Here is a 288,358-nt window from a genome sequence, read left to right as displayed (position 1 = left end):
CAATGAAATCACAAAAGGCTGATGAACATTCTGATTGTAAATGATGGCATCATAAAGGGCTGTTGAAAATTCTGATTCTACTCAATGACATCACAAAGGTCTGTTGAACGTTCTAACTGATTCAAATTGATGACATCACAAAAGGCTGATGAACAATATCATTTATTGTATATATGACATCACAAAGGAATCTTTCATTTCTAGAATAGAATTCGTAGGCTGCACCTCCGTCACACGCATCATACCATTGTTATGAACGTTATCAAGCCACCCTCTATCGGTGCCATAGTGGTGCCCTAAAGTCGTGATAAGCCCAGTCATTCTGGACGGAGGCTAACTATTATTAGGTCTAAATTACACAATAGTGCCTGGAAATACGATGACATTGCTAAAGTAGTCAAATATTTTGTAGGAAACAACTTTGCCAGCATTATCATGTCATCAAATTTACTTTAGACAGATGGTAATGTTGTCATTAGTTAGCAAAGTTTGTCAAAAATAGCTAGCAAAATGATGACAAAAGGTTTTCCTACTAATTATTTGCCTCTTGAATGTCTTTGCAATGCACTTTTGATTAAATCTTCATCAGTGCTCATTGACGATGCATTGTGTAGAATGCTCGGGCATCAGTCCAAAATAAACATTTAAAGCAATATTGTGAGGAAACATGCAACCACCCATGAATACTATAAATAAAAAAATAGCACAAGAAATGTCCACAATGCAAAGGGTTGATCTTGCAATGCTGCAATGGTGTCATCTCTGTCCCTTCTTCAGACCAGGGCTGTGTGTTGCCAAAGGGAGAGTTGTTAGGCCATAAAAACCCAGCTTCCATTAACCAAGCTTATGGTAAACAAAACACTCACAAAACCACTGGGCTGGGCAATGATGAAGTCTCTGACTATTTTTAAGGGTTATTTGTCTTATAAAAGAGAGTTTGTACTGTAGACCACATCTACAGAGGTAGAGGTTATACTGTACTCTGCGCAATGCTGACAAACCTCATTCCAACCATATCTGAATTATATTCCTGTTGAAGTTATCTGCTAATGACAGGTTCACACAGTGGATCTGTGTCTGGGCCGGGTTTCTGGAGCTTGCGTTGTTGAAGTGGGCCAATTGTGGGTGATTGCAGGGTTATACAAATGTCAGTTGTAGATGGTGTCCACATAGTCAGCAAACCATTCTGACTGTGCATGTTATGGAGTGCAGCGTATAGCCATTGATGGAATCAATCTGATCAGAGCTTTGAGCTATCAGTCTCACAGTAATAGCTTTAAGCACAAAAGATTACCTATGATCAGATAACCCGATCCCCAATCCAATAGATTAACCCTTAGGGAAAACAATCTGACCCTGCAACAGTTGTAAGGAGCAACTTATACCTTCTCCCAGTGTCAACAACTCCATCATGGAGAGGTGTGGCCTTCCAAACCAGGGGGTTTGTCCTAGCAGAAACCATTATCTTTAAGAGAGGTAAGGTTTATGTCAAGATACTGTAGGTTTACGGTAAAGTTTGCTGATGGTGTAATAAACCTTTGACACGTTTACCAGAGGTATAGTGATTGTGGAGCAATAAGATGTGATAATGAAAAAGGTCATTTAGCAGATATACTTATCAAAAGCCATTGACATTCAATTGTATGTAGTGTTTGTGGCCCTTGCTCAGACCTTACGGGCCCCACGAAACTGCGGTACACAACTGGGGTCAGCTGTTTGTTGACCTGCACCCGCCTGCAATTGCTATTAACCCATCTGCAACCGCCCGACTACATGTGACAACGTGAACATTTTGAGGCCTGCACCTGAACCTAACCCGCAAATATAGAAAATGCACTGTAGGCTACAGTCAGAGACGGTGGAACGATTTCTTGACAGGTGATGCAGGATTTCCAACATTTTGGTAGGCTATTTGTTAGTCAACTTGTCTATAATTAGATACATGCAGCTTCTCTTCTGTCGTTAGCCTACATGTTGCCCTAGAAATGCCCTAAAGCTTAAGCTTATGCACTAATGCCAGATAGCCTAAAAATAATGATAGAAAAACCTCAATGTAGCCTATAGAAATAAATTGCACAAGAATGATACATTTATTAATTTTTGTATGTATTGTTTTGTCTTTATTCGACCCGCCCGCCCGCCCTTCATCCATACAATTTTTCATGACCTTAAACTCGTCTGCCCTGGTTATGAGTCAAGCCGTGCATCACTAGCGCGCGTGTACTGTGTGTGTCGGTGTATCCTATGGAAAAAATGCATTGATTTCCCCAAAAATGAATTAGTCGATGTCCGCGCCTGTCTGTTTAAGCTAAAGCAGGGATGGGCAACTAAAGACCCGCGGACTCACGGGCCCCTTTTTTATTTATTTTAAATTTTAAATTTCACCTTTATTTAACCAGGTAGGCCAGTTGAGAACAAGTTCTCATTTACAACTGCGACCTGGCCAAGATAAAGCAAAGCAGTGCGTCACAAACAACAACACAGAGTTACACATGGGATGAACAAACGTACAGTCAATAACACAATAGAAAAATCTGTATACAGTGTGTGCAAATGAAGGAAGGAGGTAAGGCAATAAATAGGCCAATAGTGGTGAAATAATTACAATTTAGCACTCTACACTGGAGTGATATATGTGCAGATGAGGATGTGCAAGTAGAAATACTGGTGTGCAAAAGAGCAGAAAAACAAAAACAAATATGGGGATGAGGTAGGTAGTTGGTTGGATGGGCTATTTACAGATGAGCTGTGTACAGATGCAGCGATCGGTAAGCTGCTCTGACAGCTGATGCATAAAGTTAGTGAGGGAGATATAAGTCTCCAACTTCAGTGATTTTTGCAATTCGTTCCAGTCATTGGCAGCAGAGAACTGGAAGGAAAGGCGGCCAAAGGGGGTGTTGACTTTGGGGATGACCAGTGAAATACACCTGCTGGAGCGTGTGCTACGGGTGGGTGTTGCTATGGTGACGAGTGAGCTGACATAAGGTGGAGTTTTACCTAGCAAAGACTTATAGATGACCTGGAGCCAGTGGGTTTGGCGACGAATATGTAGCGAGGACCATCCAACGAGAGCATACAGGTCGCAGTGTTGGGTAGTATATGGGGCTTTGGTGACAAAACGGATGGCACTGTGATAGACTGCATCCAATTTGCTGAGTAGAGTGTTGGAGGCTATTTTGTAAATGACATCGCCAAAGTCAAGGATCGGTAGGACAGTCAGTTTTACGAGGGTATGTTTGGCAGCATGAGTGAAGGAGGCTTTGTCGCGAAATAGGAAGCCGATTCTAGATTTAACTTTGGATTGGAGATGCTTAATGTGAGTCCGGAAGGAGAGTTTGCAGTCTAGTCAGAAGGCCCTCTGATCAATAAAAAATAGTAACAATCAGTCGTGGTCTCAACTTACGAGGTAGAGTAGGTAGAGGTAGAGTAGGCGAGGTAGAGTAGTAGAATACGTAAGGTGCAATTTCGAAATTTGGTTCTGCATCAACAGTTTTTCTCTTATGTCAGTCTCTGATAGTCACTCAATTAGCCCATGTCAGCTAACATGTTTTAGATTGGTAAGATAGTCTAGTGGCCAGCTATCTATATTTGTAGTAATCAAGGTACAATTAGAGCCCGGGGGGCCCCCATTGATTTTGTTTGTCAGTCTCACTCAGATATCATATATTAAAAACTTCAAATATTTCTCTCCACCCTATGGCAAAATGTGTAGAATTGCAGGAAATTAGCTGTAAAAGTGCTAATTCTCCTCTCCACCCCATGGCAAAATGTGTAGGATTGAAGCAAAATTAACTCTAAAACGCATAAATGTTCTCTCCACATAAATGTTCTAAAGGTAGCCAGTTACATTTTTTATGGAGGTATATATGGAAGTAGTTAGGTGTCCCAAAAAATATGTAAATCATTTCCTGATCTTTCTTTTAGTCTCTAGGGGTTTAATGAGTGACTATTGAAAGGCCATGGTCACTGTCTCTCTGTACACACACACATAGAGAGAGAGAGAGAGAGAGAGTGGCAATTAAAGCTACAACCCCACCCTCGCTATATTTTTCCTGGCAGGAGACAGAAGGCTTCCAGTAAGTTACGTGCTGGAGTCACATTCTGGCAGCCCGCCAAATTCACCTGTTAGACAGGTATGTTGATCTAGCGGGGAGGTGCAGATACCCTTTGTCACCTCACTAAGGTGTGTGTATGTGTGTGTGTGTGTGTGCGTGTGTGTGCGTGTGTGTGTGTGTGTGTGTGTGTGTGTGTGTGTGTGTGTGTGTGTGTGTGTGTGTGTGTGAGAGAGTGTGAAGAGGGAATGAGCTTTGAAATCCCTATAGTGTTTGTTAAAGGTGAAAAGCCTTTTAGTCTTGTGTTCTGCACTTGGAAAACCACAGCGCTTTGATTTATGCATGTTTTCAACGGTGCTTTCAACACGTTACACATTACCACCCGCACTGGGCACAGACATCAATTCAACGTCTATTCCACTTTGGTTCAACGTCATTTCATTGAAATGACGTGGAAACAACGTTGATTCAACCAGTGTGTGCTCGGTGGTCAATCACAAGATGATTTTGTTGCTCTCATTAATCCTGGATGTTTCAGTGTTTTATTGTTTTGGTAATGGATGCGAATTCTTCCAGGCCTAAATGAGGCACTATCTTGATTTGTACAAGAACCTATGACCCAGCTCACCCAATGAAGAGTCTGGCATGGAATGGAATGCCCAGAAACTCCCTGCCAGAGTGTGGAGGTGTGTCTTCCTTAAGTGTGTGTGTGTGTGTGTGTACATGCACATGCATGCATGCGTGCGTTTGTGTGTGTGGGAGTGAGCATCAGACTGAGGTGTAAACCATGTCGCAGCAGTAAACCCCAACTCAACCTCAACTCTCTCCTGGCAACAGCGGAACCCTTGTAAAAAGTAACACATCTATAGTCTGTTCTCTGAAACGTCACACAACACATACACGCATAGATGGGCTCAAATGGGCCCAAACACACTCTCATCCACATGCATCACGTGTCCTTAAACATGCGCCATTCAATGAAAAGTGTCCATTTGAACTTTGATACTTTGAACTTTGATATTTTACGTAGAAATTGTGCACCAATATTGCATTTTAAAAGGTGGCAACGGAATTAAAACATGTCTTACCTTTTTGTAGTTAATAAATCCAATGTGAAAAGTGATAACTATAGTATCCTTAACTAGCATTAAAAAAGTTAATTCATTCTTCTCTAATTTAAAATCTCTCCCTTGTTTCTGAATCAAACTTGTAACGTCAGTAGGCTACGGTAGCCTATGTTTCACAGGGGCAGGTAGCTTGCACACGCAGGTAGCCTATACATTTTCAGCTGGCAGGCAGACACTGGAATACGTTTCTGAGTGACAGAGTGAGGGCTTTGCATAGAGCTTTTTTGTTGTTGCGTTTTTTGTGGAATTATGAAAAAAATCCAGGAACGTAAAAGAAGGTTATTAACCGGTTCCCATGCATTTAAAATAACGATTATGTTCCAGAACAGAATACATCACTTTCGTTCCCGGTTCTGATTCTGTTCATTGAAAAATGTTATTTTCCAGTTCTGTACCCTGAACCGGTTCCAATCTCTGATGGATACTTCAATAAATCAGATTTTTTTATATGAAAAAGTGGCAAAATCATGTATTTTGACATGTCCCTCCATGCACCCTCTATGACTTCTGGAAGATTTTAACCCACTTAACCCCAAAATGTAAAAAAAAAACCTCAGTTAATTAAGAACAAATTCTTATTTACAATGATAGCCTAGGAACAGTTGGTTAACTGCCTTGTTCAGGGGCAGAACAATAGATTTGTTTTACCTTGTCAGCTTGGGGATTCAATCTATCACCCTTTTGGTTCATAGCCCAATGCTCTAACCACTAGGCTACCTGCCAACCCACATTATTGTGAAGCCTTAGTTATTTTGTTGCTTTGACCAAGTCATTCATTATTTACTGTGATTAGTGATTCATTTACATCAGTCCCTCATTTAAGGTCAACCTTCTTAGGTGAACTGAACTTTTAATTTAATGTGGTGAAATTATTCCTTTTTACGTCCTTTTTATTTTTTTTTCAAAAGAAACATTGAACATCTAATAGTCAAATCATAGTGGAAAACAGGTGAGCTGGTTCTACTCTTTTTGCCATTTCCTGGTGTTTTGTGGTGGAAAACTGAGTGGGTCGAGGATATCACGTCAGGCTAGAAATGTTTCACTACTGAATGTTTGCATCTGATTGCCACTCCCTGTTGCACACAACAAGCTTCCATTTCCCCTGTCACATGGGGATTCGTGGCTGATTTATGATGAAGTCATCAAACCTGTTACGGTCAACCCTGTTACTTTATTTGGCACTTTTTTATTTAACCTCTTGAGATGGGAGAACATGTTTTTATGAAGTTGAACATGTGCTCTTTATGACAGAATGTGAAAATGAGGTGAAATCCAACGTTTTTTTGGACCAAGTTATACTTCTCAAAGGCACCGAATTGGTGGAACGGCCCTGCTATAAGACAGACAGTCTGTCACGGTTGCATGGCGTTTTTAACAACATGACAACAAGAGCTGCAAGTTCCATTCAGCTCCATTTAGTTCCATTTAACACAACGCGGTTATAACACGGTAGAAATGTAAAGGTCATTTCCTATTGAATCCGACATATGCAGCGTTTACCGTGAAAGTAGCCTCCGCTAACACAGGAACATTGCCTTTAAATTTCAATCACGCTGTAACGCTGAATCTCCGCCATATGTACTGAATAGAGCCCTTAAACCAACACACTCCAGTCGAGCCATCTCCAATCAATCCAGAATGCTGTGTGTTTGTGGGTGTGTGTGTGTATATATACATACATGCATACTGTACACTGTATGTGTTTGTAAGCAGCAGCCATCAGTTATGGTCCGTAGGCTGGGAATTGTCCCATCTGCCACACTACTCTACAATATGTCCTCTCAGTAAATACATTTGAATTGAGCCTGTACATGTACTGATGGATCATGTTTGAACAGCAAGCTTACTGTTGTGCTGTAGCAAATCCGAAGGGTAGTTGATGTTAAAAAGCAAACACTGACAATCAGTCATTACTGTCGCCAGGGTGATGGTAGCTCTAGGAGGAGTAGAAGCTTACTCCTGCGCCAACCAGAGACAATTGCAACTGAGAGACAGGTGCAAAGCACTGCTTCATGTTAAGTAGAAACTTGACATGGATCTGAAAACGGCAGTCGATTACATTTTGATTACACACCCAGGATGACCTCTGTACCAAATGTCTTGTTCTGTAAGTAAATAGGCCTTGACTGAGCCAGAACGGCCCAACTGTGTTTGTTGTCTTGTCTGACGATGGATGGCAGGAGTCAGACTGCCAACTGACTCGTCCTCCAGATGAGATGTTATACTGAGGTTAAACAGGTGGTTGAGACGTGGAAAAGACATGTCAAGGGAGAGAATATAACTTTAATATATTTTAATTTACCTGATGCTATTACACCGTTTGAATTAGGAGTGCTTTTAATTTAAGTTTATGTTCAGTTGGGGTACTATGCGATTCAAACTTCTATTCTTTCAAACATAATAGTAAATTTTGTACCAAATACACAAGGACACTTACATTATTTAAAACAGTTTATTTCCGTAAAAAGGCTCTTAACTGTACAAAATAAGACAATGTGCTGTACATACATGCGTGTGAAAATATCACAAACGATACAATCTGAGATTGAATTCTCATACTCATGTCATTGAGCGATCTAGAAGGGAACAGACCAGCTGAATAACAGAACTAATAATCATAAAGAGCAGGAGTTGAGTCGCTGAATTGTTTTAATCTGATGTAGGTCTCGTCTGGTGAGATACAAAAATATTAATATGGCTATAAAGGACACATACTTCATAGACAACATTCACAGTGACGTACACAACGTCGTATCACCAATAGTTTAGAATGAGTAGCCCTTCATTTTGTTCCCTCTCCCTCTTCTCTATCTTTTGTTTGTCCTCCATTTTGTCTCCTCCCTCCTTCATATCAGGTTTACAATTTAACACAAGACCTTATATACCCATAACTCCCAGAAGAGTAAAACACAACATGAGGCTCTTCTAACCATTGGCTCAATTTAGAAGTCAAAAGTTTGGCAATTAGCCATCTTCCAAATAGACATATAAAAATGATAGGCTGCACAGGGATAGACTGTCACTTGTTAAATATGAATAGAAACAAAAAACAATACAAACAGATTCATATAATAGCCAGTGCTTACATTGCCAGAGTAAAAATCATAATGCCCAGGTGGTTGTCATAGTGACACACAAGGTGAGTTATTCCCGCACAATGTAAGGCGCTTACCTAAATGCCTTTATTGTTATATTTAGCAGACGCTTTTATCCAAAGCGACTTACAGTCATGCATGCATACATTTCACATAGGGGTGATCCCGGGAATTGAACCCACGTTCCTGGCATTGCAAGCACCATTCTCTACCAACTGAGATATCCAGGACCATACAGACATACAGGACCACTATTATATATCCCAGAGAGAATATAACTGAAAACAAATAAACAGACACACCATCCTACCTACCACTGGTAGGCCCAGAGCGATGTCCACAACAATGCCTGATTCAAAATCGAAAAATACACATAATTACTGTACAATAACTGTATCGGTTCATAAAACCTACTGGAGCCAAAAACACTGGCTTAAATTTTCTGCAACACCTCCCCTGGAAGAAGAGAAGTAAGTGTCTTTATATTCTTTCAGGTACAGTAGAGCTGTCATCCAGAGACTGGGCCATCCTATCTACAATAGGACCCAGGGGAACTGGTCTGTCCAGTTTATACCCCCGCCACTCTTGGCCATTGGTCTCTACCTGTCCTGTCTCCTGCCTTGTATCTCACATGCCATGCAGCTCGGTTTCTTCCACCTTCCAGCCGGTGGAATTCTTCCCAAACTTATAGACCAGCCGTCTACCGTCCACTCTATCCAGGATCTCTCTCTTATAGTAGTATCTATAGGAGGGAGGGAGGCAAGAGAGCCACAGGTTATTCTTATGACCAGGCAATGGTTTATCATTGTCGACACAAAAACAAATCTAACTTCATCCTCAACTGGTTAGCTCTGTTTAGCTTGGTTGCTAGGATTAGGGTTTCCATGGCTAGTTGCCATGATGGTGCTACTATATCACCATGGTTTCCTACCTCATGGCGCGGCTGAGTTTCTCATAGGTCATGCTGCTGTTCTTCTTCTTCTGCCCCCACAGCTGGGCCACAGCCTCAGACTTGAGGAACTTGAAGACACCCTCACGGCGGTCCTCCCACTTCATCAGAGCCTGGTTCTGGTTCTGCTCTGGGTGGATCAGGATATCCCTAATGAACTCCCACAGGTGGGTCCCACGGGGCGCTATAGGGGGAGAAGGGAGAGCTAGCGTTAGGTGTGTGTAAGACAGCGCAGGTGTGTGTGTGTGCTTAAGCAAGCAAGGGGGAGGTAGAGCAGGTGTGCTTGTGTTTGTGTGTGTGTGTGTGTGTGTGCGCATGCGTGGGTGTGTTTGTGTGTGTGTCCGTGCGAGTGTGCATGTGTGGTTATTGGTCTATGACCTAAAAGCACCTGTGATGTTTTGACTGTGGCTGTTTTCAGTACCAGATGCAAAAATGTATGCAAATCATGTGACTGATAAAACCGTGCTTCTACAGAGCACCATTGAAAACAGTTGTTGACATTGGTGTGTGTGTGTGTGTGTGTGTGTGTGTGTGTGTGTGTGTGTGTGTGTGTGTGTGTGTGTGTGTGTGTGTGTGTGTGTGTGTGTGTGTGTGTGTGTGTGTGTGTGTGTGTGTTAGAATGAGAAGAGCCACTCACCATGTTTGCTCTTTGTGGAGGCCTGGTAGAAGTGTTTGGGGTCTCGGCTGAGTTTGGGAGGTCTTCCTCTGCCTCTCTTCTTCATCTCTCCCCTTTCTGTCTTTATGTGCACTTCTGTCAAACACAACGGTTCCGGAGTTCAGAACACCAGACCGACTTTCAAAGAGACATGCACTTTCAAGGCTCACCCGTCTGAACATCAAGAATGTGAGGTCCACTTATGAAAAGGTGCACTCACTTGCGATTTGAGGGTAGGAGAACTCTGGGTCAGACTCACTGCTCCTGGATTCTGGAGAGCTGGGGTTCTGGAAGCTCAGCATTCCACCTGGGGGCAGGGAGAGAGGAAGGAAAACACTTTCAACATGGCCGCTCCTTCGTCCTGCCTTGATCGATACAGGCCAAACCAATCACACACTGATCGAAGTGATGTGAGAACATTTGGGGGAAGGGAGATGAGAGGAGTGATGATAAAGGAGAAGAAGAGGAAAGAGGGACACCACTCACCTGATGAGGAGCTGTGCATGCTGTCGGACTCGTATCCGTTATCGCTGAGCGGCTTCATGTTCTCAAAGTTCTTGAAGATGTGTGAGAAGTCAGTGTAGCTGGTGTCTCTCACAACTGTAACAGTAACGTCACAATGTCAGTAAATGTGTCCTTTTTAACACTTGAGGCTTTGGCGTGGTAGTAGGAAGTGGGAAGAAAAGACCAAAGGAGGTGTTTACCTTCGTTCACTTCTACTGTGCTGAGCAGAGGGAAGTCTGGGAACTCCTCCAGGAAGTTGTCCAGAAGCTTACAGGTCTCATTCAGATCTGGAACCGAAATGACAGACACATAAATACATTTAATGACTGAATCATTACTATATTGACAAATCAATTGTCTAAATTAAATTACTAAAATGTCTGTGTCTGTTCCTGGAGCCAAATCTAAGATTCCCCCTTTTAGGATCATCAATAAAGTTGATTCATTTCACTTCCATCAGATCCTTACCGTATTTGGCCTTGAGTTCCACCAGGCTCTGGTAGAGCTGAGTCCCGAGGGACATTCCAAACATGTTTAACAGCTGATCTCTGGTCAGTTGGCAAAGTGTAGGTCCATCCATGGAGCAGTAGGACATGCTCAGTGTGCTGGCATCAAACTTACTGCGCTCCACGTGAAAACTGATCCACTCCAAAACGTTCTGCTTGCTCCAGTACTGAGGGTTCAGGTCATACCATTGAGCTAGAGGAGGACACAGAGGTGGAGGGGGGAGTTAGATTTGTGCACTGTGTGTGTCTGTGTATGTTTTTCTGTGTTCATGTGTGTGAGACATTCTGTCATTGTAAAATCACTATCCCTCTTTTGAGATTAAACAATCTTTTTTTATATAGCTTTTTCTTTTGTTGTTACATGTACATTTTACATACATGGCACTTTATTTTTTTTAACTATAGTTACATAGCAAGAATAAAGTAATTTGATATAGATTAAATCTGGATAGATAGTAATTACACACTATGTTTTCAGTCATAACTATTATAGAACATTTAAAATATAAAACCTTTGTCAATCTAACCACCCACAAGATGATAACTAACTCACGTTTTCCAAATAAATGACAACCCACCAAGAACCCAGATCCTGATCTGGACCTGTGAAAATCAGATTTTGTGGTTTCGCCAAGTCAGAATGTCTGGCTCTAGTTTATCTCTGCTGCCTAGTTTATTATCTCTGCTCTGCTGACGCTCTGTCCAGTCACCACTTATCACTAGCTATAGGCTACGGCAAATAAAATAAAGCTTGAGACGTCTGAAAGATGAAAAGACCGCATTCCTCTATTAAATACAAGTTAAACATTGTCCCGGGTTAATGATTTAACAGCCTTCTAAATGAGGTCATTGCAAAGTTCAGCCAATCCCCTGTCTGTCTGACAGTTTCGCTTAAGGATACGCAGTATGTTTAATGTGTGCTTTGACTGAGTGTCTGCCAACAAGCTCAGCCAATAGGTCTATCCAGGGTGAGACAATGGGAAATATCCACGGACTTCACCAGCCGACACAACGACTAAAACCAAACAACCGCCAAAACTCATGACTGAATAAAGATCCTCTAAGAAAACATTACACACATCCATACTGTGGTTTCCCAGGTGATCAACACACAATGACATATCATGGACTAAAGTATCCCACATGCTGATAACGAAGCAGAGAAAGTTACACATCCTCCTCTTCTGTCATTATTCAGTTTGTGTCTATAGTTTCTTCCTTCAATAGACATCGTAGTTACATCATCTTCTGGGTGCTCTCAGTTATTATGATGAGGCTTTGTTATAAGACACCTATAGGGTCCAGGTGACCGCAGATGAAAATGAGTTGTTAGCTAAATCTGGTGAAATGCTTTTTTTTTTTAATACATTGTCCATGTCAAAAACAAACAAACAAAAAAAAGTATTAATTACTGTTCTCACCCAGTATATTGGCACTGCATGAGGAAAGGTCTGAGAGGTGCAGCAGGTCTCCTACGGCGGGCAGAGACACAGTGGTGAGGCTGGGCTGCAGCGGCTCTGGGCTCCCAGTCTGGTACATGGTCATGTTAGCGTTGGTCAGGATCATACACAGCTCACTGGCAGACGACATGGGCTATCTACAACCAGGAGACAGTCCAGTTAGTATGACATTAGAATGCTGTTTATGGACATAGATTCATAAACAAATATGTACATGTCTTCTCTAACTAGGAGACAATTGAGTGAGCCATTCGGTGCGTATACAAGGATGATCAACATTTGGATATTGATGTGTTAGTGGAACATGCCTTATTATATTCATTGATTTGAAGTGGGTCACTGTGGTTGTACTTTGCATGTATGCGAAATATTTGTCTGTGTATGAATACACACCAGTTTTTGTTTCCTTTCCTCCGCTGTGCATGAATATACGCAAAACATATGCTGTCAAGATGCTTGTGACCCCCGACCAAAACACCCACCCCATTACTCCCCAAAGAGCACCTCCATCTCCACACGTACCTGATTCTGAGGCGACCCGACAGGTAGCGATGAACAGGTAGCGATGATAATACTCCACAGTTTGATTTAGAGTCCGGTGTTTGTGATTCACTCCGAGAGCTTGTCAGTACACGGTTAATCTTAAGTCTATTTCTTCTCTCTCTCTCTCCCTTTAGCTCTCTCTCTATAGAGTAAAATATGTACCTGTTGCTAGATTTACCTGTGTTTGGCTTTATAGCCAAGTAAGACAGGTGGGAGGGGCCAGGTCAGGGTAAACTGGGGGGGAATTCCATGGTACCATTAAGCCATGGCATGGGCCACACCCCCCTCTCTTCTCTCCCCCTCCCTCTCCCTCTCTTCCAGAGAACAGTGAAAACAAAACAAACCTGCCCTCCCGCTATGCCACCCCCCGACACACTCACACACTCCACGTAGTGCCTCCCGCCTCCCTCGCTCCTTCTCTCCAGGAGGAAGCTCAAGAGCGTTGGCGGGTGTGTAGAATGGCAAGACAAAGACAGAAGGAAGGGGTGGAATGGAGGGGCAGTTGATGGGTAGAGAGAGTGAGGCTGGAATGGAATTAATGGGACGGTGTCAAACACATAAAACACATCGAAACCACATGTTTGACTCTGTTCCATTCATGCCATTCCAGTCATTTCAATAAGCCCGCCTTCCTATAGTTCCTACCACCAGCCTCCACTGGGGTACAGGTACAGCATTCAAATTAATATCTTTTCATACATTCAGTTCATATCATGTTTTCCGTCACTTTATTTGGCAGTGACAATGCACAACAAAAACATAAGTCTCAAGAGTATTGAGAAATGATGCGTCGCACTAGATTTAGCTACTTTCCCGACATTGATACCTGCCACACACGCACTCACTTACACATGAGTGCACACACTCGCACGCACGCACACACGCACACACCGCACATGCACACACATTACCACCTCTGAGGTTTATTTCTGAGGAATTAAGTCATTTGTTCCAACATTTGCTGTTGACCTTAGCTCAGTGGACTGGTTCAGCCACAGCTCCACACATGTTTACCCAACGCAAGGACCTGACACTGCAAGGCATTCACTTGATATGGTTACCATGACGCAGGTTCAGTGGCCATTTTAAATAAGATATTCCAGAGAAATTGTCTGGCTTGCTAAAACAAACACAACATGAACTTTTCTGATTGGCTTTGTTTGCAGAGTCATAGTGGGACTTGTTAGGTGGTGGCAGAGATGTTGCCTTAAGAAATTAGTCCTGGATCCTTTGTTTGAACTTCCCTAGTCAGCTGCAACAAAAGACTGATGCCAGAGAAGAGGTAGAAGGAGCGGGGCCCTAGTCAGACTCAGATGGCTTGCATACCATCCATCTATTCCGAGTATATTACTCGCTAATGTTCAGTCCCTGGACAATAAAGTAGACAAGCTCAGGTCGAGGATCTCCTTCCAGAGAGACATTAGGGACTGTAACATACTCTGTTTTACAGAATCATGGCTCTCTCCGGATATATTGTCCCCGTCCATTCAGCCAGTGGGGTTCTCCGTCCATCTCGTAGACAGGAAGAAAGAACTGTCTGGTAAAAAGAAAGGAGGATGGGTTTGTTTCATGATTAATAACTCATGGTGTGATTGTGGTAACGTACAGGAAATCAAGTCCTTTTGTTCTTCCGATCTGGAAAACCTCACCATCAAATTCTGATTGTATTAACTCCAAAGATAATTGTCTTTGGTCATCGTCACTGCCATGTACAGTACCAGTCAAAAGATTGGAAACACCTACTCATTCAAGAGGTTTTTCTTTATTTTTGCTATTTTCTACTATGTGCCTGCTCCCGCTTTCGAGGGCGCCAGTCTGCCCAGCACTGTGCACTCCTACCACCATCAATACGCACACCTGTTTCCCTCGTCACGCGCATCAGCGATTCATTGAACTTACCTGGACTCAATCACCTGCTCTCATTACCTCCCCTATATCTGTCTGTTCCCCAGCTCTGTTCCCCGCTTCAGCATTATTGTTGTCATGTCGTTTTTGTTCCCCTTGTTCTGACGCTGTTCCTTTCCTGTTCCATGTCCGTTCATAATTTAATGTTCACTCTCCGTACCTGCTTCTCTACTCCAGCGTCGGTTCTTACACTTGGCATTCTCTCAACCAGCTTTATGATGTAGTCAACTGCAATGCATTTCAATTAACAGGTGTACCTTGTTAAAAGTAAATTGATGGAATTTCTTTCCTTCTTAATGCGTTTGAGCCAATCATTTGAGTTGTGACAAGGTATGGGTTGTATACAATAGATAGCCCTATTTGGTAAAAGACCAAATCCATATTATGGCAAGAACAGCTCAAAGAGAAGCAAAGATAAACTACAGTCCATCATTACTTTAAAAAATGTTTTACAAATAAAGAAAAATCATTGAATGAGTAGGTGTGTCCACATTTTTGACTGTATATTCCCCCCATTCCGACACCGCAACGACCCTCAAGGAACTTCCTTGGACTATGTGCAACCTGGAAACTGCATATCTGGAGGCCTCATTTATTGTAACTGGGGACTTTATTAAAGGAAATCTGAGGAAAATGTTACTGAAATTCTATCAACACATCTCCTGTACTGCACATGCAACATCATTGCTACTCTCCCTTCCGGGATGGCTACAAGGCTCTCCCCAACCCTCCCTTCAGCAAATCAGATCCCACCCCTCCCCACCTATAGGCAGAAACTTAATCAGGAAACACCAGTGGTAAGGACTGTTCAATGTTGGTATGACCAATCGGAATCTGTGCTTCAATATTGTTTTGATCACTAGGACTAGGAAATGTTCTTGATTGCTTCTGAGAATAGTATAGATGTATACACTGACTCTGTGACTGGGTTCATCAGGAAGTGCATAGAGGATGTTGTTCCCACTGTGACGATTAGAACTTATCCAAACCAAAAACTGTTCATAGATGGCAGCAGTCGCACAAAACTGAAAGCACAAACCACCGCATTTACCCCATGGCAAGGTGACTGGGAACATGGATGTGTACAAACAGACCTGCTATGACCTCTGTAAGGGAATGAAAGAGGAAATATTACAGTATAAGGACAAAGTGGAGTCTCAATTCAATGGCACAGACACAAGACGTATGTAGCAGGGACTCTGACAGTCACAGATTATAAAGAGCTAAACACCTTTGCCCGCTTCGAGGGGCCCGCCGATGTGGGCCCCCATTGCTTACAAGGACTGTGTGCTCTCGTTCTTCGTGGCAGATGTGAGTAAGTAATTTAAGTGTGTTAAGAACCATATCACCTCCACCTTGACCAACACCCTTGACCCACAACGATTCACATATCGCTCCAACAGATCCAAGGACGATGCAATCGCCATTGCACTGCACACTGCCCTATCCCACCTAGACAAGATAAATACCAATGTAAGACTGCTGTTCATCAGTCTTGTACACCATAGTGCCCTCCAAGCTCAGGGCCCTGGGTCTGAACCCCTCCCTGTGCAACTGGGTCCTGGACTTCCTGATTGGCCGACCCCAAGTGGTGAAGGTAGGCAACAACACCTCTGCCACGCTGATCCTCAACATGCGGGCCCCACAGGGGTGCTTGTTCAGCTCCCTCCTGTATTCTTCACCCATGACTTCGGGGCCACACACTTTTCAAACTCAATCATCGAGTTTGCTGATGACACAACAGTGCTAGGCCTGATTACCAACAATTATGAGACAGCCTATAGGGAGGAGGTGAGAGCCATGGTGGAATGGTGCCAGGAAAATACCCTATCCCTCAACAAAACAAAGGAGCTAATCATGGACTACAGGAGACAGCAGAGAGAGCATGCCCCCATCCACATCCACATATTGAGAGCATGGTGCGGTCAGCCTAACGCATCACCCGTGGGCACACTGCATGCACTCCAGGACATTTATAGCACCCGATGTCACAGGAAGGCCAAGAAGTTCATCAAGGACCTCATTCACCCAAGCGACGGCCTGTTCACCCCTCTACCATCTAAAAGGCGGAGAAAGTACAGGTGCATCAAAGCTGGAACCGGTAGACTGAGAAACAGCTTCTATATCCAGGCCATCAGACTGTTAAACAGTCACCACAAGCCTTAGTCCCTGTTCTAGCTGGCAACCACCCGGTACTCTACCCTGCACCTTAGAGACTGCTTCCCTATGTACATAGAGCCCTGCTCATTGTGCACTGGTCACTTTAATGATGTTTACATACTGTTTTACACACTTTATGTACAGTTTATACTGTATTCTAGTCATGGCTCATCCTAGCCCTCACCCTCCGATCCAACAGGTCCCAGATGTGCTCAATGGGATTGCGATCCGGGCTCTTCGCTGGCCATGGCAGAAAACTGACATTCCTGTCTTGCAGGAAATCATGCACAGAACGAGCAGTATGGCTGGTGGCATTGTCATGCTGGAGGGTCATGTCAGGATGAGCCTGCAGGAAGGGTACCACATGAGGAAGGAGGATGTCTTCCCTGTAATGTACAGCGTTGAGATTGCCTGCAATGACAACAAGCTCAGTCCGATGATGCTGTGACACACCGCCCCAGGCCATGACGGACCCTCCGCCTCCAAATCGATCCTGCTCCAGAATACAGGCCTCGGGATATCGCTCATTCCTTCGACGATAAAAGCGAATCCGACCATCACCCCTGGTGAGACAAAACTGCGACTCGTCGGTGAAGAGCACTTTTTGCCGGTCCTGTCTGGTCCAGCGACGGTGGGTTTGTGCTCATAGGCGATGTTGTTGCCGGTGATGTCTGGTGTGGACCTGCCTTACAACAGGCCTACAAGCCCTCAGTCCAGCCTCTCTCAGCCTATTGCTGACAATAACTCAGGCAGTTGTTGTTGCCATCCTGTACCTGTCCCGCAGGTGTGATGTTCAGATGTACCGATCCTGTGCAGGTGTTGTTACACGTGGTCTGCCACTGCGAGGACGATCAGCTGTCCTTCCCGTCTCCCTGTAGCGTTGTCTTAGGCATCTCACAGTATGGACATTGCAATTTATTGCCCTGGCCACATCTGCAGTCCTCATGCCTCCTTGCAGCATGCCTAAGGCACGTTCATGCAGATGAGCAGGGACACTGGGCATCTTTCTTTTGCTGTTTTTCAGAGTCAGTAGAAAGGACTCTTTAGTTCATAACTGTGACCTTAATTGCCTACGGTCTGTAAGCTGTTAGTGTCTTAACGACCATTCCACAGGTGCATGTTCATTAATTGTTTATGGTTCATTGAACAAGCATGGGAAACAGTGTTTAAACCCTTTACAATGAAGATCTGTGAAGTTATTTTGGATTTTTACAAATTATCTTTGAAAGACAGGGTCCTGAAAAAGGGACATTTCTTTTTTTGCTGAGTTTATATACACTGCTCAAAAAAATAAAGGGAACACTTAAACAACACAATGTAACTCCAAGTCAATCACACTTCTGTGAAATCAAACTGTCCACTTAGGAAGCAACACTGATTGACATTAAATTTCACATGCTGTTGTGCAAATGGAATAGACAAAAGGTGGAAATTATAGGCAATTAGCAAGACACCCCCAATAAAGGAGTGGTTCTGCAGGTGGTGACCACAGACTACTTCTCAGTTCCTATGCTTCCTGGCTGATGTTTTGGTCACTTTTATCGTTCAAATATTTTTTATTGAACACACACAGGAATGGTGTATAGGTATAAAAGGCAGGTATACAATTTTTATCTAAACATAAAAGAGCAGACAGAAACAAAAAGACCCAGAGTTCTGGGTACAAAACAAATATTACAAAACAAGACATACAGAACAAGGACAGGTAGAAAGAAAGAGGGTAGATGTCACCCCCCACTTATTCCCCCCCTTTATCCCTCCCCCACTTCTTCCCCCCCTTTATCCCTTCCCCTTATTCCCCTCCCGACTGCTCGGGTGGCGGTGCCAGCACATGCTGCCCAAAGGTGGATTAAAATATTACAATTGAGAGTGCGTTAAAAAGTACAAATTCACAGCGCCGAATGGTCCAAGTAAGAGAGGAAAGGCTGCCAGATTTGATCAAATGTTGATAATTTATTATATTTATAATATATCTAATCCTTTCTAAGTGTACAGTGTTTGCCAATTCGCTGAGCCATAATTTGGTAGTGGGCGCTTCCTTCTTTTTCCAAAACAACAAGATTAGTTTTTTTGCCGAAATGAGACTGTAAGAGATGAGTTGTTTTTGAGGGTTGGTTAATCCGTTTAGGGAATCAGACACTCCCAGGATTATCAGAAGCGGGTCTGGATCAATTGAAGTCTCCAGAACTTCAGAGAGGATCCTAAAAATTCCACACCACTAACCATACAAGCTAGAGCATAGGGCAAAGCAGTGGAGTAGTGTACCCTGTGCAGCCTGACATTTATCACACATAGGGGATGTATCAGGAAATATCCTATGCAGTTTGGTTTTGGAATAGTGTAATCTGTGTAATACCTTGAATTGTATGAGACGATGTCTGGAGTTAATGGAGCAGGTGTGGATATACTCCAAGCTATCTTCCCAGTCTGCCACCGAAATGTCAGTCCCTAGTTCTTCCTCCCATTTTGCCTTAATGGCATCTGTAGAAGGTGTGCTAACCGATTGAAAAGCATCATATAAACGAGATATCAGTTTGTCTGAGGTGGGGGATGTTTTTATGCATCCGTCAAACATGGAAGGCTTAGCGTTCCCAAATGTTGGGAGGTGTTTTCTAACATAGTCTCTGATTTGTAGGTATCTGAAAAAGTTACTTCTGGGAAGATTATAAGTTTCCCTCAGCAACTCAAAGGAAGCAAAGGTCCCTTCTATATATAAATCCCCTATGGTACTTATCCCCAACTCTCCCCATTGCTCAAAGGTGTTATCAAGGTTAGAGGGGGCAAAGGAGGGGTTCCTGGCAACAGGGAGCATGAATGACATTGGTCTAAGCTCAAAGTGGGTTTTAATTTGCTTCCAGATTCGGACTGTGCTATGTATAATAGGATTGTTACGATAAAGTGACCTCTCCAGATTGACAGGCGACAAAATCACAGCACCAATAGAGAAGGGGTGACACTCCTCCCGCTCCATACTAAGCCAGCTGGGTGACGGACGTGCGTCATCCAGCAAAAACGTAACAGCGCGGAGGTTAGCGGCCCAATAATAAAATATAACATTTGGGAGAGACAATCCTCCTTCCATTTTGGATTTGCAGAGGTGTTTTTTACCTATCCTGTGTGTTTTATAATCCCAGATGAAAGGATTGATAATTGAGTCCAGTTGTTTATGAAAGGATTTAGGTATGAATACTGGGATGTTCTGGTATAGGTAGAGCAGTTGTGGGAGGAAGACCATTTTAATGGCATTAATTCTTCCGAGCAGAGAAATTGGGAGAGTTCTCCAAAATTGTATGTTTGTCTTGAGTTTTTGCATCAGAGAGGGGAAATTCTCTTTAAATAGTAAGGAGTATTGTTTGGTAACTACAATTCCTAGATAGGTAAATTTTTCTGAAGATAACTTAACTGGAAGATGTTCTAGCCAGGAGGTGTTTTGTAACCGTATGGGCATTAATTCACTCTTGTTCCAATTTATTCTGTATCCCGAGAAGGTACCAAACAAATTAATCACATCAAGAATAACTGGAATACTAGCTTGGGGTTCTGTTACATAGAGGAGAATGTCATCTGCGTATAGGGAAATCTTATTTAGAGTATCTTTAGTATTATAGCCGTGTATTGCTGCATCAGATCTAATCGCCTGAGCGAGAGGTTCAATGATTAGGGCGAAGAGCATAGGCGACAGCGCACAACCCTGCCTTGTCCCTCTGTAGAGGTTAAATCGGGGCGACAATGATTGGTTAGTGAGTATTCTCGCACAGGGGTTCCTATATAAAAGCTGGATCCAATTTATGAACCCATCTCCAATATTACATTTCTGTAGGACTTTGAATAGATAGGACCACTCAACTTGGTCAAAAGCCTTCTCGGCGTCAAGAGATATAACGGCAAGGTCCACGTTTGGTAACCTCTGAGAATACATAATGTTGAAGAGGCACCTGAGATTGAAGAATGAGTTTCTGTTCGGGATAAAGCCGGTCTGGTCCGAATGGACCAATTTGCCAATTAAAGTGCTAAGCCTGTTAGCCAGGGTTTTTGCTAAAATCTTTTGGTCTGTATTAAGGAGGGATATTGGTCTGTATGACCCTACCTCTTCCGGATCTTTACCCTTCTTATGTATAACTGTAATGAATGCTTCATCCAAAGTAGATGGGAGAGCTCCATCCTCCTTGGCCTGAACCAACATTTTGTGCAGGTAGGGAGAGAGCATGTTGCTGAATGATTTATAGAATTCACCAGGGTATCCATCTGGGCCCGGGGTCTTGCCACACTTTAGAGTTTTAATTGTTTCTCGAATTTCTTCAAGAGATATTTCCTTATTCAGGAAGTTAGAATCTTCCTGGTTCAGGGCAGGAAGATTACAGTCCTCCAAAAAGTTTTGCATAATTAAGGGGTTAGGATCTGCTTTAGATGTATATAGAGTCTCATAAAACTGACGGAATCTGTCATTGATGTCTTTGGGGGAAGAGAGTAATTCCCCAGATGCAGATTTAACTTTGTGAATCATTCGGTCACTCACATTTTTTCGAAGTTGTCTGGCGAGTAATTTGTGTGGTTTGTCACCAAACTCAAAATATTTTTGCTTGGCGTAGAGAAAAGATTTAGCAATTTTAGCTGAGAGAATCTGATTATATTCAAATTTTAAAGAGGTAATTTTTTTATGTTTCTCCATAGATGGATGTCTAGCATTCTCCCTATCCAGTAAGTGAATTTGTCCCTCCAGTTCTACCAGTTTTCCCCTGTTTTGCCTACTCCTGGCAGTCTGATAGGAGATGATACAGCCTCTCAAATAAGCCTTAAGTGTTTCCCACAGTAATGCTGGGGAAGTCTCTGTGTTGTCGTTGGTATCAAAGAAAAATGTAATTTGGTCTTTAAGATGTTCACAGAATGTTGGTTCTGTGAGGAGCTGAGGATTTAACCTCCAGACCCTCTCGTTTGGTACGATGTCACCCAATCTCAGGGAGAAGGTGAGTGGACTGTGGTCCGAGATTATAATATCATGATACTTCACATTACAGGTATAGGGGAGTAGTTTAGCATCAACCAAAAAGTAGTCAATTCGAGTATAAACTTTGTGAACATGAGAGTAAAAGGAGTATTCCCTACCCTTAGGGTTAGTGATCCTCCATATATCAAATAAGTTAGAATTCTTTATGTAGGTATTCAAGAATTCACTTGAATAGGAGGTGGGGGTTCGCCGGCTAGAGGATCTGTCCAAATATTGGTCTAGCACACAGTTAAGGTCCCCTCCAATGATCAGGTTAGTATGGGAGATATCTGGAATCAGGGCAAGGACTCTTTTGAAAAAAGAGGGGTTATCAATGTTTGGCCCATAGATATTTAGTAGAGTTACAGAAGTAGAGTGGATCTCTCCTATTACGATCACATAACGACCCTCTTTATCCACAATAGTGGTTTTATGTAGAAAGGGAATTCCTTTCCGTACCAGAATCGCTGTGCCTCTCATTTTGGCAGAGAAGTTAGAGTGATACACTTGCCCCACCCACCTACATTTAAGTCTGCTATGAGAATTATTTTTCAGATGGGTTTCTTGCAAAAATATAATATCAGACGAGAGTGCTTTCAAGTGGGCTAGGACCTTGCCTCTCTTAATTGGTTCGTTTAAACCCTTGACATTCCAGGAAGTGAATGTGAGCCCCGCCCCCCTCTCATTTGTAGTTCCTATGGTGGCCTGCATAACATGTAACTCAATAAAAAGGTAAGAAAGCGCACCAAACCATCACGATCAGCATATGTAGCAGCTACACCCGAGCAGTATCCGACCAGCCCCTCCCCCCCTGCAAGCACCTTTACTTCCCACCCTGTTCCCCTAGTTTCCCCACTATTTACCCCCCCGATCAACCCACCTTTAACAGGCATACACAAATAGGAAAGAAAAAAATAGAAAAATAAAAATAATAAACACATTGTCTGGCCGATGCCAAAAAAGCACGGCGCGACCTCGAACAAGAGGTAAAACAAAAATAAAATCCCAACTATACGTTCACCTCTCGCTATCCTAGAACTTCTACTAACATATGAACTGAGGAGGCTCCCGCGAATAAAGTGTTCAATTAGCATCTAATAAACCTAAAGAGAATAAGTTGCAACTTAAGCATATTGCGCACTTAAGCGTCATCTTGGGTCAATCCCTGAGATAAGCAAGATATAGCATCACAAGATTATATTGCTAAGCAATGCCGGTCTAAACATGAACCATCAGCAACCGACATAGACAGCAGTACATTTACATATTGTGGGTTAGATCGGAAACAAGAATTTTTCTAAATTAAACGTACCCCCCAGTCAGAAAATAAATAAATAAAAAGGTTATATATATATATATACATACATACATACATACACATACACATATACATATATACATACACATACATACACACACACATACATACACACATACACACACATACATACATACATACGTACATACACACATACATACACACACACAAAAAATACATATAAAAGTATATATTTAAAAAATATATATACATATACACACACACACACCCATACATATACATATGCATATATACACATACATACACATACATACACAAACATTCATGCCCCAGTGTAATAATCTACACTAATTTAAAATATACACATACATAATAGTAAAATGCTAAGAGAAAATAATGATAAAGTACAAATAATAATTATATGTACGCACACCTACACAGACACTACAGAGGGCTGGTGGGGATCTAATCGGGAGAGCGGCCCTCGGCTAAAACAAAGGCAGAACGGCACAAAACATCAACTTGCTATCCAGGTGTCTGTGTCTGCCCCTTCCCAACCATCACCCCCAGTCCCCTGCAAGCAATAAATAAATGGTATTGTAATAACAATAAATGTAAGAATTGAAAAATAAATAACGAAACAAAACAAAAAATGGGGGAATATAAGTATATTCATCCGAAAGTGTCAATGATCAAACCTGGAAGGCATCCCAAATAGGCATCGCTCTGAACACAGCCAGAATGAAAGTGACTTTAACTGAGAGCTCAGACCGCCCTCCACAGCATCTTACATGTTCGGTAGCCCTTGTTGAGACCGTTCAATACGGTTTCACCCGTTATGGTATAGTATGGATTCGATTCCATGAGCAGACCCTAACACACAATGACAAGGCACTCTAACCTGTACGGGGGATTGGCGTATGTTCCCGGATAAACTTCTCTGCGTCCAAAACCGAGGAGAGCCAAATCTTCTCACCGGAAGGCGGGGTAATTCTTAGTCTTGCAGGGAAGAGCAAGGCTGGGCGAAGATGGAGTTTGTAGAGTTTGGTCATGACATCTCTGTAGCCGGCGCGGTGCTTTGCCACATCGGGCGCATAATCATCATAGACACGGAAGGGGTGCCCTTTATGTAACAGGTTGCCCCTCATTCGGGCCTCGCGCAGGATAAGATCCTTGGTCTTGAAACTGTGACAACAGATGATTACTGGAAGAGGACGTTGGCCCGGTCCAGGCACTGGGACAAGGGCGCGATGTGCACGGTCCAGCTGGGGGTCCGAAGCCAAAACATCCGATCCCATTGCATCCTTCAATAGCTTGGCGAAGAAGTCGGTGGGGCGGGAGCCCGCCTCTACCCCCTCTGCCAGACCAACAACGCGAAGGTTATTACGTCTGGAACGGCCCTCCAGGTCGACCACTTTCACAGAAAGCCTCTGCACACTATCCTGCAGTGACGAGCATAGCTTCTTTAACTCGTCAATCCTACCAGCATTGAATTCAGAAGCTTTCTCAAGGTCCACAATACTCTGGCCCTGCGAAGCGACCGTTCGAATGGTGCTCTCGATTTTGGTGTCCAGTTCAGCAATAGTAGCCTTAAGATCCTCAGCTAAAGCAACACGTAGTTCTCCCAAAGCCCGGGTAAGTTCTTTAAGTGTCACGTTGTTGCCTGTGCCTTCCGCCATGTCTGTCTCGTTGTTTGGTGTGGAGTAGGCCTCCGATGTGGATTTATTGTCCTTTGGTCGCTTATTACTCGGCATTTTTACACAGAAAGTTACAATGTTGTGTTAGAAAAAAACGTTTGCTGTAAAAAGTATCATAAAGTAGGTTAAGTTAGATTATTTCGCAAAAAAGCTGCAGGAGCCTCTCACACACCGCCGTTCACTCCAACATGCTAGCCGTTTTCCGTTTTGGTCACTTTTGAATGCTGGCGGTGCTTTCACTTCAGTGGTAGCATGAGACGGAGTCTACAACCCACACAAGTGGCTCAGGTAGTGCAGCTCATCCAGGATGGCACATCAATGCGAGCTGTGGCAAGAAGGTTTGCTGTGCCTGTCAGCGTAGTGTCCAGAGCATGGAGGCGCTACCAGGAGACAGGCCAGTACATCAGGAGACGTGGAGGAGGCCGTAGGAGGGCAACAACCCAGCAGCAGGACAGCTACCTCAGGACCGACTCCATGAGGGTGGTATGAGGGCCCAACGTCCACAGGTGGGGGTTGTGCTTACAGCCCAACACCGTGCAGGACGTTTGGCATTTGCCAGTGAACACCAAGATTGGCAAATTCGCCACTGGCGCCCTGTGCTCTTCACAGATGAAAGCAGGTTCACACGCACATGTGACAGACGTGACAGAGTCTGGAGACGCCGTGGAGAACGTTCTGCTGCCTGCAACCGGTTTGGCGGTGGGTCAGTCATGGTGTGGGGTGGCATTTCTTTGGGGGGCCGCACAGCCCTCCATGTGCTCGCCAGAGGTAGCCTGACTGCCATTAGGTACCGAGATGAGATCCTCAGACCCCTTGTGAGACCATATGCTGGTGCGGTTGGCCCTGGGTTCCTCCTAATGCAAGACAATGCTAGACCTCATGTGGCTGGAGTGTGTCAGCAGTTCCTGCAAGAGGAAGGCATTGATGCTATGGACTGGCCCGCCCGTTCCCCAGACCTGAATCCAATTGAGCAAATCTGGGACATCATGTCTCGCTCCATCCACCAACGCCACGTTGCACCACAGACTGTCCAGGAGTTGGCGGATGCTTTAGTCCAGGTCTGGGAGGAGATCCCTCAGGAGACCATCCGCCACCTCATCAGGAGCATGCCCAGGCATTGTAGGGAGGTCATACAGGCACGTGGAGGCCACACACACGACTGAGCCTCATTTTGACTTGTTTTAAGGACATTACATCAAAGTTGGATCAGCCTGTAGTGTGGTTTTCCACTTTAATTTTGAGTGTGACTCCAAATCCAGACCTCCATGGGTTGATACATTTGATTTCCATTGATAATTTTTGTGTGATGTTGTTGTCAGCACATTCAACTATGTAAAGAAAAAAGTATTTAATAAGAATATTTCATTCATTTAGATCTAGGATGTGTTATTTTAGTGTTCCCTTTATTTTTTTGAGCAGTGTATATATATATATACTGTATGCATATATACCGAACAAAAATATAAACTCAACATGCAACAATTTCAAAGTTTTTACAGAGTTACAGTTCATATAAGGAAATCAGTCAATTGAAATAAATAAATTAGGCCCTAATCTATGGGTTTCACATGACTGGGAATACAGATATGCATCTTTTGGTCACATATACCCTAAGAAATAAGATAGGGGCGTGGGTCATAAAATCAGTCAGTATCTGGTGTGACCACCATTTGCCTCATGCAGTGCGACACATCTCCTTCACATAGAGTTGATCAAGGTGTTGATTGTGGCCTGTGGAAAGGTTGTCCCACTCCTCTTCAATGGCTGTGCGAAGTTGTTGGATATTGGCGGGACTGGAACATGCTGTCATACACGTCAATCCAGAGCATCCCAAACATGCTCAGTGGGTGACATGACATGTCTGGTGAGTATGCAGGCGATAGAAGACCTGGGACATTTTCAGCTCCTTGGAATTGTGTACAGATCCTTGCGACAGGGGCCATGCATTATCATGCTGAAACATGAAGTGATGGCATCGGATGAATGGCACGACAATGGGATTCAGGATCTTGTCATGGTATCTCTGTGCATTCAAATTGCCAGCGATAAAATGCAATTATGTTCATTGTCCATAGCTTATGCCTGCCTATACCATAACCCCATCACCACCATGGGGCACTCTGTTCACAACGTTGACATCAGCAAACCGCTCGCCTTCATGACGCCATACACATGGTCTGCGGTTGTGGGACCTGCTAAATTCTCTAAAATGATTTTGGAGGTGGCTTATGATCTAGAAATGAACATTAAATTCTCTGGCAACAGCTCTGGTGGACAATATGTCACGCCTGCTCCCGCTCTCCCTCTCTGGCGCTCGAGGGCGCCAGGCTGCCCTTCATTAAGCACTCCTGTCACCATAATTACGCACAGCAGCACTCATTGGACTCACCTGGACTCCTTCCCTTTGTTGATTGCTCTGTCTATAACTGTCTGCTTCCCCGTGTTTTCCCTGTGTCTGCATTGATGTCGTTATGTGTTCTTGTCCAGACGCTGTCGTGTCCGGTTCCGTTCCATGTCCGTTGATAATTAAATGTTCACTCTGTACCTTCTTCTCGTCTCTACCAGTGTCGATCCTTACAGAATGCAGACACCACTAAAATAAGCATTAGGGAGTTTTGGTTGCTGACGTCGGGTCCGGGTGCTGCCGCCGAGGGAACTGGGGGTGCCTCAGCTAGCTTGTCGGGCTTCTACGCCTTAGCTGGCTTGAGAGGTCGTCTTGCCTCGGTGGGCTCGGCAGGCGCCCACCTCACGTCATGCTTCAACCGGCCCATCAGGCTCCCACGCCTCAGCCGGCTTGCCAGACTCCCACGCCTCAGCCAGTTCGTCGGGCTCCCACGCCTCAGCGGGATCGTTGGGCTTTCACACCCCAGGCGGATCGTCAGGCTCCCACGTCTCTGCCGGTTCGTTGGGCTTCTATGCCCCAGCCGGCTTGTCCAACGCCCATGTCTCGGCCGGCCCGTCAGGCTCGCCCAGGTGGGATGCCGGGTGGCACCCGGGGGTACTGTCACGCTTGCTCCCGCTCTCCCTCTCTGGCGCTCGAGGGTGCCAGGCTGCCCTTCATTACGCACACCTGTCACCATCATTACGTGCAGCAACGCTCATTGGACTCACCTGGACTCCTTCCCTTTGTTGATTTTCCTGTCTATAACTGTCTGCTTCCCCGTGTTTTCCTTGTGTCTGCATTAATGTCGTTGTGTGTTCTTGTCCAGACGCTGTCTTGTCCTGTTCCGTTCCATGTACGTTGATAATTAAATGTTCACTTCCTGTACCTGCTTCTCGTCTCTACCAGCATCGATCCTTACACATTCCTGCAGTCAGCATGCCAATTGCACGCTCCCTTAAAACTTGAGACATCTGTTGCATTCTATTGTGTGACAAAACTGCACATATTAGAGTGGCTTTTTATTGTCCCCAGCACAAGGTGCACCTGTGTAATGATCATGCTGTTTAATCAGCATCTTGATATGCCAAACTTGTCAGGTGGATGGATTATCTTGGCAAAGGAGAAATGCTCACTAACAGGGATGTAAACAAATTTGTGCACAAAATTTGAGAGAAATAAGCTTTTTGTGCGTATGGAACAGTTCTGGGATCCTTTATTTCAGCTCATGAAACACGAGCCCAACACTTTACATGTTGCATTTATATTTTTGTTCAGTATATATTTATATTCCGCTCTCTGACATTGCTATATCTGATATTTCTTAATTTTTTTCTTTTTCTAGATTATGTGTATTGTTTATAAAAATATATATATTGCTTTTATTTTATTTATAATCCTATACGCTTTTCTGGTTATACACATGTTGGGTGCAGCATATTGATAACAGTCTAACTGGAATCTACTGAGACGTGGAACTAAGGGTGAGAGGCACCAGCTGGCAACTAGTCAATGTGTTATTAGATGAAACTGCGTCTGGCTCAAAGAGAGCTGCACCGAAACTTGGACACAGAGCAGAGGCAGTCGTTTGATTGTAGACTGAATGGGCAATTAGACAATAAACCACCCCTCAAATATACCTAATCCTTCTATTGTGTGCTGCAGAGCCTGGAGCCGTGTGGCTTTGGTGTGCGGTTTTTAGTGTCAAGTCGATGGGGGACAGTGGGTTGTTGTGACTCACTGTCACCTCTTAGTGACTGATAAAGGTCAATACACGTATACTGTAGGATTCTTCGGTGCAAAGACCGAGGCCTGAGTATCTTCATATCATTCAAAGGGTGATAATGGTTTTAGTTCTACTTCTATCTTACAGTGTAACAGGTTAATGCATGAAATCTCTTGTGCGTAATTTCTTTTGCATGGGAAAAGGGAGAGGGTTCTTAAAGTATTCAAGTTTGTATTTGAGTGAGGTAAGGCGTTGACTGTAGAGGTCAAAGGCTATCCTTGCCTTACTGAGAAAACAGATAGCATTAGTAACAAGTAGCATTATAAATAGCATTTCCCGTCACAGTATTGGCATGTTGTCAGTATACAGTGGCTTTAATAGTTTTATCAGAGGTTATAGTGTCGATGTATAGCAGGGGTGGGCAATCATTTCGGCTCGCGGGCCACATCAAAATTTCAAAATTCAGCAGAGGGCCGCACAGATTTTTTGGGGACCGATTTGTTTGTCAAAACCAATTTGCGGGCCAGAAAAAGAGCAGATATTTGAAAATGTATAGGTCCATTATAATTGCTACATACTTTATATCTAGTTTTAAACGTTCAAGAATGACCTGGTGTTTTTTTGTAACGTGAAATAGTAATGCCCCCCCCAGGCACAAATTGAATGGGCCGCTCTATATGGTTATTGACTGATGTGTGTAAACAGTTATGCAGGTGAGGCGTTATGTCATAACAGCTTTGAAGTTGTGACCTCCTGAGTGATCTCTGCTGATTACCTCTACCTGTAAAGAAGGTAATAATTTCCCCCAAATTTCACAACGCTAACTGTCCCCTTCCTTTCCATGTTAAAAGAGAAAACAGCGGTTAGGCAGGAATGCTGCCTGACAAAGGCCATGCAGCCGAAACACGTCAGAGTTTTAAAACTATATTTCCATTGAACATGCCATACAAATAAAGGCATTTTAATGAATTATATGAAGAGTGCCTTACCACTTTTACCAAAGAGCCCCTTCTGTCTACCACAATCTACTATTGTGTACCTTAGCATCACTTCCCTTCCTCCTTTTTCTACATAGGCAGGAATGCTGTTGGACTGGTTGGTGTTGAGACACTGGCTTTTGTGTCCTTTGGGCACACTGGCGTGACATCAACAGGAACAATTCCATTACTTGTTTGTCAGTCTCTCCTTCTTTCTTGCCTTTGACATTACTCACACCTACTGTCACTGCTAGAGGGAGAGACTGACAAACAAGTAATGGAAATGGGTTGCCATGCTTTCCCTTAGAAGAGGGATGAAGAGTGAGAAAGGAAAGGAAGATAATTGCAAAGGAAGATAATTAAGAGTGTGCAGATAGACAGGTCTACACATGCATGTAGGGGTGCGCTGCTGCTTTAGACACATCCTGTGTGTGTCATATCTTTGAGTGTGTGTGTGTGTGTATTTGTAGTAGTTGTAGCAGTAGCAGTAGTAGTAGCAGCAGCAGTAGTAGTAGTAGTAGTAGTAGTACACCAATGAAGAGAGACCATAATTTCCCCCTTATAATTACTGAAACAGCATTTCCTTTCAAAATGTAACTACAATTCAGGTTAAACAGTGATTGTGAGATCTGTGTTAGGGAGCTTTGGTTTGTTGGTGGTTTGCCAACGGCCGTTAGAAAACCCCAGTTACACATTCACTAACCCTGGCACAGGCCAATGAGTCACTGAGGAATCTCAGCATTGAGGGGGTCTGGAGGGATGAGAGAGAGAGAGAGAGAGAGAGAGAGAGAGAGAGAGAGAGAGAGAGAGAGAGAGAGAGAGAGAGAGAGAGAGAGAGAGAGAGAGAGAGAGAGAGAGAGAGAGAGAGAGAGAGAGAGAGAGAGAGAGAGAACCAACTAGGGTCACCCAGCCACATAATAATACACACAGGCACAAACAACCTGAGACCACAGCAGGAAAGGGTGGCCACAGCACTCAAGGGAGTGATTGAAAAAGCTTCTTCTACATTCCCCAATGTACAAGTGGTTATCGCCTCCCTGCTAATACAAAAATACTTCCATCCTGCTACAATACAGTGGGTAAATGCAAGTATTTCCCGTGACTGTGCCTCAAAACCAAATGTTTACCTGGCCCACCACTACACCCTTGACTTGAACAGCCTTTACGACCAGGTTCACCTATACAAGACAGCCCCCCAACTCCCACAAAAAGAGCCTCCACATGAAAGTCACACATACACACAGGCAATGAGCAGGCAAACAGGCCCAACCCCCACTCTTACACTAGCCCAAGCCAATGACATAAATCAGATGCTCAGCAGGCTCTGCTCACACTTGCTGTTCTGAGGCCAAACCACACAACTAATAACATTGGACACTTTATGGAACACAAAGCCTTCCCTATCTCATCCTGGAATATCCAAGGCCGGAGGTGATCTGCCATTGGCCTAACAAGCAGGAACCTGGACTTTACCAAAGAAATTAGAAATGCAGACATTGTCATCCTACAAAATACATTGTACGGTATAGAGGATATGGACCCACTGGTTGCCCTCTAGGTTACAGAGAGCTGGTAGTCCCATCCATTAAACTACCAGGTGTGAAACAGGGAGGAGACTCAAGGGGAAGGCTAATTTGGTATAGAGCAGACCTAACTCACTCTGTTTAAATTGATCAAAACAGGAACATTTTACATTTGGCTAGAACTTCAAAAGGAAATGATCTCAACAGAGAAAAATGTCCCCCTGTGTGCTATCTATATCCCCCCACTAGAATCCCCATACTTTAATGAAGACAGCTTCTCCATCCTAGAGGGGGAGATCAATAATTTCCAGGACCATGGACATGTACTAGTCTGTGGTGACTTAAATGCCAGAAATGGACAAGAACCTGACACCCTCAGCACACATGGGGACAAGCACCTACCTGAAGGTGACAGCATTCCCTCCCCCATATTCCCCCCCAGACACAACTACGACAACATAACCAACAAAAACGGGTCACAACTCTTACAGCTCTTGCGTATCGTGGGAATCTACATAGTCAATAGTAGGCTTCGTGGGGACGCCTACAGTAGGTACACCTATGGTAGGTACACCTTTAGCTCATCTCTTTGCAGTAGTACTGTAGACTACTTTTTCAAATCAAATCAAATGTTATTTGTCACATGCGCCGTATACAACAGTTGTAGACCTTAGAGTGAAATGCTTACTTACAAGCCCTTAACCAACAATGCAGTTTTAAGATTTTTTTTTGAAATATAACAAATAACTAAGGAGCAACAATAAAATAACAGTAGCGAGGCTATATACAGGGGGATCTGCTACAGAGTCAATGTGTGGTGGTACCGGTTAGTCGAGGTATTTGAGGTAATATGTACATGTAGGTAGAGGTAAAGTGACTATGTATGGATAACAAACAGAGAGTAGCAGCAGCGTAAAAATGAGGGGTGGGGTGGAGAAAATGCAAATAGTCCAGGTAACCATTTGATTAACTGTTCAAGAGTCTTATGGCTTGGGGGTAGAAGCTGTTAAGAAGCCTTTTTTTTGACCCAGACTTGGCTCTCCGGTACCACTTGCCGTGCGGTAGCAGAGAGAATCAAATCAAATCAAATCAAATCAAATTTTATTTGTCACATACACATGGTTAGCAGATGTTAATGCGAGTGTAGCGAAATGCTTGTGCTTCTAGTTCCGACAATGCAGTAATAACCAACAAGTAATCTAACCTAACAATTCCACAACTACTACCTTATACACACAAGTGTAAAGGGATAAAGAATATGTACATAAAGATATATGAATGAGTGATGGAACAGAACGGCATAGACAAGATGCAGTAGATGGTATAGTGTACAGTCTATACATATGAGATGAGTAATGTAGGGTATGTAAACATAAAGTGGCATAGTTTTTATTATATTTTTTATTTTTATTTTTTTAAATTTTATCCCCTTTTCTCCCCAATTTTTCGTGGTATCCAATCGCTAGTAATTACTATCTTGTCTCATCGCTACAACTCCCGTACGGGCTCGGGAGAGACGAAGGTCGAAAGCCACGCGTCCTCCGAAGCACAACCCAACCAAGCCGCACTGCTTCTTAACACAGCGCGCCTCCAACCCGGAAGCCAGCCGCACCAATGTGTCGGAGGAAACACCGTGCACCTGGCCCCCTTGGTTAGCGCGCACTGCGCCCGGCCCGCCACAGGAGTCGCTGGAGCGCGATGAGACAAGGATATCCCTACCGGCCAAACCCTCCCTAACCCGGACGACGCTAGCCCAATTGTGCGTCGCCCCACGGACCTCCCGGTCGCGGCCGGCTGCGACAGAGCCTGGGCGCGAACCCAGAGACTCTGGTGGCGCAGCTAGCACTGCGATGCAGTGCCCTAGACCACTGCGCCACCCGGGAGGCTAAAGTGGCATAGTTTAAAGTGGCTAGTGATACATGTATTACATAAAGATGGCAAGATGCAGTAGATGATATAGAGTACAGTATATACATATACATATGAGATGAGTAATGTAGGGTATGTAAACATTATATTAAGTGGCATTGTTTAAAGTAGCTAGTGATACATTTTTACATAATTTCCATCAATTCCCATTATTAAAGTGGCTGGAGTTGAGTCAGTATGTTGGCAGCGGCCACTAAATGTTAGTGGTGGCTGTTTAACAGTCTGATGGCCTTGAGATAGAAGTTGTTTTTCAGTCTCTCGGTCCCTGCTTTGATGCACCTGTACTGACCTCGCCTTCTGGATGATAGCGGGGTGAACAGGCAGTGGCTCGGGTGGTTGTTTTCCTTGATGATCTTTATGGCCTTCCTGTGACATCGGGTGGTGTAGGTGTCCTGGAGGGCACCTAGTTTGCCCCCGGTGATGCGTTGTGCAGACCTCACTACCCTCTGGAGAGCCTTACGGTTGTGGGCGGAGCAGTTGCCGTACCAGGCGGTGATACAGCCCGACAGGATGCTCTCGATTGTGCATCTGTAGAAGTTTGTGAGTGCTTTTGGTGACAAGCCGAATTTCTTCAGCCTCCTGAGGTTGAAGAGGCACTGCTGCGCCTTCTTCATAACGCTGTCTGTGTGGGTGGACCATTTCAGTTTGTCCGTGATATGTACACCGAGGAACTTAAAACTTTCCACCTTCTCCACTACTGTCCCGTCGATGTGGATAGGGGGGTGCTCCCTCTGCTGTTTCCTGAAGTCCACAATCATCTCCTTTGTTTTGTTGACGTTGAGTGTGAGGTTATTTTCCTGACACCACACTCCGAGGGCCCTCACCTCCTCCCTGTAGGCCGTCTCGCCGTTGTTGGTAATCAAGCCTACCACTGTAGTGTCGTCCGCAAACTTGATGATTGAGTTGGAGGCGTGCATGGCCACGCAGTCGTGGGTGAACAGGGAGTACAGGAGAGGGCTCAGAACGCACCCTTGTGGGGCCCCAGTGTTGAGGATCAGCGGGGTGGAGATGTTCTTACCTACCCTCACCTACCCTCACCCACCTACCCTTACCTACCCTTGTTACCTACCCTCAGAACAGTCTATGATTAGGGTGGCTGGAGTCCTTGGCAATCACCTGGGCCTTCCTCTGACACCGCCTGGTAAAGAGGTCCTGGATGGCAGGAAGCTTTGCCCCAGTGATGTACTGGGCCGTACGTAATACCCTCTGTAGTGCTTTGCGGTCGGAGGCTGAGCAGTTGCCATACTAGGCAGTGATGCAACCAGTCAGGATGCTCTCGATATTGCAGATGTAGAACTTTTTCAGGATCTGAGGACCCATGCCAAATCTTTTCAGTCTCCTGAGGGGGGATAGGCATTGTCGTGCCCTCTTCACGACTGTCTTGGTGTGTTTGGAACATGATCGTTTGTTGGTGATGTGGACACCAAGGAACTTGAAGTTCTCAACCTGCTCCACTACAGCCCCATCAATGAGAACTGGGGACATGATCGGTCCTCCTTTTCCTGTAGTCCACAATCATCTCCTTTGTCTTGATCACGTTGAGGGAGAGGTTGTTGTCCTGACACCACAAGAGGTCTCTGACCTCCTCCCTATAGGCTGTCTCATTGTTGTCTGTGATCAGGCCTACCACTGTTGTGTCGTCTGCAAACTTAATGATGGTGCTGGAGTTGTGCTTGGCCATGCAGTCATTGGTGAACAGGGAGTACACGCACCCCTGAGGGGCCCCTGTGTTGAGGATCAGCGTGGCAGATGTGTTGTTACCTACCCTTACCACCTGGGGGTGACCCGTCAGGAAGTCCAGGATCCAGTTGCAGAGGGAGGGTGTTTAGTCCCAGGTTCCGTAACTTAGTGATAAGCTTTGAGAGCACTATGGTGTTGAACGCTGAGCTGTAGTCAATGAATAGCATTCTCATATAGGTGTTCCTTTTGTCCAGGTGGGAAAGGGCAGTGTGGAGTGCAATAGAGATTGCATCATCTGTGGATCTGTTGGGGCGGTATGCAAATTGGAGTGGGTCTAGGGTTTCTGGGATAATGGAGTTGATGTGAGCCATGACCAGCCTTTCAAAGCACTTCATGGCTACAGACGTGAGTGCTACGGGTTGGTTGTCATTTAGGCAGGTTATCTTGGTGTTCTTGGGCACAGGGAAAATGGTGGTCTGTTTTAAACATGTTGGTATTACAGACTTGATCAGGGACAGGTTGAAAATGTCAGTGAAAATACTTGCCAGTTGGTCAGTGCATGCTCGGAGTACACGTCCTGGTAATCCATCCGTCTGCGGCCTTGTGAATGTTGACCTGTTTAAAGGTCTTACTCACACCGGTTACGGAGAGTTTGATCACACAGTCGTCCGGAACAGCTGATGCTCTCATGCATGCTTCTGTGTTGCTTGCCTCAAAGCGAGAATAGAAGTTATTTAGCTCGTCTGTTAGGCTCGTGTCACTGGGCAGCTCTTGGCTGTGCTTCCATAATCTGTAATAGTTTGCAAGCCTTGCCACATTCGACGAGCGTCTGAGCTGGTGTAGTATGATTCAATCTTAGTCCTGTATTGACGCTTTGCCTGTTTGAAAGTTCGTCGGAGGGCATAGCGGGATTTCTTATAAGCGTCCAGGTTAGAGTCCTGCTCCATGAAAGTGGCAGCTCTACCCTTTATCTTAGTGCGGATGCTGCCTGTAATCCATGACTTCTGGTTTGGGTATGTACGTATGGTCACTGTGGGAACAACTTCATCGATGCACTTATTGATGACGCCAGTGACTGATTTGGTGTACTGTTCTCCTCAATGCCATTCGAAGAATCCCGGAACATATTCCAGCCTGTGCTGGGAAAACTAAGTACTGTAGCTTAGCATATGCATCCTCTGACCACTTCCTTATTGAGCAAGTCACTGGTACTTCCTGGTTTCGTTTTTGTTTTTAAGCAGGAATCAGGAGGATAGAGGTATGGTCAGATTTGCCAAATGGAGGGCGAGGGAGAGCTTTGTTAGTGTTTCTTTGTTTGGAGTAAAGGTGGTCTAGAGTTTTTTTCCTTCTGGTTGCACATTTAACATGATGGTAGAAATGAGGGTAAAACGGATATAAGTTTCCCTGCATTAAAGTCCCCAGCCACTAGGAGCGTTGCCTCTGGATGAACATTTTCTTGTTTGCTTATGGACCCATACAGATCGTTGAGTGCCGTCTTAGTGCCAGCATCAGTTTGTGCTGGTAAATACACAGCTATGAAAAATATAGATGAAAACTCTCTTGGTAAATAGTGTGGTCTACAGCTTATCATGAGATACTCTACCTCAGGCGAGCAAAACCTTGAGACTTCCTTAATATTAGATTTTGTGCACCAGCTATTATTTACAAAAAGACACAGACTGCCACCCATTGTCTTACTGGAGGCAGCTGTTCTATCTTGCCGATGGACCGAAAACCCCGGCAGCTGTATATTATCCATGTCGTCCTTCAGCTACGACTCGGTGAAACATGATATATTACAGTTTTTAATGTCCTGTTAGTAGGATATCCTTGATCGGAGCGCATCCATTTTGTTATCCAATGATTGCATGTTGGCTAATAGGACTGATGGTAGAGGTGGTTTACACACTCGCCTACGAATTCTCAGAAGGCAACCTGACCTCTGCCCCCTTTTTCTCTGTCTTTTCTTCACACAAATGATGGGGATTTGGGCCCATTCCCGAGAAAGCAGTATATCCTTCACTTCTGACTCATTAAATAAAAAAATCTTTGTCCAGTTAGATTTGAGTAATCGCTGTTCTGATGTACAGAAGTTATTTTCGATCATAAGTGATGGTAGCAGCAACATTATGTAAAAAATAAGTTAAAAAATAAGTTACAAACAACACGAAAAAACGAACAAAATAGCACAGTTAGTTAGGAGCACGTAAAACGGCAGCCATCCCCTCCGACGCCATTCACCGACCTCAACCCAGAGTCTCTCAGAGCGTTCATAGTCAGCCCACTGACACCACTATCAGATTACAACAAATCACAATCTACTTGAACAGAGCAATAATCAACCATGAGGCATCGAAGCCGAACAAACTGCATACTATTAAGCAATGCTATAGATGGAACGAAGGTAGTGTAAAAACCTACCAAAACACAATTGGCCAATAACAAATCCAATCCCTCCTAGACAACTTCCTGGACAAAATGTTATTGTTTTCCTGCAAAAGTGTAAAATTAGCAGTAGGAAGCCAGGACAATATATTTGACCTATCAGCTAATCAAATTGAAATTCTATCAGAAAACCTAAGACAATGAGAAATGGTTTGATGAAGAATGTAAATCCTGAGAAAGAAATTGAGGAGCCTATCCAATCAGAAACAGAGACAAACAGAAAACCTTAGCTTATGCCTTCACTATGGTAAAACACTAAAATAATACAGAAATACACTAAGAAAAAAGAAGGAACAGCATGACAGAAAACAGCTGATTGTGATTGAAGAATCCATAGAATCAAATCACTTCTGGGAAAAGTGGAGCACACTAAACAAACAACAACACAAAGAGCTATCTGTCCAAAATGGAGATGTATGGATAAACCACTTCTCCAACTTTGTGCATTTAACAAAGAACGAATAGCAAAAACATAGATTCAGCTATTAAAGACTACCAGAACCCACTGGTTTCTCGAATTACATTGGAAAACCCAAAAACCCCAAAAGGCCTGCGGTGTTGATGATATACTATACGAAATTATTAATAATACAGACCACAAATTCAAAGTGGCTATTCTTCAACTCTTCAACATTATCCTCAGCATTATCCTGGCATCTCCCCTAATATTTGGAAACAAGGCCTGATTACCCCAATCCACAATAGTGGAGACAAATTTGACACCAATAATTACTGTGGAAAATGCATCAGCAGCAATCTCTGAAAAATTCTCTGCAGTATCATCAACAGCAGACTCTGAACAAATGTCAAATTGGCTTCTAAACCAAAATACCAATGGACAGACCACATATACACCCTGCACACCCTTATTGTCAAACAAAACAAAAGTAGTCTTCTCATGCTTTGTTGATTTCATAAAAGCTTTTGACTCAACTTGGCATGAGGGTCTGCTATACAAATTGATGGGAAGCGGTGTTGGGGGGAAAGCACATGACATTATAAACACGACTGACGACTGATCCGTGTAAAGGAAAGAATGAATGGGGCCATGTATCGTGAGATTTTGAGTGAAAACCTCCTTCCATCAGCAAGGGCATTGAAGATGAAACGTGGCTGGGTCTTTCAGCATGACAATGATCCCATCACACCGCCCGGGCAACGATGGAGTGGCTTCGTAAGAAGCATTTCAAGGTCCTGGAGTGGCCTAGCCAGTCTCCAGATCTCAACCCCATAGAAAATCTTTGGAGGGAGTTGAAAGTCCGTGTTGCCCAGCAACAGCCCCAAAACATCACTGATCTAGAGGAGATCTGCATGGAGGAATGGGCCAAAATACCAGCAACAGTGTGTGAAAACCTTGTGAAGACTTACAGAAAACGTTTGACCTCTGTCATTGCCAACAAAGGGTATATAACAAAGTATTGAGATAAACTTTTGTTATTGACCAAATACTTATTTTCCACCATAATTTGCAAATAAATTCATTAAAAATCCTACAATGTGATTTTCTTGATTTTTTTTCTCATTTTGTCTGTCATAGTTGAAGTGTACCTATGATGAAAATTACAGGCCTCTCTCATCTTTTTAAGTGGGAGAACTTGCAAAATTGGTGGCTGACTAAATACTTTTTTGCCCCACTGTATATAAAGGAATTGGCGAGGGCACTAGAAAAGTCTGCAGCACCCGGCCTCACCCTACTGAACTCAGAAATTAAATGTTTACTGTTTGCACATGATCTGGTGCTTCTGTCCCCAGCCTACAGCAGCACCTAGATCTGCTGCACGGATTTTGTCGGACTTTGGCTCTGACAATGAATCTCAGTAAGGCAAAAATAATGGTGTTCCAAAAAAGGTCCAGTAGCCAAGACAACAAATACAAATTCTATCTAGACACTGTTGCCCTAGAGCACACCTACTTCGGAATAAACATCAACAGCTCAGATAACTAAGAGACAAGGCAACAAAGGCCATCTATGCCATCAAAAAGAACATAAAACTCAACATCCCAATTAGGATCTGGCTAAAAATACTTCAATCAGTTATCGAACCCATTGCCCTCTGTGGTTGTGAGGTCTGGGGTCCACTCACCAATAAATCATTCACAAAATGTGACAAACACCCAATTGAGACTGCATGCAGAATTCTGCAAAAATATACTTAATGTAGAAGGCAAAGCCCCAAACAATGTACGCAGAGCAGAATTAGGACTATACCCACTTGTTATCAAAATCCAGAAAAGAGCTGTTAAATTCTACAACCATCTAAAAGGAAGCAATGGCCGCACATTCCACCACAAAGCCCTCACCTAGAGAGAGATGAACCTAGAGAAGAGTCTCCTCAGCCAGCTGGTTCTGGGGCTCTGTTCACAAACACAAACAGACACCACAGAGCCCCAGGACAGAAACACATTTAGACCAAACCAAATTATGAGAAAGCAAAAAGATAATTATTTGACACACTGGAAAGAATCAACCAAAAAACTGAGCAAATTGGAATGCTATCTGGCCCTAAACTGAGAGTTACAGTGTCAGAATACTTAATCACTGTGACAGACCCTAAATTAAGAAAATCCTTGACTATGTACAGACTCAGTGAGCATAGCCTTGCTATTGAGAGAGGCGGCCATAGGCAGAACCGGCTCTCGAGAGATGACAGGCTATGTGCCCACTGCCCCAAAAATAAGGTGGAAACTGAGCCACACTTCCTAAACTCCTTCCAAATGAATGACCACATTAGGGACACATATTTCCCACAGATCACACAGACCCACAAAGAATTTGAAAACAAATCAAACATTGATAAACTCCCATATCTGTTAGGTGAAATACTGCAGTGTGCCTTCACAGCAGCACGATTTGTGACCCGTTGCCATGACAAAAGGGCATCCAGTGGAGCACAAACAACACTCTAAATACAACCTTGAATTTATCTGTTTATTTATGTTCTCTTTCATACTTCAACTATTTGCACATTGTTACGATACTGTACATAGCCAATGATATAACATTTGAAATGCCTATGTTCTATTAAAACTTTTTGTGAGTGTAATGTTCACTAATGTGTTGCTTGTTTATTTCCCTTTAGTTCATTGTCTATTGCATTTGCTTTGACAATGGAAACATATGTTTCCCATGCCAATAAAGCCCTTTGAATTGAATAAGAGAGTAAGAATGAAAGAAGGAAAAGGAGAGAAAGAAAGGGCAGTGAAAACAGAAACTAGCCTGAGAGGAGAGAGGGGGCTACAGCTCTCTGCCCATGCCTACCTGGTTAATGTTCACACAGTGATGTGGTGTAATGCCTGAGAATCTGGGTACAGATTAGCATGGTCAACACAATCACAAATGTTTGAAATGACCTCATCTGATTTGTGTGTGTTTGTCTGTGAATGTGTGTGTGTGTGTCTGTGTCTGTGTGTATGACCTACTTCCCTTTCTCTTTCCTTTGTACTTCTCTATCAAATTGAGATGTATATTATTTAGGCTGAACCTTGCCTGAAGCCTCAAAAAGTCAGGCTCAACTGTAAGGTCAAATCACATTGGTCTCTCAGACGGGCTCTTAGATAATGCTTCTATTGAATTTCAATTGTATAGAAAATCAACGTCTGCGTTCCTCCCCATCTTCTAGTGAGCTCTTATCTCACCATGGTTTAGACCAGCAAGCTTTGATTATTTTAATCAGCTGTGTAGTCCTAGGGTAAAAAACTACACTTGCACGGGGGAGGGGGGGGGGGGGGGGGGGGGGGGGGAAAGGACCGAGTTTGGAAAACCCTGATCTAGACTGCTATCCATTTGCAATCTTGTTTGTTCATTCCTGAGAGGTGTGGGTTATTAGCCTCGTACGAACCATCCTAATCTCGCCAACTTACATTGTGTTACCGTGTAGCGAAATGGAGTGAAAGCTGGACGGACCAGGATGGTTCCTATGAGGCTAACAACCCACACCTATCAGGTATGAACAAGCAAGATTGGTGAGTTATGGATATGACTACGTTTGTGTTGCTCTTCCTGCCCATTAGTGTTCTGTATTTTGTCATGTTCTATGTTTTGTTTGAAACCCAGGAAGAATAGCTGCTGCTCCTTCAACAGTTAATAGGGATCTGAATAAAAATGTAAAATCATGACAAACACTTTATTTGGTTCCCTGTTGTAGCCTGGGGTCAGTGTGTGTGTGTGTGTGTGTGTGTGTGTGTGTGTGTGTGTGTGTGTGTGTGTGTGTGTGTGTGTGTGTGTGTGTGTGAGAGAGAGAGAGAGAGAGAGAGAGAGAGAGAGAGAGAGAGAGAGAGAGAGAGAGAGAGAGAGAGAGAGGTAGCAAATGAGAAAGAGTGAACGAAGGAGAGAATGGCTAGGCAATGAACTGTCCTCTTCTTGTTACTACTGTACACAGACACATTCATACTCCCACCTAGTGGAACAGGAGTGAAAGAGCATGACAGTTTTAAACTACCCGGTAATACTGCAATGGCTTCAAACGCCAAACTTCAAATCCCATCAAAGCAGAATTTAATATGAAGATCATTTAATCATCATAGCATCATTGGTGTAAAATAGAGCTGATCTCAAGACTATATTCAGTGGTTGACTATTTGACTGTATGTTTCAATGGTGACTGACTGGCTAATTCTGTTCGCCATTTGGCATTTTGCAGCGCCACATATAACCCTGAGAGCACCGTTTAGGGAGCTGGGAGCAGGGCAGGTGGTGTTGGAGATGGGAAAAACCCCTTCAGCATTAAGTTACACAGAGACAGATTTACTGTAGGGTAAATCCATTTGAATTCAATCACTTTTTGACAGCAGCCCTTTTGATTTGAACAAAACCTTCCATACATATTTGCCCATTGTAGAAGTGCTCAGAAAGTGACTTTTTGGACGTGAATGTCAAAACATTCATGAGATAAAGGTGCTCAAAGTACCTATTTTGCATACCCCGCCATACCATGAGCCACGGTGTCGTCATCACAGGAAAAGATACATGGTTGAGATTGATATCATTTAAAAGCTTACAAACGGGGTTGTCAAACTGTTGAATTATTTATTTATTTATGTAAAATCTTAAACGTCAATTATCTAAAAACATGGAGCTTAGAATTTTTTTTTTTTACATCATCTGTGGTTTTTGTGTTGTGTCCGCCATGCTCAACAAGCTTTTGAATACGGGTGGGTTTCATGTTTTGCCTGAAAAATGGACAAACATTTTTGTCTTTTAATTTCTCAATAGGGGGTGCTGTTTTCACTTTGTAAAAATTTCGTTCCCAAATTAAACTGCCTCGTACTCAATTCTTGCTCGTACAATATGCATATTATTATTACTATTGGATAGAAAACACTCTCTAGTTTCTAAAACCGTTTGAATTATATCTGTGAGTAAAACAGAACTCCAGTTGGAGCAAACTTCCTGTGAGGAAGTGAGAAATCTGAAATAAGGCAGGCTGTTCTAGGGTCAGTTTATTAATTTGCATGTCTTCTATTGGTCGAGATGCACTGCATACGCCTTCCCCTAGATGTCAGCAAATAGTGAGAATTGGAATGGAGTTGCTAGGCAGATCTGAGGCCATATAAGGGCTCTTGGAACCGGGGGTGCACTCTTTTCAACATTCGCCATGACGCAAGACAGACCTCAGGATGGCGTTCTGGAAAGCTCCCGTTATAGGCCTTAGATATATCCGGCTCTGATTTTATTTGATATAGGTGTTAAGAACGTCATAATGTAGTTATTTTAAACCGAGTTATATCATTTTATATCAGTATATTGCGATTTTCGGAATTTTCTTTGTGCTGCGCTATAGTGAGTTGGGCACGTCTTCGCCACATGGCTAATGTTTACTGCTAATTCCAAAGTTGAAGGCGACAATCTACAACCGAGCAACGATTCTTCTGGACAAAGGACAACTTGCCCAAGATTCTGATGAAAGCTCATCAAAAAGTAAGAACTATTTATGATGTTAATTCGTTGTTCTGTTGAAAAATGTAAAACTCCTATTCCGCCATTAATTTCGGTGCGGTCTCGCTTTAACGCACGCTGTATGTCGTAGTAACGTTAATTTAAAAGATCTAACACAGCGGTTGCATTAAGAACTAATGTATCTTTCATTTGCTGTCCAACCTGTATTTTTTAGTCAAGTTTATGATTAGTTACTGATTAGATTAGGTGCCTCTCCCAAGATTTCTCCCGACATTTTGTTTGCATTTTGGCTACTATTCATATTGTATAACCACGATTTGTGCTGCTAAATATGCACATTTTCGAACAAACTCTATATGTATTGTGTAATATGATGTTATAGGACTGTCATCTGAAGAAGTTTGAGAAGGTTAGTGAAAAAATTAATATCTTTTGCTGGTTTATTCGTTATCGCTATTGTTGGCTTCAATCAATGCTGTTGTGTGGTTGGCTATTGTAGTAAGCTAATATAATGCTATATTGTGTTTTCGCTGTAAAACACTTAAAAAATCTGAAATATTGGCTGGATTCACAAGATCTTTGTCTTTCATTTGCTGTACGCTGTGTATTTTTCATAAATGTTTTATGATGAGTATTTAGGTAATTCACGTTGGTCTCTGTAGTTATTCTAGTTGCTTTGGTGAGAGTTGTGATGGTGGCTGCAATGTAAAACTATGATTTATACCTGAAATATGCACATTTTTCTAACAAAACATATGCTATACAATAAATATGTTATCAGACTGTCATCTGATGAAGTTGTTTCTTGGTTAGTGACTATTTATATCTTTATTTGGTCGAAATTGTGATAGCTACCTATGCAGGAAAAAAATGGTGGAAAAAAAGTTGTGTCTTTTGCTATCGTGGTTAGCTAATAGAAATACATATTGTGTCTTCCCTGTAAAACATTTTAAAAATCAGAAATGATGGCTGGATTCACAAGATGTGTATCTTTCATCTGGTGTCTTGGACTTGTGATTTAATGATATTTAGATGCTAGTATTTACTTGTGACGCTATGCTAGGCTATGCTAGTCAGCTTTTTTACTGATGGGGGTGCTCCCGGATCCGGGATTGTGATGAAGTAGAAGTTAAATGGTTGGAGGTCCACACATCAGAGAATGTTGACTTGAATGGGAATATCTTTTGTTTTAAATTATAATGTCAACCCTCCATAGGAAACCTATTGAAATCATAGAAATATAGATAATAGAATAGACATTACCATTTAACTTGACATTCGAAGGTGAGTGAACTGGCGGCCGTCTTTGTGGCAGTAATTAGAAGTTAACATTACATTTCAATTTCAATGGTGTACCAGCTTAATTGCAGTGGTCTGAAGGGATAGATCCATTCTATGAATTGTATTTCTATGATTGAAATGACACCCATGCTGGTTTCAAGAGCATGTTGTGTCTCGACCAAATGCGGGCAAAACACAAAAACTCTAAACAGGATACAGCTTTTGTAAAATTTGACTTCAAAAGCATTTAAAAAAAATAATTTCACCTAATTATCCTAACCTGCCAAGTTAGTTCTCTTAACCTGCTGCGTAAGTTCTCCTAAACCTGCTACGAAAAGTACATTTTGACAAAAGCTGTATCCCTTCTAGACAAAACCCACAAAAACCTCAGAGGATGTAAAGTAGGGCCTAAGCTACGACATATGCGAATATGAAATTGTAGTTTACGCGTTTTTAGATAATTGACGTTAAAAGTTAAAGCATTATTCAAAAATGTATAAAATAGTTTCACAACCCTGTTTGTAAGCTTTTAAATTATATCAAACTCAACCTTTTATCTTCTCCAGTGCTGGATGTCTCGGTGAGTACGGTGAGGTATGCAGCAGGCCAATTTTGAGCAACTTTATCTCCTGAATGTTTTGGGATTCAGGTCCAAAAAGTAACTTTCTGACCACTTCTTCCTTGGGCATTTTTATTATTGAATTCATATGGATTTACCCTGTACACACTGATCTGTTTCTTTACACTGTTGTTTCTCTATACTGGAAATGGTTCACTGCTGTGGATGGTATGTTCAGTGGGCCAAGGCCAATGCTGTGGAAGCAATTGAAAGTAAACAGGCTTAATGTTTATTTTATTATATTCACTTACAAACCCATATGGTACACATCATACACTGAGTGTTTTTATTTTATTTTTTATTTCACCTTTATTTAACCAGGTAGGCTAGTTGAGAACAAGTTCTCATTTGCAACTGCGACCTGGCCAAGATAAAGCATAGCAGTGTGAACAGACAACAACACAGAGTTACACATGGAGTAAACAATAAACAAGTCAATAACATGGTAGAAAAAAAGAGAATCTATATACAATGTGTGCAAAAGGCATGAGGAGGTAGGCAATAAATCGAATAATTACAATTTAGCAGATTAACACTGTAGTGATAAATCATCAGATGATCATGTGCAAGTAGAGATACTGGTGTGCAAAAGAGCAGAAAAGTAAATAAATAAAAGCAGTATGGGGGGTGAGGTAGGTAAATTGGGTGGGCTATATACCGATGGACTATGTACAGCTGCAGCGATCGGTTAGCTGCTCGGATAGCAGATGTTTAAAGTTGTTGAGGGAGATAAAAGTCTCCAACTTCAGAGATTTTTGCAATTCGTTCCAGTCGCAGGCAGCAGAGAACTGGAAGGAAAGGCGTCCAAATTAGGTTTTGGCTTTAGGGATGATCAGTGAGATACACCTGCTGGAGCGCGTGCTACGGGTGGGTGTAGCCATCGTGACCAGTGAACTGAGATAAGGCGGCACTTTACCTAGCATAGCCTTGTAGATGACCTGGAGCCAGTGGGTCTGACGACGAACATGTAGCGAGGGCCAGCCGACTAGGGCATACAGGTCGCAGTGGTGGGTCATATAAGGTGCTTTAGTAACAAAACGGATGGCACTGTGATAAACTGCATCCAGTTTGCTGAGTAGAGTATTGGAAGCTATTTTGTAGATGACATCGCCGAAGTCGAGGATCGGTAGGATAGTCAGTTTTACTAGGGTAAGTTTGGCGGCGTGAGTGAAGGAGGCTTTGTTGCGAAATAGAAAGCTGACTCTAGATTTGATTTTGGATTGGAGATGTTTGATATGAGTCTGGAAGGAGAGTTTGCAGTCTAGCCAGACACCTAGGTACTTATAGATGTCCACATATTCTAGGTCGGAACCGTCCAGGGTGGTGATGCTAGTCGGGCGTGCGGGTGCAGGCAGCGAACGGTTGAAAAGCATGCATTTGGTTTTACTAGCGTTTAAGAGCAGTTGGAGGCCACGGAAGGAGTGTTGTATGGCATTGAAGCTCGTTTGGAGGTTAGATAGCACAATGTCCAAGGAAGGGCCAGAAGTATACAGAATAGTGTCGTCTGCGTAGAGGTGGATCAGGGAATTGCCCGCAGCAAGAGCAACATCATTGATATATACAGAGAAAAGTGTCGGCCCGAGAATTGAACCCTGAGGTACCCCCATAGAGACTGCCAGAGGACCGGACAGCATGCCCTCCGATTTGACACACTGAACTCTGTCTGCAAAGTAGTTGGTGAACCAGGCAAGGCAGTCATTAGAAAAACCGAGGCTACTGAGTCTGCCGATAAGAATATGGTGATTGACAGAGTCGAAAGCCTTGGCCAGGTCGATGAAGACGGCTGCACAGTACTGTCTTTTATCGATGGCGGTTATGATATCGTTTAGTACCTTGAGCGTGGCTGAGGTGCACCCGTGACCGGCTCGGAAACCGGATTGCACAGCGGAGAAGGTACGGTGGGATTCGAGATGGTCAGTGATCTGTTTGTTGACTTGGCTTTCGAAGACCTTAGATAGGCAGGGCAGGATGGATATAGGTCTGTAACAGTTTGGGTCCAGGGTGTCTCCCCCTTTGAAGAGGGGGATGACCGCGGCAGCTTTCCAATCCTTGGGGATCTCAGATGATACGAAGGAGAGGTTGAACAGGCTGGTAATAGGGGGTGCGACAATGGTGGCGTACAGTTTCAGAAATAGGGGGTCCAGATTGTCAAGCCCAGCTGATTTGTATGGGTCCAGGTTTTGCAGCTCTTTCAGAACATCTGCTATCTGGATTTGGGTAAAGGAGAAGCTGGGGGGGCTTGGGCGAGTAGCAGCGGGGGGGGCGGGGCTGTTGGCCAAGGTTGGAGTCGCCAGGAGGAAGGCATGGCCAGCCGTTGAGAAATGCTTGTTGAAGTTTTCGATTATCACGGATTTATCGGTGGTGACCGTGTTACCTAGCCTCAGTGCAGTGGGCAGCTGGGAGGAGGTGCTCTTGTTCTCCATGGACTTTACAGTATCCCAGCACTTTTTGGAGTTAGAGCTACAGGATGCAAATTTTTGCTTGAAAAAGCTGGCCTTTGCTTTCCTGACTGACTGCGTGTATTGGTTCCTGACTTCCATGAACAGTTGCATATCGCGGGGGCTCTTCGATGCTATTGCAGTTTGCCACAGGATGTTTTTGTGCTGGTCGAGGGCAGTCAGGTCTGGAGTGAACCAAGGGCTATATCTGTTCTTAGTTCTGCATTTTTTGAACGGAGCATGCTTGTCTAATATGGTGAGGAAGTAACTTTTAAAGAATTACCAGGCATCCTCAACTGACGGGATGAGGTCAATATCCTTCCAGGGTACCCGGGCCAGGTCGATTAGAAAGGCCTGCTCGCAGAAGTGTTTTAGGGAGCGTTTGACAGTGATGAGGGGTGGTCGTTTGACCGCGGACCCGTAGCGGATACAGGCAATGAGGCAGTGATCGCTGAGATCTTGATTGAAGACAGCAGAGGTGTATTTGGAGGGCAAGTTGGTCAGGATAATGTCTATTAGGGTGCCCATGTTTACGGATTTAGGGTTGTACCTGGTGGGTTCCTTGATGATTTGTGTGAGATTGAGGGCATCTAGCTTAGATTGTAGGACTGCCGGGGTGTTAAGCATATCCCAGTTTAGGTCACCTAACAGAACAAACTCTGAAGCTAGATGGGGAGCGATCAATTCACAGATGGTGTCCAGGGCACAGCTGGGAGCTGAGGGGGGTCGGTAGCAGGCGGCAACAGTGAGAGACTTATTTCTGGAGAGATACATTTTTAAAATTAGAAGTTCGAACTGTTTGGGCATAGACCTGGAAAGTATGACAGAACTTTGCAGGCTATCTCTGCACTAGATTGCAACTCCTCCCCCTTTGGCAGTTCTATCTTGCCAGGATTCAGACACGGCAAGGACATCAGGGTTGGCAGAGTGTGCTAAAGCGGTGAGTAAGACAAACTTAGGGAGGAGGCTTCTGATGTTGACATGCATGAGGCCAAGGCTTTTTCGATCACAGAAGTCAACAAATGAGGGTGCCTGGGGACATGCAGGGCCTGGGTTTACCTCCACATCACCCGAGGAACAGAGGAGTAGTAGGATGAGGGTGCGGCTAAAGGCTATCAAAACTGGTCGCCTAGAGCGTTGGGGACAAGGAATAAAAGGAGCAGATTTATGGGCGTGGTAGAATAGATTCTGGGCATAATGTGCAGGCAGGGGTATGGTGGGGCACGAGTACAGCGGAGGCAAGCCCAGGCACTGGGTGATGATAAGAGAGGTTGTATCTCTGGACATGCTGGTCTCAATGGGTGAGGTCACCGCATGTGTGGGAGGTGGGACAAAGGAGGTATCAGAGGTACGGAGAGTGGAACTACGGGGTCCATTGCAAACCAAAACAATGATAACTAGCCTGAACAACAGTATACAAGGCATATTGATATTTGAGAGAGACATACAGTAAGGCATAAAGTGATTGCAGGTCTTGATTGGGAGAGCTAGCTAAAACAACAGGTGAGATAACCGCAGCTAGTCAGCTAACACAGCAACAGCAGGTAAAAATGGCGACGACTAGGCAGAGAGGGTCGGATTAACTACACACAGAGCCTGAGCTAAAACACAGAGCCGACAGATAAAACACAAATAAACAGAATGGAGTACCGGGAATTAATGGACAGTCCGGCAGGCATCAGCTATGTAGCCAAGTGATCATAGTGTCCAGGGGGCAGCCGTAGATGGAGCAGGGAAGCCGCCACTACGCTAGCACGCGGCGTTTAAAGTTAGTAGCCCGGGGGGTGGTCTGCTCAGACGGAGGGGGTCTGCTCAGACAGAGGCCGGTTGAGGGCACAGCGGATGGGGTATTCGTCTGCAGACCAGACGTGGTCGTGTCGACAGAGAATCCAAGCCGGATGGTGATGGCGAAAGAGGTATTGTAGAATTGTGTTTGCTAACTGGTGCTAGCTTCGTGGCAGTGGTGCTAGCTGCAAGCTAGCTGTGAGGATCAGAAGTAGTGGCTCAGGGATTACGGCAGGAATCCGGCGTTGTTGTGGAGAGACAGTCTGATGCTGGTAAATTGGTGAGTAATATCCAGGCTAATAACAGGGCTGGTGTCTGTGCAGAAGGTAAAAGCTGCTAGCAGCGGCTAAAAATGACTAAATAGCTTGTAGCTGATTAGCTGGTTAGCTACTGGGGGTTCTTGAATGTGTTCCAAAGTTAAAAAATAATAGCGATTCTGTATCACATTGGGTGAGGTAGGTTACCGGAAGGTATAATCGAATTAAAAATCGAAAAGAGATAGAAAAAAAGAAAACATATTAAAATATATACAAGAAATACGAAAAATACAAACGTACGAGAGGACGAAACAAAACACGTCTACACTGCTACGCCATCTTGGATTGTGTACAAAACATTAGGAACACCATCCCCTTTTGCCCTCAGAACAGCCTCAATTCGTCAGGACATGGACTACAAGGTGTCGAAAGCGTTCCACAGGGATCCTGGCCCATGTTGACGCCAATGCTTCCCAACGTTGGGTCAAGTTGCCTGGATGTCCTTTGGGTGGTGGGCCATTCATGATACACACGGGGAAACTGTTGAGAATGAAAAACCCAGCAGTGCCTGGCACCTACTAGCATACCCAGTTCAAAGGAACTGAAATATTTAGTCTTGCCCTTTCCCCCTCTGAATGGCACACATACACAATCCATGTCTCAATTGTCTCAAGGTTCACCTGTAACCTCCCCTTCATGTACACTAACTGAAGTGGATTTAACAAGTGACATCAATAAGGGATCAGAGATTTCACCTGGAATCACCTAGTCAGTCTATGTTATGGAAAGGGCAGGTGTAATAGAGCTGGCGGGATTTTCCATGTACTGGCAGAACAGAGAAGCTACGTCTTTTTGTCACTAACAGCTGGTGCGCGATGTCTAATATTAAAGAAGTCTCGAGGTATTGCTCACCTGAGGTAGAGTACCTTATAATACGCTGTAGACCACACTATCTACCAAGAGAGTTCTCATCTATATTATTCGTAGCTGTCTATTTACCACCACAGAACGATGCTGGCACTAAGACAGTACTCAACCAATTCTATAAGGCCATAAGCAAACAAGAAGATGCTCATCCAGATGCGGCGATCTTAGTGGCCGGGGACTTTAACGCAGGTAAACTTAAATCAGTTTTACCAAATTTTTACCAGCATGTCACATGTGCAACCAGAGGAAAAAAAACTCTAGACCACCTTTACTCCACACACAGAGATGCATACAAAGCTCTCCCCCACCCTCCATTTGGCACATCTGACCATAATTCTATCCTCCTGATTCCTGCTTACAAGCTAAAGCTAAAGCAGGAAGTACCAGTAACTCGCTCAATACGGAAGTGGTCAGATGACGCGGATGCTACGCTACAGGACTGTTTTGCTAGCACAGACTGGAATATGTTCCCGGGATTCATCCAATGGCATTAAGGAGTATACCACCTCAGTCATCAGCTTCATCAATAAGTGCATCGACGGCGTCGTCCCCACAGTGACCGTACGTACATATCTCAACCCGAAGCCATGAATTACAGGCAACATCTGCATCGAGCTTAAGGCTAGAGCTGCCCTAGCGGGACATTAATCCGGACGCTTATAAGAAACCCCGCTATGCCCTCAGACGAACCATCAAACAAGCAAAGCGTCAATACAGGATTAAGTAACGCAAGCCAACCAGATGAGCTAAATGCCTTTTATGCTCGCTTCAAGGCAAGCAACACTGAAGCATGCACGAAAGCACCAGCTGTTCTGGATGACTTTGTGATAACGCTCTCGGTAGCCGATGTGAGCAAGAACTTTAAACAGGTCAACATTCACAAAGCCGCGGGGCTAGATGGATTACCAGGACGTGTGCTCAAAGCATGCGCGGACCAACTGGCAAGTGTCTTCACTGACATTTTCAACCTCTCCCTGACTGAATCTGCAAAACCAACATGTTTCAAGCAGTCCACCATGGTCCCTGTGCCCAAGGAAGCGAAGGGTTTTCCGCCCCGTAGCACTCACGTCGGTAGCCATGACATGCTTTGAAAGGCTGCTCATGGCTCACATCAACAGCATCCTCCCGGATACCCTAGACCCATTCCAATTTGCATACCGCCCCAACAGATTCACAGATGACGGAATCTCTATTGCACTCCACACGGCCCTTTCCCACCTGGACAAAGGGAACACCTGTATGAGAATGCTGTTCATTGACAACAGCTCAGCGTTCAACACCATAGTACCTTCAAAGCTCATCACTAAGCTAAGGACCCTGGGACTAAACACCTCCCTCTGCAACTGGATCCTGGACTTCCTGACAGGCCTCCCCCAGGTGGTAAGGGTAGGCAACAACATGTCTGCCACGCTGATCCTCAACACTGGGGCCTCTAAGGGGTGTGTACTTAGTCCCATCCTGTACTGCCTGTTCACCCACGGCTCCGTGGCCAAACACGACTCCAACACCATCATTAAGTTTGCTGATGACACAACCTGATCACCAACAATGATGAGACTGCCTATAGGGAGGAGGTCAGAGAACTGGCAGTGTGGTGCAGGACAACAACCTCTCCCCAACCTCTCCCTCAATGTGAGCAAGACAAAGGAGCCGATCATAGACTACAGCAAAAGGCAGGCCAAACAGGCTCCCATTAACATCAATGGGGCTGTAGTGGAGCGGGTCGAGAATTTCATGTTCCTTGGTGTCCACATCAACAACGAACTATCATGGTCCAAACACACCAAGAAAGTCGTGAAGAGGGCATGACAAAACCTTTTCCCCCTTAGGAGATTGAAAAGATTTGGCATGGGTCCCCAGATCCTCAAAAGTTCTACAGCTGCACCACCGAGAGCATCCTGACCGTTTGCATCCCCGCCTGGTATGGCAACTGCTCGGCATCTGACCGTAAGGCGCTAGAGAGGGTAGTGCGTACGGCCCAGTACATCACTGGAGTCAAGCTTCCTGCCATCCAGGACCTATATACTAGGTGGTGTCAGAGGAAAGCCCATAAAATTGTCAGAGACTCCAGTCACCTAAGTCATACTGTAGACTGTTTTCTCTGCTACTGCACGGCAAGCGGTACCAGAGCGCCAAGTCTAGGAGCAAAAGGCTCCTCAACAGCTTCTACCCCCAAGCCATAAGACTGCTGAACAATTAATCAAATGGCCACCGGACTATTACATTGACCCCCCCCATTTGTTTTGTACACTGCTGCTACTCGCTGTTTATTATCTATGACTTCACCCCTGCCTACATGTACAAATTACCTCAACTAACCTGCACCCCCGCACACTGACTCGGTACCGGTACCCCCTGTATATAGCCTCGTTATTGTTATGTTATTGTGTTCCTTTTTTATTATTTTTGACTTTAGTTTATTTGGTATTTTCTTACCTCTTCCTGAACTGCACTGTTGGTTAAGGGCTTGTAAGTAAGCATTTCATTGTAAGGTCTACCCTTGTGACAAATAGAGTTTGATTTGATTTGTTCCAAATGTATTGTACACTCATTGTACAAACCCGGCTCCCCACTTCCATCTTTATAACCATCCCCCTGCAATAACAAACACATTAATCAAGGCTCTCATGTTACGTCGTACACAATAAATACCTATCAAGCCTTTACCCACCCTTGGGGTCCTTCCCCCACCTCCCCCTCCCTCCCTCACCTCCCCCTCCCTCCCTTTTCTCCTGCCACAACAGAGGGGAATCGGGGGGGGGGGGGGGGCATCAGGGGGGAATCAGGGCCGATCCCCTCCCCCTGGGTCTTTTAATAGACCTGGCTGGAGTTAGAGCAGCAGCTGCCGGAGTGTGTCTGCACCAACTCTCCCCTATTCCAGTCTGTCCCCTTATCCTCCTTTCTCTCTCTCTCTCTCTCTCTCTCTCTCTCTCTCTCTCTCTCTCTCTCTCTCTCTCTCTCTCTCTCTCTCTCTCTCTCTCTCTCTCTCTCTCTCTCTCGTTCCCTCTCATTCCTTCTCTCTCTCTACTACCCCTCATCTCTCTTTCTCTTATCCCCACTCCTCATCTCTCTCTCTTTCTCTCTGCTACCCCCCTTCCTCTCTCTCTCTGTAACTATCCTGTCCTCTTTCCCCTATCTCTGCTTCAACCCCCACACCCTTACCACCTCCCCTTCTCACACACACTCAACTGCACACCTCACAATCACACACACCTCACACACAGGACTACCATTCCCGGACCAGTCACCATGGCCGACAAGAAGGGCGCTGCTGCCAGCAGCAAACTGGTGTTGAGGAAGAAAGAGAGGACGACAAAGACAGCGGTGACTGTGGAGGTCAAGAAAGAGGTCAAGAAAGAGGTGAAGACGGAGATGAAGACGGAGATGAAGAGGGAGGTGAAGAGGGAGGTGAAGTCGAGTTTAGTGAAGAAGGAGGAGAAGGTCCTGGCAGTGGGGGAGAAAGTGGAGGGGAACGGAGAGGTCCCAATGGAAGAGGGAGCCACAGCTAATGAAGACGTGGCTAACGGGGAAGCGGCGGCGGCTAACGCTAACGGAGCAAATGGGGAGTACGAACCCATTGAGCTGCCCCCTTGGGAGATCATCGAAGGGTGGGTGACAACAGATACCATGTGTGTGTGTACTGTATGTCTGTTGTCGGCAGCTGGTTGGCTGTCATTCTCATTTCATTATACATAAAGTGCCATGGACTTGCCTTTCATATCATTACTATTCAAGTCTTGTTTCCTACAATATAGCTGAGTAGTTACATAGAAGTTACCAAAGTACAGAGTAACTTACTACTTACTAGTAAGTTACTATGTTCAACTGAGTAATAACGTAGTTGTTACCAAAGTAGGCATAAAGAACTGAATGTAAAGTGTTGCCAAATGACCTTTAGAGGGATGGTGAGGGTTACTTTTCCTACTAAGAGAGAAAGGTCCACTGTCATTGCAACATGACAGGAGGAAATGGCTCTAGAACATTGTGAAACACTGAAAGACATTGTAGAACATTGTGGAATGTTCAACTCTGTTGAACACTGGAACGTTCACAGTGGTTTTGTTGTGACTGTCCATACGACTCAACATTGTGACAGCAGTGCCACTCTTAGCTAAGTGGTCAAATGTTAGGTTAGGAACATAGCCACTGAGTTTTACCATAAAGTCAAATTGAATCCAAAATGAAGGCGTACTGTTTTGGATCGTTTCCAACCCATTGATAAGGCCAGACAGAAAATGTAGGGAAGTTCCATTATCATTACCTTCACAGTGATGTCTGAGGGCTTAAATATGCCTCCACAGATCCCATCCGGCCCAGTCATTGGTTAACCACCAGAGGCCTGGATTGTAAAGTTGCACAGTCATTTGTTGAACACCTGTGAGTTGGTGTGTTAGCGTGGTGGGTCATATTGCAGCAGTGAGGGGCTTGGATCAGATATAGCTCTGGGGGATTTTTCCATTCTGAGTTGATCTGTGTTTGGGTTCCTGTTTAGGGTGGGATTTAAGGGTCTTGGTTTCCGAGGTCATCTTTGGGACTGAAGGGCCCAGGGCACGGAAATAGTCTCTGATTTAGTTTTTATCACCCCCTCCATCTGGTGGATCTGTTGTCATCCTTTGGGTGTGACTGTGTTGGGGGTTACATTTGTTAACACTGTAACAAATGAAATGTATACAGCGCATATGTTGCGAAGCCAAAGGGATAAAGTGTAATAGTTCCCAGTCACCACTTTTGCATGGGTTTCAGCTATGTTTTACTTTTTTTTTTTTTTTTTTTACTTGAGATGTGTTGTCTTCTTGAAAGTGTCCTGAATTGGTTCAAACCAGCATGACAACATAAAAGGAATGCAATCAAAACCAGCACGACAACATGTAAGGAAGGAACAAGTGATAAGAAAAGTCATTCTCCATATTTTTGGGACAGGGCCTCTGTGTCTGCGAGTGTCACGTCTAGGTAGAGCCCAGCCTGACTAATAGGAGATCTGCTAGTCAAAGGGGATTAAGACTCCGTTATGAGTTTGAAACACATGACCCTCCTTAAAACAGGACAGGCCTGAACAACAACCCTCAGCCATTTCTGTGGACAGAGCCTACGCATTACTCAGTGATTACTGGTGTATTCACTTCGCAGTTGACTCAAGACATCCATTAAAAGCCTCCGTTAGACACACAAAATAGCTGACTCATAATCAAAACATTTGGACTGGGTCCGGTTTCCTGAATTCCTGTCATGATATGGACCTGCCTTCCAGACAGGACTCCTGAAGAGCTGTGACAGCTTGGGAAATACATTATCGTAAAAGTTGTTTGCACTTCTTCTAGTTTATGGTGAGGCACTAAAACTATTGTATTCAACAAGCGACTGTTCCCCTTCACCATCTGACTACATCACAATATACAATAGCGTAGATTATTACCAGACAGGGTAAAAGTGGAACAAATTTCGAAATTGATGAGCACAAATATGAGCTTTTTGCTCTTGATTTTGGGTTAGCGCTATGATAAAGGTTAAGAACAGGGTTTGTGAATAGAGTTGTGTCCATAGCTAGATAGTGTAGTGCTGTACCTCTGTCCGGTCCAGTTAGTACCGACCACGTACTGTACCAGTGGGGCGATCTTGAGCACCTCGGGCCACACAAAGCCCAGGACCGCCATGGTTAATGTTGAAGTGGGTCATTGAGTCAGAGGGCTAAAAATACAGAGCTGGCATTCCACGCTAAGCCACGCCAATGCCCTAAAATAAGTTCTGCGTACCCCCGTCTGTCTGATATAGGAGATCATTTTTTATTATATATATCTTTTTACCCATTATTCTCCCCAATTGGTAGTTACAGTCTTGTCCCATCACTGCAACTCCCGTACGGACTCAGGAGAGGTGAAGGTCGAGAGCCGCACGTCCTCCGAAACACAACAAAGCCACAGTGCTTCTTGACACAACCATGAAGCCAACCGAACCAATGTGTTGGAGGAAACACCGTACACCTGGCGACCATGTCAGTGTGCACTGCCCCCAGCCCGCCACGGGAGTCGCTGGTGTGCGATGGGTCGACATCCCTGCCGGCCAAACCCTCCCCTAACCCAGACGACGCTGGGCCAATTCTGCACCTCCTAATGGGTCTCCCGGTCACAGCTGACTGCGATAGAGCCTGGACTCGAACCCAGAATCTCTAGTGGCACAGCCTTAGCCTTAGACCACTGCGCCACTCGGGAGGCCCTTATAGGAGTGCTTCTGTAATGATAACTGTATAACATTTGTACTCTTAGAAGAAACACTTCGATATAATATACTATAACACAATTAAGTTTGGGTTGACAAAATGTTCCAAAGTTAAATAACTTGAATAGAGAACTGAATAGAGAATTTGTTAATTTAACCCCATCCCCATATTCCCTCTCCATCCAGGGACCGCATCGACCCGTTCCAATTCAAGTTCCAGTTCAAGAATGTGGAGTACTCGTCAGGTCGTAACAAGACGTTCCTGTGTTACCTGGTGGACAAGGGGAAAGCTGATGACGGTCTGATGAGAGGTTACCTGGAGGATGAACACTCAGGAGCCCACGCTGAGCAGGCCTTCTTCCTCCAGACTCTCCCAGACTACGACCCTGCTGTCAAATACACTATCACCTGGTACGTACACTACCGGTCAAAAGTTTTAGAACACCTACTCATTCAAGGGTTTTGCTTTATTTGTACTATTTTCTACATTGTAGAATAATAGTGAAGACGTCAAAACTATGAAATAACATATGGAATCATGTAGTAACCAAAAAAGTGTTAAGAAAACTTCTGAAGCCTAGGCGTCCCGCTAAATAATCATAAAAATGATAGATATTAAACATTTAGGTACATATAAGTGTCTTATATCAGTTGAAAGCTTAAATTCTTCTGTAATTGCTCAAATACACTGTAATACACTGTAACTTGGGACATATTGCTCAAATACACTGTAACCTGGGACATATTGCTCAAATACGCTGTAACCTGGGACATATCGCTCAAATACATGGTCTCCTGGTACATATGTCCCAGACACATATCTGTGAAATACACCTGGTAACTATCGGCCAAACACACAGTCACCTGGTCCATATCTCTCAAATATACCGTGACCTGTGAAATCTCTCCGCAGATACACTGTCACGTCCGTACAGTATCTCCGCAGATAGCTGTGGCTCGTTTCACAGAAATTTAGCAGCACTTAATGAAACAAGTAGAACCCTAACTATGACCTCATCATCTGTGCCTAATTCAACTTTACCTCCTCCCCTGTCCCAGGTACATGTCATCCAGTCCCTGTGCGGTCTGTGCAGCTAAGATCGCAGAGGCCCTTCAGGCCAGGAAGAGCATCAAGATGACTCTCTTCTCAGCCCGGCTGTTTGAGTGGGAGGATCAAGACATCCAGGCGGGGCTGAATGCTCTGTCTCAAGCAGGGTGCAAGCTGAGGATGATGAAGCCCATGGACTTCACCTATGTCTGGGACACTTTTGTGGAGAATGACAACCTAACGTTCACCCCCTGGGAGGACTGCCAGGACAACTACGAGTACTACCACGAGAAACTGGCAGACATCATGCAGTGACTACAGTGAGTTAATGTAGTGTTACTGTAGTATGACTAGAGAATCTGGCCGATATCATGAAGTTATCGCTGTGAGTTACTGTGGTATTACTGTAGTACAGTGGTCACCAACCGATCGAACACGATCAACTGGTCGACCTTCAAGGCATTCCTAGTAGATCACCAAACATTTCTGTAGAAAAGCCAACCATTAAAGGCTTGCTCTCCTTTTGTTCTTTGTGCTGCACTGTTTGCGGTAGGTGCGGTTGATTCAGAAGCCCTGCACACTGGGTAGGCAAAGTGTTCCTATTTTGAATCATTTCATTTGTCTGAAAAGAAGAACTCTGCCTACATGGCAGACCGGGGGATCTGTGGCTAACTCCAGTGCACCTACTTTGCTGGCCAATCGGATAGCTCAAATCACTGTGCATACCTACAGCTTCCACGACCCCGTCCACAGCAAAGTTTGATGCTAGCCTACGTGAGATTTCATAACTGTCAAAGAACACAGCAAAGACAGCCTGTCAAATATAGCAAAGAGCTGCAGTTTTTATGAGTGAGTTTATGTCTAAGTTTTATTCAGCACTGTCAACACTGTTCTTATTCGACACTATTACAAAACATAAAACAAGCTTCTCTCTACTTCCACTCCCGCTGCAACTGCAATGTATGCGTAGCCAAGTGTATAGATAGCCCTGCGTTTGTATTATTATTAGCAGCTTGACGTGTCTATTTTAATATCGAGGAGTATTTCACTTTCTCTGGTCATAGGAACAACATGAATTTGTGCCTGAGGCAGAAGCGGTGCGACTCGAGGTTCGCCTTCAGGTGGAAGACTGTGTCCTCTCTCTAGTCAGTCTCACCGGAGGAAAGAGCAGGGACTGTGAGAGGCAGACCCTCTGCTGCTCTCTCCCCCCGCTGAGACTAATGCCATGTTCAAATTATTATATATATATTTTTTATTTAACTAGGCAAGTCAGTTAAGAACACATTCCTATTCACAATGACGGCCTACCCCGGCCAAACCCAGGACAACGCTGGGCCAATTTGCACCGCCCTATGGTACTCGCCATCACGGCCAGATGTGATGCAGCCTGGATTCAAACCAGGGACTGTAGTGACACCTCTTGCACTGAGACACAGTGCCTTAGACTGCTGTGCCACTCGGGAGCCCGATTGGCAACTCGGAAATCTCAGACTTCCGACTTCAGTGCATTCAAGACATCTGGGAACTCAGACCGACCTGACAAAGTTCACTGTTGTCATGATTTGACTTCGTTTTTTCCCCAGCTGTCTTGAAAGCACCATGACCATCAGACCAGGTACCATCAGACCAGCAAAATAAAAAAGCAAATTATCTGCAAATTATTTTAAGTTAGTTTTTTTTTTATCTGAGCGTTAGAGCTCACCTTGCTTTTTGACTGCGAAAGAGATCTTGACTCAGAAAAGGTTGGTGAACACTGCTATAGTATAACTAGAGAAACTGACTGACATCATGCAGTGATCACAGTGAGTTACTGTAATATTACTGTAGTTTAACTAAAGAGAAACTGGCTGACATCATGCAGTGATCACATTGGGTGGAGGGAGAGGAACACACATATAGGCCATAGGCCAACATATGCACACTTATGCAGGCACAAATACACATGCAGGTATGCAGGGATGCAGTCATTGATCTCAGAAATTTGTATTTTTCTCATGCAAAACCAGTGAGGGGCCAGAACAATGAAGCCAACGAGAGAGAAAGACAAACAGATACAGTTACTGTTTTCTCCTGGCTGATCCACTGCTGCCTAATGGGGGCAGCTGCTAACATTTATGGGGAGACTGGAAGAGGCAGAGGAGAAAGCAAGAGACAGGGCAGGTAGGGAGGTATGGAGAGACAGGAGAGGTGGGGAAAAGTAGGGAAAGCAGGAAGGTAAGGAAAGGCAGGAAAAGACAGATCAGGTAGGGGCAGGGAGAGGCAGAGGGAGGCAGGGGGGAAGCAGAGGGGTGCCTTGGGAGGGAGGCTGGGGATACAGGGGAAGGCAGGGGTAGACATGGAGGCAGGGTGTCGATGAGCATTGAATGTTAGGGTCATGAGAAGGGATAGAAGAGTCATCAATCAGCCTCATAACCAGTCAGTGTGGGATTAGGGCCTGAAGACTTGAGGTTTAGCTTCAATCCTGGGGTTCTGATCCTCAGAGAAAGCCTAAAGGTTAGTTAGAGTTCTGATAAGTCAACAGAGTGTGATGTGTAGTATTCTTGACTTTCTGATGAAGCGATATCAATAACGTTTGAGTTGCAGTGGATTTCAATGCTCTCTCATTCCCTCCTCTCTCTCTTTTTTTCTCTCTGTCTCTGTCACTCTCTCTGTCAGGAATGCTGTTGGCCCAGAATTCTCCCATCACCTGCCACCTCCACTATCTCAGATCCTCAGTGATGTGTACAGGACTCAACCAATCAGAGAGCAGTTTGTGTGCTTGCGCATGTGCGTCAAGCCATCCTGCTGTGTATGCCTTTATGAAGCCAGTTCCAGACCACCTCCTCCACATGGAACTCTCTGTCCCAGCTTCCACTCTCTATTCTGGGGTTGTCCTCACAGGACACATGGATCTGTGGATCAATCCTCAACATCAAGATAATGGCTTTGCAATTATGTACTATTGGTTATAATTAAAGTATAAATTATTATTTTATTACAATTGAAGTTATAATAATTCATCCTTCTCCTTCTGTCCTGAAAGGACTTTTCATAACTGCACTAATGTTGCATCTGTCATTCAGAGGACGAGAATGATATTCTATGTATGAATATTCATATAGATATTGTTAATGACAATACCCCAAACTGTTAAGTTCTAGAGAATTATCAGATATGTTTGTTATTGTTATTAGGAGTAATTCAACATTTGTGAGTTATGATGAGATACGTTCAATATCTTTGTTTTACACGTTTTATTGTAGCAAAAAAAAAAACATGAATGTTACTTGATGGTGTTCGTTTTTAAATAGTGATTGAATGATCCGACATTTCTTACAGAAAGAATGAATAGAGATTGTAGCGTCGCATGAGCACACGATTTCAACTTCAAGATTATATAGATCTGTCTGTAGAAATTGAAGCAAAGTACATTATTTATACACAGTGAAAATAAAGAAGTGTGGAGTTTTAAAAGGGTTATATTTTTCTCATTTCTAAATCATTGTTAGCACAAATAGAACTGACAATTTGGATTTGAAATAAATGTGGTTGACCCTTTTTCTTGTTGTGACAACTAAAGCCATCTACTTCCCTTTAAATTATACATCCCCTGGTCTACCAGTTTCCCCATAATCATCTCCACTAATAGGTTGAAAGCCCAGTTAGAATCCATGGAACTCTGAGAGCAGAAATCCTTGGCTGTTGAGTTATCTAGACAAAAGCTCCAGCCGACTCTTAAGAGTACTGCCTCTAGTCTCCCGGTGGGACAAACGAGCGCCAATCAGCCACTATTCACAGATTAGAGTGGTTCTAGATTACAGTGGTTCTATAATAGAGTGGTTCTATTAAAAGACTGTGGAATGTTCATCACACAATATTTACAGCACTGATACACTGGGAATATGTGAACGACCATCAGAGACAGGGGAGTCAAAGCAGTCTGCAGATATTTCTGGGTCTTGGTTATTAATAAAGAAATTGAACAGAACATTCAAGTAAATTAAGAATCAATTAAGAATGATTGCGATCATCATCAGCAGATAAAGAAAAAGTGTTTTAATGAGACGACCATGCATTGTTGCATACAGCACTAGTTGACATTTACAGTACATCTTCACAGAGATCCAACCTGGTCTCAGAGCATTTAGTATTATTCTGCATGTAAATCCGAGTCACTCCATTTAGTATGATATGCTACCTTTCATATCGTATGTATTAATTTGTGGATGTCCATCACCCATTTCATATGATTTGTTACAAATGAAAATTCATATTATGTGTTACGAATTTACAAAACGTACAATATGTTATGAATTTGAAAAACATACAATATGTTATCATTTTCAAAATGTATGATATGTTACGAACTCTAACTAGGTATCTAATGTTAGCTAGCTGGCTAACGTTAGCTAGAATAGGGGTTGAGGTTAGGGGTTAGGGTTAAGTTTAGGAGTTAGGTCAAAGGGTTAAGGTTATAGCTAGGTTTAGCTAAAAGGGTTAAGTTTAGGGGAACGATCAGCTAAAAGGTTTAGGGGAAGGGTTAGCTAACATGCTAGGTAGTTGCAAAGTAGCTAAAAAGTAGTAAGTAGTTGAAAAGTTGCTAATTAGCAAAAATGCTCAAGTTGTCCTTGATGACATTCAAACTCGCAACCTTAAAGTTGCTAGACATTCGCGTTATACGCCCACCCACCCTACTTTAGTTTATTTGAGTGTCCCGGATTTACATTTACTATGTTACGTCTAGTCTATGAGACCAGGCTGAGAGATCTGATGGGTGAAAAACATGCCAAAAATAGCAGGCTCAAAGCAGATAGCCATGAATAAAAGTCATGGTCTGTTTTACTTTCATGGGCAGACTTTTAGTAGGCTAACATACTCATTGACAATCAAAGCAGCGACACAGAATGCGAAATAGAGATGGTTCTGGGAGTTGAGGAGTTGCGGGGTCTATGGTTCCCCCTCAGAGAGGTCAATGAGGTTGGGGCTGAAGAAGTTTTTCATAAGTCTCTCCAGTGACCCCTTGTGGTTGTTGCTGGCCTCCCCAGATTGTGAGCCAGCAGAGTGTGGTTTGAGGGCAGGGGAGAGGTCCGAGGTGTAGCCCGGGATGGGGTTGAGTGCGGTGGGGGGCAGCAGGGAGGAGGAGCGGGTCTGGGCGGTGTGGAGCCCCTCCATGGCACTGGACAACCAGATGAGTCTCTTCAGGCTCTGGATGGTCCTGCCACGGTCATGCATCAGCTGGTGCTCCGTTACCGCTCGCCTGCTGGAGTGGAGAGGAGGGGAGGAGTGGAGAGGAGTAGAGGAAAGGAGAGAAGAGGAGGGGTGAGGGGGGCAGAGGTAATATGTATTATAAGCAGGGAGGGAGAGGAGTACAGTAATGTCTTCTGAAAATAATGTGATAGAAAGATGATAAAGGAGGAGAGACAAGGAGGAGAGAGCTGTAGTGTGTAGTTTGCTCGCAACAAATACAAGGTGTGAAAAATAGACTTCAGGAACATTCAGCATGTTCAAAAGTATTTTAAAAAACAACAATAAAGGAATAAACCTTAACCTTTCTGGGATATAGGGGGTGCTGTTTCGACTTAGCGAAAATTAGTCTCCAAATTAAACTGCCTATTACTCAATTCTTGCTCGTACAATATGCATATTATTGTTATTATTGGATAGAAAACACTCTCTAGTTTCTATAACCGTTGGAATTATGTCTCTGAGTGAAACAGAACTCATTCTACAGCACTTTTCCTGCCAGGGAGTGAGATTTCAGAAATCTTGGCCCCTGCTCCCAGGTCAGTTCATAAGTCCCTGTGAATGCTATGATGCTACAAACACTGCCTACGCCTTCCTCTAGATGTCAGTAAGCGGGGAGATTTTGAATGGAGTGGATTGCGCAATCCGGGCTCTATAAATAGACCCTGGAGCGGAAAGAACGTCCTTTTCAACAGTGCGCTCGACGCAGAGTGGTCGTCGGACTGGCCTCCTTCCAAGCTTTGGTTTAGCCACTTATATATCGCCGGTCATGTTTTTATTCGTTATAGGTGTTAAAGACATCATAAGGTAGTTAATTTAAACCGTTTTATAGCAATTTATATCCGTTTAGTGCGATTTTGAGGCATTTCTTTGTGACGTACTTTGAAGAGCTGGTCACGTTTCCAGTACATGCCGAACGTTAGTGGCCATTTCGACAGGACAAGAGGACATCTTTCGACCAAAAGACGATTAGACCGGAGAAAGGATACATTGCCCAAGATTCTAATTGAAGATCAGCTCATAGTAAGAACTATTTTTGATGATAAATCGTTATTCTGTTGAAAAATGTCAAACGCATAAGCCGCCATTTTGTTTTGTGTAGCTTCGCTTGGCGAACCCTGTATTGCACAGTAAGGATAATTTTAGAAATGTAATTCAGCGATTGCATTAAGAACTAATTTGTCTTTCGATTGCTGTCCACCCTATATTTTTTAGTAAAGTTTATGATTAGTTATTCATTACGCTAGATCACTGTCCAAAATGGCGCACGAAATTTTCAGCCCAGGTTGGCTACTATTCTCATTGTATAACCACGGTTTTTTGTGGCTAAATATGCACATTTTCGAACAAACTCTATATGTATGTTGTAATATGATGTTACAGGAGTGTCATCGGAAGAATTCTGAGAAGGTTAGTGAAAAAATTAATATATTTTGGCGATGATAACGATATCGCTCTCTTTGGCTTGAATCAATGCTCGGGTAACGTTTGCATATGTGGTATGCTAATATAACGATTTATTGTGTTTTCGCTGTAAAACACTTAGAACATCTGAAATGTTGTCTGAATTCACAAGATCTGTGTCTTTCCATTGCTATGCGCTGTGTATTTTTAAGAAATGTTTTATGATGAGTAAATTGGTAATACACGTTGCTCTCTGTAGTAATTCTAGTCGCTTTGGTGAGATTTGTGATGGTGGCTGCAATGGCAAACTATGATTTATACCTGAAATATGCACATTTTCGAACAAACTCTATATGTATGTTGTAATATGATGTTACAGGAGTGTCATCGGAAGAATTCTGAGAAGGTTAGTGAAAAAATTAATATATTTTGGCGATGATAACGTTATCGCTCTCTTTGGCTTGAATCAATGCTCGGGTAACGTTTGCACATGTGGTATGCTAATATAACGATTTATTGTGTTTTCGCTGTAAAACACTTAGAACATCTGAAATATTGTCTGAATTCACAAGATCTGTGTCTTTCCATTGCTATGCGCTGTGTATTTTTAAGAAATGTTTTATGATGAGTAAATTGGTAATACACGTTGCTCTCTGTAGTAATTCTAGTCGCTTTGGTGAGATTTGTGATGGTGGCTGCAATGGCAAATTATGATTTATACCTGAAATATGCACATTTTTCTAACAAAACCTATGCTATACAATAAATATGTTATCAGACTATCATCTGATGAAGTTTTTTCTTGGTTAGTGGCTATTTATATCTTTATTTGGTCGAATTGGTGATAGCACCTGATGGAGTAAGAAACTGATAGAGTTAGAAAAGTGGTGTCTTTTGCTAACGTGGTTAGCTAATAGATTTACATATTTTGTCTTCCCTGTAAAACATTTTAAAAATCTGAAATGGTGGCTTTATTCACAAGATCTGTATCTTTCATTTGGTGTCTTGGACTTGTGATTTAATGATATTTAGATGCTACTATTTAATTGTGACGCGATGCTAATCAGTGAGGGGGGGGTTGGGGGTGCTTGTCAGTTGCGTCCCAACTATCGCTAGCGTCCCAACTATCCCAGAGAAGTTAAGAGGAACCAGAGACTTACCTTTCATTCTCCTGACAGTGACCAACTGTGAAGACGACAAGAACCATGACAGCAACCGACTGCACATGCTTTTGGGATACCAGCATTGTCTGCAGAGATCAGACGTTCACAACAACTTCATGTAATTCCTCAAAACTCACTGGGGCCATACTTGCGAACATTAGAAAAAGTTTCATTTGAAACGTTTTCTGCGTCTCAAAATGCACGTCAGGCAATTAAAATCGTTGAAGTAGTTGCACGTGATCAAACGCTACATGTTAGCTGTTAGCATTACATAACCTGGCACATGTATCCCCATGCTAACCTGAGCAGTGACAAATTCTGCTTCCTTGACTAGTGTAACGGGTTGAAGTGTGTTGTTCTTGAATAGAGCCTTCTGCCTCTGTCAGTCACAGGTGTACCTCATTCTATTTAAGGGCGTGATTCTAAAATCTGCGCTTAACTTTTGTTTCAGAGTATACCCTAACAATGGTAAAGGCTGGCATGTCATAGGAGGACGGGAGAGGCGCCCATGGTGTAGCGAAAATGGATTTGAATCGTTAGTGATGTTCTACGCCATCTCCGTTGGTGCCGCTCTCCTTCTCCCCTGGCGTACCCTCCTGGGTTGTTGGTATGTTTTGTATGTTGGCCGGAGTTAAACAACTTAAATGTGATACCTTGATTATTTAATAATAGGTGATGATGATGATGATGATATAACTGATCAGAATATTCTTTACAGAGTGCTAGGCGCTGAAGATGTTCCAGTCTAAATGTTCTATTGTGAATGACATAGATTTTTGTTTTATACCTGGTCTGTTAATTCCCATGCTCCACATTTAAAGAACCTGTGTTTTAGTTTTAGTAAATCCCCCACGTTATGTTTGACGACAGTCGGCAGGGAACGGAGCATTGGCATATTTTAAGCGTTAAATTAAATCATTTTTAAGTCATATTTTTTAGTATAGACACGGGATAATTATAGTTTTAAGCATGCTTTGTGGAATGTAATGATTTGTTCGGTGGAACAAATAGTTTACTTTTGAGGTGACTACATATATTTGTGGAATGAGCATGCTATTCCAATCTGTCTGACCGTCCTATTTGAAGAGTTTCAAATCTAAAACAAACGACAAGGTGGGATCTTTTAGTGTTTGCACAATTCATTATGCGAGAAACAGGAGGGCTTCTTAAAGAAAAACTAACAGGTCTGTGAGAGCTGGAATTCTTACTGGTTGGTAGGTGATCAAATACTTATGTCATGCAATAACATGCAAATTAATTACTTAAAAATCATACAATGTGATTTTCTGGATTTTTGTTTTAGATTCCGTCTCTCACAGTTGAAGTGTACCTATGATAAAAATTACAGACCTCTACATGCTTTGTAAGTAGGAAAACCTGAAAAATCGGCAGTGTATCAAATACTTGTTCTCTCCACTGTATGTGGCGCCTCTGGAGTGGCGACCCTCGCTGCCGACCCCGGACTGGGGACCCTTACAGCGGGCCCTGAATAGCCGGGAGACTCTGGCAGCGCCGGACAGGCGAGAGACTCTGGCAGCGCCGGACAGGCGGGAGACTCTGGCAGCGCCGGACAGGCGGGAGTATCTGGCAGCGCCGGACAGGCGGGAGACTCTGGCAGCGCCGGACAGGCGGGAGTATCTGGCAGCGCCGGACAGGCGGGAGACTCTGGCAGCGCCGGACAGGCGGGAGACTCTGGCAGCGCCGGACTGACGGGCGGATCTGGCAGCTCCGGACTGGAGAGAGGACCTGGAGGGAGGAGACGGAGAGACAGCCTGGTGCGTGGGGCTGCCACAGGACCCACCAGGCTGGGGAGACCTACAGGAGGCCTGGTGCGTGGAGGAGGCACCGGATGGACCGGGCTGTGGGGGAGCACTGGAGCTCTGGTGCGCAGCCTTGGCACCACTCCTCCAGGCTGGATGACCACTTTAGCCCGGACCCTCCAGAGTGCAGCCACAGGTTAAACCGGGCTGTGGGGGAGCACTGGAGATCTGGTGCATACCACTCGCACCTCTCCCTTAGGCTCAATGCCCACATTCGCCCGACACGGGCGGAGCGCAGGCATAGGGCGCACTGCACCCTCCCAGCGCCCCGGAGACACAGCACGCAGAGCCGGCGCAGGATACCCTGGGCCGAAACGACGTACCGGAGACCAAACACGCTGAGCCGGCACAATACGCCCTGGCTGGATGCATGGCACTTGCAGGGGGCTGGCCTATAGCGTTCCGGGCTATGAGCGCGTACTGGCGACACCGTGCGCTTGACCGCATAACACGGTGCCTGACCAGTACTGCGCTTCTTCCAGTAAGCACGGGGAGTTGGCTCAGGTCTATCGCCTGACTCCGCCAATCTCCCCGTGTTCCCCCCCAATTCTTTGGGGGGGCTGCCTCTCGTGCCTGTTGCGCTGCCTTACCTTATATCGCCGCCGCTCAGCTTTAGCTGCCTCCAGTTCTTCTTTGGGGCGGCGATATTCCCCAGCCTGTGCCCAGGGTCCCTTGCCGTCCAATATCTCCTCCCATGTCCATTTCTCCAGATCGCACTGCTCCTTGTTACCACGCTGCTTGGTCCGTTTGTGGTGGGTAGTTCTGTAACGATTTTATTCTTCTTCTGATGAGGAGTATGAAGGATCGGACCAAAATGCAGCGTGGTACGTGTCCATGTTAAAATGTATTAAACTGAACACAAAAATAACAAAGGAGAAAACACAAAAAAACGAAACAGTCCTATCAGGTGACAAAACACAAAACAGGAAACAACTACCCACAAACACAGTTGGGAAGAGGCTACCTAAGTATGGTTCTCAATCAGAGACAACGATTGACAGCTGCCTCTGATTGGGAACCATACCAGGCCAAACACAGAAATACAAAACATAGAACAAAACATAGAAGGCCCACCCCAACTCACGCCCTGACCAAACAAAAATAGAGACATAAAAAAGGAACTAAGGTCAGAACGTGACAGCTGTAGTCCGGCACTGGCAGTAGTTGATTCAAGCAGGCAGTCACCCTTTCAACACTTAATAGCCACATTTTGTTACTGTTAGCATTCTCAGTAACACTTTACACTTTACATTGTTATATAACACTTTGGTAATTGCATAGCAATGAGCTGAGAGTACACAAGGAATAGTGACTGTAATAACGCCATTATTATGACTCTATGTAAACTGGAAACCACATATCCTGAGGCTGCATTCATTGTAGCTGGGGATTTTAACAAGGCCAATCTGAAAACAAGACTCCCTAAATTCTATCAGCATATCGATTGTGCAACCAGGGCTGGTAAAACCCTGGATCATTGTTATTCTAACTTCCGAGACGCATATAATGCCCTCCCCCACCCTCCCTTCGGAAAAGCTGACCACGACTCCATTTCGTTGCTTCCAGCCTATAGACAGAAACTAAAACAGGAAGCTCCCGCGCTCAGGTCTGTTCAACGCTGGTCCGACCAATTTGATTCCATGCTCAAGATTGCTTCGATCACGTTGACTGGGATATGTTCCGCATTGCGTCGAACAACAACATTGACAAATACGCTGATTCGGTGAGCGAGTTTATTAGCAAGTGCATCGGCGATGTCGTACCCACAGCAACTATTAAAACATTCCCACACCAGAAACCGTGGATTGATGGCAGCATTCGCGCGAAACTGAAAGCGCAAACCACTGCTTTTAATCAGGGCAAGGTGACCGGAAACATGACCGAATACAAACAGTGTAGCTATTCCCTCCGCAAGGCAATCAAACAAGCTAAGTGTCAGTATAGAGACAAAGTAGAGTCGCAATTCAACGGCTCAGACACAAGAGGTATGTGGCATGTCTACAGTCAATCACAGACTACAAAAATAAAACCAGCCCCGTTGCGGACCCCGATGTCTTGCTCCCAGACAAACTAAACAACTTCTTTGCCCGCTTTGAGGACAATACAGTGCCACTGACATGGTCCGCTACCAAAACCTGCGGACTCTTCTTCACTGCAGCCGACGTGAGTAAAACATTTAAACGTGTTAACCCTCGCAAGGCTGCCGGCCCAGACGGCATCCCCAGCCACGTCCTCAGAGCATGCGCAGACCAGCTGGCTGGTGTGTTTACGGACATATTCAATCAAACCTTATCCCAGCCTGCTGTCCCTACATGCTTCAAGAGGGCCACCATTGTTCTTGTTCCCAAGAAAGCTAAGGTAACTGAGCTAAACGACTACCACCCCGTAGCGCTCACTTCCGTCATCATGAAGTGCTTTGAGAGACTACTCAAGGACCATATCACCTCCATCCTACCTGACACCCTAGACCCACTCCAATTTGCTTACCGCCCCAATAGGTCCACAGACGACGCAATCGCAACCACACTGCACACTGCCCTAACCCATCTGGATAAGAGGAATACCTATGTGAGAATGCTGTTCATCGACTACAGCTCAGCATTTAACACCATAGTACCCTCCAAACTTGTCATCAAGCTCGAGACCCTGGGTCTCGACCCCGCCCTGTGCAATTGGGTACTGGACTTCCTGATGTGCCGCCCCCAGGTGGTGAAAGTAGGTAACAACATCTCCACTCCGCTGATCCTCAACACTGGGGCCCCACAAGGGTGCGTTCTGAGCCCTCTCCTGTACTCCCTGTTCACCCACGACTGCGTGGCCATGCACGCCTCCAACTCAATCATCAAGTTTGCAGACGACACTACAGTGGTAGGCTTGATTACCAATAATGACGAGATGGCCTACAGGGAGGAGGTGAGGGCCCTCGGAGTGTGGTGTCAGGAAAATAACCTCACACTCAACGTCAACAAAACAAAGGAGATGGTCGTGGACTTCAGGAAACAGCAGAGGGAGCACCCCCTGATCCACATTGATGGGACAGTAGTGGAGAGGGTAGTAAGTTTTAAGTTCCTCGGCGTACACATCACGGACAAACTGAATTGGTCCACCCACACAGGCAGCGTGGTGAAGAAGTTGCAGCAGCGCCTCTTCAACCTCAGGAGGCTGAATAAATTTGGCTTGTCACCAAAAGCACTCACAAACTTTTACAGATGCACAATCGAGAACATCCTGTCGGGCTGTATCACCCCCTGGTACGGCAACTGCTCCGCCCACAACCGCAAGGCTCTCCAGAGGGTAGTGAGGTCTGCACAACGCATCACCGGGGGCAAACTACCTGCCCTCCAGGACACCTACACCACCCGATGTCACAGGAAGGCCATAAAGATCATCAAGGACAACAACCACCCGAGCCACTGCCTGTTCACCCCGCTATCATCCAGAAGGCGAGGCCAGTACAGGTGTATCAAAGCAGGGACCGAAAGACTGAAAAACAGCTTCTATCTCAAGGTCATCAGACTGTTAAACAGCCACCACTAACATTGAGTGCTGCTGCCAACATACTGACTCAACTCCAGCCACTTTAACAATGTAAAAATTGATTAAGAAAATATTTCACTAGCCTCTTTAAACAATGCCACTTCATATAATGTTTACATACCCTACATTACTCATCTCATATGTATATACTGTACTCTATACCATCTACTGCATCTTGCCATCTTGATGTAATACATGTATCACTAGCCACTTTAAACAATGCCACTTTTATATGTTTACATACCCTACATTACTCATCTCATATGTATATACTGTACTCGATACCATCTACTGCATCTTGCCTATGCCGTTCTGTACCATCACTCATTCATATATTTTTATGTACATATTTTTCATTCCTTTACACTTGTGTGTATACGGTAGTAGTTGTGAAATTGTTAGGTTAGATTACCCGTTGGTTATTACTGCATTGTCGGAACTAGAAGCGCAAGCATTTCGCTACACTCGCATTAACATCTGCTAACCATGTGTATGTGACAAATCAAATTTGATTTGATTTTGATGCATTTTCCAAAGTCCTATGCCACAATGTTTCTATTGTAATCAAAGTTACTACACATGTATAAGAACTTTATGTCAAGTGTTACTGTATTACCTTTGTCTCACTCATTTTGAAAATATATCTGTTAGTCATTTTGAAGCTACAAAAGTGGTCTGTACTAGTGTTGAGGTGATTCCATTTCCCTCATGTATTGCGCTTATGATCATAGATTTAGACTAATTCAACTAACTGTTGTAGTTTTTGGTAGCCATCAATTACACCGTTTTCTCATTCAAATAACTTAAATATATTCAAAATATTTTCAAATATTATTTGTTTTTCTGAGACCTATATTTGAATATAATTTTTTGGGTTGCCTATTAGTTAACTCTATATAAACTATTGTATTGGTCAGTGGCGATTTTAGCATGTAAAACTTTGTGGGGCATTTTTTTTTTGATGCACGCCAGCAAAGCCACTACACTACACAACATAACACTAAACAATACATTAATTGCACTATAATGGTGACAAACCGTGCCTACAAACTGTTAGGGCCTACATAAAACTGCCCCAACAGCAGTCCCAACACCGTACCACTGCTACACCTGGCTTTCAGCGGAGCCTTGTCTGGCAGCGAAACAGTTAATTCAGCCTCATTTACTTCCTGGCATATTACATAATTTATGCAGCAGCATACACTACACTTTTGGACTCATATTGTTTTGCTGTGCTCAATTGAACAGGAAGGTGTGGTGGCGGTCCTTCGTGGGCAAGTTTGGTCATCAAACTTTGTCATCAAAGTCTGGCATTCTCTGGATTTATGGTGCTTTCAAGACAACTGGGAACTCTGAAAAAACAGGGTTGAATCATGATGACGTCAGTGATCTTCAGGTCGGAGCTCTAGAAAGAGGCCGAGTTCCCGACTTGCAATTCCGAGTTGGATGACCGTTCAAAAAGTATTTTCCCAGTTGGAGCTCGTTTCTTTCCGAGTTCCCAGTTGTCTTGAACTCACTGAAGTCTGAGATTTGCAGTTGTTTTGAGCATGGCAGAAGTCATGCTGGATTGACAGCATGGCCAATGTTGAATGTTTATCCTTTTAAGCTTGGAGAAGAGACCCTTAAACCCAGACTTGGACCACACACCCACTCCACTGAATAGCAGGCTAGTGATTGCTTTGCAATGCTTGTAGTTAGCCACTGAATCCTTCCAAACCACTCATTGTTGAATTTGTGATTTCCAACTTGTTGTGTATTGTTTGTGTCCAATGGCCGATGAGCACCGATACATTTGATCTATTATTTCTCTTCATATGACAAGAAATTAAAAGGATTTGCCAGTAGATTGCCTTGATTCATGATGATGAATGCTAGCTTGCTAGCTAAGATTTGAATTTGAAAGTATGATGTCCAATCAAAGCTACTGTAGATATAATGTGATCTGTGGCCAATGACTTTGAGCCTTCTTGGATGGGCATTTTCGAGCTCTATCCGTAGATTTTGCGGTGACGTAGTGTCCCCATGAGTGACAGAACACTGAGCCAATCACAGCGCAACTATAGAACATTACCAACCCCTAGGCTCTGTAATTTCCGCTGGCTGCCCCACCACCACAGAAAGCACTGAGCTAGGCTGGAATACCTGCATTTTGGAGATTCCTTATTCAAGAAAGCAAAAAAGAGACCATGTTTGTATGCAGCTTTATTAACTCAATGATTTAATTTGATTTTTTTTTTAACATGATTTGCAAACGGATTAATTCCAAAATAACATGCAAAACAGGCACTAAAAATATATATATATATATTTTTAGCTATACAGGTTTGGCTCAAAACAGATGCTCTGACCCACCTGCCCTTGATGACGGGTCGCTACTGGTATTGGTGCATTTTGATTTTGTGTGCGGCACTGGGTTGGCCTTGGTTTTAGGGAGCCTCTGAAGCCTGATGTGCGCTTAGGTGTTTGGGTGAGTGGGATTGAGATGCGCTAAGGAGTGGTACTTGGCACGGTTGTGTCCATAATGCCATCACAGTGTGTGTGGCTTGTGGCCTGGCGGCTGGGTAAGTGTGTGTGTCAGGTTGGAGGTGTCACTGCCATGAGGGAAGTTGGAGGGAGATGTTGCTGAGAAGAGTGCTTCTCTGTTACGGAGCTTATGGCTGCCTCAGTGACAATATATGGTTGAGCATAGAGGGACTGGGCTCTTCGTTCGGTTCGGCTGTGGGGTGCAGGCCGAGAAATGGCCCATGCCATCGGTGTGACCAATGAGCGCGTAAGAGCCGCTACGTGGTCAATCTGACGTCGTCTGCAGTGGCCGTGTAGCATTTACTGAGATGCGGTCTCCACAGAAGTCTGAGCATTTTTACTTCTTGTGTTTCGCATAGCTGTTGTGAAGGGAGTTGCCAAGGAAGTGAGTTTGTGTTTATACAGAACCTCCCGCCCTCATCTACCATCAACCAGTCATGTCGACGCTGAGCTATACGGACCGCTCCGCATTGTTACAAAATGTGGGAGGCACATGACGATTCAGTACGAAGCACGAACCCTAAGGACGGAGCCTCCAGATCGCATTTCCAGAGCAAGCATAATTTGGCTTCAAGTGGCTGACGAGGAGCTCCAGTAAGTAGGCCTACTATTGTTAACATTTGGCAACTGATCCTATGCACCAAGTATTTTTTTAAATATAATTATGAAGATGAAACAAATTATCTATGAAGAGAACTGTGCCAGTGTGCACGAGAGAGTAGGGTATGATGTATTATAGAATCTGGCGAGCTACAGTACCGGTCAAAAGTTTGGACACACCTACTCATTCAAAGGTTTTTCTTTATTTTTACTATTTTCTACATTGTAGAATATTAGTGAAGATTTCAAAGCTATGAAATAACATATGGAATCATGTAGTAACCAAAAAAGTGTTAGATTTTATATTTGAGATTCTTCAAAGTAGCCACCCTTTCCCTTCATGACAGCTTTGCACACTCTTGGCATTATCTCAACCAGCTTCATGAGATAGTCACCTGGAATGCATTCCAATTAATTAACAGATGTGCCTTGTTAAAAGTTAATTTGTGGAATTTCTTTCCTTCTTTGAGCGTTTGAGTCAATGTGACCAGGTAGGGTTGGGATACAGATTTGGTAAAAGACCAAGTCCATATTATGGCAAAAACAACTCAAATAAGCAAAGAGAAACGACAGTCCATCATTACTTTAAGACATGAAGGTCAGTCAATCCGGAAAATTTCAAGAACTTTTAAAGTTTCTTCAAGTGCAGTCACAAAAACCATCAAGTGCTATGATGAAACTGGCTCTCATGAGGAACCCCACAGAAAAGGAGGCCCAGAGTTACCTCTGCTGAGAAGGATAGGTTCATTAGTTACCAGCTTCAGAAATTGCAGCCAAAATAAATGCTTCACAGAGTTCAAGTAACAGACACATCTCAACATCAATCATTTTCCTCACACCAAAAAAGTGTTAAACAAATCAAAATATATTTTAGATTCTTCAAAGTAGCCACCCTTTGCCTTGATGACAGCATTGCACACTCTTGGCATTCTCTCAACTAGCTTCACCTGGAATGCTTTTCCAACAGTCTTGAAGGAGTTCCCACATACTGCATGCTGAGCACTTGTCGGCTGCTTTTCCTTCACTCTGTGGTCCAACTTATCCTCATCTCAATTGGGTTGAGGTCGGGTGGTTGTGGAGGCCAGGCCATCTGATGCAGTACTCCATCACTCTCCTTCTTGGTCATATAGCCCTTACACAGCCTGGAAGTGTGTTGGGTCATTGTCCCGTTGAAAAACAAATGATAGTTTCATTAAGTGCAAACCAGATGGGATGGCGTATCGCTGCAGAATGCTGTGGTAGCCACGCTGGTTAAGTGTGCCTTGAATTCTAAATAAATCACAGACAGTGTCACCAGCAAAGCACCATCACACCTCCTCCTCCATGCTTTACGGTGGAAACCACACATGCAGAGATAATCCGTTAAACCGCCCTGCATCTCACAAAGACACAAGGGTTGGAACCAAAAATCTAGAATTTGGGCTCATTAGACCAAAGGACAGATTTCCACCGGTCTAATGTCCACTGCTCGTGTTTCTTGGCCCAGCAAGCCTCTTCTTCTTACTGGTGTCCTTTAGTAGTGGTTTCTTTGCATTGACTGATTCACACAGTCTCCTCTAAACAGTTGATGTTGAGATGTGTCTGTTACTTGAACTCTGTGAAGCATTTATTTTGGCTGCAATTTCTGAAGCTGGTAACTAATGAACCTATCCTTCTCAGCAGAGGTAACTCTGGGCCTCCTTTTCTGTGGGGTTCCTCATGAGAGCCAGTTTCATCATAGCACTTGATGGTTTTTGTGACTGCACTTGAAGAAACTTTAAAAGTTCTTGAAATTTTCCGGATTGACTGACCTTCATGTCTTAAAGTAATGATGGACTGTCGTTTCTCTTTGCTTATTTGAGTTGTTTTTGCCATAATATGGACTTGGTCTTTTACCAAATCTGTATCCCAACCCTACCTGGTCACATTGACTCAAACGCTCAAAGAAGGAAAGAAATTCCACAAATGAACTTTTAACAAGGCACATCTGTTAATTGGAATGCATTCCAGGTGACTATCTCATGAAGCTGGTTGAGATAATGCCAAGAGTGTGCAAAGCTGTCATGAAGGCAAAGGGTGGCTACTTTGAAGAATCTCAAATATAAAATCTAACACTTTTTTGGTTACTACATGATTCCATATGTTATTTCATAGCTTTGAAATCTTCACTAATATTCTACAATGTAGAAAATAGTCAAACTAATGAAAAACCCTTGAATGAGTAGGTGTGTCAGCTTTTGACTGGTACTATATATGGTTACGGTTCCCAAGTGAACTGACTGGTGATGAGAAGCTGGAGAAAATATGAAGAAACAAGAAGTTGACGAGATTACATACCTTTTCGCTCTGTCTTTTTGCATGGTGGTTTGATATTTACTATCCCTTAAGTATCTCTTGAGTGTGCCTTTTGCATGTTATTTTTTGCCCCACCCTTTATTTATATTGCGTGTTTTTGCATTATTACCCTTTACCCTTATTTTAACCTTATTTCTTTCAGAGATTTTGAGTAGAGTGCTTATTTTACTTTGTGTCGAATATGAGGACACATTCCAAAATTAGGGTGGAAGGGATTGAAGTTTGTTGTGGTTCTTGAACACAGGTGCACCTCATTCTAATAATAAAAAAACTAAGTCGATAGATGCGCCTGTGGCCCGTGAGTCAAACAGTAACATCATTTTGGATATTGAATAGCTCCCCATGTGTTTTTGCTAGAGCCTTACCGTTTGATGGAGTGGCTGCACCTCGATCACCTCTTTTTGCCAATATAAAGATTGCGCCTGACATGGGGATTGTGAAAGCAATGTTTTCTACACGAGAGGATTCGGACAAGAAAATTGTCACAATCGTCTGTAAAATCTGAACCGTTTTGAGCTACAAACTAATAAGTCACCAATATCGAAAGGTATTCAGGGGAGTCATCTGAAGGTAACCCATTAAATGGCACAAAGTGCATAGGGGGTAAAAAGTGCCACAAATAAAGTTACCCAACATGGGTCTAAAACTATTTTTTCCCCTGAGTTTTCATATCTCTCAGATATAGGACAGACACTTTAAAATCTTATTCCTAAGGATTTATTTTCTGACTGATTTGCCATGTACAAATGTGTTATTCAATGTGTGCCTATGGGCTACAGCAGTAAAGGCCAAATTCAATGTTTCATCATTTTTGTCCTTAAAAACAAATGGCAAAATGATCAATTTTATGACCATCTTCAAACAATTACATATGTTAGCTTCGTAGATAAAAGGCTTAGACCTACAGGGGCTGTTGGTATAAAAGCTGTGATTTTATTTTGTTTCAGGGGCTCACCTAACACTGTAAAGACTGGCATGTCATGGGAGGACGGGAGCAGTGACCATGGTGTAGCTCAAATAGAGGAGTTTAATGTTCAATGGCAAGAATGCCTGTCTCCATTTGGTGCCGCTCTCTTTCTCCCTTGACGTGCCCTCCTGGGTTGTTGGTATGCATGTTTTGTATGTTGGCCAGAGTTCAACAGAACTTAAACGTGATACCTTGATTATTGAATGACGATGATGATATTGATGATGGTATAACTGATTCCTTGGCCAGAAGATTCTGTGCAGAGTGCAAAGCGCTGAAGATGATTGTTCCAGCTTTCTATTAGTCCTATTGTGAATCAAATCTATATTTGTGTGTTATACCTGGCCTGTTTATTCCCATGCTCTACTCCTGACTTCAAGAACTTGTGTTGAAGTTAAGTCCTGAGGACTTCCCGCTCGTGCATAACAACGGCGGTGTAGTATTGGCTACAGGAATAGATATTTAGGTGTAAATCCCCCGAGTTACACTAGGCTACTACTAAAATTAGACAACATTCTAAAAGGCATGTTTTCACATATGACAAAATCACAAGTTTTTGCTAATCTGTTTCGCAGACGTCCATGTGCTTTAATGAAGAAAAAAAACAAAGGTCTATACAACATTTACGTTTATCGTACATCATTAACCGTGGGTTCGAGCCCCCCCCCCTCACATTTAAGGAAAACACTGTTCACTTCTGGTCCTCGATGCTCGATTCAAATAACGTAAATATGACTAAGTGGATGATTATAATAATGGATATAACATGATGTATATGTAATTGTAGGCCTAAACGTCTACAATTACATAGCCTATAGTAGAGATGGTCATTTATGTAGCGTTGCCAGTAGCCTATGTGTTGTTCTGCAAGAGGGACTCTAGCAAGAAGCTCCTCATTAAATGTATTTGTAATCTTCATTTACAAGGTTTTTGGCGGCACTTCTCTTCTCAACACACTAACACATTAAATGTAATTCTACATTTCAAAAGGAAAAAATAAATACATATGAGTTTTGAACCCATGCCACAATCTGCAATAATTTCAAAGAGTTAGGCACTCTATACAGAGCGCTGTTTGAGAAGCCCGTCAAGCACGCATCATCTCATTGTTTTGATTATCACAACGTGCCGTTGGACTTCTGTTAAGGGCGCTTTCGTGAACGAATGTTGGATCAGGTCCAACTATGCCAACGGTTATATTTGGCTGATATGAAATTTGAACCGGATATAATCACGGCCAGCTGTGCAGGTTAGCATAGAGCTCTGTTGGGAATAGCTAACGAATATATTTGATCACGTGCAACTACGTCAACAATTGTAATTAGCTGATGCACATTTTGAGATGGAGAAAAAGTTTAAACTTAAACTTTTTCTAATGTTCGCAAGCATGGCCCAGTGTTATTTTGTATCTGCATCCTACTGTATCTCTGCCTCTATCTGCATATTCCTTTGAAAACGAGCAACATTTTCGGTGTTCTAATGTTAATCCATCGTTTAGATGTTAATCTGTTCATCAATCAAACTCCCAGAAACACAAAAAAAATACATGTTGACTTTTAGTAATTACCAACTGGAGTAATACAGAGTTTTTATGCATAGCCCTTGGAGAACCCACAGTTTGGGAAACCCCCTTTTTTAATAAAAAGATGTCATGCAGATATACATGGTAATAGCAGATACTGTGAAATAATGTTGAAATGTAATGATAACAGACTTGACACATTTAAAATGAGTTACCAAAGTAATTACTACGTAGTTACTCAATTCACACTTCACAACATAATGTATGATACATTTCAGAAACAAAGTTATTACAAACGCCCGGAAATCAAGAATCTCTAGTCAGTAACGGTCAATTCTAATTCGATCTCCAGCCAGTTTACCTGTGGGAAATTAGAAGGTATCAAGGTGTACTTACATAGTCCCTGATACAGCTATAGTCTTCCCTGATTCCTCAGACTCTTACTGTATTAGCCCCCAGAGAGGGTGACATTAACCTTTTATACCTCTCCCTGACACACGCCTGCACACACACCATAGCTGACCTCACACATACACTCACACCCCTCGTTAATTAGGCTACACAGTCACACGTCACACTGCTAAAGATAAAATGTCACTCCGTTTTTTTCCCTTCCTCAAAATAGAGACACAAATCATTCTCTGCCATTGATATGCTAATATACAGTATGTTCAAATCGCCAAGTCAATGTAGGAATAAACTCCAATCCCAAAATGGATTTTCAAAGCTTTTTGTCTAGTGTCTATACGCTTTGACTGGTGTTTTTCCCAGAGGAGGTAGGGATGTGAGGGGAAAACGTGCAATTCATCAGATTATTTGTATCAGCATAATTGAATTCCTCTGATGTTCAGGATTTGGGGTTTGGATAGCTTTCATCAGTTGAGGTATTGTCTACATTGTCTGGTTTAATGACAGGTAGGAGGAGGAGAGGGTTTATCAGCATTGTCCAACAATTTCTCTCAAAGACAATTTTGAAAGACCATTAAATGAAAAGAGAGTGCTTTGAATAGGGGTGCTTGTCATTCCAATGCCTACCAAAATCAATCTTATTTACAGTGTTTGTGAAGTACAAGACAAAGGCTATTCAGCAACATCTTGATGCTTTGGGTCCTTGGGCATTGTGATTCAACTTGAGCGTCAGTCAGCAAACTGTAGTACAAAGCATGAAGAAACAGAGAAGAGACTTTGAGTCTGCTGTTATTGAGTGGGCAGTAGGTTGAACTTCTCCGTTAGCATACCCACCTCTCCTCACCACTAGTTAAGATGCCTGGGCCTTAGAGCTGTTCTGTTCTTCACGTCTCTGACATAACACAACCCTTCCCCCTAATGATCCTGCCACAGTGGAGTCTCCCGTTACCACGGCACTGAGAGAGTTGCCACTGGAAATGCAGTCGTCTTGACACCTTCCGGGGCCAGGTTTCCCTAGGTGAGAAATGCAGCCTGCTGTTAAAGGTCTGTGGGCGAGAGAGAGATAGGAGAAAAGAAAAGGAAAAAGAAAAGAAAGAAGAGCTTGGGCAGTTACGGTATGCGTTTATAACGCTGGATTCTCTCACTTTTGTAGATCTCTGACCAGCAACCAACTACACTGAACACTAATATAAACGCAAAATGTAAAGTGTTGGTCTCGTGTTTCATGAGCTGAAATAAAAGACAGTAGAAATGTTCAATATGCACAAAAAGCTTATTTCTCCTTTGCCAAGATAATCCATCCACCTGACAGGTGTGGCATATCAAGAAGCTGATTAAACAGCATGATCATTACACAGGTGTCCCTTGTGCTGGGGACAATAAAAGGCCACTAAAATGTGCAGACAGAATTCAGCTGGGTTAATGCTTTAAATTTCAACGGTCACCATGTTGGCATTAAAAGTTCCAACACGATTCCATTGTCGTGAGACGCCAACCCTGTGTTTTCAAACCAGGATGAGGTAACAAAGCTACTTTTAATTGATTTAAATGAAAGATTCACCCATTGTAAATATTATATCTTATTTGTGCATCAATGAGCAATGTTCCGTCTTTCCTTTAATTGTCCAACTGAGTTTAGCTGAACAACAATATTGGGTCTCAACGTTTCTTCAAACAATCAATTTTTTCAGAACATTGATTACTTCTAGGAGGGAAGGAAGTATGCAGTATTCATGCTCAGCCCTGACCTGACCTACTGCGGCTCCATTGATAAGGGAGTATGCAGTATTCTTGCACAGCTCTGACCTACTGCCGCCCCATTGATTCAGAATGTATAGTCCCTCTAGTGGTGTGATGGTCTTACTACACTCAGGCTCTTCTGCATCAAATCAAATCTGGTACCATACTATCAGTACTATCCACCTGGGCCCAGTTTTTCCAAAACATTTCATCCAGATCAAATTATTGTGTGTTGCCTCAATCCAGATCTCATATTGTGTTCCTCCTTCAGTTTAGAAAGACATAGACATGTCATGGGATTATGTAAAATGTTCTTTGTTGTATCATATGATGTGATATGGTAGAGATTTTGTTCAGTTTACCATTAAAATTGCATCCAAAGTAAGGATGGACCACATCTAAAGGGGAACAGAATTGAACCCAACACAGGATCATTTTGATCTGGATTCATTTTCATTTTGAAAAACTAGGCCCTGGTGACCCTGTAAACACACTCAAGCTGCCTGCTTAAGCACAGAATAAGACCGTGTGCTGTAGTTCTCATTTGGTAGGTAAAGATAGATTTGTACAACTCTTGCCCAAATATCAGTTCAATTGATAAATCAATTGGCTATGTACATAATTTCTTAGGCCATAGCCTAGGAAAACCTCAATGTTTTAATGCTATAATCTGAACAGTCCTCTTTCAGATACAAAATATGGTACAGGGAATTTGATTGATGGATTGATTGAATACCAATGTTGGAATACCAATGTTACCCACACGGTGGTGCTGTTTGATCAATTATTTGATGTCATTAAAACCCTTTCTGACCTTGACTTCATGACAGAGAAACAAATACTGTATATTTGCGAAAATGAGAAGGATCCGGAATAAAAATAAGTTGACGAACATGAAAAGAATGGACAAAGAGGATAAATAAATTACTCTTTCTTACGCTCTTCGAGCAACATCTCTATTCTTGGAAAATCAGCTGCATGGACTTTTTCCATAACCAGAAGACCTGAATGTTTTGAGAGGAAGGATCAAATGTGATACTGTATCATAGAATAACAAACAAAAACCTTCAGTGAAATAGTGATTGAACACAAGATTAGCTGACTTGAATCACAAGACAATGAACCATGACAAAAAGAATCACGCTGAAACCAATGTATTTCAAATTCCAATGGCTTTATTTTATGTATATAGATTTGTTTATATATATATATATTTATAATAACTTTCACCTCAATTGCTTGTTTATCATTTTTTTTGTTCTGTTAAATTCAAAACAACAGGACATAAAGACCAAGGCATTCCACATGATCATATATTACAAAAGAGTAAAGAAAAATTCAGGATGCGTGCACATCGTGCACACACATACTTAATACACCGGCTTTTCTTTTAGTATAAAGAATTGAAATATGGGAAACAACTGCATCCATTGAGACATAAACAAGCACACAGACAAAAAGAAAGAGGAGCGAGAGGGAGAGAGGAGGAGAGCGTTAAAAGGTCCAATGCAGCTGTTTTTTTTTTTTATCTCAATAGCAAATCATTTCAGGGTAACAGTTAAGTACCTTACAGTGATTGTTTTCAATTGAAATGGTCAAAAATAAGTACAAATAGCTTCGTAGCAAAGAGCAATTTTGCTAGGAATGTCTGGGAGTGGTTTGAGTGAGGAGGGGAAAACTGAAAACTAGCTGTCATTTGTCTATTAACTAATTTACTGGAGATATCACCAGGCAGGCCGAAACTCCATCCCACCAAAACATCCTAAGATTTCAGGTGGTCTTTTCAACAGCTCTTACACTAAACAGTCATTATCATAATTTTCACAATTTCACAGTAGGGGAGACGGGTAAATTGAGCCATTGTTTACATTCAGCATCACTCTGTCAAGGAAATAGTATTCTTTCTAACAAAGATATCTACATGTATTTCAGGATGTTGTGCATCCCTGGAAATAGTCAGAATTAATGTAATGTAAACATTACAGTTTTGAAAACGTAGTTTTCAAAAAGTGGACTCTTGGCACAATTTATCCCGGGTATGGGATAAGTTAAACCTCCTACAAATATCTGTACTAAATTAAATATTATCACTACCTTTCTAAAACCATGCCTATCTTTATTTCCCAAATACAACTCAACAATCACAAATCGCATTTGAATCATTTTAAAGCATCTTTTAACAAAGGCTTAATACCTAAGAAAAGTGTTTCAAAATGTACAACGTTTAACAAAGGCCAGACCCTGTTGTTACTTCATATCCCAGCGATAATGCCTTGCATTATGCCTTGGAAGAAAACACTTCAATTTGCTCAACTTGCCATTGGCTCAACGATGGGCTCAACTTACCCCAAGGCAAACACATTTTGACTATATTAGCCCACACAGCTACAAGGATGCACTTTCATGCTAGGTTTAGGACCTCATATTGAAGCTTTTAGAGACCCAAACTGATGTATAAAACAACTTAAAATGATCTACTTTGGTTTAGATGCAAGCATCATGAAACCGCTAACACAGGGGTTTCCAAACGGTTTTGTCCCGCGACCCCATTTTAAATATTTAAAATGAATCGCGACCCCACCATATAAAGAAAATAATGTAATCAATTGACAATGTTAACTTTCTAATTGGGTTATGACAGTCCATTACAAATCAGTCAAAGTATTTTTGAAAGTATTTAATTCTGACGGAAGTATGGGTTGAAGTGACTAAAATGAATCAGAAAGGTATTGGGAAGTTCAGAAAATCACCAGGCAATACTTTTGTATGATCTACTGTGTAGAAAATAATGTATTGTGGATGATTTTCTTTTTCCAACAGCCTGACTTATTGCCGGGTCTTGTCCACTCTGTTCTATTGAGTCATTGTGGGCATTGTAGAGGGAAACAAAATACTTAAACCATTAGAAAGAGACACACATTACAAAGAAAACAGAAATGGCTCTGTTTTTTACAACCACTTCTAGCGGCTACCGGAGGTTACGGACCTAATGTTTTGGTTATTTTCAGAGTTTCTCTCGCGACCCCATTTTCAAAAGACTCCTAGTTTGGGAAACGCTGCTCTGACACAATGAATTCATTTGATTTGGTTAAAATCTGTTTTTTGGATCTAACTTGCTTACCACTTTCGCCATATGGTTTCTTCCTTCACAGACTCCACGAAATGACCTTCTTAAATATTTAGTCAAATTATACATTTTGTTTATGATTTCCTTAACACAAGGGTTGCTCAACTTACCCCATAGGCTCAACTTAACCCACTCTCCCCAACCTCATAGTGTGGGAATATATATATAAAACACAAGAAAATCACATTTGACTGCACTGGGCCTTTAAGAGAAGAATTGTGAAAATAACTAAACAATAGTATTATAATTGTAGAATACTGTTGCATAGTTTGAAGAAAACAGGGGTGACATTTTAGAATGATAATGAATCTTATTTACAAAAGGGGGGATATGGAGAGTACAGCGAATGTGTATGTGTTGTGTCTGTATGTTTGTCAGGTGAGACACACACTGAGGAAAAGTGCTGCTCAAAAGGCCCTCCAAGAACTGTTACAGACTGTTACTGTGCCCACAGAAAACGAGCTTCAATACAAACCCTCACACACATATTCACACATTCATTATTATGCGCACACACACACAATTCAAGGAACCACAGCAACGTATTTAATGAACAATTTCAGCCAATTTAATTCCTCCCTTATCTTTGATGTTGCGGTTGTTTCTCCTGCGTCAAATCAAAAACAACAGGCCTGACTGTTTCAGTATCTCAGCGCTGTGGGACCATGACCATGAAGCCAAAACGCATTTCACTTTAACACCAAACCACGCCGAGTGCCTGTCAGAATTAGTCATGATTGCATTAACGTCAGCACAGGCCAGGGTGATGAAACAACGGCTCATCCAAAGTGCGAGAGAAATTAGCAAAACACATTTCAAAAGCTGTCAGTGTTAACACAGTTCAAGATAACAAAACAAGACAGTGCTCTTTGAGAATGGTTGTACAATTATGTTCACACCAAGCCAACCAGAATGATTGATGGAATGCAGTCACTCCAACATGCTCAGATCAGCCAATCAGCCGCCTTCTCGGACAGGTCTCCTTGGGAACAGAAATTCGGAATATCTCTGGGTCTATGGAACTGCCTGGTTTCAACAGCATAGCTATGAAGAGAGACACCAGTTGAAAGCAGTGTTTAAGACGAGGCATAGCTGTGATGGTCACAGTAACTGGTGATGTAAACGACACGGACTCAGAGGAAGAATAGAGGAGAAGCTCTCCTTCTCTCTCATGTCTTTCTTCTGGACCAGCAGGTCAACCCACAGAGTAGAGAAGAGACAAGCTAGGCTGCTGTTGACACTAGCAGAATACCATTCATTTGTTACTAGGATCAAATTATTCTCTGGTACAAGAGCAAGTTAGCCATGTGTTTTTAACTAGACAAGAGACATATGGCCTCTGAAACATCTCTGCTCTGCCCCATAGCCCTTGGTGACCACATGCACACACACAGATCTGAGCCCTGGTAATCTAAGCGAGTCTGTGCAGATTGTGCAGGACTATCAACATGGAAAGCTGGGGCCCCAAGACACACGGAGACAAACACACAGGTCTCACCGACAGAGCGACAGCCTTTCTAGGAAAAAAACAACTAGCAAGATATCGAAAGGGAGAAAGACAAACTGTGGCGGTCGATTTGTGTACGAGCCTCAAAGCGTCAACTAAAAAGAAACTACCATAATGGATAGAACTGTTGAATAAACCAGTGAAGAATCTCAGACATCTGGATGCTGCAGCTAGAAGAGAGGTTGACTGCTGTTTGGCACTGACAGATGAGCGCTGTCCTTGGATGGACGGAGATGGAATGAGAGAGGAGAGAGAGTTGAGGGAGGAAAATGAGGAAATCGATTTATGTGATAGGTGTGAAATGAGTTGATGAGCAGATGCCTACCTTGGTAAAGAGTGATTCTCCGTGGCTGTGGCTGGATGATGGAATAAACAGTGAACAGCGTGGTATCATAATTACTTCTCATTTGGTGGTGAAATAGATTCAGCATGGGGGTACGGATTTAGGAATGTTATTTCTAAATGCCAACAATAAAACCCCAAGTAATGACTTTTCTCATGGATAAATAAAACTAATATTAACTGCAAAACTATTATTGTGTTATGCATGATAAACAGCAGTGTTGTGTGCATGGCGTTTTTGTTGGTTATCACATCAGGCCTCTGTGGTGAGATGGGGGGTAAAGTAGGATGGTAGACTGCATGGTTGCTGTGAGACACATTGGGAATGAACAATGATACAGTCAAGAAGTACCTTAGCTAATAACCAAGTAGGAATCATTCAACACTAGTGATGAAGCACCCAACAGGGACTTGCTACCTACAGATAAAACCCTTAATTGAACAGATCTTTGTGCAACTGATTTTAAGTCCCATTCACGCACACATCCATCCATTCCATGTCTTCAAGGCAGCATCCTCTCAGTGTATGTTTCACGGGGGACAGAAACGGAGTCAAAATGTGTACGAGTTTGTACGTGCAAGTTTTGTTTTGAAAGCAAGTCAACGTTTGGGATGTCTCATTCCATACTTAACCATGCAGAACATTGAACACATATATTAAACACTTAGCTTTTTTTCCCAAATGCAGGTATTTTTTTCCTCTTTTAGTACAGCGTGGTTTAAGCTACACAGAACACGAAAGTACCAATCAACCAGGTCGGACATATTGCTTTAAACCACAAAATTGTTTATACGTCATGCATGCCACATAGATGGTATTATGTTTATACAAAAATAACACCAGTGTCTATTACTGTGCATCATATCAATGACAGAAAGTTCTTTTTCGGTCTTTTCTCAATTAGATACAATTGAAAATGTATTAAAACACAAGAACTGGTTCGGGTAAATATCGTCCTACGTAAAATAAGGGGTTATGACTTTAAACTGTGATATTCCAGTTTCAAACCTTTTTTTTTAAATTTACAACTGCGGAGAAGCTTCCCCAAAGAAATCCCCCAAATCGAAAGAAAAAAAAGCTATCTAAGAAAGATAAGCTTTAGAGAAGCAATGCAGTCCATTACAGTTAACAGTTATTGCACAATGCCTTAGCAATTTCATTTTGTCATACATGAGTCATTATTGAAACCTGTGCAATAAGAGGAACAGGTCTTACAGATTGGTCAGAAGCCACGGTGGGCTTATCCATCAGAGAAACCAAACATAGGCTTTATCAGGTTGGTCTAGCCATTCTTTAGTTCTCCCTCCACCTCAGACATACAGACCTGTTGGTCTTCTTCTGTTGTACAGTTGTGCCAAAAAAAACAAAAAAAACAACAACAAACAAAAACATTGGGGCGTTTCTAGAGGATGGAGTATATGTTCACCTGTGGGATGGAATGGGGGGGCAACCAGTAAGAGATCACAACAGCAGAACCAAGGCCATGGCAATAGAAGAGGGACAATCTTAGTGACGCTTCAAGCTCTTTGTATTCTCTGTCCACGTTTACATGCAAAAACATTTGCTATTTTGGGAAGATGGAAAATAAGGAAAACACCTTCACCTGACAATAATCGTTTAAAACAATCTGTGCAAAAATAAAAAGGACAAAAAAGCAATGATTGTACAAAGCAAGACTTTGGCAGAACATTCTTAGAGCTATGCTCGGTGATCCCTGACTGATTGCCCCCTTTTCATTACCTAGAGTTGAAAGTTAAGTTCAAAATCATCCTATGACAATATTTACACATATTGAATGTATAAGTGCAGTCTTCCAAATAGAGTACGTCAGATGAAAAGAAAAGATTCCAATTGAAAATGTGTCCCCAAAATGAGACTGTCTAATGGTCGAACGGACACCACATCGAAGGCATCTAGTTTCTGTTTATGGACAAAAACAGGAAGTGATGTCACTACCGGTTTAACAGCTCTACTCTCTTCCCATAAACAGTGTACTAAGCCATTAGAATTAAAAGGGTAATGCTGAATTTGGATGAAATTCATGCCCTCTTTGACAAGTCGACTAACGGCATCTGAGAGCACCGATCCTCTCACAAAATAAGTTAAACTCGCAGTCATATTAGTCTGAAAGAACAGAAAAAAATTAACAAATATATTTATATAGAGATTAAAAAATATATATATATACCCCCAATTAATTTAGCATATCTTCAATGTTCTGTATACTACCACTTCACTCACTTTTATTGGACCACATTTGATTTAAAGGGATAGTTCGGGATTTTGACAATGAGGCCCTTTATTTACTTCCCCAGAGTCAGATGAACTCGTGGATACCATTTCTATGTATCTGTGTGCAGTTTGAAGGAAGTTGCTAACTAGTGTTAGCACAATTGCTTTAGCATTAGCTCCCGAAACTACCTCTAATTTCCTTCATACTGGAAGCAGATACATAGAAAACGGTGTCCACGAGTTCATCGGACCCTGTGGGAAGTACTGTAGATAAAGGTTCTCATTGCCAAAATCCCGAACTATCCCTTTAAGCTATTGAAAGAAATAGCAGAATTTAAGATACTATCTCTTTAAGACTGTATATAGTGAAGGGGAAAGGGGCGGTAAGACTAGATTGCTGAAAGAGTATGTCCAATCACATGACCTACAGTGAGTAAACAGTTTATTTTAATTTAGTTAGCCCCAGCATCAGACGACCAAGCATGGTTTACAAATGTGGCATAAATATACTGTATATAGAACGGCAAAAACATGTTACACTGTCGATTGATCTTATTCATGGTCTGTACTGTCATCAAAACTCTTCAGCCTATACATATTTATATATTTCCAAAAAGTACTTAATATAAAAATACAGAAGAAGAATTGTAAAAAATGAACAAAACATTGAGTTTCTAGGAAAATCATGCAAGAAAGCTTCCCCATAACTATGTACTAAGACTCACGAAAGCAAGGGAATGAAGGAGACTAGCCGGTTGAGTGAAGTGCAGCGCGAGCAGGCTTACTGCGTCAGGCTGACTATGTTCTGTAAACATCGTAGTGGTCCATGACTTATATACTGTATCGGCAGTGACACATTGTTTTGTCTTTGTGTTTTTTTTTTGGTCAGGGGGAACAGAAAGGAAACCTCAATAACGATGGGATACAAAACAACAACGACAACCTAGAAAATATGGCTCTGAGTAAGTAGAAAAGGCGTATCACCAGAGGGTTCTATCGAAGTAAGCAACCTAGATATGAAAATAAGGTTGAAAATATGGCAGTAGTACATTACTGGTAATCGATAGCACACGTCCTGTCGAGGGCGTCACAATCTCTGTCACAGAGTTGGTGGCCGGAGGCGGGAAAGGGGGTCAGCCCAAGTTTACACTCTCTCTACCATCATATACAACAATGACCAGGGGAATCATGCACCCCAAAAATCTTAGGGGGCACAAAGTACGTGAGGATGGCTGGGGGGTGGTCCGGAGGGGTGGTAAGCCCCCCGACCGTAAATTGGAGAAGTTAGCATTTTTCTAACATCTGAAGCAGCTTTTTCCCTGTAATCTAGAGCCATAATCATTATGCTTAATTCTATGTAAAAAAAATGTATATTTTTCTGAATATCTAAGCATACCAATTGAGCTGTCTGTATCCACCTGACTGGTGGTTCTTATTTTTAAAGAAACTAAATATACTTCTCTGCATCTCTGGTAAAATATTGAAAGGAATGTGAGTCTTATTCAGTACATTTAGTAATTGCTTGCTTTTCTGAAGTCTACCAACCTTGCCAGCTAAGAGGATGACAAGCTAGCTACTCTAACTGTATTGATAGCCTGAAATGGTTTCTTGGTAGCTAGTTATATAAAACTGCTAGGTGCCTAGTAGTATTACAGAGAGAAAAAAAGACCCCCAAAAAATATATTTTAAACATGACAAATCTGAGGGAGCACGTGCCCCTGTGCCCCCTACGGGCATGACACCTCTGACAACAACATACACTACTGAATACAGGAGCTCTCATACACATCTCTGGTTGAGTATTTTTCTTCTTCTTCTTGTTAGAGTATTCCTCTTATTGTTACGCCATTATCTGTGGTTGGTTGACCCTAGAGGACATGTGGGGATGTGCCGTGTCCCTATCCTAGCAGCCCGGAGGAGGGAGGGTGTGAGGGAGCGGGGCGGGGTGAGGAGGGAGGGGGAGATATTGGATTTATATCTGGGCCGCTCACGGTTGGCTCTCCCAGAGGCATGATGGGAGAGATCGATAGTCCCCTGTGTCACTCTGCTGCCAACACAGTGATGCTCGATAACAACATAACACACTCACACCGGAGCTAACAGGAACAAGCCCAACGTCCCTTTGTCAACAGTGTAAAACGAGAACTAGATTTGTCTTGTTAAGTTACAGAGAATGTATTTGTGTGGACTTTTATTTTTTTGGTGGATTTTTTTTGTTGAGACAGACTAAAGCAAAAACAATGACCCATTTCTGTCCACAGGAATACGTACGTCCTAACCCCACCCCAAATAATGTTTCACATAACCCATCTCTAAATTCCCATTCTACTCAACACAGATGAGACATGGATAATATACGTCATGCATACGAGAGATGGGGGTGAAATATCATTCACTTCACTCTGACGTTCTTAATCTTACTCCATATTGAGGCAGTTTCGTAAGCAACTTACTCTCAAGGGGCTAGGGAAAACCAGAACTCTGATTGGATGAGATAAGGATGAGGTCATCGGATGAGGGCGATGCCCCTTCCCCTTTTTTTACCTCCACATCGTCTTGCTATGACCCTACTCCACAGAGAGGTGGTGCCCTCTGGCTCTAGCCTGCTGCAAGCTTTACCTTGAAAATGTTGTTTTAAGAGAATTCACTTTTCTGTTAAAATATCATAGCATTCTTTACACTGTCCTTCAACAAAAACAGGATAAATCATAATGGAATCATGTCAAATGGACCCAGAAGAACCAAATTAAAGTGAGTTGTTTAGATGATTGAACGTAAATCATTGAAAAGCTGTAGTGTATCAGAATTAATGAAGACATGGTTTCCTGCATTGAATTGAATAACCCATCAGTACATCCTGCTTCAAAACAGATCAAATGCATACATGCTGTACAATTTAAACACAGATTGAGAAATAGAGAAGAGAAACTTTGTAGCTGAAAGCTGTTAATCACATGGGCCATGTACATCTGATCATCCAAATCAGCTGGGAGCTGTGTTGAGCCTATAAAGCATATATACAGGTAACTGCCAAAATAAAGGAAACACCAACATAAAGTGTCATAAATAGGGCGTTGGGCCACCACTAGCTGCCACGACAGCTTAAATGTGACTTGGCATAGATTCTCCAAGTGTCTTGAACTCTATTGGAGGGATGCGACAGCATTCTTCCACGAGAAATTCCATAATTTGGTGTTTTGTTGATGGCGGTGGAAAATGCTGTCTCAGGCGCAGCTCAAGAATCTCCCATAAGCGTTCAGTTGGGTTGAGATCGAGGGACAGACACGTACACACACACACACACTTTAAACCCCCTACGCTCCTTTGAGGCCTCTTCTTCTAACCATGGTAGCCAAAATAATGGGCAACTGGGTATTTGTATACATGACGGGATGTTAATTGCTTAATTAGCTCAGGAACCACATCTGTGTGGAAGCACCTGCTTTCAATATACTTTGTATCCCTCACTTAATTAAGTGTCTTCTTTATTTTGGCAGTTACATGTATGTACATACAATATTAATGTACACATGGGTATATTCTTAAAGTTCTGTGCCAGTTAGCGTATGCAGAGTATAAGCTAGTACAGAAGGATAAACATGTTGCGTTTCAGTTCTAGGCTACTCTGAGGTAAAACCAAAAAAAAACTGATATAAAACCCCAAAGATGGACAGAAGGACAGGCTACGGCCTTCGACGGAGCAGATTGGTGGACCCCAAATGGTCCTTCCCACCCATGAGTTAGGGGTACAATGTGATTGGATGCTCTGCATGTCACTCTTCTGCACAGACTTAAAGGGCACACGCGACACAGTCAGTGCAAGCCGATGAGAATGGCAAGGTGGGGGTGGTCAGGTGAGAGGTGGGTGTAGGGTTCAGGAAGTGGAGGGAAGAGGTGAAGAGGGGGAGGCGCTGGCACCGGGACCCCTTGCCCACTCTGGGTGCACCCTCTGTGGGATGAGTCTAAGGATCTGAGGGGCGCACCGCTGGTCCTCCTCATGGTGGAGGAGAGGAACTGCAGGGGGGAAGCCAGCTGGCCGACAGGGGTGGATGGATAGATCAGAGCGGAGAAGAGAGGAGGTGATCAGCAGGAGGTCTCATGGCTGACGTCTGGAGCTTCTCCCCTCCCAGTCGAGGAGCTGGGGATGGGCTGGATCTCCATATCCACCTCATCGCTGCTGGACTCCTCTCTCTCAGGGATCTGCGCCTCCTCCTCAGACAGGGGGACAAACTCAGGGTGGGCCATGAAGTTATGGATGGAGTTTCTGGATTCTGGGTTCTCTAGCCCCGGGTAAAGGGAGCTACGGAACGCATTGACCACCTTAATCTTTTAGAGAGACCGAAGAGAGAGGGAGAGGGGGAGAGACAGAGAGACAGGGGAGAGAAAGAGGGGAAAGATGGAGAGAAAGAGAGGTAAATAAAAAGGACAGTTAGTATGAGGGTCCTGGCTCGGTCTTCCTGTGTTGATGGTGATGAGAGGAGTCAGGCAGACAGGCAGGGGTTTATGGGTAATCTGCTAGGGGGGGGGGGGCAAAAGGTGGTCAATGAGAGGTGAGAAGTGAAGGATTCTGGAATGTCATGGTCGCTCTTTGCAGTCTCGATCACTCGCCGATCATTAAATCAAACAGCAAGCAAAAGGAAGACAAACAACCCCCAAATCATACACACAAAAACCGCCAGTCCACTACAATACAGTACATAAGAGCAGAGTGGAAAATAGAGAAGGAGCACTGCAAAAACAAATAGAGCACAAACACACAGTACAATACTAAAATACCAACTTACGATGTGGGAACACTTGATGATGACGGTGGACGGATATTTATCAAGCATCAGGAACACAGCTACTTAATTCTACAACACCCCCCCCCTTCCCCAAACACACTGACACATACAGTACAGTGCTATCTGAGGCTACAAGCTGCAGTCTCTTATCACTGTGACGCTAGGATGCACACCAACACACCAGCCTACACACAGCTACAGAACAGTACAGCTAGCTGGCAGCATCTCAATGTTCTTCAATGAATAAAGGGATGGAGGGAGTTGTCTGTTGGGCTCCTTGGTTGACGACCAACGACGAGTGGGATATTTGGTGTGATAGGTGGGAGTGTGGTGAGGGAAAGTGCAGGGGGAGAAAGATGATGAGAAGACGTTGGTAGAGGGCATGAAAGGTTGACACAGCAAATGGGGAAAAAACATCCACTTCATACACACAAACACACACGCACAGTACACGCTCAGCCTTTCACACACAAACACACTCAAATATACTTATGAAGCTGATGGTACTCAACACTCCCTACAATAACCTAATTAGACTATAATCTGTACCACACCACAATGTGAGCAAACAATTTCTCTCTATCTATTTGCCTACACTACCATTCAAAAGTTTGGGGTCGCTTAGAAATGTCCTTGTTTTCCATGAAAACATACATGAAGGAAAAAACACACTGCTCTTGATAGTATCACTGATCTTTAATAAGCTTACGTATCAGCCTCACGGCCTTCATCAGAGCTTCATGTCAACATACATGAAATGAGTTGCAAAATGAATAGGAAATATAGTCGACGTTGACAAGGTTATAAATAATGATTTTTAATTGAAATCATAATTGTGTCCTTTAAACTTTTCTTTTGTCAAGGAATCCTCCATTCGCAGCAATTACAGCCTTGCAGACCTTTGGCATTCTAGTTGCCACAAGTTGAATTGGCTTGATGGGCACTTCTTACTTTCCCGGGCTGGGAAAATTCTGGATCATTGTTACTCTAACTTCCGCGCATACAAAGCCATCCCTCGCCATCCTTTCGGCAAATCTGACCACGACTCCATTTAGTTGCTCCCAGCCTATAGACAGAAACTAAAACAGGAAACGCCCATGCTCAGGTCTGTTCAACGCTGGTCTGACCAATCTGATTCCACGCTTCAAGATTGCTTCGATCACATGGACTGGGATATGTTCCGGATAGCGTCGAACAACAACATTGATGTATATGCTGATTCGGGGAGCGAGTTTATTAGCAAGTGCATCGGTGATTGTCTATTGTCTATTAAAACATTCCCAAACCAGAAACCGTGGATTGATGGCAGCATTCGCGTAAAACTGAAAGCACGAACAACTGCTTTTAATCAGGGCTAGGCGACCGGAAACATGACCGAATACAAACAGTGTAGCTATTCCCTACGTAACGCAATCAAACAAGCTAAGTGTCAGTATAGAGACAAAGTAGAGTCACAATTCAACGGCTCAGACACGAGAGGAATGTGGCAGGGTCTACAGTCAATCACAGACTACAAAAATAAAACCAGCCCCGTTGCGGACCCCGATGTCTTGCTCCCAGACAAACTAAACAACTTCTTCGCTCACTTTGAGGACAAAACAGTGCCACCAACACAGCCCGCTACCAAAACCTGCGGACTCTCCTTCACCACAGCCAACATGAGTAAAACATTTAAACGTGTTAACCATCGCAAGGCTGCAGGCCCAGACGGCACCCCCAGCCGCGTCCTCAGAGCATGCGCAGACCAGCTGGCTGGTGTGTTTACAGACATATTCAATCATCCCTATCCCAGTCTGCTGTTTCCACATGCTTCAAGAGGGCCACCACTGTTCCTGTTTCCAAGAAAGCTAAGGTAACTGAGCTAAACGACTATCGCCCAAGTAGCACTCACTTCCATCATCATGAAGTGCTTTGAGAGACTAGTCAAGGATCATATCACCTCCACCCTACCTGACACCCTAGACCCACTCTAATTTGCTTACTACCCCAATAGGTCCACAGACGACGCAATCGCAATCACACTGCCCTAACCCATCTGGACAAGAGGAATACCTATGTAAGAATGCTGTTCATCGACTACAGCTCAGCATTTAACCCATAGTACCCTTCAAACTCGTCATTAAGCTCGAGACCCTGGGTTTCGACCCCGCCCTGTGAAACTGGGTCCTGGACTTTGACGGGCCGCCCCCAGGTGGTGAGGGTAGGAAACATCTCCACCCCGCTGATCCTCATCACTGGGGCCCCACAGGGGTGCGTTCTCGGCCATCTCCTGTACTCCCTGTCTGCGTGGCCATGCACGCCTCCAACTCAATCATCTAGTTTGCGGACGACACTACAGTGGTAGGCTTGATAACCAACAACGACGAGACGGCCTACAGGGAGGAGGTGAGGGTCCTCGTAGTGTGGTGTCAGGAAGACAATCTCACACTCAACGTCAACAAAACAAAGGAGATGATCGTGGACTTCAGGAAACAGCAAAGGGAGCCCCCCCCTATCCACATCGACGGGACAGTAGTGGAGAAGGTGGAAAGTTTTAAGTTCCTCGGCGTACACATCACAGACAAACTGAAATGGTCCACCCACACAGGCAGCGTGGTGAAGAAGGTGCAACAGCGCCTCTTCAACCTCAGGAGGCTGAAGAAATTCGGCTTGTCACCAAAAACACTCAAACTTTTACAGATGCACAATCGAGAGCATCCTGTCGGGCTGTACCGCCGCCTGGTACGGCAACTGCTCCACCCACAACCGCAAGGCTCTCCAGAGGGTAGTGAGGTCTGCACAACGCATCAGCGGGGGCAAACTATCTGCCCTCCAAGACACCTACAGCACCAGATGTCACAGGAAGGCCAAAAAGATCATCAAGGACAACAACCACCCGAGCCACTGCCTGTTCACCCCGCTATCATCCAGAAGGCGAGGTCAGTACAGGTGCATCAAAGAAGGGACCGAGAGACTGAAAAACAGCTTCTATCTCAAGGTCATCAGACTGTTAAACAGCCATCACTAACATTGAGTGGATGCTGCCAACATACTGACTCAAATCTCTAGCCACTTTAATAAAAAATTTGGGGGATGTAATAAATGTGTCACTTTAATAAACAATGCCACTTTATATAATGTTTACATACCCTACATTACTCACCTCATATGTATATACTGTACTCTACACCATCTACTGCATCTTGCCTATGCCGTTCGGCCATCGCTCATCCATATATTTTTATGTACATATTCTTATTCATTCCTTTACACTTGTGTGTGTATAAGGTAGTTGTTGTGAAATTGTTAGATTACTTGTTAGATATTACTGCATGGTCGGAACTAGAAGCACAAATATTTCGCTACACTCGCATTAACATCTGCTAACCATGTATGTATGTATGTGACCAATAAAATGTTGATTTGATACATACTATACGGTCAAGCTGCTCCCACAACAGCTCAATAGGGTTGAGATCCGGTGACTGTGCTGGCCACTCCATAATAGACAGAATACCAGCTGACTGCTTCTTCCCTAAATAGTTCTTGCATAGTTTGGAGCTGTGCTTTGGGTCATTGTCCTGTTGTAGGAGGAAATTGGTTCCAATTAAGCGCCGTCCACAGGGTATGGCATGGCTTTGCAAAATGGAGTGATAGCCTTCCTTCTTCAAGATCCCTTTTACTCTCTACAAATCTCCCACTTTACCACCACCAAAGCACCCCCTGACTATCACACTGCCTCCACCATGATTGACAGATGGAGTCAAGCACTCCTCCGGCATATTTAAATTTTTTCTGCGTCTCATGAATGTTCTTCTCTGTGATCCAAACACCTCAAAAGTAGATTTGTCTGTCCATAACACTTTTAACCAATCTTCCTCTGTCCAGTGTCTGTGTTCTTTCGCCCATCTTTTATTTTTGTTGGCCAGTCTGAGATTTTGCTTTGCAACTCTGCCTAGAAGTCCAGCATCCTGGAGTCACATCTTCACGGTTGATGTTGAGACTGGTGTTTTGCGGGTACTATGAAGCTGCCAGTTGAGGACTTGTGAGGCGTCTGTTTCTCAAACTATACACTCTAATGTACTTGTCCTCTTGCTCAGTTGTGCACCGGGTCCTTCCACTCTTTCTATTCTGGTTAGAGCCAATTTGTGCTGTTCTGTGAAGGGTATAGTACACAGCGTTGTACGAGATCTTCAGTTTCTTGGAAATTTCTCGCATGGAATAGCCTTCATTTCTCAGAATAAGAATAACCTTACAATTTTCTGAAGAAAGGTCTTTGTTTCTGGCCATTTTGAGCTGATGCTGATGCTCCAGATACAAATGCTGATACTCCAGATACTCAACTAGTCTAAAGAATGCCAGTTGTATTGCGTCTTTAAATCAGCACAACAGTTTTCAGCTGTGCTAACATAATTGCAAAAGTGTTTTCTAATGATCAATTAGCCTTTTAAAATGATAAACTTGGATTAGCTAACACAAAGTGCCATTGGAACACAGGAGTGATGGTTGCTGATAATGGGCCTCTGTACACCCATGTCCATTAAAATAAATATCTGCCGTTTCCAGGTACAATAGTCATTTACAACATTAACAATGTCTACACTGTATTTCTGATCAATTTGATGTTCTTTTAATGCACAAAAAAGTGATTTTCTTTCAAAAACAAGGACATTTCTAAGTGACCCCAAACTTTTGAACAGTAGTATGTGTGTGTGTGTGAGAGAGAACTAAGAAAAAATGAAAAAGGGTCAAATCCAATCATTTCCATTTCCACAGGGTTCTCTGGCATGATGCGGCTGATTATGACGAGAAATGAGCTCCACTTTGGTGGACTGTATGTGGACCTCATCTCTACAGACTATCCAATCAGCATCCAACCTCTGTGATGATTCTTGATATTTAAATTCTTATTTCAGGCAGACTTCTCTGGCTATGTGTGTATGTGTTTGTTTAAGAGAGCATTGTGATGTCGAACAAAAGATATTTCCATTTTCATTGCTCCATTTCTGTGCCAGGAAGAAAATAGTCACACACACACACACGTACGGACACACACAAATAAACATGGTAAATCAAAGATGAAAACGACTGGTCTGTTATTGTTACCCTGTAGTCAGAAAGGAGAGCGTCTTGGGAGAAGAGAGGGAGACAGAGGAGTAGAAAGAGACATATGAGTGGGAGAGGATGGATACATACGCAGAGCGAGAGAAGCAAGAGATGAAGGAGTGCAACATGGGGAATAGTATCAGAGAAAACAGAGTGAAAGACAAATAAGAAAAAGAGCAAAAGGTTTGGGAATCAAGGCCTACAGCAATTGGGTCAAAAATTGAAAGGAGAAAAGGTCATGGGTGAAAAAAAGAAGTGATCATGTTAAACGACCACCATCCAGCAGCTCTAAATGTGTGCATAGATTGGGGATAGGGGTCAGGGGTGAAAGGTAAAAGGTGACAGCTTGACTCAACACTCCACAAGCCTTAAAGCTGATACAAATTCCTATGAGTTACGGGAAAAAAGAACAGCTACTTCAATTCCACTTTGTATTCTCAGTCTTACATGACCTATTTCATATATTTAGATATTTTCCACACTGTATTCTTCAGTCCTAATCATCTTTTCTTCATTTAAATCATATTCACACGTTTTCCAGAGACTTTAGTTCAATTTGCAAATCTGTTACCTGCACCACCTCTTCCTTTACTCCAGAACCTCAGTGTGTGACGAGTGTCTCTGCAACCTTGCCTCTTAAGCCCGGGGCTTTAAGTCCTCTAATATGTGTGTGTGTGTGTGTCTACATTTGTGTGTAGTTCTCTAGGTTTCTAAGTCCTCTCATCTATCTGATCTCTGCGTGCCTCTCGTGTGAGCGTGTTGGCGGTTGCGAAGACACACCAGTGTACCACAGGCATCCATCACCCTTTTTACATAACAAAATGTGGTAGAACTATATGGCTATCTTCCTTCCCCATAAATCCCTTTTAGTGAGAAAAAAAGCAGAGTGAGATGCAGAGGCTGTCATGGAGGAAGAAGTCAGCTCTGGGGTTGCCAGCCAAGTCTTTAAAAAAAAATGTAATAAAACACACACTGAGTCATAAGTCCTCCCTGAATAGCGGACTGACAGGGAGAGGGAGGAGAGAGGGAAGAGAAGAAGAAGAAGACAGAAAGACGACAAGACGAGAGAGACAGAGAAAGAGAGATTGAGGGCAAGGGAGAAAGAAAGATGCATGTGAAGTAGAAAAACGAGAGGGCCTCATCCAACTGGAGAAGAGAGACAGGGCGTGTGAGAGAACGAGAGAAAGGGGGAAGGAGAGAGAAGGGAGTAGCTGCAGCATCTGTCAGCCATCTCCTTGCGGCCCTCTGAGGGTGTGAGGGTGTATGTGTGCGCGCGAGCGAGTGTGTGTGTGCGTGCGAGAGAGTGTGTGTGCGCGTGTCTCTCTCAGTACTCTGTTGCTGGGCAGACGGCATGTGTGTGTCTCGGGGGGGGAGAGGAAGTGCTGTGTCGTGGTGTGAAGAATGACGTCCCCCTTTTCTTCCCTCTCACCTCTCCATCCCTCCCTCTGGCAAAGGGCAAGGTCATCCCCCATCCCTCTGTCCCTCTCATCCGTACAGAGGAAGCTGACTAGCATATCTCACACGACTTAGCTCATCTCTCTTACTAAAACAGTCCAACACCATCACCAGAACTAGTGGACTCTCTATACACTAACCACGCAGATGACTACATCACTTCTGACACAGAATCAATCACTCACACACTCATTCAGTCATTCACTGACTTTCTCCTTTTCCACACATGTATCCTCAGGGCTGGACATGGAGATGGCTAAGCTATCAGCCCATGAACTGTGACCGTGGCAAGCCCTTTAAGATGCACTACGTGTCTTTAGTGACAGTTGGAGAGAAGGTAGAAGATACATGCTTTCTGATATGTAGCCACTGGAAGTAGGAATCTGAAAAATACTAAACACTGCTCACGCACCCACTCACCCACACACAGAGACAGACAGACGAGAGACAGACAGAGAGAGAGAGAGACAGAGAGACACACAGAGAGAGAAGTGCAGAGGCAGCTCAGGAAATGGAGTGATGCACGGTTATTAGAAAATGCAATTAACCCTTCGCTATTAACCCTCGTGAGACCTCCTGGGCCCTGCCTCAGATAACAGCCTCTCAGATTAGGGCCTGCCTGCGCGATTTAACCTTTTCAGATTATACCCTGTGTGAGATTAGCCAGTCCAATTATCTCTCTACCGAGCCCGCTGTATTGCCGGACCAACCACAGCCAGGGAAATAAAATGGACGTCAGGATTCCAGATGATAGGATTTTCAGAGTTAGGACTGAGACAGATTTGGCTCTTTGTACTTCCTGACAATTATTTTAGGATGATCTCGTCTCACGGCGAGGTCTCACCTGGGTTAATACATGCAGATCATATTAGGAGTTTGGAGAACTCCAACCCCCAGGATGCACTGGGAAAGCCATAGGAAAGCCAGAGTGAACCGAGGAGAGTGTGAAACCCGAGGAGAGAGTAAATAAAACAATGAGAGAGAAAGGGAACGAAACAGGCATAGAACAAGAGAAAGATAGAAAGACAATCAGAGAGAGGAAGTAGTCAGCAGGCATCGGCAGGCTGTGGGGTAATGACGGTGGGGTAATGACGGCATGTCAGCAATTCAATCAAGAAATCAAACAGTCAGTCATGCAGCATTCTGACTGGAGGAGAGGGAGGAGGAGGCGGCAGAGAAAAGATAGCTGGTTGTTAAGGGGTCGCCATCGCAACCGCTCACTCACTGCCTGCAGTGGAGGGGGAAGCAGCGGTGGCGGCTGCAGGAAGGGGCGGGGCCCCGGCAGAGTTGGCAGACAGGGAGGAAGAGGAAAGCCCTACGTGGGTGGGGCTAGAGACAGTTTTGGCGTCGTTGTGCTGGCTGACCACAGAGGGCTGGCGTCTCAATGCCCCCGGGACCGGAGCCTGACCCGTCTGGAACGTATAGACCACGTCCATCTGCAAACAGCCCACGGCACAGTCACAAGAAACAGAGAGACGTAGGGAGAGAAAGAAAGAGAGAAGGGGGCAAGGAGAGAGGGAGAGATAGAGATAGAAAGAAGTGAGAGAAAGAAAGAGAGAAGGGGGCAAGGAGAGAGGGAGAGATAGAGATAGAAAGAAGGGAGAGAAAAAAGAGAGGAAGGGAAAGATAGCAGAAAGAAACATTGTATGGGCAGAGCAGACAGTGGTTATTGTAAAAATTTAGAAAATCCCTAAATCGTTAGTTGGAAGGGACAGAACGGGGGATTGGAGAGATGGAGGAAGAGCGGGATGAATGGAGAGGGAGAGGACTGGAAGGCCTGCCACTGAATGAAAGGGGTAATATTATTTTGTGACAGAAGAAAAAGGCTGAGGGCACTGGTAGGAGCGAGGGAGAGAAACAAATGAAAACGGCAGAGAGTGTTCCTACAGGCCACTGATAAGTTTGGTGCGAAGTCGTCCTCCTCTTGCCAATTATGTCCTGGTTGTGTTTGACTAACCAGCCGTGCTGACACACACACAACCGAACCACACAGCCCACCAGGATTAGATAGAGGGAAGGGAGGGGAGTCAGAGGGGCAGATAAAGACCTAATTACCTCACTGCCTCTCTCCATCACCCCCCCCCCCCCACACACACCTTTCTCCCTTCTATCCTCCCTCCCCAGGAGAAAGTGAGAAATGCTCGACTGCATCTCTTCTCAGCGCTTCCTTTATCAGTGTGATGGAGGGAGAAATGGAGGATGGAGAGAGGACGGGAAGAGGGTGATAAATAGGGAAATTGAACTGAGGAAGTGGAACGTCGGAATGGGAATCTCGAACGACACAGAATCCAACTTGGAAGAAACTAATAAGAACGGTCAATTATGGCGTTGTGTCCCAGTAAATGAGGAACATTTGTCAACAGTAAAATATGTTATTTAGTTCTACACACATACGATTAAATACCTTAAACACAATATGAAGTGTTGTGTTGTGTGGTCCCGTGTGGCTCAGTTGGTAGAGCATGGCGCTTGCAACGCCAGGGTTGTGGGTTCATTCCCCACGGGGGGACCAGGATGAATATGTATGAACTTTCCAATTTGTAAGTCGCTCTGGATAAGAGCGTCTGCTAAATGACTTAAATGTAAATGTATGAAAGACAAAACATATATTTATTTATTATTCTGGTCAACCGTATTGAGAGTCTTTCCATCATAAAATAATTACAGCTAATGGACAATAGCAGAGGGAGAGAGGGCTAAAAAAGGACGAGAAGAGAGAGATCAACCAATTCAAGAAGAGAGAAAGATTCAGAAAAAAATGTGAGACAAAGAGTTGCATATTTCAGTTGAAGAAGAGGGTAGAAGGTTAGTCAGTTACAGGGTGCACAAACAGTATACGCTTCTGGAGTGTGTGTGTGTGTGTGTGTGTGTGTGTGTGTGTGTGTGTGTGTGTGTGTGTGTGAGAGACCGAGAAAGAAAAAAGAGAGGAAGTGAGTGAGAGAGAGAAATAGACACCAGAGAGATAGGACTGGAGTCTTCCACAGGCCTGTAGATAATGGAACAGTTAAAAAGAAGAAAGTTAAGCAACCCACCTCCCCCCCTCCGCACCCCCAACGGCAGACTGAGAAAGCCTGAACTCTTTTTGACCCGCTGTACGAGAGGGACGTAAACGTTTACATCCAAACAACACAACAAGCTAATCATCCTTCGCCCACTCTACAGGGGTTTTGCTGCAGGTATGTTGTTTCAGCGTCAGCGAAGGCTAATGAAGCCCATAGGGACACAGAATAGCCGCTGGACATGCTAGCGCTACGATTGCCTATAGCTCACTCCTGTAGGAGGGGAGAGCAGCACTGCCGAACCAAAGCTCGCCTTCTGGAAATGTCTCCATAGGCCCACTTTATTGTAGCGCCACGGCCTAAGAATCCCGCTCACGCGCCGAAGAAAGGACCCAACTTGGCTGATGAATTGTCAGGGAGAATGGGACCTTCTAAAACACATGGAGAGAGAGGAGGAGGTATTCTAAAAAGGGGAACACCTACACCTTTTAGGTTTGTTTTGGGAAAACAACTAGAAAATAAACCATGACATTCTCTTCTGTTAGTTCTAAATGTTTCAAAGAATAAAAGCATTGTGTTTGGGAAAAATCATTCAATACACCCTAAACCTCAACTAAATCTTGTGGTGAACAATGTGGAAATTGAGCAAGTTGAGGAGACTAAACTGCTTGGAGTAACCCTGGATTATAAAAACTGTCATGATCAAAACGTTTTGCTGCAACAGTAGCAAAGATGGGGAGAGGTCTGTCCATAATAAAGCGTCACTTTCGAAACATCCCCATCAACAAGGCAGATCCAACAGGCCCTAGTTTTGTTGCAGACGGACTACTGTCCATTCGTTTGGTCAGGTACAATTGGCCCAGAACAGCGCAGCATGTCTGGCCCTTAAATGTACACGTAAAGCTAGCATTAATAATATGCATGTAAATCTCTCCTGGCTCAAAGTAGAGGAGAGATTGACTTCATCACTACTTGTACTGACTTGTTCAATGCACCGAGCTGTCCGTTTAAACTACTAGCGCACAGTTTGGACACCCATGCACACCCCAGAAGACATGCCACCAGAGGTCTCTTCACAATCCCCAAATCCAGAAGAGTCTATGGGGGGTGCACAGTACTACATAGAGCCATGACTACATGGAACTCTATTCCAAATGAATTAATTCATGCTAGCAGTAAAATGAGAAAAAAAAGAGAGATAAAATTACACCTTATGGAACAGCGGGGACTGTGAAGAGACACACACACATTGCATTTTGTATTGTAGATATGTGACAGTAGAGTAGTGGCCTGAGGGCACACACTTATTGTGTTGTAACATTTTTATTTATATATAACTGCCTTCATTTGGCTGGACCCCAGGAAGAGTAGCTGTGAAATCTGGTGGGCATGGGAGTGGTGCCATCTCTACTGCACTGTGTGTGTGTGTGTGTGGGTATGGAGACAATGGACCTCAGCTTCCTCTCCACCTCCAGTCTTGCCACTCGGATTTCTTTGAGCGGTGGTGGCGCATGCAGCAAATTTCCCGCAATTCTACATATTTTGCCATGGAACCAAGATAAAATCCTGCAGTTTGAAAGCCAGTTTCTTGCAATTCTGCACATTTTACCATGACCTTTTTTGCTATCCATGTGCCTCAAATATGAAAGTGCCCCATTCCATGACATTTTGGGGAATTTCAGATTCTCACTGACTGTGTAGGTTTTATTCTGGAGGTTATTAGTTCTCAAAGATGATCTTATAAATATATAGGTCCATTATCTTTTCTACATACTTTATACCTGGTTGTAGTCATTTAAATTTACACTGAAACTGTTTTACCATCACAAAATGCATTAAATGCAACACACACAGGTCAAAAGTTTGGACTTTTCTATGTATGTGACCACCCCGGGGGTGTGTATGTGTCTCCTTCCTATACACCCACAGAGAAGGAGACCCTGTGGAGTACCCCGGCAATTAAAGGGTGTGTGTGTGTGTGTGTGTGTGTGTGTGTGTGTGTGTGTGTGTGTCCCACTACATAACGCAATTGGAGACCTGGTGAAAAGCTCTATTTGAATACAGTCTCTAAATATAAGCTAGCCAATGGTGTGTGTGTGCGCAACAGGCAGTAAAAGTGTGTTTCTGCTCCCCATCTCCCATCACAGTAAGTCTCTTCAACCCCAAGGCTGTGTACACTGAGACAGTGAAACAGAGTTGGAGAGAGAAAGAAAGCGAGAGAGGGAGCGAGAGAGGGAGCGAGCGAGCGAGACAATCCTTTGTAGCAGCAACAGCAGTATTAGTATGATCCTGAGAGTCATCCATTATAACTCTCCATCAGGTTATATAGAGATATGTCTAGTTGTGTTGGTGGGTAGTGACTATCGCTACAGGCAGGCCTCCAGTGTGTGAGTCACAAGTGACTAGGTAGGGTTTCCACTCCCCCACCCGAGGGCCCAGAGCTACTGACACCTTACATCCCAGCGCCCATATTTACAAAGCGTCTCAGAGGAGTGCTGGCGTAGGATCAGCTCCCCTCTATCCATATAATCGTATTCATTGTGATCGAAAAGGCATAACTGATCCGAGATCAGCTTCTACCCTGCAACACTCGATCTCCTCCTGATATTACCCATCTGGATCCTGACTCCCAACCCACCATTTTAGGGATCACTTAGTTAGAGAGCTATCCAGCTAAGGGGTGACAAGTTACAGACAGTGGAGACAGAGGTGGCATTGTGACAGGAAATCTAAACAATGCTAGCTAAACAGACTGGTACCCAGGCTAATTTAGAATGACTGAATTAAAAGAAAGGAGGCTGAAACAACCATATCATACCAGCACAACAGTTATCAAAACAGTCACGGTGAAGAAATATGTTGTCTTATTCTTCCCTTTGGAGTACAGACAGCAGGTTAAAGCTCCTCACAACAGGGAGGACAAGGGGGAAGTATATCCCTCCTCTCATCACAATGCAGTGAGTCTGTAGCTCTTCTCATCTCTTCTCGGTCTTTACCTGTGAACGCTGGCGAGGGGAGAGATGGGAGAAAGGGGAGGGAGAGAGGTAGAGGAGTATCCAAACCTGTCAACCCCTTATAGATGGTCTTCTCTCTTCTTCTCCTCCTATACCTGCGGAACCCCTGGAGGGGACTGGAAGGAAAAGAGGGAGATAGAGAGGGGGGCTGCTAAAGCGAGAGCAGGTGATGGTAGTTGAGGACCCCCTGGTGCGTACCTGAGTCTGGATGCGGTTGAGTCCCCTGAACCAGAGGACCTGTCCCCTACGGAGCTCCATCTCAGCATGGTCGATCTCATCATCCCCCTCGTTCATCTCGTTTTCGGGAACATCCTCCTTATGGGTGCCGTGGCCAGCCTCCTTCAGGAACTTCAGGCGGTGGGTGGGGATGGCTGTGATCAGCTGGAGGAGAGAGGAAGAGAGAACGTTTGAAAAAACATTTATCTCACTCAGCACAGTAGGAGTAGTTATACACCCTGTAATAATGCTGTATGAATGTATTGGGGAACGGTCGAGATCATCTGGGAAGAAAGAGAGCAGTGTACATGAGAACAGGCAATTTGGTGCATTAACATTCAGAGCCACATCCAGTGCCTTCAGAAAGCATTCACACTCCTTGACTTTCTCAGGAGAATAAAAATGTGCTGAACAAGTACCATCATACGCTGCATGGACTCACTCTGTGTGCAATAATAGCGTTTAACATTATTTTGAAATGACTACCCCATTTCTGTACCCCGCACATACAATTATCTGTGAGGTCCCTAAGTCGAGCAGTGAATTTCAAGCACAAATTCAACCATGAAAACCTGGGAGGTTTTCCTATGGTTCGCAAAGAATGGCATCTATTGGTAGATGGGTATAAAAAAAAAACATACATTGAATATCTCTTTGAGCATGGTGCACTTATTAATTTTACACTTTGGATGGTGTATCAATACACCCAGTCACAAAAAAGACACAGGTACCCTTCCTAAATCAGTTGCCAGTGAGGATGGGGCAAAGGCAAATGGTGAGGCAAATGGTGATTTGAAAACAGTTACAGAGTTTAATGGATGAGATAACTGAGGATGGCTCAACATCATAGTAGTTACTCCACAATACTAACATAAATGACAGAGTGCAAAGAAGGAAGCCAGTACAGAATACAAATATTCCAATAAGGCAGTAAATTAAAACTGCAAAAAATGTGGAAAAGAAATGTACTTTATGTCCTGAATGCAATGTTTTGGCCAAATCCAACAACACACCACTGAGTACTGGTGATGGCTGCATCATGTTATGGGTAAAGCTTGTAATCGACAAGGACTAGGGAGTTTTTGAAGATAAAAAGAAACAGAATGGAGCTAAGCACAGGCAAAATCGTAGAGGAAAACCTGGTCCAGTCTGCTTTCCAACAGACACTGGGAAACAAATTCACCCTTCAGCAGGACAATAAGCTAAAACACAAGGTCAAATATACACTAAAGTTGCTTATCAAGATGATGTTGAATGTTCCCGAGTGGCCTAGTTACAGTTTTGTCTTAAATCGACTTGAAGATCTATGGCAAGACTTGAAAATGGCTGTCTAGCAATGATCAACAACCAACTTGACAGTTTTTTTTTTATAAAGAATAAAATGTGCAAATATTGTACAATCCAGGTGTGCAAAGCTGTTAGATTTACCCAGAAAAACTCCCAGCTGAAATCGCTGCCAAAGATGATTCTAACATGCATTGACTCAGGGGATTGAATACATATCTAATCAAGATTTGTTTTATTTTACATTTATTTAAACAAATATTTATAATTTTTCTTCCACTTTGACAGAGTATTTTAGGTAGATCGTTGAACAAAAATGACAAATCTATTTTAATCCCACTTTGTAACACAAAAAAACGTGGAAAAAGTCAAGGGGTGTGAATACTTTCTGAAGGCACTGTATATACACTCCTGTATGTATTTATTTGGACAGTGAAGCTAAAACTCTTAATGTCTCTATAGTCCACCATTTTAGATTTGAGATCAAAAGCACATAATTTCCCCTTTTATTTGAGAGCATGTTTCACCGTTTAAAAACAAATGCACTTTAATCTAGTCCACCCCTTTTGAAAGTGCATTACATTTAATCAAAAGTGTGCATTGGAGTCAACATGGTCCATGCCCCAACGATTTGAGGAGGGGAGTCACCTTTATTGTAGGTAATAATATAATATGTTTCTGAACACTTCTACATGAATGGATAATCATGCATGAATTGTGAATAATGATGACTGAGAACGTTTCAGATGCACACAGATCATGCCCCCAAAACCTCTCACCTAGGGCTGTTGCGGTGACCATATTACCGTCACACTGGCAGTCATGAGTCAGGACCGCAGTAAAATTCCACGTGGCCATTGAGTCACGGTAATCTCCTCTTATGCACATGTTAGTAGTACCCAACTCGCTAACAATTGTCAGGTCACTAATGGCCTGGCACTCAGGGCTCTATTGTCCCTCTAACCACTTTGACATCAATGCAAATGCAATCGAAAATCACATCAAACTCACCTCACTGTGATTGACCAATTTGAAGAAAGAAATTCTACAACAGGTTGAAACTGAGTGGAAAACGTGGTCAATGTGAACGATGTTTCAAAGCCTAACACAACGGCCTGGACAGTGCTTTCTAAGTTGATAATTAATTCAAAACACCATATGCATGTTAAAGTTTAAGCATAGCATAAGTTTAAGCATATATGAGCCCAAGTCTGAAAGAAAACCAGAATTAAAAGAATGATTGTTATAATATAATACATAGCCTACACATATTAACCTCTTTCAGCTAGGGGGCACTATTTTTATGTTTGGAAAAATAACGTTCCCAAGGTAAATGGAGTATTTTCTCAGGCCCAGATGCTAGAATATGCATATAATTGACAGATTAGGATAGAAAACACTCTAAAGTTTCCAAAACTGTCAAAACATTGTCTGTGAGTTATAACAGGCGAAAACCTGAGGAAATCCAACCCGGAAGTGCCTTTTATTTGGAAAAATCCCTGTTCCATTGCTTGCCCATCCTCCATTTAAAGGGGTATCGACCAGATTCCTTTTCCAATGGCTTCCTCAGGCTGTGACCAGGCTTTAGACATAGTTTAAGTTTCAAAATCTGACATGATAGGTGGCTTAACAACAAGCTAAGCTGTGTTTTGGTATATTTCACTTGTGATTTCATGATTATAAATATTTTTAGTATTTTATTTAAATATTTGGCGCTCTGCAATTCAGAGGTTGTTTACGAAAATGATCCCGCTAAAGGGATCCGTGCGTAAAGAAGTTTTTAAGCAAGGCAGAAAAACATAAAAACTGTTTTAATATCTTTGGTTTATAACTGGTAGCCTAATTTAAACAAATTCAGAGTAGCCTAAAATTAGGCCTAGCAAGAATTTGTATTTGATTTTGAATAGCCTAGTAATAAGACATTTTTATATTTCCATAAATAATAGGCTGACACATTACCTTTAACTACAGAATATCTCCTTCATTCCATTCTCAAGCGCGCAGAAAGAGGGTCTGTCAAAAGTTTAAATGTTTAGGTTGTGAAAACATGTTACTATTGATGTTCCCGGACAGACTTCACTTAGTTCCCCAAATGAAGCACTGGGTAGCTGCAGGAACAGGGTTGGAGAGCCCATGGCATACAGAGTTTGGGTGGAATATCACCTGTTGTTGGTGAGAGGCTGCATGCTCCTCAAACAGTGGTTGATGCATGAAGTGAAATAACCGGAATAGCCTACCCAACATGAGTGAAAAATGAACCAGCAGGAAAGTGGCCTCCATTCGCTAATGGAGTGAATACTGATGACATTTATGACATTCACCTGCCCCTGTTCCTGCCCATTTGACAAAGGACCACTCTAAATCTAAACTAATTTGACCTATCAGCAAAGATCAGATTCAATTGAGAATAGACTGATGAGTGAAAATATGATCACTTGGAGAACAGCATGTACAGCCTGAGGCAAGGAACAGAGTGTGAGCTTTTTTCCCCCCAACTTTCTCAAATCAAACTATTTGTCACCTGCGCCAAATACAACATGTGTAGACCTTACTGTGAAATGCTTACTTACTTAACCAACAGTGCCGTTCAAGAAAGAGTTAAGAAAATATTTTCCCAATAAACTAAAGTAAAAAATAATAAAAAGTAACAAAATGAGGCTATATACAGGGGGTACCGAGTCAATGTGAGGGGGTACAGGTTAGTCGAGGTATATTGCACATGTAGGTAGGAGTGAAGTGACTATGCATAGATAGTAAACGGCGAGTAGCAGCAGTGTAAAAAACGAATTGGGGGGGTAGAAGCTGTTAAGGAGCCTTTTGATCCTAGACTTGGCGCTCTGGTACCGCTTGCCGTGCGGTAGCAGAGAAAACAGTCTATGACTTGGGTGACTGGAGTCTTTGACAATTGTTTGGCCTTTCCTCTGACACCGCCTAGTGTATAGGTCCTGGATGGCAGGAAGCTTGGCCCCAGTGATGTACTGGGCCATACACACTACCCTCTGTAGCGCCTTACGGTCAGATGCCGAGCAGTTACCATATCAGGCGGTGATGCAACCCGTCAGGATGCTCTCAATGGTGCAGCTGTAGAACTTTGAGGATCTCGGGACCCATGCCAAATCTTTTCAGTCTCCTGAGAAGGAAAAGGGTGTTGTCGTGTCCTCTTCACGACTGTCTTAGTGCGTTTGGACCATGAAAGTTCATTGGTGATGTGGACACCAAGGAACTTGAAACTCTCGACCAGCTCCACTACAACCCCTTCAATGTTAATGGGGGCCTGTTCGGCCCGCCTTTTCCTGTAGTCTACGATCAGCTCCTTTGTCTTGCTCACATTGAAAGAGAGGTTGTTGTCCTGGCACCACACTGCCAGGTCTCGGACCTCCTCCCTATAGGCTGTCTCATCGTTGTGTAGTCAGCAAACTTGATGGTGTTGTAGTTGTTTGGCCACGCAGTCGTGGGTGAACAGGGAGAACAGGAGGGGACTGAGCACACGCCCCTGAGGGGCCCCAGTGCTTAGGAGCAACGTAGCAGAGGTTGCCTACCCTTACCACCTGGGGGTGGCCCGTCAGGAAGTCCAGGATCCAGTTTTCACATTCACTTTTAACAAGGCACACCTGTTGATTGAAAAGCATTCCAGGTGAAGCTTTTTGAGAGATTGCCAAGAGTGTGCAAAGCTGTCATCAAGGCAAAGGGTGGCTACTTTGAAGAGTCTCAAATATATAATATATTTAGATCACTTTAACAATTCTTTGGTTACTACATGATTCCATATGTGTTATTTCATAGTTTTAATGTCTTCACTATTATTCTACAATGTAGAAAATAATAAAAATAAAGAAAAACCCTTGAATGAGTAGGTGTGTCCAAACTTTTGACTGGTACTGTATATGCAGGAACACGTTCAATTGGAGAACCATCTAATGAGTGAACATGCAAAACATTCTTACGAGAGTTTTAAAACAACATACATTTTATTTTCCCCCCCATTAAGCACACGTTTTAAATCCGTAAAGGATTCCTGCATAGCTATAAAATCTGACTGTAGTTTTGACACAGCCAGATCAACAGTCAAGGCAATAGTTTTACTTGCTATATTGTATTTACTTCGCCACCATGGCCTTTTTTGCCTTTACCTCCCATATCTCACCTCATTTGCTCACATTGTATATAGACTTATTTTTCTACTGTATTATTGACTGTATGTTTGTTTTACTCCATGTGTAACTCTGTTGTTGTATGTGGCGAACTGCTTTGCTTTATCTTGGCCAGGTCGCAATTGTAAATGAGAACTTGTTCTCAACTTGCCTACCTGGTTAAATAAAGGTGAAAAATATACACTGCTCAAAAAAATAAAGGGAACACTTAAACAACACAATGTAACTCCAAGTCAATCACACTTCTGTGAAATCAAACTGTCCACTTAGGAAGCAACACTGATTGACATTAAATTTCACATGCTGTTGTGCAAATGGAATAGACAACAGGTGGAAATTATAGGCAATTAGCAAGACACCCCCAATAAAGGAGTGGTTCTGCAGGTGGTGACCACAGACCACTTCTCAGTTCCTATGCTTCCTGGCTGATGTTTTGGTCACTTTTGAATGCTGGCGGTGTTTTCACTCCAGTGGTAGCATGAGACGGAGTCTACAACCCACACAAGTGGCTCAGGTAGTGCAGCTCATCCAGGATGGCACATCAATGCGAGCTGTGGCAAGAAGGTTTGCTGTGTCTGTCAGAGTAGTGTCCAGAGCATGGAGGCGCTACCAGGAGACAGGCCAGTACATCAGGAGACGTGGAGGAGGCCGTAGGAGGGCAACAACCCAGCAGCAGGACCGCTACCTCCGCTTTTGTGCAAGGAGGAGCACTGCCAGAGCCCTGCAAAATGACCTCCAGCAGGCCACAAATGTGCATGTGTCTGCTCAAACGGTCAGAAACAGACTCCATGAGGGTGGTATGAGGGCCCGACGTCCACAGGTGGGGGTTGTGCTTACAGCCCAACACCGTGCAGGACGTTTGGCATTTGCCAGAGAACACCAAGATTGGCAAATTCGCCACTGGCGCCCTGTGCTCTTCACAGATGAAAGCAGGTTCACACGCACATGTGACAGAAGTGACAGAGTCTGGAGACGCCGTGGAGAACGTTCTGCTGCCTGCAACATCCTCCAGCATGACCGGTTTGGCGGTGGGTCAGTCATGGTGTGGGGTGGCATTTCTTTGGGTGGCCGCACAGCCCTCCTTGTGCTCGCCAGAGGTAGCCTGACTGCCATTAGGTACCGAGATGAGATCCTCAGACCCCTTGTGAGACCATATGCTGGTGCGGTTGGCCCTGGGTTCCTCCTAATGCAAGACAATGCTAGACCTCATGTGGCTGGAGTGTGTCAGCAGTTCCTGCAAGAGGAAGGCATTGATGCTATGGACTGGCCCGCCCGTTCCCCAGACCTGAATCCAATTGAGCACATCTGGGACATCATGTCTCGCTCCATCCACCAACGCCACTTTGCACCACAGACTGTCCAGGAGTTGGCGGATGCTTTAGTCCAGGTCTGGGAGGAGATCCCTCAGGAGACCATCCGCCACCTCATCAGGAGCATGCCCAGGCGTTGTAGAGAGGTCATACAGGCACGTGGAGGCCACACACACTACTGAGCCTCATTTTGACTTGTTTTAAGGACATTACATCAAAGTTGGATCAGCCTGTAGTGTGGTTTTCCACTTTAATTTTGAGGGTGACTCCAAATCCAGACCTCCATGGGTTGATAAATTTAATTTCCATGGATAATTTTTGTGTGATTTTGTTGTCAGCACATTCAACTATGTAAAGAAAAAAGTATTTAATAAGAATATTTCATTCATTCAGATCTAGGATGTGTTATTTTAGTGTTACCTTTATTTTTTTGAGCAGTGTATATATATATATATTTAAAAAAAATAGTATACATAATAGTATCACCTGCATATAGATTAAGTTGACCATTTTTACCAGATTGACCAACAGTGTTTATATAAATAGTGAAGAGAACAGGTCCTAAAATTGACCCCTGTGGTACAGCTTTATGCAGCATGTCACGACTTCTGCCGAAGTCGTTGCCTCTCCTTGTTCGGGCGGTGTTCGGCGGTCGACGTCACCGGTCTTCTAGCCATCATCGATCCATTTTTCATTTTCCATTGGTTTTGTCTTGTCTTCCCACACACCTGTTTTCAATCCCATCCATTACCTCTTGTGTATTTAACCCTCTGTTTCCCCTCATGTCTTTGTCAGAGATTGTTTCTTGTTAGTATTGTTTTTTATGTGTATAGGTGCGCGACGGGTCTTCGTACCCATATTTGTTTATGTTCGTTTCTTATTAGTGTTATGGAGCATGTACTTGGACATTCATTAAAAGACTCCATTTTACACTCCGTTTGACTCTCCTGCGCCTGACTTCCCTGCCACCTATACACACGACTCTGACACAGCAAGAAATTCAGACTCAACCCCATCAATCACGATGGCCTGAGTTCTGTCACAAAGATAATCATGAAACCATGAACAGGCATCAGAATTCAGGCCTATCTAGGACAACTTAGTCAATAAAATAGCATGATCAACAGTATCAAAAGCTTTTGACAGGTCCACAAACAAAGCAGCACATTTCATTTGAGTGTCTAAAGCATTGACAAGATCATTAACAACTAAAGTGGTTGCTGTAATGGTGCTATGCCCAGGCCTAAACCCTGATTGGTTTACATAAAAAATACATTTCTCAGATAAAAAGAGAAAAGTTGTATATTACCAAGGATTAGAGAATCTTAGCTGGACAAGGAAGTCTTGAAATGGGGCGATAATGATTAAGATCACTACTATCACCGCCCTTATGGAGTGGCAGCACAAGAGCTGATTTCCATACTTGGAATATTTCCTGATAACAATGTTAAATAAAACATGAGGGTTATTGAGCCAATAATGATGGGCGCTGCACACGTAAGCAGACCAGGATCCAATTGGTCGCCCCCTGTGGATTTATTGTTGTCTGTTGCTAGCAAAGCATCCAGGACTTTACTTTTTCTGTAAATAGCCTAAAAAAAGCTTTCACTATCATTTCTCTGATAGGAGAAATTTGCTGAATTATCAGCATCCAACCCAATATCATTTTGAATAGGCTTAGAAGTTCCTTTCAAAGAGATAGCCCGCTGAAATAAAATGGTGATTACATGCATCAATGATGGCATTTTTTTCTGTAATGAGGCCAGTGTCTGAATTAATTTGTTGTGGCAGAGAGGAGGAAAGTAGAACCCTTCAGGGATTTGACAGTTTTCCAGAATTTAGCCAGAAAATACAATCAAGGTCAATAAAATAAAGACCGTAAGAAAGCCTGTTCACTGAGGTTTTTTAAGTTCCTCTTTGTGATGACACAAGGCTTAGATTTTTGTATTCTCACATCTCTAACACAAACAACTGGGCAATGGTCACTAATGTCTTGTGCGAAGAGACCAGTAGAAGACGGTAACATCAATCAGAGTTGACTTTGAAGGATCTTTAGGGTTGGGCCGTGTAGGCTTAGTCACCAGCTGGGTTCGGTTTAGATCCTTATACATGGTTTTTAGATGGTCTGAAGCCTGCATTTCCCAATCATAATTCAGGTCACCCAGGACAATAACTTCTAATTTTGTAAAAGAAGACAACAAACTAGTTAACTTCTCGAGTGCACAAAGGTTAGCCGAAGGAGGACGGTACACCCCTATGGATACATTTTTCCCCAGACAAAAGCTACAAGATTTTAGCTTAAATTATTGGGCAAGGGAAATGGATTTCAGTAGAGAGACAGATTAAACATTTTTTTTTTTTAAATAAAAATGGCCACTCCACCACCTCTACCCTGTCTGTCAGCTCTGAACACATAACCCTAAATATTTATATCAGAGTCCAGAATGTCCCCAGAGATCCAACTTTCAGTCAATACCAGAATGTCCGGAATAGCCCAGATCATTAATGTAATCCAGTTCAGGAGGCAAGCGCCCGATGTTCCGATACATCAACCCAAGTCCTTTACGATTTTTTAAGTCACATGGGAACTCCAGCTCAAACAAGCTATGCTCAATAGGCGGTTGCAGGCCCTGTCTGATGGTTGATATTGAAATAGTTGGTATGGCTATACGTTCGCATAGAACCGCACCATTTGGTCTATCCCCATTAGTAATAGAGAAAGGAGAAGAAATTGGAGTTACTTTTCCAAGGTTAGCACCATAGGGTCTGAGGCCGCAGCCAATGTCAATATGAGGAACTCTCAGAGTAACCAATGATGGAATGCTATAAACTGACTGACATGGGCTTTGGTTGCTATCCTGCAACAGCCCAAGCCCTCTACGTGATTTGAAAACCGAGGGGGTATTCAAGTTTATGGAATTCTCATTTGAACTAAAAGCACTGGGTGAGCAGACCACATACTCCTCTCTTGAGCTGACAATAGCAGAACTAAGAGGAGCTCAAACTAATGGGTACAAGATTACAACTGACAGCACCCCCAACAGTAACGCTTAGAGAGGATGGGAGATATATGAGTGGGGCTTGGTATGTCTCGGAGTCAATATCTTAACGCGGCCTTGAAAGGTCGGGTCCAGGCTCCGAGATGGTTTGGGTGGAGTACATCATCCCCGTAGAGCATATTTTTGTTACCAAAAAGTGTCAAAATTGTCAATAAAAGTTAGGCCATGTGAGTAAGACTTTTAAACAGGTTAACATTCACAAGGCCGCAGGGACATTCACAAGGCCGCAGGGCCAGATGGATTACCGGGATGCATACTCACGAGCATACACTGACCAGCTGACAAGTGTCTTCACTGACATTTTCAACCTCTCCCTGATGCAGTCTGTAATACCTACATGTTTCAAGCACACCACCATAGTCCTTGTGCCCAAGAACGCCAAGGTAACCTGTCTAAATGAATATCGCCACATAGCCCTCACATCTGTAGCCATGAAATGCTTTGAAGGGCTGGTCACGGCTCACATCAACACCATCTTCTCAGACACCCTGGACCCACTTCAATTTGCATACCGCCGCAACAGATCCACAGATGGGGCAATCTCTATTGCCCTCCACACTGCCCAACACCTATGTGAGAATGTTGTTCATTGACTACAGCTCAGCCTTCAACACCATAGTGCCCTCCAAGCTCATCACTAAGCTACGGACCTTGGGACTGAACATCTTCCTCTGCAACTGGATCCTGGACTTCCTGAGGGGCCGGCCCCAGGTGGTGAGGGTAGGCAACAACACATCCGCCACTGTGACCCTCAACACGGGGGCCCCTCAGGGCTGCTTGCTTAGTCTCCTTCTGTACTCCCTGTTCACCCATAAATGTGTGGCTGTGTACAAATCCAACACGATCATTAAGTTTGCTGAAGACAACGGTGGCAGGCCTGATCACCGACGACCATGAAACAGTCCATAGGGAAGAGGTCAGAGACCTGTTAGTGTGGTGCGAGGACAACCACCACACAAAGGAGCTGATCATGGACTACAGGAAATGGAGGGCTGATCACGCCCCCATTTCCATCGACGGGGCTGTAGTGGAGCTGGTCAAGAGCTTCAAGTTTCTCAGTGTCCTCATCCCAAAGGATCTATCATGGTTCACACACTTTTGCCCTCAGAGCGGCCTCAATTAATCATGGCATGGACTCTACAAGGTGTCGAAAGCGTTCCACAGGGATGCTGGCCCATGTTGACTCCAATGCTTCCCACAGTTGTGTCAAGTTGGCTGGACGTCCTTTGGGTGGTGGAGCATTCTTGATACTGTTGAGCGTGAAAAACCCAGTAGCGATGCAGTTCTTGACACACTCAAACCGTTGTGCCTGGCACCTACTACCATACCCTGTTCAAAGAGATTTAAATATTTTGTCTTGCCCACTCACCCTCTGAATGGCACACATACACAATCCATGTCTCAGTTGTCTCAAGGCTTAAAAATCCTTCTTTAACCTGTCTCCTCCCATTCATCTACACTGATTGAAGTGTATTTAACAAGTGACATCAATAAGGGATTATAGCTTTCACCTGAACTCACCTGGTCAGTCAATATCATGGAAAGAGTGGTGTTCCTAATGTTTTGTATACTCAGTGTATATCGGTTCAGTAACTCAATTAAATGAATGGTCTGAAATTCATTAATTTAAAGCATTCCCTCCATTTCTCCCAGCAATTATGCCACTTAAGCGCAAGCAAGGTCATTTCCCAGGCCCAAACTGAAGAAAGGGTTGTCCACAGAGAAATTATTAAATTACTGTAATTCTATGGTGTTGTCAGCATAGAGATACATGGGCCTCCCGAGTGGTCTAAGGCACTGCATCGCAGTGCTAGCTGTGCCACTAGAGATTCTGGGTCGAGTCCAGGCTCTGTCGTAGCTGGCTGCGACTGGGAGACCCATGGGGCGGAGGACAAATTGTGGAGGACAATTGGCCCAGCATCGTCCGGGTAAGGGGAGGGTTTGGCCGGCAGGGATGTCCTTGTGCCATCGCGCACTAGCGACTCCTGTGGCGGGTCGGGCGCAGTGCACGCTGACACAGTTGCCAGGTGTACGGTGTTTCCTCCGCCACATTAGTGCGGCTGGCTTCTGGGTTAAGTGGGCATTGTGTCAAGAAGCAGTGTGGCTTGGTTGGGTTGTGTTTCGGAGGACGCACTGCTTTCGACCTTCGCCTCTCCCGAGTTCGTACGGGAGTTGCAGCGATGAGACAAGACTAACTACCAATTGGATACCACGCAATTGGGGTAAAAAAAGAAAAATACATTTCAATGACTATTTATATTGAATGGTTCTAGTTAATTAAGTTGTTGCCAGCCAGTTTGTCGTCATGTGACTGTTTTTAAGACATGGGTTGGTTAAGCAGAGAGATGACTCACCATTATGCCCCTGGACTGAACCCAACTGACTGAGGCTACATCCAAACTGGCACCCTATTCCCTAGTGCACTACATATGGTAGGATTCCCCAACTGGCAGCCCGCGAGTGGTTTTATTTGGCCACCGAAGTTTTCTGAGCTAAAATAAATAAATAAAATACAATTTTGTATTTTTTTATTGTTGGACATAAGACTGTAAAAACACCAGGAAATCAGCTCCAGGTGATTTTAATTTAAGAAATCTGTTCCCAATTATTCCCATGCATAATAGAGAGACACATGGATGCCATTAGGGATGCAGCCTAAAACAATCTGCAGTGTCAGTAGAAGGGTGTCAAACTTTCTTGCTGTATCATTGCTTAGGGTGGAGGTATAGATACTAAGGTAATGTGGTGCTGTGTTATGTTCTCTTGTCTGCATTTCAAACAAGGTACGCTTATGTAACAAGTCATGATGACTCAAATTCATTTAGTCACCTCTGAATGATTATGCTTTCAAAGACTCCCACACACAGACAAACACAAAAATGTATGTGCATGCACATACACATGCTGGAGGGCATCATCATATATGTAATATTATAAACTGGGTGATTCAAGCCCTGAATGCTGACTGGCTAACAGCCGTGGTATATCATGGGTATGACAAAACACTTATTTTTACTGCTCTAATTACGTTGGTAAACACACCTCTGGGGTTTGTGATATATGACCAATTTACCAAGGCTAAGGGCTGTGTCCATGCACTGCGAGTTGCGTCGTGCAAAGAATAGTCCTTAGCCGTGGTATATTGGCCATATACCACACCCCTTCGGGCCTTATTGCTTAATTATAGGCGGAAACATGGAGACTTACACTAGCTTGTTCTACCTGGTTTTACAGAGAGATCACTCTCTCTGCCTCCTAGCTGAATTCAGTGTGGGGAAGCTTGTCTTTGAGGGTACAGGCTCCTGTCTACAGACAGTATGAGATCTCTTTCTCTGTATATATGAGTATGTGGGTGTGAGTGTGTAGGTGTGAAGTGAGAAGAGCGTGTGTCTTTGAACGTGTGTGTGTGTATGTATATATATATATATATATAGTCGCAGAGGGAGTATTGTGCTGGGTTCTCGTCCTCCAGGGTGTGGGCAAATGTGGGCCATGCTGCTTTCATGTGCGCCAGCGCTCATTACCACAGTGACGGTTGTGATGGTAACCATGGAACGCAACTGCTTTGTGTTCCTGAACCCGTCTTAACGTAGCAACTGTTCACTGGCACCTATTGTACCAGCTGCCTCACGCACACACACACGCATGCACACACAGAGAGATTGTTTGTGTGTCTTACCTGTCCCCAGAGCAGCTCTCCCACTCCAATGAAGACACACCAGAGCCACTGGTCGATGCTCAGAGCTGTGCAGGAAAAGGGCTTTCCTCCAAACTGGACAATGACAATCTGAGACAGAGACACAGAGTGAGTGTGTGTACCTGTAGATCTAATAAACACTAATAAAGTTGGAGCAACAGTGTGTGTGTGAGAGAGAGTGCATGTGGTGTGTGTGAGTGTATGTCTGGTTGTGTTTGAGTTTGTTTTAGTCCTCATTTGGACTAATATTCCAAGAGTGCTTACACATAAAAATGCAATTTATAATACAATCACACGTTCACATATAACACACTGTTATAAACAGACATACACTGATGTATGGACCAGATAAATACTCTGACAGTCTGAAAAGATAGATTGATAGATCTACCATAGTCTGCATAACCTTCCAATTTAGTATATTTAAATTGTTCTAAAGTATTGCTTGAATTTATAAAGTATATTGAAAGGTTTCTGTTTTGCTCAGATAAATTAATCTATTTCTTCATTGCTCTGAATCAAAATGTTATTTTGTCTATTTCTCTTTTCTGCCAGAATAACACAGATGGTGGACAATCTATTCCTTGTATTGACTGAACGTTTGTCTCTTACCAACTGAATACTAAATAAGAAGTGGACCAAGGCAGCTGCCCTGCGGTACTTCACAGTCTAAAGCATGAGGGAAAGAAAACGACCCATTGATCAAGGCGGACTGTTTTCTGACAGTTAGATATGACTGTACCCAATTCAACACCGCCTCCTTAAACCCATGGTGCAATATTTTTTTAAAAATTATTTCATGATCCACTATATCAAATGCTGCACTGAAATCTACAAATATTACACCCACAAACCTACCATTATCCATAGCATTGAGCCACTGGTTAATCATGTCAACCAATGCAGTGGTTGTGGATTGGTTTTTGCGATAAGCATGCTGATCGGCTGTGATCAGATCATTCTTTTCCATGTACTCTCATATTTGTCTACTCACAATACCCTCCAATATCTTACTGAGTGAAGGGAGTAGGCTGATTGGTTGACTATTGGCAGGAATAATGTGTTCTTTTTATTTGTTATGTAACCTTTATTTAACTAGGCAAGTTAGTTAAGAACAAATTCTTATTTACAATGACGGCCTACACCGGCCAAACTCGGATGACGCTGGGCCAATTGTGCGCCACCCTATGGGAATCCCAATCATGGCCGGTTGTGATAGAATGGGATTCCCAGAATGGGATTCCCATTCTGTAGTGACGCCTCTAGCACTGAGATGCAGTGTCTTAGACCACTGTGCCAAATGGATGGACACAGCTTAAAGTGGCCAAGTAACTTCTTAAAATTAAGCACAGCTTAGCATGCTTCCATACATTTGGAAATTTCCCAAGGTTCTAAAGAAACCGCCAAAGATTGTGACCAATCAAATATGTATTTCAGTGGAGCTGCAATCTGGGGAGCAGCATAGCGAAGTAAAAAATTGTACATAAGATCATAACCTATAGATTTGACCTTTTGGTATGGACTTCAATAGGTATAACACCTCCTCTACTGACACCAATGATAGACTAAAAGAGAAGGTTTGTTTCCTCATAATATGACCATCAATCCATTGGACAATAGCTTGTTTGGAAGAATGGGTGTTTAACTAATTTAATGAGAGATAATGTCAAGACTTTTTTATTTATTCGAGAAAACACCTCACCCAGGTCATCATCTATCCATGGAGATGGATGAGCCCCAACTGTACTCTTTCTTACTGGGGCATGATGGTCCATATTGTATTTACTTCGCCACCATGGCCTTTTTTTTGCCTTTACCTCCCTTATCTCATCTCATTTGCTCACATTGTATACAGACTTATTTTTCTACTGTATTAATGACTGTATGTTTTACTCCATGTGTAACTCTGTTGTTGTATGTGTCGAACTGCTTTGCTTTATCTTGGCCAGGTCGCAATTGTAAATGAGAACTTTTTCTCAACTTGCCTACCTGGTTAAATAAAGGTTAAATAAACAAATAAAAAAAGTGAGCAAATCAATAAAACATTCTGTAGCGTGATTTAAAATCATCCTCTAGATAAGTCAGCTCCCAGGGTACAGCAGCCAAATCATTTTGAAATTGCTCATGATTTAAAACATTTTCTTTTCTCCTGACCACAATCTTTGGGGGGTTCTTCGGAACCTTGGTGTTCATGGTTATGGTCACAATATTATAGTCTATCCAGCCGACAGGCATTGATCCGCCTCTAAGCATTGCAATGGTATATTATAGAATATCAGATCAATGCATGTGTCAGAATGGTGACATCTTGGTTGACGATCTAGTAGTGTCATTAAGCATTTGCTTCAAACCACAGCTCTCAGCATATCTCAACAATGTTGTTATATTTGAATTATTCTGATCCAATTTATATAAAATCCCCAAGATAAATATATCCCTGTTACTATGTGTGGCCTGGTCAAACCCAGTGCCTATGTCATCCAGATAAGACACCTTTGAGCTAAGAGGTCTGTACACACATCCTATCAAAATGGGTGCCTGGTGAGGCAGATGTACATGAGGCTATAGTGTCTCTACTTGACATACATTAAGGTCATCCCTAGGGCTGTGGAGGTCACAATTTTGTCTGCCGGTGATTGTCAAGCAAATAATTGGTCGGTCTCACGGTAATTGACCGTTAATTAGCATAAACACATTTAGCATCTCCTGGCTTCCAGCCTACAAGCCACTGATGCAGACCTTTGTAACATACATTTTCCTGATCTGGCTATGCCATATGGCTGTGGGCTATGCTAGTTCATTTAGTAGACCAGATTTGGTTAGAATTCCGTGGCATTATTTTATAGTATGAAGAATTGAACTGAACTGAATAGTATGAAGAAGTATGAATAGTATGAAGAACTGAACAAAGCTGAATAAAATAGACATTTGAGGGAGTGCGCACATCCGGCTGTTCTGTGTTGAGCGATTAACAAAGAAATTAGTACCCCTATAGGCTTAATTTAGAGTTCTTAATGTAACTTGTTCTACAAACGTTGGGCTGTATGTTTTGATTTTTAATACATTGTAAAGCTGCATGATGCGACTAACGATGATTTGAAAAAATTCACTTTTTAAATCGCAGGCTGTACACACTTCATCAGTCTCTCAATCACAATTTGACAATTTCCCGGTGGCACCCCCTTTGTGTGGCCATAATGTACCCTAAAAAACTCCATGCCTTTTGTGGCCAGTGGCCGTTGTTCCCTTCTCCCCGAGGGCTGCGTGCTCAGAAGCACCTCTCACACATGGCTCTCCATCAAATGATCGGGTCTTTCTCAAAGGCTTCAAGTGAAGACTGACACTTTGGGGACACAACTGCACACGTCCTTATCCAATTCGAGGTGCATATTGAAGATATTGGAAGAACTGTCCACATTTACTTTTCATCAGCCAACAAGATGGGTAGGCCAAACAATCAGCAAAAGCAGTAGCCTATGTCAATCTACTATCCCCCATAGTACACAAGTTGACCTATTCTATTCTGTGTGAGAAATAAATATTCCAAACATAGTCTGGGACAGTTGTGGGATGCTATAGATCCCAAATTAATACAACCAGAATGTTTAGCTTAAAATGTGATAAACTATTAGGCTATTTCTTCACATTATAAGAGCAGCAATGCAAACACTGCAGTAGGCTATAGGCGCAAATGTTCCACTAACGGGAAAACAACATTATCAAAAGTGACCACAGATGTTATTATGCATGTAATGCTTTGATTATAAAGGTGCATTTTTATGGTGAAAATGATCTTTGCCAAACAGCTTATGTATGCCAGTTAGGCGCTACACCCCTTGTAAAGCCGATTGATGTGCTTAATTTTAAGAAGTTACTTGGCCACTTTAGTTGTGATACAGACCTTATCAAAACACATAGGCTTCTGGACTAGGCTAGGTGTGTGACTATGATTAGAAAAAGTAAAAAAGGCATTGTTTCTTGCCTTACGCTGGGCATCAATCACAAACTGAAATATCACATTTACATAAGTATTCAGACCCTTTACTCAGTACTTTGTTGAAGCACCTTTGGCAGCAATTACAGCATCGAGTCTTCTTGGGTATGACGCTACAAGCTTGGCACACCTGCATTTGGGGAGTTTCTCCCATTCTTCTCTGCAGATCCTCTCAGGCTCTGTCAGGTTGGATGGGGAGCGCTGCTGCACAGCTATTTTCAGGTCTCTTCAGAGATGTTAGATTGGGTTTAAGTCTGGGCTCTGGCTGGGCCAATCAAGGACATTCAGAGACTTGTCGCGAAGCCACTCCTGCAATGTCTTGGCTGTGTGCTTAGGGAAGTTGTTCTCTTGGACGGTAAACAGTCGCCCCAGTCTGAGTTCCTGAGCACTCTACAGCTGGTTTTCATCAATGATCTCTGTACTTTGCGCCGTTCATCTTTGCCTCGATCCTGACTAGTCTCCCAGTCCTTGCCGCTGACAAACATCCCCACTGCATGATGCTGCCACCACCATGCTTCACCGTAGAGATGGTGCCAGATTTCCTCCAGACGTGACACTTGGCATTCAGGCCAAAGAGTTCAATCTTGGTTTCATCAGATCATAGCATCTTGTTTCAAATGGTCTGAGAGTCCTTTAGGTGCGTTTTGGCAAACTCCAAGTGGGCTGTCATGTGCCTTTTACTGAGGAGTGGCTTCCGTCTGGCCACTCTACCATATAGGCCTGATTGGTGGAGTGCTGCAGAGATGGTTGTCCTTCTGGAAGGTTCTCCAATCTCCACAGAGGAACTCTAGAGCACTGTCAGAGTGAACATTGGGTTCTTGGTCACCTCCTTGACCAAGGCCCTTCTCCCTCGATTACTCAGTTTGGCCGGGCGGCCAGCTCTAGGAAGAGTGTTGGTGGTTCCAGACTTCTTCCATTTAAGAATGATGCTGCAGATATGTTTTGGAACACTTCCCCAGATCGGTGCCACGACACAATCCTGTCTTGGGAGCTCTGCGGACAATTACTTTGACCTCATGGCTTGATTTTTGCCCTGACATGCACTGTCAAGAGTGGGACCTTTACATAGACAGATGTGTGCCTTTCCAATCAATTGAATTTAAAACAGGTGGACTCCAATCAAGTTGTAGAAACATCTCAAGGATGATCAATGGAAACAGGATGCACTTGAGCTCAATTTCAAGTCTCATAGCAAAGGGTACTTAGGTAAACATTTCTAAAGACTTGTTCTCGCTTTGTCATTATGGGGTATTGTGTGTTGATTGATAAGGATATATTTTATTTAATACTTTTTTCAAACAAGGCTGTAACCTAATAAAATGTGGAAAAAGTCAAGGGGTCTGAATACTTTCTGAAGGCACTGTATAATTCACAAGTGATAGGCTAATATTGTTACCCATCAGAATATTTCCTTTCCTTGTCAAGTGAAAACCAGTAGAGCGTGTATTTGTTGTAGTTGAAGTCGTGATGATACACTACAACACACAAGCTCAGGTTCGAACGACGCATTAAAATAGCCAGGGAGTTATTCTAGAGTCCCAATGCAATTGCGTTACCCGTTGATGTAAAGTCTATCCATCACCAAGGAGACTCGTTAGTTCAGGCAATGCTTTTTGTTTTTCATGATGGGATACATTTTTTTTCTTCTTTCATTGATCTCCGTGGGGAAGTGATCATTCATTCCAAAAGCAGTGCATCTGAGTTCTCTGCCCCTGCTCTTCACCGTCTCCTTTCCTTGTGTGTGTGAGAGTGCTTATGTTAGTGTGTGTGTGTATATGTATGTGGTGTTTGTGAGTGTATGCATATGTGTGTGTCTACAGTATGTGTGTGTACCTGCAGGATGAAGGTTCCCATAACCACGCTACAGAAGATGGGGTTACGGTAGATGGCCTCGAAGACGTTCCTCTCTCCGTGGATCTTCCTGGCGTTGATCTCGTTGAACAGCTGCATCATGACGAACACGTTGAACACGATGGTGTAGTGCTCTGACGGTGGTGAGTGAAGAGGCGCGTTACGCCCGCTGTCAATGTTAAAGAAGTTCTCTCCTGGGAGAGGGGAAGAGCAAACAGGATAATATATTTAGATTTTTGTTTAAGCATACTGTCTCTTGAGATTTTAGCGTGGTCTGACTGTGTGTTCCAGCGGGGCCTGACTCTCTGTGTGTTCCAGCGGGGCCTGACTCTCTGTGTGTTCCAGCGGGGCCTGACTCTCTGTGTGTTCCAGCGGGGCCTGACTCTCTGTGTGTTCCAGCGGGGCCTGACTCTCTGTGTGTTCCAGCGGGGCCTGACTCTCTGTGTGTTCCAGCGGGGCCTGACTCTCTGTGTGTTCCAGCGGGGCCTGACTCTCTGTGTGTTCCAGCGGGGCCTGACTCTCTGTGTGTTACAGTGTGTGATGGTCTCACCAGCGAACAGCAGGGTGAAGATGATGGTGAGCTGGTAGACGGCATGACCCAGGATATTCTTCATCATGGTGCGGGAGATCAGGGGCTTGTTGCGGCCGTACGGCTTCCTCAGCAACAGGGACTCGGTGGGGGGCTCGGTGGCCAGAGCCAGGGATGCCAGGGTGTCCATGATCAGGTTAACCCACAACATCTGCACTGCTTTCAGAGGAGAGTCCTGGAGAGAGGGAGGAAAAGAGGGAGGTGGAGTGGAAGCGTGAGAGACAGAAAGAGAGAGAGTGGAGGTGTGTGTTTGTCTTAAAAAAATTTTTTTTTTGAATTTCAAGAAGGATCAAAGGGTAAGTGTGTTACCTGTGTGATGCAGGCGCCAGTGAAGGCCACGATGACGGCCACCACGTTGACAGTGAGCTGGAACTGGAGGAACTTGGAGATGCTGTCGTAGACGTTGCGGCCCCACATCACAGCCTTGACGATGCTGGTGAAGTTATCGTCAGTCAGAATGATGTCAGATGCTTCCTTAGCCACATCTGTACCGGCAATACCCTATCAGGAGACAGAGATGGAGGTGTTCGGTTTATAGGGATGATGATGAGGCTGATGATGGTAATGGCAGTGATCGTTCCCATTGTATTTATATGTTATTACATATTCCCTTTAGGCCTATTAATAATGAATTACATTTATATAGTGCTATCGATTAGATCTCAATTGCTTTACATTGTATGGGGAACTAACCTAATCCATCACCAACGTGTAACGCCAATCTACTGTACCTGGCTGATAATGGCAGACATTTTTTGCCAGATTTGACCTCAGTTCGGCAGGCCGTAATTGAAAATAAAAATGTGTACTTAATTGACTCATCTGGATAAATAAAGGTTCATTAAAAGTTGCAGTCAGTCAGGGACATGAGCCAGCTACATCATTGACAGCTGATGAGTGGTGAGCGGTTCAGCACAAAATGGCTGCCGTGCATCAGCCAGGTGGATGAGAGTGAGTAACCAGTACCCACAGTGTTAAGGGTCAAAGTTTGAGTCCCGGTGAAAAGAACTAGCAAGCAAACCGTCTGCATTTCATTACATGTTGGTACTGCATTCCACCCCTTTAACATATGCCCTTTACTCCTCTCAATCACGTGAGTCAATTCACTTTGGAGAAAAAAGGGAAGGAGACAAAGTCTAGCTATTAAAATCTATTTCATCTGTCCGCGACCCTTCGTCTACACAGAACATTTGGGGCCACTAATACCCGAGGCTATATCATTATCCTTTCTATTTTCAATTACTGTGCTTTTAATTTTCTTCTCTTTCCCTCAAAGCTTTGTTTAACTCAATTAGGTCATTTTCCTCGTTACATACAAGGACAGTAAGTGTTTCATGAAGATCTATGTGGGACTATAGACTCTCCCATCTCTCCCTCATCTCGGCATCTCTCTACTCTCGCTCTCTCTCTACTCTCGCCTCTCTCTAGCTCTCAGCTCTCTCAACTCTAGCTCTCAGCTCTCTCTCTCTCAACTCTAGCTCTCAGCTCTCTCTCTCTCAACTCTAGCTCTCTCAACTCTAGCTCTCTCAACTCTAGCTCTCTCAACTCTAGCTCTCTCAACTCTAGCTCTCTCTCTCAACTCTAGCTCTCTCTCTCAACTCTAGCTCTCTCTCTCTCTCAACTCTAGCTCTCTCTCTCTCTCAACTCTAGCTCTCTCTCTCTCTCAACTCTAGCTCTCTCTCTCTCTCAACTCTAGCTCTCTCTCTCTCTCAACTCTAGCTCTCTCTCTCTCTCAACTCTAGCTCTCTCTCTCTCTCAACTCTAGCTCTCTCTCTCTCTCAACTCTAGCTCTCAACTCTAGCTCTCTCTCTCTCAACTCTAGCTCTCAACTCTAGCTCTCTCTCTCTCTCTCTCAACTCTAGCTCTCTCTCTCTCAACTCTAGCTCTCTCTCTCTCTCTCTCTCTCAACTCTAGCTCTCTCTCTCTCTCAACTCTAGCTCTCTCTCTCTCTCTCAACTCTAGCTCTCTCTCTCTCTCTCTCAACTCTAGCTCTCTCTCTCTCTCTCTCTCTCAACTCTAGCTCTCTCTCTCTCTCTCTCTCAACTCTAGCTCTCTCTCTCTCAACTCTAGCTCTCTCTCTCTCAACTCTAGCTCTCTCTCTCTCAACTCTAGCTCTCTCTCTCTCAACTCTAGCTCTCTCTCTCTCAACTCTAGCTCTCTCTCTCTCAACTCTAGCTCTCTCTCTCTCAACTCTAGCTCTTTCTCTCAACTCTAGCTCTCTCTCTCTCAACTCTAGCTCTCTCTCTCAACTCTAGCTCTCTCTCTCAACTCTAGCTCTCTCAACTCTAGCTCTCTCAACTCTAGCTCTCTCAACTCTAGCTCTCTCAACTCTAGCTCTCTCAACTCTAGCTCTCTCAACTCTAGCTCTCTCAACTCTAGCTCTCTCAACTCTAGCTCTCTCTCTCTCTCTCAACTCTAGCTCTCTCTCTCAACTCTAGCTCTCTCTCTCTCTCAACTCTAGCTCTCTCTCTCTCTCTCTCTCAACTCTAGCTCTCTCTCTCTCTCTCAACTCTAGCTCTCTCTCTCTCTCAACTCTAGCTCTCTCTCTCAACTCTAGCTCTCTCTCTCTCTCTCAACTCTAGCTCTAGCTCTCTCTCTCAACTCTAGCTCTCTCTCTCTCTCTCTCTCTCAACTCTAGCTCTCTCTCTCAACTCTAGCTCTCTCTCTCTCTCTCTCAACTCTAGCTCTCTCTCTCAACTCTAGCTCTCTCTCTCAACTCTAGCTCTCTCTCTCAACTCTAGCTCTCAACTCTAGCTCTCTCTCTCAACTCTAGCTCTCTCTCTCAACTCTAGCTCTCTCAACTCTAGCTCTCTCTCTCAACTCTAGCTCTCTCTCTCAACTCTAGCTCTCTCAACTCTAGCTCTCTCAACTCTAGCTCTCTCAACTCTAGCTCTCTCAACTCTAGCTCTCTCTCTCTCTCTCAACTCTAGCTCTCTCTCTCTCTCTCTCTCTCTCTCAACTCTAGCTCTCAACTCTAGCTCTCAACTCTAGCTCTCTCTCTCTCTCTCAACTCTAGCTCTCTCTCTCTCTCTCAACTCTAGCTCTCTCTCTCTCTCTCAACTCTAGCTCTCTCTCTCAACTCTAGCTCTCTCTCTCAACTCTAGCTCTCTCTCTCAACTCTAGCTCTCTCTCTCAACTCTAGCTCTCTCTCTCAACTCTAGCTCTCTCTCAACTCTAGCTCTCTCTCAACTCTAGCTCTCTCTCAACTCTAGCTCTCTCTCAACTCTAGCTCTCTCTCAACTCTAGCTCTCTCTCAACTCTAGCTCTCTCTCTCTCAACTCTAGCTCTCTCTCTCTCAACTCTAGCTCTCTCTCTCTCAACTCTAGCTCTCTCTCTCTCAACTCTAGCTCTCTCTCTCTCAACTCTAGCTCTCTCTCTCTCAACTCTAGCTCTCTCTCTCTCAACTCTAGCTCTCTCTCTCTCAACTCTAGCTCTCTCTCTCTCAACTCTAGCTCTCTCTCTCTCAACTCTAGCTCTCTCTCTCTCAACTCTAGCTCTCAACTCTAGCTCTCAACTCTAGCTCTCAACTCTAGCTCTCAACTCTAGCTCTCAACTCTAGCTCTCAACTCTAGCTCTCTCTCAACTCTAGCTCTCTCTCTCTCTCAACTCTAGCTCTCTCTCTCTCTCAACTCTAGCTCTCTCTCTCTCTCAACTCTAGCTCTCTCTCTCTCAACTCTAGCTCTCTCTCTCTCAACTCTAGCTCTCTCTCTCTCAACTCTAGCCCTCTCTCAACTCTAGCTCTCTCTCTCTCAACTCTAGCTCTCTCTCTCTCAACTCTAGCTCTCTATCTCTCTCTCAACTCTAGCTCTCTATCTCTCTCTCAACTCTAGCTCTCTATCTCTCTCTCAACTCTAGCTCTCTATCTCTCTCTCAACTCTAGCTCTCTCTCTCTCTCTCAACTCTAGCTCTCTCTCTCTCAACTCTAGCTCTCTCTCTCTCTCTCAACTCTAGCTCTCTCTCTCTCTCTCAACTCTAGCTCTCTCTCTCTCTCTCAACTCTAGCTCTCTCTCTCAACTCTAGCTCTCTCTCTCAACTCTAGCTCTCTCTCTCTCTCAACTCTAGCTCTCTCTCTCTCAACTCTAGCTCTCTCTCTCTCAACTCTAGCTCTCTCTCTCTCTCAACTCTAGCTCTCTCTCTCTCTCAACTCTAGCTCTCTCTCTCTCTCAACTCTAGCTCTCTCTCTCTCAACTCTAGCTCTCTCTCTCTCAACTCTAGCTCTCTCTCTCTCAACTCTAGCTCTCTCTCTCTCAACTCTAGCTCTCTCTCTCTCAACTCTAGCTCTCTCTCTCTCAACTCTAGCTCTCTCTCTCTCAACTCTAGCTCTCTCTCTCTCAACTCTAGCTCTCTCTCTCTCAACTCTAGCTCTCTCTCTCTCTCAACTCTAGCTCTCTCTCTCTCTCAACTCTAGCTCTCTCTCTCTCTCAACTCTAGCTCTCTCTCTCAACTCTAGCTCTCTCTCTCAACTCTAGCTCTCTCTCTCAACTCTAGCTCTCTCTCTCTCTCTCTCTCTCAACTCTAGCTCTCTCTCAACTCTAGCTCTCTCTCTCAACTCTAGCTCTCTCTCAACTCTAGCTCTCTCTCAACTCTAGCTCTCTCTCAACTCTAGCTCTCTCTCAACTCTAGCTCTCTCTCAACTCTAGCTCTCTCTCAACTCTAGCTCTCTCTCTCTCAACTCTAGCTCTCTCTCTCTCTCAACTCTAGCTCTCTCTCTCTCTCTCTCAACTCTAGCTCTCTCTCTCTCTCTCTCAACTCTAGCTCTCTCTCTCTCTCTCTCAACTCTAGCTCTCTCTCTCTCTCTCTCTCTCAACTCTAGCTCTCTCTCTCTCTCTCTCAACTCTAGCTCTCTCTCTCTCTCTCAACTCTAGCTCTCTCTCTCTCTCAACTCTAGCTCTCTCTCTCTCTCTCTCTCAACTCTAGCTCTCTCTCTCTCTCTCAACTCTAGCTCTCTCTCTCTCTCTCAACTCTAGCTCTCTCTCTCTCTCAACTCTAGCTCTCTCTCTCTCTCAACTCTAGCTCTCTCTCTCTCTCAACTCTAGCTCTCTCTCTCTCTCAACTCTAGCTCTCTCTCTCTCTCAACTCTAGCTCTCTCTCTCTCTCAACTCTAGCTCTCTCTCTCTCTCTCTCTCAACTCTAGCTCTCTCTCTCTCTCTCTCAACTCTAGCTCTCTCTCTCTCTCTCTCAACTCTAGCTCTCTCTCTCTCTCTCTCTCTCAACTCTAGCTCTCTCTCTCTCTCAACTCTAGCTCTCTCTCTCTCTCAACTCTAGCTCTCTCTCTCTCTCTCTCTCAACTCTAGCTCTCTCTCAACTCTAGCTCTCTCTCTCAACTCTAGCTCTCTCTCTCAACTCTAGCTCTCTCTCTCTCTCTCTCTCTCAACTCTAGCTCTCTCTCAACTCTAGCTCTCTCTCTCTCTCAACTCTAGCTCTCTCTCTCTCTCAACTCTAGCTCTCTCTCTCTCTCAACTCTAGCTCTCTCTCTCTCTCAACTCTAGCTCTCTCTCTCTCTCAACTCTAGCTCTCTCTCTCTCTCAACTCTAGCTCTCTCTCTCTCTCAACTCTAGCTCTCTCTCTCTCTCTCTCAACTCTAGCTCTCTCTCTCTCTCTCTCAACTCTAGCTCTCTCTCTCTCTCTCTCAACTCTAGCTCTCTCTCTCTCTCTCTCTCTCAACTCTAGCTCTCTCTCTCTCTCTCTCAACTCTAGCTCTCTCTCTCTCTCTCAACTCTAGCTCTCTCTCTCTCTCTCTCTCTCAACTCTAGCTCTCTCTCTCTCTCTCAACTCTAGCTCTCTCTCTCTCTCTCTCTCTCTCTCAACTCTAGCTCTCTCTCTCTCTCTCTCAACTCTAGCTCTCTCTCTCTCTCTCTCTCAACTCTAGCTCTCTCTCTCTCTCAACTCTAGCTCTCTCTCTCTCTCTCTCTCTCTCTCAACTCTAGCTCTCTCTCTCGCTCTCTCTCTCAACTCTAGCTCTCTCTCTCTCTCTCTCTCTCTCTCTCTCTCTCAACTCTAGCTCTCTCTGAACTCTAGCTCTCTCTCTCTCTCTCAACTCTAGCTCTCTCAACTCTAGCTCTCTCTCTCTCAACTCTAGCTCTCTCTCTCTCTCAACTCTAGCTCTCTCTCTCTCTCAACTCTAGCTCTCTCTCTCTCTCAACTCTAGCTCTCTCTCTCTCAACTCTAGCTCTCTCTCTCTCTCTCTCAACTCTAGCTCTCTCTCTCTCTCTCTCTCAACTCTAGCTCTCTCTCTCTCTCTCTCTCAACTCTAGCTCTCTCTCTCTCTCTCTCTCTCAACTCTAGCTCTCTCTCAACTCTAGCTCTCTCTCTCTCTCTCAACTCTAGCTCTCTCTCAACTCTAGCTCTCTCTCTCTCTCTCTCAACTCTAGCTCTCTCTCTCTCTCTCTCAACTCTAGCTCTCTCTCTCTCTCTCTCTCTCTCTCAACTCTAGCTCTCTCTGAACTCTAGCTCTCTCTGAACTCTAGCTCTCTCTGAACTCTAGCTCTCTCTGAACTCTAGCTCTCTCTGAACTCTAGCTCTCTCTCTCTCTCTCTCTCAACTCTCTCAACTCTCTCTCTCTCTCTCAACTCTAGCTCTCTCTCAACTCTAGCTCTCTCTCAACTCTAGCTCTCTCTCTCTCTCTCAACTCTAGCTCTCTCTCTCTCTCTCAACTCTAGCTCTCTCTCTCTCTCTCAACTCTAGCTCTCTCTCTCTCTCTCAACTCTAGCTCTCTCTCTCTCTCTCAACTCTAGCTCTCTCTCTCTCTCAACTCTAGCGCTCTCTCTCTCTCAACTCTAGCGCTCTCTCTCTCTCAACTCTAGCTCTCTCTCTCTCAACTCTAGCTCTCTCTCTCTCAACTCTAGCTCTCTCTCTCTCAACTCTAGCTCTCTCTCTCTCAACTCTAGCTCTCTCTCTCTCAACTCTAGCTCTCTCTCTCTCAACTCTAGCTCTCTCTCTCAACTCTAGCTCTCTCTCTCTCAACTCTAGCTCTCTCTCTCTCAACTCTAGCTCTCTCTCTCTCTCAACTCTAGCTCTCTCTCTCTCAACTCTAGCTCTCTCTCTCTCAACTCTAGCTCTCTCTCTCTCAACTCTAGCTCTCTCTCTCTCAACTCTAGCTCTCTTTTTTCTTCATCTTTTATAGTTTCAATTTTGGGAATTTTGGGAAAGAAATATTCTCTTAGGTCTAAGTATTTGTCACAGTGTAATAGGAAATGTAGCTCTGTCTCTACCTCTCCGCTGGAGCAGAGTGAGCACAGCCTGTCCTCTCTGGGCAGCCAGGTTTGTCTGTGACGACCGTTCTCTATAGCCAGACTGTGCTCACTGAGTCTGTACCTAGTCGGTGTTTTCCTCCGTTTTCTATCAGTCACAGTGGTCAGATAGTCTGCCACCATGTACTGTCTGTTTAGAGCCAAATAGCATTGAAGTTTACTTAGATTCTTTGTGGTATCTTTCCAATATGTGATAGATTTTTCTTTTTGTTTTGTGATGATTTGGTTGGGCCAGATTTTCTGAGTGCTGTCCCGAGGCTCTATGGGGTTGGTTTGGGTTTGTGAACTGAGCCTCAGAACCAGCTGGCTGAGGGGACTCTTCTCTGGTTTCACCTTTTGACATTGTAGAGATGGTTGTAAAATTTGATGGCTCTTTTTCCTATTCGAATGAGGGGGTATTGGCCCAAATCTGCTCTACATGTGTTATTTTTTTCTTTGCACTTGCAATACAGTCTTGCAAAACACTTCATGCAGTATTTCAATTGGATGTTTGTCCCATTTGGTGAAATCATTATTAGAGAATGGACCCCATACTTCACTGCCATATAGAGCAATTGGTTCTATAACCGATTGAAAAATTTTGAGCCAGATTCTAATTGGAATTTCGATTTTAATGTTCCTTTAATTGGCATAGAATGCTCTTCTTGCTTTGTCTCTCAGCTCATTCACAGCCCTGTCAAAGCTACCTGTGTTGCTGATATTTAGTCCTAGATATGTGTAGTTTTTGGTGTGTTCTAATAGAACTGTGTACAAATAGAATTTATATTTGTCATCCTGATTTCCGGACCTTTTTTGGAACATCATTATATTTGTTTTTTTTAGGTTAACGGTCAGAGCCCAGGTCTGACAGAACCTGTGAAGACGATCTAGATGCTGCTGTAACCCCTCTTTAGTAGGATACAGCAGCACCAGGTCATCTGCGTACAGCAGACACTTGATTTCAGTGTTGTGTAGGGTGATACCAGGTGGTTCCGATTCTTCTAATGTTTTTGCCAATTCATTAATGTAGATGTTAAATAGTGTTGGACTTATTGGGCAGCCCTGTTTCACTCCCCGTCCCTGAGAGAAGAAGTCTGTTTGCTTGTAGCCAATTTTAACCGCACATTTGTTTTTAGTGTACATTGATTTAATAACATCATATGTTTTCCCTCCAATACCACTTTCTATTAGTTTGTAAAAAAGACATTCGTGCCAAATTGAATCAAATGCTTTCTTGAAATCAACAAAACACGAGTAGATTTTGCCTTTGTTTCAGTTTACTTGTTTGTCAATTAGAGTGTGGAGGTGTAAGTGTGGTCTGTTGTACGATAATTTTTTTGAAATCCAATCTGGCTTCTGCTCAGGATGTTGTGTTCGTCAAGGAAATGGTGTAGTCTGCTATTTATAATACTGCAGAGAATTTTCCACAAGTTGCTGTTAACGCAAATTCCTCTAATTATTTGGGTCAAATTTGTCTCCATTTTTATAGATTGGTGTGATCAATCCCTGGTTCCAAATATCGGGGAAAATACCTGCAGTGAGGATAATGTTGAAGAGTTTGAGTATAGCCAATTTGAATTTGTGGTCTGTATCTGTATTTGATCATTTCATTTAAAATACCATCAGCACCACAGGCCTTTCTGGGTTGGAGAGTGCGTAGTTTTTCCAATAATTCTTCTTCTGTAATTGGAGTATCCACAGGATTCTGATAGTCTTTGACAACTGATTCAAGGATTCATAATTTTTCTTGTATATATTTTTGCTCTGGGCACTGTTATATTGCTGTAGAGGTTTTCAAAGTGATTTCTTCACATATCCCCATTTTGGATAGCCATTTCCTCCTGATGAGGTTTGTTTCTCTCTCAACTCTCTCTCCCTCCCTCCCTCCCTCTCGCAAGCGGCTCTCCATCTCTCCCTCGCATGCGGCTCTCCCTCCCTCCCTCTCTCTCTCGCAAGCGGCTCTCCATCTCTCCCTCGCAAGCGGCTCTCCATCTCTCCCTCGCAAGCGGCTCTCCATCTCTCCCTCGCATGCGGCTCTCCCTCCCTCCCTCTCTCTCTCGCAAGCGGCTCTCCATCTCTCCCTCGCAAGCGGCTCTCCATCTCTCCCTCGCAAGCGGCTCTCCATCTCTCCCTCGCAAGCGGCTCTCCATCTCTCCCTCGCATGCGGCTCTCCCTCCCTCCCTCTCTCTCTCGCAAGCGGCTCTCCATCTCTCCCTCGCAAGCGGCTCTCCATCTCTCCCTCGCAAGCGGCTCTCCATCTCTCCCTCGCAAGCGGCTCTCCCTCCCTCCCTCTCGCAAGCGGCTCTCCATCTCTCCCTCGCATGCGGCTCTCCATCTCTCCCTCGCATGCGGCTCTCCATCTCTCCCTCGCATGCGGCTCTCCCTCCCTCCCTCTCTCTCTCGCAAGCGGCTCTCCATCTCTCCCTCGCAAGCGGCTCTCCATCTCTCCCTCGCATGCGGCTCTCCATCTCTCCCTCGCATGCGGCTCTCCATCTCTCCCTCGCATGCGGCTCTCCCTCCCTCCCTCTCTCTCTCTCTCGCAAGCGGCTCTCCCTCCCTCCCTCTCTCTCTCGCAAGCGGCTCTCCCTCGCAAGAGGCTCTCCCTCTCCCTCAAGCAGCTCTCTCTCTCCCTCAAGCAGCTCTCTCTCTCTCTCTCTCTCTCTCTCAAGCAGCTCTCTCTCTCTCTCTAGCAGCTCTCTCTCTCTCTCAAGCAGCTCTCTCTCTCTCTCTAGCAGCTCTCTCTCTCTCTCTCTATCAGCTCTCTCTCTCTCTCTCAAAAGCAGCTCTCTCTCTCTCTCTCTCTCTCTCTCTCTCAAGCAGCTCTCTCTCTCTCTCAAGCAGCTCTCTCTCTCTCTCAAGCAGCTCTCTCTCTCAAGCAGCTCTCTCTCTCTCTCTCAAGCAGCTCTCTCTCTCTCTCTCAAGCAGCTCTCTCTCTCTCTCTCAAGCAGCTCTCTCTCTCTCTCTCTCTCTCTCTCAAGCAGCTCTCTCTCTCTCTCTCTCTAGCAGCTCTCTCTCTCTCTCTCTCTCTCTCTCTCTCTAGCAGCTCTCTCTCTCTCTCTCTAGCAGCTCTCTCTCTCTCTCTAGCAGCTCTCTCTCTCTCTCTAGCAGCTCTCTCTCTCTCTCTAGCAGCTCTCTCTCTCTCTCTCTAGCAGCTCTCTCTAGCAGTTCTCTCTCTCTCTCTAGCAGCTCTCTCTCTCTCTCTAGCAGCTCTCTCTCTCTCTCTAGCAGCTCTCTCTCTCTCTCTAGCAGCTCTCTCTCTCTCTAGCAGCTCTCTCTCTCTAGCAGCTCTCTCTCTCTAGCAGCTCTCTCTCTCTAGCAGCTCTCTCTCTCAAGCAGCTCTCTCTCTCAAGCAGCTCTCTCTCTCTCTCTCTCGCTCAAGCAGCTCTCTCTCTCTCTCTCTCGCTCAAGCAGCTCTCTCTCTCTCTCTCTCGCTCAAGCAGCTCTCTCTCTCTCTCTCTCAAGCAGCTCTCTCTCTCTCTCTCTCAAGCAGCTCTCTCTCTCTCTCTCTCTCTCTCTCTCTCAAGCAGCTCTCTCTCTCTCTCTCTCTCTCAAGCAGCTCTCTCTCTCTCTCTCTCTCTCAAGCAGCTCTCTCGCTCTCTCAAGCAGCTCTCTCAAGCAGCTCTCTCGCTCTCTCAAGCAGCTCTCTCTCTCTCTCTCTCTCAAGCAGCTCTCTCTCTCTCTCAAGCAGCTCTCTCGCTCTCTCAAGTAGCTCTCTCGCTCTCTCAAGCAGCTCTCTCTCAAGCAGCTCTCTCAAGCAGCTCTCTCAAGCAGCTCTCTCTCTCAAGCAGCTCTCTCAAGCAGCTCTCTCTCTCTCAAGCAGCTCTCTCAAGCAGCTCTCTCTCTCTCAAGCAGCTCTCTCTCTCTCAAGCAGCTCTCTCTCTCTCAAGCAGCTCTCTCAAGCAGCTCTCAAGCAGCTCTCTCAAGCAGCTCTCTCTCTCTCTCTCTCTCTCTCAAGCAGCTCTCTCTCTCTCAAGCAGCTCTCCTGTCTTATCCGGTGTCCTGTGTGCATTTAAGTACGCTCTCTAATTCTCTCCCTCTCTTTCGGAGGACCTGAGCCCTAGGACCATGCCTCAGGACTACCTGGCCTGATGACTCCTTGCTGTCCCCAGTCCACCTGGCCGTGCTGCTGCTCCAATTTCAACTGTTCTGCCTGCAGCTATGGAACCCTGACCTGTTCACCAGACGTGCTACCTGTCCAGACTTGCTGTTTTCAACTCTCTAGAGACAGCAGGAGCGGTAGAGATACTCTGAATGATCGGCTATGAAAAGCCAAATAACATTTACCCCTGAGGTGCTGACCTGTTGCACCCTCGACAGCCACTGTGATTATTATTATTTGACCCTGCTGGTCATCTATGAACATTTGAACATCTTGGCCATGTTCTGTTATAATCTCCACCCGGCACAGCCAGAAGAGGACTGGCCACCCCTCATAGCCTGGTTCCTCTAGGTTTCTTCCTAGGTTCTGGCCTTTCTAGGGAGTTTTTCCTAGCCACCATGCTTCTACACCTGCATTGCTTGCTGTTTGGGGTTTTAGGCTGGGTTTCTGTACAGCAAATTGTGACATCAGCTGATGTAAGAAGGGCTTCATAAATAAATGTGATTGATTGATTGATTCTATGAGCTGGTCTTCCTGGCTGTGGGGTCTCCCCGTTAGCGTGACACAGGCTCGCCGAGGGAGTGTAGTCTGAATGAATGTGAAGTGGACTATATTGGGATGGGATTTAACTGAACCACAAGGGCGACTGCTAATCTGAAACAAGGCTCCTCACAACGACATACTGACACGGGCTGCCAAGCACACAGATAGACAACACAGTATAATTACACATGCGCACTCACACACACACTCACTCTTATTCTGTAACCCCCAAACCCAGAGGTCTTTCTACGAGGGGTGCAGTGTGTGTGTGTGTGTGAATGTAGTGGGGCTTGTCTGGTGATAAGCAGATTTATCCAATCATTACTCCCTCTAATGATTCATTATCCAATTACACAGCCATCTTAAAATGGGGGCACTTGGAGTAAATTGGAGAGTTGCAGAGATGAGGTTTGGACAAAATTAGCTTGTCATGGCTGTTGTGTATTCGTAAATACTTACTAAGTTCTAGTAAAACCGGAAGGATATTAGTGACAAGGGAACCATGAAAACAGACCGAAATGAATAGAGAGTGTTACCATAGCGAATCCGACATCAGCCTTCTTTAGGGCGGGGCCATCGTTAGTTCCGTCGCCTGTCACAGCCACCACCTGTCGTGTCTCGAGGACAGTGCTGTCCATGATACCTGAGGGAGATGAACAAGACCACACCCCTCAGATCTCAGTACACTGGACAGCAGTATACACATTCACTGAGGGAATGGAATTTTGTTGGACGAACATAACTAACAAATGTCGGTCCCCCAATATTTCGAAACGGCCTTTTACCCATTTCATTTGCTTTTTCAGTGACTGAAATTCAGTGTTTTTTTCCCCAGTTAGTCTTCTAGTCAAGAGTCTCCATTTTCATGACCATTATGCCTCACCTGGCCCGTAACTCTCTCTCCACCCCTCCACCACCCCCAACTGAGATGAAACAGGCTAGTCTTTGAAGAAAACTGGGTTGGGCTGAAGGGGATGGCAGTGCTAGAGACCCCTGGGTCCGCTGTGTGTGTGTCGATCACACATGAAAGAGAACACATTTTAGGAAGGAGGAGGGGAGTAAAAACAAGAAAAGGAGAGATGTGACAGCTTTAACCCACCTTTGACCAGAGTGTGTTTGTCAGTGGGAGAGGAGCGAGCCAGCACACGCAGCTTGGGCCACACCTTATCCAGACGCTCTTGCTCCACCTAGAGCACAGGAGGACACAGAGTCAGAGGGACTGAATCTCGAGCAATGAAGAACTTAAACAAATGCATCACTCCCAATGTTAGTACTACTACTACATAATTTAAGTCCCCAAGCCTGTCTCACCTTTAATATATTATAATAAAAGTACCCCTTTCAAAATAAAACAAGTCCTGTGGTGTGTCTCACCTCTCCCTGGTCGTTACGGATCAGCTGGTTGAACTCTTTGCCCTCCAGACACAGGAAGTCCTCACCCGGCAACAGGATGCCACACTTGGTTGCTATGGCGCGGGCAGTGTTGATGTTGTCCCCGGTAACCATGCGCACGGTGATGCCGGCCTTCTGGCACTTGAGGATGGCATCAGGTACCTTTAGGGTAGGGAGGAGAGAGTCATGCCTTGAACATCACTACAAGGACATTGATCAGCCAGTATTCTGTAGTTATATATCCACTTCACAACAACATTCCTTGGTATAGTATCAGTGCTGATCCCAGGCCAGTCTGTGTAAGGTATACGTTTGTATCTGAGTGATTCTGTATGTATATTCCCCTCCACATGTTCCCCACTCCAGGGTTAGTCTCAGTGTCGGATGTTATTTTAGTTTCTCTCTCAGCATGACAATGTGAAGCCCTGACAGCTTTTGCTCATTCAGGCCTGACCTCTCAACCTGCTGTGTATGCGAGTCTCTCTCTCTGTGTGTTTGAGTGAGTGTGTATATGTGTCTGTGCTTGTATGTGAGCTTGCGTGTGAAGTCCTGTGTAATTATCCACCCTCAAGCATGTGATGAGTCACTTCTCATTAGACCAATCAGATTACTTATTTATAGATCATTAGAAACCCCCCACAGTTGTCTGCCTGTCAATCACACCGCTGAACCCCAGCCTGGCACCCCCACCTCCCACCCCTTCTGCCCTCACATAGACCACTAAACATGTAGCTACACTCGTTGCGTAACCCTCTCACACCCCCAAAGTAACAGAGAACCGCAAAGAAAAAATAGAACCTTGACCCACTATGGTGGAATGATCCTTCATACAAACATCCACTCACGCCCTAATGCAGAACAACTCGGGGGCATGATGGACTGATGCGACGTTAGTTGTAATTAACTAGGCTATTCTTTGTCACCGGAGGTGGGGACCACGCATTGAGGACTAGGGTATGTGAACAGTTGGCTAAACTCGTGATTAGGAGTTTGAGCTTGTTGCCATAGGCTTATGAACCAAAATAGTGAAATGACAAACCATCATTTCTTTGTAGTTTACTTTATTGACCATTATGCCAAATGGCTGCCACTGGGCTATATAGCGCAACTTTGCTGTGGTAATTCCAAACATACTATTCCATCTGATGATGTATCAGTTATAGCCTATATAATAAACAGATACTAGCCTACACAGAAAACGCATTGTTTATCTATATGTTTAGTCATGTTATAATCATGAATATGTATAATGCTGGTAATCAGACTTTTGAAATCAGTGGAATGCCCAGTGGAAGAAGAGAGATCATTGCCAAATGTGGAGAGTCAAAAAGAGAACACAGAAGGCTGTTGTATAAAACACCTGTCTCCGGATTACATCTCCAAACTAAAGGGCAACCATGGCATCCATGACAGAGAGGGAGAAGCGTTCATCCATATATACGGGTAAGAGTCTAGCTAAATGATCTGTATGATCTGTGTAGTAATATGATTTGTATCTCAGAGATCCATTTGCATTGCTAGTTATAGCCTAATTAGCTAGCTAGCTAACATTGATCATAGTTGGTTAGCTTTAGACACCTGCAGATTCATGCATGGTAGTAAGAGTTGGGATTGATTTATGGTTGATTGTTTAGCTAGCTGGCTACATGTCTAAACAAAATATTCTACTATGCAAGTAACCATTTCACTGTACTGTTTACACCTTCTGTATCCTGTGCATGTGACAAATAAACTTTGATTATATTTGATATAGTATGTGTTTACCAAAGACGGTAATGTGAAGAACAATATGACCTGCATCAAAGTCAGATTAGGATATAGGCCAAGGACTAAATAAAGTGTATTTTTACTACTACTTCTTACTACAACTCACCACTTTTAGTCTTGAAATCTTTGGTTGTTTACTACACTACCCTATTCACCATGTTTAGCACATGGCCTCACATGTGAATCCTTAAAAGAGATGGGTGGGGCTAAGGCTTAAGAGGATGTGAAGGATGCTGAATGGGGGTAGACAAAGAAGAGCTCTCCAGTAGAGGGCCTCCTGAGTGGCGCAGTAGTCGAAGGCACTGCATCGCAGTGCTTGAGGCATCACTACAGTTTGGAAATCTTCTTAGAGAAGGGCCTTGCCCAGGGAGGTGACCAAGAACCCAATGGTCAATCTGACAGAGCTCCAAAGTTCTTCTGTGGAGATGGTTGTCCTTCTGGAAGGTTCTCCCATCTCTGCAACACTCCACTAAATCAGTCCTTTATGGTAGAGTGGCCAGACGGAAGCCACTCCTCAGTGAAAGACACATGACAGCCCGCTTGGAGTTTTCAGCAGCAGGGCCTAGTGAATCTAGGCAGGATCGAGGGAAAAGTGAAAAGTACAGTGAGATGATGAAAACCTGCTCCAGAGTGCTCAGGACCTCAGGCTGGAGCGAAGGTTCACCTTCCAACAGGACAACGACCCTATGCACACAGCCAAGACAATACAGGAGTGGCTTCGGGACAAGTCTCTGAATGTTCGAGTGGCCCAGCCAGTCTGGACTCGAACATCTCTGGAGAGACCTGAAAATAGCTGTGCAGTGATGTTCCCCATCCAACCTGACAGAGATTGAGAGGATCTGCAGAGAAGAATGGGAGAAACTCCCCAAATACAGGTGTGCAAAGCTTGTAGTGTCATATCCAAGAAGACTCAAGGCGGTATTCACTGTAAACAGTGCTTTCACCAAAGTACTGAGTAAAGGGTCTGAATACTTATCTAAATGTTATATTTCAGTTTATTTATTTTTAATTGCAAAAAAATCTAAAAAAAACATTTTTGCTTTTTCATTATGGGGTAATGTGTGTAGATTGATGAGGGGCAAAAATAATTTAATCTATTTTTAGAATAAGGCTGTAATGTAACAAAATGTGGAAAAAGTCAAGGGGTCAGAATCCTTTCGAATGCATTGTATATGGAAGCTTAAAAATATGAACCTTATAAGATATACTTGGAAGAGGCTAAATCAAGCAAGTCGGATTGAAAACTTTGTGTCCTTTTCTATGGTACCAAAATTTTAAAAAAAAAGTACAGATTGAGGAACGAATTCGATCAGACCATCAGCTATATGGAGGGCTATAAGCTACGACAGACTTTCCACAAGGGCAGGGATATTGGAAATTTAACCTTTTCACATGTGAGTTCCAAATATCTAACTGTTGCCCCAGAGTGAGTTGTTTTATGCATGTGATGTCAGAATGCACTCACTGTTCCAAAATGTGATTGTTACGCAACAGGACAGTTAACACGAGCTGCCTGTTAATTATCTATAGGGTATGTTTCAACTTTTCAATTTCAAATTATTTTCGTACAAATTGTATTTTCTAACAACAGTTTGAATTGAGGTGTGTTCCGCCTCCTCATTAATTCACATAGAAGTAGCCCATTTCAGTGTTGCGGACACTTTATGTTTGAGGCTTTCCTGGACAAATTTCCCTCTTCAAGGAGTGCCATTCCCCATTTTTTCTGCACTTCAAGTATGCAGACATTTGTGCAGTTTCTGGCTGGCACTCGCATTGTTGCATTTTTGTTTTCCTTACAAATAATAACTTTAGACAAGTGTGCATTCCGATCAAAGTAAGTTCCTTATTTTCCGTATATCGTGTTGTCGTTTCTACTGTAGCATACACTATGTACGTACGTACGCACGCATGTATGACTGTTTTATTCATGTTTTGAAGTACTGCTGACAAATAATGCAGTCCAATTATTGCATACATTGTAGTATACTATACAATGGACACCTATGATGTGTGTAAAATACTTTTGGGGTATTTTGTTGTATTGAGTATAATGAGCTAATGCTAAGCTATTTTCCAGCTATGTGTGGCGCCTCGTTTGTTGACATTATACAATGCATTCTGGGTGTCAAGTAAACGTCTGTCAGACCAAAGAAGTTATGAGGTGAAGGAATGGTTCACTTATCTTTTGAGTAAACTTCTGGAAGTGAATGAAGGGAAGTGAATGATCGTAGACTACACACCCCCTTTAACATGCACACACCCCCTTTAACATGCATACTATAAACAAACCAATCTCGTCTTGTCTCCTCTTATTATCTTTGGTTGACGATGGGTAGTTTGCAGCGCGCACAAACTACCCATCGCCGTATTACTTTTGATTTCTAGAAAGTGTTTTGACTCAATTATTTTGATCAATGTTGAGCTCACACGTGATGTGATGAATTATAAAGAGTAATTGCTATTAGCTCATTTATATTGTGGTTTCTGTCAGCTGAGAGTTCTCTAAACATGACCGCTAGTGTTACGTCGATCTTTCCTCAGTTAGTGCTAGGACTAAAGTAGGCTGCATTTTCCGGTTTGAATGATTGTGTATGATGTTGCTACTTCTGTGAATGTCTGAACATTGCATCCAAAAATAAACCGGTCACATTCAAGACAACTTAGTAAGGACTGTGTTTGTGCAAAAAAAAAATCTGTGAAAAAAACAAACTGTGTAGCTAGCTCAAATGCTGACTGTTGCGTCAATCGAAACTGGACATTCTAAATAAACTTTCTAATCACACTGGTTTGAGCGTACGCTGCAGGGACCACTGCAGAATGATCACACCCGTGTGTTGGTACGTCTGAAAAGTTAATCATAGTTAATTGACGGACAGTACATGTATAACGAAAACTAAGGAGTTTATAACAGATTGTGTCTTGCATAATACAGGTTCAGTGGATCCACTGATAGCATAGGATGCCTTTAAGCGTGTCTTTAGGGGCCATTCAATTCCATTTTCATTCCCAAAAACAAGAAAGGATTCGGTCAAGAGAGAAAAGACAGCAGAAATAGAAGAACTTGCATTGCACATCAATGGTGTTGATAAAGGTTCTACAGAAGTACCAAATAGTTTAGACACAAAACAAAAGGAGTTTGAGCAACGTATTCAAGAAAGATCTGGTTTCATTTATATAATAACCTAGCAAATTGGATGGAGAACTGTGAAAAAAAAAATTCTATTACCTTCAACATACAAATGTGATCAAGAAGAACCTACAGAAAATAGTTAAAAATGATGAAAACATTATCTCACCAAAGGACATTTTGAATGAAGCAGCAACATATTTTTTACTCATGTTTTCCTTTCAAGTTCTTCTAACCTCGAAGTGTTGTGATATTAATCTGCAACACATAAAAAAAAATATTGCGAAGGACAAATTACAAAGGACAAACTACGGTTGGCAATTGACTCCTTTCAGACTTGGAAAACCCCTGGCCTTGATGGCATTCCAATAGAAATATATATCAAACATTTTATGAATTATTCAGATCCAGTAACAGCATGTTTTAATTATTCATACATAAATGGTCAAATGCCTGACACACACAAATAAGGGTTGATTACTCTCCTACTGAAACAGGAGCCGGGGGGACAGTATAAAGACCCAATCTCACAAAAAAGTGAAGCCCCTCCCCCATCAATGTTACGATGCAAAGATATTGGCTAAATGTATTGCTCATAGAATTAAAAAAGTCTTACTGGATATTATTCATTATGATCAGACAGGATTCTTAAAAGGAAGACATACTGTATTGGAGATAGTTCTCAATTATTTCTAATAATTGCCTAATGCTATGAGAATGTAGGGAAACCAGGCATAATCTTTATAACAGATTTTTGAGAAAGCATTCGATAAAGTACGGCTATAATGTATTTATAAGTGCCTGAATTATTACATTTTTGGAGAATCTCCTGTAAAATGGATAAAAGACATGTATAACACTCCTTTATGTAAAATTAGAAATAATGGTTATTTCTCAGCAAATTAGGAATTGTTAAGAGGTGTAAAACAGGGTTGCCCTCTTTCACCATACTTGATTGTTATGGCCAATGAACTGTTAGCTATAAAAATCAGATCCAATTATAAAATGAAAGAGTATTAACTTATGCTGAGGATTCAAGAGTCCACAATCTTCAACCCTGACCAGTCTTATTGAGGACCTGGATAATTTCTCCAATTTATCTGGATTAAAATCCAAATATGTATGATAACTGTACTATATTACGGATTGGGTCTCTAAAAGACAAGCTTTAAATTGCAATGTGGTCTCCAGATTAAATGGGCGGATGGTGCAGTTGATGTGCTTGGTGTACATGTTCCTGAAAAGTTGAATGATCTTTCAACTATCAATTTTGACAGAATAGATAGGATCTTTAAACCATGGAAAGGGAAAGATCTGTTCATCTATGGGAAAATGACACTGATTAAGTCTCTAGTGATATCACAGTTTACATCTCTATTCATGGCTCTACCAACTCCAGGAGAATATTTTTTCAAGAGTATTTCATTTTATTTGGAATGGAAATCCAGATAAAGTAAAATGAGTATTTTTATGAGTTGAGGGCTAAAACGAATAAATATCCAGACATTCAACCTCTCTCTTAAAGCTTATATTATACTGAAACTATATCTAAATCCAAACTGGTTTTCCAGGAGGAGACTAAGTGCCACATCCGATGTTTAAAAGGGGGCTCTTTGCTGTTATATAGATTAAAACTATCAATTTCCAGTGGATTGGAACCCTGTTTAAAGTATTCTTATTTTAAAATGAAGGTATACAGAGTTTTCTAAAATTACAATTTATCCTCCAGAAGAGGCAGAATCTACACTACCCTACAAAAGTTTGGGGTCACTTAGAAATGTCCTTGTTTTTGAAAGAAAAGCAAAAAAATGTGTCCATTAAAATAACATAACATTTATCAGAAATACAGTGTAGACATTGTTAATGTTGTAAATGACTTTTACAGCTGGAAACGGCAGATTTTTTAAATGGAATATCTACATAGGCGTACAGAGGCCCATTATAAGCAACCATCACTCCTGTGTTCCAATAGCACACTGTGTTAGCTAATCCAAGTTTATCATTTTAAAAGGCTAATTGATCATTAGAAAACCCTATTGCAATTATGTTAGCACAGCTGAAAACTGTTGTGCTGATTAAAAAAGCAATAAAATTGGCCTTCTTTAGACTAGTTGAGTATCTGAAGCATTGTGGGTTCGATTACAGGATCAAAATGGCCAGAAACAAAGATCTTTCTTCTGAAACTCGTCAGTCTATTCTTGTCCTGAGAAATGAAGGCTATTCCATGCGAGAAATTGCCAAGAAACTGAAGATCTCGTACAACGCTTTGTACTACTCCCTTCACAGCAAACTGGCTCTAACCAGAATAGAAAGGAGTGGGAGGCCCCGGTGCACAACTGAGCAAGAAGACAAGTACATTAGAGTGTCTAGTTTGAGAAACAGATGCCTCACAAGTCCTCAACTGTCAGCTTCATTAAATAGTACCCGCAAAACACCAGTCTCAACGTCAACAGTGAAGAGGCAACTCCGGGATGCTGGCCTTCTAGGCTGAGTTGCAAAGAAAAAGTCATCTCAGACTGGACAAAACAAATTAAGATGATGATGGGCAAAAGAACAGACACTGGGCAGAGGAACTCTGCCTAGAAGGCCAGCATCCCGGAGTCGCCTCTTCATGGTTGACGTTGAGACTGGTGTTTTGCGGGTACTATTTAATGAAGCTGACAGATTAAGGACTTGTGAGGCGTCTGTTTCTATTTCTAAGTGACCACAAACTTTTGAACGGTAGTGTATATTACAGCAAATAATATGGCTAAACGCCAATGTACAGAGAGAGATGTATAAGAAAGGTATGTTTATGAATGACATTGTAAACAACGACGGTATACAACCAATTCATTCAGGTGTACGGAAAAATATAACCAACTCATCGCAGCTCTGACACAAAAATGGAAAATGCAATGAATTAGTTAAAAATCCTAAATCCTTAAAATCACTCATGTAAATTGTAAAGTGTATCAGTTTCACTTACGGTCAAGAGTGTTGACAACTATGCCGCATAAATTTCAAGATAGTTGTCACAATACCATGGCATTGGGTTCATGAACTGATAGATCAATTGATGCATCAATTCGTTCTTTTCAATTTAAGCTATTATAAAAACTTCTCGCCCCACATGATCATTAGAGCATCTCTTTTGGTACTGTCCATCAGGAGCTTGTTTTTGGAGTCAGGTCCAGGAATGGTTATGCCATAATATCAGGGTAAGGTTGACCTTCAAACTGTATTGCTGAGGGATTTGAAGGACCACACAGTCAATAGGAAATATAATTGTGCTCTTGGCTAAATTGTTTATTTTTGGGGCAATTTCGTCAGAAATGCTGCAGACTGGGAGGTTCAAGTCCCTAGTGAGACACCATGGGAGAATGGCGGGATGAATTGCGATAGGAAATGGTAGAATGACTTACTGGGGAATATGGGTTGATCTGTAGCTGTCTGAAGGGTGGAATTGATGAGTGTTGGAATAATTATATACACAAATGTACAGTGTAAATGTTTGAGGTCCTCCAATCAGGGGAAAGGGTGGGAATGGGATTATTGTATGCTTTGCGTTTCGCTATTTATGTTTTGTGGTTTGGTTTCATGCTGTGAGAGGTGTGTGTGTGTGCTGGTCCTGGTAGTTATGGGTGCGCTCCACCCGGGCGTCGGGCGGTGCTTGGTTTTTCCAGCCTTTGGAAAATCCCTTTGGGCAAGGGCCTTGCTGGTGTCTCGGGGCGGTGGGGGCGAGCGCACCATCTGACCAGAGCACCCACTGATTGGAGCAGCCATTTTTATTGTCTGTATTGTATTATTGCTTGAAAAAAGAAATATATATATATAAAATTCAAAAACCAACGCACGGACCTACGATCACTAACTCTCCAATGTTCCACATATCAGGCCTTTAGTCGAAACCATGATAACATCCCCGATACTTTGCATTTTCCCTCAGTAATGCATTTGAATAATAAAACGACACAGGTGTCCTTTCCTCATTTATCATGGAAATGAAGTGTTCCTCATCTCCATAATTAATGGATGATATTAGTAAATCTTCTACATACCAGCAGCTCAGAGACGCTGCTGTCATGAAAGATCAGCACAAAAGTGCACAGCCATTATACTGGCTGCTACTGTACGGTATCTTTCATCTAGCAGCTAGCCGCCCTTTCCTTCCAACCCTATTGGGAAATAGTCAGTCACCCACTGGCTACGAAGCTATTTCCATCCACTCTTATCTGCTGCTGCTTGACATTCAAAACTCTAATGACTATCAGTCAGTCACGTGAAGAACACAGCAAGTGGCGGTTGGGCGGAGCAAGGAACTAGCTAATATGTCACAGTCACACTCTCAAAAATGGCTATATTAGATTTACATAATGCTGTTTTCACCAAAGTTCAATGGGTTCGGCACACTGTCTGCCATATTGGCACCAAATGCTCTGTGATATTACATTTGAATTCTAATTATCAGGCTTACGGGCAATATGGCTCTGGCTGGAGCTATAGAGAAGACTTTTTAGGAGACAACAGGGACATTTCAGTCCTCTAGGGCCGCAGTGGAGTGAGGTGGTGTGTTCAGCTGGGGGGCATCCTAATAAAATACTAGGGCTTCACTGAATGGGCTTCACTTACATGTATGTGCGTGTGTGTGTGTGTGTGTGTGTGTGAGAGAGAGCGAGAGAGACTGTGTGTATGTCTGTGTGTGAGACTGTACGCATGTGTCTGTGCGTGCAGATGAGCTTTTCCATCATACTGGCTGCTTGCAGTTATCGTAGCAAAGCAGAACTTGGATCACTGCATCACTGGTTTTATAACATTGATTTGAACATTTTGATTTGATACATTGTTAATATCAGTGTCATATGCCTCAGTAAGCAATTATAGTGCCTGTAACTGTATTTAGACATAGCCTATTTAAAACAAGTTGTGGTTTCGTTTTGATTATAATTTTAGGCCTCATCAATAGTGACTTTAATCGTGCTTATTGACAACGTTTGGCATGTCCACGGAACAAAAGTGATCCATACTGTTCCGGAACAGAACCGTTCTTTTAAAAGCATGGCAACCGGTTAATAATGTTATTTTACGTTCCAGGTATTTGTTTCTAGTCCCACAACAAAATGCAACAAAGTGCCTATGCAAAGTGTATTTAGGCTACCTGCCCCTCCCCCCTCCGAATCATAGGCTACTTTACTGACATTACAAGCTTGATTCAGAAGATAGGGAGAGATATGTTTTATTAGCTAGAGAAGAATGGATAAACGCTTGTTAATGATACTATAGGGCTAGTTATCATGTTTCATTTCGTTGGATTTATTAACTACAAAAAAATAAGGCGTGTTTTTAACACTGGTGCCACTGCACACACAAGCGTGTTAGCTAGTTCAAAGGACGTTCAAATACTAAGGCAACAGACTATGGAGGGTTTTACGCATATCCAAACTTTTCACAGAAGCTGGACAAAGATCTAATATAAAGAGAAAGGGAGAATATCCACTCACTGCTCCCAAATAGGTTTTATAAACATTATGGAACCATCTTTCAGAATGCATTAACACATTCTCATCATAAAGCTAGGACTGAATTATTCTAAGAAATGTGCAACACATGTTGAATTAAACTGTCTCCCTCTAATATTGAATATCTTACTCCTTCCACAGCCAAGAGACTCAAACTAATCTTTAGGCTTCTTATAATCTTCTTTCCTCTCCTCTCCCCTCTTTCACTGTCTTATCCATCCCCCTTCTCTCCTTTATTCCCTCTCATCTATTCCCTCTCCTCTCCTTTATTCCCTCTCCTCAAATTAAACGAGAAACAAGCAATATGTATTTTTTTTTTATATATCTTTTTTTTAAACAAAAACAATATTTCTTAGTAGGTTGGGGTCAGAAGTATGATATCATAAAATCTGCAGGATAAAAAAAAGACTTGAATCAGCTTTCGTTATTGTAGCCTAGGCCCAGAGTAAAGGAGGGAGGGCTTGGTTTTCAGTCATGTGAAATGGAAAACGAGCAATTGTTACAAGAAAATGACTTCTAAATACAAGGGTCACCATCATCATCTCATCTCTTGTTCCATGATGGGCATATGGACACATGCAGCCAACATGGAGTTTTTCTTTTTTACGCACATCCAAAACGGGAGCTTGCAAAAATAATGTAGGCCTACAATACAGCGATAAAAATGGGATGTCCGCTGTTTTGCTGCTCCCAAACTTGATCTTTTAATAAAGCATTGGTGATTAAAGGGATAATCCACCCCAAAACACTAATTCCTATGATTACCAATGCTAAAAGGTGCTCTGTGCAGGTATCGCTCTGCCATTTCCTGGTTGCTAAAATTCGAATAGTTCGCCAAATTTCAGTTTAAGCAAGTACAGTACAGAGTATCATTGTACCATCTAAACCGCTGTGAAATATATTTTCCATAACCAAAACTATTGTATGTTCAGCTGTTTGACGCTGGTGTCCAAAACCGAAAGTAAAAAAGACAAAAACAAAACTTAAGAACGGGAAGCATAGAAACAGTGCACATAGAACAGATCTACCAGTTCTTAGACTTGCTTTCAATGCAAATGACTGTGATTTTGGTCAGGTCAGCCAAAATTGCAGCTTTATATTGCAGCTTTAAACAAACTTTTTTGTGAATTATCATTACAACAAGGATGGTAGCAACATGTGAAAATCATTGTGGGAATCTGTTGCAGCTCAATTTGATTACAAAACCTACAATGCAATGCTCTCTCGCTGGGCTGGCTGGCTAACTAGCTAGCAAAAGTAGCTACACTAGGGTGACCATACAGTCCCTGTTTTTGGTGGCCTGTCCCTGACTGGAGATGTACCCGGAAATGTCCCCGTTTTTAACTGTGTGTTCAAAACAGACCGCAAAGTGAAATAATATTTTACGTGGCAAGAAAGACCAGGCAACAGAGCCTACCGGTTGACTTCTCAATCACGTTGTGCTTGTTTTGGCCAACAGAGGGGGCTGCTCGCTATAGCGGCTTCATTCCCTCTTCTTCTTCTACTACTAACTACTTATTCGCGCTAGTTTTAGAGAAAACTGCTGTGGAAAACTTGGCCAGAAGCTATTAAGTGTCAAGTGAATCCACAACATCACCACAAATGTCTTTTCAAGCCAGGTAAGTTACAATCATTTGAGATACTAGCTAGTGATGTTATGTCACAATTTATTATATAGATAGATTATCTTCTTTATAAGGTTTTAAATAAGTTATACTAGCTAACGTTAGTCTACATAGCTAAGTTAGCTAGCTACTGTCATGGTAGCTAGGTTATGATTATATTAAATTAATGGATAACATTAGCATAATGTTTTCTGTTAGCGAGTGGAGAGGAAGGAGAGGAGGAAGACTGGATAGGAAGAAGAGTGAAAGAGATAGAGGAGAAAAGGTAAAAATATTATTACAGAGCCTGCCAATTTATTAGTCCAAGCAATGTTTTTGAGATTACATTTTAAAATGAGTCAAGCAATGGGAATCTGTTAACCAAAGTATTTTATCTAATAGTGTACTATTTATTATTACAGATTGGAGAAGAAGGAGAAGAAGAGAGTGAGAAGGAACAATTAAGGGAGTAAAAAGAGTGAAGCGAGGAGAGTGTAGAAGAGTGAGGTGGAAAGGTAAAGAGAAGGAAAGGAAGAAAGCGCAGGAAGACGAGCAAAGACAAGAGGAGAAAGATTGGAGGAGAAGAAAAAGTTGAGAGCAAGAAGAGTGACAAGGAGAGAAGAAGAGCAGACAGAGGAGGTACAATAGCTCTTTCCAAGAAACGGAAATGCCACTTTACTGACAACATGAAAGAATTTCCATTTATACGCTCAGGTCAAGAATGGTTCACTGCACCCTTTGTAATTCCTCTTTTTCAATTGGCAGCGGGGGAAGAACGGCAGTGGTAGAACATTAACAGATGAAAAAGCATAAAGCCTCTCTGATTGTCCGTGTTGGTATGCCCTCTGTCACCACATTCTTCAAGAAGGTAGAGCCTTCCCAAGAAGAATATGATTTAGCTGTGCAGGAGGGTGTCTTTGCATACCACACGATGCAACACAATCATAGTTACAGATCTATGGACTGCACAGCACAACTGACACGGAATATTTAGATCCGGTTGAATTTGTGTCCCTGTCCATTTATGCGTCAAATCATAGACATGTAAAGCTGCTGACAATAGTAGTCAGATACATGATGGCAGCACATCTATGGAAACAAAACTGCTTGATTTTGTTGAATTGAAAGGAGAAACAGCAGAGGAAATTGCAGCGGAGGTCCTGGTGGTCATCCAAAAATGTAACCTGGAAAACATTCTCTGCTGACAACAAATACCAACTTTGGAGGACTGAATAGGCTGGGGAGGTTGAATGTCCATACCAAAGTTAAAAATGCTCTGCAGCGGGAGGTGATTGACTTAGGTTGTCCTGCCCACATCATTCATTACACAGCCAGAACAGATTTGCATATGATTCCCCTTGATGGTGAGTACCTGCTTAAAGATATTTTCATATTTTTATATTTTCACCATCAGAGTAGAAAGACTGAAGAGCTTTTGTGAGTTTGTTGGCCAGGAGTACCATAACATTTTATTACACAGCAATGTTCGCTGGATGTCCATGCTCCCTGCTGTAGAAAGAGTGCTGAAAAGGTATGTGCCATTGAAATCCTTTTTTCTTTCTGAAGACAAAAGCCCTGTTGTCCTGCGAACAATGTTCGAAGATCCACTGACTGAACTTTGCCTGGCCTTTGCCTGGCCTAAGAAACATTGAGGCAAAATTGACTGCAAGACGTGATGAAAACTTCATTCCAGTTTTGGTCAGAGGACTTCTGAGAGAGCTAGAGGAAAATGGAGCCATGTCTAAAGAGAGCTTCTCAAAACATCCCACTCATTCGTCACTACGGCTGTGAACTACTTGCAAGAAAATATTTACATTGTCTCTGTTTAAAAAGGCAACCTCAGCATGAAGAGATCCAGAAGGCAGCAGGTACACTGCAGGAAAAATGCTCCAATGTGACCATCAATGAGGATGCTTTGTGTGACGAGGTTACTGGCCTGCAAGAGTTCCTAAAGGGGGGATCGCTTGAAAAATGGATAACATCTGAGACACCGCTTAGTCAGAGATGGAGCACCGTGGTTACCCACTTCAAAGAGAACGACATCCCACACACTAACCTGGCTAGATTAGCATCTGTTGTCTTGTGCTTACCTGGAAGCACATTTGAGAGAACACTCTCTCCAGTCGAGAGAGTGTTCTCTCAAATGAATGATCTATGGACAGCAGCAAGAAATAGGTTCACTGTTCCTACCATCAAGGCCATGCTTATTGTGAAGACAAAATTCATCCTCCCCTGCCAGGAGTTCATGGAGAAGCTGGCCAAAGACAGAGCAATCCTGAAGAAGATACATTCTTCTTCTGAGAAATATGCAGATTAGGTTGGTATAAGTATATTATGTAGTTACCAATCTCCTCATCATCTTATTTCTTTATTATGTTATTAAGTATTTCACATATACTATTGTCTCTGTTTTTTAAAATTTGCTCATGTTCTCTTCTGCTCTTATTCTAACCAGACTACCAGGACCCCTGAATGGCTGTTCAGATCGGACAGTTCTGTCTTGTCTGTAGTGTTTCTGTAATATAGTTGTTTTCTCTGTCTATCAGTGTGCATGTTAGACTAAATACATGAAACCAGGAATTGTCCCCCTTTTTTTTTTATTTCATAGATAATAACATTGGATATTTTAATGACATATTGACCGCCGAACTGGAAATGTTCCCGGTTTTCATTTCAGAAATTTGGTCACCTTAAGCTACACACAATAATACCAAAGTCAATACCAGCATGTGAAGTAGCTTGCTAGCTGTAAAATCGCCAAAACAAACTGCGCTATATACTTAGGATTCTCTCACAGAGTTCAACTCACAGTTGCTATGGCAACACCAGCCCTTTCCCACATTTCTCACAGACACACTTCTTTTTATTGGTGAGTCTGAGATATGGCTTTTTCTTTGCAACTCTGCCTAGGAGGCCAGCATGCCGGAGTCGCCTATTCACTGTTGACGTTGAGAATGGTGTTTTGCGGGTACTATTTAATGAAGCTGACTGTTGAGGACTTGTGAGGCATCTGTTTCTCAAACTAGACACTCTAATGTACTTGTCTTCTTGCTCAGTTGTGCACCGGGGCCTCCCACTCCTCTTTCTATTCTGGTTAGAGCCAGTTTGCGCTGTTCTGTGAAGGGAGTACTACACAGCGTTGTATGAGATCTTCAGTTTCTTGGCAATTTCTCGCATGGAATAGCCTTCATTTCTCAGAACAAGAATAGACTGACGAGTTTCAGAAGAAAGTTATTTGTTTCTGGCCATTTTGATCCTGTAATCGAACCCACAAATGCTGATGCTCCAGATACTCAACTAGTCTAAAGGTCCGTTTTATTGCTTCTTTAATCAGAACAACAGTTTTCAGCTGTGCTAACATAATTGCAAAAGGGTTTTCTAATGTTCAATTAGCCTTTTAAAATGATACACTTGGATTATTATTGAACTTCCGGGTTGGAGCGAGTAGTCGCACTTCGCTTCGCTCCACAGGTAATATTACATTTCATTACAGTACAACGGTTTGATTTGTTTGATCTTAGCAATTTTTCTTAGCTAGCTACATAGCCGTCTTTGTATCAAAGATAATTGTGTAGTTTAGAGTAATTATCGAGGTTAGCTAGCCAGCTATTTTCGTCCTTCTAACGTAGTCAACACTGCTAGCTAGCCAGCTAGCCAACTTCTACCGAATAGCAGCACTGTAGAAACTATTACATTACAACGGAACGACTTGATTAGTGTAGTGTTAGCTAGCTACATAGTTGTCTTTGCTGTCTTTGTATCTAAGATAATTGTGTAGTTTAGAGTAATTATCGAGGTTAGCTAGCCAGCTATTTTCGTCCGCCGCGCCGCGCCACCGTTCTCCTACTAAGTCAACAACTGCTAGCTAGCTAGTCAACTTCTACCGACTAGCAGCACTGTAGAAACTAATAATACATTACAACGGAACGATTTGATTAGTGTAGTGTTAGCTAGCTACATAGTTGTCTTTGCTGTCTTTGTATCTAAGATAATTGTGTAGTTTAGAGTAATTATCGAGGTTAGCTAGCCAGCTATTTTCGTCGCCGCGCCACCGTTCTCCTACCTATTCAACAACTGCTAGCTAGCTAGTCAACTTCTACCGACTAGCAGCACTGTAGAAACTAATAATACATTACAACGGAACGATTTGATTAGTGTAGTGTTAGCTAGATACATAGTTGTCTTTGCTGTCTTTGTATCTAAGATAATTGTGTAGTTTAGAGTAATTATCGAGGTTATCGAGGTTACCTAGCCAGTTAGAGGTTACCTAGCCAGCTACACTTTCAAACAAAGTCAACAACGCAGCCACTGCTAGCTAGCCTACTTCACCAGCCAGCAGTACTGTATCATTTTAATCATTTTAGTCAATAAGATTTTTGCAACGTAAGCTTAACTTTCTGAACATTCGAGACGTGTAGTCCACTTGTCATTCCAATCTCCTTTGCATTAGCGTAGCCTCTTCTGTAGCCTGTCAACTATGTGTCTGTCTATCCCTGTTCTCTCCTCTCTGCACAGACCATACAAACGCTTCACACCGCGTGGCCGCTGCCACTCTAACCTGGTGGTCCCAGCGCGCACGACCCACGTGGAGTTCCAGGTCTCCGGCAGCCTCTGGAACTGCCGATCTGCGGCCGACAAGGCAGAGTTCATCTCAGCCTATGCTTCCCTCCAGTCCCTCAACTTCTTGGCACTGACGGAAACATGGAGTACCACAGATAACACTGCTACTCCTACTGCTCTCTCCTCGTCTGCCCACGTGTTCTCGCACACCCCGAGAGCTTCTGGTCAGCGGGGTGGTGGCACTGGGATCCTCATCTCTCCCAAGTGGACATTCTCTCTTTCTCCCCTGACCCATCTGTCTATCGCCTCCTTTGAATTCCATGCTGTCACAGTTACCAGCCCTTTCAAGCTTAACATCCTTATCATTTATCGCCCTCCAGGTTCCCTTGGAGAGTTCATCAATGAGCTTGACGCCTTGATAAGTTCCTTTCCTGAGGATGGCTCACCTCTCACAGTTCTGGGTGACTTTAACCTCCCCACGTCTACCTTTGACTCATTCCTCTCTGCCTCCTTCTTTCCACTCCTCTCCTCTTTTGACCTCACCCTCTCACCTTCCCCCCCTACTCACAAGGCAGGCAATACGCTTGACCTCATCTTTACTAGATGCTGTTCTTCCACTAATCTCATTGCAACTCCCCTCCAAGTCTCCGACCACTACCTTGTATCCTTTTCCCTCTCGCTCTCATCCAACACTTCCCACTCTGCCCCTACTCGGATGGTATCGCGCCGTCCCAACCTTCGCTCTCTCTCCCCCGCTACTCTCTCCTCTTCCATCCTATCATCTCTTCCCTCTGCTCAAACCATCTCCTGATTCTGCCTCCTCAACCCTCCTCTCCTCCCTTTCTGCATCCTTTGACTCTCTATGTCCCCTATCCTCCAGGCCGGCTCGGTCCTCCCCTCCTGCTCCGTGGCTCGACGACTCATTGCGAGCTCACAGAACAGGGCTCCGGGCAGCCGAGCGGAAATGGAGGAAAACTCGCCTCCCTGCGGACCTGGCATCCTTTCACTCCCTCCTCTCTACATTTTCCTCTTCTGTCTCTGCTGCTAAAGCCACTTTCTACCACTCTAAATTCCAAGCATCTGCCTCTAACCCTAGGAAGCTCTTTGCCACCTTCTCCTCCCTCCTGAATCCTCCTCCCCCTCCCCCCCCCTCCTCCCTCTCTGCGGATGACTTCGTCAACCATTTTGAAAAGAAGGTCGACGACATCCGATCCTCGTTTGCTAAGTCAAACGACACCGCTGGTTCTGCTCACACTGCCCTACCCTGTGCTTTGACCTCTTTCTCCCCTCTCTCTCCAGATGAAATCTCGCGTCTTGTGACGGCCGGCCACCCAACAACCTGCCCGCTTGACCCTATCCCCTCCTCTCTTCTCCAGACCATTTCCGGAGACCTTCTCCCTTACCTCACCTCGCTCATCAACTCATCCTTGACCGCTGGCTACGTCCCTTCCGTCTTCAAGAGAGCGAGAGTTGCACCCCTTCTGAAAAAACCTACACTCGATCCCTCCGATGTCAACAACTACAGACCAGTATCTCTTCTTTCTTTTCTCTCCAAAACTCTTGAACGTGCCGTCCTTGGCCAGCTCTCCTGCTATCTCTCTCAGAATGACCTTCTTGATCCAAATCAGTCAGGTTTCAAGACTAGTCATTCAACTGAGACTGCTCTTCTCTGTGTCACGGAGGCGCTCCGCACTGCTAAAGCTAACTCTCTCTCCTCTGCTCTCATCCTTCTAGACCTATCGGCTGCCTTTGATACTGTGAACCATCAGATCCTCCTCTCCACCCTCTCCGAGTTGGGCATCTCCGGCGCGGCCCACGCTTGGATTGCATCCTACCTGACAGGTCGCTCCTACCAGGTGGCGTGGCGAGAATCTGTGTCAGCACCACGTGCTCTTACCACTGGTGTCCCCCAGGGCTCTGTTCTAGGCCCTCTCCTATTCTCGCTATACACCAAGTCACTTGGCTCTGTCATATCCTCACATGGTCTCTCCTATCATTGCTATGCAGACGACACACAATTAATCTTCTCCTTTCCCCCTTCTGATAACCAGGTGGCGAATCGCATCTCTGCATGTCTGGCAGACATATCAGTGTGGATGACGGATCACCACCTCAAGCTGAACCTCGGCAAGATGGAGCTGCTCTTCCTCCCGGGGAAGGACTGCCCGTTCCATGATCTCGCCATCACGGTTGACAACTCCATTATGTCCTCCTCCCAGAGTGCTAAGAACCTTGGCGTGATCCTGGACAACACCCTGTCGTTCTCAACTAACATCAAGGCGGTGACCCGTTCCTGTAGGTTCATGCTCTACAACATTCGCAGAGTACGACCCTGCCTCACACAGGAAGCGGCGCAGGTCCTAATCCAGGCACTTGTCATCTCCCGTCTGGATTACTGCAACTCGCTGTTGGCTGGGCTCCCTGCCTGTGCCATTAAACCCCTACAACTCATCCAGAACGCCGCAGCCCGTCTGGTGTTCAACCTTCCCAAGTTCTCTCACGTCACCCCGCTCCTCCGCTCTCTCCACTGGCTTCCAGTTGAAGCTCGCATCCACTACAAGACCATGGTGCTTGCCTACGGAGCTGTGAGGGGAACGGCACCTCCGTACCTTCAGGCTCTGATCAGGCCCTACACCCAAACAAGGGCACTGCGTTCATCCACCTCTGGCCTGCTCGCCTCCCTACCTCTGAGGAAGTACAGTTCCCGCTCAGCCCAGTCAAAACTGTTCGCTGCTTTGGCACCCCAATGGTGGAACAAACTCCCTCACGACGCCAGGTCAGCAGAGTCAATCACCACCTTCCGGAGACACCTGAAACCCCACCTCTTTAAGGAATACCTAGGATAGGATAAAGTAATCCTTCTAACCCCCCCCCCCCCCCCCCCCCCCCCCTTAAAAGATTTAGATGCACTATTGTAAAGTGGTTGTTCCACTGGATATCATAAGGTGAATGCACCAATTTGTAAGTCGCTCTGGATAAGAGCGTCTGCTAAATGACTTAAATGTAAATGTAATGTAAATGATTAGCTAACACAACGTGCCATTGGAACACGGGAGTGATGGTTGCTGTTAATGGGCCTGTGTACGCCTATGTAGATATTCCATTCCATTTTCCAGCTACAATAGTCATTTACAACATTAACAATGTCTACACTTTATTTCTGAACAATTTGATGTTGTCTTAAATGGACAAAAAAAGTGCTTTTCTTTCAAAAACAAGGACATTTCTAAGTGACCCCAAACTTTTGAGCAGTATGTGGACAGCCCTTCAAATTAGGGGATTTGGCTATTTCAGCCACACCCGTTGCTGACAGGTGTATAAAATCGAGCACACTCCATAAACAAACATTGGCAGTAGAATGGCCAGTGGTCAGTTCGTAAAATCTCTGCCCTGCTAGAGGTGCCCCAGTGAACTGCAAGTGCTGTTATTATGAAGTGGAAACATCTAGGAGCAACAACGGCTCAGCTGCGAAGTGGTAGGCCACAAAAGCTTATAGAATGGGACCACCGAGTGCTGAAGTGCGTAGCATAAAAATCGTCTGTCCTCGGTTGCAACCGAGTTCCAAACTGCCTCTGGAAGCAATGTCAGCAGAAGACCTGTTCGTCGGGAGCTTCATGAAATGGGTTTCCATGGCAGAGCAGCCACACACAATCCTAAGATCACCATGCGCAATGCCAAACGTCGGCTGGAGTGGTGTAAATCTCGCCGCCATTGGACTCTGGAGCAGTGGAAACGTGTTCTCTGGAGTGATGAATCACGCTTTTCCATCTGGCAGTCCAAAGGACGAATCTGGGTTTAGTGGATGCCAGGAGAACGCTACCTGCCCCAATGCATAGTGCCAACTGTAAAGTTTGGTGGAGGAGGAATAATGGTCTGGGGCTGTTTTTCATGATTCGGGCCAGGCCCCTTAGCTACAGTATACAATTAATCTAGACGATTCTGTGCCTCCAACTTTGGCAACGGCCCTTTCCTGTTTCAGCATGACAATGCCCACATGCACAAAGCGAGGTATATACAGAAATGGTTTGTCGACATCGGTGTGGAAGGACTTGACTGGCCTTCGCAGAGCCCTGACCTCAACCACATCGAACACCTTTGAGATTGATTGGAAAACCAACAGAGCCAGGCCTAACATCAATGTCCGACCTCACGAATGCTCGTGGCTGAATGGAAGCAAATCCCCGCAGCAATGTTCCAACATCTAGTGGAAGCCTGCCCAGAAAATGGAGGCTGTTATAGCAGCAAAGGGGGGACCAACTCCATATTAATGCCCATGATTTTGCAATGAGATGTTCGACGAGCAGGTGTCCACATACTTTTGGTCATGTGCGGGGCGGCAGGTAGCCTTGTGGTTAGAGCGTTGGACTAGTAACCGAAAGGTTGCAAGATCGAATCCCCAAGCTGACAAATTAAAAATCTGTCATTCTGCCCCTGAACAAGGCAGTTAACCCACTGTTCCAAGGCCGTCATTGAAAATAAGAATTTGTTCTTAACTGACTTGCCTAGTTAAATAAAGGTTAAATATATATATATATATATATTTTTTTTAATATAGCAGCAAAGGGGAGACCAACTCCATATTAATGCCCATGATTTTGGAATGAGATGTTCGGCGAGCAGGTGTCCTCATACTTTTTCATGTAGTGTATGCCTCATGGGTCTCCCGGTCACGGCCGGCTGTGACGCAGACTGGGATCGAACCCAGGGCTGTAGTGATGCCTCAAGCACTGCGATGCAGAAAATGCCAGAGCGACAGTTTTAACATGGCGAAATTGACCCCCCAAAAAATGTAAAGCTACAAATCCAAATAATTCTGATTAAATGAATCCATAAGGTAGTACATAATTCATTACAAGACTTGCACCGCCTTAGCGCCAGCTGAAAATATAGCCCCCGTACATTGGGTTTCATATCTAAACCTCTGATACTGTGGAAAACCTCCACACAACCTCCAGTCAACCTCCAGACAACACCCTACACAGCTAATCTAAGCAGTGTCCAGCCATATCCAACAACCTCAGCTCTGTAGGGATCAACTACAAAATTCACACAATTATTTATGTGCTTTCTGATCAGGCTGAGGGTGTCCCCCCGTGTGTGTTTTGTTCATGCAGAATGCGTCTTTCTGTGTCCCACCTCGTGTCTGACGGGATCCTCGATGCCGACCACACAGATGCAGGTGAGCTCATCAAGGATGTCGGCCTCGTTGTCCCAGTTTGGTTCTCCTGCCTCGGCAGGGAAGTCCCTGTAGGCCACACAGATTGTCCTCAGACCGTCACAGGCCATGGGCTCAATCACGTTCTTCACCATCTCATCACGGTCCTTAGGCTTGAAGATACGTGGCTCCCCGTTTGTGTTCAGGATATGAGAACATCTAGAGAGGGAAGGGGGAGAGATGTTTAACTCATCACGTCACAGATGATTAACTCCATCGTTCTCTGTGTATCCGTTCATCAGTGAAAGACAAGACCAATCTCCCTCTCTTCCGTACTTGCGTAGGACGATCTCGGAAGCTCCCTTGCTGTACATGCGGAAGCCACTACCGTCTGTGTTCTTCAGCACCGTGCTCATGCTCTTACGGGACGAGTTGAAGGTGTACACCTTGAAACACACCACTCAGTTATAACTATCATATTACACTATATTATTATAGTACAGTAGTTTGTGTATAAGTTAGCTCTCTGTAAGAATAATGGGTAGTAGGTTATTTGAACATTTTGTCTTGGGGCCACCGGGAACAAAACACACATATACATACATTGGATAGACAAGTTACAGATTGCACCATTAACGTTATGGATACATTTTGAAGCAGCTACACACCTTGTACAGATTCTCTTCAGGAATCTCGTCCCTGATTGGCTGGTAGTCTCTCTTCAGCTCCAGCACGAAGCCCAATAGGGAGCACTCCGTCTTGTTGCCAACGTGGCGGGGCAGACCTCCCTCCTTCTCTGGGGACTGGAGCAACAAAAACGTTACACATACCCTACATACTGTATCCTACCAACATATCGTATCCTACCAACATGTGTATTTCATGAAGACATACAGTAAAAGGGACATTGAGACAGGCATCATATAGAGTGTAAAAGCAACCATGTAGATATGCACTAGAGAAGAAGACACTATGCTTTCGTATGGATGTGCACACACTGTGTAGAGGTCGGGTGGCGATCCATATGTCAGGGCGCTACGCTCCACGGAACGAGCGAAGATGAGTGAGGGCTACTCCTAAGGGCTATTTAAAGCCTGTGTCTTCCATCTTGTGTGATTATCTGAAATGGTGTTGATGGGCTGATGAATGAATGGATGGAAGGCAGCATACATTTTTCTGAAATGCCATTATGGACCATTACTGAAGACTGGGACGATATTAGCGTGTGCTTCATGTCTGTCTGTGTGTGTGTGTGTGTGTGTGTGTGTGTGTGTGTGTGTGTGTGTGTGTGTGTGTGTGTGTGTGTGTGTATATATGCGTGCGTGATAGTGAGACGTGAAGGTTTATCGTGAGTGCTTGTTCAATTTGAGGTTGCGTGTATACAGTGTGTGTGTGTGTGTGTGTGTGTGTGTGTGTGTGTGTGTGTGTGTGTGTGTGTGTCTCTCGCTTACCAGAATCTTAGTAGTATAGGCTGAGTTGATGGCGATGCTGTTGACCATGATTTCCAGAGTGAATGGTTTGATGACGTCAGGTTCCGGTACTTTCTTGTAGTGTGTGTCTCCCAAGTAGGCCTGCACCACGGTCATACGGTTCATGGTGAGGGTGCCTGTCTTGTCAGAGCAGATGGTGGTAGCGTTCCCCATGGTCTCGCACGCATCCAGGTGACGCACCAGGTTATTGTCCTTCATCATTTTCTACACAGGGGACAAGACAGACAGTAGAGGTTAGAGCAGTGTGTGTGTGTGTGTGTGTGTATGTGTGTGTGTGTGTGTACCTGACAGAGTAAGTCTGGGAGATGGTGACAGCCCCTCTGGCACTGCCACTACCAGCATCGTGTGTGTGTGTGTGTGTGTGTGTACCTTGACAGAGTAGGCCAGAGAGATGGTGACAGCTAGGGGCAGCCCCTCAGGTACAGCCACCACCAGAACAGTGACTCCGATGATGAAGAACTTGACAAAGTACTGGATATAGATGGGGGTACACTCCTTCAGCCATGGGCGACCCTGCACCCCGAACGTGTCAATCACGAAGTACAGGATGAGAATGATAACCGTCAGAGCTGACATGATCAGACCTGGGCATAGGACACAAAGTAGACAGTTGCAATCCGGCTGTCAAATCCAGGAGAAGGCATATATGAACGATGACGTGTGTCCATACGTTTTTAAGACCTCCTCTGCCTTCCCAATCTGCACGGTCTGTCTCTGTGTGTCTCTCTGTGTTTTTCTGTCTGTGTGTGCTCGTTCATGTTGTCACAATACCAGATTTTTTTTATTTTGAGTTTAATATCAGGATACGCGATACCGTCACAATATCAGATACCAAAACGATATCACGGCAAAAAAAAAAGGCACATTAGCCAAAGTCACAGAATGGCACTTCCAGACAGATCTTTTGAGTTCAATATCATTACATACATACAAGCAATCTAACTACATAACAATATAACGGTAATCATTTATTTCAATGGTAAATCTCTATTGATAAACTGGGTAAATCAAGATGTAGCAATACAGGTGAATGCATATTCAATAGGAGTGTGCACATGCATTGAGTTATCGAGCTTCGTTTGTGTGATTTCATGGGGCTATAGATGAAAAACTGTTTCCATTTGGGACTAATTGTATTGTACTGATCAACAACATTTGCATAGAAGAAGCAATCTGTTCTTTTATAATAGTGTGCGCGGTCTATTTAAGACCCATGATGTCATTCACACACACACACACAGTTCGAGGCTCAAGCAAAGATCATCTTGACTGGGAGAGACGTGAGGCGGGGGTGAATGAATTAAGTTTTGGTGACAATCAGCTTTTAAGTCAGCAATATTTTGCGTTATGGTTTGCATATTATCACACATAAGGTACAATGGTAGTACATTGATGTTAGCTTCAGCTGTACAGTGCCTTCAGAAAGTATTGATACTCCTTAATATATTCCACTTTTTTGTGTTACAGCCTGAATTTTTATTTAACTAGGCAAGTCAGTTAAGAACAAATTCTTATTTACAATGACGGCCTACCGGGGAACAGCAAAGGTATTGTTTCTCACCAATCTATATACACAATACATAATGACAAAGTGAAAACATGGTTTTAGAAATGTTTTCAAATGTATTGAAAATGAAATACAGAAATATCTCATTTACATAAGTATTCACAAACCCCTGAGTCAATACATGTTAAAATCACCGTAGACAGTGATTACAGATTTGAGTCTTTCTGGGTAAGTCTAAGTGCTTTGCATACCTGGATTGTACAAAATTTGCACATTATCCTTTTCAAAATTATTCAAGCTCTGTAAAATTGGCTGTTGATCATTGCTAGACAACCATTTTACAAGTCTTGCCATAGATTTTCAAGCAGATTTAAGTCAAAATTGTAACTCGGCCACTCAGGAACATTCACGGTCTTCTTGGTAAGCAACTTCAGTGTCGATTTGGTCGTGTGTTTTAGGTTATTGTCCTGCTGAAAGGAGAAATAATCTCCCAATGTCTAGTGGAAAGCAGACTGAACCAGGCTTTTCTGTAGGATGTTACCTGTGCTTCGCTCCATTCCATTTCTTTGTTATCCTGAAAACCCCCCCAGTTCTTAATGATTACAAGCATACCCATAACATGGTGCAGCCACCACTATGCTTGAAAATATCAAGAGTGGTACTCAGTAATGTGTTGTATTTGCCCCAAACATAACTTTCTATTGAGGACAAAAAGTTAACTGCTTTGACACATTTTTTGCAGTATTGCTTAAGTGAGTGCCTTGTCGCAAACAGGATGCATGTTTTGGAATATTTTCTATTCTGTACAGCCTTCCTTCTTTTCACTCTGTTAATTAGGTTAGTATTGTGGAGTAACTACAATGTTGTTGATCCATCCTCTGTTTTCTCCTACCATAGCCATTAAACTCTAACTGTTTTAAAATAATCATTGGCTTTATGGTGAAATCCCTGAGCGGTTTCTTTCCTCTCCGCCAACTGAGTTAGAAAGGACACCTGTATCTTTGTAGTGACTGGGTGTATTGATACACCATCCAAAGTGTAATTAATAACTTCACCATGCTCAAAGAGATATTCAATGTCTACTTTTTATTTTTACCCATCTACCAATCGGTGCCCTTCTTTGCGACGCATTGGAAAACCTCCCTGGTCTTTGTGGTTGAATCTGTGTTTGAAATTCACTGCTCGACTGAGGGACCTTACAGAAAATTGTACATGTGTGGGGTACAGAGATGAGGTAGTCATAAAAAGAAATCACTTGAACCATTATTATTGCACACAGAGTGTGTCCATGTAACTCATTATGTGACTTGTTAAGCACATTTTTACTTCTGAACTTATTTAGGCTTGCCATAACAAAAGGGTTGTATACTTTTCAGCTTTGTTTTTTAAATTAATTTGTTAAAATGTCTAAAAACATTATTCCACTTGGATATTATGGGATATTGTGTGTAGGTCAGTGACCAAAATAATCTAAATTTAATCCATTTTAAATTCAGGCTGTAAAACAACAAAATGTGGAGAAAAAAGTCAAGGGGTTTAATACTTTACTTTCTCTATGCTGATCATCTCTCAGTAGATGGCGTGAGACACATTTGACAGAAGTACAGAAAGTAACAAAAATTCGAATACCGAACCGGTTTCTATGTTCTAGTATTGAAACAGTACAGACGTTTGGTATACCGTGCAACACTAGTGTCGTCATCAATCTACACACAATACCCCATAATGACAAAGCAAAAAGAGGTTTTAGATTTTTTTGCAAAAAAGAAAAGAAATACATTATTTACAGAATTATTCAGACCCTTTGCTATGAGACTTACTGAGCTCAAGTGCATCCTGTTTTCATTCATCATCCTTGAGATGTTTCTACATCTTGATTGGAGTCCACTTGTGGACAATTCAATTGATTGGACATAATTGGGAAAGGCACACACCTGTCTATATAAAGGTCCCACAGTTGACAGTGCATATCAGAGCATAAACCAAGCCATGAGGCCGAAAGAATTGTCCGTAGAGCTCCGAGACAGGTTTGTGTCGAGGCACAGATCTAGGGAAGGGTACCAAAACATGTCTGCAGCATTGAAGGTCGCCAAGAACACAGTGGCCTCCATCATTCTTAAATGGAAGAAGTTTGGAACCACCAAGACTCTTCCTGGAGCTGGCCGCCTGGCCAAACTGAGCAATCGGCGGAGAAGGGCCTTGGTCATGGAGGGGATCAAGAACCCGATGGTCACTCTGACAGAGCTCCAGAGTTCCTCTGGGGAGATGGGAGAACCTTCCAGAAGGACAACCGTCTCTGCAAGCCTTGATGGTAGAGTGGCCAGATGGAAGCTACTCTTCAGTAAAAAGCACATGACAGCCTGCTTGGAGTTTGCCAAAAGGCACCTAAAGGACTCTCAGACCATGAGAAACAAGATTCTCTGCTCTGATGAAACCAAGATTGAACTATTTTGCCTGAATGCCAAGCATCACCTGGCACCATACCTACGGTGAAGCATGGTGGTGGCAGCAGCATCATTAGACTACGGCACTGCTCTACTTTCCGGCTACCCGGATAAAGCACTAAATAAACTTCAGTTAGTGCTAAATACGGCTGCTAGAATCCTGACTAGAACCAACAAATTTGATTATATTACTCCAGTGCTAGCCTCTCTATACTGGCTTCCTGTTAAGGCAAGGGCTGATTTCAAGGTTTTACTGCTAACCTACAAAGCATTACATGGGCTTGCTCCTACCTATCTTTCCGATTTGGTCCTGCCGTACATACCTACACGTACGCTACGGTCACAAGACGCAGGCCTCCTAATTGTCCCTAGAATTTCTAAGCAAACAGCTGGAGGCAGGGCTTTCTCCTATAAAGCTCCATTTTTATGGAATGGTCTGCCTACCCATGTGAGAGACGCAGACTCGGTCTCAACCTTTAAGTCTTTACTGAAGACTCATCTCTTCAGTAGGTCATATGATTGAGTGTAGTCTGGCCCAGGAGTGTGAAGGTGAACGGAAAGGCTCTGGAGCAACGAACCGCCCTTGCTGTCTCTGCCTGGCCGGTTCCCCTCTCTCCACTGGGATTCTCTGCCTCTAACCCTATTACAGAGGCTGAGTCACTGGCTTACTGGTGCTCTTCCATGCCGTCCCTAGGAGGGGTGTGCCACTTGAGTGGGTTGAGTCACTGACATGATCTTCCTGTCTGGGTTGGCGGCGCGCCCCCCCCCCTTGGGTTTTGCCGTGGCGGAGATCTTTGTGGGCTTTACTCGGCCTTGTCTCAGGATGGTAAATTGGTGGTTGAAGATATCCCTCTAGTGGTGTGGGGGCTGTGCTTTGGCAAAGTGGGTGGGGTTATATCCTGCCTGTTTGGCCCTGTCCGGGGGTATCATCGGCCACAGGGTCTCAGCCTCCAGTATTTATGCTGCAGTAGTGTGTGTCGGGGGGCTAGGGTCAGTCTTATAGCTGGAGTACTTCTCCTGTCGAATCTGGTGTCATGTGTGAATTTAAGTATGCTCTCTCTAATTCTCCTTTTCTCTCTTTCTCTCTCTTGGAGGACCTGAGCCCTAGGACCATGCCTCAGGACTACCTGGCCTGATGATTCCTTGCTGTCCCCAGTCCACCTGGCCGTGCTGCTGCTCCAGTTTCAAATGTTCTGCCTGCGGCTATGGAACCCTGACCTGTTCACCGGACGTGCTACCTGTTCCAGACTTGCTGTTTTCAACTCTCTAGAGACAGCAGGAGCGGTAGAGACACTCTTAATGATCGGCTATGAAAAGCCAACTGACATTTACTCCTGAGGTGCTGACTTGTTGCACCCTCGACAACTACTGTGATTATTATTATTTGACCATGCTGGTCATTTATGAACATTTGAACATCTTGACCATGTTCTGTTATAATCTCCACCCGGCACAGCCAGAAGAGGACTGGCCACCCCTCATAGCCTGGTTCCTCTCTAGGTTTCTTCCAAGGTTTGGGCCTTTCTAGGGAGTTTTTCCTAGCCACCGTGCTTCTACACCTGCATTGCTTGCTGTTTGGGGTTTTAAGCTGGGTTTCTGTACAGCACTTTGAGATATCAGCTGATGTAAGAAGGGCTATATAAATACATTTGATTTGATTTGATGCTGTGGGGATGTTTTTCAGCGGCAGGGAGTAGGAAACTAGTCAGGATCGAGGGAAAGATGAACGGAGCAAAGTACAGAGAGATCCTTGATGAAAGCCACCTGCTCCAGAGTGCTCAGGAACTCAGACTGGGGCGAACCCTAAGCATACAGGCAAGACAATGCAGGAGTGGCATCAGGACAAGTCTCTGAATGTTCATGAGTGGCCCAGCCAGAGCCCGGATTGAACATCTCTGGAGAGACCTGAAAATAGCAGTGCAGCGACGCTCACCATCCAACCTGACAGATCTTGAGAGGATCTGTAGAGAAGAATAGGAGAAACTCCCCAAATACAGGTGTGCCAAGCTTGCTGCATTACACCCAAGAAGCCACAAGGCTTTCTAAAAACAGTTTTTGCATTGTCATTATGGGGTATTGTGTGTAGATTGAGATAAAAAAATAAATAATACATTTTAGAATACGGATGTAACATATATCGGTTTATATCCATCCGTGTGTGTGTCCGTGTAAGTGTGCATCTCCGCCTCGGTCCTCACCTGCCTTCCCGATCTGCACGGCTAGTTTGGTGAGTTTGCCCTGCAGCACAGACTTCTCCTTCTTGTTGACCTGAACCTTCTTCACCCGTTTCACCTCCACCTCAGGCTCCTTCTCCTCAGACTCAACTGCCTCGTCACTCTTCAGGGGCTGGATCTCCAGGGCAATGCCGTCCTGGGTCTTAGCTATTGGATAGGGTAAAGGGATGGGGAAGAGGGATGGATGGGATAGAGGGAGGTGGAGTGGGAGGTTGAGCGGAGGGAAGCATTTAGTAGTGGTGTGGGGCAGGTTTGGGGGGGTTAAGATAGTGATATGAGGTTGAAGATGATTGGTGGTGAGGTTTTGTTGGGTCGGGGAGAGGCGCAGCAACAGTAAAGGGATCAAGGAGGGGTTGGGGTGAAGGGCAGAGAGACACAGAGAGGTTGTGGTTCAGTTGCAGTTGGAAGAGAGACAGAGACACAGTCAGTCACCAAACCACCAGACTCAGGTCCTGAACAGTGATCCACTGAAACAACTCAGCTGCGGATCACTTAGATCTCTTTAACCAGAACAAATCCCTTAAGGTGATCAACACTGATGTTATTATGTGTTGTTACCTGTCAGTTTGATGGAGAGTTCAGCAATGTGATGTATTCTTCATTAAAGGAAAATTGGTATTAAAAAAATAAAATAATCGACTGATTGTTTAAGTACTCTTATGCAGAAATGAAACATTATGAAAGAAGGAAGGTATTGGAAAGAGTAAACACATAGCACAGAATTCAGCAGGAAATGCTTGAGATAAAAGGATTTAATGATACAAAACGGATTTAAAGCAGCAATTTAACGATTTACAACTTGTCCCAGAGTCTATGGAGACATTTTTACAGCATTCATGTAAACAGAGAATAGATTCAGAACAAGAGATACAGGTTGTACATTTTACAATGCTTCCTTGTCGGGGGATTGTCAACTGAACATTTTCCTCTCTGCTACAGAGCTCAGTCGTGTTTTACATACGCAAATATGAGATTTGCATTTCACCACTTCAACAGCTTAGATTTGCTCTGTTTGTTCTCTGGGAGCATTGTGATCCCTGTGTTTCATCTTCATTCTGCCAACAACCTGGCACTGCAACAAGTCACTATATCTATTTCACAATATAATAAAGGTGAAAAAGTAAAGGATGAATAAAGATATCAGTATTCTATGGTAATCAGTGCCTTATGCATTCTTTTGGATTCCATTTGTGGCACATGCAACAATAGTCAGTTCACACAAAAGCAGTACATTCACAATCTAGCAGGATCATTTTGTACCGTCTACTTGTGTTGTTTTTGCCTTGATAATATGACTTTACATGAGTCCCCCTGCACTGAGCAGAACAGGCTACCAGTCTCAACACAAAACCCATTAGAACAGACCAGAATAAACACAGCCACACACTGACTGGACTGGCAGACGGACGGACTGACTCACGCACAGCACTTACAAACGCAGCACGGACCACGCACCACGACGAAGAAGGGGGGCGAGTGTGTGTCACGAAAAAAAAAACATGTCAACAAACAAAGAAACCGACAAACTGCAAAAAGATACCCCCAAAAAACCAAGCAGAGCGATACAACCACCACAAAGAGAGAAGGAGGATAAGAGGTAGAAGAGGAGGCTGCAAATCTCCAGAGGTAGGTTTTTTTTTGCGAAAGAGAGAGAGAGAGAGAGAGAGACAGAAAGAGAGGTAAACAGTGATAAGAGAGTACGAGACAGCATGAGGTCCTGAGCAACATCCTGGAAAGAGGCAACAGTGAGAGAAATTAAAGAAAAAAGAAACAATAGAGAAACAGAACAGACAACAATCCACAGCCAATTGATACTGTCAGGGTGCAATTCCCACACTGAGCCACTTCCCAGAGCTAATGCTGTCTCCTTAACCCCTAGAGACTAGTGTTAGATATTCTACTATTCTATTATAATTCTGTTAAGATCCCTTCTCTGTTACACTAAGCCCAATCACTATTTCCCAAATTCCCAGATCCTGCATGGTATCAGGGGTCCTACAACTCCCATTCCATTACCTCTCAAGAGCCAGAGATGACTTGGCGTCCATGAAGCTACACTGGGTTCACTACAATTCAAAATAAGTATTTTCAGAATATGATATGTTGTGAAGTGAATGCAGGTCAGGTCGACATGTCCCAAATAATTTAATCTTCTCCTGCTCCAGCAATATTTCTCCATGCTAGAAAGGAGAGAATCTGTTCACTAGTGCTAAAGTCCAAGGGCGAGGGGAAAGAGAGGGCAGGAGGGCTGGGGAGGTGTAAGTAGCAGATGCTCAGGCCCTAGGAGGCTGGGGGACGGTAGGGTGTGTGAGGGGGGAGGGACAAAGCTTGGATGAGATCTGAATGACACACCACATAGAGGGTGGGAGGGTGGACCCGTCCAGGCCAGGAAAGCTGGAAGAGCTACAACACCTGGGTCCTTTTTTGAATGTATCTGACACACGCACACATAAAAAATAAAAATAAAAGTATTTTAATTAAACCTTTATTTAACCAGGTCAGTCATGTTGAGATGAAAATATATGTGGAATGTATCTTTTCAATCTCAACATAGCATGTGAGGATGGTGAAACTTCTAGAACTAACCCGTTTGCAGCTCTGTGAGCGAGATAAAGCTAAACCCATTTAGCTCTATAAGGGTTAAAAATCTACTGGAGTTAAATAGCTCCGAATGATATAACTGTAGTCAATAACGGTAATGCTGAATGCTAACCCTAGCTAGCTTAGTGATTGATTGGGTCTGCTACGGTGGCATTGACGGCCTACCCCACTTCTCTCTGTGTGCCAGTGGCAGGTGAGAGTTGCATCCTTCCACAGGTAAAGCGAGACGAGAAGAACCTCCCCTTTTCAGCAGGTGGAGGGAAGCGAGAGTGAGAGAGACAGAGTGAGACGGACACGAGACTCCCAGACTGCTGCTGAATGGAGGGGGGAGGGAGGGATGGAGGGGTTACCTTTGTTGCGATTTTCGGGGGGTCCTTGTTTTTTACCTGTTCAGACAGAGAGAGAGAGTGCGGAATGCTGACAACATGGCTTAAAAGGAAATTAAAAAATCATAAAGCCAAACAGAACAGAAGATCAAAACAATAGAAATTCACGTGTGTTGGGGGCTGGAAGGGGCCATCAGAGGAGAGAGAGCACTAGTTGGTTTAAGGCTGGAGAGTATAAAATAGAGCATCCACCCATAGACAGCAGGTCGGTTACTGATGACTGGTTACACTGGGCTCTTGTCTGTTTCAATCAATACATGTGTGACTAACGGCAGTAAGTTTATAAAAACACATGCACATACACGCACATAGACATACGCACGCACACACACACACACACATCCCGTCCATTCACTCATGCCCCTGTCTTGACATTCAGGGAAGCAGTCATTTCAGATTGATGTCAGACAGACGAAGAGGCTGCACTGCCGCAGGTTTTTCTCCTTCTGCCTGAGAGTGGTGGTGAAGAATGGGGGGGTGTATGTGTCAGTTCAAGATGTGTGTAGCCCTGAAAGGGGGGTGTATGTGGCGATAAGTTAGGGTTAGGGTTACCTACTCTATGAGTAACTGTATCAGTATGTGTCTCTGGCAGAGGTGTGTGTGTGTGTGTGTGTTTGACTGTCTTTGTGTGTGTGTGTGTGTATACGTGTTTGACTGTCTTTGTGCGTGTGTGTGTGTGTGTGTGTGTGTGTGAGCATGAAAGGGAAGTGTGTGTGCATGAGTGAACGCATGGGAGGTGAGTTTGTGTGTGGAGGTGACACAGCCCTCTTTCATGTGTTCATGCCTGTGTTGCAGCCAGTGTGTGTGTGTGTGTGTGTGTGTGTGTGTGTGTGTGTGTGTGTGTGTGTGTGTGTGTGTGTGTGTGTGTATCTAGCCTGTACTTGCTCTGATCTACTTTCTCAACATTAAGATCATGATGGTGGCGCTCTGCGGTTTCGTGAACAATTGAAATCACAGTCTAATTCTGTGATGACATGAGATGCCAATTGGAATGAGTTGTTGCCTTGCAGCTCCCTCCTCCGAGCAGGCACATTCAGCCCCTTTAGAATGAAAGCCTGAAGAACTGAAATCTGAGCAAAAAACTCTTACCAAACAGAAAAGGAGACGTAGCAAAGTGTTAGTACGGAACACGCGCTTATTACAGACCATATTGATAGATACACAGATCAAATGTATTGGGAGGCCTCTGTTGTTTAACGTGATCATATCTATCCACGAGCTTCACCACATCAAGTCCTTTGAGAGGTAGATGCATGATGGATGTTGAACACATACAGCGATGTCACCGCTTTAGCGCTTCTCACTTCAGCGCCTGTGACGTCATAGATCTAGTAGGTTAAGTACAGGGTTCTGACAATGGCGTTCCAGTGTAGTTAGAACAGATACGAAAGGGAGGGAGGGATGAAGGAGTGGAGAATGAAAGTATTCTTCTTTTTTCTCTGACAGTAAGTCTGTGGTATGGACATAAAATGACCACCCATGAACAGAACCACTTCGGGGAAGGAGTGGTCTGGAAAGGGCATTGGCTTGGATGTGAAATCTAACACCAAGGATTCGACAAAATAAGGATAGGACAGCGAAGTCAATGAAACTGAGCATTCAGAATGGAACCTCTGGCCTCCATAGTACAGTGTCTATCATGGCCGTCCCATTCTTCTTCACAACATTCTCGAGTTCAACAGACAGTATGGTTACTCAACCTCCCACCAGAATCTTACCTCGGGGAACCAGCAAACAGAGAACTCGCGTAGAAAGACCGAGAGAGCTCGGCAGAAAGAAACAAAGAAAGGAGACCGCTTGTAAAAAGCAAGTCACTGACTCTCTGTGAACTGTGATCATGGCGACATGCGTTTGCCAATTGTTCCCTGTTTATCTCTCACCTTTCTTGATCTTCTTTTCCTCGTCGCTGTCTCCCGCCCCCAGCAGAGTGAAGATGATTCCAGTCTGGGAGTTGAGACCCACCGCAGACACCACCATTCTGCCTGATCCCTCCATCACATGGGTACCTGGAGGAGGGAGGGAAGGAAAGAGAAAGAGAGAGAATACTAGTACATAAACAGAAAGGTCATGACTGTGCTACAGTATACTGTATGTATGAATGACTGTACTGTATGTTACTCCATTGTGTCCTCCATTTTCAGTCTCCATATACTACATCACACGCTTTATGTTATCATTAAAGCTAGAATCCTTAGTTGCTACACCAATTTTTGGACTTATAAATGAGTGATATATACCCATTGATTCCTGAAGACTATAACTTATACGTAAATGCCTCATGAGCTGATTTCAACTGTCGTACCCAATGTTTGTAAACAACGTAAATGTAAACACACTTTGCATAGCATAAAAATATGCTTAAAACTATAAATTGGTATATCATGGATGGTCAGTCCTTGCATCCATAGCTCTGCCTATGAATTTGAGAGTGGTAAAAAAAAGTAGGCCCATCCCACAGCTTTTTACAAAAACAGAAGCGGGATGAAAGCTTTGATAGTTTGAATTGCGGATTCTATCTTTAAAGGGGCAAAATGGATGTAGCAACTGCATATGACCCTTTTTAAAGACAAAGTTCCTGACTGGAATATGTTCCCGGGATTCTTCCGATGGCAATGAGGTACACTACATCAGTCACTGGCTTTATCAATAAGTGCATCGAGGACGTCGTCCCCACAGTGACTGTACATTTCTACCCCGACCAGAAGCCATGGATTACAGGCAACATTCGCACTGATCTAAAGGGTAGAGCTGCCACTTTCAAGGAGTGGGACTCTAACCCTGAAGCTTATAAGAAATCCCACTATGCCCTCAGACGAACCATCAAACAAGCAAAGTGTCAATACAGGACCAAGATCGAATCATACTACACCAGCTCCGACGCTCGTCGGATGTTGCAGGGCTTGCGAACTATTACAGACTAGAAAGGGAAGCACAGCCAAGAGCTGCCCAGTGACACAAGCCTACCAGACGAGCTAAATAGAGGCAAGTAACACTGAAACATGCATGACAGCATCAGTTGTTCCGACGACAGTGTGATCACGCTCTCCGCAGCCGATGTGAGTAAGACCTTTAAACAGGTCAACATTCAGAAGGCCACAGACGGATTCCTAGGACGTGTACCCCGAGCATGCGCGACACACTGGCAAGTGTCTTCACTGACATTTTCAACCTCTCCCTGTCTGAGTCTGTAATACCAACATGTTTCAAGCAGACCACCATAGTACCTGTGCCCAAGAACACCAAGGTAACCTGATTAAATGACTACAGACCCGTAGCACTCACGTCTGTAGCCATAAAATGCTTTGAAGGGCTGGTCATGGATCACATCAACACCATTATCCCAGAAACCCTAGACCCACTCCAACTTGCATTCTGCACCAACAGATCCACAGATGATGCAATCTCTATTGCACTCCACACTGCCCTTTCACACCTGGACAAAAGGAACACCTACGTGAGAATGCAATTCATTGACTACAGCTCAGCGTTCAACACCATAGTGCCGTCAAAACTCATCACTAAGCTAAGGATCAAACACCTCCCTCTGCAACTTGATCCTGGACTTCCTGACGTGCCGCCCCCAGGTGGTAAGGGTAGGTTACAACACATCTGCCACGCTGATCCTCAACACGGGGGGCCCCTCAGGGGTGTGTGCTCAGTTCCCTCCCGTACTCCCTGTTCACTCATGACTGCACGGCCAGGCACGACTCCAACACTATCATTTAATGTGCTGATGATACACCAGTGGTAGGCCTGATCACTGACAACGATGAGACAACCTATAGGGTGGTCAGGGACCTGACCGTGTGGTGCAAGGACAACAACCTCTCCCTCAATGTGATCAAGACAAAGGTGATAATTGTGAACTACAGGAAAAGGAGGACCGAGCATGCTCCTATTCTCATCGTTGGGGCTGTAGTGGAGCAGGTTGAGAGCTTCAAGTTCCTTGGCGTCCACATTACCAACAAACTAACATGGTACACCAAGACAGTCATGAAGAGGGCACGACAAAACCTATTCCCCCTCAGGGGACTGAAAAGATTTGACATGGGTCCTCAGATCCTCAAAAGGTTTTACAGCTGCACCATCGAGAGCATCCTAACAGGTTGCATCAATGCCTGATATAGTAACTGCTCGGCCTCCGACCACAAGGCACTAGTAGTAGTGCGTACGGCCCAGTACATCACAAGGGCCAAGCTTCCTGCCATCCAGGACCTCAATACCAGGTGGTGTCAGAGGAAGGCCCTAAAAATGGTCAAAGACTCCAGCCACCCTAGTCATAGACTGTTCTCTCCGCTACCGCACGGCATGCAGTACCGGAGTGCCAAGTCTTGGTCCAAGAGGCTTCTAAACAGCTTCTACCCACAAGCCATAAGACTCCCGAACAGCTAATCAAATGGCTACCCAGACTATTTGCATTGCCCCCCCCCCCCTCCTCCTCTTATATGCTGCTGCTACTCTCTGTTATTATCTATGCATAGTCACTTTGACAACTCTACCTACATATACATATTACGTCAATTACCTCGACACCGGTGCCTCCGCACATTGACTCTGTACCAGAACCCCTTGTATGTAGCAACACTATTTTTATTTACAGCTGCTCTTTAACTATTTGTTATTCTTATCTCTTACTTAATTTTGGGGGTATTTTCTAAGCGTTTCACTGTAAGGTCTACACCTTTTGTATTCGGCGCATGTGACAAATACAATTTGATTTGATTTTACTGGGATATTAAATGTCTGATAATAGTGATATTATTAACAGGCGCTCTCACCGGACAGCAGCATGGGGTCCTTCTCCAGTGACTTCCTGACTTGGTCTGATTCGCCGGTCAGAGAGCTCTCATCGATCTTCAGGTCATTGCCCTGGATCAGGATACCATCAGCTGGCAGCAGGTCACCTAGAAAACAGTTACACAGTTATATGACTGCGATATACAACGTCTCATCATATACCCTACCTTGGTGAATTTGGTCAATGTGTTACCTCATTATATTGGTTCACTGTATCCTGTCTGGGGAATATTACAGAATGTTGAATTCAAGCTATATCTCTCACCGCGTTTTAACGGAACTCTGTCTCACCGCCTTTTAACGGAACCCTGTCTCACCGCGTTTTAATGGAACCCTGTCTCACCATATTTGATCTGGGTGATGTCTTACCCTGTTTTATCTGAACCATGTTTTACCGCGTTTTAATTTAACCATGTTTTAATGCGTTTTAAATTAACCATGTCTTACCATATTTGATCTGGGCGATGTCTCCTGTCACCAGTTCGGACACGGGGATCTGGATGACCTGGCCTTTGCGGATGACGGTGAACTTCTGCTCCTGCTCGATGCGGTTCTGCAGCCCGCGGAACTGCTTCTCCTTGCTCCAGTCGTTAAATGCTGTCACCAAGACAACGATTGCCACGGAGAACAAGATGGCGGCGCCCTCGATCCAGCCCGCCTGCGCCTCCCCCTCATCCTCCACTCCCGACGCTGTCTCACCACACACTGGGGAACCCAGAACACAACCATGTTTAATAACAGACCAAAACACCACCAGGTCAATGAAACAGAACCGACACCCGACCAGGTCAATAGAACAGGAACAAAACATGACCAAGTGAATAATACAGGACCAAAACTTTAACAAACTCCCAAAAACACTCTTCATTCTCCCACCTGTCCTAACTGCCCCGGGTTAGGGTGTACTACTCACGCTCGCTATCTCCCCCAGGGGGGTGGTAGAAGGACAGGCCCAGGGAGATTACGGCAGCAATCTCCAGGATGATGAGAGTAACATCCTGTAGGGCCTCCCACACCAGCGCCAGGAAGGACTTAGGCTTTTTAGGAGGGATGAAGTTCTTCCCAAATGCCGCGTGGCGCTTCTCCAGATCCACTGGGTTACCAGACAGACCTGAGAGAAAGGGAGGAGGAGGAGAGGGAAGAAAAGGAGGAAGGAAGGAGAAGAGACAGTTAATAGAGTGACCAGTTATCACAGAAATGCATATAACGAGATCAAAACAATAGATGTTGAATATATACACTCACTATAAAGGTATGAAAACATATTCCAACCTGTCAGGGTTAGAAGTCTTTAGGGTATTCAATAGGAAGTGGTGTAAAGTACTTAAGTGAAAATACTTTCAACTTTTACTTTACTACATTCCTAAAGTAAATAATGTACTTTTTACTCCATCCATTCTCCCTGACACCCAAAAGTACTCGTTACATTTTGAATGCTAAGCAGGACAGGAAAATGGTCCAATTCAGACTCTTCTCAAGAGAATATCCCTGGTCATCTCTACTGCCTCTTATCTGGGTGACTCACTAAACACAAATGCATTGTTTGTAAATGATGTCTGAGTGTAGGTGTGCCCCTGGCTATCCGTAAATAAAAGAAAAAATAATTTTACCATCTGGTTTGCTTAATATAAGGAATTTGAAATTATTTTGATACTTAAGTATATTTAAAACCAAATACTTTTAGAATTTTAATCAAGTAGTATTTTACTTTTACTTGAGTAATTTTCTATTAAGGCATCTTGACTTTTACTCAAGTATGACAATTGGGTACTTTTTCCAACCACTGTCTATAGGTTGCTGTATAAGCCTCTGTACAAATGTCTAAAATTACTTTTGTAGTGAAACGTCTACATCACCCTTTCTTTATCTGAGGATAAACATGACAACAATGGCTGTTGCCATACCAAACAGAACCAAGTAGAGATGACAGTTCAAACACACCCATCCACACCCCATGTCAGCCTCCCGCTGTTGTCACAAGCTGCTAGACAACCACTGCCAAAGACTTTGCATTTCAGTTGGACAAAACCACCCATCGGTCCGACAAACATAATATCCCTTTTGTACATTTTTTCATCAATCAAACCGCTAGATCATCTGGTATTGTCCTATTAAGACAAAAATATATTTCATACATTCTGAGTAAGATATCATCACCTCATGGAAATCTTATGATTCATAATTGTTGCAAATAAACCTAGAAAACTGCAATAAAAAAAAATACAAAAAGAGGTCAGTCAATGAGAACCCATGAGGCGTTTGAAATTATCACAAGGGTGTTGAACTCATTGGGTGCTCCCAAAATGGCAAGCTACTCCCTATGAAGTGCACTACTTTTGACCAGGGCCCATAGGGTGTCATTCGGGATGTAGCTGTCATGACTGTTTCCTGTCCTCTGGGATTGAATGTCAGAAGGATCAGACAGTGAATCAATTATGCTCTAGTCATTCCCACATTGGTCCAGGATTTAACCACTCTCCCTGCTTCGTCCAATCTTTCACTCAGCAGCTTTACACTATGTCCTTGTTGTATCAATCTCCCTCATGTAGTTCAAGGTGTATTCAAATAGATCCGATACTGAGATATGTGGCTAGCTATGGATAATCGGAGTGTGTAACTGGTGAGGTGTATAGGATACATAGAGAGTACAGCACACTAACAGTTATACAAGATCAATAAGTTCAGAATACATTTAGTATTGACATGGCTAGTTATGGTAGTGCATGACTGGTGAGTAGATCCACAACTAAAGACAGCTAGTTATGGTAACATGCTGATGTATTACAATAGATTGAATGCTGATATGCAGAACTGTAGTTAGCTATGCTAACCGGATAAATGTGAGAAGGAGCTGGATAAGCAAAATACAGTATACAGAGTCACAGCCCTCTACGACAGATGCCCCTTAAAACCACCATCATATTGCTTTCCCGCTACTGTGAGCCAGCTGGACAACTGGAGGAGGGAGGGATGGAAGGAGAGAGAGGGGTGCAGGGGGTGGGTGAGGCAGTGGGGAAGAAAGGCAGAAGGTGAGGAAAGTGTGAGAGGGGGGGGGGGGGGGGGCTGTGTTACGTTGCTAAAAACAGCTTGACGTAATGACATCAAACCCACCAAAAAGATTTTTATGCAAAAACCGTGTGTCAAATAAAAATGTAGTGGTTGAAGTCTTTCCATTATCCATTCGGGCAAAGTACATATTAATAGATTGTCGACAGTCTGTATACCCTCCCACCTAACTGTTTCATGTCTCAGAAGACCGCAAAAGCTGCATGGATAGAATGCACTAATTGAGTAATATTTGCCATATTCTAATAATTTTCATGTGCCAATGTATCCTACCGGTCCGTGCCATGGTGAAACTTGCACTCCTGTAGATCTGAAATAATTTGATGACGAAACTTGCATCCAACCAACCAGAAAATCAAGATGAAGCAATTCAGGCATTGTTGAAAGTCAAGACAACCCTTGTCCTGCAAAGAAGCATTATTTTTATAGTTTAAAAATAGATTTAGCAAGCAGTAGAAATTTAGAATTAAAATGGGGAGTTCAAAAAACATCGTTCCCATTATGATTTTTCGCAATAAAGAAAGTTCAGCAAAATAGAAATTCACCTGTCGAACAGATCTTTAGAACATTTCTCCGACAGTTGCCGTTACCATTAAACATGTCGCATTGTTTTTTTTGTGACATTGCTTTTGTCAAATAAAGTTGGGTCAATGGAAATCTGCCTATAGTTTTGATACAGCAACCTCCGATAGCTAACAGAGAACCTTCTCTGCATTTACAGTACCAGTCAAAAGTTGACACACCTACTCAGTCAAGGGTTTTTCTTTATTTGTACTATTTTCTACATTGTAGAATAATAGTGAAGTCATCAAAACTATGAAATAACACATATGGAACCATGTAGTAACCAAAAAAGTGTTAAACAAATCCAAATATAATTATTTGAGATTCTTCATAGTAGCCACCCTTTGCCTTGACAGCTTTGCACAATCTTGGCATTCTCTCAACCAGCATCATGTGGTAGTCACCTGGAATGCATTTCAATTAGCAGGTGTGCCTTGTAAAAAGTTAATTTGTGGAATTTCTTCCCTTCTTAGTGCATTTGAGCCAATCAGTTGTGTTGTGACAAGGTAAGGGTGGTATACAGAAGATAGCCCTATTTGGTTAAAGACCAAGTCCATATTATGGCAATAACAGCTCAAATAAGCAAAGAAAAACGACAGTCCATCATTACTTTAAGACATGAAGGTCAGTCAATTCGGAAAATGTCGTTGTCGAATTGCTGCAAAGACACCACTTCTAAAGGACACCAATAATAAGAAGAGACTTGCTTGGGGCAAGAAACTTGAGCAATGGACAATAGACCGGTGGAAATCTGTCCTTTGGTCTGATGAGTCCAAATTTGAGATTTTTGGTTCCAACCACCGTGTCTTTGTGAGACGCAGGGCAGGTGAACGGATGATCTCTGCCTGTGTGGTTCCCAACGTGAAGCATTTATTTAGAATTCAAAAGGCACACTTAACCAGCATGGCAAAAATAGCATTCTGCAGCAATACAACATCCCATCTGGTTTACGCTTAGTGGGACATTCATTTGTTTTTCAACAGGACAATGACCCAAAACACCCCTCCAGGCTGTGTAAGGGCTATTTGACCAAGACAGAGAATGACGGAGTGCTGCATCCGATGACCTGGCCTCCACAATCACCCGACTTCAACCCAATTGAGATGGTTTGGGATGAGTTGGACCACAGAGTGAAGGAAAAGCAGTCAACAAGTGCTCAGCATATGTGGGAACTCCTTCAAGACTGTTGGAAAAGCATTCCAGGTGAAGCTGGTTGAGAGAATGCCAAGAGTGTGCAAAGCTGCCATCAAGGCAAAGGGTGGCTACTTTGAAGAAACTCAAATATAATATATATTTAGATTTGTTTAACACTTTTTTGGTTACTACATGATTCCATATGTGTTATTTCATAGTTTTGATGTCTTCACTATTATTCTACAATGTAGAATATAGTACAAATAAATAAAAACCCTTGAATGAGTAGGTGTCCAAACTTTGGACTGGTACTGTATATTAATGATTTCACATAGAATGGAGCAGGTATGGTAGGGAGCATAGAGGCAAAGAGATGGGATTTTCGTTGTAAAATGCATCTGAAGATTTTATTTAGCAGAGTTCAAACTGTCATGTAAAGCATTGATATCCTGTTGTCTACTATAATAAAGTAAACATCTAACATTACTTCATGCTTTGGGGCTCATTTAGAATTGAGTAGCCTATGCATAATTGATTGAGGAATACCACAGCCCTAAAGTGAACAGTTGAAATTAATCAAGACAGCGGATAGGATTCGATAAAAAGTTAAAGATTCTGTTGCATTTCAAAAAATGAAATAGACAGTATGTAACACACTCATAACTTAGATGTCAATCAACTATGGAACAACATTGTTTCATTTAGTGACCGGTGTGTTAGAACAGTTTACGTTTTATTAAACAAAGACAAATCACAAACCATGTCTTCGTAGGTTTTGCATATTGACATGCATTTCTGATTAGGCTACACATGCATTTCTGATAAGGCTACACATCAGCATGGTGTTGACAAAATGTGTCTGCCAAGTAGAAGTCTCCTTTTGACTGTCACTACGCATACTATAGACCTAAATTACTTACATCTAGTAGCATAATACAAAGGTTATAAATGGAATATACACAATTTAGGGTTATTGTAGAAGATATTAGAACTGTACAAGAAGCAAACATTAGGTGACTTGATGACAGCGATTGTTTTTCATGCCCTCCTCCGTCGATGCTACTTGTTCAGCCTAGAAAGTGGACAGCTGAGGTCCTCTAAAGAGAAGATGGGCTAGAATAAGATGTTGTCATGACTTTGCCCCTTTGGGTGAGGGTCATAAAACCCCTTTTCTCTCTCTCTTCCCCTCAGCAGTTTATGACCCCCCCATGAATACCGAAACTCTCCCTCTCCACTCTATAGAATTGACTTTGCAATAAATCCTTTGTTACCACAGAGAGAGACTTTGCAATACAGTAACATAAAAAGGTTGGGGAATGGAACAATGTTTCTGTAATCCAACCAGTTGAAAGTGTTCGTTGGTACATAAAGAATATGATGTCAGATCAGTTGTTGTCTGGGACATTATATCTGATGATAGGATGACAAATTGTATCTTGGAAAGTCTATTCATTCTAGTTATCAGATTAAAATGGAATTGTTGTGCAATTTAAATGTTTAAATATGAAACTATTTGTGAAAAGATAAAATGTCATTTTAGCTAAATGAGAGAATTGTTTTCATAAGTAATTGATGCTCATCCAGGGGCCACGCCCAAGTGAACAGACATTGGTTGGAGAGGTATGAAACACGCCCTTCTCTTCCCCAGTATAAAACCCCCGTGACCCAATTCACGTCAGACTAAGCAAACCCCAGCGTGAGCTGTGGTTACGAATGGTTAAGACCCCTACAAACGATAAGACAAGAAAACCATCCCACGTGGAGCATTGGCTACATGGCTGGAAATGGTCAAACTCTGAGACAATCGACTCACTACAGAAGGAGTGAGAAATTCTAGACGACACAAATTACTAGACTGCGGCTAGAAATTACATAAACCTAGGACGAGAATACCGACAACCGCCGAAGCAACGATTCCATGAGAACATTTCTGAATGGTACTCTGAAGTATCCATTCTAAACATCTACAACCACGAAAGACTTTGTGACTTCAATGAAAGTTAAATCAGAGACTCTGATGAACCCTACAGGATGATCGAGGATTCCAACAGAAGACAACAACGACATATGGGCGTAAATATAAATTGCAATTTCTTTTCGAATGAGCAGCCATTCATAGGCAAAGGATTAGCATTTCAATGAATAAAATTATAGACTGTGTGTAATGAATCCATTTGTCTTTCCCGCTCTCTCAGTCCCACCCCTTTCCCTTTGTCTACCAAGCGGTCATATCGGCTTAGCCCACTAGGGACTTTTCCATAATTGTTAGTAACCAATATCTACTGTTTGTTTTTATGTATTTCTGTGATTATTTAGTTAGTTAGTAAATAAATAATTAAGCCAATTTGTATATTGCTGATTCATAATTAATGCTAGGGTTCATGCAGATAACCAAGAATTTTACGACCTTCAGATGAGACTGATAGAAGGTAACAATTAATAATCATGAATGGAAGACTAATTGATAAGATATGAAAATATCTGAAGAGTCGATTCGGGAAATAGAGACAAAAAAAAATCCCGTGGTGCTCTGACTTCCTAGTTAATTAAAGTTTACATGATTAGTTTAATTGCGTAACAATAACTACACAGAGAATTGATTTGATCAAATTACAGTCTTCACATTTAAGGATAGTAAAGACACGACAATGTCTACCATGGGACATTTGTCAGACTTGAACGGTCATTTGAACAACAGTGGTATATTAACACAATTTAATAACATATCAAATTTCATAGGAAACATTATACCCATCGTATATAATGGATATGTTTGAGGATTCTCCATGACTTTCTAGTAACTATAGAAATAGCTATTCATGTCAAATAAACACACAGTTCAATAATAAATACTACCTGATTATAATAGGCCATTTGCATACTGTTTGGATAGTTTCAGAAAGCTTAGGCCTACTATACTCACACAGACTTCCAGATGCATGCCCACTGATAAGGCTAAGAACTGCATTGCAACTCCTTCATGGTTAAATGATCTATCTTGAACGGAAAACAACAACCAAAATATGAATACATTCATTTAACGAGCTGTTAATGGCACAGCAAGCTAATGACACAAGCATGAATACACCGGTGGTTTCAAATAAAGCTATCTTAATGTCACTACTCACACAAAGGTTCTCTCTTCCTATCTGATCAACTCTCCCCATCTACACCAGAGACGACACAGACACTGTCAGCTATCGTGACAAATGCATGTGAGGACTCTGTTGAAATGGCACTCTCACTCCTTCCTGTTGGACGGAGTGATACTGAACAGAGTCCACCGCAGGGAGCTAGTGTGCACTGATGTCTCGCTAGCGGGTTGGGGGGCAGTGTTCAGAGGAATGACAGCGAGCGGACACTGGAGCCCCCCATGGAGAGGCAAGCACATCAATGTGCTGGAGCTCAGGGCAGTTCGCCTGGCACTCCAACACTTCCTGCAAGAGAAGCATGGAAGGGATCCTGGTCAGATCAGACAACAACGCGGTAGTGGCGTATATCAATCACCATGGCGGACTGAGATCACAGCACCTCCACAAAATGGCTTGCGAGCTCTTGCTGTGGGCTTAGACCCCGGTTAACGCACATCCACGGGGTCTTGAACCGGGTAGCGAACATGCTTCCGAGAAATGGCCTGCTGAAGGAGGACTGGAGTCTACACCCTCAGTTGGTGTTAGAGCTGTGGGAAAGGTTTGGGAGAGGGCAGGTGGACCTGTTTGCATTCATTGTCCCAGCTGGTTGTTGACGTCGGACAACAAGATCTTAACTAGCTGAATCAGAAATTATAAATTAGGGTTGGACTGAAAACCTACAGGACAGTAGATCTCCAGGAAGAGGATTGGGCAACCCTGCTCTAGGCCCTCTGCGTTTGGATGCCCACGCTCACGATTGGCCAGCAACAACACTTTGTGTTCCCACCATTTCCCCTGATCACAGCTAAGCTAGACAGGGTCAGCTTGAAGGGCCACCGGCGGCTCTTGATAGCCATATACTGCTCTCCAGGTTTATGAAGGGAGTTAGACATCTGTGTCTAGTGAAGGCCCCTTCGGTGCGAAACTGAGACCTTGACGTGGTGCTGTCAGGACCTTGCTACGCCACCTTTTGAGCCCCTGGGGTTAGCGTCTTTGAAGCACTGATCCATAAAGGTGGCATTTCTGTTGGCTATTACCTCTACTAAGAGGCTTAGTGAACTTCATGCTCTTTCAGTGAGCGCTGAATGTTTCCGAATGGGTGCAGACAAGTGGAGTGTTATCCTCTGGCCTAGCCCCTCTCATGTCAAAGGTCCTGTCTGACAGACATGTGAACCGGCCATCGCATTTATCCGCATACGCACCTTCTATGGCTGCAAGTGGGCTGGGTTTTTACCCAAGTTTGCTGTGCCCGGTGAAGGCACTTGACACTTACGTTACACGGACTAAGACAATACGACAGTCGGGTCAGCTGTTCGTATGTTATGGTCAGAGAGTTCTGGGGAAGAGCCTATCGAAACAGAGACTCTCACATTGGATTGTGGACACTATTACTACAGCATATCCGCTGGCTGGCCGGCCAGGTCAGGATGGCCATGTTGGGTGTTGCCTCCACTTCCTTAGAGGGAGATGGAGGGACACAGCAACCATGACTGCCCTGAGCTCAGTGCTACAAGATTTTGCTCATCTGGCCATGCCTAGTTCATGATTAATCTGGTATTGTGATACCATATTGTAGTGATCCAATACAGACGACGTAATCACAATCACACTGCCCTAACCCATCTGGACAAGAGGAATACCTATGTAAGAATGCTGTTCATCAACTACAGCTCAGCATTTAACACCATAGTACCCTCCAAACTCGTCATTAAGCTCGAGACCCCGCCCTGTGCAACTGGGTCCTGGACTTCCTGACGGGCCGCCCCCAGGTGGTGAGGGTAGGAAACAACATCTCCACCCTGCTGATCCTCAACACTGGGGCCCCACAAGGGTGCGTTCTCAGCCCTCTCCTGTACTCCCTGTTCACCCATGACTGCGTGGTTACGCACGCCTCCAACTCAAGCATCAAGTTTGCAGACCACACTAGTGGTAGGCTTGATTACCAACAACGACGAGACGGCCTACAGGGAGGAGGTGAGGGTCCTCGGAGTGTGGTGTCAGGAAAATAACCTCACACTCAATGTCAACAAAACAAAGGAGATGATCGTGGACAGGAAACAGCAGAGGGAGCAGCCCCCTATCCACATCGACGGGACAGTAGTGGAGAAGGTGGAAAGTTTTAAGTTCCTCGGCGTACACATCACAGACAAACTGAAATGGTCCACCCACACAGACAGTGTGGTGAAGGCGCAGCAGCGCCTCTTCAACCTCAGGAGGCTGAAGAAATTCGGCTTGTCACCAAAAGCACTCACAAACTTTTACAGATGCACAATCGAGAGCATCATGTCGGGCTGTATCACCGCCTGGTACGGCAACTGCTCCGCCCACAACCGTAAGGCTCTCCAGAGGGTAGTGAGGTCTGCACAACGCATCACCGGGGGCAAACTACCTGCCCTCCAGGACACCTACACCACCCGATGTCACAGGAAGGCCAAAAAGATCATCAAGGACAACAACCACCCGAGCCACTGCCTGTTCACCCCGCTATCATCCAGAAGGCGAGGTCAGTACAGGTGCATCAAAGCGGGGACCGAGAGACAGAAGCTGTTTTCAATCTCAAGGACATCAGACTGTTAAACAGCCATCACTAACATTGAGTGGCTGCTGCCAAAATACTGACCCTAGCCACATTAATAAAAATTGGATGTAATAAATGTATCACTAGCCACTTTAAAACAATGCCACTTTATATAATGTTTACATACCCTACATTACTCATCTCATATGTACAGTATATACTGTACTCTATACCATCTACTGCATCTTGCCTATGCCATTCGGCCATCCATATATTTTAATGTACATATTCTTACATGCTGACCAGACACGTCGCGTGCGCGAGCGTCGCTAAATACATTTTGAAATCCATGTTATTCAATTATTGCACCCACAATGCTCGCGCGCGTCTACGACGCCAAAATAGAAGTTATTCCTATTTCTGACGCAGATCGCGCTGAAAGTCATCTCCTCATTGGTTTATAGGAGCGGGTACCCACGTGCCATCTCCTCATTGGTTATACCCACGTGGGTGATTGAACAGCAAGCTAGCTAAATAGGACAAATTAACATTAGCTAGCAAGTGCAAGCTAGCTAGCTAAATTGCCATACATGTTTAATGCTTTTCGACCTGTCATTGGTTCAGTTTGTTTTGATATTTTAACCTGCGTGTCGTGATCGCGTTTGGTGTGGGGGGGAAATGAATCTATGCACGATAGCGCACGCGTGCAGCCGGTTTGGGTTCCGTGTTATTCATTCCTTTACACTTGTGTGTGTGTATAAGGTAGTTGTTGTGAAATTGTAAGATTACTTGTTAGATATTACTGCATGGTCGGAACTAGAAGCACAAGCATTTCACTACACTCGCATTAACATCTGCTAACCATGTGTATAGTATGTGACAGATAAAATTTGATTTGATCCAATATAGTGCTACACAACGAAGGTTACGTATGTAACTTCGGTTATTTGAGCTATTGGATCACTCCAATCCTCGAGTCTACGGCGTCTCGAAAAAGGACATGAGGTGGGAGTCGTGCGGCGGCAGCTATTTAAGGGGGTCAGCCGTAGCACTGCCTGGTACACTTACTCGGAATGTATCCTGCCGAGTGCAATGATGCCATATTGGACTGATCCAATAGCTCACATAACCGTGGTTACATATGTAACCTACGTTTCTATTTGTTTGTTTCTTAAAATGCAACTATCGAACCGCGAGAGTTTGGACTTCAGTTTTGAAGAGGATGAGTCTAAATTGCATTTCACTATTAGTTTTACACAAATAATTGTAAATATTCAATAAAACTGCCAATTGGTAATTTTTATTTAAAGTACTGATGATGGGTGTACTGTTGCTTGTATGTGTTGTGCCCGTGTGCTTACTGTGACTGTCACCCTGATATTAGCCACTAGGTAGCTACTTCCGACACGTTGCAGGACAAGTAGTGCTTGGCAAGAGGGAGTGAAGGACACTGTATCCCGGTGTTGTTGCCGTTCATGCCCTCCGCATTGAATAGACGGCAGGTACGTATCAAAGTGACATCTAGATGGTTATCAATCAGTCATTTTTTGTTTAGGTTCCTATCCTTCCAAAGGTCATGGCTACAGCTGCCGCCGGCCACACCGTGATAAAGCTGCCCAGTGGGAAAGTTGGCAAGGACCTCGATACAAACACCGGTGCACTGGTCGCCGTGTTAGCTACCGCCAGCAATACAGATTCCCAGGAACCTCAATACAACCTAGACATTCGCACCGATTTATTGACTCGTCATGCAGCCAAATCAGCCACGGCAAAACGGTCTTGAGTGGCAACAAATCTGCCCAATTAGCTGATTCCATACACCCACTCCTTTCGACACACCCACGCGCCCATTCGCCGGTCGCCACATTGGCTTACAGCTTGCAAACCCATACTTGCTTTACAGCCCTACCAGACTGATAACCGTGTAGCAAACATCCATGTAAGCTCACGAGATCAGGTGGCTTGTGAAGCTAGAGGAGGAATGTACTGTGGCCAAATAAAATGAGGAAAAGGAAGGAGAAAAAAAGCCCCAAAACAAAGCACCGCTGCCAAGCGCTCTCTGGTTGGCTATCTGTCAGGATGTGAGTCTAGTCTGGAGATTGGGTGCTATCAGAAGTGACAGAGTATTGTCTGTGGACACTGTCTGCCTAGAGTCCTGTTCTGTTAGTCTGGCCTCCCAGTTACCATGATAAATGTGAAGCGTTGCTGTCACTTTTTCGTCCCTCTATTTCCATGGGCAGTAATACAGGAGCAGGTGCAGAGGGAGGAGAGAGGGAGGAAGGGAGGGAGGGGTCGGTGGAGAGGAAGAGGGAAAAAATTGTTATAGAGGAAGCCATATGGAAAGAAAGGAAGAAAGAGAAAGCGAGAGAGGAAAACTGAAAGGAAATCCATCTAGCCGCAGCCTGACAGAAAATACATACAAGGCAACGTCGTTCAGCGAAGTTGAGGGGTTATGGGATGGCAGCCGCAGAGGGGGCCAACGAATAATTTGGGAGAAGTTGCCGTGGAAAACAGAAGAAGCGAATGATGAGGTGTCTGGGATTTCAGGGGCATCGTCTGCACACAGACAAACATGACACAGCAACGGGTTGTCAGGCTAGGCAAAAACCACACTGTTACAGTCTGAAGTTGCCAGGTTGAGTCAAAATCACCATTTATAGCCTTTTAAAAAATATACATTTTTTACATTTAACCTTCATTTAACTAGGCAAGTCAGTTAAGAACAAATTCTTATTTACAATGACGGCCTACCTGGACGACACTGGGCCAATTGTGCGCCGCCCTATGGGTCTCCCAATCACTACCCGATGTGATGCAGCCTGGATTCAAACCAAGGACTGCATTGACACCTCTTGCATTGAGATGCAGTGCCTTAGACCGCTGAGCCACTCGGGAGCCCAAATAGTCTGAGGCTAAAATAAATAAATAGGTGTTTTCTTTGTCACATACACTGGACAGGTGCAGTCAACCCTTCGGTGCGAAACTGAGACCTTGACGTGGTGCTGTCAGCACCTTGCTACGCCACCTTTTGAGCCCCTGGGGTTAGCGTCTTTGAAGCACTGATCCATAAAGGTGGCATTTCTGTTGGCTATTACCTCTACTAAGAGGCTTAGTGAACTTCATGCTCTTTCAGTGAGCGCTGAATGTTTCCGAATGGGTGCAGACAAGTGGAGTGTTATCCTCTGGCCTAGCCCCTCTCATGTCAAAGGTCCTGTCTGACAGACATGTGAACCGGCCATCGCATTTATCCGCATACGCACCTTCTATGGCTGCAAGTGGGCTGGGTTTTTACCCAAGTTTGCTGTGCCCGGTGAAGGCACTTGACACTTACGTTACACGGACTAAGACAATACGACAGTCGGGTCAGCTGTTCGTATGTTATGGTCAGAGAGTTCTGGGGAAGAGCCTATCGAAACAGAGACTCTCACATTGGATTGTGGACACTTACTACAGCATATCCGCTGGCTGGCCGGCCAGGTCAGGATGGCCATGTTGGGTGTTGCCTCCACTTCCTTAGAGGGAGATGGAGGGACACAGCAACCATGACTGCCCTGAGCTCAGTGCTACAAGATTTTGCTCATCTGGCCATGCCTAGTTCATGATTAATCTGGTATTGTGATACCATATTGTAGTGATCCAATACAGACGACGTAATCACAATCACACTGCCCTAACCCATCTGGACAAGAGGAATACCTATGTAAGAATGCTGTTCATCAACTACAGCTCAGCATTTAACACCATAGTACCCTCCAAACTCGTCATTAAGCTCGAGACCCCGCCCTGTGCAACTGGGTCCTGGACTTCCTGACGGGCCGCCCCCAGGTGGTGAGGGTAGGAAACAACATCTCCACCCTGCTGATCCTCAACACTGGGGCCCCACAAGGGTGCGTTCTCAGCCCTCTCCTGTACTCCCTGTTCACCCATGACTGCGTGGTTACGCACGCCTCCAACTCAAGCATCAAGTTTGCAGACCACACTAGTGGTAGGCTTGATTACCAACAACGACGAGACGGCCTACAGGGAGGAGGTGAGGGTCCTCGGAGTGTGGTGTCAGGAAAATAACCTCACACTCAATGTCAACAAAACAAAGGAGATGATCGTGGACAGGAAACAGCAGAGGGAGCAGCCCCCTATCCACATCGACGGGACAGTAGTGGAGAAGGTGGAAAGTTTTAAGTTCCTCGGCGTACACATCACAGACAAACTGAAATGGTCCACCCACACAGACAGTGTGGTGAAGGCGCAGCAGCGCCTCTTCAACCTCAGGAGGCTGAAGAAATTCGGCTTGTCACCAAAAGCACTCACAAACTTTTACAGATGCACAATCGAGAGCATCATGTCGGGCTGTATCACCGCCTGGTACGGCAACTGCTCCGCCCACAACCGTAAGGCTCTCCAGAGGGTAGTGAGGTCTGCACAACGCATCACCGGGGGCAAACTACCTGCCCTCCAGGACACCTACACCACCCGATGTCACAGGAAGGCCAAAAAGATCATCAAGGACAACAACCACCCGAGCCACTGCCTGTTCACCCCGCTATCATCCAGAAGGCGAGGTCAGTACAGGTGCATCAAAGCGGGGACCGAGAGACAGAAGCTGTTTTCAATCTCAAGGACATCAGACTGTTAAACAGCCATCACTAACATTGAGTGGCTGCTGCCAAAATACTGACCCTAGCCACATTAATAAAAATTGGATGTAATAAATGTATCACTAGCCACTTTAAAACAATGCCACTTTATATAATGTTTACATACCCTACATTACTCATCTCATATGTACAGTATATACTGTACTCTATACCATCTACTGCATCTTGCCTATGCCATTCGGCCATCCATATATTTTAATGTACATATTCTTACATGCTGACCAGACACGTCGCGTGCGCGAGCGTCGCTAAATACATTTTGAAATCCATGTTATTCAATTATTGCACCCACAATGCTCGCGCGCGTCTACGACGCCAAAATAGAAGTTATTCCTATTTCTGACGCAGATCGCGCTGAAAGTCATCTCCTCATTGGTTTATAGGAGCGGGTACCCACGTGCCATCTCCTCATTGGTTATACCCACGTGGGTGATTGAACAGCAAGCTAGCTAAATAGGACAAATTAACATTAGCTAGCAAGTGCAAGCTAGCTAGCTAAATTGCCATACATGTTTAATGCTTTTCGACCTGTCATTGGTTCAGTTTGTTTTGATATTTTAACCTGCGTGTCGTGATCGCGTTTGGTGTGGGGGGGAAATGAATCTATGCACGATAGCGCACGCGTGCAGCCGGTTTGGGTTCCGTGTTATTCATTCCTTTACACTTGTGTGTGTGTATAAGGTAGTTGTTGTGAAATTGTAAGATTACTTGTTAGATATTACTGCATGGTCGGAACTAGAAGCACAAGCATTTCACTACACTCGCATTAACATCTGCTAACCATGTGTATAGTATGTGACAGATAAAATTTGATTTGATCCAATATAGTGCTACACAACGAAGGTTACGTATGTAACTTCGGTTATTTGAGCTATTGGATCACTCCAATCCTCGAGTCTACGGCGTCTCGAAAAAGGACATGAGGTGGGAGTCGTGCGGCGGCAGCTATTTAAGGGGGTCAGCCGTAGCACTGCCTGGTACACTTACTCGGAATGTATCCTGCCGAGTGCAATGATGCCATATTGGACTGATCCAATAGCTCACATAACCGTGGTTACATATGTAACCTACGTTTCTATTTGTTTGTTTCTTAAAATGCAACTATCGAACCGCGAGAGTTTGGACTTCAGTTTTGAAGAGGATGAGTCTAAATTGCATTTCACTATTAGTTTTACACAAATAATTGTAAATATTCAATAAAACTGCCAATTGGTAATTTTTATTTAAAGTACTGATGATGGGTGTACTGTTGCTTGTATGTGTTGTGCCCGTGTGCTTACTGTGACTGTCACCCTGATATTAGCCACTAGGTAGCTACTTCCGACACGTTGCAGGACAAGTAGTGCTTGGCAAGAGGGAGTGAAGGACACTGTATCCCGGTGTTGTTGCCGTTCATGCCCTCCGCATTGAATAGACGGCAGGTACGTATCAAAGTGACATCTAGATGGTTATCAATCAGTCATTTTTTGTTTAGGTTCCTATCCTTCCAAAGGTCATGGCTACAGCTGCCGCCGGCCACACCGTGATAAAGCTGCCCAGTGGGAAAGTTGGCAAGGACCTCGATACAAACACCGGTGCACTGGTCGCCGTGTTAGCTACCGCCAGCAATACAGATTCCCAGGAACCTCAATACAACCTAGACATTCGCACCGATTTATTGACTCGTCATGCAGCCAAATCAGCCACGGCAAAACGGTCTTGAGTGGCAACAAATCTGCCCAATTAGCTGATTCCATACACCCACTCCTTTCGACACACCCACGCGCCCATTCGCCGGTCGCCACATTGGCTTACAGCTTGCAAACCCATACTTGCTTTACAGCCCTACCAGACTGATAACCGTGTAGCAAACATCCATGTAAGCTCACGAGATCAGGTGGCTTGTGAAGCTAGAGGAGGAATGTACTGTGGTCAAATAAAATGAGGAAAAGGAAGGAGAAAAAAAGCCCCAAAACAAAGCACCGCTGCCAAGCGCTCTCTGGTTGGCTATCTGTCAGGATGTGAGTCTAGTCTGGAGATTGGGTGCTATCAGAAGTGACAGAGTATTGTCTGTGGACACTGTCTGCCTAGAGTCCTGTTCTGTTAGTCTGGCCTCCCAGTTACCATGATAAATGTGAAGCGTTGCTGTCACTTTTTCGTCCCTCTATTTCCATGGGCAGTAATACAGGAGCAGGTGCAGAGGGAGGAGAGAGGGAGGAAGGGAGGGAGGGGTCGGTGGAGAGGAAGAGGGAAAAAATTGTTATAGAGGAAGCCATATGGAAAGAAAGGAAGAAAGAGAAAGCGAGAGAGGAAAACTGAAAGGAAATCCATCTAGCCGCAGCCTGACAGAAAATACATACAAGGCAACGTCGTTCAGCGAAGTTGAGGGGTTATGGGATGGCAGCCGCAGAGGGGGCCAACGAATAATTTGGGAGAAGTTGCCGTGGAAAACAGAAGAAGCGAATGATGAGGTGTCTGGGATTTCAGGGGCATCGTCTGCACACAGACAAACATGACACAGCAACGGGTTGTCAGGCTAGGCAAAAACCACACTGTTACAGTCTGAAGTTGCCAGGTTGAGTCAAAATCACCATTTATAGCCTTTTAAAAAATATACATTTTTTACATTTAACCTTCATTTAACTAGGCAAGTCAGTTAAGAACAAATTCTTATTTACAATGACGGCCTACCTGGACGACACTGGGCCAATTGTGCGCCGCCCTATGGGTCTCCCAATCACTACCCGATGTGATGCAGCCTGGATTCAAACCAAGGACTGCATTGACACCTCTTGCATTGAGATGCAGTGCCTTAGACCGCTGAGCCACTCGGGAGCCCAAATAGTCTGAGGCTAAAATAAATAAATAGGTGTTTTCTTTGTCACATACACTGGATAGGTGCAGTCAAAAGCCTTTATAGTCTCGGGTTGCCAGTTTGGGTACAAATCAATTTTTTTAACAGGGTATTATGTGGAATAATGTATTTCTGTGGATGAAACATAATTTCTCTGAATAGAAGAACACATATTTCTGTGAGTAGCCTAAAACATAAATCAAAGCACAAACTACTTATCAAGCAGCATGGCCACATGCTGATTACATGGGTTTCTGTTGAAACGTGTATTAATATTTGCTCACTTTGCATTTTATGGGAGCACATGCCTTCTCCTGACACTTGCTAGTGGCAGCAGATTTGCAGAGGAATGCGCTGTGAATGTAAAGATGACGACGTCAGACTTTCCCTTCAGAAAGGGGAAAATGGATCGAGTTGACGAGATTATTCTCTGTAGTCTATAGCCCCCAAACTCAACTCTGGACCTCGAAGCCAGTTCCACTGCTTTTTATTATATTTTTCTACTCCAATCAGGGACTGATTTAGGCCTGGGACACCCGGTGTGTGCAATTCATTATCAGGTAGAACAGAACCAGCAGGCTCCGAACCTCAAAAGGTAAGAGTTGAATACCCAGGGGCCCAGTTTCCCGATAGCGATGGAATTTAGGCTTAGGAGTGTTTTAACGATGCATCTTTCCTACAACGGACAAATATTTAACATGCGTTTCCCAAAACACCACGCAGAGAGAACGGTCGCTACGTGCATTGTTGGAGCATGTGTCGATATACAGTTGAAGTCGGAAATTTACATACACTTAGGTTGGAGTCATTAAAACTCGTTTTTCAACCACTCCACACATTTCTTGTCAACAAACTATAGTTTTGGCAAGTTGGTTAGGACATCTACTTTGTGCATGACAAGTCATTTTTCCAACATTTATTTATAGACAGATTATTTCACTTATTATTCACTGTATCACAATTCCAGTGGGTCAGAAGTTTACATACACTAAGTTGACTGCACCATTAAACAGCTTGGAAAATTCCAGAAAATTATGTCATGGCTTTAGAAGCTTGTTCCTGTAGTAATAGGCTAATTGACATCATTTAAGTCAATTGGAGGTGTACCTGTGGATGTATTTCAAGGCCTACCTTCAAACTCAGCACCTCTTTGCTTGACATCATGGGAAAAACAAAAGAAATCAGCTAGGACCTCAGAAAATAATGTAGATCTCCACAAGTCTGGTTGATCCTTGGGAGCAATTGCCAAATGCATGAAGGTACCACGTTGATCTGTACAAACAATAGTACACAAGTATAAACACCATGGGATCACGCAGCCATCATACCACTCAGGAAGGAGATGCGTTCTGTCTCCTAAAGATGAACGTACTTTGGTGCGAAAAAGTGCAAATCAATCCCAGAACAACAGCAAAGGACATTGTGAAGATGCTGGAGGAAACAGGTACAAAAGTATCTATATCCACAGTAAAACGAGTCCTATATCGACATAACCTGAAAGGCCGCTCAGCAAGGAAGAAGCTACTGCTCCAAAACCGCCATAAAAAGCCAGACTACGGTTTGCAACTGCACATGGGGACAAAGATCGTACTTTTTGGAGAAATGTCCTCTGGTCTGATGAAACAAAAATAGAATTGTTTGGCCATAATGACCATTATGTTTGGAGGAAAAAGGGGGAGGCTTGCAAGCCGAAGAACACTATCCCAAACGTGAAGCACGGGGGTGGCAGCATCATGTTGTGGGGGTACTTTGCTGCAGGAGGGACTGGTGCACTTCACAAAATAGATGGCATCATGAGGTAGAAAAATTATGTGGATAAATTTAAGCAACATCTCAAGACAGCAGTCAGGAAGTTAAAGCTTGGTCGCAAATGGGTCTTCCAAATGGACAATGACCCCAAGCATTCTTCCAAAGTCGTGGCAAAATGGCTTAAGCACAACAAAGTCAAGGTATTGGAGTGGCCATCACAAAGCCCTGATCTAAATCCGATAGAAAATTTGTGGGCAGAACTGAAAAAGCGTGTGTGAGCAAGGAGGCCTACAAACCTGACTGCGTTACACCAGCTCTGTTAGGAGGAATGGGCCAACTTTCACCCAACTTATTGTGGGAAGCTTGTGGAAGGCTACCCGAAACATTTGACCCAAGTTAAACAATTTAAAGGTAATGCTACCAAATACTAATTGAGTGTATGTAAACGTCTGACCTACTGGGAATGTGATGAAAGAAATAAAAGCTGAAAAATAATTCTCTCTACTATTATTCTGAAAATTCACATTCTTAAAATAAGGTGGTGATCCTAACTGACCTAAAACAGGCAATTTTTACTAGGATTAAATGTCAGGAATTGTGAAAAACTGAGTTAAAATTTATTAGGTTAAGGTGTATGTAAACTTGACTTCAACTTTAGATAGGATCAAAAGAAAGGGAGCGTTGCTCTAGGATCAGCATTCTTTATTCAAATCTTACCTTAACAATAGAATTATTTCACAATACTGACGACGGATTAGCTTCTAGACAAATATTACCCCCATACGGCTGCAAATTTTGAAGCAGGTTATTCTAACGCTTACTTGATAAAAATGCATTAAAACTCCGATTTGGCACATCATGCCATATACTGAGACAAATTACAGCCAGTAGCCTAGCCTACAAGTCGCAAAATATAACTCGATTGAACATGAAATGTATTTCAATATGATTATGATTAAAATAGGCCTACAGCCTACTGTTTATTTTTTAACGCAGTCATCTCAGTTTCCATTTGACTCATATTTGTATACGTCACTTGGTTGTATCAATTGGCAACTTTGTACTGAAGTTCTCGGTCAGAGAGGAGATGGATACACCATGTGATTCTGTTTAGCGGAGATCTTCTGTGTAAAAAATGACGCGGAAGGGCATCCTTTCCATCCTTTCTCTCTCTTCTCCTTCAGTCTGACCACGCCCTTCCATCTTATCTCCTCCTTTTCTCTTTCAATCCCCCTCTCTATGTACAGATCACTGACTTCAATGTGCTTCTACATATGGCAGCTCATCAGGTTAAACAGCTAGCCAATTGAGTGTCACACCCACCCACCTCTTCTTCCCCTCCCTCCATCGTCTCTCCCCCCTTTTCTCTCTTCCTGCTGAAGCAATACTTGGGTTCTTCCATCCATAAGTCAGCCATTACACACACACGCCCTCTCTCCCTTCCTGGGTTCTGATAAAGTGCCCTCCGTGCCAACTGGCCTGTGAAGCCTGCTCCTGTATATCTCTCCTTCCTTCTCTCAATCTTCCCTTGCGCCATCTCCCTTTACATCCCTCATTCATTCGTCCTGCCCCCACTTCTCTATCATTCACTCTCCATCATTCTGTGACCTTTATTCTCCTCACAACATCTCCCCGCTCCTTCTCCCTCACTTCCCTCCCTCTTAGTGTTGAGCGATTAGCTGTGGAAGGATAGGGAAAGAGACGGAAACAGTTGCTTTTTGAGGTTGCCTGTCTCTAGTCGACAATACATCTGATAGATTACATTAAGACAGTCTTGAAACTATGCCTTATCTACTTTGAAGAACTACTAAAGTTGTGCTTTTGTCAGACAGCATAGCCAGCTAGCAAGCCCAATTAGGGTGACTCATTATGGAGCACAGAGATACACAGGTAACTGCCCAAATAAAGGAAATGCCAACATAAAGTGTCTTAACCTGATGGGGATGGGGGGTGCTGTTGTCACTTTTTCTGGAAATCGTGTAATTTTTAAACGGCTTCCTACTCAATTCTTGCTCGTACAATATGCATATTATTATTATTGTTGGATAGAAAACAGTCTCTAGTTTCTATAGCCGTTGAAATTTTGTCTCTGAGTGGAACAGAACTCATTCTACAGCAATTTCCCTGACATGGAGTCAGATTTCACACATCTTGGCCCCTGATCTGGAGTCAGTTTAAAGGTCCCTGTGAATGCTATGAGGATACAGACACTGCTTACGTCTTCCCCTGGATGTCTTTACGTGATGACGCTTTGAATGGTGTCGATTGCGCAATCACAGCCTCTATAAAACAGATCAACGTGTAGGTAGTAACTCTTTTCCAGCTGCGCCGGACGCGCGGTGGACACCGACCTGCTCTTTTTCCAAGCATTAGTGTAGCCAGTAATATTTTTCCGGTCATGTTTTTACTTGTAATAGGTGTTAAAGACATCATAAGGTAGTTAATTTAAACCGTTTTATAGCAATTTATATCCGTTTAGTGCGATTTTGGGACATTTCTTTCTGAGACAATTTCAAGCTCTGGGCACGTTTTCAGTTCATGCCGAACGCAGTGGGCATTTCCACATGGGAAGAGGACAGCTTTCGACCAAAAGACGATTAGACCCAAGAAAGGATTCTTTGCCCAAGATTCTGATGGAAGAACAGCTCAAAGTAAGAACAATTTATTATGATAAATCGTGTTTCTGTCGAAAAATGTTAATCGCTTATGACGCCATTTTGTTAGACGTAGCTTCGCTTGGCGCAAACTGTATTGAAAAGTAAGGATAATTTAAAAAATGTAAATCAGCGATTGTATTAAGAATTAAATTGTCTATCAATCGCTGTCCACCCTATATTTTTTAGTCACGTTTATGAGTATTTATGTATACGACTAGATCACTGTCTAATATGGCGCACGACATTTTCTGACCAGCTGGGCAACTTTTGTCATTGTCTAACCATGATTTTGGTGGCTAAATATGCACATTTTCGAACAAACTCTATATGTATGTTGTAATATGATGTTACAGGAGTGTCATCTGAAGAATTCTGAGAAGGTTAGTGAAAAAATTAATATATTTTGGCGATGTTGACGTTATCGCTCTCTTTGGCTAGAATCAATGCTCTGGTAATGTTTGCACATGTGGTATGCTAATATAACGATTTATTGTGTTTTCGCTGTAAGACACTTAGAAAATCTGAAATATTGTCTGTATTCACAGGATCTGTGTCTTTCGATTAGTGTATGCTGTGTATTTTTACGAAATGTTTGATGATTAGTAATTAGGTAATACACGTTGCTCTATGTATTTATTCTAGTCTAGTTGTGACGGTGGGTGCAATTGTAAACTATGATTTCTACCTGAAATATGCACATTTTTCTAACAAAACCTATCCTATACCATAAATATGTTATCAGACTGTCATCTGATGAGGTTTTTTCTTGGTTAGTGGCTATCAATATCTTAGTTTAGCCGAATTGGTGATAGCTAGTGGTGTTGGTGGACAAAGAAAAGATGGTGTCTTTTGCTAAGGTGTTTAGCTAATAGATTTACATATTGTGTCTTCCCTGTAAAACATTTTAAAAATCGGACATGTTGGCTGGATTCACACGATCTGTGTCTTTCATTAGCTGTATTGGACTTGTTAATGTGTGAAAGTTAAATATTTAAAAAATATATTTTTTTTGAATTTCGCGCTCTGCCTTTTCAGTGGAATGTGGGAGGAGTGCCGCTAGCGGCACCCCCCTCCTAGACAGGTTAATAGGGCGTTGGGCCACCACGAGCCAGAACAGCTTCAATGCACCTTGGCATTGATTCTACAAGTGTCTGGAACACTATTGGAGGGATGTGACATCATTCTTCCTCAAGAAATACCATCATTTGGAAAATGCTGTCTCAGGCGGCGCTCGAGAATCTCTCGTGTTCAATTTGGTTGAGATCTGGTGACTGAGACAGCCATGGCATAAGGTTTACATAATTTATGCTAATCAAACCATTAAGTGACATCTCTTGCCCAGTGGGGCATAAAATCATCGAAGCTCTGCAGATTTTGTTGTGAGGATACAGAATCAATAGACCATTTATTTTGGTATTGCCCTCAGGTAGCCTGTTTCTGGTCTCAGGTTCAGGAATGGCTGAAAATTAGCATTGATCTAAAATTGACCCTAGAAATAGTACTGTTAGGAGATCTGGAGAGACCGGGTCAGTCAATTACTAATACTCTTAGTAAAAGTATTTATCTTCAACACGCAATCTGTAGATTCTATTCGATTAGATACAATTTCAATCTATGTTAAACATCATAGCATAGTTGAAAGATATGTGTTGCGTAGAAACACGAAGTGGGTGGCCAGCAGAGATAGATGGCTGAGGGACACATGGCTGAGATGGCTGAGGGATGGCTGAGGGTTGGTATGTGGAATTGGAGACAAGTGGGAGTGGAGTTGCTGTGTGAGAGAGAATGATGGTCAAAAGATAAAGAAAAGGAAAAAGATAAAGGAAAGGAAAAAGATAAAAGAAAAAAAAAGTCAAAATAAAACATAATAGAAGTACATTTGAATGACACAGGTGTTTGTACACATGTATATACACGCACTCTCATTCAAATAAAACACATACAATAACACACACATACATGTAATAGTGCCAGACATGCACACAAACATATACAGTTGGCATTGCTGTTATGATTTCAGTTGTCCTTTGTTTTAAATTTAGTATTTTGTTTAAAAAAAATTGCATTGTTTTTTGTTGTTTTCTTCTGTCTTTTCCTTTTTTCTCTTTAGTTCATTCTCTTGGTTGTTGGTGCATTGGGGGGGAATGGAATTAATTGTATCTTCCGGAGGGGGGGGGGGGGGGACGACGACTGTGGGAGGGGTCTCGAACGGTTGAGGGACAGCTATTGGGGAACTGTGGGGGGGGGGGGGGGGGGGGGAAATCGGGTTTCACAAGATTGTGATCATGAAAAAGGAAAATATGACATATTTTATATCACTATCATGCACACTCACATCACTCAGCAATACACCCTCCCTCATTTTCCTCTCTCAATCTCATCCCCCGATCTCTCCTGTAAGCAGTGTTAAAGTTGATAAAACCAGAACAGTCCAATAAGGGTTGATGCCCACCCCCCATGTGTCAATGTTTTACTGTTAACGGCCTGTGCCGCCTTTTTACTGCAGAGGCAGCCAAGTGTTTTTTATGTGCGCTCCGACACTTTTACTGGATTGGGAATTAGTCCAAGAGCATCTGAGGCTTCCCAGAGGTAGAGCTGAAAATCAAAGGCTTCTCCGGCACAAAAGACAACACTATCTGTATAAACATGTACAACTATTTATTTTTTGTGTGTTTCTTCCCTGAGCCATGTTTCCCTGAGCCATGTTTGAAACCATGGTGACCACATTGTTGTACTTGTGCACCATGTATCGTCAGAAATTTAAACGGACTCTCAGCAGACGTTTTAGGGGTGTAAGATTAAAGAAACCACTTTAAGATGCCCCCATAGTTCACTGCTAGCCATGATGATAAATACCATCCACTGAGACCACCCACTCCAGGGGAAACACCATAGGGAGCCAATCAAAATACCCCCTCGGGCTCATTTCCTTCCTCAGTGGCTTCTGGAGGACACAGGCTTCTCTGAATCACTCATCCAGACTGGCGGAATCCCACAGTTACACCCAAGGGCCCATTACCGGGGGCGATGGGTGTCAAGGTCACTCACACACACACACATACATACGTACGTGAGTCAGTGACTGAGTGAGTGAGTGAGAAAGTGTGAGGGGGAGAGAGAGAGAGTGAGAGAAAATGCAAAATGACTCAATAGGAGAGTAATTAAAATAAATAAATAATCACACTATTGTCAGGTAGGCCTTTACACTCGTAGCCGTACACGGGTTGAAAATGACACTGAAAAACTCCTAAATTTGAACTCAGTGGCTGTACGGTAAATATTGGTACATGACGTCAGAACTCTGGCTCTGTGCATCATTGTGCTTCACTTGAGCACCTCGTGCGACAAGAAGTTGCCCCCATCCCGTACGCTAATTGGGCAACTTTGCACATCTGAGTGAGGGAAATGCTGTAAATTAAGAGCACTATGTATTTTGAAAGATTAAACATTGAGGATTATAATAAATAGCACTGTGATGTCATACAAGCAAGCCAAACACCTGTGTGTGCACTTCGCATCTCCATATCATGAAACAAATGTAATATACAGTGTAAACATTTATGGTCACTATGTTTAATGTACAGTTACAAGATGACATGGAGTCATACCCTGGGTTTTTGTGCACGCTTTGGAGAGATGTGGCCACGTAGAGACACCAGTTAGCCCTCTCACTCAAACCCTTGTCATTTTTTTGTCTTATGTTGCACCTACCCCACATTTTCCAGGAATATTCTTATCATGTTACTGAATGTAGTATTTTCAGATTTCGTTCTCAACAGATACGACGAAAAATACAGTAATACAGTGAAATGTTTGGATTCAGTCTTGTCGGGTGAACGGTTGTGTCTTCACTTTGTGAGTAATAATTTTACCATGAATTCCAAACTGTTCCCTTTCAATTGCTACCATGGTTATGCATATGATTTTCATATTTTTTGTGTAAGAAACACTTGAATTTAGCCCTATCCATGTACGCCAATTCCCATGAGTATAAAGGGTTAACGGGTAAAATGGAATGGAGACCATCTGTGAAGCTATTTTGATAATTACGCACGTAATAAAATATAAGAAAATGCCCTACTGTTTATACAGAGCGATAAAGAGCGTGCGTCTCAGAACGACAGAGACAGAAAATCTGAATAAAAATAATCAGAATCAGATACAGTCCACCTTAAAACAGGAAGCACCCATTATCTGGAGGAGGCCCCTTCCCATTATGCACGTTTCGCTCTCTCTAAGGCAGGGGTTCTCAAATCTTTTGAGTCTGGGGACAAATTCATAAATCAGAACACACAAGATAATACATTAGTGAATTTATAAAAAAATATTTAAGAATACATTTTTTTGGGGGGGGGGGGGGGGTACAATAAATATTAAGTTGGAACATTTATAAATTGGTGAACTGTGGATAGCAATATCCCTGTGAGCCTCCCAGGCCCAGGGTTAAGAAAATAAATGATAGATTAATAAGATTGTATTACACCCCCTACATTTATTCCAGGGATCCCTTCACCAACATTTGTTTAGTCTATTGTTTTCAGTAATAAACTATTTTAAAAAAAATTATATTTTGAGATCTGCTCTGACGTCACAGTCTTGTGCTTCCTGAACACATGGGCAGCAGCAGGGCACAAGCTCTCGTGGAGGAAGGCCAAGTTGCCCTCTCCCTCTGCCTCCCCCCCCCCCCACTCCCTCTCTCAAACCCTGTGTCCCACTCTCTCCCTCTTCTCAATCCGCCATCCTACCTCTCAATTTCTCACTTCTTTGCACTGTCATTTTATCCCAATCTCTGTCTCCCACACTTTCTCTCTCTTACTACCCTTATATTTGATTATCTCTCCACATAATATTCATCTTTTACTCAATCTTGTATCCTAATTACCACACTGTGAATGTGCTTCATTCATCTCCAGACAGCTCGATAACTACATTTCTGTTCCCCTTCCCCTGAGAATCCTCGCCTGCTCTGAAAGATGCATGAACATATGCATCACGCAATTGCACAATCACACACCATCTCCACCGTCATCTATATCACTTGTCAACAACCATTGAAAAAGCTTGTTAACATGCAAGCACAGTAACGAGGGAAGCCTGGGCTTACAGTAAAATCACAGTGACTCCAGATCAACAGTCTAGATATGCACTGTCTAAGTAGAGAGCATACCAGGCTATATTCTAGATTTGATTTGATTGATCAGGATCCCCATTAGTCGACGCCAATGGTGACAGCTAGTTTTACTGGGGTCCGACATACCTAAAAAGACATTACAGACAAAAGACTGTAAACATACATGTCAGTACATACACACAGCAAGAAGGTCACATGGGGGAGAGGCGTTGTGCCATGAGGTGTTGCTTTGTTTTTTTGAAACCACATTTGCTGTTCACTTGCGCTATATAATATGGGAGTTCCATGCACTGATGGCTTTGTGTAATACTATACATTTCCTTGAATTTGATCTGGACCTGGGGACTTTGAAAAGACCCCTGGTGGCATGTTTTTCTTCTAAAAACAAGAGAAGCAGTCAGGCTTTCCTCAACTCTTAGCAAATTGAGACTGGCATGCATAGTATTAATATTAATTAGCCCTCTGATTGCAATTAAGAGCAAGACGTGTTGCTCTGTTCTGGGCCAGCTGCAGCTTAACTAGGTCTTTCTTTGCAGTACTTGATCAAATGACTGGACAATAATAAAGATACAATAAAACTAGAGCCTGCAGGACTTGGAGTGTGGTGTCAAAAAAATCAGAGCATCACTTTATTACGGACAGACCTCTCCCCATCTTCACAACTATTGAATCTATACGTTTTGACCATGACAGTTTACAATCTAAGGTAAGACCAAGTAATTGTCTCATCAACTTGTTCAACAGCTACACCATTCATTTCCAGATTCAGCTGAGGTCTAGAACTTAGGGAATGATTTGTAACAATGCTCTGGCCATCCATTCCAAAACAGACTGCAACTCTTTGTGTTTCAGTGACTTGATTAGCTGCCATTGCTGATGGATATATGGTTGAATCATCAGCATACATGGACACACATGCTTTGTTTAATGCCAGTGGCAGGTCATTGATAAAAATAGAAAAGCGGGCCTAGAGAGCTGCCCTGTTGTACACCACACTTTACCTTTGACATCAGAGAAGCTTCCATTAAAGAAACCTCTCAGATATATTAGATAGATAGCTCTGAATCCAAAATATGGCATGAGTTCAAAAGCCATAACACATAAGTTCTCAACAACAGGTTTTGGTCAAGAATATCAAAGGCTGACTGAAATCTAACAGTATTGCTCCCACAATCTTCTAATTATCAATTTCTTTCAACCAATCATCAGTCATTTGTATCAGTCCAGTACATGTTGGGTGCCCTTCTCTAAAATCATACTGAAAGTCTGTTGTTAATTTGTTTACAAAGAAATAGCAATGTATTTGGTCAAACACAATTATTTCCAACAGTTTGCTAAGACCTGGCAGAAAGCTGATAGGTCTGCTGTTAGATCCAGTAAAGGCCGCATTCCCACTCTTGGGTAGCGGAATAATTTTAGATTGACTATATATGTATGCAATGCATATGGTCCTATGGGGCTCAGTTGTTAGAGCATCGAAAATTCAGAATCAAGAGTTTGATTCCCGCGGTGGACACCTATGTGAAAACGTATGCACGCATGAATGTATGTCACTTTAGATAAAAGCATTTGCTAAATGGCATATACCGTACATTCAGAAAGTATTCAGACCCCTTCCGTTTTTCCACATTTTGTTATATTACAGCCTTATTCTAAAGAGAATAATAAATGTAAAACTCTTCATCAATCTACACACAATACACCATAATGACAAAGTGAAAAACGCTTTAGAATGTTTTAGCAAATGTATAAAAAAAGAAAAAACAGAAATACCTTATTTACATAAGTATTCAGACCCTTTACTATGAGACTCGAAATTGAGCTCAGGTGCATCCTGTTCCATTGATCATCCTTGAAATGTTTCTACAACTTGGTAAATTCAATTTATTGGGAAGGCACACACACACACCTGTCATTATAAGGTCTATACAGTTGACAGTGCATGTCAGAGCAAAAACCAAGCCATGAGGTCTAAGGAATTGTCCGTAGCAGTCCAAGACATAATTGTGTTGAGGCACAGATCTTGGGAAGGGTACCAACAATTTCTGCAGCATTGAAGGTCCCCGAGAACACAGTGGCCTCCATCATTCTTAAATGGAAAAAGGTTTTTGAGAAGGACAACCATCTCTGCAGCACTCCATCAATCAGGCCTTTATGATAGTGGCCAGACGGAAGCCACATGACAGCCCACTTGGAGTTTGTAAAAAGGCACCTAAAGGACTCTGACCATGAGAAACAAGATTCTCTGGTCTAATGAAACCTAGATTGAACTCTTTGGCTTGAATGCCAAGCGTCACATATGGAGGAAACCTGGCACCATCCCTATGGTGAAGCATGGTGGTGGCAGCATCATGCTGTGGGGATGAGTTTCAGCTGCAGGGACTGGGAGACTAGCTAGGATCAAGTGAAAGACATTCCAACTGGACAACGACCCTAAGCACACAGCCAAGACAATGCCGGAGTGGCTTGAGTGGTCCAGCCAGAGCCCGAACTAGAACCCCAGCAAACATCTCTGGAGAGACCTGAAAATAGCTGTGCAGCGACGCTCTCCATATAACCTGACAGAGCTTGACAGGATCTGCAGAGAAGAATGGGAGAAAATCCCCAAACACAGGTGTGCCAAGCTTGTAGCGTCATACCCAAGAAGACTTGAGGCTGTAATCGCTGCCAAAAGGTTCTTCAACAAAGTACTGAGTAAAGGGTCTGAATACTTATGTAAATGTTGTACATTTGCAAACATGTCTGAAAACCTTTGTCATTATGGGGTATTGTGTGTAGATTGTTTTTTTTCTCATCAATTTCATCCATTTTAGAACAAGGCAGTAACGTAACAAAAAGTGTAATGAGTCAAGCAGTCTGAATAATGTATGTATGTATGTATGTATGTATGTATGACTCGTTTCAGGAAACTAGGCATATGTCCCATGTCACTACTTCACAGGATGTAAATGTAAACAAATGTTTTATCAAAATGCGTTTTTTGGAACATGTAATCCTTCATGTGCCTTAATAATATAACTGATATTCCATCCATAAACACAAATAAAATGAATTACGAGCCTAGTTCGTTTAGCCACGGAAAAAGCCAAGAACCTTCACACTACACTATGATTGGCTGAGATAATGGATGGGCTGGACATGCCGCGAGATGAGTTTGGATTGGTCTGGCATGTAGCATGCTCCATAACGTGAGCTGTTCAGTATGTGTTGACAGTCCTTTCTATCGTGCCGTTTTTGAAAAATAAAACGTTAGCCACTACAAAAGTTTTGCTACTTTTCTCAACATTGATGCCCTGAAATTAGCAGGCGCTATCGACAGATCAGTTAGAAAAAGAGATGGGTTACTTTCTGCACACACCACGGTCAGTGTGAACCAGAGTGACTTGACACAAACAAGATGTAGCTACAAACAAAGCAGAGTTAAATGGTTCCAGTCTGCCGTGAAGCGTTCATCAATGTATACGGGTAAGAGTATAGCTCCATTTTCAGATATAAGTTTCAAATTTAGCCAGAAAGTCATTTTTATTGCAAGTTAAAGCGTCCTGTTAGTTAGCTAGCAAATGTTACGTTTATGATCTGTGTGGTAATATTATTTTAATTAGAAAACTAGTCTATATGCAAATAATGTTAGGGAGCTAACATTGTAGCTAGTCTGTTAGATTTAGCTACCTGCAGATTCGTACTACAGCTATGACAATGTTTGTATTGGTGGTAGTATGAGTTGGCTATGCCGGTTTATTGTTGCGCTAGCTAATAAGCTACATGTCTAAACAAATGACTCCACTTTGGCCGGATTATTACATGACCCATGAAATTAGTCAGGTGTGTCTAGGGTAGATTATGGCCATCTATTGTATTTCATGAACAGGTGTCTAGACAATAGTGACCCATCCACCTAGCTAGATGTGGCTGGGGGGTGGTTATAGCATTTCTTTCACATGACCCATTCATTTAGACAAGTGTGTCAGTTAAGCGTCATCTAATAAGGATCAAATATTTATAATACATGCAAGTAACCACTTCAACGTACCATTTACACCTTCTCTACATTGTGCATGTGACAAATAAATGTATATTTTATTTGATATAGCGTGTGTTTACCACATGTGAATCCTTAAAGAGATGGGTGGGGCTTAAGAGGATGTGAACGACGCTGAACGGTGTAGACAAAGAAGAGCTCTCGAGTAGGTGTACCAAAATATTCAAGGGCCATTTTCTCAAAAGTGGGAATACAAGTTTATCAACTTTCAAAGCAGAATGACCTTCCCATTGTTCCTCAACTGCAGTGCATGATAGAGACTCTGAGCTAGAAAATAGTCTACTTTTATCCAATGTAAAAAAAAACACTATTTCAAATGTTGCTACATAAGACTGAATCGAGACAAAAATCAGGGGCATTAAATAAAGGTTAAATAAATTACAGCCTCCACTCTTCTGGGAAGGCTTTCCACTAGATGTTGAAACATTGCTGTGGGGACTTGCTTCCATTCAGCCACAAGATCATTAGTGAGGTCGGGCAATGATGTTGGGTGATTAGGCCTGGCTAGCAGTCACCGTTCCAAATAATCCAAAAAGGTGTTCGATGGGGGTTGAAGTCAGGGCTCTGTGCAGGCCAGTCAAGTTCTCCATCACCGATATTGACAAACCATTTCTGTATAGACCTTGCTTTATGCACAGTGGCACCGTCATGCTGAAATAGGAAACTTTGAGACAACAGTTTGAGGAAGAACAGAATCGTCTAGAATGTCATTGTATGCTGTACTGATAAGATCTCTCTTCACTGGAACTAAGGGGCCTAGCCTGAACCATGAACAACAGCACAATACCATTATTCATCCTCCATCAAACTTTACAGTTGGCACTATGCAATGGGGAAGGCAGCGTTCTCCTGGCATCCGCCAAACCTAGATGTGTCCTTTGGACTGCCAGATGGTGAAGCGTGATTAATCACAACAGAAAACGCGTTTCCACTGCTCCAGAGTCCAATGGCGGCAAACTTTGCAGAACTCCAGCCAACGCTTAGCATTGTGCATAGTGATCTTAGGCTTGTGTGCGGCTGCTTGGCCATGGAAACCCATTTCATGAAGCTACCAACAAACTGTTATTGTGCTGACGATGCTTCCAGATACAGTTTGGAACTCAGTAGTGAGTGTTGCAACCGAGGACAGATGATTTTTACGGGCTATGCGCTTCAGCACTCGGTGGTTCTGTTCTGTGAGATTTAGTGGCCTACCGCTTTGACGAACTGACTTGTAGGGAAGGTGGCATCCTATGACGAGCTCTTTAGTAAGGCCATTCTACTGCCAATGGCTGTCTATGGAGAATACATGGCTGTGTGCTCTATTTTAATACACCTGTCAGCAACGGGTGTGGCTGAAATACCCGAATTCACCAATTTGAAGAGGTATCCACATACTTGTGTCAGGGGAGAAGCTCCAGGTGGTATCTGATTTTAAGTACCTTGGCATCATACTTGATTCCAACCTCTCTTTTAAAAAGCATGTGAAAAAGGTAATTCAAATAACCAAATTCAACCTAGCTAATTTACAATTTATACGAAATTGTTTGACAACAGAGGTAGCAAAACTGTACTTCAAATCTATGATACTCCCCCACTTAACATACTGCTTGACTAGTTGGGCCCAAGCTTGCTGTACAACCTTAAAACCTATTAAAACCTATTCAGTCTGTCTACAAACAGGCTCTCAAAGTGCTTGATAGGAAGCCCAATAGCCATCATCACTGTTACATCCTCAGAAAGCATGAGTGCCTGAGTTGGGAAAATCTTGTGCAATACACCGACGCATGTCTTGTATTCAAGATCCTAAATGGCCTGGCTCCCCCTCCACTCAGTATTTTTGTTAAACAGAAAACCCAAACATATGGCAGCAGATCCATAATCCCTAGCTGTGTATTGCCGCTTTCCATGTTGTCTGTAGCTTGTGAGGTGTGGAAACACTGTTGCTTTTATGAATTTTGTCTTGCTGCTTTTTGTTTTATGTTGCTCTGTCTGTATGCTATGTCTTTGCTTGTCCTATGTTGCTCTGCGTGTTCTCACTGCTCAATGATTGTCTATATTGTAATTGTTTTTAATAACCTGCCCAGGGACTGCGGTTGAAAATTAGTTGGCTGGCTAAAACCAGAACTTTCACTGAAACGCTGATTAATGTGCACTGTCCCTGTCAAAATAAAAATAAACTCAAAAACTCAACTTTTGTTTGTTACATACAGTACCAGTCAAAAGTTTGGACAAACCTACTCATTAAAAGGTTTTTCTTTATTTTACTATTTTATACATTGTAGAATAATAGTTAAGACATCAAACCTATGAATTAACACATATGAAATCAAGTAGTAACCAAAAGTGTTAAACAATATATATTTTAGATTCTTCAAAGTAGCCACCCTTTGCATTGATGACAGGTTTGCACACTCTTGGCATTCTATCAACCAGCTTAACCTGGAATGCTTTTCCAACAGTCTTGAAGGAGTTCCCACATATGCTGAGCACTTGTTGGCTGCTTTTCCTTCACTCTGCGGTCCAACTCATCCCAAACCATCTCAATTGAGTTGAGTTCGGGTGATTGTGGAGGTGAGGTCATCTGATTCAGCACTCCATCCCTCTCCTTCTTGGTCAATTAGCCCTTACACAGCCTGGAGGTGTGTTGGGTCATTGTCCTGTTGAAAAACAAATTATAGTCCCACTAAGCGCAAACCAGATGGAATGGCATATTGCTGCAGAATGCTGTGGTAGTCATGCTGGTTAGGTGTGCCTTGAATTTGAAATAAATCAATCACAGACAGTGTCACCAGCAAAGCACCCCCACACCATCACACCTCCTCCTCCATGGTGAGAACCACACGTGCAGAGATCATCCATTCACCTACTCTGCGTCACAGACACAGCGGTTGTAACCAAAAATCTCAAATTTGTTTTTCCACCGGTCTAATGTCCATTGCTCGTTTTTCTTGGCCTAAGCAAGTCTTCTCTTCTTATTGGTGTCCTTTAGTAGTGGTTTCTTTGCAGCAATTTGACTATGTAGGCCAGATTCATGCAGTCTCGTCTGAACAGTTGATGTTGAGATGTGTCTGTTACCTGAACTCTGTGAAACATTTATTTGGGCTGCAATTTCTGAGGCTTGTAACTCTAATGAACGTATCCTCTGCAGCAGAGGTAACTCTGGGTCTTCCTTTCCTGTGGCAGTCCTCATGAGAGCCAGTTTCATCATTGCTCTTGATGGTTTTTGCAACTACACTTGAAGAAACTTTCAAAGTTCTTGAAATTTTCCGCATTGACTGACCTTCATGTCTTAAAATCGATGGACAGTAGTTTCTTTTTGCTTATTTCAGCTGTTCATGCCATAATATGGACTTGATATTTTACTAATTAGGGCTATCGTCTGTATACCACCACTACTTTGTCACAACAAAACTGATTGGCTCAAATGCAATCAGAAGGAAAGAAATTCCACAAATGAAATTCTAACAAGGCACACCTGTTAATTGAAATGCAATCCAGGTGACTACCTCATGAAGCTGGTTGAGAGAAGCTGTCATCCAGGCAAAGGGTGGCTACTTTGAAGAATCTTGTTTAACACTTTTTTGCTTACTACATGATTCCATGTGTGTTATTTCATAGTTGTGATGTCTTCACCATTATTCTACAATGTAGAACATTGTAAAATAAAGAGAAACCCTGGAATGAATAGGTGTGTTCAAATTTGACTATCACTGTATACACACACACACACAAAAGTAATGTCCCTGTGGAGAGCATAGTAACCTGTACTTTTACTTCAGACTGAATGTGTACAATGTCTCAATAGAGAACATAGTAACTGGTCTGCTGTTATCGGTTGAGATTGATGCAAATGTGTGGCTAATTAAAAAGCTCACATCAAGGGGGACGGCGTGGAGAAACAATTAAAAGCTGGCACCTTGTGGCGAGGGTATACGTTGAGGGGTGTAGTCACGACTCACTGAACTTTACATATCCTTTGGGGGCAAAGGGTTAAAACGTTTATATTTCTAACAAACAACACTTGTCAAGCTTACCACTACCTCAAACTGTTGAATGGCAAGGACAAAAACACAGTCCACAGGCGGAGGTAAGGGAGGAGAGTGGGAGATGGGGGATGAAGAGAGAGAGGGGAGATATAGGGTGAAAAGAGGTAGATATGGGGAGAGAGGTTTAGGGATGATGGAGAGTCAGAGGGTGAATGAGAAGATATAGGGGAAGAGGGAGAGGAGCTAAAGGGGAATGAGGGTGAGAGGGGGAGAGAAAAGAGGTACAGTATACTAGTTGGTTGGCAGGGAAGAGGCCTGCATGTCTTCTTTTAATTGCTGGTGCTCCATCAAAGATGAACATGCTCCTTCAACAGACATCCCTAGGTTGTGTGTGTACTATGTGTTCTCATGTATGTGAGAACAAGTGAAATTGCTGTGAGTATCCTTGCCACGCACCCATAGTTCCCAGTAAGAGTGGAGATGCACAATTTCTCACATCACTCGTTTCTAAAAGCATCCACACACTAACAGACTGACAAACTCTTTAACCTGAACATACATGCTTACAGACCATATCCACACACACACACACACACACACTAAGTATATCCCATATGTGTAATTGTGGTAAATTGTGGGAATGTCCTCTTAAATGACAATGACCCCCCCAAAAAATTATTAATTCACTCTCTGAAAGCTAACAGAGCTAAATAAAGAAGGGCACGTATGTCACGATGTCCAGAATCTCCAAACTCTTTTTGCTCTAAGAGCCAAAATGGATGCAGCAGAATGAGCCGAATAGAACCTCTGGGACCAAGGTTAAGTCCATGTCTCCTCTATGACATAATGACATCAGCATTGTCCACTACAATGCATATCTGCTGGTTGACCCGGCAATAGAGCTGGTAGTCAGAGCCCAGTCCAACCAATCAAATCAAAGCTATCACAGGGCACACACTGGTTTGTACTACGCTACACTGCATTTCCCCAGACGATGACCTTGAAAGAGGGAACAATGCTTCAATTCACTAACGACGTTGGAACATTTGTCTTTTTTTTCCTGAATTCAATCATATCCATTTACTCCCTCATCGAATTCTCTGAAATGCCTTTGCCAAGTCTGCCATGCATGAATATACCTTTGTCAATTCATATTTCCCTCAATTCCTTGCATCCTCTTTCCTTGCTTCTGTCACAAAACACATTGGACTTTTGGACAGTCTCCTCAATACGGTTGAGGCAAGAGGATCCGAGGAATCACGGAAAGACAAATTGAAGTAGGGCCCAGAGTGTTGAACAAAACCACCCTACGGGTGTCAGTAGAAGAACACATTTTTGTTTTTCCAACCAAACCAAGATGGCTGCATGTCTGCCTCAGTGACGGTCTGCAGTGGAGGGATAATGCACTGATTGTCCATCATGTGGTCTGTCCATTTCACATTCATTTAGAGTAGCCTAGAGACCAGATATATTTACACTGGAACGAGAAAAAAAAAACCCACCCATCTCTCCCCCTCACTCCCTCCTAACTTCTCTTCTCAATTCAAGAAGCATTATTAGCATGACAAGAAAGGGGATGCCAAACCACATTTTGACAACAGCATCTACCCGCTCTCTCTCGCTCTCCAAATGAGTTTTTATTCTTTAAAGAACTTATGAAAGAGATTGGTGTGTTTTTTTTCTTATCTAATCATGGAATGGGGTTGTTCAATGACAGATTTTAAACAAATACATGTCTATCACTTGATGGTTTCATTTCAGAGACAAAATAATCATGTTTTTTTTGTTGCCAAATGCTATATATCAGCCTCACTCTCAGAGAAATAAGTAATACTGCTAGGTCTAAAATCCGACTGGAATTGAGATAAAACTGAGTTATTATGCAGGAACTCCTTCAACTCGGAGTTCACCAGGTTTTACAAAACTTTTTCCAGCGCAGACAGTTTAGATATGGGACGATAGTTATCCAACCGTGACAGATCTCCACCCTTATGTAAGGGGATGATTTGGGCTGCTTTCCAGACTTTTGGATTCATATTACTTGCCAATGAAAGATTGAATGTATGTGTGAGAGAGTCAGTAATGATCTCTGCACCATTTTGTCTTAAAAGTTCAATTAGTCCGGGCTGACCGCTATCTTCATATCAAAAGATTCGAGTGCCTTTACAACTTCTGAAAGGGCAATCTCGGTCAAATGAAATAGAAATACCGTAGGTCGGCTTGCGACAGTTTCATGCACAGCCTCATTCGAGATGTTAGGATGGAGTTCATTATTAAATAAAATGCCCAGCCTTAGCAAATTGCTCATTAAACATGTTAACTATATATAAAAATATGACATTTACACACACAAAGATATCTAAAAACCTGTTTTTGCTTTGTCATTATGGGGTATTGTGTGTAGATTGATGAGAGAAAAAACGATTGAATCCATTTTAGAATAAGGCTGTAACATAACAAAATGTGGGAAAAGTCAAGGGGTCTGAATACTTTCCGAATGCACTGTATATGTTTCACATCTCTGGAAGGTGGCTAAAACATGCTTCCCCTCAATATGAGATCTGTATGTAAAACATTTACATTTGACATTAGTAATTTAGCAGATGCTCTTATCCAGAGTGAATTAAACTAAGTGCAATCATCTTAAGATACACTGTGGTTATCTCACCTAGCTATCACAATGAAATATACAGGATACGAACATTCCATTCTAGCTTAACAATGGATATATAGGTTTTTGCAAAAAAAAAAAAACTTTTAATTCACATCTAGAATGTATGAATGAAACATCTAAGTACAGTAATATTTTGGACAAACATGAAGGTAATCATAAGCAAGAATTTCTGATGAAAAAACACACGTGAAAAATTGGTGGATATAGCGCTTTGGAAATAAACTAATTTATTTATAACGTCAGAGACCAAGAACGTCAAACTAAGCCTTGTCTAATCGTCATAATATATTCTGAGTGAATCTCACCAGTACACTCAAAAATACAGGGGTGACCCCATTTTAGTCCTCATTACTCTTAAAGGCAGTCTAGTGTAATGCTGTAATCCTGCTCTTTTCCTGCCATGGCGCTAGCAGCATAACTGAGCTGGTGTGTCATTACAACCCCACCCACCGAACAGGGAAATCCTGGGCCAATGAGGCTGGGCCGTTAGCTGGAGGCACAGCGATGAATCACTGCTCTGCCTGTGTCATATATGCCTACATGCCACTCCATTCTAACAGCCTCCACAAGAGAACTAGGGCGTGTTCACACACATCTAACTAGGCTTATATCCTAAGTAATAATGACGCCCAGTTGTTTCTTTACCTTGCTGGATTATCGTAAGTTTCTCCCCTTTGCCTAAAATAATGATGTGTCATGTTCTAATTCTGTGTAAGCCTTGCCTATGTAAGTTGTTATGGAGTCCCCAGGCTCGATACCCTGGTCCCCCATGCTCGATACCCTGGTCCCCCATGCTCGATACCCTGGTCCCCCATGCTCGATACCCTGGTCCCCCATGCTCGATACCCTGGTCCCCCATGCTCGATACCCTGGTCGGATACCTTGAGCAGATCCAGTCTCAAACCTAGGTTGGACAGCAAATCAGCAGGAGCAGAAGCATTGCATTGTGTTTTTTAAAAAGCGCTAGTATCTCTGGAGCAAACAACACTACACTGAACACACCATAGCAGAGAAGAGCAAATCCGATGAAACTGTACTCATGGCAATGCTGAGTGTGTCCAAGAGTGTGTGTGTGCGTTTGTATGCACTTTTGTTTGTGTACGCAGGCATGCATGTGTCTGTGTGTGTACGAGCACGTGTGTGTGTGTGTGTAGTGGGTGGAGAAAAGGGAAAAGTGCCTCTCCTCTCTGTGTAGTAGTTCAGGTGAGTGTTAATGGAGGTGGTAAAGTGTTGTTAAGGTGGAGGTTAATGCTCATCTTTCTCTCCTCTCCCGCCTCCACTGATGCACCACAGAGTAATGAACCATAGAGATAAAACGACTGGATCCATCTCTAGGAAATGAACAACCACATTTATCCTGGATCAGGTGATGCACTTAGTGCTACTGCATCAGCATTCACATGTTCCCAAATGGCAACCTATCCCCTATATAGTGCAATACTTTTGACCAGAGCCATATAGGCCCTGGTCAAATGTAGTGTACTACAGTATATAGGGAATAGGGTGGCATTTGGGATAAACATATTGTATTTGGTAGATAACTAGCCAGCCATATCAAATAAGGAAGTGTTCTGCTAGCTACAGTACTGTGTATCGAAGCAGTACAGACTGATAAAGATATACATTTGTAACATGCACTGGGCTGAGGCGAGATGAGAGTGACGTCATTGTCAGAGAAGCCCCTGGTGGATGGAACACTTACTCACGCAGCCAAAGGACTGAAGTAGAACTGTATCGGCAAGGGAAACCGAATCCTAGACAAGTCATTTGAGCCGAGCGGCCCCTTCTTGTCTAGTGAAAGAAAGAAAGTGAATCCACGCACTAAATAGCAGCATTATGACAACAGTGATATGAGATGTCAGGCTTATGATGCCCATTTGCTTACAAAACAACCAGCAGAAAACCCATCTTGTTTTCCACAAAATAACCAGCTTTTCGTTATGTGTTTGAGCGGCTTTTTCTCCCCCCTCCATCCACGCGTCCGTCCACTGAAAACATAATTATGTTTCCTTCATAAAAAAAATAGTCATTTATTGTGCGGAGAACGGCGCTACAGCTGTCCCTTGATTACTAAATGGAATAGAGCAATGATCTATGAAGTCATTAGGGCTACAGTGTGGAACTAATTCCAATCCTGGAATGAACCGCAGAACCAAGGAGGGGCACTTGCAAGCGAGAGAGAGAGAGAGGGAGAGAAAGGAGGTGGGAGGGAGAGAGAGAGAGGGTGGGAAGTGGAGCAAAAGAGAGAGAAGGGAGAGAGAGAGAGAGAGAGGAGGGAAATAGAGAGAGCAGTGGCCATTTTCTACTCTCAATCCATAGTTGATCAGCTGTCAGATATCATGTGATTAATCTACCCTGAGTGATTCCAATCGTGTATGTGCGTGTGTGCATGTGTGCGTGCGTGTGTGCATGTGTGCGTGCACGTGCGTAAATGTTCTGATGATAATCAGAGTGCAAGTTGTTGATGACGAAAGATTATCTCCATGTTTCTAAAGCCAGATGGTTTGAAGGCCTGGTTAGCAAACAGTGTCGAACTCATTAGCAGTAGGCCCATAGCCACACCTGCGCTAATGGATAGCATGTGCAGGAGGGAGTAGTTAAGGGAATACTTCACTAGCTAAAGGCTTGCTGGGGACTGGGGAGTGGCTGTACAGTGAAATAGATACGGTATTGGGTTAAATGGTTAGCATTAGCAGGTCATTGAACTTGCACAGTCTATACTGGTCTATATTATACATATATTATATACTTCAGCCTGTATTTTCAAAACTTTGGGTAGGAAACAGCAACGATAAAAACATCACTTAACCTCCATAATTAACCCTTCACTCTCTGCTGCTCACACAGATTTTAAAAAAATCAGTCATGTCAGAGCAGTTTTAGCCCTGGAACTCAGCACAACCGGCAGCCTAACTCTGGCCACGCGCCCTATTCATGGGTTACATGTTTCCTCACAATATTGTTTTGAATGTTGTTTTGTCCTGTTGCCCAGCTGAACATTCTACTCAACGCAAAGTCAATTAGCGCCGGTGAAGACTTAATCAAAAGTGCATTACAGTGGCTTGAAAACACAATGCCATTCAAAAAGGAGGCAAATAACTTGTAGGAAAACCTTTTGTCATCATTTTGATGTTGCCAGATGTACTTTAGATGCAGTATAACGTTAGCTAAAATTCAGGGAAGGTCACCTGATTTTAGCTAGCTAACTTGAGGCATTGCTAGCAATTGTTGACGAACTTTGCTAGCTAATGACAACATTGCCATTTGTCTAAAGTACATTTGACGACATGATAATGCTGGCAAAGTTGTTTCCAACTATACATTTGACTACTTTCTCAATGTCATCGTATTTCCAGGCATTATTGTGTAATTTAGTCTAAACAATATTTAGCCTCCGTCCAGAATGACTGGGCGCTTATCATCACTTCAGGGCACCACTACTGCGCCGCCAGTAGAGGGCGACTTGAGTAAATGTTCATAACAATGGCATGACGCGACCGAGTGACAGAGGTGCAACCTATGAATAGGGGTCAGATATATGATGACATCATCATTATAACATTCAGTAGGGCTAATGGGGTGATACAGTAATGTGTGTGTGTGTGTGTGTATAAAGTCTCTTACCCTCAATGGGCGATGTCTTGAGTCTGCGGCAGACTCCCTGCACGTCTCCGTAGGAGTCGGCTATCTTGGTGACGGCCTCTCCACTCCTCAGCTCCATCAGCTCTCGGAGGTCCATCACCGTGATGCCAAAGTCCCCCTCCTGGTTGCCATCGGCGACAGAGTTCCCCGGAGGGTGGTCCGCCGTGTTGTTGGCCATTTTGTCGTTGTTTGATTGTTTCTCTCTCTTTACTCGCCGACTGTCTCTCACTGCCTCTACTGTCTCTCGAAGATCACTGTGCGTGACAGTTGTAAACTAAGAACTGGCTAGTAGTGCGGAAATAGTTAAATAGTACAACAAGGAAGTCCAAGTCACCTAAGGGCTTCAACACCTAAGTCCTTACTTTGTGCAGACAGGAAATGTGGGTATTGTAGTAGTATTGAGTGGTGGTCTCTCTGCCAGGTGTGGGAGATGAACATCAGTGGACGAGCGTCTGGACCCGGAAGTGCATATTAGTTACCAAGGAAACAGTGGAGTCATGATCCGTTGACCACTTCTTCTGTTCCACAAAACTGCAGGAGAAAGAGACAAGAAAAAGGTTTTAAGACATTGAAAAAGTCAAAATGAATATAAACCACAGGAATAGCTTGCTATTGAGGATTTCTATCAAATACTGCAAGATTACCACCACATCACCAGAGAAAAAGAAAACACTTAAATTATTGCGGAACAGTATGGCAGTGGTTCCCAAACTGTGGGGCGGGCAAGAGCGGTCATTTGTAATTTAAGGAACTCAGTTCGGTTTTGAACGTACTCATCATCAGTTCCTCGTCATGTTAGTTGTTGCATACCTTAGAGAGCGATGTATAACTTGTCAGAAAATGTCCAGCTAACGTTTTTATATCAAGTTTTTTTTAAGCCCATTGTCATTTTTTTTGTCACGCAAATACTACATGCATACACATTCGACATTGCAAAATGTACAGAATTGCAAGAAAATTGCAAGAGTGGAGGAACTGAGATAAGAGAAGAAAATGCCAAAGCTGGAGAGATTCTCAAAAGCAGAGAGCATGTGATTCTCTGAATGGGAAAGACAGCCATGCTTTGCAATGAGGTTGAACAATTCCTAAGGACAGGCCATACAGTAGGAAACATATTTAGGATAATCTGACTCTCACTTGACACACACAGCCCCTTTGTTTGTATAAGATTAGCAGTCTCGCAGTAGATCCAACTGCTTGTCCCAAAACGACTGCTTTTCACATAGAATCCTAATTCCCCTATATGGAGGCAGAGGATAAAGACGCCATGGGAATCACCATAGTGACCTGGTTCTATGACACCAGTGGTATAGAGTAGTTATCAGTGGTGTGTAGCTGTAGAGAGGAGCTATAATAGATTGTTAATATCTCCCATACAATACAAAGTCTAATACAGCAGTCTTTAATACGGCACTGTGTGTTGGAACTGACTGGAAGGAAGAGGACATTATGCTAATGTGAGATAACGCTCTGGACCACTCCTCTGGGCCGGTGTGTGTGTTTCAGAGTGTGTGAATGTTTGCGCGCGTGTGTGTGTGTCCCACTCCTCTGGGCTCTCCGTGACTTGCTAAACACCCCAAATGGAGGTCTGCCTTTGATGTGTGCTTATGTGATAAGAACTGATGTGCTGGAGTGTGACTCTCCGGATTTCTATTCTCTGTCTCACACGCACGCACATCCACACGCACGCACATCCACACCGCACGCACATCCACACCGCACGCACGCACATCCACACCGCACGCACATCCACACCGCACACACATCCACACGCACGCACGCACATCCACACGCACGCACATCCACACGCATGCACGCACATCCACACGCACGCACGCACATCCACACGCACGCACGCACATCCACACGCACGCACATCCACACCAGGGTTTCCGTTAGCCGGCAACAGCCGACTTTTGGCCGATAACAATTATGAAGAGCCAATAAATAAAAGTTGTCGGGCTGCCTCTCATACACCCCGATTGCCTTACGTACATGCACCTGATGCTGAGGAGGGAGAGCGAGAGACGAGCCTTGGCCTAAGCTACTGTTGATTGCGAAGATGGAGGCCATTTTCATTAAAGTAAAACGAAAGTTAGAGGGGGAAAAGTATGCCTATAGTGAAAGGGGGGGGCTATTTATAATAATTTGTTTTATCATTATTATTATTGTAGGCCTATATCATTGTTATTTTAGGCCTATTTATTCATCTAAACCAGTTGTTTAATATGCAAAAAGTGTTTCGTTTCATTCGGTTTTCTCAATTTGATCTGCCTTTTTAATTATGTGCTCCGTATTTAGTTTACGATAGGTTAAGTAGACCTGCCTATTTTTGTCATTTGTTGGATACGGTAGGCACTAGACTTTGTTGGTAATTGCTGCAATATAGCCTGTTCAAAACATTTGTGAAGGTTTTAAACCAGTTCACAAGTGTTACATTTAATTCTGTTGGGCCATTTTCTTTGGCCAAATTTAAGTTCCAACTGTAATATTGTGTTTGCCAAAATATACTATCCTGCTCTTATTTTGCCTATAAACAATGGCTTGACTTACTTTTGAAATTACCCAAATAATGTTTAGAAACTTTTGGTGTTGTGTGGCAGTGCGCACCAACTGACTCCGAAAGTTGAACTTGAGGTGAGGAAGAATGTTTTAGGCCAACCAGAGTGAATCCTAGAAATTAACAATATAATGCTTATCTTTATTTATGATAGAAAATTAACTAATTAGTCTCCTTGCTACTGCCTCTGCTATAATATAGGCGTACACCTATCTGAAAGGCATGTCGGTGCAGCATTCCACCGGCATCTCTAGGTCTAACCTTTTTCTTCATTTATATATTTTTTAAATATTAATATCGTACAGTGAATGCCTAAGCCTATAGGCATATGCATGCAATGCCCTGGTGCGTTTGGTGCTCAAATCTCCAACAGCTGAATAATTATTGTTTTAGGAAAGTAAAAACCAATAAAACAATGGGCTAGAAAGTTTTGCATAGGTTACGCACCGAAACACAAGGAATAGTGTTTTAGAAATTTGTAATTAAGGTTGTTTTTAAGGACACGTAAATGTGGCTCATTTGGCCAACATCGCTTGTTTGTTGATGGTGCTGGCTGCTTGGGTGGACGCCCTAATGGGTTACGTACCTCAATAAATATGGATGACCGGGTAATTTTCTCAAAATGTCAGATAAATGTAATTATTCCCAGTCACTTGTCTGGTGTCAAATTTTCCTAACAAAAACCCTGACACACACACACACACACACACACACAGTACCATAATATAATTAGCTTAGATTGGAGCGGTTTAACCTAGATTGGGTTAATATGCTCTTCTTTATACTCTGACATCTTCCCTGGAATTTGATATAAATATAAAACAAAGAACAGCTCACTGATTTAACCTCAGGCCTTTCACTGAAGCAGTTCGACAAAACAACCGTCATGGCCATGTACTGCTCCCTAACCCCCATCTACAGTTGAAGTCGGACGTTTACATAACCTTAGGTTGGAGTCATTAGAACTTGTTTTTCAACCACTCCACAAATTTCTTGTTAGCAAACTATAATTCTGGCAAGTCGGTTAGGACATCTACTTTGTGCAAGACACAAGTCATTTTTCATTTTTCAAACAATTGTTTACAGACAGATGATTTCACTTGTAATTCACTATATCACAATTCCAGAGGGTCAGAAGATTACATACACTAAGTTGACTGAAAATTCCAGAAAATGTCATGGCTTTAGAAGCTTCTGATAAATGATGTCAATTAGCCTGAGTCAATTGGAGGTGTACCTGTGGCTGTATTTCAAGGCCTACCTTCAAACTCAGCGCCTCGTTGCTTGGCATCATGGGAAAAATCAAAAGAAAACAGCCAAGATCTCAGAAAAAATATTGTAGACCTCCACAAGTCTGGTTCATCCTTGGGAGCAATTTCCAAACATTCATCAGTACAAACAAGTAAGCAAGTATAAACACCTTGGGACCACGGAGCCGTCATACCGCTCAGGAAGGAGACACGTTCTGTCTCCTAGAGATGAACGTACTTTGGTGCGAAAGGTGCAAATCAATCCCAGAACAACAGCAAAGGACCTTGTGAAGATGCTGGAGGAAACTGGTACAAAAGTGTATATATCCATAGTAGAGGTCGACCGATTATGATTTTTCAACGGCGATACCGATTATTGGAGGACCAAAAGAAAAACGATACCGATTAATCGGACGATTTATATATATAATAATAATGACAATTACAACAATACTGAATGAACACTTATTTTAACTTAATATAATACATCAATTTAGTCTCAAATAAATAATGAAACATGTTGAATTTGGTTTAAATAATGCAAAAACAAAGTGTTGGAGAACAGAGTAAAAGTGCAATATGTGCCATGTAAAAAAGCTAACGTTTAAGTTCCTTGGTCAGAACATATGGTTCCTTTTAACATGAGTCTTCAATATTCCCAGGTAAGAAGTTTTAGGTTGTAGTTATTATAGGACTATTTCTCTCTATACCATTTGTATTTCATATACCTTTGACTATTGGATGTTCTAATAGGTACTTTTGTATTGCCAGCCTAATCTCGGGAGTTGATAGGCTTGAAGTCATAAACAGCGCAATGCTTGAAGCACAGCGAAGAGCTGCTGGCAAATGCAGGAAAGTGCTGTTTGAATGAATGCTTAACGAGCGTGCTGCTGCCTACCACCGCTCAGTCAGACTCTATCAAATCATAGACTTAATTATAATATAATAACACACAGAAATACGAGCCTTAGGTCATTAATATGGTCAAATCTGGAAACTATCATTTCGAAAACAAAACGTTTATTACGTCAGTGAAATACGGAACCGTTCCGTATTTTATCTAATGGGGTGGCATCCCTAAGTCTAAATATTGCTGTTACATTGCACAACCTTCAATGTTATGTCATAATTATGTACAATTCTGGAAAATAATTACGGTCTTTGTTAGGAATAAATGGTCTTCACACAGTTCGCAACGAGCCAGGCGGCCCAAACTGCTGCATATACCATGACTCTGCTTGCACAAAACGCAAGAGAAGTGACACAATTTCCCTAGTTAAAAGAAATTCATGTTAGCAGGCAATATTAACTAAATATGCAGGTTTAAAAAGATATACTTGTGTATTGATTTTAAGAAAGGCATTGATGTTTATGGTTAGGTACACATTGGTGCAACGACAGTGCTTTTTTCGCGAATGCGCTTGTTAAATCACCCGTTTGGCGAAGTAGGCTGTAATTCAATGAGAAATTAACAGGCACCGCATCGATTATATGCAACGCAGCACAAGCTAGATAAACTAGCAATATCTTCAACGATGTGTAGTTAACTAGAGATTATGTTAAGATTGATTGTTTTTTATAAGATAAGTTTAATGCTAGGTAGCACCTTACCTTGACTCCTTGCTGCACTCGCATAACAGGTAGTCAGCCTACCACGCAGTCTCCCCGTGGAGTGCAATGTAATCGGCGTCCAAAAATGCTGATTACAGATTGTTATGAAAACCTGAAATCGGCCCTGATTAAAATCGGCCATTCCGATTAATCGGTCAACCTCTAATCCATAGTAAAACGAGTCCTATAGCGTCATAACCTGAAAGGCCGCTCATAAACAAAGACCGTACTTTTTGGAGAAATGTCCTCTGGTCTGATGAAACAAAAATAGAAATGTTTGGCCATAATGACCATCGTTATGTTTGGAGAAAAAGGGTGAGACTTGCAAGCCGAAGAACACCATCCCAACCGTGATGCACGGGGGTGGCAGCATCATGTTGTGGGGGTGCTTTGATGTAGGACGGACTGGTGCATTTCACAAAATAGATGGCATCATGAGGCTTGAAAATTATGTGGATATATTGAAGCAACATCAAGACATCAGTCAGGAAGTTAAATCTTGGTCGCAAATGGGTCTTCCAAATGGACAATGACCCCAAGCATTCTTCCAAAGTTGTGGCAAAATGGCTTAAGGACAACAAAGTGAAGTTATTGGAGTGGCCATCACAAAGCCCTGACCTCCATCCTATAGAACATTTGTGGGCAGAACTGAAAATGCGTGTTCAAGCAAGGAGGCCTACAAACCTGACTCAGTTACACCAGCTCTGTCAGGAGGAATGGGCCAACTTTCACCCAACTTATTGTGGGAAGTTTGTGGAAGGCTACCCGAAACGTTTGACCCAAGTTAAACAATTTAAAAACAATGCTACCACATAGTAATTGAGTGTATGTAAACTTCTGACCTACTGGGAATGTGATGAAAGAAATAAAAGCTGAAATAAATGATTCTCTCTACTATTATTCTAACATTTCACATTCTTAAGATAAAGTGGTGATCCTAACTGACCTAAGACAGGGAAATTGTACTAGGATTAAATGGCAGGAATTGTGAAAAGATTAGTGTAAATGTATTTGGCTAAGGTGTATGTAATCTTCCGACTTCAACAGTATATACAGCTTACCATTCAAAGTGAAAGGCCATCTATATTGCTCCCCCAAAAAGTGTGTGTTCCTCTGTGTGTGTGTGTGTGTGTGTGTGTGTGTGTGTGTGTGTGTGTGTGTGTGTGTGTGTGCGCACGCGCGCGAGACTTTCCACAGAGGGGAAGTGACCTGGCCTCTAGAGTTTCAATGATGGTGTTTCCAGCAATGCTTATGGACAAAAAGTTGGTAGACGCTGCTCGGGTTTACAAATGCATTAGCCTGATGTAACCAGTGTGCATGTGTAAATGCCACATGAGCTCAGTTTCCAAACAAAATCCATTGACTTTGTGAAATGTCAGCAGTCGCCTGGGGTCCACTAAAGGGCCACTAAATGGCTCCCTAAATTAGGGGCACAAACAGTGAGAGCTTTAAGACAACATACAGTACACTGCAATACACTATATATACAAAGGTACGTGGACAAATTAGTGGGTTCAGCTATTTCAGTCACAGCCAATGCTGACAGGTGTATAAAATCGAGCACACAGCCATGCAATATCCATAGACAAACTTTGGCAGTAGAATGGCCTCACTGAAGAGTTTAGTGACTTTCAACGTGGCACCATCATAGTATGCCAACTTTCCAACAAGTCAGTTCGTCAAATTTATGCACAGCTAGAGCTGCACCGGTCAACTGTAAGTGCTGTCATTGTGAAGTGGAAATGTCTAGGAGCAACAACGGCTTAGCCGCAAAGTAGCAGGCCACACAAGCTCACAGAACAGGACTGCCCAATGCTGAAGCGTGTAGCGCGTAAAAATCGTCTGTCCTCGGTTGTAACACCACCGAGTTAAACTGCCTCTGGAAGCAACTTCAGTACAAAAACAGTTAGTCGGGAGCTTCATAAAATGGGTTTCCATGGCCGAGCAGCCACACACATGCCTAAGATCACCATGTGCAATGCAAAGCGTCGGCTGGAGTGGTGTAAAGCTCGCTGCCATTGGACTCTGGAGAAGTGGAAACGCGCTCTCTGAAGTGATGAGTGATGAATCACACTTCACCATCTGGCAGTCCCACGGAAGAATCTGGATTTGGCGGATGCCAGGAGAAGTTTACCTGCCCAAATGCATAGTGCCAACTGTACAGTTTGGTGGAGGAATAATCTTCTGCGGCTGTTTTTCATGATTTCAGGGCTAGGCCCTTACTTCCAGTGAAGGGAAATCTTCATGCTACAGCAATCAATGACATTCTAGATGATTCTGTGCTTCCAACTTTGTGGCAACAGTTTGGGGAAGGCCCTTTCCTGTTTCAACATGACAATGTCCCTGTGCACAAAGCGAGGTCCATAGAGAAATGGATTGTCAAGATCGGTGTGGAAGAACTTGACTGGCCTGCACAGAGCCCTGACCTCAACCCCATCAGGATGAATTGGAACGCCGACTGCGAGCGAGGCCTACATCGCCCAACATCAGTCCCTGACCTCACTAATACTCTTGTGGCTGAATGGAAGAAACTCCCCGCAGCAATTTTTCAACATCTAGTGGAAAGCTTTCCCAGACGAGTGAAGGCTGTTATAGTAGCAAACGGGGGACCAACTCCATATTAATGCCCATGATTTTGGAATGAGATGTTCGATGAGTAGGTGTCCACATACACTACATGACCAAAAGTATGTCCCCTAGTCACCATCCTCTCCCCACCTCTCTCTCTCTCTCTCTATCCCCCTTTTGCTCTCTCTGTGTATTGTTCTCACCCTCACTCTTTATCCTCCTCATCCATCTCTTCCTCTCTACTTACGTTAACGTGGTCTTGAATACACGGTATGAGAAACAGCCGTAAGCATGACTTTCACCGACTTCTTCTCGTTTCCCACGGTCACTTTGCTATAAACCACATTAACCATCCTCGATCCATCACCAGAGAGAATGAGCACCGCCGCCACCAAAATGAACAACAACACAGATCTGTGACATGTCTCTATGAGAAGAGATGTTTATTAATGTCGATGGATGAGGATCTAGCTACTCATTAGGACAAGCTAATCAACTGGCACGCTAATTTTACCAATAGTCATTTCATTAGTGAAATTAGCCCAAGCGCCAGAGCATCTCCAACACCAAGAAAATAACGCAGATGCCTCTGCTTGTTCCCTCAGTATGCAAAACAGCGCGGTGATGTCATTAACAAGGAATGCGGTAATTATAGCTATTGTAATGATACAATTAGGGAGAGAGGGGATGTGAGATGGAGAGATGAGGAATGAACGAATGTGAAAAAACAGGGACGAGGAGAATGATCTAATAATTCACTTGAATGCCGAAATGATAGGGGGGGGGGTACCCTCATTATTCTAGTAACATGACCTGATTAAATACATCCAAACTATAGCCTATGCCACAGCGATGGGAGAGAGAGAAGGTAGAGAAAAGAAAAGACAGAGAGAGAAGGTAGAGAAAAGAAAAGACCGAGAGAGCCAGAATACCTTAGAGAAGTAGACGATAACATAGAAAAGAGCAGAGTAGCGAATAGCCAAAGAAAAAGCTGTGTGTGTCCAGCTACTACTAGCTGAGGGATTCCCTCTGAGTAAAGGAAGTGAGAGCAGCACAAATACAAGGCATGTGGCCAACTACCTACACTTCCTTATTCATACAAACACACAGCATACAGCAGAGCACAGGGAGGTTCTGTTTTAACAGCGTGGCTGGGTATTTGACTAACTCCACACACCACTCCCTGATCTGCTACCAGGCCTGTTGTCAAGTAACTCACCACTTACACTGTAATCATACTAGATACTATTCAGAATACACCGCCAAGCTACTGAAGAGCCCCACTTTCTCGACTCAACTCTGGCGTGGAATAATGTAGAGGGAGAGGGAGTGATCAAGAGGGAGAGAAAGAGAGAGAGAAAGATGGAGAGAGGAATGTCAGAGAAAAATGAGGATATAAAAACAGAGGGGGTGGAGGAGGAGGAATGATATGCATATACTGTAGAGAGGGAAATGAGCTAGATGAAAAAGAGAGCCGTAAAACAAGAGGCACATATAGTAACAAAAGGGAGTGAGGTAGAGTAGAAAGAGAGAAATATGGATAACCCACCAGAGCAATAACGTTGCTACATGTGTCTTCATCATTAAATTACAGTCCTCATTACTGTGTTGTCCTGCTAAATTGCTATTAAAACTTCTTGTCAATAGGGGGGGGCGCTGTTTTCACTTTGGAAAAAATCGTGCCCAAATGAAAGGGCCTCGTACTCTTTTCTAGATCATACAATATGCATATTATTATTACTATTGGATAGAAAACACTCTCAAGTTTCTAAAACTGTTTGAATTATATCTGTGAGTAAAACAGAACTCATTTGGCAGCAAACTTCCATATAGGAAGTGAAAAATCTGAAAACGAGGCTCTGTTTCAGGGCCTGCCTATTCAACTGGCTTTTATTTATCGATATGCATGCACTTCATACGCCTTCCACTAGATGTCAACAGGCAGTGGAAGGTGGAATGGGGTGTCTAGCTTGATCTGAGGCCGAACAAGAGCTTTTGGAGTGACAGGTCCGGAACTTTCTTTGTCTTCCAAGGCGCGCGGCGGAGCTCGACATTGTCTCCTGAAAAGCGTTCAGTTTACACGGCGAATATCTCCGGCTCTGATTTTATTTGATACATATGATAATAACATCATAAGTAGGTTTTTTCAACCGAGTTTTATCAGTTTATTCAACGTTTATTGGGACTTTTGGAGTTTTCCATTCTTTGCGTCAAGAGAGGATGGGAATGTTAGCAACCTTGGCTAGCATTGTGGCGCGAATTCAACAGAAGAAATGGACATTCTAAAACCAAACAACAACTTATTCTGGACCAAGGACTCCTTGTACAACATTCTGATGGAATCTCAGCAAAAGTAAGAAAACATTTATGATGTTATTTCGTATTTCTGTGTAAAATGTTGAGTCCTATTCTCCGCCGTTTTGGTGAGCGCTGTCTCGCAATAACGCAAGCTGTATGTTATGGTAAAGTTATTTTTAAAAATCTAACACAGCGGTTGCATTAAGAACCAGTGTATCTTTCATTTGGCATACAACAAGTATTTTTATGTAAAGTTTATGATGAGTTCTTTGGTCAGATTAGGTGAGTGTCCAAAATATCTCCGGAGATTCTGGTGAATTGATGCTACGTATTCACAATGTATAATCAAGATTTGTAGCTCTAAATATGCACATTTTCGAAAAAAACATAATTGTATTGTATAACATGATGTTATAAGACTGTCATCTGATGAATTTGTTCAAGGTTAGTGATTAATTTTGTCTCTTTTGTCGGTTTTGTGCAAGCTATTTTTTGCGGGGAGTAAATTGCGTTGTGTGTTTGGCTACTGTAGTGAGCTAATAGAAATACATTGTGTTTTCGCTGTAAAACATTTTAAAAATCGGAAATGATGGCTGGATTCACAAGATGTTTATCTTTCATTTGCTGTATTGGACTTCTGATTTCATGAAAATTATATTATATGATATCCCTGTCCCATTAGGCTAGGCTATGCTAGTCAGCTTTTTTGATGAGGAGGATCCCGGATCTGGGATGGGTATTAAGTAGGAGGTTAACAATGAACCATTGAGTACTGTTTTTCCTCTTATCTATCTGTACCATCATTTATTTGACAAATGCCTTTGTTTGCTTTGGCAATGTATGCGTTTTCTTGCCAATAAATATTTTCTAATTGAATTGAGGTAGAGTAGAAAGAGAAGAGAGAAATTGAGAAGTAGAGCAGAAAGAGGTCAAGTTAGAAATATAGGTAAAGTAGATGACATGTTAAAGAGAGGTAGAGTAGAAAAATAGGTCAAGTAAAAAGAGGTAAAGTAGATGACATGTCAAAGAGAGGGAGGGCAGCAGATGTTTGTAGCTTTAACGGCTCAAAAGATAGAGCCACATTTGAAGGAAGAAAACGGAAACCGCTCTGTTTATTACAACCGCATCTAGCGGCTACCGGAGGTTACCGACGTAACCCCGGTTCTGTGAACCAGCGCGCTTCATTTTATATCAGAGTTTCTTTCGCAGCACCATTTTCAAATCAGGTGGCCCCACATGGGGTCGCTGTCACTAGTTTGGGAAATGCTGCTCTACTGGCTCAAAGACCATGACAGACCATGAGGCTACATGGCAGCCTATGCTAGGAACAAAACCTGCTCTCTCGTTCTCTTTTTCACTCTCCCTTCCCTTCTACCCTGCTCTCTTTGCCTCTTTCTCTCATTACCCCACTCTCCCTCTCCCTGTCCCTCTGGGGAGTGTCACAAATGGCACCATATGCCCTATATAGTGGGCCCTGGTCATTAGGTACCACTAATGACCAGAGCCCACTATACAGGGCATAGGGTGCCATTTGGGACTCAGCCAATGACTCCATATAAGCTTTGTCATTCTGGACAGAGCACTCTACTGTTTATCTGCGTACTATCGGCCAGCTGATGAAATTAGTGACCACGGTCCTCAGGCTAGATCAGTATGTGTGTGTGTGTGTGTGTGTGTGAGCGCAGAAATATAGCAAACCCCAAACCAGGAACAAATTGTCTTACGACTATTAGAGCAAACAGCTACTACAGTAGATATCCAAAGTGTACACGCAGTATTACTACAGTACTGTAGATATAAATAATTATACAAGACGCAGTGTGTGGTAAGTGAATGTCAAGTGTGTACATTCCCAGTTACACACTGCTACTCCCATTCCACTATTCTCTCACTTCTCTTCCTCTAGTAGTAGGCCACTTCAATACAACGTGCTGTGAAGAGTGGCAGCAGCATTTACCAGTGAATAAGTGAACAAGGTAAATCCATTCTAACACCGACCTTCCATTGCAGCCCTTCACTTGACAACAAGAGGACATTGACAGGACATGGCTGCCTGGTTTAAATCGTAACATATTATTTCAGACGTCATAACCCCGCTAGAGAAAGAAAAAAGAGCTATCCCACTCCGAACAAGTAGAGGTAGAAAATGTCTGGAAGAAAAAAGCTCGACATCTCATTCATACTAAACTGTTAAGCGTCTAGTAGGCATTCAAAAGTGCAGGATCAAATTTAGAGTTTTCAAAACCAGATTTTTCATGATTAGTAGAAGAAAACACAAATATACTGTCATGAACTGGCATCAAATTATAGTTAAGAGCACTCTATCCTGTATCTAGAACAGAAAACAGACAGAAAACAAATGAGAGAAAAGTGGAGTGCAGCAACAACAGCAACCTGCGAGCAGCTCTCCAGAGTAACATGGGGTTAGCAACAGTAGCTGGGTTGGTGATGGAGAGAGGGTTACATTTTTTCTTGTGTGTTTTTTTTGGGCCTCCTATGTCCAAACAGTAAAAAAATATATATACTTGTGTGGAACCGGTCCATGTTTATTTATTTTTTTATATTTTAGTCATTTAGCAGAAGTTCTTGCTCAAGGACACATCGGCAGATCTTTCACCTAGTCAGCTCAGGGATTTGAACTAGTAGCCTTTCAGTTACTGGCCCAACACTCTTAACTGCTAGGCTACCTGCTGCCTAGGCTAACAAATTCTAAATGGCACTAACAGTTTGCAAATTAGATTAAGTGGAAAATAGAGGGGACACATTTATTCCAAAACGGCAGCTCGTTGTTGGAACAATCAACCAGTCCATTTTGAATTGTTGCTAAAACTGTCGTCATTTGGCAAGGAATGTAGCTTGTGTATCCCATCAGTTTATAACAGGCATTTATATCTGTAGGCCTAACGGGAGCTTGTGTGCGCACTCACGGTCGTGACGCAATTGAGTGAGACATGGAGGGAATTTAGGGAGAAGAACTGTGTGATGTTTGGCATGGATTTTTTTCTGCTGTGCCCCACAAATCCACATGTCAAATCAAATTAACGTTGTCCTCAAGAACATTTCATTTGCCTGTTCAGGCATCCACAAAGCACATTCCCCCAAATTGTTTTAGTGTTTTTAACTTTTTTATTTTTTTCATCTCTGGTTAAATATCGAGTTTTGGCGTCCTTTCGAGTACTCGAACACTCCATCCCTACAGCCTCCGTTCATCCATCAGCAGTCAGGGTATTCAACAGGTGGGGATGGAAAAACAGATTGGCTGGAGGCGAAACAGATCAAACACTGGTAAACAAATTAGGGAGGAAAGGGAGATGGGGGAAGGAGAGGTTAGTGACACAGGTGAAAGATGAAGAGCTGGGTTTGTATTCTAATGAGGTAGAAAGGGGAGCACACAAATGAAGAGAAGAGAGGGGGAACGAGAACAAGAGGAGAGAATAAGGTTCAGTTGGTAGAAGGAGGCAGAACTCCTCACCTCTATCCTTCTCTTGCCTCTCAACCTCTTCCTCAACCCTCTCCTCCCTGCCCTTTCCCCATCATCCCGCCTTGCCTCCTCTCTTCCTGCCTCTGCAGACACACCTGCCTTGCATACTAAAGCACGGACTGCGTCTCTCCCTCTCCTTCCCTCCCTCCCTGCAGACACGCAACCCCTCACTCACACACACACACTGCACCAAACCCCACCTCCCCCCCTGCCACTAAGCAAACGTGGCTGTGGCCACACCCTAGACAGTGGGGAAACTTGCCCAGGCGCACCCAGCAACAGATCAAATCAACCTTACAGTTCCAGCACCACATGCTATAGCTGGCTGATCGCTTACAGCCCTATACTGCCTACTAATGACTCATACATCCCATGTGATGTAAAGTGTAAGCACACGCAAGCTGCCAACACTTGCTCCACCCACACGCAGTATGGTGTGCACACACGCAGTATGGTGTGCACACACGCAGTATGGTGTGCACACACGCAGTATGGTGTGCACACACGCGCATGCAGATCACAGTTGACTTCAGAGAGGGATTAATATAATAAACGGTCTTAACATATAACACATTTGGTAACACTCCATAGGGAAATCAGGCCCTTCTCAAAGAACCCGCTTCAGTTCAACTGTGCTTACTCTCACTACAACACAATCTCAGAATACACATTCTCAGAGTACGAGAGAGAGAGAGAAGCCTTGGAGTGTGTTATTCAATAAGCTAATGTTTTGCATTCAAACACACTGTCCACTCCCCTATTTTTAGATATGAGTCAATTTAAAAACCTAGATGATAATATCCAGTAAATCACAGCTAAATAAACATTATCTTAGCATGTGGTCTGTGTTTGTATATGCAGTGCTGTGCTGCCTCTGTTCTAAAAGAGCTGACCAGTTGCTGGTGTTTACCAATGAAAAGGCTGCAACAGGACAGGACACACCAACATCTCTCCCCCTCCGTCTCTCTCCCCCTCCCTCCCTCGTTTCACTGTTGCAGTGGCAGAAGGATAAAGCAGGAATGAAGGAGACCACACCCTATCTGCAGTCACATGACCTGCCTGGAGGAGGAAATCCCTTACTGCAGAGAGAGGTAGAGGGAGAGAGAGACGGAAGAGAGAGGGGGAGAGGGGGGTAGAGAGAGAAGAAACTGAAAAAGACAGACGGACGGGACTTGAAGAGTACAGAGAGAGAGTGAAAATAGATTAACCATGTAAGTAGAGAGAGACGACTAGTGAAGTCGAGCAGCGAATAAGAGGCAAAGAATGAGAAGGGGGAAAACATGAAGAGATGGGGTGAGGGTTGGTGGTGAGGCAACTCTCTCCCTCGTCTCCTTAGACACGTTGAACTCATTTGTGTTCTCAAACATGCAGTGAGCAGAGCCATAGCTGGCCAGCCCAAATCACAAAGACACCTCTCAACTCCTCTCCTCTAATCCTCCTCTCCTTCTCATCCCTCTCTCCCGCTGTGTGTGTCTGGTAGGCGTCTGGCCCTAAGGTATGAACAAGACATAACAGCAGCGAAGACGGTGCCACACACCCCAACACCCCAGACTATATAAGGACACAACTACAATAAGAAACTACACACACACATACAGCTCTATATAAGGACTCAACTACAATAAGAAACTGAATACACGCACACACACACAGCTCTATATAAGGACTCAGCTACAACAAGAACCTACACAGACACACACACACGTCCATATAAGGAGCCGACAACAGACAAATGGAAATCACAAAAAAAATGCAAACATATTTTAAATGTTGATCCATTAGCAGATGCTTTCACACAGCAATTTACACTCAGTTCTTTCAACTAAGGCAGGTAAGACATCCACATATCACAGTCATTGCAAGTAAAACCTTCCAAAGAAAATCTGCTATTAAAAAACACACACGAGTTCAAACATGTAATCTGACTACAAAAAACGAATCCATTACGTTACCCTGTAAATGTAATCAGTTACCTTACCAGCAAACATATTGTCAGATTACAGATACTTTTGAAAAAGTAGATGATTTCTTCTTGGATTACTTTTGTTCTCTCAATGACATTCAATTCAGCATTGAAAAAAGGCACAAGTTTAAGTTCGTTCCACCTCGCTCAGGTGGAACAAACAGAGACCACTATGAAGACACACCAAATACGTTTGATGGATCCCTTTTGTCTTCTTCTAATCCCTCTGAAAGGGGAAAGTTATCCAAAAGTAAAAGAAAGTAATCTGAATACATTACTGAGTTCAGGTAATCCAAAAGTTGTTACTGATTACAATGACAAGTAACTAGTAACTAACATTTAGAACGTAACCTACCCAACCCCACGCAGCTTTCAATAACGTCCTCCTGTACAGCTCCTCAATGCCAGAAGGTTTTGACCATTTTCCTCCTCTCTGAGTGGATCTGAGATATAGAACACTAAATAAATAGCTGGAGACACAGACAGACAGCACCACCTGAGTCACCGGAGGACAGATGGAGTGGATCAGAACACGGAGGCTCGATCTGGGACGGGCTCTGGAAGGCATGCTGGCACACAGACAAACACAACGACATGCCAGGGTGCCCACAGAACTAGGATGACTATTACATGAATGTGCCAGTGGTATTAGAAAAACAAAGTACAGAGCAAGTTACTTCACAGTAAAAAAATAAAAAAATAAATAAATAAATAAAACGAGATAATTTCTGGTGATCTGTATTCTTTCTGTGTGTGTGAGATCAGTGGTTCCCTTTTCCATCCACTGTGAGACCCAGGGATCTCGAACCGTCACACTGGTCAGAGCCAGGGTCACAACATCTCCATGTCAACCCTCATTGATAAAGAGCAAAGAAAACACACACACGGGCTTAACCCTTACCACTACTTATCTCCTACTTCAGAGTCTTCCTGCTGCTTGGATTACATTTGGGTCTCACGAGCACATATACAGTCAGGTATAGACACTGGACAAAAACACTCTTTAAGGCCTCTCCCTCTTTCAACCTTAGCAAATATGAATGCATTTTGAGGAATTAATAGTTTCCACCCCTTATATTTGAGATTCTTCAAAGTAGATACCCTTTGCCTTGATGACAGCTTTGCACACTCTTGGCATTCTCTCAACCAGCTTCATGAGGAAGTCATGAGGAAGTCATGAATCAGGGCTTCATGGTCAAATTGCTGCAAAGCAACCACTACTAAAGGAAACCAATAAGAAGAAGAGACTTGCTTGGGCCAAGAAACACAAGCAAATGGACATTAGACCTGTGGAAATATGTCCTTTGGTCTGATGAGTCCAAATGTTTGATTTTTGGTTCCAACTGCCATGTCTTTGTGAGACGCAGAGTAGGTGAACAGATGATCTCTGCATGTGTAGTTTCCACCGTGAAGCATGGAGGAGGTGGAGTGATGGTGTGGGGGTGCATTGCTGGTGACGCTGTCATGATTTATTTAGAATTCAAGGCACACTTAACCAGCATGGCTACCACAGCATTCTGCAGCGATACAACATCCCATCTGGTTTGTGCTTAGTGGGACTATCATTTGTTTTTCAATAGGACAATGACCCAAAACACACCTCCAGGCTGTGTAAAGGCTATATGACCAAGAAGGAGAGTGATGCATCAGATGACCTGGCCTCCAAAATCACCCGACCTCAACCCAGTTGAGATGGTTTGGGATGAGTTGGACTGCAGAGTGAAGAAAAAGCAGCCAACAAGTGCTCAGCATATGTGGGAACTCCTTCAAGACTGTTGGAAAAGCATTCCTCATGAAGCTGGTTGAGAGAATACCAAGAGTATGCAAATTTGTCAAAGGAAAAGGGTGGCTACTTTAAAGAAACTCAAATATAAAATATATTTTGATTTGTTTAACACTTTTTTGGTTACTACATGATTCAATGTGTTATTGCACAGTTTTAATGTCTTCACTATTATTCTACAATGTAGAAAATAGTAAAAATAAAAGAAAAACCCTTGAATGAGTCGGTGTGTCCAAACTTTTGACTGGCACCGTAGAAGTCTACTTTTAACAACTGCTACTGAACATTTTACTAAAACACATTTACTTGAAGAGTACAGATGTACATTTTGGTAACAGAATGACAGTAAAATCTCCACGTTTATGTGACCACATTTTCCAAAAACAATGTTAAATATCTACTCTAAATTAAGATTCAAAGATATCTACAGAAAGACTGGGGTGTCAGCTATGATATGACACCTTGACTTTGAGAAAATCTTTTTGGGTTATTGAACTACAGTAAGTGAAGTGGATCAACACTTGGAAACAGAATGATGGTAACAGAATGACAACATGGGTCCTCGATCTGTACTTTCTAGAAATGCATAGTTATGAATATCATTTTATTCATGTTGGTGTATCCTGAATACGTACACAAAAAGGTAGACAAGGTAGACAAATGTAACCTCCTTTGCATGTTTGGGTATTATTCTTCAAACTGGTTACTATTCTAATGAGCTCCGCCCCCAAACAAGACCAAATTTGCTATAGTAATGAATAGTAGCGTAATATTCAGTACAGTATATTACATTATACTGTACCTCTACTATCCTTTTTATACTGTATTATCCTTTTCTATACTCTGTCCTTTTCTTTGCTATACTCTACTGTATTATCCTTTTCTTTACTCTACTGTGCTCTAATGCCACTGTGGTTGGTGACTATGATTTCCCATAGTGGCCAATTAAATTGCAGTCAGTCTGTTACTGATCTGTCACTCTGTTACCAATTTGGTAACATCGTGACATGTTTTAGTCACTTAATAATTCATAAACAAAATTGTTATCCATAAAAAATCTTAAAAGATGTGGGTTTTTGGTAACAGAATGACAAGACACTAGTCAATATTTGTTAAACTTAGAAGGCAAATCATTTCTGCAAAACTAAATATAAAAGCTGATATTAGTTGTCAGGGACCATTTCTTAAACATGATTGTGTTTTGATGTAGTTCTAATAGCTTTTAAAGACTTTCTCCATCTGTGTGACCAGAAATCAAAGCCTTTGCTTTTTATTTTTTTTAAATGGAAAATAGTAATTTCCCCAAAATAGACTCTTAGCTTTCAATTGACACAAAATTTGATATGCTCCTATAAAGTCATGTTGGTGCTCTTGGGGCTTTTAAGAGGAAATTACCTGTCTCTCTGTGTCCTGGTCTGGAATGTCACCACACTGATCTGAGAGGGCGGGTCTGAAGCAGAGACATGATCACCCCCCCCACCACACACAGGCAGGCATGCACACACAAGCATTCTCACAGACATGCATACACATGTACACTCACACAAACATACAGGCGTGTAAGTAGGCATAGGCTTGCACACAAGCACCCATGGAAATTCAAAAAAGATGCACGCACACACACTATAGTTTCATGCATTAAGCTCATTCTTGGCATTCCTGTCTCGTACTCCATTCCTCCCTCTTGCTGACTTACTCTGGGTGGACGGTGGAATCACATTCCTCAGTCTGAATGTAAAACTACACACAGTGTGTTTTCTAAAAGCTTGTAAAAAGAGATTATCGAGGAAACACTTGGCTAAAGCAGGACTCTCCTCCCTCTCAAATGCTTCTTCCTCCCATCTTTCCCCTCTTCCTACCTTTTTGGTTCCTTATTTCTGTCGTTCCCTCCCTCCTCCCTCTTTCACTGAACAGAACAATGAGCTGTATGTGTGCCCAAGCACTCTGAGCCACTCCCAGGGGTGCGTGGGCTCTGGTTCCATTTAGAAATTATTCCATGCTGTCAGCTACTAAATGAGAGGGCCCGCTCAGAGAAGAGGGAACTAGACAGAGGGAGGGAGTAGAGAGAGGGTGGGGGGAGTAGATTGAGACCGAGGTAAAGAGTAGAGTAAGTGAGAAAAAGACTTATGCAAAAGAGGCAAGAGAAAAATCTGTGGAGAGAGGAAGGGGAAGGAATATAACGAGTACGTACGAGACAAGAGGCGAGAGACAAGGAGACTGAGATAAAAATGTTTGAGGGGAGAAGAACGATAGACGAGAGAGGGGGGAGAGAGAGAAAGAGTGAGAGAGAGGGGGAGAGAGAAAGAGCGAGGGAAAAGAGGAAGGGACCTGGTGAGTAAGCACGAGACATGGAAAGAGAAGAGAGGAGAGACGGCTAAAAATGTTTGAGGGAAGAAGAACGATAGAAGAAAGAGGGGAAGAGGGAGAGAGAGAGGGAAGATGAAGGGCGAGGGACATGGTGAGTAAGAATGAAACACATGGAAAGAGACAAGAGGAGAGACGGCGCTGAGAGGGCAGAAAGAGAGAGAACTGAATCACGCAGAGACCAAAAGACAAAGAAACAAAACTAACAAGAGCAACGTCTGGGAGGGGGGGGGGGGGGGGGGAACAAACAGCAGTGCACATGAAAGAAAGTGAAGAAAAGGTGGACATGTTACATGCTGCCATAGTGATGGTGAGTCCATGGACGAATGCCAAAAAGCCAGTCCCTTGTACTAGTAGCCAAATACACATAGACAGTCTCATCTCTAGCTGATCCTGTTGGTTTTGGCCCAGGGTCATCTTAAACTCTTTATAATGTGAATCTGGTCCCTCGGTCTCATGAAAAGAAGGGTTGTTGAAACCTCAACTCACAGCGCAACCAAACCAAGCTCTAAAAACAACATCCAACCATCTCTCCGAGTTTGTGAAAGCTCGAGAAAAAAGCTAATTCCTGCAACAGGCATTTAAGCAAATTCATGTAAAAGGCATTAAAAAAAAAAACTTTAAGTACACGTTGTGTTAACTCTACTTGGGTTGTCTTGTTGTGGTTGGAGTTGACACCAATAAGCACATATGATAATTGTGCGTGTGTAAGTGTTCCATCTCACATGGGAGTGTTGCCACTGATCATGGTTGACTGTTGTCATTGAATCAAAGTCCTTTCTCTTGGCAGCTCTACGCTGTGTGCGCGTGTGATCAGTGTGATTGTGTGTGTGTACTTGTTAGTGGGAATTGACTGCACTGACAGATGACTTAGGCTTCCATTACAGCCGGCCAATCAACACGAGGTTGACATTCAGAGATGAGCGAAGAGAGATATGACAAACACACTCCAACCAACCGTCAGCCAGAATTAGTCACTTTGTTTTCATTATGCATTTTACTTGAATACATGTTTTTACCCCGTAATTCATCATGTTCTTTTTACTTTGTGTAAATCTCTATTTATTTGTTTATCTGCCTTAGGTACTTTTTTTGTATGGTTTGTTTTATGAATACTTGAAAGGAGGTGACTTACAAGCCTTTCAGAGTTCGTGCCTCTCCTGCATTTTTTTTCCGTTTGGGTATTAATCTCTCATCTTGTTTCATATTTTCTTGCGTGCAAATACAAAAAACTAAATGAAATAAAACACACGCGCGCCCACTTCAACGGAAACTGTTTCGCAGTAGCATAGACATAGCTGTGTAGGAGTGGACCCTTGCGTCACATCAGCACAAAACCCTTTTACTGGACAGGGGCCTATAAACCCCCTTCAGACCAGGAACCCTTGTTGACCCCACTGGCCAGAAGAAGTCCCTTTAAGCTAGGCTTGACGAGGATAAGGCCCCAATCAGCCTGCTATCTTGATCCAGGGCAATAAAACATATTATAAACAAACCAGAAGAGCCCAAGCTGGAATGCTTTTTGCGCCAGTATATGACAGGGCAATAAAGTCCTGATCCAGACAGGCCTACTTCCTCTTGACCATGGAAAGTGACAAGTCTTTATCTAAGAAAATAGACTCATTCAACAACGCACCAAGATCTAGAACAACTTTCCTAACAGCACGTCAAACATGAAGGACTCACAATATTTCGGGGTTAGTGTAAAGTATGTTGTGTGATATTATTTAGTTTTTCCAAGGTATAATATGCTTATTACAAGTAATCATGCAATGTGTAACCTAACCAATGCCAGTTTGGTGCCTTAGGACTGCAAACCTCATTTCAGTCACTATTGGACTGTTTCTGTGAGTGTATGGTACATGCAGAACATTCTATTGACACTTATGGACCAATTATTTCTCCAATTGGCACAAACATACCAACCCTAGGAGAGGTCAGGGGAGGCTTGCATGACTTTCTCCCCCTTTCCGAGCTTGAACCAAATCAGCAGGGTCAGATGGTTTGGCGGGACATTTTGAACCTTCCCCTCAATATGGAGGAGTAAAAGAACTGAGGAAAATGTTTCACACTTTCGTTCCAGTGAATGTTTTGGCTGTCAGATGTGACTGTCAAGACAACTTCTGGACGAACTACCTGAAAGGACTTCCTCTTGCGAGCTGTCATTTTTCCATTGAAGCCGAGCTAAGGATTCCAGATGACCAGCTTGCATCGGACTGATCCTGTCAAGAGCTCAGTCAGAAGGCCAACGCTAGCATTCCTCACCAAACCTCTACTTTGGACCGTTTTGCCTTGCCCAGCCCAAAACTCCCCGGCATCAGCACGCATCTCTGGAACCGCACAATCTGCCCGAAGACCCCCGTTCTATCTATTGACTGTAACTACACAACTAAATTGCCCTTTCTCTCCCCAGCATTGGCATGAGGTGTAATGTGTAGCTCTTTAGGTTAATATTAAAGCAGAAATAATCAGTAGAAACAATAACAAAGCAGATTCCCCGCCCCGTTTCGGTAAAAAGCTAAGGGATGGGGTTGGAGAAGTATAACCACTCTCAAATTCATACAGAGCTATGGATGCAAGGACTGACCATACATGATATCAAAAGTATGGGTTCAACCATGTTTTGAGGCTTTATAGTGTTTGTTTACAAAACAGAGTAAACCAAGCTTACATTTTGGGGTCTGATGGGGTACAACAGTTGAACTAAGCTCATGAGGCATTTAAAAAGTTACAATCTTCAAGAATCTATGGATACATATTTTTTATATTTATTTAAACTTTATTTTACTAGGAAAGTCAGTTAAGAACAAAATTCTTATTTACAATGACGGCCTACACCAGCCAAACTCGGACGACGCTGGGCCAATTGTGCGCCACCCTATGGGACTCCCAATCACGGCCGGTTGTGATTCAGCCTGGATTCGAACCTGGGTGTCTGTAGTGACGCCTCTAGCACTGAGATGCAGTGCCTTTGACCGCTGCGCCACTCAAGAGCCCTAATTTATGAGTCCAAAAATGGATATAGCAACTGCTGATTGTAACTGCATAATTTAAACATTAGAACTGAACCCCTACTTGCCCTTTTAAGTTGCTCCCTCCATTCACAGAAATATAGGACATAGTCTTTCACAGTATGCACCTGCGTGACCTGTTAAGTATAGTGGTGTGTAAATGTCGCTCTATCCGAATTGAGAATATCATCTAACAATTTGCTGGAGAATTAAAAAATAAATAAAAAATGTATTCATACATTCCCTGTATCGATCATATGCCATTATCATCATTCATCCTGTAGCCATTGATTCATTTTATTTCATTATTTTACCTGTTGTTTTCTGATACAAGACAAGCTTTAGAAAACATACGAATTCATGAATGTGATACTAGGCTCATCAATGAACCTTCAGATAAATCAATTATTAATAATATCCATATTTTTTGTCATAAGTGTTATTGTTAAGATAGATTGTACAAGACCTGGCTTATAAATTATCTTCCAATAATGGACTGGTTCCCAGATTTATAGCATATATTAATTTGTCATTAGAGATACATTTTTTATTTATAGTATTAACTTGACCAATATCTCTTACAACTGGGGATGTCTAGGCTATTGCAACACCTACAGATGTAGGATCTTAATTTAATCACTCTTTTGTTGCTGAGAATTTTCCTGCACAGGAGGAAATGCAAACTTGTGGTGTATTCGAGGTTGAAAAAAGGCTTCTAAAGTTTGTAACTTCCACTTAAAAATGTCAGACTTGATTTTCCCTAATGAAAAATGTAATAACCCCTACAAAAAAATGCCCATTCATTTTAATTCACATAATTAATTTCCTGTTGCTGCAGGATTATTTTCCTGCTGTAGAAAACTGGCTCAAATTAAGATCCTAGATCTGTATCAATGATTATTTACACCTCCATGAATGAACCAAGTCATTCCACTCTCAGCACTCTTACCTGTAGGGGACTTTGAAGGGGACTCCTTTGAAGTGCGTATCAACATCTGTGCTCTAAAAAGCCTTCTCAACAAGCGCCCTTGGCTAATGAGAACCAGAGGGCTCACAGGGAGGGGAAAACACCTTTGATTTAGACCAGGTAGGGAGGCCTCGGATGAGGTAGCTTGCAGCTGACCTCCACTGGGCTGAGCCTACATCCAGGCTGGATGAAGAGATACTGTCACCTGTCGGAGGCTTTACTGGCCTAGCTTTACCTGGTTCAGATAAGCGCCTGATCAGATGTGGAGGTATCCCCAGGTACAGATGAGCTTGTGTTGGCCTGAACACCCATGTACAGAAAAGACGGGGCCTCTAAACCTATGCTATTTAAAGGGAAGCCCTTTACGGTGAACAATGAAACAGTCCATGTAAGCCTGTAGCTCTGCAGTAGTCTGTCGCTGGAGCTGTAGGACAGGTCTTAAACAAGCTCAGATGAAGGGTCGCTGACTGCTTGTTCTCTCTGTGTGTGCGTGTGCGTATGTATGTATGTATGTATGCATGTGTGTGTGTGTGTGTGTGTGTGGACCAAGCTCAGAGAGGTCTACTTTAGCACCAGCGGATCCTTGTTCTCCTAATTGCGACATGTCTTGGCCGTTAGTGCTAGCAGGCCGTGGTTACGCTAGCAGTCTCAGAGGATATGCAAATCTCTTAATTAGAATCGCTCAGAAGAGCTTTCAACAGTCTACCACTCTCCCTCTCCTCCCCCGCTCCCATTCTCCCCACTTCAACACCACCATATCTCATCTAGTGTCCTCTCTGCGCCCCTGTTTTCCCTTTGAATCTCCTTTCCATCTACCCTCATCAGCTTTTTCTCTCCCCTCCATCTCCCCTTTCCTAACCCGTCCCCCTTCATCTCTTGCTGTCTAGGCCAGCCAGGTCACCTGTGATACAAGTCAGTATTCGACATCCATCCATGTCAGGAGATGTGTAAACTGACCCCTAGGGGCAACAGTGAGCACTGTTACCTTCAAGTAGGTTTCAGTTGTGGAAGGGGATTTATTTTTGTATTCTTTTAAAATGTAACCTTTATTTAACTAGGCAAGTCAGTCAAGAACAAATTCTTATTTACAATGATGGCCTACCCCGGCCAAACCCGGACGACGCTGTGCCAATTGTGCGCCGCCCGTTGGGACTCCCAATCACGGCCGGATGTGATACAGCCTGGATTCGAACCAGGGACTGTAATGACGTCTCTTGCACTGAGATGCAGTGCCTTAGACCGCTGCGCCACTCGGGATGGCGGATGGGTGTAAGTATCTGCCTCCAATTGCAAGTTCGAACAGTGATAAAAAGTTGTTTTAATACTTTAGTTTTAAGCCTATCCCAATCCTTAACCCTTACCTTAACCATTCCGAGTTAATGCCTAACCTCAAGAATTCTGAGTTAATGCCTAAACTTAACCTTAAAACACCACAACCTTAACAATTTGACGTTTGAGAAACATGGATGAACATCGAATTCTGAAGTGAGACAGAGCCGGTAGGTCTAGGCACTGGCTACAAAGACTGACAATGAAAAACTAAAACCAACAGGTGATTAGACGACAGTGTGTAATTATGCTAATTACACAGAGTGAAGGCTGCTAAGTAAACATCTGACATGATATTGCAAAAACCAAAGTTGAAGCTCTCATTTCCCTAGCGCTCTGTGGGAGAAATAGACGGCCCTTTAGCCACCAATGCCTAATTCTCCATCCTCCTCCCCCCCCCCCCCCCCCCTCCCGCATTCCCTCAAAGCATCTCTCACGCCAAGTTCCACACCCAATACCTCAAGGAGATTGGGCGGGGAGAGAGAAGATGGGTGGCTGAGGGAAAGGAGTGTATAAAGCCCTTAAATTGAAAAAAATGTGTGTGTGTGTGTGTGTGTGTGTGTGTGTGTGTGTGTGTGTGTCGGGGGGGGGGGGGGGGGGGGCCTGGGACGGCTACAGCAGTGATTATTAGATAGCACAGAAGGTCCCTCAGATAAAGGCCAGTCATATCATCACTCTCTCCCTCCCTCTTCTCCCTCCCTCTCACACACAGATACATCTAACTGCATCAATTGAGAGAGAGAGAGGGAGCATACCAGTGCTTAAGGACGAGAGGCACCATACAGCCTCCCACAAATCCCAGCCTGCATGGAGTCCAACACAAATCAGGGTTCGACGTGAACGCCTGTTCAAATACCTGCTTCCCCATTCACACACGACTTCTAAACGGGCTCTCCAGGACTGGCGCTTTTAAAAAAGGGGAGATATTTTTACATGAAATGTGATGCACAGGATGCAATCTCTACTGGCAGTATTCTATTTCTGAGTAAAGTACCTTGCAGTGGACGAAGCATTTTTGGGCTAACAGCTTGACATTGTGTCAATATGAAGCCAACTGTGTTTCACAGAGGAAGACAAAAATGCTGTTAAAGTGGTCTACTGTTGAGACGGTAACACAACAGCTCTTATACTGACAGACCCATTATAGAACCACTCACCCTGGAGCGTAGTGTCACTGAGCATGCTACCAGTGTGTGTGGCCAGAGGTTAGAGGTAAAAAAAAAACATCTGGTCCTGACCCTATTCAGCTGACCTCTTGTTCTATTGATCCCAGAGACACCGGTGGTCACGGGCCGGCCCTATCCCCAACAGGCCTGCGTTGGTGTTTACAATAGATTGATTCAGAATTATGGTTGTCTTGTTTGGGATACAATGGCTGAGCTATATAGGCCTACAGCCAACTCCCGATATATTCAATGACTTGAGACTAATGAAATCAAGCACTAAACTGACGCAAGTAGTAGAACATGTATTTGAATGGGAAAATGGTGAACTGCAGTGCACTGGAAGAGAATGACACGTATCAGGAGTGAACAGTAGAACGCTGTAATATGATTCTGAGGGAGATCGGTCCACTTGGTTGGATGGCATGTTACTACTGCCTCTGCTCGTGCCATGGTTTCATTCATAATGACTAGCTGGGTTCCACTTCTAATTCCATTCATGTAGGTTATATGCTGGCTTGGCTACACACCCTGTGTTGTGTTGCATTCTGGGGCAGAACACCCCACGTCAGCTAATGACCCTGAGCCTGTCTTCTAACCAATCACTCAGAGGCATGCTGTCAAGTGACATCACTCTGGATTACAATTTACAAAAAAAAAATATATATATATATACACTGCTCAAAAAAATAAAGGGAACACTAAAATAACACATCCTAGATCTGATTGAATGACATATTCTTATTAAATACTTTTTCCTTTACATAGTTGAATGTGCTGACAACAAAATCACACAAAAATTATCAATGGAAATCAAATTTATCAACCCATGGACGTCTGGATTTGGAGTCACACTCAAAATTAAAGTGGAAAACCACACTACAGGCTGATCCAACTTTGATGTAATGTCCTTAAAACAAGTCAAAATGAGGCTCAGTAGTGTGTGTGGCCTCCACGTGCCTGTATGACCTCCCTACAATGCCTGGGCATGCTCCTGATGAGGTAGCGGATGGTCTCCTGAGGGATCTCCTCCCAGACCTGGACTAAAGCATCCGCCAACTCCTGGACAGTCTGTGGTGCAACGTGGCGTTGGTGGATGGAGCGAGACATGTCCCAGATGTGCTCAATTGGATTCAGGTCTGGGGAACGGGCGGGCCAGTCCATAGCATCAATGCCTTCCTCTTGCAGGAACTGCTGACACACTCCAGCCACATGAGGTCTAGCATTGTCTTGCATTAGGAGGAACCCAGGGCCAACCGCACCAGCATATGGTTTAACAAGGGGTCTGAAGATCTCATCTCGGTACCTAATGGCAGTCAGGCTACCTCTGGCGAGCCCATGTAGGGCTGTGCGGCCCCCCAAAGAAATACCACCCCACACCATGACTGACCCACCGCCAAACCGGTCATGCTGGAGGATGTTGCAGGCAGCAGAACGTTCTCCACGGCGTCTCCAGACTCTGTCACATCTGTCACGTGCTCAGTGTGAACCTGCTTTCATCTGTGAAGAGCACAGGGCGCCAGTGGCGAATTTGCCAATCTTGGTGTTCTCTGACAAATGGCAAACTTCCTGCATGGTGTTGGGCTGTAAGCACAACCCCCACCTGTGGACGTTTCTGACTGTTTGAGCAGACACATGCACATTTGTGGCCTGCTGGAGGTCATTTTGCAGGGCTCTGGCAGTGCTCCTCCTTGCACAAAGGCGGAGGTAGCGGTCCTGCTGCTGGGTTGTTGCCCTCCTACGGCCTCCTCCACGTCTCCTGATGTACTGGCCTGTCTCCTGGTAGCGCCTCCATGCTTTGGACACTACGCTGACAGACACAGCAAACCTTCTTGCCACAACTCGCATTGATGTGCCATCCTGGATGAGCTGCACTACCTGAGCCACTTGTGTGGGTTGTAGACTCCGTCTCATGCTACCACTAGAGTGAAAGCACCGCCAGCATTCAAAAGTGACCAAAACATCAGCCAGGAAGCATAGGAACTGAGAAGTGGTCTGTGGTCACCACCTGCAGAACCACTCCTTTATTGGGGGTGTCTTGCTAATTGCCTATAATTTCCATCTGTTGTCTATTCCATTTGCACAACAGCATGTGAAATTTATTGTCAATCAGTGTTGCTTCCTAAGTGGACAGTTTGATTTCACAGAAGTGTGATTGACTTGGAGTTACATTGTGTTGTTTAAGTGTTCCCTTTATTTTTTTGAGCAGTGTATATATATATATATATATATATACAATAACAGCAGGGGGTATCCAATGTTGGCCAACATTGACTCACTACTAGTAAATGTCACAAATAACACTTGGCATGTGCAGCAAGGTCACATTGTGTAATTAGCGATGATTTACTAAAGCGACAAGTGTTTAGACTGAAGGAGACTCATTCGACCCTCAAGACATTGGAAACACACAAACATTGTGTAATAGCGCACACACACACACACAGAGAGAGGGAAGTGCTAGTTCTTTAGGAAAATTAGTTTGTCAGCTTCAGATGACTGTTTTGCAAGGTTGTTCCTCTACTGCAGTCACAAGATGGTCCCAGATGTTGAGTCACAACAAATGTCGGGGTTTTCAGTATGTTCAGCACACCCCCAGCATTCCTACCTCACTGCCACCGCTTGCTTTAAATGAAGTCATGCTAATGGAATTTGTGCTAACCAGGTTTGCTTGAGACAGTGACGCAAACACAGAGAGCCATTGATACTTGTGGGTTGGGACGGGCTGGGCGTATCTCACAGTCCTATCTCACAGTCCTCCCAATCTACGCGGCTTCGTCCTCATTCGCTCTTCTAGAATCCACTCGCCTTGTCTCGACACAATCAGCTTACTCAGCAGCTAGACGTGTGATGTATAGAGCTGATCAGATGTTTTATTCCATACAAAGAGGTGTGTAGGATCTACACAATACATACAGCATCTGTATGAATGCCCCCATGTGCTTCTCCGTCTCCGCACCCACTCTCTCTCCCTTTCCCCTTCTCCTTCTGTAAGGCCTCTTGTTTAATGGGACCAGCACACAGGGCAGCAGTGGAAAAACACGTTATTTACAGCACTCAAATGATCATAATGCAGCGCTATTTAGGTCAAGGACAACAGCGCCTTTGATTGTTTGACCCATGGAAAAGTTGGTGCTAAACCTCCAATGAGCAGGAACTCTGATCCACGCAGACTAGCCAGTTTAATTTCATTAACACCACTGAACATATATCAGCAGACTAATGTTTTCGCACTCTGTCAGAGGAATGAACGGACGTGTAGAAATTGGTTGGTTTATGCTGTATAAAACGTGGAATAACTTCTGTTCTGTTAGTGGAACGTCTGTTTCAGGTTCTCAGGCCAGCCTGCACATTTCATTTTCAGTATAATATTCCTGTTTCCTTCTTCCATTTTGGATTTGACGTTGGGCCAGTCAACTGAATGAAGTTCAGTGTGTGTATATATATATCTTCAATAAACAGCCGCAGTAGGCGAGAACAGCACAGCCTCATTGTGTTCAGTAATAATGTCCAAACAGCACCACACCCTGTTTCTCAACCCAAATACAACATTCAGCATTCCGCCCCCATTCACTGCTCCAGACACAGGACGCACGCACACCTCATTACATAACCAACAGCTAACGATGCACAATCAGTTTTAATACAAAACCCTGTTTTAATAGCATTGTGTGTGATTCGGAAACTAGCTTATTGTAGCTCATAAATATCCGAGCAGTTCATCTCTGTGACGATGTGTGTGTGTGTGTGTGTGTGTGTGTGTGTGCGTGCGCACATGAGGTTAAGGTGGTGACCGCTATAAACACTCGCCTGTCTGGAGGCTGGTCTGGGTGGACAGATCAGACCCCCGACACCCCCTCCCCAACTCCCCCATCCCAGAGAGAGAAAGAAGGGGGAATGATGAATGAACTGAGAGATAGACGAGGAAAATAAGGAGTGACGGGGAAAACGAGGAAGGCGGAAGGGGGGTGTGGTAGGAAGGACAGGGAGCAGAGAGAGGCAGAGGGAGAGAGGGAGAGAACAAGGGGATGGAGGGAGGGAAGGAGGCAGTGAGCCAGAGAGTTCCCTCTTGGCATTGGGCCCGGCAGCTACATCTGACGTGTGTTACTGTTACTGCCAGACTTCCAAACAACTACAGCACTAGAACTACATACACTGGCTACATATACACAACAGACTGGCTACATAAACACACATTTAACTACACAACTACATAAAACACAACTATAGAACTACACACACACACTCCCCAACTCCCCCATCCCAGAGAGAGAAAGAAGGGAGAATGATGAATGAACCGAGAGATAGACAGGGAGGAAAAAGGAGTGACGGGGAAGACGAGGAAGGACAGAGGAGGGTGTGGTAGGAAGGACAGGGAGCAGAGAGAGGCAGAGAGGCAGAGAAGCAGAGAACAAGGGGATGGAGGGAGGCAGTGAGCCAGAGAGTTCCCTCTTGGCATTGGGCCCGGCAGCTACATCTGACGTGTGTTACTGTTACTGCCAGACTTCCAAACAAACTACAGCACTAGAACTAAATACACTGGCTACTTAAACACACATTAACTAAACAACTACATCACACACACACACACACAAGCTGGCTACATAAACACAAACAGATGGAAAAGAGGGACAGAGAGGGAGAGAGAGAGGCCACAGCCCAGTGTCGTTAAAATATCAGGAAGTGAAATGGCGAGGAGAAAATATGCATGAGGAACACAGAACATGAGGAAACCATCCAAATTTCCACTTCCTCTGCGCCTACAACACTCCACCTCTGACCCTTTTGTCCCACCCCCTCTCCTGTCCCCTCATCCACCTCTCCTCTATGAGTTTAACCGCCGTACTGTTACCATACATAGGGAGTTCAGTAAACGAGTGCAACGCATCGCTCTCCTTCTCTGGAGCCAATGTGAGTTCCACAACCAGTGCAGTGCAGTGCATCTCTCCCTCCCTCCCTCCCTCCGTGCAAATACCTTCCATTGGTTCCAGTAAATGACTACACCTCATCCTAACCTCACCACTCTCCCTCTTCTTCTCTCGCTCCCTCTCTGCCCGTCTCCAATTCCGCTTCAGATCAGCTTTATTATAGCAAGAATGGCAAGGCCACCGTTGCTCAGGCAAAGTGAGACAGACCATGATATTAAAAACAACAAATCATTATGGTAACAGTAATAGGTATCGTGAGACAGGACATTTCTTTTGAATACTATTGTGATGATCTAAAAAGCATGTTTTGCTTTGAATATCTAAAAATAAAAAAAAGATATGTGAAACGGTGTACTACTAAAATGCAGAGGCTGGCTATTTATGATCATCAACAATTTGCTCTGATAGAGAAGGCCAAAATGAACAAACAGGCATGCATTAACCATGCTGCTGAGGATTATAATAGAACGCAGGAAATAACTTAGTGGCCTACTATCTAAGAGCCCCTCGCTTCACTATGTGTGTATGAATGTAGGTGTGCTCTCAATGTAAACAACCATCTGGGTTGGGTACCAGAGTCACACCCGTTTCATCAGCGACAGCATATGTTAATGGCCCCTATCACCGTCTCCATGTAATCCTCTTGCCTCGGACTTGCTCTCCTCCCGCTCTCTCTCACAATCCCTCTCCGCTCCATTCATCCCCCCCCCCCCCCCCTTACTCATACATGTTCTCTCTATCGCTCTGTGCCTCTCTCTCCATCACGTTCTCTCCTTCATTAGCATGTTTTCTAATCAATCCAACCTCTTCATCAGTGTTGCACATTTTTGCCTGTCTGCTAATATCCACACACACACACACACACACACACACACACACACACACATCCTTGCAGCAGGGATAAAGAGTCACATTGTTTGGCACCATAGATGAACTCAACAATGACAACCTCATGTGTTCAGAAACTGGTGTGTGTTTGTCTCAACGAGTACGCCAGTGATGTTGTGTGATAATGAGCTGAAGCCGCACGCCCCCCCCCCACACACACACCTCTACTCTGTGTCGATCCTGTCAACACTCCACAATCCCACAATGCACCACAGGGACTCTCAGGGGACACTTCACCTCCACGCTCTATTAATACAACTCGCAACACATCTAGCAGCTGTGTGTGTGCGCCGAGCTGTCACTTCACACTGACTCTCACTCACACACACAAAATTGACCGAGCCGTCATCAGCCTGCTTGCAGCTCATCACATCCTCAGCAGCAGTCTGCAACACCTTAATGAGAAGTTCATCATGACTAAACACACACGTACAGAACGAAAAACACTCAAACAATTTGCCACGATGACGAACAAAGGAGAGGAGAGTGCAGAGAGGAGATTAGTGTTGCATGGTATACCGAAACCTCTGTACTTTTTCGATACAAGAACAGGAAAAACGGTTCGGTACTATAATTATTATTTTATTTATTTTTCCCTTCGGTACTTCTATCAAATGTGTCTCATGTCGTCTACTGATTGAGAGAGGATCAAGTCTGTCCATCAGTGCAGCCGATGCCCCCTTAAAGCGCAACGTGCCTGCTCTACTTACTCATTGCTAGCTCTAGCCTGAACCACTGCACTCACACGGAGCCTGGCCTGCATCTCCACTTCTGCTGCACAGAGGCTAACATTTACATTTTAGTAATTTAGCAGACGCTCTTATCCAGAGTGACTTACTGGAACAATTAGGGTAAAGTGCCATTGAATAATGCAATATGGCATGTAGCTAGAAATGTCGAAAGTGTTCGCAAAACAATATCCATTACAGTCTAGAACACTTTACAATGCAAGAAGATACCGGTAGCTTCCAGCTTTGTAGATTGACTTTCCTTGCTAGCTTACAGCTGAGAATAACATCAATTCACTACCCTAGTACCTCGTTTGTGATAAAGCAAAAATACTGCTGATATCATAGCTGAATGTAGGAGTAACTGGGACATATACACACCCACATACTTGTGTGTGTGTGTGTGTGTGTGTGTGTGTGTGTGTGTGTGTGTGTGTGTGTGTGTGTGTGTGTGTGTGTGTTAGACTAAATCTATACATAAAACCTATTATATACACCCAGGTGGCGACACGCATCTCTGCGTGCCTGGCAGTTATACTATATGGCCAAAAATATGTGGACATCTCTTCAGATTAGTGGATTTGGTTATTAACAGTCACGCCCATTATTGACCGGTGTATAAAAATCGAGCACACAGCCGTGCAATTGCCATAGACAAACATTGGCAGTAGAATAACCTAACTGAAGAGCTCAGTGACTTTCAACGTGGCACCTCCATTGGATGCCACCTTTCAAACAGGTCAGTTCATAAAATGGCTGCCCTACTAGAGCTGCCCCGGTCAATTGTAAGTGCTGTTATTGTGAAGTGGAAGAGTCTATGAGCAACAACAGTTTAGCCGCGAAGTGGTAGGTCACAGAAGCTCACAGGAGGGGACCGCCGAGTGCTGAAGCGTGTGGCGTGTAAAAATCGCCTGTCCTCGGTTGCAACACTCACTAACGAGTTCTAAACTGCCTCTGGAAGCAACGTCAGCACAAGAACTGTTCGTCGGGAGCTTCATGAAACAGGTTTCCATGGCCGAGCAGCCGCACACAAGCCTAAGATCACCATGCACAATGCCAAGCGTCGGCTGGAGTGGTGTAAAGCTCGCCTCCATTGGACTCTGGCGCAGTGGCAACGCGTTCTCTGGAGTGATGAATCACGCTTCACCATCTGGCAGTCCAAAGGAGGAATTTGGGTTTCGCGGATGCCAGGAGAACGCTACCTGCCCCAATGCATTGTGCCAACTGTAAAGTTTGGTGGAGGAGGAATAATGGTGCTGGGCTGTTTTTCATGGTTCGGGCTAGGCCTCTTAGTTCCAGTGAAGGGAAATCTTAAAGCTACAGCATTCAATGTCATTCTAGACGATTCTGTGCTTCCAACTTTGTGTCAACAGTTTGGGGAAGGCCCTTTCCTGTTTCAGCATGACAATGCCCCTGTGCACAAAGCAAGGTCCATACAGAAATGGTTTATCGAGGTCGGTGTGGAAGAACTTCACTGGCCTGCAGAGCCCAGAGCTCAACCCTATCTAACACCTTTGGGATGAATTGGAACACCGACTGTGAGCCAGGCCTAATCGCCCAACCTCACTAATGATCTTGTGGCTGAATGGAAGCAAGTCCTGCAGCAATGTTCCAACATCTAGTGGAAATCAAATCAAATTTATTTATATAGCCCTTCGTACATCAGCTGATATCTCAAAGTGCTGTACAGAAACCCAGCCTAAAACCCCAAACAGCAAGCAATGCAGGTGTAGAAGCACGGTGGCTAGGAAAAACTCCCTAGAAAGGCCCAAAACCTAGGAAGAAACCTAGAGAGGAACCAGGCTATGAGGGGTGGCCAGTCCTCTTCTGGCTGTGCCGGGTGGAAAGCCTTCCCAGAAGAGTGGAGGCTGTTATAGCAGCAAAGAGGTGACCAACTCCATATTAATGCCCATGATTTTGTAATGAGATTTTCAACGAGCAGGGTGTCCACATACTTTTGGTCATGTAGTGTAGCAGCACCATAACACTACAGGCCTATATCTAACTCCTCTCTCTTTTCCAGCTGGGATAGGACTCAGAACAAACTCACCCAGCAATCCAGGCTTAACACTCTGTGTGTGTGTGTGTGTGTGTGTGTGTGTGTGTGTGTGTGTGTGGGGGGGGCCCTTTCTGAGACGAGATAGGGTGCTAAAGAGGCACTTGGTTTTGGGGGCTTAACCTCTGCTACGAATCGTGACTCTGAGACTAACTCAATTCTTAGTTCACTCAATCCTGAACATGAAGAGGAATGGGGGGGGGGGGGGGGGGGGGGTGAGCGGAAAAGAGGTGGGAGAATGGGGATTGAATAGAGGAGTGTAATAAGAAGAGAGGTGAGGAGCGGGGGATTTGAACGAGGGGAAATAAACCGGTCAGCCTCTGCGTGAGCCCAATCCTTTCGGAAGATGTCCTCTCTTCCCACCCAATCGGGAATTGAAACATCACCGCCCAGAACAAACAGTCATGTAGAAAAACCTTCAATAATGGGTTAGCGAGGTTGGTTACATGACGTAACAAGAGAAGTGAGTACAATGGACGTTGGAAGTTGCTAGGTTAATGCATTCTGTTTAGATAGCTACTGATGAGGTTTCCTAGAGTGTCACAGTTCTGGCAGGCCTCCCAAGCCCACCCAGAGCGTAAGACAAAATATATAATATGTACAATTAGTTGGGAAGATGCAGCATAGTGAATACTAGAATATTAATTATGGTAGTCACATATATGGAATGATCGCGGCACAATACACAGAAACAGAGTCTGCAATACACACCAACTAGCATAACAGACGCCAACTACAACAATACACACCAACTAGCATAACAGACGCCAACTACAACAATACACACCAACTAGCATAACAGACGCCAACTACAACAATACACACCAACTAGCATAACAGACGCCAACTACAACAATACACACCAACTAGCATAACAGACGCCAACTACAACAATACACACCAACTAGCATAGCACACACCTCCTAAAAGAATGCACACTAACACAACAACCACTACAATACGGACCAACAAAACACAATGAAAATGTATAAACACACGTAACACAGAGCCCGTCAACCCTGTACCAACGTGTGCAAGACACATTCACAATAACACAGTTTAGACAAAAGTACAACGAGTGCAGTACGACAGAGTTTAGTCTGGGTTCAAACCCTGGACTATAAGGATGTGCCTCCGTGTGGTCCTCGGTTGATGCTACCAACACAAAGGGTTGTGGGTTCAATTGCCACAGGGAATTCATGACAGTACAGGGAGTGCAATCCAGTCTTCTAAATGGCATATATTATTAACCTTGTTGGGCCCCTGGGACCAAGACTGAAGAGTAGCATACTGTCCCAAGGGTATATATTAGCTTAAAAAGGGGCAATCTCCCCCATCAACCTTGGCAGACAAGTCCCCTCGGGCACAGTGGAGATTTGAAGGATGGATGAGCAAGAAGGAAGCTGAGGACGATTAGATCGAAGAGATGGACCAGTAGGAAGCTGGGAATGATTAGGTCGGTAGCCATGGTGTCTTTATGATGGGGACTGGTGAGATTTTGTGAATCCCTAACCACCCCCTTTCCCCCTACTAACTCGCTTTGAGGGACCTCCATTATCACGTGTTGCTGACACAACTCAAGAGGGTGACTTCCAGAGGGTGGCATGGTGGAGACACAGGGGTAGTCATTCATGCATGTGACTAGTGGATTAACGAGGCAGAAAAGGATGTCCCACAGGATCATGGGACAAGGACAGAGGACACATTCCTCTGCTCAGAAGTTGCTGACCCCTGCCAGACCGTACACCACCTGGATAGGTATTTTACACATCAGCTAACATACTATATTATAGCAATACGCCAGTCGACGACGTGGCATGCAATCACCGGTTGATGCATGCAACCATTGGTTGGTGAATGCAACGTTTGAGGAGGGGAACGCAATCTATATGACGATGTCACACTGAAAAGCTGACATCACCGTTTGCTGCTCTGTCTGGAGTACGATGGAGTTTCAGAGTGCGTCTTGAACCAGCAAACCCGCAATTACTTTCTGCTATAAAGGTTGATACCCTTCATCAGAGGGACGAAACACACTTAGAGAGATGTTTGCTGCCTTTTTCAGACAGTCCAAGATAATAAATAACCGGCATATCACCATACAGACAGGACAGAAAGGCAGGACAGACACACAGCACTATGCATGCATGCAGTGTCATTTACTATATTGATAATGTGAGTGTTATTGATCAGGTTATGAGTTGTATTGATCAAGTTAACAGACATGACACAGAACATTCCCTCAGTCAAAGAGATGAATGAGACACACTATAATAATAATAATAATAATGATGCCTGTGACAGACGATGCTATACATATACAGAACCAGTCAAAAGTTTGGACACACCTACTCATTCTTGTGGTTTTTCATTATTTGTACTATTTACTACAATGTAGAATGATAGTGAAGACACCAGAAACTATGAAATAACACATATGGAATCATGTACTAACCCCCCCAAAATATATAGTATAATAATTTTTAAAAAGTGTTAAACATATAAAAATATAATTTATATTTGAGATTCTTCAAAGTAGCCACCCTTTGCCTTTGACAGCTTCACACACTCTTGGCATTCTCTCAAGCAGAATGCATTCAACTAACAGGTGTGCCTCGCTAAAGTTGTAGAATTTCTATCTTAATAAATTTGAGCCAATCAGTTGTGTTGTGACAAGGTAGGTGTGGTATACAGAAGATAGCCCTATTTGATAAAAGACCAAGTCCATATTATGGCAAGTACAGCTCAAATAAGCAAAGAGAAATGACAGTCCATCATTACTTTAAGACACGAAGGTCAGTCAATACGGAAGATTTCAATGTTGCAAAAACCATCAAGCACTATGACGAAACTGGCTCTCATGAGGACCGCCACAGGAAAGGAAGACCCAGAGGTACCTCCGCTGCAGAGGATAAGTTCACTAGAGTTACCAGCCTCAGAAATTGAAGCCCAAATAAATGCTTCAGAGTTCAAGTAAGAGACACATCTCAACATCAACTGTTCAGAGGAGACTGTGTGAATCAGGCCATGGTCAAATTGCTGCAAAGAAACCACTACTAAAGAACATAAGAGACTTGCTTGGCCCAAGAAACATGAGCAAATGGACATTAGTCTGGTGGAAATGTGTCCTTTGGTCTGATAAATCTCAAATTCTGACTTTTGGTTCCAACCGCCGTGTCTTTGTGAGACGCAGAGTAGGTGAATGGATGATCTACCACAGCATTCTGCAGCGATACACCATCCCACTTAGTATGCGCTTAGTGGGACTGTCATTTGTTTTTCAACGGGACAATGACCCAACACACCTCCAGGCTGTGTAAGGGCTAAGAAGGAGAGTGATGGAGTGCTGCATCAGATGACCTGGCCTCCACCCAATTGACATGGTTTGGGATGAGTTGGACCGCAGAGTGAAGGAAAAGCAGCCAACAAGTGCTCAGCATATGTGGGAGCTCCTTCAAGACTGTTGGAAAAGCATTCCTCATGAAGCTGGTTGAGAGAATGCCAAGAGTGTGCAAAGCTGTCATCAAGGCAAAGGGTAGCTATATTTTGATTTGTTTCACACATTTTAGGTTACTACATGATTCAATGTGTTTTTTCATAGTTTTGATGCCTTCACTTTCATTCTACAAGGTATAAATAGTCAAAATAAAGAAAAACCCTTGAATTAGTAGGTGTCCAAACTTTTGACTGGTACTGTACGTTACAGCATTAAAACACACAACAAGTAGTAGTCAATAAGTTAAATATGTAATGTTTTTCTGAGGCTGTTCCTGAGGGGAAGGTGTAGCCTACAGTATGATTAGACATTTTCAGTTTACTGCAGCAGTCACACCTAGTCTAGTCTTGTCTAGTCTAGAGTGAAGGTGAAAGTGCGTATACGGGATAAAGGCTGGCTTTAAAAAGGGGGGAGCTCAACCTGAATGTTCTGAATATAATAATATTGCAATAATAGCCGTGGCCCTTGACACTCCGCTGCCGGAGGAAAATAACAGCGCCGATGACCTCCTTTGGAGGTCACACAATCTGAAAAATAGTCACGAGCAGATTTTGCGGGGTCTCCCCCTGTAGAAACGCAATAGCGCGAGGACACACCCAGAAAAGGAAGGAGAATGGAGAGGAGGAGAGCTGATGCCCATCCCTTGGAAATTATGTAAGAAGGATTTACTTCTCGCAACGAGCGAGCGCGTGTTAATTAAACAAGGCTGTCTCTTCTCTTTCGAAGCTCGAGCTAAACATATTCTGTTTGAGTCAAAAAGCACAACCATTCACTACAGTTGACATGTAGAATCTGAACTAGGAAGAACTAATGGATCAAGCTAAACCGGCATATCCAATAATGCAGACACAGAGCTACGCACAGATAAATACACGCACACGCGAGCACGATCAAATACACACGAGACGACCCTGATGACAGATGCGCATTGCCGTCTGTGACATTTACATTTACGCGGAATCTCCAAATAAAACGATAGGATAAACCCATGAGCTCATAAAATGCCTCCCCAGATATGAACAACAATTGTCTACGTGAGACAAACTGTTGCGACAAACACTCATTGGTGAAGGACACAGACTCCATGTCTGAATAGTAGCCGCAACCCCCCCAATACGGAAATTAGATTTCCCACCTGTAAAACATCAGTGTTTATTACCAAACTAGGGGAGGTTGTTTATTCAAACTTGACTATTTTCTCCCAGCAAGACTGAACTCGCTATCTGCAGACAACAGGCGGATGGTTGCATTGGTAAAGCCTGTGCAAAACACACGCATCGCACGAAACCATTAATTCGTTCCACTCACACACCTGTGGAAAATAACCTGAGATTTGGAAGAGAAGGGTAGAGGCAGCAGTCCTTACCCGGATGCTGAGGGCAGTCAGGCGGTCAGGTAGCCTACATGACAACCAGACGGCAGGAGATGGTCTAAGTGAGCGCTCCTCTCCTCAGCTCACCAACACACACAATCACACTACTATCCCGTATCTCTCTTCTTCCGCTTCTGTCGGAGCTGGGTAGTGCAAAAGGTCTTTCAGTGAGTAGGCGTACAGTTTGACACCGAAATACCACACACACCAACAACAACAAAAAATCAGTGCCTATATTGATATTGTGCCTTTGAGATGGGATTTACCACTATGCGATCGGCGCAAATATGCGTGCTGTAGAAGTGCAAGCTATAGCCTACGGTTTTGTTCTTTCCTCATCTGGGCTCCGATGTGACAACTGTGGCATTGCACAGAGACGGGCTTGATCGTGGCACTTTATAGCGTTTCCTTTTGTTTTAGATATCAGCAACTTGACGTGAAGTGTGTGACAAACTAGACCAACGCGCTATGAGTACCAAAAGTAAACCAACTGTTGAGATTTCAATTCGAAAACTAACACCCCATAACACCCTTCTCTCCAAATAGGAGGAAAATATCGCGCAGAGGAAGGATCCTCTTGGTGGTCCGAATGCACAGCAGCAGTCCCAATAGATTCACTCCGCAAGGTTTCTTGTTTTGTCTAGGCTAAATTGTGACTGGGTTCACGTCCATCCGCGGTAAAAGTACAGATAAACGCGACCTATCTCCGAACTATAGAAAGATCGGTTCACCGATTTCCGTGGCTGGAAAAACGAAAGAGATATACAGCGTCTGAAGCGAGCGCCGCCACGGAGGGGGAGGCGGAGGGAGAAAGAGGGAGGGACAAAATCGGGATTACTCATTTAAAGTGGATCCTTGAGGAGACATGATCGTTTCTATGGAACAGTTGAATCGATGATCGCCTGAATAGTCCTTTAATGGCATCAGGAAACCTATATAATTATCATATTTCCCCCCAGGTCTGCGTTGTAGCTTGTCTGCTCTGCCCTCCACGGTGTGATTCATGAAATGGTTAAATTTAGGCCTAGGCCTGGCTACATGTCCTCAATACAGGAATAAATGTTTGATTTCCAGTAATTTTGCTAATTTACCAGAATATAATCCGACTCCACAAGTAGCCTAAAGTTTAGTAGAATAAGAATGTACCTATAGGCCTAAATAGTGTTTCGGGTTATGTTGGGCCCAATAGAAATGAGTCACTTTGAGTCACTTTTGATTAAATTATTATTATTTTTAACATTTTATTTAACTAGGCAAATCATAAGAATAAGAATGTAATGTTTCTGAGCAAATCTACATTAATCTGGGTGCTACCATGATTATGGGTAATCATGAATGAATGGTGAATAATGATGAGTGACAGTTATTGGCAGAGAGGTTTGTAACTCTGTGTCCTTTTGGTCTATTTAACAAATTTACTGCACAGTGATGTCACCATGGAAGGCCAAAACTCCATCCCACCAAAACAGGCTGAAATTTCAGGCGGTCTTTTCAAACAGCTTCTACACTAAAAGGGCATTATCATCATGTTCTCAATTTCACAGTATTATTCCAACCTCATAGTGTGGAAATATATACAATAAATCAAGTTTTTGACTGCACTGGGCCTCCTTAAGGGGGGGGGGGGGGGGGGGTTCTACAAAGCTAACATATTAAATTATTTAAAAATTTTCATACATCGGACGCTACAGGCTTTTTCGTGAGAAGACCGATTTTCAGGATGTGTCATGGTCGGACAAACACCGCTCTAGCTCTGCCACCTTTCACCGCAGATGCGGAAGGGCGACATCGGCTCTGCCACCAGATATCTCTAGTTTAAACCGATAGATGTTGATGGGGATTTTTGTATTATGCTAATTAGATTTCAGCGGGGGCACGGAATTCGACTCTAGTGGGTTAAAGGTAATTTTAAAAAAATCACTATAAAAATACACATTATGTGCACGGGTAGCCATGGAAACGACCGGTCATACTTGTCAGCACATATATGGAGAGATTTACATGCATTTCTATCTTCCCTCTATGCTCAAATCATAGAAAAAATGCAATTATTTGATGAATTAATATAATTTATGAAAGTGCATATTTGACTCAAATGTTCCATGTGTTGTATTAGTATTTGTAAACACTGAGCAAAGGTAGGTTAAAGGTAGGTTATAGGTTAAAGGTAGAAAAAGAACTGCAATCTGGTTGAAACAATGAGATGGGTTGCTAACATGTGCTAAAATAGTAACGACCATATGTAGATAACAGAGTGTTCTAGGAACACAAACATGTGATTAGCTTGGAGAAAAAGAGCGAGAAAGAAAGAGAGAGAGAATGGTCTCAACTCTAACATACAGTACAATGATTTCAAATGTAAATGAGTTCAAAATGTGTTAATATAAGATGTAAAGTTGTGTAGCAGAGGCGGTTCAGTATATTATGCTCGCATAATGAGCAATCTTGCCCCGAAGATTCGTTTTTACCACAAAAGTTAACGCCAAGGCTTTTTATTAATTACATTTTTATTTAACCTTTATTTTAACTCGCTCTGTGCTCTATCATGGTCTTAGTGTTAGGGTTTGATTTTTGGTTTAAATCCTGGTTTGTGGTTATGGTCAAAAACAGAGACACAAATAAGGAAGTCACAAATCGATATTGTCATACGTTTGTGCCTGAGTTATCCCTCTGAGCTAAAGCCTATGCATTAGTTAGGGGAGCTAACATGAGTCTTCGGTTTTCTGACAGTTTGTTGAACATAGTTCAGTCAGTAAACCACCTTTACTGCATCTACATATAAGACCTGATAGAATACAGAGGCGAGAATGTATGCCCAAGGCCTATACGAAACGCCAACGCATGAAAACACTGCATCTGATATTCATGAGCACCTGTTCTACATGTAGGTGTTACAGGCTGAGAGGTGCCAGTCAACATCTCAGCTCTTCTGTGACTGACACTCTCCCTTCGCACTTAAAGGGATAACTCAACACCAAATCTTGAAGGGGTAGTTCAACACCAAATATTACAGGGACATTTATAAAACAAGTATAAAAGGGACAACTCAACACCAAATCTTGAAGGGACAGGTCAAATTTTAAAGCAAAAAGGTCAACACCATAGAGCACAAAATCTAAATTTTAAAAGTAGTCATTTTTCTTCTTCTTTTATGTTTGAAAAAAGCGTAAAGCTAACATTGCCGATTTACTGACACATGCAGTGCTGTAAGTCCTGAATCTAAACTTTTGTGTCATTTATTTATTGTAGCCACTAGATGTCAGCGATATAGCGTAAAGCCATTGACATACCATAGGCAACACAATTTGAAGAAGAAGACAATGCTTTGATCATTGGCTGATCGTTCCAAGACCATAGGAATCCCCACCCAGTTGACTACTTTAAAAGGGTGGAAGCCCTCAATGGCAATCTCCATGCTAAAACAGGTTATATGAGTACTCTATCTGTCTCTATGGTCAACACCAAACATTAAAGAGATAGGTCAACACCTAATCTTAAAGGGGAAGTTCAACATCAAATCTTAAAGGGATAGTACAACACCTAATCTTAAAGGGTAGTTCAACACCAAGGTCGGGTTTCCCTGCAGACGTTGTTGATCTGCCTGGATAGGTATTTTACTTATCAGTTAACCACATCATATGTTATAGCAATCTGCTGCCCAACTGCACAGTCGATGATGTGGCACTCAACGATTGGTTGATGGATGCAATGTTTGAGCAGGGGAACATAACCATAATCTTGAAGGGGTAGTAGTGCAATACCAACTCTTAAAGCGGCAATCAGCAGTTGAAAAAATAACAAAGTGTCCTCCCTGGCCCTGTTTCAGTAAAAAGCCATTTAGTTTTTTACATTATTTAGTTTCAGTTTTAGTTTTAGTGTCAGGGACAGAAAGTAACATTTGCTAGGGAGGCTAGGAACCATTTATGTGTTGTATAGTTTGTGTTTTGTTATGTCACTTCTTGCCACTGGGGGGCAGTAATACATACGGTGATGGGTCAGGTCATAGGTTAGGTTTAAAGGTAGACAGCGAGATGACGTAGATGCACGAAGTAACAAGTAGTAGTAGGTCAAATACCGCAACAACCAGGTGTGTTGAAGCGAGAGGCTAAAGTTCTCCGCTGTTTTGGTCCCGTAGCTACCACTTTGTAGCGGCGGGAAGCGCACCTGTCCACATACTCTGTGTGACTTTGTAAGAGCAGTCTTGCATTGCGCTTATCTCAATGGGCTCTTCGAGCGGATCACTTTTGTCAAGTTGAGGGTCACCGCCTGTCAAAGTGTGTTGCATTCTGGGTGGGGACATTTTTTCAGACTTGCGCATAAATGTCGACTGCATTAACTTTACAAAAATCATGTGATCAATGGTCATAATGTTTTGACTGCAGTCGACTGCAAGTTTCTGCAGTTTCTTACTTCATCCTGGAAACACTGCCATGTTGATCTGAGCCTTGCTGTAGGAAAACCACATTAGTGTCTGACTTTCGGCTGTCGCAGATGCACCTCCCCCGACTCCACTCCTTGACTTTTGGTTGCTTTATCCACGCGAACAAGCCCTATATCTGCGGCGTCATCTCGCTGAGTCTCCCTTTAAATGATAAAGTCAATCTCAATGTGACCCGCCAGATTCAGAGGCTTGATGATAACCAAACTAGAAAAAAGCTTCGATTTTTACCCCCCCAAAACGACAACTGAACATAATGAATGTCTTTTTACATTTTTTATTTGAGTTAGTTTTGGAGTCAAAGATAATAGTTTCAGTATAGTTTTAGTTTTTCAAACAGGTTTATTAATTATTTTATATTATTTTACTAAGTTGTTTTTTCATGATTAGTTTTAGTTCAAGTTTTAGTTTACTATAATAACCTTGGTGTGTGTGTGTCCATGCGTGCATGTGCAGATGGTTAATTCACCCTCTGACAGGTCCCTGCACTGCAGCATTAGAGATAGAGCAGGTATCAACCCTCTTCTTCCTTCTTATCCTCCTCCTCCTCTTCCTCCCATACGTTTCCTCTCTTTCTATTCCCCTCCTTTTATCTGTCATTCCCTCCCTATCTCCTCTCTTGTCTTCTCCTTCTTCCTCTTTTCCCCTCATCTCTTCCTGTCTTCCTCTTTCGCTGTCATCTCTCTCTATCCCTTTTTTAGAGTCTCTCATTACCTCTATCCCCAAGCTCGTTGTCTCTCTCTCTCTCTCTCTCTCTCTCTCTCTCTCTCTCTCTCTCTCTCTCTCTCTCTCTCTCTCTCTCTCTCTCTCTCTCTCTCTTTCTCCCTCTCTCTCCAAAAACATTGAAAATGTTTCCCCTCTGTTTCTATTCCCCTACTTTCTCTATCATTCCCTGCCCCATCTATTTACTCTCTTCTTCTCTGTGTTGTGTAAGACAAAGTCTCCGTGGGCTGGACAAACACACAGACTGCCAATTAACCAGTACATCTACAGCACCGTACACAACTCATCTCTTCATCTCCTCACCTGGAGCCTTGATCACAGGATAGACACGCGTATTACCAACCGTATCACCAGCCGTATCACCAACTGTTACCATCCACTCAGGTTGGGTAATGGAGAAAATGCATTTGAGTTCTTGTGCTCTCACTCCTTCTGCCACTGTCTCTCCTTCACCTCTATCTCCTTTCTCTTTCTCTCTCTCTCTCTCTCTCTCTCTCTCTCTCTCTCTCTCTCTCTCTCTCTCTCTCTCTCTCTCTCTCTCTCTCTCTCTCTCTCTCACACACACACACACACACACACACACACACACACACACACACACACACACACACACACACACACACACACACCCTTTCCCTGCCTGTCTACCCTCCAGAGAAGGGATGTGATATGTAACGGTGAAACCTGATTGGCTGTTGCTGGTAGCACTGTCCCGTATCCCCTTGTTCTGTTCTTGTTGCCATAACAGCCTTGTGTATCTAATGTCAATACAGCGCTGGCTAGGAGAAGAGAGTAGAGGAGGAATTGATGGGAGGGAGGACACAGTATCAGGGATAACTCTTGCTAGTGAAGGAGACCTCAATCAGCTGTAGCTCATTGTGGGATTTCTTTTGGCTTGTGTTAGGACTGACACCTGGTTGGAGACAATGGTTTTGTTGACTCGATGTGTCAATAGAAAACGCCAAGAGCTTTTGGTGTGTAATAGTGTGTTCCCAGGTTTGGGGACCCTTATAGATTCTAGCAGACATTTTATGTTCAGTTATTAAAGTGTCCCTTGCTTCAAACCTATATTGCGCTCGCTGTCTCTCCCTCTCTCTCTTACTTCCCTCTCCCTCTATCCTTTTGTCTCTCTCTCTCCTATTCTCTCTGTGTATGTGTGTTCTATTGGACGTATTTGAAAGTATTTTAAAAAACAAATCATATAAATAGCCTACATTTTGAATATATTTTCAAATACTTATTTCACATCTAATTGTAAATATCTGTGTTAAATGCATGGGGGTGTATTTGGGTCAGTGTATTTAGTAAGTATTTTCAAATAGTTTCCAGGTGTAATTCCAAATACTGTACATTCCAATATTCAACTACTTATCTTAAAAAAGGTATGTCTAAATACTTACTTCCAAATGTCTTTGAAAGTAATAGAAATATCCTAAATAGTATTTGAACCCAGGTCTGACACACACACACACACACACACACACACACACACACACACACACACACACACACACACACACACACACACACACACACACACACACACACACACACACACACACACACACACACACACACATTAATTTTCACTTTCTCACCTAGAAATAATTGTTTCCAAAATAGTGAGTAAGAAGAAGGAGAGATAGAGATATAATGATCACAATTATCTTTTGGTGGAAGGAGACATCACCCTGACTTACTGAAGAACTGTTGTAGCTTTTTAAAAGGGTACCCCTAGAGGCCTAGGCTTACCATCAAAATACTTTATAGTTACACATTTGGTAAGAATTCAAGTATAACAACACAGTCATCAATCAGAGCGTTTAAACAAGTATTTGCTAAGAGAAAAAACTGAAACAGAACATCCCTCAGAGCCAACTGAATGTAAAGTACAGTAACCATAGTTACCTGGAGTCAGTGAGAGGGAGACCACACAATGAGAACATAATGCAGCCCTGGTGGTCTTTCACATTCCCTTGAAAGGTTTCCTTTCTAGTACAGTTTTTTCAATATATACTCACTTAAAATAAAATGTAGTCACCACTGGAGTAACGCAGTTTCTCAGGACCCCCCCCTTGAATGGGTGATCAAGACAGCCACTCACAAAGTTTAGCCATGGTGCTGAAATTGCGACATGTGTATGCGGCTCCATACCTATCAAATCAATGATAGTCTTTCTGTGGTGCCAGGGCATGTATAGCGTTACTTTAGCTATTGGGAGTCTTATTTGTTCGTAATTTTCTCAGGTGAAACCTAACATTTCACAAAGCTATACACAGTGTTTCAATGCTGCCATTTTTAGACTGGTGGCTGGTGGTAATAATGTAATTACTTGTTCAGTAATTAAAGTTGGAAACTAAAACATTGCAGATTGTAAAATACATTTTCTCTGCAACAGCATACTAATCAGCTACTAAATACTTTAAAAAATATATATAAACTCAGCAAAAAAAGAAACGTCCCTTTTTCAGGACCCTGTCTTTCATAGATAATTCGTAAAAATCCAAATAACTTCACACATCTTCATTGTAAAGGGTTTAAACACTGTTTCCCATGCTTGTTCAATGAACCATAAACAATTAATGAACATGCACCTGTGGAACGGTCGTTAAGACACTAACAGCTTACAGACGGTAGGAAATTAAGGTCACAGTTATGAAAACTTAGGACACTAAAGAGGCCTTTCTACTGACTCTGAAAAACAACAAAAGAAAGATGCCCAGGGTCCCTGCTCATCTGCGTGAATGTGCCTTAGCCATGCTGCAAGGAGGCACGAGGACTGCAGATGTGGCCAGGGCAATAAATTGCAATGTCAGTACTGTGAGACACCTAGGACGTCAGGGAGACAGGACGGACAGCTGATCGTCCTCGCAGTGGCAGACCACGTGTAACAACACCTGCACAGGATCGGTACATCCGAACATCACACCTGCGGGACATGTACAGGATTGCAACAACAACTGCCCGAGTTACACCAGGAACCCACAATCCCTCCATCAGTGCTCAGATTGTCCGCAATCGGCTGAGAGAGGCTGGACTGAGGGCTTGTAGGCCTGTTGTAAGGCAGGTCCTCACCAGACATCACCGGCAACAACGTCGCCTATGGGCACAAACCCACCGTCGCTGGACCAGACAGCACTGGCAAAAAGTGCTATTCTCTGACGAGTCGTGGTTTTGTCTCATCAGGGGTGATGGTCGGATTCGTGTTTATTGTCGAAGGAATTAGCGTTACACCGAGGCCTGTACTCTGGAGCGGGATCGATTTGGAGGTGGAGGGTCCGTCATGGTCTGGGGCGGTGTGTCACAGCATCATCGGACTGAGCTTGTTGTCATTGCAGGCAATCTCAACGCTGTGTGTTACAGGGAAGACATCCTCCTCCCTCATGTGGTACCCTTCCTGCAGGCTTATCCTGACATGACCCTCCAGCATGACAATGCCACCAGCCATACTGCTCGTTCTGTGCGTGATTTCCTGCAAGACAGGAATGTCAGTGTTCTGCCATGGCCAGCGAAGAGCCCGGATCTCAATCCCACGGAGCACGTCTGGGACCTGTTGGATCGGAGGGTGAGAGCTAGGGCCATTCCCCCCAGAAATGTCCAGGAACTTGCAGGTGCCTTGGTGGAAGAGTGGGGTAACATCTCACAGCAAGAACTGGCAAATCTGGTGCAGTCCATGAGGAGGAGATGCACTGCAGTACTTAATGCAGCTGGTGGCCACACCAGATACTGACTGTTACTTTTGATTTTGACCCCCGCTTTGTTCAGGGACACATTATTCAATTCTGCTCGTCACATGTCTGTGGAACTTTTTCAGTTTATGTCTCAGTTGTTGAATCTTGTTATGTTCATACAAATATTTACACATGTTAAGTTTGCTGAAAATAAACGCAGTTGACAGTGAGAGGACGTTTCTTTTTTTGCTGAGTTTTACAACTGTCCTGTGTCGGCAACCTGAACCTGCATGACATGATCTGTCCTCATGCTCTCTCATAGCATGAATAAAAATGTATTGTGCGTAAAACCAGTCTATTAATGCCAAATAATACAGTCAGTCCACCATCAAAACACTAGCTTACTAGGGATTGTTTCATTATGCAGTGTACTATCTATAGCTATATAGTGTATTTTGCTGCTATTTGGCTGCTATTTATAAACCTTTTATAAAAATTACACATGAAATAGCCTAACAGTAACCAGGTTTCCATCCAAACTTTTTTGCGAGTAAAGTACATGTCAGATAAAATATTTCATGACAGGCCTGATGGAAACAGAGCATTTGTCTGTAAACGTTCCAAATGTTGACAAAACAAAATATGCTAGACAAGGTGAGATGTTTTTGTGTCGGAATAATTATTTACGTGAGAAATGTCGATGGAAAGGCATTTATGCACAAATACTGACATAATGACCATTATATCGAAGTAAACTTGGAGTCACGCGATGCCATGTTGTGTGGTCCTCCCACTACGACTTGTCGGGAAAGCACAGAGTTTATTAAGCTACAGATGAAATAAGTGATGATGAACTTCACAGGGTGGTGAAAGTGCAAGGTAATGAGCTTGATGCTCCTTTCCAATAAATATCTTGGGTCTTGTTCTGATGACATGATCATCGATGCTTGGCTGCCGCCTGTCCATATAATCTCATCAAATAGGCTATACGTGCGCTGTAGCCAATAGTGTGCAGATAGCGCCGTTGGCTAGAGTGCACTTGCCAATACCATTGTGGGCACACGCTATATAAAGCAAACATTTTTGTGAGAAAACCATCAATAGAGTTAAAAATGCAATGGAAATGCAGTGGGAATTTAAGAGAAAAATAAATGTGTATATGCACTACGTCCTCACACTGTCACGTTCCTGACCTTATTTTGAGCTGGGTGGGCAGTCTATGTTATGTGTTTCTATGTTTAGGTTCATTGGTAATTAGCCTTATATGGTTCTCAATCAGGGGCAGGTGTTTGACGTTTCCTCTGATTGAGAACCATATAAAGGTAGGCTGTTCACACCGTCTGTTTGTGGGTGATTGTCTTCCGTGTCAGTGTTGTTACCACACGGGACTGTTTTGTTTGTTTTAGTCGGTTCCTGTTCGTGCATTCTTTGTGTTCTATAAGTTCTCATGTTCAGGTCTGTCTACGTCGTTTTGTAGTTATTCAAGTGTACTTCGTGTTCGTCTTGTTTAATAAATCAACATGTATTCATCACCAGCTGCGTTTTGGTCCAATCCATGCTCCTCCTCAGACGAGGAGGAGAACAACCGTTACACACGCACAGCCTTTTATCTGCAAGAAGTCCATTTGATGGAAACATCTCTGGTGGGAAATGCGCATATTGTTTTTAATGCGGATTTGAGAATATTTGCATGAAAATCTGTCGCCAAATGGATGGAAACCTAGCTAGTGAGGAAAAAAGTAGTCGGCTTGAGGATAAATTCGGCCACTATTTATTGATGAATTCAGCAGTTTTTTTCTGGCTAATAGCCTACAAAAATGGCCTACATTATTCAAGGTCAATTCAATTAAATCAAATTAAATTCAACTTGAAAGACTCCCCTGGTCACCTTATGTCCTCCTTTTTTGTGTGCAAATGGTTTCACCCCTGCCTGTTGGTCCAGGTTGCGGGCCCGACTGTTTCCTATACTGTGTATTGCCAACCCAGACAGTCTTTCCTGAGACATTGTGCATTATATGTCCATTGCGCTGCACACAGTTTAAACTTAGTCTTGAATGATGCTTGCCAATATATGCCAGAGATAAGGGACGGTTGATATTGCAACCAAACAACTCAAATGCTGGTTCACCAGTATGAACAAAATCTTAAAACGATTGTTTTGTTCAAGCCCTCAAGAACTGTTGTCCTCTAAAGATAATAATCTGTTTCCATCTGCCAATTTATTGTCTGTCCAGTACCCAGATGACCTTTCCTAAGAGCTTCCGATACAGTTAATCCCTTTCCGTAATGTGTTGAGGCCGGCAATTAAGGAGAATGTGAGGCTCAATTAAAGATGTTGCAGAACTGCTGAATTTTTAAGCACCACTCCCTTCTGTTCAGTTTTCCTGATATTGCTACAGCAATCAAGCTTTCTTTCCCATTCCTGCAACTATTACTTCCACAGAGAGATATTTTCTAAACTAAAACTCATGAAGAACAACCTAACATGCTGACCAAACCGGCTCAGCGTGCGCAATCGTCGATTTGATCTATCCCCGCCAGACGCATTCCTCACATGCAGGTTAAATACCAAAACTGTACTATTTGTACTATTTTCTACATTATAGAATAATAGTGAAAACATCTAACCTATGAAATAACACATATGGAATCATCTAGTGACCAAAAAAGTGATACAAAAATAAAAAAATTATATTTGAGATTCTTCAAAGTAGCCACCCTTTAACTTGATGACAGCTTTGCAAACTCTTGGAATTCTCTCAACCAGCTTCACCTGGAATGCTTTTCCAACAGTCTTGAAGAAGTTCCCACATATTCTGAGCACTTGTTGACTGCTTTTCCTTTACTCTGCGGTCCAACTCATCCCAAACCATCTCAATTGGGTTGATGTCGGGTGATTGTGGAGGCCAGGACATCTGATGCAGCACTCCATCACTCTCCTTCTTGGTCAAATAGTCCTTACACAACCTGGAGGTGTGTTGGGTCATTGTCCTGTTGAAAAACAAATGACAGTCCCACAAAGCGCAAACCAGATGGGATGGCATATCGCTGCAGAATGCTGTGGAAGCCATGCTGGTTAAATGTGCCTTGAATTCGAAATAAATCACTGGCAGTGTCACCAGCAAAGCACCCCCACACCATCCACACCTCCTCCTTCATGCTCCACGGTGAGAACCACACATGTGGAAATCATCAGTTCACCTACTCTGCGTCTCACAAAGACACAGCGGTTGGAACCAAAAATCTCAAATTTGGACTCATCAGACCAAAGGACAGATTTCCACAGGTCTAATGTTCATTGCTCGTGTTTCTTGACCTAAGCAAGTCTCTTCTAATTATTGGTGTCCTCTAGTAGTGTTTTTTTTTGCAGTAATTCTGCCATGAAGGCCTGATTCACGTAGTTTCTTCTGAACTGTTGATGTATATATGTGTCTGTTATTTGAACTCAAAAGGATTTATCTGGGCCGCACTTTCTGAGGCTGGTAACTCTAATGAACTTATCCTCTGCAGCAGAGGTAATTCTGGGTCTTCCTTTCCTGTGGTGGTCCTCATGAGAGCCAGTTTGATCGTAGCTCTTGATGGTTTTTGCAACTGCAGTTGAAGAAACTTTAAAAGTTCTTGACATTTTCCGGATTGACTGATCTTCATGTCTTAAAGTAATGATGGACTGTCGTTTCTCTTTGCTTATTTGAGCTGTACTTGCCATAATATGGACTTGGTATTTGACCTAATTTGCTGGATCTTTGTAGAATTTTGACCCATTTTGAGTCATAGAAAATCGTGTGTTGTTATCTATTCCGACAACTAATCCACAGATAAAAAAAGCAGTTTCTTGATTAATCTCTCTTAATCTCTCTTGATTAATCTATGGCGGTTGGTAACCAACTGTAAGGTATATTACCGCCACCAACTGGACTGGAGTGTGTACCTCGTTCATCTTTCAATCACCCACGTGGATACATGCTCATAAAAACCAAAGAGTAGATGGAAGAGGCGGGACTTGCATAGCCAGTCCCGCCTCCTTGGTTTTATGAGCATATATCCACGTGGGTGATTGAAAGATGAACAAGTTCCACACTCCACTCCAGTTGGTGGCGGTAATATACCTGAAACCAAGTTATATTTTAGCGACTGGCTAGGCAGACGCTCGTTGACGCGCACAAGCAGTTTGGTTGAAATGATTGAATAACGTGTATGTGTAGATTTATTTCGCAACGTCCTTGCACACACAACGCGGACGGTTTGGTCAGCAGGTAAGAAGCATTAGGCTCTCGGTCTGATATGCACTTTTGAACACCTGAGTAAGCTCCAATCATTGTACTGGCGCCGTCAAAGCCTTGACTACGGCATTTGTTCAAAGGCATCCCCTTATACTTTCAATCAGTAAAGTATTTTATTTTTCAAGGCTTGAGGCACTTTTTCAGTCACATTCCTGAAGCCCAAGAAACAGACACTTAACATCCTAGTACATATGGAATTGAAAAAGGTTCATGAATTACTTTTTGGATGGATCTCTTACCAGGCCAACAGACTGTTGAACAGCTTCTATTACCAGACCATCAGACTGTTGGACAGCTTCTATTACCAGACCATCAGACTGTTGAACATCTTCTATTACCAGACCATCAGACTGTTGGACAGCTTCTATTAGCAGACCATCAGGCTGTTGAACAGCTTCTATTACCAGACCATCAGACTGTTGAACAGCTTCTATTACCAGACCATCAGACTTTTGAACAGCTTCTATTACCAGACCATCAGACTGTTGAACAGCTTCTATTACCAGACCATCAGACTGTTGAACAGCTTCTATTACCAGACCATCAGACTGTTGAACAGCTTCTAGTACCCGACCATCATACTGTTGAACAGCTTCTATTACCAACCATCAGACTGTTGGACAGCTTCTATTACCACACCATCAGACTGTTGAACAGCTTCTATTACCAGACCATCAGACTGTTGGACAGCTTCTATTACCAGACCATCAGACTGTTGAACATCTTCTATTACCAGACCATCAGACTGTTGAACAGCTTCTATTACCAGACCATCAGACTGTTGAACAGCTTCTATTACCAGACCATCAGACTGTTAGACAGCTTCTATTACCAGACCATCAGACTGTTGAACAGCTTCTATTACCCGACCATCATACTGTTGAACAGCTTCTATTACCAACCATCAGACTGTTGGACAGCTTCTATTACCAGACCATCAGACTGTTGGACAGCTTCTATTACCAGACCATCAGACTGTTGAACAGCTTCTATTACCAGACCATCAGACTGTTGAACAGCTTCTATTACCAGACCATCAGACTGTTGGACAGCTTCTATTACCAGACCATCAGACTGTTGAACAGCTTCTATTACCCGACCATCATACTGTTGAACAGCTTCTATTACCAACCATCAGACTGTTGGACAGCTTCTATTACCAGACCATCAGACTGTTGGACAGCTTCTATTACCAGACCATCAGACTGTTGATCAGCTTCTTTTACCAACCATCAGACTGTTGGACAGCTTCTATTACCAGACCATCAGACTGTTGAACAGCTTCTATTACCCGACCATCATACTGTTGAACAGCTTCTATTACCAGACCATCAGACTGTTGAACATCTTCTATTACCAACCATCAGACTGTTGGACAGCTTCTATTACCAGACCATCAGACTGTTGGACAGCTTCTATTACCAGACCATCAGACTGTTGATCAGCTTCTTTTACCAACCATCAGACTGTTGAACAGCTTCTATTACCAACCATCAGACTGTTGAACAGCTTCTTTTACCAGACCATCAGACTGTTGGACAGCTTCTATTACCAGACCATCAGACTGTTGATCAGCTTCTTTTACCAACCATCAGACTGTTGAACAGCTTCTATTACCAACCATCAGACTGTTGAACATCTTCTATTACCAGACCATCAGACTGTTGATCAGCTTCTTTTACCAACCATCAGACTGTTGATCAGCTTCTTTTACCAACCATCAGACTGTTGAACAGCTTCTATTACCAGACCATCAGACTGTTGGACAGCTTCTATTACCAGACCATCAGACTGTTGAACAGCTTCTATTACCAACCATCAGACTGTTGAACAGCTTCTTTTACCAACCATCAGACTGTTGATCAGCTTCTTTTACCAACCATCAGACTGTTGATCAGCTTCTTTTACCAACCATCAGACTGTTGAACAGCTTCTATTACCAGACCATCAGACTGTTGAACAGCTTCTTTTACCAGACCATCAGACTGTTGATCAGCTTCTTTTACCAACCATCAGACTGTTGAACAGCTTCTTTTACCAGACCATCAGACTGTTGAACAGCTTCTTTTACCAACCATCAGACTGTTGATCAGCTTCTTTTACCAGACCATCAGACTGTTGAACAGCTTCTTTTACCAACCATCAGACTGTTGAACAGCTTCTATTACCAGACCATCAGACTGTTGAACAGCTTCTTTTACCAGACCATCAGACTGTTGAACAGCTTCTTTTACCAGACCATCAGACTGTTGATCAGCTTCTTTTACCAACCATCAGACTGTTGATCAGCTTCTATTACCAACCATCAGACTGTTGATCAGCTTCTTTTACCAACCATCAGACTGTTGGACAGCTTCTATTACCAGACCATCAGACTGTTGAACAGCTTCTATTACCAGACCATCAGACTGTTGATCAGCTTCTATTACCAACCATCAGACTGTTGATCAGCTTCTTTTACCAACCATCAGACTGTTGATCAGCTTCTATTACCAGACCATCAGACTGTTGAACAGCTTCTATTACCAACCATCAGACTGTTGAACAGCTTCTTTTACCAACCATCAGACTGTTGAACAGCTTCTATTACCAGACCATCAGACTGTTGAACAGCTTCTTTTACCAGACCATCAGACTGTTGATCAGCTTCTTTTACCAACCATCAGACTGTTGAACAGCTTCTTTTACCAGACCATCAGACTGTTGATCAGCTTCTTTTACCAACCATCAGACTGTTGAACAGCTTCTATTACCAGACCATCAGACTGTTGAACAGCTTCTATTACCAACCATCAGACTGTTGAACAGCTTCTTTTACCAACCATCAGACTGTTGAACAGCTTCTATTACCAGACCATCAGACTGTTGAACAGCTTCTATTACCAGACCATCAGACTGTTGAACAGCTTCTATTACCAACCATCAGACTGTTGAACAGCTTCTTTTACCAACCATCAGACTGTTGAACAGCTTCTATTACCAGACCATCAGACTGTTGAACAGCTTCTATTACCAGACCATCAGACTGTTGATCAGCTTCTTTTACCAACCATCAGACTGTTGAACAGCTTCTATTACCAGACCATCAGACTGTTGATCAGCTTCTTTTACCAACCATCAGACTGTTGATCAGCTTCTTTTACCAACCATCAGACTGTTGAACAGCTTCTTTTACCAGACCATCAGACTGTTGATCAGCTTCTATTACCAGACCATCAGACTGTTGATCAGCTTCTTTTACCAACCATCAGACTGTTGATCAGCTTCTTTTACCAACCATCAGACTGTTGATCAGCTTCTTTTACCAACCATCAGACTGTTGATCAGCTTCTTTTACCAACCATCAGACTGTTGATCAGCTTCTTTTACCAACCATCAGACTGTTGAACAGCTTCTTTTACCAGACCATCAGACTGTTGAACAGCTTCTATTACCAGGCCATCAGACTGTTGATGTTGTTGTTGATTATTTGTATGCCTGTTTGCATTGTTAGGATCTATTAACATAAGCATTTCGCTTGGTGTGCACTAAGGTTTTGAAAGTTGAGCTGCAGCCAACGATCAGCATTCTCACATAGGTATTCCTCTTGTCTAGGTGGGATAGGGCAGTGTGCTGTGCAGTGCAATGGCTATTGCGTTGTTCGCGGAGCTGTTGGGGCGGTATGCAAATTGTAGTGGGTCATAGTTGATATGATCCTTGACTTTCAAAGCCCTTCATGATGACAGAAGTGAGCGCTACATGGCGCATGCTCTGAGATCATGGCTTGGGATGCCATCCGGGCCGGCAGTATTGCGAGGATTAACGTGCTTGAAGGTAGTAGAATGATGCATGTGACATAAAATTAGAGAGCTAACAGGAAGCTCTCACAATAACATATTTCCAATGAGGAGCAACACAGGTCCATTTTCACATGAAATTAAACAAATGGATTTGATTAGCTACAGGGGCCATTTGTAAGGTTCTATTATTTTGCAGAGAGAGAGAAAGACAGAGAAAGAGAGAAGGATGGGGCGAGAGAGAGAGAAGGACGGAGAGAGAGAGAGAGAGAGAGAGAAGGACAGAGAGAGAGAAGATCGGAGAAAGAGAAGGACGGAGACTTGGAGAAAGTGTTATCTTATCATCAGGCAGGACCTCCTTTAATGTCAACCAACGGGCCTGCGAGGATACACACACGCACACATACACGCATGCACACAAAGCACCGCACAGCTCAGTGGGACAGGCTCAGTGACGGGTTGTCCCATAGTGAAGCCCACAACAAAGTACTAATGATGCTGTAAGCGTTTGCTCTGGGTAATACAATAATATCATCTTCCATTCTCTAGCTTAGAGACAGATGCATGGCCCCTGCAGGGTGGCTGTGACCAACTCAGTAGACTGCTCCTTCATACACTCTGGAGCAGTCTACTAGGGTACCCTATGGGCCCTGGTCAAAAGTAGTGCACTATATAGGGAATAATAAGAAGAAGAAGAAGAATACATGAGACTTATATAGCGCTTTTCAAGGACCCAAAGATGCTTTACAATTATAGAAATGAAAAAGACAAACAGAAAATCATCCTAAACAAGAGATAAATGAAGAGAGGGGTGGCCTCAAGAAGGGAAAGAGTGTGATGTATCAGTGTATGGGGAGAGGAGGGTTGGGATTTGGATATGAACCAGATTTAGGGCAGAGGGTAAGGTAAGGGTTAAATGCTGCTCTTTGCTTGTATGTGTGTGTGTGTGTTGGGGGGGGGGGGAGGGGGGGTGCGCGTGTGGGTTGGCGGGGCAGAAGATGGTTTGAGAGGTAAGGGGGTAGAAGAGAAGATGGTATGATAGGTAAGGGAGTAAAAGGAGAATATAGAAGGAGAAGATGGTTTGAGAGGTAAGAGAGTAGAAAGAGAAGTTGGTTTGATAGGTAAGGGGGTAGAAGGAGAAGATGGTTTGAAAGGTAAGGCCGTAGAAGGAGAAGATGGTTTGAAAGGTTAGAGGGTCGACAGAGAAGATGGTTCGAAAGGTAAGGGGGTAGAAAGAGAAGATGGTTTGAGAGGTAAGGGGGTAGAAAGAGAAGATGGTTCGAAAGGTAAGGGGGTAGAAGGAGAAGATGGTTTGAGAGGTTAGAGGGTCGACAGAGAAGATGGTTCGAAAGGTAAGGGGGTAGAAAGAGAAGATGGTTTGAGAGGTAAGGGGGTAGAAAGAGAAGATGGTTCGAAAGGTAAGGGGGTAGAAAGAGAAGATGGTTTGAGAGGTAAGGGGGTAGAAAGAGAAGATGGTTCGAAAGGTAAGGGGGTAGAAGGAGAAGATGGTTTGATAGGTAAGGGGGTAGAAAGAGAAGATGGTTTGAGAGGTAAGGGGGTAGGTAGAAGGAGAAGATGGTTTGAGAGGTAAGGGTGGGCAAGGTGGTGTAGTGCTTTGTAGATCAGAAGGAGGATCTTGAAATCAATGCATTGGGAGACAGGGAGACAGTGGAGTTCACGGAGGACAGGGGTGATGTGCTGCTAGGACTTGGTGTGGGTGAGTCGGGCTGCAGACTTTTGAACCATTTGGAGCTTATGGAGGGAACTTGAGTTGATCCTGGAGAGTATTGCGTTGCAGTAGTCAAGACGTGAGGAGATGAATGCATTATTGAGGGTTTCAGCGGCAGGACGGGAGAGGGAGGACCTAACTTTGGCAATGTTGCAGAGATGGAAGAATGAGGATTTGACAGTCTGTTTTATGTGGTGGTCAAATGAGAGGGTAGAGTAAGCGGGGTTAAAATGGGACAGCAATGGTGAGGAGTTCAGATAGTTCTGACAGGAACGATTCATTATCTTTAGGAGGACGGTACACAAGTATAGTGGTCATGGAGAAAGAGGATTTGTAAGCAACGTATTCAAATGAGGAGACAGTAGGGAGAGACAGTTCAGTTATTTCGATTTTAGAGTTGAACAGTACAGCTAGGCTGCCACCACGGCCGGTGAAGAGGGGGATGACAAAGGTAGCCATAACCAGCAGGAGTAGATTGGTTAAGAGAAAATAAATCACCAGGTTGTTGCCAAGTTTCAGTTAGGAGGAGGAAGTATAGCTTGTTGTCAGATTTATGTTAATGGAGTAAGGGGGCTTTGTGGTTCATGGATCGAGTGTTGAGGAGACCAAAGTTAGTATTGTAACACTCGAGAGTTGAGTTTATGGATAGTGGTAGACTGAAGGGGGCGTAGGCAGTCATGGTTTACAGTACGAGATGATTGGGAGCAGGGTGTGAGTGAGACCAGAGAGAGTTAATCTTGCTACCAGTAGTATAGTTAACAGACCAGTTGCGGCGTGAGCCACGATGCAGGTAACGGCGTCTACGTAGGATACATCAGAGGAGAGACGATAGTTGTTATTCAGGCGGCGAAGCTCAAGGGGAGAGTAGTATTTGGTCTGGAAAAAACAGGGAGAGGGACACCATAGTAATCCAGGGCAGAGAGCAAACAGGAGGAAGAGAGAGGAGCCAGTGGGCATGACAGGGAGCCATTTGGGATGTAGCCAGAGTGTATGAAGGAGCAGTCTACTAGGGTTGGTCACAGCCACCCTGCAGGGGCAATGCATCTGTCTCTAAGCTAGATGGAGGATGATATAATTAAGCAATAAGGCACGAGGGGGTGTGGTACATGGGCAATATACCACGACTAAGGGCTGTTCTTAGGCACGACGCAACGCGGAGTGGACACAGCCCTTAACCGTGGTATACTGGCCATATACCACAAACCCCTGTGGTGCCTTATTGCTATTATAAACTGGTTACCAACGTAATAAGAGCAGTAAAAATAAATGTTTTGTCATACCTGTGATATACGGTATGATATACCATGGCTGTCAGCCAATCAGAATTCAGGGCTCAAACCACCCAGTTTATAATGACATTTAAAGACTAATTATGTAATATGCTATTCTATAGTTGAGGAAGACACAAGTAGTTGTGTTTGTATTTGATATTATGAAGATGTTGCCTGTGTCACGACTCCCGTTGAAGTTGGCTCCCCTGCCTGTTCGGGCGGTGCTCGGCGGTCGTCGTCACCGGCCTACTAGCCGCCACCGATCCCTTTTTTCCTTTTCTGTTAGTTTTGTCTTATTAGTTGGACCTGTTCCTATTTGTGTTTTCTTGACTTTCTAGCCTATTTAAGCTTGCTAGGCCCGCTAGTTTGTGCGGGATTATTTTGTGCTCACGTTTAGTGTTGTCTGTGTTTTTGTGCTCCGGACCGTTTTTACCCTGTGTTTTGGGTTGGTCAGTGTTTTCCGCCCTGTGTTTGGGTTGGTCAGTGTTTTCCGCCCTGTGTTTGGGTTGGTCAGTGTTTTCCGCCCTGTGTTTGGGTTGGTCAGTGTTTTCCGCCCTGTGTTTGGGTTGGTCAGTGTTTTCCGCCCTGTGTTTTGGGTTGGTCAGTGTTTTCCGCCCTGTGTTTGGGTTGGTCAGTGTTTTCCGCCCTGTGTTTGGGTTGGTCAGTGTTTTCCGCCCTGTGTTTGGGTTGGTCAGTGTTTTCCGCCCTGTGTTTTGGGTTGGTCAGTGTTTTCCGCCCTGTGTTTGGGTTGGTCAGTGTTTTCCGCCCTGTGTTTTGGGTTGGTCAGTGTTTTCCGCCCTGTGTTTGGGTTGGTCAGTGTTTTCCGCCCTGTGTTTTGGGTTGGTCAGTGTTTTCCGCCCTGTGTTTTGGGTTGGTCAGTGTTTTCCGCCCTGTGTTTGGGCATGACCGTTTGTGCCGGAATAAAAGTACCTATTTTTCTTGAACCCTCTGCTCTCTGCACCTGACTCCTACCTTCCACTCCTATTCATCCGTGACAGCCTGAGGATATTTTACCATCCCCATGTCAATATAGAGGCGTCACTACAGACCCTGGCTCGATTCCAGGCTGTATCACAACCGGCCGTGATTGGGAGTCCCATATGGTGGCGCTAAATTGGCCCTGTGTTGTCTGGGTTAGGGTTTGGCCGGGGTAGGCCGTCATTTTAAATAAGCATTTGTTCTTAACTGACAGAGAGAAAGAAAAATATATATACTCTCCCTGATTAGAGGGGTAGAATGAACCAATAGTGCTACTGACCCCAAGACCTGAGTTGAATAAAAAAGACTGCTATATGGTTAGCGATCAATTAAAAAGGCATCTGTGGAGCACAGTACGTCCTTTTGTGCTTTAGTTTGGGGACACATAATACATAATGGCATCAGAGATGACCTCTGGACCGCTGAAGATGGAGGCTGCATCCCAAATGGCACCCTATTGCCAATATAGTGCACTATTAGGGACATAGCCCTAGGGTCTAGGCTCTTTTGTCCTGTTTTCCGGTTCTCTCTGTCACGTTAGCACTTAGTCACCCAGCAGATGCTCTTAGTGGCTTTCAGGAAGAAGGACTACTAGGAAGTACACAGGAAGATGTCTGAAAAACATCTAACCCCGCTCCAGTCTTACTATAGCTACAGTAGCTGCAGTAGAGGCCAGGGCTGATAGAGCTCAGTACCACAGCTCTGTCTTTCTAAACACTCCTGTTCAATCTGTCAGCTAGACCCAATGCCCTGCCACTCACACCTGATGAAGAGCTCCTGCATCACTCCCCCATGACTGTGTGTGTGTTAGAGCGAGAGAGAGAGCGTTATGTGTGTGCGGAAGCTCAAGCTGTCAAACTCGACAGGTGAGATCTCTCCTTAGGGCATGTGTGTGTGCACCTGCGTGTGTGTGTGTTTCCGCCTGTGTGTGTGTGTTTGTATGTATACCTCAGGAGGGAGGCAGGGATCAGGTTGGAGCTAGCTAACCACTTGTGAATCTTTCCACCATCTCTCTGAGGTCCCCTGGCCTGCTTCGTTAACATATGCGAGACCTGCTTGCCTGACACCTGCTCCCTGCCTGCCTCTCTCTCTCTCTCTCTCTCTCTCTCTCTCTCTCTCTCTCTCTCTCTCTCTCTCTCTCTCTCTCCTTGGATGACTTAGAGGGATGGAAAAAACAATGTAGGAAGTGCAGGACCATCCTCCTCAGGGAATTTCATAAAAATAAAAATTGTGAAACATTAAAAAAGGTATCCTTTTTAGATTAAACTATACTAACTATATTCACATGTCCCCAAATAATTGATTAAAACACACTATTTTGCAATGAAGGTAGCCTCAACAGCTCTCAGTAGCCTTAGCAGCACTCTGTAGGGACGCACCATGGTGTAGCCGGAGGACAGCAAGCTTCTGTCCTCCTCTGGGTACATTGACTTAAATACAAAACCTAGGAAGCTCATAGTTCTCACCCCCTTCCATAGACTTACACAATAATTATGACAACTTCCGGAGGACGTCCTCTGACCTATCAGAGCTCTTGCAGCATGAACTGGCATGTTATCCACCCAATCAAAGGATCAGAGAATTAATCTAGTACCGAAAGCATGAACTACAGCTGGCTAGCAATGTAGTGCATAAAAATAGAAAGAAAATAGTGGAACAGTTTTCAACAAATTAATTTCTTCCAAATTAAGGAGAAGCAATAGAGAGAGAGAGAGAGAGAGAGAGAGAGAGAGGGTTGTATTTTTAAAAACTTTTACTTAGCTAGCAATGCAGCTAGCTAGTTTAACCTACTCAAACACCCGGCTCAAACAGAGGGATGTTATGTTAGCTAGCTGGCTATGGCTATCCAACACTGGAACTCTTCCAAGGTAAGTTTTTGAATTTGTTAATTTATTGTGCCGGAGTAACTGCTAAACTGCTTTCTGACTGTACACTGTAATGCGTTAGTTCTAGTATCTATGTTGACTATGACTTGACAACGATGTAGGCTGTGTGTAGCGGTCCACAAGTGAAGGCAAAAGGTGAGAGGAGGAGAGCGTGTAGATAGTTGCGAGAAGGAATTACTGTATATATACAACGATCAAAGTGATGATGCTGTTTTTATGTGGCTGCTATGAAAGTGAACTGTGTTTGCGTGTGATCAGGGGTGTTTTCATTCAGCCAATTCTGTCTGAAAAAGTTTCTTAAATGGAAGCAAACAGAGCAAAACGGGGATAAAAATACCTGATATCGTCCAATAAAAACGTACATTTGGAAATGTTGGACTAATAATTACACCCTAGATCAGCTAGAGGCAGGCAAGAGTGTGCAAAGCAGTATTGAATGTGTCACTGTCTGTCACCTTGATTCATCAAAATTCTCTCGACCTGTGCACCTATGTTGTAAACTTTCATTTATAGGCTAGGTTGTAGCAATCTCATGATGGCTACAGGGAACATTTCAGTATCATGTTGTAGCCTAAACCTATCGATATTACATTGAGCTGTGTAAATGGAATATGAATGACAGTCATCCAACATGCTGTAATAGAAATAAGGCCATGCTCATTAAAAAAAGTATCATTCTCCCTCATCTTAAATGGCACTGACTGCCACTGATGGAATAGTGAGATGGAGGAATGGAATTAAGAATAAGATTAGGGATGGAAAGAAGGGATGTAACAGAGTAATGGAATAAAGTGATATAATGGATGGATGAGATGGAGGAATTGAAATGAAGTTGTATATTGGAGGGAGGGATGGAAGGCTAAAGGTCAAGGGGGAATCCATCAGGAGATGTCAGCTATTAGGAGCGAGAGAGAGGAAGAGCGAGAGGGGTGTGTTCCTACCCCCCAGACTCACTCATCATCCAGATCACCATGACTTTCCACCCCGCTGAAGGATGCCAAGCAAGGTGTGTCCGATGCTGGGTAGGGAGAGGAGCCTTGCCTCCCTGGCTGGAGCTGCTCGGCGGTCCCTGTCATGGAGCTTGTCCATGTAATTACCACTGCCCAGGGGGCTAAGGGGAATGATCGAGGGTTTGGTAAGGTGTGGCCTTCGCACTGAATGGACCCAGATACCATCTTCAAACCCGAAATAAGATCACTCATCCCCCCCTCCATCAACAGAGAGTGAACCATGACATTTAACCTAGATGAAAGGAATCCCACACACACTCTCACGATCATCATTATTCAATATGAAAGAACGTACCCATACAGTTCAACACTGGCAATGCCATTCCATAGGATAAGCATTAATCGGTCAATAGACAAGGGCATTCACACATAGTCCTGTCATGAAATTAACATTACCTGAAATAACAAGGGACATTATACACATACAGTGCCTTCAGAAAGTATTCATATCCCTGGACTTCTTCCACATTTTGTTCTATTACAGCCTGAATTGGATTAAACATATATATGTTTTTATCACCAATCTACACACATTAGCCCACAATGTCAAAGTGAAAACATGGTATTGCTTTTTTGGGAAAATGTATTGAAAATGAAATACAAAAATATCTCATTCACATCCCTGAGTCAATACATGTTAGAATCCCCTTTGGCAGTGATTACAGCTGTGAGCATTTCTGGGTAAGTCTCTAAGAGCTTTGCACACCTGGATTGTACAATATTTGCACATTGTTATTAAAAATATTCTTCAAACTCTGTCAAGTTGGTTGTTGATCTTCACTAGACAGCCATTTACCAGTCTTGCCATAGATTTTCAAGACGATTTCAGTCAAAACTGTAACTAGGCCACTCAGGAACATTCATTGTCGTATTGGTAAGCAACATCAGTATATTTGGCCTTATGTTTTAGGTTATTATCCTGCTGAAATGTGAATTTGTCTACTAGTGTCTAGGATTTTGCCTGTGCTTAGCTCTATTACATTTATTTGTATCCTAAAAAACAGCCTAGTCTTTGCCGATGACAAGCATACCAATAACATGATGCAGCCACCACCATGCTTGAGAATATGAAGAGTGGTACTCAGTGATGTGTTGTGTTGGATTTGCCCCAAACACAACACTTTGTATTCAGGACATAATGTGAATTTCTTTGCCACATTTTTTTGCTATTTTACTTTAGTGCCTTATTGCAAACAGGACGCATGTTTTGGAATATTTTATTCTGTACAGGCTTTCTTCTTGTCACTCTGCTAAATAGGTTAGTATTGTGGAATAATTACAATGTTGTTGATCCATCCTCAGATTTCTTCTATCACAGCCATTAAACTCTGTAACTGTTTTAAAGTCAACATTGGCCTCATGGTGATATCCCTGAGCGGTTTCCTTCCTCTCCAGCAACTGAGTTAGGAAGGACGGCAGTATCTTTGTATTGACTGGGTGTATTGATACACCATCCCAAGTATAATGAATAATTTCACCATGCTTTTTTATTCATTTTTTAACCCATCTACCAATAGGTGCCCTTCTTTGCGAGGCATTGGAAAACATCCCTGGTCTTTGTGGTTAAATCTGTTTGAAATTCACTGCTGGACTTAGGGACCTTATATATAATTGCATGTGTTTGTGTGTGTGGGGGGGGGGGGGGGGGGTACAGAGATGAAGTAGCCGTTCAAAAAATCATGATTTTAAACACTATTATTGACACAGAGTGAGTCCATGCAACTTATTATGTGACTTGTTAAGCACACATTTAGCTCCTGACCTTATTTAGTCTTGCCATAACAGAGGGGTTGAACACTTATTGGCTCAAAACATTTCTGCTTTTCATTCACACTGTACATTTTAGCGCTGCTGGCTTTTTTCTGTCTCTCTTTAGGAAGGGGATTGACATTTGGAATGGCAGAGGTGATTGAATTGAATTATGTAGATTCAAGATTGAATTATGTAGATTGGTTAAACATCAAACATGTCTGGATGAACGCTACTTAATAAGGTATACACAATGCAAATTACATAAGATACAGAACGCAAATGTTAGATGAATATGTTATGACATGAAAGGCAAGCAGTATATTTGAACAAATATGATATAAAAGAAAGAAAGGGAAAGAGCTAGTCAGTTGAACAACTGAATGCCTTCAGCTGAAATGTGTCTTCCGCATTTAACCCAACCCCTCTGAATCAGAGAGGTGCAGGGGGACGCCTTAATCAACATCCAATCCTTCAGCACCCAGGGAACAGTGGGTTAACTGCCTTGCTCAAGGGCAGAACGATAGATTTTTACCTTGTCAGCTCAGGGATTCGATCCAGCAACCTTTCCGTTACTGGCCCTACTGGCTCTAACCACTAGGCTACCTGCCTATGACATACTGTACACGATACAGTGCATTCAGAAATTATTCAGACCCCTTCACATTTTCCACATTTTGTTACGTTACAGCTTTATTCTAAAATTGATTAAATAAATGTTTTCCTCATCATCTATAAACAATACCCCACAATAACAATGTGAAAACCCGTTTTTAGAAAACAGTTTTTAATGAGCTCAGGTGCATCCTGTTTCAATTGATCATCCTTGTGATGTTTCAACAACTTTATTGGAGTCCACCTGTGGTAAATTCAATTGATTGGACATGATTTGGAAAGGCACACACCTGTCTATATAAGGTCCCACAGTTGACAGTGCACGTCAGAACATAAACCAAGCCATGATGTCAAAGGAATTGTCGGTAGAGCTCCAAGACATGTTTGTGTCGAGGCACATATTTGGGGCAGTGTACCAAAACATTTCTGCAGCATGGAAGGTCCCCAAGAACACAGTGGCCTCCATCATTCTTAAATGGAAGAAGTTTGGAATCACCAAGACTTCCAGCCTAGAGCTGGCCGCCTGGCCAAACTGAGAAATCGAGGGAGAAGGGCCTTGGTCAGGGAGGTGACCAAGAACCCGATGTTGACTCTGAGAGAGCTCCAGAGTTCTTCTGTGGAGAAGGAAAAACCTTCCATAAGGACAACCATTTCTGCAGCACTCCACCAATCAGGCCTTTATGGTAGAGTGGCCAGATGGATGCCCCTCCTCAGTAAAATCCACACGACAGCCCGGTTGGAGCTTGCCAAAAGGCACCTAAAGGACTCAGACCATGAAAAACAAGATTCTCTGGTCTGATGAAACCAAGATGGAACTCTTTGGCCTGAATGTCAAGCGTTACGTCTGGAGAAAACCTAGAGGAAACCTGAAGAATGGTGGTGGCAGTATCATGCTGTGGGGATTGGAAGACAAGTCAGGATCGAGGGAAAGATGAACGGAGCAAAGTACAGAGAGTTCCTTGATGAAAACCTGCTCCAGAGTGCTCAGGACCTCAGACTGGGGTGAAGGTTCACCTTCCCACAGGACAACAACCCTAAGCACACAGCCAAGACAATGCAGGAGTGGCTTCAGGACAAGTCTCTGGATGTCCTTGAGTGGCCCAGCCAGAGCCCGGACTTAAACCCAATTGAACATCTCTGGAGAGACCTGAAAATAGCTGTGCAGTGACGCTCCCAATCCTACCTGACAGAGCTTGAGAGGATCTGCAGAGAATGGGAGAAACTCCCCAAATACAGGTTTGCCAAGCTTGTAGCGTCATACTCAAGAAGACTCGAGGCTGTAATCACTGCCAAAGGTGCTTCAGTAAAGCACTGAATGAAGGGTCTGAATACTTATGTAAATGTCATATTTCAGTTTAATTCTAAAAACCAGTTTTTGCTTCGTCATTATAGGCTATTGGTTGAAGATTGATGAGGGGAAAAAACGGTTTTATCCATTTTAAAATAAGGATATAATGTAACAAAATGTGGAAAAAGTCAAGGGGTCTGAATACTTTCCGAATGCACAGTATATACATAAGTATGTGGACACATCTTCAAATTAATGGATTTGGCTATTTCGACAACACCTGTTGCTGACAGGTGTATAAAATCGAGTACACAGCCATGTAATATCCGTAGACAAACATTGGCAGTAGAATTGCCTTACTGAAGAGCTCAGTGACTTTCAACGTGGCATCATCCTAGGATGCCACCTTTACAACAAGCCTAAGATCACCATGCGCAATGCCAAGCGTCGGCTGGAGTGGTGTAAAGATAGTCGCCATTGGACTCTGGAGCAGTGGAAATACGTTCTCTGGAGTGATGAATCACACTTCACTAATGCTCCTGTGGCTGAATGGAAGCAAGTCCCCTCAGCAATGTTCCAGCATCTAGTGGAAAGCCTTCCCAGAAGAGTGGAGGCTGTTATAGCAGCAAAGCGGGACCAACTCCATATTAATCCACATGATTTTGAAATTAGATATTCGACGAGCATACTTTTGGTTCTGTAGTTTAAATATGAGGCTCAGCCTCCATATTTATCTATGGAAGATAAAGGGCATAAATGACATGGACAATGCATTTATTTTATCCTTCAGATCGGTATCAACGTGTTATTAGATAAGGGACACATGCATGCAGACACACACAAACACACGCATGAGCATGCAACGCACACACACTACCATTCCGGTATTGCATTTTGATTTGATCATGGACTAGCGCCAGTCTGAACAGCAGGAGGTATTGGGGCTTTATGTGTGTGTGTCATGGCCATACGACTGAAGCAAGTGTGCATGTGTGTTTGTGTTGTCAAGAGGTAAATTATTGCAATGTGTTTGCAGATGTGTGTGTGTTTGTTGTTTGGTTTATTTCAGACGACAGTGACTTGTCTTTGTGTGTGTGTGTGTGTGTTTTCCTTGGGGTGGTAAAATCCATGTCTTTGATTGGGACCCTCCAGACCCTGTTCCAATGCTCTCCACCAACGTTGCTGGATAGAAGGACAAGACAGGACATCCACATAATTTCTTGATAAATACTAGGAAAATACAAACAGGATTATGCAATATAATTGTATTTAAAAAAAAAAAAAAAATATTTCACCTTTATTTAATCAAGTTCTCATTTACAATTGCGACCTGGCCAAGATAAAGCAAAGCAGTTCGACACATACAACAACACAGAGTTACACATGGAGTAAAACAAACATACAGTCAATAATACAGTAGAAAAATAAGTCTATATACAATGTGAGCAAATGAGGTGAGATAAGGGAGGTAAAGGCAAAAAAAGTCCATGGTGGCAAAGTAAATACCATATAGCAAGTAAAATACTGGAATGGTAGATTTGCAGTGGAAAAATTTGCAAAGTAGAAATAGAAATAATAGGGTGCAAAGGAGCAAAATAAATAAATAAATAATTAAATACAGTAGGGGAAGAGGTAGTTGTTTAGGCAAAATTATAGATGGGCTATGTACAGGTGCAGTAATCTGTGAGCTGCTCTGACAGCTGGTGCTTAAAGCTAGTGAGGGAGATAAGTGTTTCCAGTTTCAGAGATTTTTGTAGTTCGTTCCAGTCATTGGCAGCAGAGAACTGGAAGGAGAGGCGGCCAAAGGAGGAATTGGCTTCGTGGGTGACCAGAGAGATATACCTGCTGGAGCGCGTGCTACAGGTGGGTGCTGCTATGGTGACCAGCGAGCTGAGATAAGGGGGGACTTTACCTAGCAGGGTCTTGTAGATGACCTGGAGCCAGTGGGTTTGGCGACGAGTATGAAGCGAGGGCCAGCTAACGAGAGCGTACAGGTCGCAGTGGTGGGTAGTATATGGGGCTTTGGTGACAAAACGGATGGCACTGTGATAGACTGCATCCAATTTATTGAGTAGGGTATTGGAGGCTATTTTGTAAATGACATCGCCGAAGTCAAGGATCGGTAGGATGGTCAGTTTTACGAGGGTATGTTTGGCAGCATGAGTGAAGGATGCTTTGTTGCGAATGTGAGCGGACCAAGTAATTGGGCGTCACTCTAAAGTGGGAAGGTGGAACAAACGAGTCAGGAGTAGGTTTCTTGATTGAACACAGTTCTATATTTAGGGCATTTGGTCAACACAAACACTCCAACATAATCAATGAAAATCTTCTTCTCCAGATCAAACAGGAACACAATACGATTGTCTTTAAACTACCACAAAAGTCACCGGATTGTCACCGTCTTAATGGTTCTTCATCGATAGCTCCTCTGTCTCGGTGGCCATCTTCCAGAGATAGTTCTTCCCCCTCCTCTGCTGGTTCCATACTCTCTCTTATAGGGGAAGGAGAATATCTCATTAGTAGTGTCAGCTGTGCTTAATTGCCTCTGGTTACCTTGTCTCCCATGCCTTGTTGGGCCACCATCTGTGAGCCCAGCCTGCCCTCTGGTGGTCCTTCCACACGAAATAGGAAGCCAATTCTAGATTTAACTTTGGATTGGAGATGTTTGATGCGAGTCTGGAAGGAGAGTTTACAGTCTAACCAGACACCTAGGTATTTGTAGTTGTCCACATATTCTAAGTCAGAACCGTCCAGAGTAGTGATGCTGGACGGGCTTGCAGGTGCAGGCAGCGATCGGTTGAAGAGCATGCATTTAGTTTTACTTGTATTTAAGAGCAGTTGGAGGCCCCGGAAGGAGAGTTGTATGGCATTGAAGCTCGTCTGGAGGGTTGTTAACACAGTGTCCAAAGAAGGGCCAGAAGTATACAGAATAATAACAAACTAAAAGTGTGCCCCC

At 43.5% G+C, this 288,358-nt stretch overlaps 4 protein-coding genes across 4 annotated transcripts; 1 reads left to right on the top strand and 3 right to left on the bottom strand.

Annotated features, from left to right (window-relative positions):
- Window positions 1–7,617: 7,617 nt before the first annotated feature.
- On the bottom strand, window positions 7,618–13,070 carry elf3 (E74-like factor 3 (ets domain transcription factor, epithelial-specific)). The gene is made up of 9 exons (XM_039013169.1): window positions 12,871–13,070; window positions 12,310–12,485; window positions 10,851–11,081; window positions 10,583–10,669; window positions 10,365–10,478; window positions 10,099–10,185; window positions 9,861–9,974; window positions 9,206–9,407; window positions 7,618–9,016 (listed from the first exon to the last, which is right to left on the bottom strand). The coding sequence occupies exons 2-9, from the start codon at window positions 12,476–12,478 to the stop codon at window positions 8,902–8,904; spliced, it is 1,119 nt and encodes a 372-aa protein (XP_038869097.1). The 5' UTR covers window positions 12,479–12,485; window positions 12,871–13,070; the 3' UTR covers window positions 7,618–8,901.
- Window positions 13,071–41,442: 28,372 nt separating this feature from the next.
- LOC120026104 (C->U-editing enzyme APOBEC-2-like) lies at window positions 41,443–61,491 on the top strand. Its single transcript, XM_038970914.1, has 5 exons — window positions 41,443–41,520; window positions 54,004–54,387; window positions 57,179–57,403; window positions 58,052–58,360; window positions 60,696–61,491. Exons 2-4 carry the CDS (start codon window positions 54,029–54,031, stop codon window positions 58,353–58,355), a joined length of 888 nt encoding a protein of 295 aa, XP_038826842.1. The 5' UTR covers window positions 41,443–41,520; window positions 54,004–54,028; the 3' UTR covers window positions 58,356–58,360; window positions 60,696–61,491.
- A 1,475-nt stretch (window positions 61,492–62,966) lies between these two features.
- pth4 (parathyroid hormone 4) lies at window positions 62,967–65,874 on the bottom strand. Its single transcript, XM_038965550.1, has 2 exons — window positions 65,828–65,874; window positions 62,967–63,279 (listed from the first exon to the last, which is right to left on the bottom strand). Exons 1-2 carry the CDS (start codon window positions 65,872–65,874, stop codon window positions 62,967–62,969), a joined length of 360 nt encoding a protein of 119 aa, XP_038821478.1.
- Window positions 65,875–90,090: 24,216 nt separating this feature from the next.
- Window positions 90,091–258,741, bottom strand: LOC120063037 (plasma membrane calcium-transporting ATPase 1-like). The gene is made up of 22 exons (XM_039013157.1): window positions 257,983–258,741; window positions 218,155–218,703; window positions 177,325–177,522; window positions 176,859–177,116; window positions 176,393–176,518; window positions 173,495–173,620; window positions 171,579–171,614; window positions 168,592–168,774; window positions 162,812–163,026; window positions 162,404–162,646; window positions 161,621–161,755; window positions 161,289–161,398; window positions 160,934–161,171; window positions 139,224–139,403; window positions 138,949–139,036; window positions 138,386–138,492; window positions 126,288–126,479; window positions 125,940–126,153; window positions 125,372–125,583; window positions 119,527–119,634; window positions 106,026–106,208; window positions 90,091–92,816 (listed from the first exon to the last, which is right to left on the bottom strand). The coding sequence occupies exons 2-22, from the start codon at window positions 218,348–218,350 to the stop codon at window positions 92,574–92,576; spliced, it is 3,591 nt and encodes a 1,196-aa protein (XP_038869085.1). The 5' UTR covers window positions 218,351–218,703; window positions 257,983–258,741; the 3' UTR covers window positions 90,091–92,573.
- Between the last annotated feature and the right edge of the window lie 29,617 nt (window positions 258,742–288,358).

Source organism: Salvelinus namaycush, chromosome 2 (genome assembly GCF_016432855.1).
Source record: "Salvelinus namaycush isolate Seneca chromosome 2, SaNama_1.0, whole genome shotgun sequence".
In the NCBI taxonomy this organism is placed as follows: domain Eukaryota; kingdom Metazoa; phylum Chordata; class Actinopteri; order Salmoniformes; family Salmonidae; genus Salvelinus; species Salvelinus namaycush.
This window is presented reverse-complemented; position numbering and strand designations above follow the sequence as displayed.

Excerpts from the sequence above, each read along its gene's own strand:
- elf3 (XM_039013169.1), bottom strand. The coding sequence starts at position 12,478 with ATGTCGTCTGCCAGTGAGCTGTGTATGATCCTGACCAACGCTAACATG. Across the intron at positions 11,082-12,309 it reads ATGCAGTGCCAATATACTGG|CTCAATGGTATGACCTGAAC; the intron begins GTGAGAACAGTA and ends GTCCTCCTCTAG. Across the intron at positions 9,017-9,205 it reads AAACTCAGCCGCGCCATGAG|ATACTACTATAAGAGAGAGA; the intron begins GTAGGAAACCAT and ends TCCCTCCTATAG.
- LOC120026104 (XM_038970914.1), top strand. The coding sequence starts at position 54,029 with ATGGCCGACAAGAAGGGCGCTGCTGCCAGCAGCAAACTGGTGTTGAGG. Across the intron at positions 54,388-57,178 it reads CCTTGGGAGATCATCGAAGG|GGACCGCATCGACCCGTTCC; the intron begins GTGGGTGACAAC and ends CTCTCCATCCAG. Across the intron at positions 57,404-58,051 it reads GTCAAATACACTATCACCTG|GTACATGTCATCCAGTCCCT; the intron begins GTACGTACACTA and ends CCCCTGTCCCAG.
- LOC120063037 (XM_039013157.1), bottom strand. The coding sequence starts at position 218,350 with ATGGCCAACAACACGGCGGACCACCCTCCGGGGAACTCTGTCGCCGAT. Across the intron at positions 161,172-161,288 it reads TCCGAGATCGTCCTACGCAA|ATGTTCTCATATCCTGAACA; the intron begins GTACGGAAGAGA and ends TTCCCTCTCTAG. Across the intron at positions 139,037-139,223 it reads TCCGTAACGACCAGGGAGAG|GTGGAGCAAGAGCGTCTGGA; the intron begins GTGAGACACACC and ends CCTGTGCTCTAG.
- pth4 (XM_038965550.1), bottom strand. The coding sequence starts at position 65,874 with ATGGTTCTTGTCGTCTTCACAGTTGGTCACTGTCAGGAGAATGAAAG. Across the intron at positions 63,280-65,827 it reads CACTGTCAGGAGAATGAAAG|CAGGCGAGCGGTAACGGAGC; the intron begins GTAAGTCTCTGG and ends TCTCCACTCCAG.